Source organism: Lygodium microphyllum, chromosome 17 (assembly GCF_053477565.2).
Source record: "Lygodium microphyllum isolate KBCC chromosome 17, Lygodium_microphyllum_v1.1.10, whole genome shotgun sequence".
Taxonomy (NCBI): domain Eukaryota; kingdom Viridiplantae; phylum Streptophyta; class Polypodiopsida; order Schizaeales; family Lygodiaceae; genus Lygodium; species Lygodium microphyllum.
The window spans coordinates 19,439,419-19,727,776 of record NC_141151.1 but is presented as its reverse complement, the minus strand read 5'-3'; the positions used below and the strand labels follow the sequence as shown (position 1 = coordinate 19,727,776).

Sequence of the window (288,358 nt, the reverse complement as noted above, 5' to 3'; positions counted from 1 at the left end):
ATCTTTGCTTAACGTTCTCGAGTAGGTGGAAACTAGAGATGGTGTTCCCTGGGGATCTCTTACTGTGTTGCCAACATTTCAAGTTCCCAACCTCATCTCTCTTGTGATCACTACTCATTTACAACACACATTCATCTAATACTTGCACCTTGACTTCATCCTTCAAAATGTCTAGAGCTAGCTAGCTAGATTTCTGACTACAACCCTTAAATGTTGACTAAAAGTACTCAAGAATTGAACTTTGTGTGTGTGTGTGTGTGTTCTTTCTTAGCAAGCTAAAAGGGGAGGGAGAAGACCAATACACTATGGGTCTTGCCCATGTAAAGCTCTCTCACACACACACACACACACACACACACACACACACACACACACACAATTAAACCAAACTTTTCACAAATGTCTATTTCTTCCCCTTTTTAAATCAAAAGTCTCTCTCTCTCTCTCTCTCTCTTAGTTAGATTGAATTTTTTAATTTAAACTTCTCTCTCTTTTTGATTCATATATTGTAAAATTTTGTAATTTTTTTTTCTATTTAATCAAATATTTTAATAATATTTTTTAACTTAAATGTTTTGACACAGTTTTTCACATATATTGAGAGAGAGAGAGAGAGAAGAAAAAGAGGAAAGAGAAAATATTTTTAAAATAAAACCTTTTTAATATAGTTTTTAACTTTTGAGAGAGAGAGGGGAAGAAGAGAGGAAAGAGAAAAATATAGAGAGAATAAAAAAATATAAAAAAAGAAAGTGAGAAAAAAACTTGAGAGAGAAAAAGAAAAATGAGAGAGAGAGAGAGAGAGAGAGAGAATAGAAGAGGGAGAGAAGAAGAGAGAATAAAAAATAGGAGAGAGATAAGCAAAGAGAAGGAATAAACAAGGGAAGAGAGAGAAAAAAAGAAGAAGAGGAAAAAGCTATGATGAAAGAGGAGAGAGAATGAAAAAAGTAAGGAGAGAGGGGAAAAGAGGAGAGAGGAGGTAAAAGAGACTGAAGAAGAAATGAGCGAGAGAGAGAGAGAGAGAGAGAGAGAGAGAGAGAGGGGAGAAGAGAAAGTGAGAAAAATACTTGAGAAAGAAAAATAAAAAATACAAAAAGGGAGAGATTGTATGCATATCAAGTGTTTTATATTACAAATTTCATAAATTATTTTTAATTTTACATTTGATGTGAGAGAGAGAGAGAGAGTGATCCGGATCAGAAATAGAGAGGAAAAAGAAAAGAGAGAAAGAGGAGAAATGGATTCTTGAGGAAGTAGCCGGTCACTTCATAAAGCAACCTCACTTATCTAAAATTTAAATTTAGAGCTTAGGGAGGTGGTTGTAAGTTGGAAGGCGCTCTTGAGGTTTGAGACCTCCCTAAGCTATAACCAAAATATTATAATATAAATAAATAGATAGATTACTTTGATATTAAAAGTATAAATTGTAATTTGAGGGGCTTCTAAGATTTTTTACAACTCCAATATCTAAGCAGCAGTACCTACATCTAGCCTGGGAGATGAGACTGCCACATACAAGTACCTATATATATACAAGTACCCTAACATATTTTGTGCATAATTGGTTGGGTTGTTCACCAAAGCAATGTATAATATTCCGTACCTTCTAGGCTGGCCGCCCCAGCAAAGAGTACCGTTAAATGAGTGTGGGGCCTGGGCCGGATCTTAAGGATAAGAAGCTATACCTTTTTATTATTGTTTTGTAAATTTTTTTAAACGGGGACCAGAAAAAAGGACCTGACAATTGTTCATCTCAGACAGGTCATTATTTGAGAAAAACAGGGAAGAGGAAATATCACTTAAAAAATTATAAAACCGGATTTCGAAAAGCTGGGAAAGATTAAAACAATCTTAAAAGGCGTAAAACCAACATTATACACACATTCAAAAGCAAGACCGATGTCTTGATGTGTTGGTTTTTGCAATGGAGGAGGGAGACGCTCAGACGGGGGAAGTGATGGTGAACCGTGGAATATGTGTATGTGTATGTGTATGTGCATGAGTGCAGGTGGTGATGATGATGGGAAGACAGAAAAGAGCAGTGAGGAAAAGGAAGAAGCATCAGAGCAGCAACAGAGGAAGCTGCAGAGAAAGAGCACAAAAAGAAGGAAAAAAAAAAGGGGGAAGAGCAGACTGCAGGGGACCCCAAAAATACAAAAAAGAAAAGGCGAAAAACAGAGACAGGGAGGGGACGAGAGAGAGAGGGGGAGGGGGGAGGGTGGGGAGCCGCCCTCATGTTTAAAACACGCGCAAAAGGACCTTAACTTGGGATGGGCCTCAAACGTTCACCTGAGAAGAGAGTTTGCAAACTTCAAAGAGCAACGCAACCTCTTTAGAAGGTCTGGGCTTATTCAGGATTTTTTCAGTCTCTCACTCAAATTTCAACGGAGAGTTAGCAGAGGAATAGAAAGAAGATCTCGAGCGTTCTTTCAGTCTCTTCTAGGTTCTCACTCAATTTTCAACACAGTAGAGAAGAAAGAGGAATAGACGGTGCAGAGCAAGAAGACATCTTCAACACACCCAGGAGAGAAAGTGAGTGAGTGAAAGAGAGAGATTCTCTCATCGCTTTAAAGCAGGTAAAAGATAAAGACCCTTGCCGCTCCTCCCTTCCTCCTCTCCTTCACCTCACCTAACCATTCTCAGAAATAGGACCCCTGTTCTTCCTCTCTCTCCCTCTCTCTCTCTCATATTTTCTCCATTAGCTCATCTCCCTCGACCGGTAAGACCTCCCCTCGTGCTTCCCTCCCTCACATTTTCCCCATTTGTTTTTTCATTTCTGATATTCTGGGACTACCTACAGCATCTCATTACTTCCATTTCTTCTTGCCGTTCTCGTTTGTCTCGTGAATCCCGGAGAAAGGTCCCAGAATCTGGACTACCATGGCTACGTTGTAGTCGTCCTGCTGCCTCCCGTGTCTGAATCCTATCCGTCCTCAAGGTTTGTTTGAGCAAACCGTCTATATTTGAACCCATTGTGATCTGGGGTTTTGCTTGCACTTGCCCCCTCCTGCTCCGTATTTGCACAGGTCTTTGTGTTCACGCTTTGCTGAAGCTTTTGTTTGGGCTTACAGGTAATTGCGGCTGTGCAGATCAGAAAAGAAGCATGTGTGGAGTACCAGGCCTCTCGAAGTGTGCGACACTATGTAACGATAAGCGGTCTGAAGATCGTTCCAGCCCCAACACGAGTGGTCTGGTGGGCGAATTTGAATTCTGTACAAGGTTACTAGAGTTGGCAGCCAGCGATGATCTCCAAGGGTTCAAAAAGGTGGTAGAAGAAAATAATTCTGAGATGCATCTTCCTGCAAGCTGGTACTGCAGGCAATATACAAGTAAGAAGATGACATGGTGCAAGAGAACGCCTGCCATGATTGCCTGCTTGTATGGCAGCTTGGAAGTTTTAAAATACATACTCAAGAGCAAGAGCTGTGGAGACATAAACCAGTCCTTTGGTGCAGATGGTGCCACTGCTCTCCATTGTGCAGTTGCAGGGGGCTGTGCATGTGTGGTGGATGTGGTAAAACTTCTGCTCAACTATGGTGCAGACCCCTCTATCAAAGATGCCCAGGGGCTGCGACCTGTGGATGTTGTAATGGTCTCTCAGAAGCTTCCATTGGTGAGAAATACGTTGGAGAGGCTATTAGTTAGTTCAAGGGACTCGAGTTCTATGCATTCTGTGGGGGTGTATGTCAATCCAGACTGTGATTTGCCAAGCTCGATAACAGATGACCCTGGTGATTTACTTGGACTTGAGGCAGGTGATGGTGTCTATGACCCCCGCTTGTCCATCTCCCCAACTTCCTTGTCCTCATCTTTGGGATCTAGCTCCTCCCTCTTTTCATCATGTTCTGCCTCGTCTCCCAAGTCTCTTGCCACATGTCTGAAGGAATTCAATGAGTCTACTGAGAAGAGCAGAGGATATCCGCCCGACCCTTCTCTTCCTGACATCAAGAACAGTGTTTTCACCTCAGATGAGTTTAGAATGTTCTCCTTCAAGATACGCCCTTGTTCGAGGGCATACTCCCATGATTGGACCGAGTGCCCTTTTGTTCATCCTGGAGAGAATGCAAGGAGGAGAGATCCAAGAAGGTATCACTACAGCTGTGTCCCTTGCCCTGACTTCCGCAAGGGTTCTTGCAGCAGAGGGGACGCATGTGAGTATGCGCACGGTGTGTTTGAGAGCTGGTTGCATCCAGCCCAATACCGCACTCGTCTATGCAAAGATGGTACAAGCTGTGCAAGGCGTGTGTGCTTTTTTGCTCACACTAAGGAGGAGTTGAGGCCTCTATACGTGTCAACTGGATCTGCTCTTTCATCTCCCAAAGCTCTGTCTTCTCTGGATGTGACTTTCATGAACCTAGGTCTTGGCCCAGCATCCCCATCCTCCATGGTCATGATGTCTCCATTTTCGCCCCTGCAAGCTCCTCACACGGGGCTTTCTACACCGCCAATGTCCCCTTCGTCTGCAAAGTCCTTAGCTGGGAGCTGGAGTCAACAAAGTATACCAGCTCTTCATCTCCCCTCCGGCACTAATCAGGCTAGTAGGCTGAGATCATCATTGAATGCCAGAGATATACTCTTGGATGAATTGAGTAGGCAATCTGATTTTGAGGGGCAGTTAATGAGTGAGATTACTTCTCTTTCTACTCAAGCGCGGCTTAATGCAGCTCTTGCGGCCTCAGTATGCGGCAGTCCTACATCTGCCAAAGTTACCAAGTACAGAAACATCAACGTTGCACCCACCAATCTGGAAGACCTCTTTGCCTCAGAGGTTGTATTGTCACCAAGGTCACCTTCACATGCCATTTTGCAGTCACAATGTAACAGCCGTCTGCAGTCCCCTCAGTCCATCCAGCCCTGTTCACAACTTCAGACAGAGATGCATTCATCCGGCCAAGCTTTTTCTCCTATCTGCACACCAAGGCACATCAACTCGAGTACTACACTTATGCCAGCACAGGTCTCATCTCCATTCAAAATGAGTTCTCCAAACCAGACAGGCACCATGGATTCAAAGGCCCTCTCAAAGCAAGTTGATGTGGCACTGCTGGTCCCTACAGCCCAAAGAGAAAACAGGAAGTGTCTGGAACGAGATGCATGTATGTCAGATTGGGGATCTCCAACTGGAAAACCAGAATGGGGTGTGCATGGGGATGATCTCTCCAAGTTGAGAAATGCAGTTTCATTTAAAACAAAGGTTGCAGAGGAACCGGATTTATCATGGGTTCAGAAGCTTGTTAGGGATGGACCTCTTGATAATGATTCTCCCCAAAGTGGCTGCTCTGTGGATGTGACATGTAATTCAAGAGATGTAGTTGACTCGGTTTTGGGCTCTTGGATGGAGCAAGTGCAACTCAATGAGATTGTTGCGTGAATTGCTACAAACATAGGCATGCCCAGGGTGGAAGGATAACCTGTTATGGGTCTTTCCAACAGTTGGGCCGAAAGGAAAAAAATTATTTTTTTGGTCAGAACAACATAAAAAAAGATAGGTAGCTCATAGCTCATAGTAGTTTTGCAGCAGCTGAATGCTGCACCATACTCCATTGATTTTTTGCTTCTGCAAAGTGCATTGGAAACTTTTGTGGTACTGAATCCATCAAGTAGGTTCAAATATATTGAACGATGAAGTCCCTCGACTGTGGGACTATCTACAGTTCTTGTTTGTGGGCTCCAAAGAACCAGTCCTAGCCAGATATGGGAAACAACCTTCTTCCTGGCTGGGCATGTGATGGAGCTTGGTATAGGAAACACAGGATCCAAATCGTGTGATAGTTTAACTCAAACATTGGGTATAAACAGCTCTGTTAAGATCCATCTTCCCCTCGAATATTGGCAAATCCTGCAAAGCAGGGTTTCAAGTTGGCATGGTTGGCTCTAGCAGAGGTTGGCACCTTTGCTAAAAACCAACATGATCTCGTGGGGAGATTTTGCAGACTGCCCAAGCTGACTCGTAGGTATTCATTTATATCTTTATCTTGTCATCACACTATAGAAGGTGTAAGTAAACGTTAGCAAAATCTACGATATGTAGGAATTTTCAATATTTTGTACGATCATTCAAAGGCAATAAAGTATTTGTTTCTTTCTTATCTTGTGCCAAATGGTGGCTTCTGATAAAGATTTGTTATGTATCAATTTGGTCTGGACGCTGTGTGACTTCATTCATGTAAGCCATTCTTTCTTTCGTTGTGGGACTCCCAACGTGACTTGCGTAAGGTGTTGTGTGTCGGTGTGGCTGTCATGGAGAACAGGTTTCATAGTGAAGAAGTTATGAGCACCGAGTCTTGTAGGGGGGTTGTTGCTCAACGAACGTTACATGATCTTCGCCTCGTATCGTAATGACAAGTTCGTTCGGGTGCCAAAATTCGTCTGTACTGGCCCCTAAAATCACTTCTCACACGATTTTGTTCCAGAGAAAAGCCATCTGGTTGGAGGGGTGATCACCCTCGGCAATTTCCTCATGGGGGAGAAATAATCACCAGAATTATCTCGTGATTCTTTCGTAGCGTCGGATCGGCATCCACCATCCTCCATCCACTTTTCCATCATGGGGACCAAGCGGACCCTGCTCTGCGACCTTCGCACGGAGTTTATTCATAACCAAGTGTATAGCGGGATCTTAGGTGCACATAAAAGTTCCGACTCCCGAGACGAAATAACAAATACGAAAAAAAGAGAGGAGTTGAGTGCTCAAGTTTGAGCTCGAAGCTCTGCTATCTCTTGCAAGCCCTGTGTTGGGCATGCGAGGAGAGGACATAGGACTGACTAGCCGTCTTGATGTGGGATCTTTCAAGGCAACAAGGTCTTCATGGGACAAGAAGGGATCTCGAATCTTACATCAATCAGGGTAAAAATTTGAAAGTCTACTTTGAAGCTGTTTCCAAAGCATTCGAGGCAAACATGCATAAGCTTAATGAAAGCCAAGAAAACTTCTCTACCATCTCCTTAGAGAAGGATCCACCAAACAAGTGTGTGGCCATTCCGATAGGTCCGTAGGTCATTTGTTGCCTCTTTTCAAGAGAACAGCTCTTTGGTGCACTAAGAATTGGGAGAGGATTATTCCAAGATGTCGGATCAAAAGTTGAAAGAGATTGGGTCCTCTTGCACTTAGTTGGTTACAAGGGGAACACGGTACACAATTTCATGGTCCAATGGTTTTTCCTCTCCATCCCAAGGATCCACCAAACAAGTGTGGCCATTTCGATAGTTCTGTAGGTGGTTTGTTGCATCTTTCCAAGAGAACAGCCCTTTGATGCACTAAGGATTGGGAGAGGATTATTCCAAGATGTGGTTGGATCAAAAGTTGAAAGAGATTGGGTCCTCTTGTACTTAGTTGGTTACAAGGGGAACGTGGTATATAATTTCATGGTCCATAGGTTTTTCCTCTCCATAGATTCTCATATTTGAATGCATAGTTTTTTGGGTCTCATTCTTGGGGTTGCATTTCATCTTTAATCCTTCTTTGTTATCTACTCAAAGAAAGATCCCTTAGGCAAGTGTGCCCTTGTCAATAGAAGCATTGTGTGCTTGTTATGTTAGCTTATGGCTATTGTCGATCTTTTCATGTTCTTAAGGGGAAGTTGCCAATTGAAGACAAGTTTCCTAGGTGATTTTTACATCTTTCCAAGCTCATTGTCCTTTGGTGCACTACAAGTTCATCGGCAAGTGTGTGGCCATTCCGATAGGTCCGTAGGTCATTTGTTGCCTCTTTTCAAGAGAACAGCTCTTTGGTGCACTAAGAATTGGGAGAGGATTATTCCAAGATGTCGGATCAAAAGTTGAAAGAGATTGGGTCCTCTTGCACTTAGTTGGTTACAAGGGGAACACGGTACACAATTTCATGGTCCAATGGTTTTTCCTCTCCATCCCAAGGATCCACCAAACAAGTGTGGCCATTTCGATAGTTCTGTAGGTGGTTTGTTGCATCTTTCCAAGAGAACAGCCCTTTGATGCACTAAGGATTGGGAGAGGATTATTCCAAGATGTGGTTGGATCAAAAGTTGAAAGAGATTGGGTCCTCTTGTACTTAGTTGGTTACAAGGGGAACGTGGTATATAATTTCATGGTCCATAGGTTTTTCCTCTCCATAGATTCTCATATTTGAATGCATAGTTTTTTGGGTCTCATTCTTGGGGTTGCATTTCATCTTTAATCCTTCTTTGTTATCTACTCAAAGAAAGATCCCTTAGGCAAGTGTGCCCTTGTCAATAGAAGCATTGTGTGCTTGTTATGTTAGCTTATGGCTATTGTCGATCTTTTCATGTTCTTAAGGGGAAGTTGCCAATTGAAGACAAGTTTCCTAGGTGATTTTTACATCTTTCCAAGCTCATTGTCCTTTGGTGCACTACAAGTTCATCGGGAGAGGGTCCTATGAAGTTGTGGTTGGATTAAAAGTCCAAAGTTGCTCTTGTGCTTGGTTGGTTCTAGTAAAACTTGGTATGCATACTTCCATGGTCATCAAGTTTAAACCCTTTGGAGATTCTCTTATTCAAATGCCTAGTTTGGGTCTCATTTGGGAGTTGTATTTGATTTTGATGCTCATGTTAGAGAGATATTGCAAACTCTCATGGCAAGGTTCTATATGTTCTTCCACTCCCTCTTACCCAAGGGGCACTAGAAGGCCCCTACAACCCCCAGAAGTCCTCCATTTATAGGACGCGAGAGGAATATAACTCCTCTATGAGGTCATAATGTGTAAAAGTGAATAGAGAGTTCACTCTTGTTTGTGCAACTTTTGAGTTTCTACTCTTCTTTCTTCTTGTCTATTCGATAACTTCTTGTAACCATTGCTTGAGAGTGAGAGTGAGTTGAGTGAGAGACCAAGTGAGGGGGATGCTCATCTTTATCTCTTGCTTTTGTCTCTTTTTTCCCTCTTGCTTCCATAGCTTGAAGGTTAAGAGGTCAAGTGACATATAGTATGTGCAGAAGAGAGAGTGAAAGAAGACTAATTGGAAAAAGCTCTTCTTCATTCTATTCTTCTCTTGCTTCTTTATCACTTCTTGACATTGGAGCTACCGTTATGGCGCAAATAAGGAGAGAAGATGACTAAGGGGAAACACATGAATTGTGAAACCACTAACAGAAGCCTTCCATGCTTTTGGAGTACAACACATTGAAGAGTTCAGTCTACTAAGTCTCTGAGTCTCTAGCTTTCTTGTTCATGAGCATAGAGAGAGAGAGAGAGAGAGAGAGAGAGAGAGAAAGAGAGAGAGAGCTTAAATGGTTTGGATAGATGAGAGGTAATTGAGTCATAGGTGTATCGAGCTTCCGAAATGAGACTTCATATAATATCCCATTGTTGAGCTCTCGTGAAGTATAATGATTGTGGAATTATCAAGTATTGAACTAGGTGGTTAAGGTCATTTATGTTATCATACATCGGAAGTGATATGTGTGAATACACTTAGGGTCACAAGTGCACCTTTTTCCCTCTCTAGGATGTTTTTCCCCCCCTAGCCTTGTATATATCGTGATTCTCTAGGGCATACATCTTCTATATTGACATCATTCAATACACTTTGTATTTTGTACTCTCAAGCTTATTCTTCTCAAGTTGTGTGCACATTTTTCCCTAGCCTTGTATATATCCTGATTCTCTAAGGCATACATCTTCTATATTGACATCATTCAATACACTTTGTATTTTAAACTCTCAAGCTTATTCTTCTCAAGTTGTGTGCACATTTTTCCCTAGCCTTGTATATATCTTGATTCTCTAGGGCATACATCTTCTATATTGACATCATTCAATACACTTTGTATTTTGTACTCTCAAGCTTATTCTTCTCAAGTTGTGTGCACATTTTTGCAATCCCAAGTCCAACCACAATGGCACTTTTTTCCCTCTCTAGGAAAGTTTTTTTCCCCTGGCCTCTTATATATGTTGATTCTCTAGGGCATAGTTACTCTTGTAAATCTTCTATATTGATATCATTGAATACACTTTGTGTTATGTACTCTCAAGCTCATTCTTCTCAAGCCGTGTCCGCCTAAATCCAACTACAAGGGTACTTTTTTCCCTCTCAGAGGTTTTTTTTCCCAACCTCATATGTATGCTAATTCTCTAGAGCATAGTTAACCTTCTTCATCTTCTACATTGATATCATTTAATGCACTTTGTGTTGTGTACTCTCAAGCTTATTCTTCTCAAACTATATGCATGCATTCTTACAACTCAAAGGGAGCTCTAATCTCTTTAGACACAGTTATCAACATCCTTCACTTCATCTTCTTTGATTGGAATGAGATTTAATGAGCATTTGAGTTTGTTTTGGGGCTCCATTTGTAGTAGTGATAATATTCCATAGGTTATTTTGTGTTTTTTTTCAAATTTTTTTATAGAAATTGCTTTTGTAAGTAAGGGCTTTCATAGTGTAGTCTGTGCTATAAGTTGATTTTGTGCATATTTTTCTCTAAACAAGTAAATTTTAATCAATGGTAGTCATTGACCATGGTTGGCAACAATGATGTATTTTGTATGTTCACCATTGAGGACAAGTTGGATAGAACCAACTATCCACTTGGGGCTTATATGATGTGTCATATGTTGATTACAAAAGGACTCTAGTTGTGGTTTTGAAAGTTGCAAATATAGTAGAAGTTGAGGATGTTGCGAGTTTCAATTCTTCTCTATTGAATGCTAGAGCACCACCCCCATCGATTCTCCATTTGGCAATGTGAGGTAATCCTAATGCTTTATCATTTGATGAGTTGGTTTCTACTTTATTGTGAGAATAATTTTGATAAAGTAGATCCATTTAGTTCAAGCCTTTGTGGCTAGTTAGAGAAGTAGAATAGAGACTACATATTCTGCTAGTAAGTAAAAATCTACAAGTGCTATTTAGACAAAGAAGGATGAGAGAAAAAATGACACTAAAGTCTATTATAAGCATTGTAAGATAACAGATAATTTTATTAATGACTATTCTAAACTATTTCCAAAAGAGGTTAGTATGACTATTACAGATGTCTCTTCTTCTAATTTAGAATCTGCAAGTGTGTTGTAGGATATTGAGTGGGTACTCAGTATGCAATGCGGTTATGAATCTTCTTTACATGATCCATAAATATCTATTGTGGATTTAGACATATGGTACTTTCATAGTGGTGCCACTAAGGATATTGCTTTTCAATGTACTTTATTTACTTCTTTTGAGCCTCCCCATAAGAATAGTATTATCACATTTGCCAATGACTCATCTTATCTTGTGAATGGATTTAATAAAATTGTATTGATTGTTTCTAATGACAGTAATTTTATGCACGCTTTATATGTCAGAGGTGTTATCAAATTTTTACACTTACCAATATTAGCTTTACCATCGCATTTGTGACTGATGTGTGTATAGTTCATGATATCTCATACGATGATACAATTATAACATTTGGTTCATTATATTGTGGGTTATACAAGCCCTATAACGATGATAATGTGTGAAAGATATAGCATATGTAGTTGCATATACATAGGCTGTTTTTGATGCAAAACTTTTGCACCTATGTTTTGGTTATATGAATTTTTCAAATTTACTATGTGCACATAAATTTAATATGATGTCTTCATTGCCTTCTCTTGAGGCAATTGCAAAACACATTTGTGAGGGTTGCATTTAATGTTTGCGGTCCAATGTAAATACCATCTTTTCACAATTATATGTACTTTATAACTTTTATTAATAATCACTCTAGGCATATATAGATGTATACCTTGAAAGCTAAGTCTGAAGCATTTTTGTGCTTGAATTTACATGTATGGTTGAAGACTTGATAGGTTTTAAAGCGGCTAGTCTTTGTTTTGATTAAGGGCAAGAGTATATGTCTAAAGAGTTTAATACATTTCTTGCTGAATGTAGGATATAATGCCAAGGTACGGTCTCAAGAATAGATCTCTCATGGAAATGACACAATATATGATCAAAAGTGAAGCTTTGCCACATAGTTTCTAGCTTGAGGCTCTTTTATACCAGCTTATTTACTAAGCATTGTGGTTTGTCACTCCATATGAGGCTTAGCATGGAAAAAATCCATCAATTGCTCATTTGGGTATCTTCGGTTCCCTGGCTTATACAGAAGCACTAGTATAACAACACAAATAGTTGTATCATAAAGCTGTGAAATGTATCTTTGTTGGTTATAGTGTTGAAAGAAAATGTATAAGTTATGTACTAAGGATATAGATCTAGAGATTAATCTTGAGAATTGCAAGCCTACTGTTAGTGTTATGGAGACAGCTTGAGTCTCCGTGATGTTGGAGATTATTTTGAAATCTTTGTCTATCAACATGCTATTGGATGTTTGATTTATATATGGATTATGAAGCATGACATTCAATTTGCAGTCTCATAAATGAACAAGTTTATAGATGGCCAGGACACCAAGCATTGGTAAGTAGTAAAGTCTATCTTTCACTCTTTGAGTGGAACTCGATACCTTAGGTTCTTGTATCCCAACAAGGGGGATCACTATCATTTGATTTATATTGCTTTTTGTGATAGCCCAAGGCTAGTAAAATCTAATGCCAGTCCCATGTTTGAGGAGTTATACAATATCGAGAAGGTGAGATGTTGCACGAGACCTAAACTCAAGAGTTAGTACTGCTCAACCTAAGAACATGGAGCATGACAGGCTAAATGTGGAGCACACTAGAGCTGAGAAAGACTCTTCGATTAATGAGGTGGTGTCACATGTTGTTGGGGTCGAGGGGGATCCAAATGCTATTAATACCAAAAGTGGGGAGGGACTAGTGATGGGTCAAAGGAGGGTGGCAAGGGGGCTAACAAGAAGGCAAACAATTCCATGAAGGGCATGATTTTTGACAATAGCTAGTAGACGACACTGTGAGATAAGAGGTCTATGAAGAGACTGCTAAGGGAGCATGTACAAACATAGGGATAGTTGAGGCTATAGTTGATAGCCTAGATGGTGATATTGGAGGGTAATTGCAATGCAACTTTCGTAGCTTTGATTGAGTGTATTTGGCTTAGAATGCATTTTGGCTAATTGGTTGTGGATATTCATCCACCACTACCATCTTCATTGTGATAGAAATAGTATATTAGTAGTTGCATGGAACCCAATGTTTCATACTCCTACTAAACACATTATCATTATGTTAGGGAGAGACTTTTTATAGAAGAGATTAACTTGGCCTAAATGCTAACACATGAAAACATTGCAAATCTTTTCACAAAGGCTTTAACTCATGAGAAGTTCAAAGCTTTTCACAAAGCTTTCGGCTTACTCCCCTTTGTGGATCGCACTAGACTTGGTACTTACCATACATGATGGCTAACTCTTGTTCATTATTGTAGTAGTCTTGGGAGGATTTGTTGCCATATTTTGGTAATGATATATGTGAACATACTTAGGACTATTGGGACATTTTTTCCCTCAGCCATGTATATGTGTGCTCTCAAGCTTGTTCTCAAGCTATGTATGTGCATTCCTATAACCCTAAATCCAACAATACCAATCGATTATGTTGTAGTATTAGGAAATAAGAAACATAATGATTATCCTATGAGAGGCTACCCAAGACTACATGATCACTATAGGGTTTTGAAAATGCATTGCAAATCATCCACCTATCATTTTCCTATGTTTATTTCATCTTCATGGCAATTGAAATTCCTAAGTTGTAGTAGTCAATCAATGTAATAAAGCTATCAAAGTATTACTATGTATTCACATATATTATGAGATAAATGCAACCACCTCTTTTAATGGAAGGATAACTTCTATGTAGCTAGCACATTATACACAAATCAATTCATGCTTGCACAATTTTGCCTTGTTAGTGACATGAACCATTTATGGAAGTAGGAGTGGAGGAAAACAGAGTAACTGAGGCTTCTCAAACTTGGGAAGACATTAGAAGAGCAACGAAGGAGTGTTATTTTTCACCTTCTAGTTAAGACGAATGAGTTGTTCAGTCTTAGAGATAGTATAAGTTGATTGTGGAAGAGTACACTCTAATGTCATTACTTACAAAAGTATGCTTTGATAATGACTATCAAACAAAAAGTTGCTTGATTTTGCCAAGGTCTTAATGTACCCCTAGAATTTTTTTTAGAGGTGACTAACCCTACATTCTTTCAAGTTACATTCATTAGAGCCAACTTCTTATTAAAAAGACTAGTACTAATGCATTGAAATCCTATGAAAGAGGAAACCTTGAATCTTACCAATCCTTCAAAACAAACTTGATATGAATATCAAGCTTATGCTACCAAAAAAGCAAAAAATCACCTCATGTCCCACAACTACTAGAGAAGAGCCTACACTTATTCCATAACTACTAGAGAAGAACCTACTTGCTTCCATTACTATGAACTAGGGTTTTTAAGGGCCAAATTTCCAAGTTGTAGGACAATTACCATCCTAAGTGACAACTCGATGATGCATTATCACATAAGTTTTTAAAGCCCTAGATACCTAGCCCTAGCCATATTCTTGATGGATAAGTTATAACACATGGTGAGGGACTTCTTAAATACAATTGAATAGGATTTTAGATACAAAATCTAGGTACCATCAAAATTGCACCATCATCAAACATCCAATGCAATGGAAGGATTACCCTAAAGAGAATAATACTTAGGTTAATGAGACCACTCTTGTAAGAGAATACATGCACTTCTTGCCAAGATGAGGACATCCCAATTTCTTTAAAGCCAAGAAGATTGCATTTCTCATTATCATTGCTTGAACATTGTCATAAGAGCTATGCCTAACAAAAGTGTAGCCAATGGAAACATATCAAACAACAACTTGGAGGTTGATGACCTAATTGACGAAGGCTAGGTTGGAGGTTATTACAACAAAAAATCAATAAATAATGAGAAGCTTGATAATATTTATGAGATATTTTGTTTTTCTAAAAAGGGCTATTTTTCATAGAAAAGGGAAATGCAATCATTCCTTATGTAGTATGCTTAAAAATTTACTAGATTTCCTTATGTTGCATTGACTTCTCCTTGTGCTTGTACAACTAGAGAGGGGTGTTAGTGAATTAAAGCTCATAGAGGGAACCCCTTCTCATGTCTTGGGAAATAATGATCACAAGTGGATGGACTACACTCACCAATGGGGTGAATTAAGATGCCAGATAGGTTTTGAAAGAGTAGAAGTACTTAATATTTGGTTTGGCAAGAAAGTATGCCATGTTGATACCTTGCTAAGCTGCTTAGAGTGAAGCATCTGGTTCCTTAGGGAAAATCCTATTGTTGGGATTAGAAGAACAAATCCTCGATTGCTAGTGTGGATTTTGGTTATGGACTTGGCATATTATGCAAAGGATAAGACTAAATCAATGTACAAGTTTTTCCTTTACATTGTGAAATGTTAATTATGCATTGCACTTGGTTGCTAGGGGTTTATTTTAATGAGCCCTGTCATAAGGGTAAAGAAGGAACACTTATCTCACATTGTAGAAAATGTTCAATATCTCACATTGTAGAAAACATTCAATAGGAACCAGAATCTAAGTCAATCCCGTTGGAGGGCAATAGAGTTGTGGTTGTGCCTTCTTGGAAGGGGAATAGGAATCACTCACCTTGAATCAAGTGTGGGATTTATACATTAGGAAGACACACCAAATGACTCTAAGGATATAATATGAACTTGACTAGACAACCTTAGGCTCTAAGCATGCTTCTCTTGTGAGCTAGAGTTGGGTGCTTCAGTTGATCAATGCCTCAAACCCATTATTAGGTTAGGATAAGTATTTATTGGGATTCCTAAATAGGTCTAGTCAACTACCTAAAGGTTATCCAATGAATCCAAGAGTCAAAGATCGACCTTATAACAACTTAATTATCATTGACACATAATTGATAGCTTTTGTACATTACAATTGTTGTTAGTTTTTTCCAATGGGTGATTCATATCTCACACCAATAAATAAATGATCCATTGAAAGTATGTCATAAGTGATTTATCCATCCTCCCCTCAAAAGCCAATGTATTTCTTATAGATAGAAAAATTTTGTAGTTTTTCTTTAGTATATGTCAATTTGTATGGAGATGAAGACTTTGCCCTCAATGGAAAAGAGAATATATGCTCCATCCATGCATCACTTAGCATTCTCATTGTCCACCCTCCTAATTGCAGCTCGCCTAATTGGCTTCTAACGCATCCACCATGAATATATCAATGTCTATATGTCTAAAACCATTCGTCTGAAGCCTACGTTTTAGTAATGTTATCCCCATCTTGCAGTGAAGCAAAAGAACAAGGGAAACATAAGAAACTAAGGAATAAATTGTGCAAATACAAGTGCATGACTTTTATCCAACAGAAATACTTGTAATTATTTTTTGAAAGATAATATTCAATTCTAAAACAAAGACCTTAACTCACTCTCGTGCAAATTGTAATAATTCTAGTCCAGAGTAGAGTCCATATTAAGTCTTTAAATGTATGTACACACTACAAGGACTAGTCATGAAGCCACAAAAGTAGCCTAAATACCCAAGAGGGATGGAGACCCTAAAAGTCATGCATGAAAAGGACAAAAAAGATTGCACTAAGCTATTCATGTGTGTGCTAACTCAAGCTTGCATTATTTTTCTACTCTATTGCCTATTGAGTGAGAGTGAAGGAGAGGGAGTGCGTGAGAGTGGGAACAAATGAGGGACATGGAGTGAAGCTCTTCATCATTCTCTAGCTTCCTTTCCATCCCATATTGGTGAGTTGAGTGTGTGAGGTTGAGAGAGTGTGAGAGAGCAAGGGACATGTGGTGAGAAGCTCTCTTCTCCTTTAACTCACTTACAATGATTGCTTTGATGATGTGGTAACAATGGAAGTAAGTATGTGAGTGAGGAGCAATGCACGTGGATCATGGAGCAATGCTTAAGAAGGTGTATGATTACAACAAGGTAAGATTGGTAATCATTCTCACTACAACTTCTTGAATAGATATATTATGCAAGTGGTAGACTAAGATTTGTTGTTAGGACAACATATAAGTAGACTATGTGAGAGATAGTAATTGACTAATTGTATCATGCCTTGAATAAGGGTTGTCTTCTAAGTCTTGATGTTGAGCTCATGGAGCGCAACGTTTTAGTTGTGTTGCTGGGACTAAGGATACTACTGACATGAAGTTGGTTACACACCTTGCATTGTGGAATAAGAGAAGGTATGCAAATACCATTTCCAAAACACATCTATTTAATTAGTTTTTACTTTTCTTTTTCTCTTCCTTGAAAGGAAACACTTTGATTTTGCCTTTTTGTCACACGGGATGATTTTTTTTTATACAATTCATTTTTTAGGGACATAAGAATAAGTGAAAACATTGTGAAACCCTTGTAATAAAATAGAAAATATCAAAGTCATTAGGTTTTGATTTTTCATAGTGAGATATTCATAAGAACGTTAGAGGGAATAGCTTAGAGGAGTACATGTGAGTTGTGTTTGGGAAGGAAAAAAAGGAATGCATTAAATAGGTTTGAAGTTACAAATGTGCTACTATACTTTTGCATGTTATGAAACTCCCACACATGACAAAGGCCTTACACTATGGAGATGAAGTAGAGAAAGAGCGGAAGGTATGCATTGTGCATGTGACGGGGGTATTCCACAGGTTAAACAATGTTGGGGATAAAGGCGCATGTGCCTAGCCACCCATGCATTACAACACTGATAGCACCCGCACCTGCACACTGAAAGCGATAGACGCCCATCACTGTCACTTCATTATTTACACTTTTAGTGACATTTGAATAAAGAGAAAGCCGGTCGCACATTGTGATTGTTGGAGTTCCCACATCTTAAGTCTCTCTCTCTTGCTCTCTTGCTCCATCCACCATAGCTCACACCTCTCTTGCTTCCGCTTGCTCATGCTTCCATTTGGGCTTCTCCCTTCAAATAAGAGATAGAGAAGCAAACACCCCACACATAACAAGGGCTTTAGATGAGGTTCCAACATAAAAGGAAGTTTGGAGAAGGAGAATCCATTGCATATGAATTGCTTGACTAGCCTATCCATAAAGGGAGGAACTAATATTATAGTAACGCATAATTTTATTTGAAAAGGGAAACATTGCACAAAAAAGTAAACAATCCTTACCTTTAATAGAGGGGGAAACCTTAAGCTTTGTTATTGATCATGAAGTCCATTGCATGCAACCATCCCTGTCCCATCGTGACTAGTGCCTCACCACCATAACTAACCTATGCCAAATTCATCTACATGCCATTGTGACCTGCTCATTAGCACTTTGCTCAGTGCCTTGTGCAATACTCAAGATACTGCTTGGGTATCTTGTTTACTACCATTGCAGCTTCATCAGCCAACACCACCCTATTCACCTTCTTCCACAGTGACATCTTTGGCCACACTGTTGTCTTTTGTCACCATCTAATTCCTAATTCCTAATTCCTAATTCTATCAATTTGATAGCCCTAATTCTGTTGGTTCCCAATGTCTAATTCACACCTAATTCTATTAGTTAAAAAACCCTAATTCAAGCATGGCGGCCTACCAAGGATGACTGTAGTGTTGTTGACTACTGTATGTTATTAGTTCAATAGCTCTACTGTCATCCTTGATAGGCCATTGTGTTATCCCTATCACATTTGTACTTTGTGCATTTCAATAGCAATAAGGACATGCACCAATTTTGACATGTCAAGGCTACCAAAAGGCTTTGCATCAAGTAGTTCCAAGGGTTGTAAGTGGTTATCTTTGTTGCCTCTTCTCCTCCATCACCACTCTCTCCTCCACAACCTCCACCTCTTCCCCTTACACCCCTTCTCCACCATCCTCACAATCTTCACCATCTCTTTTAACCACCCATCCTTGCCACATCCTCTCCACTATCACGATCTCCCCCCAAATTCTCTACCACCATAAGAACACCCTTTTTTGGATTTTCCCCTTCTGTCACATTAAAATATTGGAGCTCTCTCTAGCATTAAAGCCCCACCACATTCTTTGCACTCAACTCATCATCATCATATGCATTGAATGGTTGATTCTCGTTACATCATGAATTCATCATCACATGGTTGGAACTCAACTTTTTAGCACATGAACTACTTACCACATCAACTCTTTGTCACATAAACTTGTCGGCACATGAGCTTCTTGACACATCAACTCTTTAACACATTAACTTGTTAGCACATGGACTTCTCAACACATAAACTCTTCATCACATAAACCCTCCATCACATAAACCCCTCATCACATAAATGAACTTTGTCAACACACAAGCCCTCCCTCACATAAACCCTTTGTCACATGCACAAACTTGTTATCACATAACCTTGTCACAACCCATGAACTTCTCGACACATGAACTCTTAGTCACATAAACTTGTAGGCACATGAACTTCTTAGCACATCAACTCTTCATTAGGTAACTTGTAGGCACATGAACTTCTCAACACATCAACACTTCGTTACATAAACTTGTTGGCACATGAACTTCTCAATGCATCAACTCTTCACCACATAAATTGGTCAACTCATAAACCCTCCATCACATAAACCCCTTGTAACATAAATGAGCTTGTCAACATGCAAAACCTCCATCACATAAACCCTTTGGCACATCAACTCTTCATCAGATAACTTGTAGGCACATGAAATTCTCAACACATCAACAATTCGTTACATAAACTTATTGGCACATGAACTTCTCAATGCATCAACTCTTCACCACATAAATTGGTCAACTCATAAACCCTCCATCACATAAACCCCTTGTCACATAAATGAGCTTGTCAACATGCAAAACCTCCATCACATAAACCCTTTGACGCATCAATTCTTCATCACATCAACTTGTCATCACATAAATCTTATGTGCATCAATTCTTTGTCACATAAAACCTTTTGACTATTTGTCACATAGACTTTTCATCACATACATAGTTTGGCACTCGAATTGCACATCTCATAGGAACTATCCATCACATGAATAGCTCATCACACACACTCAAACCTCTCATCCTATGCTTTAATTCTCAACTTGTTGTCACATGACATGAACCATTCATCAGAGGGCTCAACCTATCATCACATGTTTTGAGTCTTAGCTCTAATTCACTTGACTTTATTGATCATCACAACCATTGAGTTGTTCATCACATAACTGTTCTCACACAACCTTCACCACAAATTCCCACCCATTAGATGAATCTTTACCACACAACTCAACATACTAGAACCCACCACATGACTCACTTCGGCATGTAAAGCCATAGGTCTACACTTAGGAAAATGGATTTAGGAAATAGGATCACAAATGTAGTTACATACTAGGCACATTGCACTTAAGAGCTACACCATCAACTCTTGCTATCACACCATTCATCATAAGAACTATGTGACATTGAAGAGATATTTATTATGTGGTCATTGTCATGTAAAAACTAAAAAGTGAGTTGAGAAATGAAAATTTCTTCTTTGATGATTGAATAATCATTATTTGATTTGGAAAGTAAAAAATTAGATTGAGCCACAAATGCATAATTGAGTAACTTTGATCATGTTAAGCACATTGTTTTGGAAAAGGAGAAAGCCTACTTGAGCACAAGGCACTCATAGAGTTTAAGAATACTGATTGAAAGTAAAGAAAAAATTGCAATTGCAGTAGAAAAATCTGAGGAAACCCTTGATAGTAAAAGGAATCCATTATGTAAAAGAGTGAAACTAAAATAACTTAGAAAAAAACTCAAAAACTTCCAAGGAGCAATGAGCTAAATGCAACTTCATCTTTGATTGAGAAAAACACTTGCAAAGCTTCAAAGGTGACTTCACAAAGATATGTAACAATTGAGAAGAAAGTGCAACTGACAAATGTACTTGAAGAGTTGAGTGTGGCATTGGAAAGCTTTTGGGCTACTACCAACAAGAATGTTGGTGAGATGCCGCCATAGGAATGGAGGACCAATATATCAGTTTAGTTGGAAAAGGCAAGAATACATTAGATAAATTGATGGACTTGACCATAGTTGCTATATGCAGCAAGAGATCGATGATAAAAGGAGATAGTTGCATAATGTAGGCATAGTTAGATCTTCTACTAACTCAGTCTCTAATTTAGTAGAATGAAGAATATTCATAAGACAATTCATATGCCCTCCATACACAAGTAACTATAGTACTCTTTGACTTGGAATCACACTTGATTCTTGGAAGCAAGTGAATATTCCCTTAGTCACCAAGCAAATAGAAATGTATAAAATAGGGGGGACAACCCTAGAGCTTCATAAAGAGCAATTTGAGCAAGTGTGTGAGGTGCACAACCTCATTATTGAAAATGACAATAAGAAGACTCATGTTTTCAAACTTTGATTGAGTGATAGAGGTAGAATGTGGTTTTAGGGCTAGATGCTAATGAGAAAACATGCTTCTCTTACCTCAAGGACTTGTTCATCACGCAATTTGTAGAAGTTGGATATCAAGAAAACCTCATCGTATGGCTCATGAACCTTTGGGCAACAAGAGAAAGAGAGTATGCGCTTGCATCCTTCAAGGTCCAAAGCTTGCACAAGAAAAATTCTCTTGTAGAGAGGCCCAATACAAAAGTTGTCACAAAAGCATTCGCAAAAGGAATTAGAAATGAGTGCCTCTATTAAGAAATGGCTAGTAATTCAATGTTGGACAAGTCTAACTTGAACGTAGACTTGGATGAGGCCATGCCTATTGGTGACTTACATAGAGAGAGGAACCGAGACAAAAAGGATAGGTTTGGAAGCGATGTTGCATCAATAAGAAGTAGCTGAGAGCTTAATTTGGTGCAAAACCTCCTCAAAATATTCAAACAACACTAGAATGAACTATCTAAACTCATTGATGCCTTGAAGAAACTATGGCTATATTGGCAAAACATTCAATGTGTGCATTGTGAAGGCAACTGCCTTCCATATGAGTGTTTAAGACCTCCTTGAGTTTGTATGAGTTGTGAATGTATTGGATATAAAGTAGCCTACTACACTAATCTTGTAGATGCTTGCCCTACAAGAACCTATTCAATCCATATCTACAAAAGCTGAATAGGGTACCATTCTACCCTAGGCCTTCATAGTTAGTACTGGTAACTCCCACTGAGAAGAAATAAGCAACACACAGAGTAGAGATCACTGATTCACATACCTTGACCCTTGACATGAATTATCACTCATCCTTTGAGTTATGCTCTGGCCCACTATATAGTGGAGCAAACCAAAGAAGAAGAATACAAAAACATGTACATAGTCTATGATGAGGATGGTAACATAGTTCTCATGGACTACTAATTAGTTGTTCATATGCCTTAACCCTTAGCATCGATTATCACTCATCCTTTGAGTGATGCTCCAACCCACTATATAGAGGAGCCAACCAAAGAAAAGAAATACGAAAGCCCATACATAGTCTACGATCCATATGGTAATGTAGTTCTCATGGACTATTGATCCATATCGATCATGATGTTAGGGTGAGGAAGAGGAAGAGCTTCAAAACAGTTTAAGGACCCCATCACATAGTAAAATTGTAGACAACCTAGACATGTGTCCTTGAGATGTCCATAGAAAATGCAAACACCCAAGGAATAGTTAAGAGAGTCAACAATGCTTTGAATGTAGCATGACACATATGTACCTTTACTATCCTAGGCAGAAAGCAAGCACGAGGAAAGCCATACCTTGATGCATGCCTTTCACACTCTTCAGAGTAGAGATGATCCATGACAAGGGCGCCATATCAATACCTATCAACTCTATTATATGAGTTTAGAGAAAGAAATCATGGATCAACATTCTAAGTTTGTAAACTACTAATGGATCAATCATAAGGAAAAATAATGCCAAGAAGAGGGAAAAGTAAGTACCAAAGAAACTAATGTTGCAAAGGGAAGGGATTACAACAACATCAACCAACAAGGTTGTGTCCAATGCTAAGAGTGCCACTATCACTCCTAAAATCAAGAAGTTTATAGCCTCAAGAGAGAGAGAGAGTGTGTGTGTGTTGCAATGTAGAGCATTTGAAAATAATTGACAAGATTAAGAAATGGGTGCAAGAAGCACTAGCAGTTGAGTAAGTTCAAAACTCCTCATTCAAAATGAGCACTATAGGATTATCAAGCATCACACCGTTATCTTACCCATAGGATAAGATTTTGAGGCCAACAAGTTACCTTTCAATTGGTATCAGAGTAGTAGGGATTTGAGGAGCTTCGCCAACATTCATTTTAGTCTAGGAAGAGAGCTTAACTTGCAACTTCGATGGCAATTGCATTTTAGTCCACTTAAGGTGTAAAGTGAGCTTCACCTTCTTCTTGCCTCATGGAGGCTAGCATTACCATCAACACCCCCTAGGTAGCCTCTATTTTTTGTGCATGTTTCTTGGCTAACCTGCTCCTAAGTCATAGGTCATACCTCATGCTCCGGCCATTGGAAACCTAATGGGCATCTTCCCTAGGTTGACTTTGTCTTGAGCATTCTTTGAAGAGATATAGCTTACCCATTGCTTCATAGTTATGGACAGATGTTTTCTGCTTTGGGACAACAACTATTTGATCATTTAATGCTCCATTGATGCTTATGGGACAAGATTGTGATGTCAGGATGATGCATTGGTGCTTGAAAAAGCCTTTTGGATATGTTAGAGCTCAGAAAACTTTGCTATTTGAGGGTTTATTACTGTAATACCCTATGGATAGTAAGCATACAACTTAAATGCTTATATTTGATGCCTACATGCTACATATGGACATAGGGATTCTTGCCATTAATGTACATGTATGGTTATGTTCTCGTCAATCTTTGATATTTGGTTTTGAGCTTGGTATGGCTACTTGGTCCATTGATTTCTCAATTATGGGCTTGAGGCCCTATTGTATATGTATGCTCCCGAATGTACACTTGATGTACTTGGGCTTCCTAAATTCTATGCGCTTTATGTATTGAGATGAATTCAACATTTTGGATTTGCTTTAGTAGGAGTACCTTGGCATTTCGTTGCAAATCTTGATTTAGAGATAGTGGGAGTCTCTTGTTTATGTACATGCTCACTTGATTTATGCATACATTGCCTTTGTAATCATTGTGTATTATCACAACTAATGTGCTTTTTCTTTGGATACCCGATACTTATTCTTGTCAATGCTAGATACATGCTTGTTAAGCACTTTGGTATTCATCTATGTAACCTACACCTTTGGATGTTTGACAATATTTGGTGTTTGGTGGTTTATGCTCTTTCTTAACATTGCTAGTTTCATTGTATATCTTGGTTGCTACCTAGATTTCCTTAGCAATGGGAGCTTGCCATTTTGAACTTATGCCTATGTTGCATACTTTTTTACTATAGTTTTATTGATAGCAATGTTGAAACTAAGTTTTGAGTCATTTTGTTGAGATTGGACACTTGGTTTGAGCACTTTAGTGCATTCATTTTGTGGACGGCCATAAGTAGATTGCACCCTGTGGGAGCTTTCACTCAACCGCCAAGACCCATGGACCGCTTATTAATTCAAGCGTTCCAAGCCGAGCACTAATGGCTACCTCTCACATAGCTGACGTGCCATCCATACCTACGAGTGTAGTGAGCTTACCTCCGTGCCGTTTGAGTTACCTCCTCTCCCACACACTCCGGTAGCTCTACGATTCAAGTGCAAGCTCCATCCTCAAGCTCCACACTCCAAGCTCCATTGCCGCGAGCAAGAGAAGAGAAGAGAAGAAGAGAGGAGAAGATGGAGAGCTTCTCCTCCTCGGTCCCTCACCCTCACACACTCACTCCCTCACACTCTCACACTCCCTCTCTCAAGCACAAGCTCAAACAAGCAAGAACAAGAAGAAGAAGAAGAAGAGGAGAGCTACTTTTGGCCACACACAAGAATGAGCTTCTCATTCACTTTTCAACTTTATATACAAAACCCTAAATCCCTTTTGGGCGGTCATCCCCTTTTCCCCTTTTTTACATGGCCGGCCGTAGCCTAGGCCCTTTTTTCCATTGTCCTTCTATCTTCCTAGCTTCCTTTTCACCGCACATCTACATTTACAAATTGCACGGGTGAGAGCCCGACGATCTTTTACAAGATTTTAGGGTGCGTCTTTTTATTTAAAAATGCGCATTTCCCATTTTGTATTTGCCTTGGACTTTTAAGGTTGCCCTTGTGCTTTTGGCCTTTCCTCCTTTTCTTTCTTCAGTCGGGCTACCTTTTTTCCGCCTTTTCCCTGTGTCTTTTCCACTTCCTTTCACTTTCTTCGTGTTGGGGTTAACATTACCCCCCTCCTAGACGAGTGCGAGTCCCATGGCACTCACCGTCGTAGGTAGCAGGCTGTAGCATGCACCGAAGACGTGGGTGACAAGGACGCCTGTGGTTTTCGTGGAGGAGTGTTGGTGGTAGTGTGGCAGAAGGTCCTGGGGGCCTGTTGGTGGCCAAGGTGGCTGGTGGAAGGTTGTTGGAGTTGGCGGTAGGGCCATTTTGTGTTGGGGATTGCATTGATGGGCAGCACAAGTGTTGGTTTGTTGGGGATTCTTCACATGATGATCCTTTGTGGGCTTGTCGGATGGTAAGGGATAAGCATTAAGAGTTGGGTGTTGATGAAGATCGAACGACACTTTTGTTGGAGTCTCCAACACCTGCAATTTGAAAACCTCTCGTGTGGTCTTTTCCTAAGGGGTAGTGTTAGTTTTTTATCGTGCACAAGACATATTTGATTAGTTTGGGAGACAGGTCGAACTCTAAGCAAGCTAAGAGTATTGTCCTACACTTGAGGACCCAAACTGTGTATATACTTTGGTGCAGACATTAGGTGAGTGCTCGTGCATACTTAGATATTACGTAGTTAGAAGACCATGGGCTAGTTTCTCGTAACAATGTGTGGATGAAGCAAAGTTGTCCATATTGAGAATAAGTACACGTGAAGGTATATGAGACATCTTTTCCATTGTGACTGCACAACAGACCATAATTGAATACAGGGACACTGCACTTTCGGGAGCTGGAAGCTATTGGGCTTGCCTGATGAAGAGGTGTACTTTTCATGGCCAATCGTGCGGTGCTTACCACAATTGATTGCAATGGTATTATTGCAGGGTGCAAGAGAGAATTGTGCAAGTGGATCAGGGTGACAGGTCTAACCATAGGCGAGATAAGCTCCCTAGGTATGTCTTGCCCTTGATGTGCCCTAAATAATTGTGGGTGATGCTAAAGGGCTAGGGGACTAGGGACGGAGCCAGGCGATCAAGGTCACTAGGTGTACCTACTTTGAGGACCCCTAGGTGCTGTGCTGTGATCGTGGGTGCTTGTTGTCTTTCCTTTTTTTTTTTAAAACCTGCCTGAGTACAACCATTACAATATGTTGATGCTATCGGCCTTTCAATGGGTTGGAAAATGTTAAGCTTCGAAGGCTCAAAAAAATGGATAGTACAATGATAATTGTGCCCTAGCCTGGTTGTTAAAGAAGCAGCTGTCGAAAGGGGGAGATACACTTGAGATATTGCCAACCTCCTTGCGGCGCATGAGATGTTGGTACAATTGAGGTAACGATTACCGTGAGCCAACTAGAGAGCTTGACCCAGAAAGGGGCGTGACCCAGGAATGCATTTTGGGCCATGCAATGCGGGCGGTTGGCAGGGTGTTTCGTGATCTTGGCGGCGTGGCTTTGCCGCGGCTCCTTGGAGGATCGATGGTCTTGTGGTGATCGGGCATTGAACACTTTCGCCCAAAGATCTGTCTGATCCTGTATCCACTTGTTGCATCATGAGAATACATGCATGGCATATGCCACAACTATAATAAACCGGTGCAATGCAAGGAGACATCACTGACCTGAATGCTATGGTGTTGACTTAAACAGTTAACTTGCGCTTGATAAAGGCATGAAATATATTAAATGCAGATATGAAAAGTTCATACAAGTCGGGAATATGTCAACACTTAACAAGTCGGGAACAGTTAACCATTTAAAACAAAAAGTTATGGCCAGTTATCATTTGATAAGCCCTTTATGCATCATGGGCTACTCGATTTGTACGAGGCGGGGCGAGTCTGGGTGGCCAGGTGATTGGGGCTTTGCTGGGGTGTGGCTCCCGTAGGGTTGAGCACGGAACATGTCGGCCGGGACATGAATGGTGTAGTCCCGGCCTGCTATCGTCTCCAGAATGTCTCTAAATAATTCATTAAATTCCTCTCTTTCCCGAGCTACCCTTTTTGCCTTTGAGCATCTGGGGCCCGAGCAGGAGCTAGGAGTTCGTGCCACTAGTGCTGCCACCTGTTGCGCATTTCGAGTCTCGACTTTCTTGACTCGAGGATTATTCGGCCTTCGCCTTGGGCAGTGTCGCTTAGGGCCTCACTTCTTGGCATATCTCTTGATGGTGGGCACATAGCGCTCCGGTGGAGGGGCATGTGCCACATGCTCCCGCCTTCTGCGAAGAGCGTCTTTGCATGCTAGATCTCCATGATTCTCCATGTGTTCCGCCGCAAAAGGAAACCTGCAAGACGCAATCCAAGGGTTAGACCTTGATACTGGATACAACTGTTTGCATGGAAGGGATTTTAGTGTGGTTTATGAAGCGCATATGACAAGAAGGGGAGGGGTGAGGCATGCGGTGTTTGTTGTAGAGGAATGACCCCCATGCTGATATTCGCGTGGCCTCTTGTCATTAGCGGATATTAGTTTTTGCTAAGTCGCATGGACTGGTTGTCGTGGAGTGGGACATGACACATCCTCGAAAGAGTAGACCAAAAAGGGAAGCAGGTGTATTGGAAAGGACTACACCCTGCCTACACCATCAGGGTTGTTGGTCAAGGCTTCATATGGCGGCGATGTGGGTTGCATGCTCTCACCTGGAGGTGGGGCTGGTCACACACTTTTAAATGCGTGATGAGAGGAGGACTTGAGGAGCTTAGTTTATCTGGCCCCACTCTTCCCCCTGCGCACCTGACTACCATTGCTTGTGTGTGTTGACATTGTTTATACACAGTGATACAAATACATATTTATGAATCCATGTCACTTCACGAGGATAAGAACCAAGTGTAGAACTCGGGGTTGTACCGCAGCATGGCACACGCATCTAGTATTCGTGGCAGCTTACTTAATACCGATAGATATTTTGCCACATCGAGTAGCATGGAACCTTGTCCAAGTCTACTGGCTGTATGTAACTCCTCCTCAGTGAGAACCTTATCAAACAGAGCGTTCTCTTGGCTAGTTCCAGCTAAGTCCATACCCCGAATGGCAGTCAGCACTCGAAGGGAAGTTGGTGCCACGTAGGTTGGGTCTCTTTGAGACCACCATTTGGCCAATCGCTCTTCTGAGACCGTCATGGTCTGAGCCCCTAGTTCGGCCATTACAACGCGGCTTTTGCACCAACGCTACTCAAATTGACTTTGGCCTGCTGACAATCGCTTTAGTAGCTCTATGTCTATGAGATTCGGTCGGCAGAGCACTTCATTGAACATGAGGGTTAAGCGTAGTTTGTCAGCCTCCTCGTCAGGGATGAGTCGCATATGTTCATGCAGGAGCCTGTCGTAGTGCCCATTAAGATGTTCTTGTTCTTCCCACGATAGAGGAAAGGTCAAGTAATCTCCAAGCTGCTCTTTGGGGATCGTGCCCATGTTCGCAAGGACGTAGACACGTGCGACCACTTTGAGCTTAGCCTCCAACTCAGTTAAGCATTCTGTGACACTTCTATGTTTGACGAGGGCTTGCTCGGTTGCTATCTCATGCAAAGTTCTTAGAGTTTCCTTAGGCTTTAACATGGCTAGGGGCTCAGGCCTAGATGAGCAAGATTGGTCAACGCTAGGATTTCTTATGCTCTTGGGGTTCTCACGTTTCTCCTGAGGTTTTGCTGCTATTTCGTCATGGTTCTTCTCGGATGTGACTGGTATAGATTTGTCACCCTGTTGTGACAGTGTTGTATCCACTCTTGATTGATCAATGTGAGTTCTATTGTCAGTGGACAGAGTGTTGCAAGCAACTGTTGATGGCAACTGTTGCTTTGGTTTGTCAGAGCACACAGATGTGTTTGAGGTTTTACCGCTATTAGGAGAGGCATCAGTGGGTTCATTGGTGGATGGACTCGATGATTTATTCATCAGCTCTCCAGCGCCCTTCGTCTCAATGTTCTTGGGGTCCAAAACCACCTGCAACTGTTGTTGTTTTCTCTGCTTTCTCCTCTTTTTCTTGGTCAATGAAGGTGCCTCTCTCAACGACTCAGGACCCTGGGCTATATCGATCGTTGATGTGCTTGGTCGGGCCTCAGCATTTCCCTTCTCTAGTGTGTCCTTATGGGACATAGCCGTGGTTTGCTGAATAGCCTTGCCCGGTTGCGAGGGCATAACTACCACTCTTTTCGGAGAGTCTAGCTTTTCAACCAACTCCCTTGCGTTTAACTCCTCCGTCCTAGGCTTTAGGCACTTTGAAAGTACTGGAGTCGTCGAGGGATTTGGTTGCGACACCTCCTCCACAGGTAGACTACTAAGGACACGCCCCACAAGGGGCATTGTCACGGCCAAGGGCTGTGAGTGTTGTGATCCCTAATTGGAAGTAGTGGCAACTAGTTCAGTGGACTGGCTACCCTTGGTGGATTGCGGTGTCAAGTCCCTAGGGCGATCAGAAGTGGTTGTGTCTTTTGTTGGCCTTTGAGCACTCATTTGTGTAGATCGAACATGAGTTGATCTAGTCGCATTAGGTGGCTCAGGCATATCCTTGGGTCGAGGGCTAAAGATAGCATCATGTCCCACCTCTTTGACGATTGGAAGCTTAGATGGAGATAGAGATTGGAATTGAGCAGTCGCCCTTGACAACTGTTGTAGTGCTTCCTGTGTCTCTTTGGGAGAAGAGGGCGTAGGAGATCTAGGACTCCTAGGTGGATGTGGCACTAGCTGAATGATTTTCTCAAGGCTATTAGATGATTGTGCCATTTGCTTTGTTGAGTGAGTAGCCTTGCCATGAGCAATGTTGTGCCTATGATGTTTGTTCTCCCCTTGGGAAATCAAAGGCTCTTTGGGCACTAGTGATTTTTGTGCATGCTCAATGGCCACATATGACATCTGCTTATTAAGCATGCTAGGTTGAGGCTCTTTCCTTTGAACACTCATGTCTGGTTTCTTACCTCGAGACCTAGAGTTTCTCTTAGATTTCCTCCTGTGCTTCGTTGCTTTTGATGCACTCTGGCCTTCAGTCAACCAGGGAGGTTTAGCAAGGGGTTTTGGTACCCAAATCCATCGGTTGCCTGCATAATACCCTTGAGCACGTAGCAATGCTTTGGATATCCATCGCGGCGTTGTGCTGACTCTCCATCGATGCCTTCGTCCATAAGGCTTGGGCTTCTTTTGGGGTCTTCTATGATATTTGTAAGTCCAAAGCCCATCCTTGGCATTGTCTCTTGACCCTCTTGTTTCAGGCCTAGCCTCACTCACTGGTTCTCGTTGTTCGACCTGTGCTTGTATCAACTCTTCCAACAAGTCCTTGCTCTCGTTAGTAGGCTCGACCATTACGTCAGCAGCTTCCTTACCTTTCCCTTGAGGTTTGATGAGGTCACCCTTGCTAAAGGTTGCGACTATCCTCACACTTGGTAGTGTCAGGTGTATCCTCTGTGCTACATAGTCGGCCTCACACTTGGTCGCCCTTTTAAAGGGTCTTCCTAGGAGAGTTTCCTTCCCGCATCTAACACTATTTGGAGGAACATGAAATAGGATGGGCAAGCTTTCTGTTTCAATTGTCGCAAGGATTTTGCACTTCCCTATGAGTGCTTGTGGATGTCCCCCATAAGGGCTAAGGGTTGCACTAGTCGGTGTGAGCTCTGGTTGTCCTAGTAGGGTCCATGATTCATAGGTCAAGATATTAAAATCTGCTCCTTCATCAATTAGAGCATCGATAATATGCTCTCTTTTCGCGATGAGTTTGACCCTAAGATAAGCAGGTGATACGATGTCTTCATCTTCCGGGTCTTGGCTTGTAAATTTAAGCCTTCTGACAGATGCCCTTGAGTTCTCGACTGCACGACCAGATGTGGATTCTCCACTGCTGTCTTGGATCGTCAGTGCAATGCTATTCAAGGTATATCTCTTGTCAAGAGTGTCATGTCTAGTCATATTCGCATTTGTAGCTTGCTGAAGTTGCATTCTGCTCTAACTAGACACGGTCTGAACACAATGTCTTTGTGTTCTCATGGCGTGGCCTTTTTGCCCTTGATGGCTAGTTTGGCCCATTGATGTTCTAGGGTCTCTGTTTCTCTCTGTTCGGGTATGGGCTTTTGGTTGCTCTTTTGCAAGTGAGGATACATGCTCGTGTAGAGCCATTACTACACTAGGGTTCAATTTAGAGGACCTGTCACGGCACGCATTTTCTCTCCAACCTACTTGGGGGAGGTGCGGAGGGAGCAGAGAGCCCCCTCTGCAGGGGTCCGGGGGGGGGGGGGGGGGGGGGGGGGGGGCAGTCCCTCCCGGCTCGCAGGGCCGTTTCGGTAAAAGCCACGCACAATTTGGAGGACCATTTGTAGCCAAATTTTGAACTAAGTGCTCTAAATGTTAGCCCAGTGATGGATCTGTGATGTGCCTTTAGCTCTACGTAGCCTTTGGGGTCAATCTCGGGGTTTAGATGTGTCAAAATTTGTGTTCTAGTTACGTGTCCGATTTTGACAATTTTTGGTCCGATTCTAAGATGTCCGATTTTCAGGAGCCTGATTATCAGAATCGGACGTCTGATTTCGGGTTCGTCCGATTGACCTAGTGGTCCGATTTTGGTCACATCCAATTCTGGGAGTCGGATCAAAAGTGATTTGATTTTCAAGGTGGTCCGATTCTGGGAATCGGATCGGACAGAATGGTCCGATTCTGGCAGGTCCGATTCTGAGTGGTCCGATTCTGAGTGGTTCGAGTGTCCGAGCCGGACAGGTTGGTCCAAGCGTCCGATTTCCAAAATCGGACGGATTGGTCCGAGTGTGAGTGGTCCGAGTGCCACGTGGCACATCCGATCGGGCTAGTTCGATTCTGGGAATCGGACCAGACTGGTCCGACTCACTCTCAGTCGGGCGGTTCAATTTTGAAAATCGAACGGTCCGACTCCAGAACTCGGGTGGTCCGATTCTGGGAATCAGACCACTGCGAGTTGGTCCGACTGCGTCGGCGGCGGGCGCGATTCCTACACGTTTGGCCCCTCCTTACTGTCTGCTGCATGCAATCTCCACAAACTTTCTAGATCTGACTAGAGCACTTGTTGGAAAACACCAGACTCACCTGGAGCAGCAGCACGAATCGCCGACGCCTAGAAATCGAGGTAGCGCTCCCTCGTCCTGTGAACCAGAAGTTCTCTCTCTCTCTCTCTCTCTCTCTCTCTCTCTCTCTCTCTCTCTCTCTCTCTCTCTCACGCAAGGCAAACCAAGGAACTGAGGTCTGTCCTGGCCTCCCAGGCCTCTTAAGGTCCTTTCCCAGCACTGCAGAACGTTACAGCTAGTTCCATGTCCCTGTCTCACCCAAAAACTTGAATCTGGTCCCCTGTTTCCCTGTTTTCGCCTGTTATACAGCAACAGGGAACCCTACTGTTTGCTTGTTTTTTTCTTTGTTTTTTCTATCCTAAATGCATCCAAATCACAAACTAAATACCTACACTACTCCATTCCACAACATAAATCTCAAGAAAGCAAAAAACCTACTTGCCAAGGAGATCAAATACCCTCTTCAACCCCCTCATTTCCTACCTATCTACCTCAAGCACCGGTTCGGGAAAACCCTACTCCAATGCCCGATTCGAAGTGCGCAAGCGCTCAAGGCTTGAATCCGTTTGTCCCGGCAATGGAACCAAAATGTGGGAGCTTTCAATCAACCGCCAAGACCCACGGACCGCTTATTGATTCAAGCGTTCCAAGCCGAGCACTAATGGCTACCTCTCACATAGCCGACGCGCCATCCATACCTACGAGTGTAGTGAGCTTACCTCCGTGCCGTTCGAGTTACCTCCTCTCCCGCACACTCCGGTAGCTCTACGATTCAAGTGCAAGCTCCATCCTCAAGCTCCACGCTCCAAGCTCCATTGCCGCGAGCAAGAGAAGAGAAGAGAAGAAGAGAGAAGAAGATGGAGAGCTTCTCCTCCTCGGTCCCTCACCCTCACACTCTCACACTCCCTCTCTCAAGCACAAGCTCAAACAAGTAATAACAAGAAGAAGAAGAAGAAGAGGAGAGCTACTTTTGGCCACACACAAGAATGAGCTTCTCATTCACTTTTCAACTTTATATACAAAACCCTAAATCCCTTTTGGGCGGACATCCCCTTTTCCCCTTTTTTACATGGCCGGCCGTAGCCTAGGCCCTTTTTTCCATTGTCCTTCTATCTTCCTAGCTTCCTTTTCACTGCCTATCTACATTTACAAATTGCACGGTGCTCTTTTACAAGATTTTAGGGTGCGCCTTTTTATTTAAAAATGTGCCTTTCCCCTTTTGTATTTGCCTTGGACTTTTAAGGTTGCCCTTGCGCTTTTGGCCTTTCCTCCTTTTCTTTCTTCAGTCGGGCTACCTTTTTTCCGCCTTTGCCCTGCATCTTTTCCACTTCCTTTCGCTTTCTTCGTGTTGGGGTTAACACACCCTACCCCTTGCTTTCTGTTTTGGGGTTGATTTATTATTATTACAACAACCCATTCTCTCCTTTTGTTGTAGTCATAATGACATTCGCTTCAAACGCTTTTGGGGATCGTACCATTTTCAACATAGACAAGTTGCCGATAACTTCAACATTTGGAAGACTTAGATATGGCAAGTTTTGGGTTCAAAGAAGTAAATTAGGCTATTAAAAACTTGAGTAAAACTCAAGGAGTATGATATAGAAGCTTAGAGTGATCTTGATAAGTTACGCAAGTCCACTATCATCTTGTCTTTGTCAAAGTAGGTTTATTTAATGCCACTGAGACTAAGGTAGTGCTTGGTAGTTATGGGAAGAAATATGTAATCTTTATGATAAGAAAAGCCCTGCTTCACAATTGTATTGGCTTAAGAAACTCATGGATCTTCATTTGAAGGAAGGAACTACTAGGTCTTCTCATTTGACTGAGTTTTAGTAAGCTTACTTCATAGGAGATTACCTTTGAAGAGAATGTTAGGGTTATGATCTTGCTTGTCACTCTGCTTGAGTACAGTTATGAGATGACTACATTAGAGTACAGTGCTGAGGCGACTACATTCTAGAAGCTTCTTCACCTGATGTTCAATTGATAATACCTATTCCTCTTTATCTTAGTATTGGTTTCTTGATTTCGAGGCTTCCTTTTAGGTGACCCTTCATTGTGCTTGGTTCTATATTTATTGTCCTATGACATGCTCTATGAGACTCAAAGATGATCATGTTTGTGATATTATTGGCATCGATGATTTTTTTTGTATTTTGCTACTAGTACTTCCTTTCTTCTCTATGATATACATCATGTACTATGTCGCTAACCAGAATCCTTACCTTTGTAGGACACTTAGATTATGCTAGATATCATGTTTCTTTTAGTGATTTTGCATGGAAAATCACTCGTGTCAACCTCATTTTGGCTGGAGGTGATAAGGTTGGTACTCTTTATCCTTGGTACCTAGCACTATTGATCATGTTTTAGTTGTGTTGATCTTCCAAATATCTCTCTTTGGCATCACCATCTTGGACATATGTCCCTCAAAGAAATAGTCTTGACTCATTTTTACAGTATCTATTGACTTTGGACTTTTCATGTTTTGATTCATGTGATCATTGTTTATATGGCAGACAAACTCATAACACGTAAAAAGTTGTTCTACGTGCATGAGTCAGCCTTTGGATCTTATTAACTCAAATGTCTATGATTCTATGCCATGTTAGTCCTTGGGTAGTGGTAAGTATTTTGCTACATTCATTGATGATTATTTGCATAAAGTCAAGGCCTATTCCATAAAGTTAAACAAGTAGACTAGGCATAGACTAAAATGACTAAGATCTAATAATGGGGGTAAATATGTCTCACGTGCTTTTGAGCAGTTGTGTGATGAGAGGGGTATTAAGCCTCAGTTGACCACCTCTTATACCCTACCCCAAAATGATGTTATAGAGTGTATTAATAGGTCATTCAAGGAAGACTTTATAGTATGCTTAGCCAAGTAGGCTTACCACATACATTAATAAATTCTTGTGTACTACTTGAGGAGCTTCACTGACATTCACTTCAACTTGAAAAGAGAGCTTCATTGTCAGTCTTCATAGTAGCCACTCATTGAGGTATGCATCAATCCCATTACTCTTGGATCAACTCTCCACCTCCTTCTTCATGTCTTTGGATACCCGAATGTTATGGGACACATGTATTGAGATTTGCTTTGCTCTTGGACATTTTGGATTTGCTTATGTGGGAGTACTTTGATATTTTTCATTGTAGAGCTTGGTTTATTCGAGACAGTGAGAGACTCTTACCTATGTATATATACTCATTTGATTTCCTATTTGGTTTGTACATCCAATACTTCTTCCTGTCATATAGGTTTATCAAGTTTGGATGCATGCTTGGTGATATCCTTGAGCTTCATTGTTCATATGCAGTGAGTTACTGTTTCTTTTGGAGATCTCTTGTGCACAGTTGGCCTATATATGCTACTCTTTTGTTTGAGATTGCATCTACGTATTTGACATCTTTGGCTCTTTGATAGTATTTGTACCTTGGTGGTTTTATGCTCTTTTCTTGCACTGCTAGTTGCATTCTATATCCTTCTTGTTGGCCCAGATATCCCTACTTTGTGCTTTTGTCCTTTGCAGTTATACACTTATTTACTATAGTTTTATGGATAGCCATGTTGAAATCCAGTTTTGAGCAGTTTCTTTGAGAGTAGACACTTATTTAGCACTCTAGTGCTTCCTAGTTGTGGACATCAATGTATTGGCTCAGTCTTCCTTCTATTGTATGCTTTTTGGCTCAAATTTGGGGCTAATTTACTATTACTATAGTAACCCGTACTCTTTTTGGTTGGGTAATATAATGGCAAGTGGTTGAAATGCTTCCAATGACAATGCTATCTTTAACATAGAGAAGTTTGATGGCAATAACTTCTAGTATTGGAAAACCCAGATTTGGTAAGTATTGGTGCAAAAGAAACAAGTCAAGCCATTAATAACTAAGGAAATCAAGCTGGAAGATTGGGATAGAGATAATTGGGATGAGTTTGATGAGCTATGCAGGTCCACATTATCTTGACTTTGTCTAAGTATCTTTACTTCAATGTTATTGTGACTAAAGATGGTGCTTATGATTTACAAAAAAAGATATATGATCTTTATGATAAGAAAGTACTACCTCGCTGTTATATTGGCTAAAGAAGCTTTTAGAACTTTGTATAAAGGAGAGCACTCATATATCCACTCATTCAAATGAGTTTCACTCCATTTTCAACTAACTTATCTCACAAGGCATTTAGTTTGAAGATAACATAAAGTCTTTGTTCTTGTTTGTTATAGTGCCTAAGTCTTGGAATACATTTCGTACTACTATGAGTGCTAATCCTCCTAAAAATAGCTTTAAATGCTCCAATGTAGAGAGTACCTTCTTGCTTACAAATGAATCTCAAGCAATTGCCAAGTGATAGTTAGGGGATTGTACTGGGCAGAAGCTAAGCACCTCCTATGCTGACTATAGGGGGAGACCCACACCTAGGCTAAAAAAAGAAAAGAACTTGATGTATCAAGGGAGAGGAATGATATTCTCTTCACTCAATGTTAATTTGGCCCTAGGAGTCATCTACTTGCATTCTTGACAAAATTAAAGACCTAGAGGTACACTACAAGTGACAACCTAGATGAGATAGCAAGGGTATGCATCATCTTAGCCCACTAGGGCACACATCACCCTAGACACTCTTATAGTAAGGAATTGACATTACAGGCCATGATAGCACAAGAAGTGTAAACCCTAATTTGAAATCCTAGAAGGACAAAACTAGCACACAAAAGCAGTCCCAAGTATGAGGCTTGGGTAGTGCAAGGTGTTAGCAAAATGATCTCCACTTGATAAATGCTTGATTGAATTGGGGGGCATAGATACTCCTCAACCAATTGATTGTGGTGCATCATAGTTGTGATTTAGAATTGGATTCTACTTTGTACAAACTCTTGTTATTCACCCAATTGAGCATGTAAAAGAGGGATCCATTCTCTTGAATTGCAAATTCTTGGAAAAGACCTCCAAGAAGCTTGCATGTATCTATGAGACTTGACAAGGATTTAAGACTCTTACATAGATCATTTGAACCAATCACCTGAGTTGAGACTAGAGAAGACACAAAAGGGGTAGAATCTTGTGAAGAATTAAGCATGATGACCCAACTTAAAGAGTCGAACATACACACCTCAGGGAGCTACAAAGTTGCAAAAGTTACAGGCCATGATAGCACAAGAAGTGTAAACCCTAATTTGAAATCCTAGAAGGACAAAACTAGTATACACTGTCCTTTCATATATTGGTGATTGTGGGATGATTTAGCTTTGGTTTATATAGCCAGTACTTCTTTCTATCAAATGGTTGTAGATTGGTGGATCTCCATTTCTTTTGGAGATCTCTTGTGTACAACTAGCTTACGTACATGCTAATCTTTTGTTTTGGATTGCATCTATGTATTTGATATCTTTTGGTCTCTAGTAGAATTTGGTACCTTGGTGGTTTTATCCTCTTTTCTTACATTGCTAATTGCATTGCATATCTCGGTTGTTACCCAAATATCATTAGTAGTGGGAGCTTTATACTTTGGTCCTTTATCTACAACTATACACTTATTTACCATAGTTTTATAGGCAACCATACTTAAATTCAATTTTTAGCAGCTTCTTGGTGGTGCTTATGATTTATGTAAAATGCAATGTAATATTTATAGTTATATTGGTTGAAGAAGATTGTGGACCTTCGTATGAAGGAGAGCACTCCTATGTCCACTCATTTGAATGAGTTCTACTCCATTTTCAGCCAGCTTATCTCACAAGGCATTCAATTTGAGGATAACATAAAGTGTTTGTTCTTGCTTGTTACATTGCCTAAGTCTTGGAATGCATTCCATACTACTCCTGAAGATGGCTTTAAATGCTTTGATATAGAGAGTACCTTGCTTATAGAAGGAGTGAACAAGAAGAACATTGATGCAGCCAATACTCTTGCAATTAAAGTTAAAGGTAGACATGATGATAGAGGGAGTAATGCAACACGTGTTTCTCATACTCCTATATAGAGAGTGCCTTGTTTATAAAAGAAGTAAATAGGAAGAACATTGATGGAAGTTGTCCTTCTAATGTAGTTGAAGTTAGAGACAAACATGATGATAGAGGGAATAATGATGGTTGTGGTAGAGACTCATAGCCCAAAAGGAGTAAATCTAAGTTTCCTAGGTAGTCACGTAGTAAATCTCATGGTCCTAACTCCTTTCTTACTTGTCATTGTTGTGGGCAGTAGGGTCATATAAGACCACAGTGCCATAAAATATGCAACGAAAAAAGTAAAGGAAAAATACAAGATAATGCTAAGTCTTCTGATGATCTTAGCATTGTTAAGTCCACCGTTAAGATTGAGGAGATGAATGCATTGGAGTACAATTTAGATGATTATATCATTGCTACTTCCTCACTTGATACTACTCAGTTCACTAATGTTTAGTCCACTCACTCTCCGTGTTGGCTTCTTGATTTCAGGGCTCCCTTTCATGTGACCTCCCATCGTCATTGGTTTTATATATATCGCATTATTATAGGTCCAACTAGGTTGGATAATGATCGTGCACATGATATTGTTGGCATTGGTAATGTGAGAGTACAACTTGGTACTAGCACTCCATTTGTTTTACATGATGTACATCATGTACCGACTTTGACTAAAATCCTTATCTCAACGGGACAATTGGATGATAATAGATACTGCATATCTTTTGGTGATTCTACATGGAAGATTACACATGACAACCTTATTTTTGCAAGAGGTGCCAAGTTTGGCAACCTATGTCCCTTGCTTGTATTTGGATTTGTTGATCAAGTTTTGCCCATGATCAATCTTTCACATGTATCTCTTTGGCATTACTATCTTGGGTATATGTCCCTTAAAGAAATGAAATTCTTGACTTGTTTGAAATATTTACCATCTCTTGACTACTCATGTTTTGATTCATGTGATCATTGTTTATATGGTAGAGAACCATCAATAAAGTTTGGGCCTATATTAAAGACTTGCATAATGGTTTAGGTTATTTGGTCTAGTTGCTAGCCACATAATGTAGCAAACACCATTCCAATTTCTAGCTAAATCACAACATGCAACTCTTTTTAATAGGGAATCAAGGACACGATGTTGCTAAAGCTCATCACTTAATAGAATATTGTGCACTACAACTATCACTCTTAAGAACATGAGCATTACATAGGTGGGATACAGCTAGAGGTTTTGATGGCCCTTCATTGTTTGGCATTGGTCATCAATTAGCTTCCATTAGTTCAATGGAAACTACAACATGTCCTCTTCAGCCTTTCTTAAATATTCCTCAAGTTTCCTTGTCAATAGTTTAAAGGATACTAGTTCCATAGGAGGTCACGAGACATGTGTTCTTAGTCAGATTCAAACATAATGTCATGACGGTCTTAGATTGCTACACCATGTCTACTAAAGTTATACTTATGTCTCTCAAACATGACAAGTAGTGCCACAATTACTTCAACTTTTTCCTCATCTAAAACTCTTATGTCTATTTTGTGTGACCATGTTGTTTATTCTTTCTAGTTGATGAAAACATATTGTTATAATTTAACTTATTTTCTTAGTGAGCTCCTCCATCATATTAAAGGTAAAACTTTTTTCATAATTGGGCCTCAATACAAAAAGAGATCAAGGTTTACTGGAGCTAAACTAGTTTACATATTTGCCATTTATCTATATAAGCTTACAAGTCAATGTTTTGTATTTGTCCTCCTTCCTTTTTGCACACATTGCTATTTAAGTCTTTTGATAGATCTTTTTTCTTCTTTTTTGGATTGAAAATAATAATTCTATGTTTTTTCTTGACTAGATGATGCAAAAGAAAAAACCTTTTTCCTTCTCCGCAGTCTCATCCATCACATTGAATGAGAGCTTGTGAGCTTGTGTTGTATTGTTTGTCATGTTGTTGAGTCACAACCACACTTAATAGTGGGACAAGTGTGGAGCTCCTATTGTTTTAGGAGTTTGACCATCTGATGCATGCAAGCTCTCACCTATTCACTCACCTCTCTCCTCATTACCATGTCTACTCTCACAAACATCAATAGCAACTAATAGGATCTGAGATTGTAGTAGACACATCTTAACTCACTTATTATTGTAGTCTCTTGCATGCCAAAGGGAGTCTTATGATCCTTATTCCATCGCCTCATTCAACAATTTCGATCCAAATGCTCAACCCACCACTAGCCTCGAGCCATCATCATGAATGCAAAAGCAAAGAAAGAGTAGAGAATTTGCAAAACACATCATGCCATGTCCCTTGTGCTCTCATTGTCACAATCTCTCCCTCTCTTTCTCTCTCTCATACTCCCTCTCTCAATAGCCACACAAGAGCCACAAGCAACAATAAGCAAAGAATAAATATAGCAAGCTCATTCAAAAGTTGCCACACCTTGAATGAATTGTTCTATTGTCTTCTCTCCTTTTTATACATGATTTTGATGATTTCCAACCCCTTTTTGGTTACTCTAGCACTCAACCCACTCAAGAAACCTTATGATTGGATTTTATCAATACTAGTTCTTAGAGGCTAAATGGGACACTACTCCATAAACAAAAAATATTACAAGTTGCACAGAAGTGAGCCCGGCTCTTGGCTTCAACTAATTACATTATCCAACCTGCATGATCATTTGCTCATATGAAATTGAGTGCCTCTATTGATAAACTTTTGATCCAAATTTAGTTATCCATTTGATGGGTACTCTTTTCCTTCTTTGCTTGCTCAAGATGCCTTTTCTTACTCATTAGTTGTGATGGGGTTAATAGTATCCCCTCCTAGTCATGTGTCAGTCCCATTGCACTTCTTTGGGATTGACTCATTGTGATGAGCACTAAATAGTGTTGGGATAGTCATCGACAAAGTCTAAGTAGAGGAGGGATTGTTATTGTTATTGAAAATTTGTGGATGGACTAGGTGATCTACCAAAGTCAAGGGTAATTTGTTGTTGGTGATGACAAGTAGGGCTATGAGGCAGATGTATGTATCGTGGATGATACAATGCCACCAATATTAAGGGATCTCTTGGATCTCTTGTCAACATCTGTAGACATACTAGTGCTCTCCCTAAGGGGTGTGTCTATCTCACTAGTGTTGTGGTTATTACTTGTAATGGTACAATTGGGAGCTAGGTTGAATTTCAAATAAACTCAAAATGTTATCCCATACTTGAGAACCTAGATGGTGCAAGGGAAGGTGCAATGCAATACTCAAGGAAATAGCTCTATTGGGTGGCCTGAGATGTCCTACCCTTGATGTGTCATTAGTCCATATTGTAGGGAAATAGCTAGGGGGCAAGTAGAGCCCATTGTGTTCCTAATTTTTGTGGCTCTATCTACTTTTAATATCTTCTCATAGGCTTCTCGCTACTTTGAGGTGGCTTTTTAGTCCTATTCCGGACTCACAATGCCATCATTAATTCCTTCTAGTAGAGCATCATAGCCTAAAAGCTTGGTCAAATCCTCTGAAGGAGTTATTGATGAGGGTGGTCCACATGTTTTCTCTATTGATAGTTGATGGCATTCACTTGATGATGAACAAGCAAGCATCCAAAACCCCATATCCCTCAATTATGAGCATCATACCTAGCATGGTGAAGATGGGCCACCAATCTCTCCTTTGTAGGCTTATGGGTCATTAATCCTTATCCAAAATCAATCTTTTCCAAGGCCACAGTAACCGCTCCCAACTTGGCCTTGGGTTCCTCAACCTGGTTTGTTTGGAATTGTACTGCAATTGTTAGTATCTCATGGTACATTCTTTGTTGGGTAGAGATGACATGCTTGCACACAACTACTTGCCCTTTGTATTGACTTTCTCACAAGAGGGCGCTATGAAAATCAATAGCCATACATTGTAGCATGTCTAAGCAAGCTTATTTGGCTTCCTGTGCCATTTTTTATGCTATCTCTCTAAGGTTGGTCTCTAGGGTGGTTTGTAAGCCTATGAAGGTGACTTATAGTTTGGGCATGGACTTGTTGAACATTTGCAAGTTCTATGGTTAGTCCTTTCTTGCTCCATCTATACTCTAGTTTCTTCTAGTTGTATTTTAGCTTTGTCAGCCTACTTCTTTGCTTTTCTTTCCCATGGATGTATATATTCAAGTCTTCTAGTTCCTTGTTTTTTTCTCTCTAATTGATTGTGGATATCCTATTGCTATAGTGTAGTTTGCTTCAAGTGTTCTTGGTATGTCTCCACCACTTTGTCTAGCCTAACTCTTCACACAGCTGTTTAGTATTGGCTAGTTTCCCTTGGCATACAACCTTGGCCATGAGAGCTAGACAAACAATTATATTGTTATTGCCCATGCTTTTCAAAGGGTTGCCTCCTATACAAATCTCCCTTTATTGAGCTTCAATTGTTGTCTTTGTATGGTTTGGAGAGTAGTTAGTATTGGCTACAATTTTGGTTGTCCTTTACTAAATTTGTCATTCCCTTTGCTAGAAGTTTCACCTCTCTTAGCTTGATATGCATTAAATTTTCTTGTCAACTCCTCCTCCCTCCTACGCAAATCTTTCTTCTTTCTATGTAGTTGTTCTTCCCTTTTACATAAATATTTCTAATAAGACAAGTGTGTTCTTGTGAGGAAGTCTTCATGTTCCTCCAAGTGTGCTATTTGTTCTTGCTGTAGGTTCCTTAGAGCCTCCAAGTGTGTCCTTGTGAGGAAGTCTTCATGTTCCTCCAAGTGTGCTACTTGTTTTTGCTGTAGATTCCTTAGAGCCTCTGTTGTGGTTGGGGTGCAAACCTTCCTTACTTTGACCATCATGCTTTTGTCCTCTTTTCCCTTCTCACCTCTTTTGCTATGTCTTATGTTGTAGTATCGGTCTCCTCCTCAACTTCCCTTCTCCTTTTCTCTCATTCTACTATGTCCAATCCTATTATGCCTTGCCCTCCTCCACCTTGTTCTCTTTTCTTTATGGTAGTGGTTGTTGTGGCAACAATGATTGTAATTCCTTCAAGGGGACTAAATGTTGCACTTATACTACTAGGGCCTCTATGAAGTCCCTTGCAATAGGTGCTCCAAAGTTTATCCATGCCAGTTGGGTGAGTGCAAACACATACATGTTATCGTGCATAACTTGATCTCCACACGTATTAGTGTTCATGGAGACTTTTGCACCACTGTCATGGCCCTAGTAAGCGATTCCAGAACATTGAGGATCCAATAGTTATTCAAATTCTACTTGATAATATACTCCCAGACCATATGTATTCCATGAGCCCCTTTGGAATCTTGCTAGTGCACTGAGTTTACAATAAGTTCAAATTCTACTTGGTAATACTCCCAAACAATACATCTTCCATGAGCCCTTTGGAATCCTACTAGGGCATCAAGTTTACAATAAGTGAACATAGAATGGGACACTTAGGCCGTGACTCTTAAGTCCTCATCTTGAATTGCACTACACAATACCCCATCATTATTTGGCCATTTGTGTTTATTCCATCTAATGGTCACCAATGTTGTTTTCTTTGTTGGCTCATGTCTTTTTTCTTTCTTCTTCATGCCTGCAGCAAGCTCCACCAATTCTGATGTAAAGTGCTAGTAGGTAGAGTCTTCTTCCAACTTCTTTTCTAATGCTAGCCATGCATATTTTGGCCTCTACTGCGAAAGTCTAGATGAAGATCAAACATCCCACACATTGCCTTGACATAAGTGGTGAGTCCCCAATCTGATATGAGATGCTTAGCTAAGAAAATTGCTTTTTTATTACTTTATTTAAATTTCCCAAAATGAAAAACTTCAATTCCCCAGCACTCAATTTCTATGGGTGACAATTGAATTATGGTTGTTGTTTATTGTTCTTTTCATCGTACTTGGTGTCCCTAATTACCTTGACCCCCTTGTTGTGGTGCTTGGGTTGCCATCTACACAGGGAAATCACTTAGTGTGAAGGCTTTTGATTAAGTGAAATTTTTGAGGTGTAAAACTTAATCCTTATTACATAAAGATATCTACTTTTAGGACTTTCATAATTGGCTTTAGTATCCAACTTTACTTTAGGTTGATGCATTCAATCACACAATCACACACTCATTCCTTCCTACAAATAATGCTTGTATTTGTTCAATTCTTGCATCTTTCTAGTGTGTCACTCCCTCGCCTAAGGGTGTGTAATACTTCCTAGGATTGCAAGGTAAACTTTGTAGATTGGTTTTGATGTGTGTGGAATTTTTTGACAATGTGTGCTTGCACATGTACAAGGGGATATGGTAGATGGTTAGGTTTGTAGCAACTAGTCATAAAAGTGAGGATTATATTCAAATGCCACATAATGATCCATGTCATGTGGGAATATGCTAACATGCATTATATAGGTCAAGGCATCTATTTAGGAAATTTCAGAATCTATTAAGCTGGCAATATGAAGTTCTTCCTCCCACTAGAAATCCTATCCAAGTGAGGGTGGAGCATGATGTTCTCCTTGATTGGCCTATTAGGGGTCAACACGAGGACCCAAAAAATTGTAGGAGAGATGTAAATTGGATTGTTGTTAACCCCAAGTCGAGATGGCGGAAAAAGGAAGGAAAAAGCAGATAAACATGGAAAAAGAGCAAAGACACGCAGGCGACGTCCAAAGTTAAGCCAGGGCAAAAAGTGCAATTTTAAATGAAGGGCGCCTCAAAAAACTCGAAAAACTCTTGTAAAAGAGCGCCAGGCTCCCTCCTGCGCCAATTGTAAATACTAGGCGGGTGTAGGCTAGAGGCATAAGGCTAGAAGAGGGAAACGGAAAAAGACCTTGCCATAAGGGCCGGTCATGTAAAAAAGGGATGGGTGCCCATGGGATTTTCGGGTTTGTATATATTTCAAAAAGTGAATGAGAGCTCATTCTTTTGGTGTGTGGCAACAAGAGTCTTCTTCTTCTTCTCTTCTCCTCATCTTCTTGCTTGTGTGTCTTCTTGAGAGAGTGTGTGTGAGAGTGTGAGGGAGTGAGAGTGTGAGAGTGAGGGATCAAGAGGGTGAAGCTCTTCACCATCCTCTCTTCTTCTCTTCTCTTCTCTTTTCTTGCGCGCGCGGCTATGGAGGATGGAGCTTGGAGATAGAGGAGGCTTGAGGATGCTTGAGCTCGCATCTAGGATCGTGAAGCTACTGGGGTGTGTGAGAGAGGAGGCAACTCGCATCAGCATCAAGGTAAGCTCAATACACTCATAAGATCGACAACGCGTTGGCCAGGTGAGAGATAGCCATTAGAGCTCACTTGAAATGCTTGAAGCAATAAGCGATCCGTGGGTCTTAGTGGTTGCACGAAAGCTCCCACATTTTGGTTCTGTTGCCGAGACAAATGGATTCAAGCTTGAGCACTTGCGCGCCTCATATCGAGCATTGAAGTAAGGGATTCGTCCCCGAAACGGAGCTTGAGATAGGTAGGAAGTTTGGGTGTTTTTGATCTTTAAAACAATTAAGTATTTTGAGATATTTTGTTTGTTTGATGATTGGGAAACATGGAGAAATTATTTTAATTTTTTTCTTTCGATTCTTGTTGCATTTAGAGTAGGTTAGGATTAGGAAATCGCACCGGAGAAGGGTAGGGTTTACTGTTGCAAAGCAGGGCAAAATAGGGCAAAAATCGTGCAAAACTTGGCAAAAATCTCTCTCGTGATGCCTCTAAGATCGGCAAGTAAGTGATTGGCGGCATCAACACCATATCCGAAAAGGGACATAAGAGCCAAGAGGCCAAGGTAGAGCTCATTTGTGACCATTTCACTGAGAGAGAGAGAGAGAGCTATCACCCGATTTAATCCGATCGCACCATTGACGAGCCTACAGCTCTATTCAAGTATATGAATCCCTTCCCCTATTCCCCTAGATAGAATTTGGAGGTTTGTGATTGATACGATTGAGTAAATTGCAACAAACGATCGAAATCAAACTCTCGCGGCGGTCAATGTTGCGCCGCATCCGGCTCGTCCGAATGGTCACTTTTGGTCAGAGTTCCAGAACCGGCCCTCGGCCCAGACCCACTCAGCCCGTCCGAGTCAATCACTGGGACCATCGACCAATTTGGCCCTCGGCCACGTGTCATTCTCGGCCCTCGCCCGAAGTGCCTCGTCCCGTCTGAGTTGACCATTCGGCCCTCGGCCACGTGTCATTCTCGGCCCTCGGCCCAAGTGCCTCAGCCCGTCCGAGTGACCTCATCCAAATTGACCACTCGGCCCGTCCGAGCCAACCTGTCTGAGTGACTTTGTCCAAGTCCCACCTCAGCCCGTTTGAGTCTACCCTATCTGAGTCCCAAATTCGGACCTCGGCCCATACGCCTCGGCCTGTCCGAGTGACCCACTCGAACCCTGCAATTCGGACCAGCTGGGCCGAGTGAAAATTCTTATCAAATTCTCAGAAATTTGACATGACCCAGTTGGTAGGGCAAACTATCTAAAGTCCTTCTGACACTCAGAAGTCGATTTTGGCACTTGGAATAAACGGAATCATAGGGAGCAACCGCTTGGCAGCTTGAAGTAGACAGCAGCAAGACCAGAGACCTAGATGCAAAGCGTTGAGCAGTTAAAACCTGATTGGCCAAGAACAAACAAGGCAGCATACTAGAAAGACCCTGAACCCTGTCCAGGCAGCCAGAAAATTGAACAACAAGCCTATCAGGCCCGAAACAAAGTGAGAGTGCATAAGACGCTTCGAGGTTGTTGCTGCACTCACCTTGAATTTCCGCACTTGAATGCACTTAAAGAAATTGAAAGCCTGGTTGAGCACAAGTGCACTAGGAGCAACACGCACGCTAAGTGACCATAAATTGAGGATTGTATTCAATAATTGAAGGAACTCACTCAGATAAACCACTCAAGGAACCCACCAGCAGAAAAGGACCCAAGACGTAGACAAACCATCAACGCGTGAAGTAGGACCAAGCAAGTGGCATCAACGATGTAGATCTGACAAATCCACTCAACCTGATCACCAGCTTGGCGGAGCACAATAACACGACTATGGTAGAAAAAGGCTCATACCATAGGTCTAATGAGGAACTCGACTTGAACGTCTTCCCAGAGGCTATTCAACAGTTGGTCAGCGGCTATGATACACTCGCTCGATATGAGCACCGCGGCAGGATGGCAGACGCTATCATCGCAGACCTAGATGAAGAGAGGAAACTAGCCCGCAAGGCTTTGCAAAGCATAGTCGAATACAATAGGGACCAGCATGCTAGGAGCCAAAGGCAAAGCAAGGAGTTGTGTGAGGTGCAGCGAGTGTTGAACTTAGCAGGAAGAAACCGAATAGATCACGAGAGAGCCCTAGAAGGAGACTTGACATTGAGCAAGCTTCTCATGAAGTTGCTGCTAGATAACACGGCAGCAGAGCAAAGTGCTGCGGCACTAGCAACATCTCTGCTCACAGGATTAGAAGCGAACTAAGGCTTAAAGAGCCAGTCTAAAATCCCTATCGTTGCCAAGCAACTCAACAAATACCAACCCCACGACGATCCATACAGCTTTGTAGAGCAGTTTGAACAAGTCTGTGAAGCCAACGGCCTCAACGACTTGACTCAACGCTCTCAAGCATTTGGGCTCTGCTTAGGTGACAAGGGAAGGACTTGGTATACAAGCCTAGATGCCGCAGAACGAGCCAACTTCAGTGGCCTCAAGGATATCTTCATTAAGAGATTTGTCGAGCCTGGATACTCCGACAATCTGCTAGTACGCTTGATGAACGTCAAGCAAAAAGAGAAGGAGGACATTCGCGACTACGTAACCCACGTGAGGAGTCTCTTCAACAAAATCCCTATAGACGAGCAACTGACTGAAAGAGTAGTTTCGACTATATGCATCAGCAGAATTCGTGATGAGGAGTTATATAAGGCTTTGGCAGGCAATTTGAGCTTGCAGCGAGACACGCTAGCTAGAGTGTTTGAGGAAGCCATCAAAGTCGATGATCAGCTAAAGGAGCAGAGCTCCAAGAGTGCGAAACTTGAAGAGACCAACTCAAAAAGCTCAGAGAGAGCGTCAGCATCTAGTGAGTTCCCATCATCCCAAGATAAGGGGAAGGCCACTGAGATGAACCAAGACTTGGCTGATGTAAAGATGGAGTTAGCCAGGTTGCAAGACATGTTGAGATGACCAACGCGCCTACACGTCCAATGCATGTACTGTGGCGGAAACCACTTGCCAGCCGAGTGTCGAGACCCTAGGTCAAGACCTTGTGCTAACTGCGGTAGGTTCGGTCATGACGTCGCGCATTGTAGATTACCAAGAAGACTTCCATATTCGCAACCCTACGACCAACCTTACCTAGCGAACATGCCATAGCCATTCTTCGGAAGGGGATCCCCATTAGCCCTTCCTGCGCCTAACGACATTAGGCCAGTTGTTCCTAGGATGGACATAAACCCTACTGGCATACCCAGACCACCTGCTCCTTACGTGACCCATCCACCGAGTGATGCTCCAGTCCACTACATATGGAAGAACCAAATGAGGAAGAAGCTTACATATGCCCTTACGTCTTACAAGACGATAAGGGCAATGCCGTCCTCATGGATTATCGCCCTGTGCCGGGGTGATGGCGTTAGGAAGAGGACGAGGTAGAGGCCTAGGAGGGCAAATGCAGGATCCAATCACTTGTTGGACTTGTGGTCACCCAGGTCATGTCTCATCATGCTGCCCTGAAAGGGAGCAGCAAAACAGATACAAGGCTGACCAAAGGTGTGTTGAGTGCGGAATCACTCATCTCTTCATCGATTACCCAAAGCGAAAGTCGTCTTCTAGCTCAGCCAACGTACCATCTGTCCCATTGGGGCTGTTTGGAGTCGACAACCTTGATGGGGAGGCGACACCTATTCCGTTATGGGTCATGACATGTGCCCAGACAAAGCATGTCGGCATATCATTGCCAGGACCTAGCAACCTCGACGCAGCTTCAATAGTAGGGAAGAAAAGTCGCAGGCGGAAGAAGAAGAGGTTGGAAGCTAAGATCGCACTAAAATGGGAGAGTGCTACAATTCTGCTTGCTGGAAGAAAGGTCTCTGATGCAGAGGCAGAGACTCCTGCCCCTAAGATGGTCGAAAAGGGAAATGCTAAGGTAGGGGAATACCCACATCCTAAGCGACAGTTAGAGGCCATAGAAGAAGTGAAGGAATGGGTGAAGGAGGCTCAAGAGCATAAGCACGCCAATCTCACCTCCTCAACCAAAGTCGGGAGAAGTAACCGCACCAAAGCAGTGCCACTAAGGCAAAGCCTTGGTGCTATAGGGCTACGGTTCAGTCACGGCCACTGGCTAGGACGATCCAGGTTAGGAGAGAGACGAGCACCCAACGATCTCCTGACCATGTTGGTAACTACCCCTGTAACACTTAGCCTGGGAGATCTACTTAGGCAGCACCCCACCCTATGGCAAGATCTTAAGCAGTGGGTTGAAGGGTCATGAGAGCAGGTCACAGCAGACCCTCATGACCATGATGCACAGACGCAAATACCAAGCTTGACACTGCACTCTATGCCTAAATCCTTACACGTCAATGCCTTTTGGGAAGGTTCCGAGATGTATGCGGTCTTACCGGTTTTGGCCCTAGACGATACAATGAGAAAGGGAATCGTGGACATGGGAGATGGGGTTAGTGTGCTTAGCCACGCGGTGCTTCAGACTTGGGGAAACTTGCCTGTCGAAACTGCTAGGTTTAATGTCACATTAGCAAATGGTATGAGAGTCAAGCCGTTCGGGGTGCTTAAGAATTGGCCAGTGAAGATTGCAGGTGTCCAATTCTCTATGGACTTTATAGTCATGAAGGGAGTGGACTATGATATCCTATTAGGCCGACCTTGGATGCACAACGCTGGAGTCATCGAAGATTGGGGTAATGGCTTGATCTTCCTTGGCAATAGAACGGAGGCCGTGAGAATAGAGATGGACACTTGGGAGACCTCACCGGTCGACTTGGATGCCATCTCTGCTATGCTTAAGGGTAACACCCAGGTCAAGAAGTCCTATGGGCCCTTGACCAAGTATATCCCATACCCAAAGGACGAGTGGAATTGGATGCACGTTCTAGCTACAATTGACCTGCCGTTCTCCGATCACGAGGCATATGAGCAACCCATCAAAACAATCGGCAAGTCTAACGACACACCCTATGCACCAGTCTGCATGATGGTAGGAACTCTTTGGGGGAAACCTAAACCTGTCAACTTCCAAGTCTCAACCAACAAAAGGGAACTCCAAGAGATACTGGAATACTTAACGAACAAACTAGCTGGCAATCCAACTGCCAACTTCAAACCACTCCAGGATCTCCTGGGTGAATCCAAGTGGCAATGGACCAGAGTGCATGACTTAAATCTCATGTATAATTGGGCCCTAGTTCCTAATCAATGACAAGAGATATACCAAGCCCTAGGAGACGACGAGCAGTCTGATAGAGAGGACTCTAACGACGAATACGAAGACTGCCAATCCTTCAGTGAGACGAAAGCGAGGGTGAGGTAGACACCGTGGAGTACGACACTGAGGGGCAAGAAATAGAGCAAATACGAGCAGACTCCAAGCTGCAGAAAAAGAGTATCTTCAAGATGGAGCGAGGAGTCATGCGCATGGAATGTGATCGTGCCTGGTTGGAACACGTAGGGGCCATAGATCTTGAGCAAGTAGGCCTAGCCCAACAAGGAACGACATCAGTGCTTAGGATAGAGTCGCCGTCCGAACTGCGCCCACCAGGGGAGACCACCTCTTCTAACGACGGTGGGGAGTTCAATTCTGAGTCGGAGATTAGTTCGAATAGTTATCCAGAAATCCCTAGGCTGCCTACGGCTAGACGCACCAAGGGGGATCTACCCATCCACCTAAGATGCAGACGATTAAGGCAGAAAAAGGCAAAGCACCCCAGGGATACGCAAACGGAAGAACAACAAAAACCGCAGGACCTCCCTAAACGATTTACGAAATTCACAAAAGGGGATAGGGTAGTAGTTCTGTTAGGTGCCAAGTGTCAAGGGCAAATGAGCAAACCAATTGAGGGACCAGCCAAGGTCAAGGAGATGAACCTAGCCCAGGAAGGGGAAACACCCCGACCACTGTTCATTGCCGATGACTTGACTAAGGAAGAAGAAACGAGTCGTGTCGCTCTCTTGCGAGAGTACATAGACCTACTTGCCTAGTCCTTAGAGGAGCTTAAGGGGGTAGATCTGAGTGTCATGACTCACAACATACCCATGACGCCAAATGCAACACTGGTCAAGCAGCGACCGTACCCTATGAATCCAAAACACGCTCATGCTGTCAAAGAGGAGATTGATAAGTTTATGAGAGCGGGATTCATTTACGAAATTGAACACACAGATTGGGTGTCACCCATAGTCATCATGATGAAGAAGAATGGAAAAATCCGTGTGCATCAATGAACACTGTTACTAAGAGGGACAACTATCCATTGTTGTACACCGAGCACATGCTTGAGAGAGTGGCGGGCAAGGAAGCCTACAGTTTTCTGGATGGCTTCTCAGGGTACAACCAGGTGCAAGTGCATCCTGCGGATAGGCACAAGACTGCCTTCGTCACACTAAGTGGGGCATCTTTGCTTACATAGTCATGCCCTTCGGGTTGACGAATGCCCTTGCCACCTTCCAACGCCTCATGTGCACCATCTTTAAAGACATGCTTCGCAAGGAGTTGGAAGTCTTTGTTGATGACCTTTATGTTCACTCGACCTGGATAGAACACTTAGACAAACTCCGCGTAGTCTTTGAGCGATGTCGCTTATATCGTCTCTCTTTGAACGCCTTAAAGTGCCAGTTTTGGGTAAAGCATGGATACATCCTAGGGCACGTGGTGTCGAAGAACGGCATTGCCACTAACTTTTCGAAAGTCAGGGTTATTGTCGACCTTCCACCCCCAATCAACTACAAGGGAGTTCAATGCTTCCTAGGCCATACAGGGTACTATCAGCGGTTTGTACTGAACTATGCATTGATCGCAAGACCCTTGTACAAGCTGTTGATCATCTTCGAATGGACCGAGGCATACCAACGAGCATATGAAGAGTTGAAAAAGGCAATAACCACAGCACCAATTCTACGATCCCTAGATTGGACCATTACTTTCCATGTACATATCGATGCTTCTAAGTTTGTTGTGGGGGCAATGTTGTGCCAACCTAATGAACAAAACTTAGACTATCCACTGAGCTTTGCTAGTAGACAACTCACTAAGACGGAAATGAACTACTCAACGACAAAAAGAGAAGGGTTAGCCATGGTCTTTACTGTGAAGAAATTCCGGCACTATCTATTGGCCACACATTTTACCTTTTTTGTGGACCATAAAGCCCTGCTCTATCTAGTAAACAAACCTTGCGCTACAGGAAGCATAGCTCGATGGCTCCTTCTACTCTTGGGATTCGATTTCTCCATGGTTGTACGAAAAGGAAAATAGCACTACATGGCTGACCATATGTCGCGCATTCCCATGGGAGAGACCGCTGGACAAGGCATTGTTGACGAATTACCCGATGCCCATCTCTTTAACATGTCCAGCGTGAGAGATTTATTCAAGGCTGATCTAACGCCATATTGGGCGGATGATATAATCCAAGTGCTTGAACACGGACTACCTGATCGACCGATAGAAAAAGCCCGACTTAGGTGATTAATCCTTAAGATCCAGCCCTATCACTGATCGTAGGCCAACTCTACAGGCTGGGGCAAGACGAATTGCTTCGCAAATGCGTATGCGAACATGAGATGCATGACGTGCTCTCGGAGGCGCACGGTGGCATTACTGGAGGGCACTTTAGCGGAGACACGACATCACGAAAAGTGTTGTAATCTCAACTGTGGTGGCCCACGCTTTTCCACAATGCAGCCCGATTTGTCAAGCATTGTGACGAGTGCCAACGGACAAAAGTCCCGATTCGCAAGGATCAGATGGAATTGACCCCTATTATCACACGGCAACCCTTCGAAAAATGGGGAATTGACTTCATAGGACCCATTAGTCTTGCTACCCAGTATTCATAGGCCAAGTATATCATTGTGTCCACGGACTACCTCAGAAATGGGCAGAGGCAAGAGCGACATGAGAAAACGATGCTAGAACGACTGCCAAGTTCTTATGGGAGCAGGTGATCTCACGATTCGGTTGCCCCATCGAACTGGTCAGTGATCAAGGCACGCACTTCATCAACGAAGTGATAGCGCATCTTCTGTCCACCTTTCTCATCATCCATCACAAATCCTCGCCATACTACCCTCAGGCAAACGGCCAGGCAGAATCCACAAATAAGATTCTTATCAATGTCCTAACCAAGGTGGTCTCAACCTCACGCAATGACTAGGACAACAAGCTGATGGCAGCCCTGTGGGCTTACCGCACAGCTTATAAAATAGTTGTCGGTCAAACCCCCTTCAGGTTGACCTATGGAACTGAAGCGATTCTACCATTAGAATTCTTCATTCCTAGCCTTGAGAATAGCATTTCAAGAACTATGGGAAGGGAAGGAGGCATAGACGCAATGCCTGGTCGAACTCGAGTGCCTCTTAGAGACTCGCCTCTAGCCACCCATGCGCTTATATGTGAGAAGGCCCGACACAAGACTTGGTTTGACAAGCATGTCAAGCAGCGTGACTTTGAACAGGGTGACTTAGTGCTCCTCTACTCAGTTAAGGGGCATAAGCAGAAAATGAAATTTAGATGTCTTGGACCTTTCAAGATTCGTGCGATCAGCCACATAGGCAATGTCGAGCTTGAGACCTTAGATAGTGAGGGCATAGGCTTCTTCAATGGCAATCGTGTCAAGAAGTACTAGCCTCCCACCCATCCTTTGCACGAGCCCTCGATGTTAAAACCGCCTATCAAGATACGACTGGCCACAATCACAGAGGTTGATGATGAGGATGAGGAAGCCGTAGAGCCCGCATACCTCCATATTACGGTCACTACAAAACAAACATGCACTTTTAACGCCTTCATCGACAAGGGAGCAGACTTCAATGTCTTAACTCACGATCATTGGACTCAACTTGGCAGACCACCACTTCAACCCACTAATGTGAAATTAAGCCCATATGGAGCCCATTCCTACGCACTTCTCAGCAAGTGCAGAGCCGCCATTTCTATCGAGTCTGAGACTGTCCCAATGGTTTTTTACGTATTGCCAAAGGTTAAACACGCAGGCACGGAGTCGCTGCTGGGGTGAACTTTCAAAAAGCAGACTCACTGCAATGTTGATTATAAGTCGCAGTGCATCCACCTTGCAATAGGCAACATTCGCATTGTCACAGCCTTCAGCAAGGACTGCACGACCTCATCACTGTCCGCAACACCACCGGTAGAAATATCCACAACCAACTCCAAGGAGGGGGGTAATGCGCGATCGCCACAGCCTAGATTTCATGAATCACAGCCCGCAATAGCAAAACCTAAAGCCCAACAACCTAGATCTCAAGGGCAGCCTAAGCAGCCGCAACCGCCACCTAGGAATCGCTGCTCCTATCCTCATAAAACCAAAAATGCTAAATCTAAGAGGTGAGGACGTAGTCACAACAAGCGTCGCATGATCAAGCAAAGATGGGTTCTTAAAACCCTCTTGCATGCGCAAGGCTACTACATGGGCAACACTTGGTTGTGGATCCCTAAGGCCTACATGGCCAAAGGCACTACTCATACGCCGCCCTCAAGCTTGATCAACCCAAGTCCCATAAACCATCCAAACCATTCGCTGCAGCACCCTCCAAAACCACAGCCATCTGACTCATCCACGCCTAAACCCAAGAAAGTCACACAAGCCTATCGGCCCAAACAACAAACTCCGTCGCATGAGTCATCACTCGACCAAGTCAACCCGACTCCCCAAATCCACTTTGAATATAGTAGCCCGTCCATCGTGGCTGCTCCTAATCCACCCATAATCCAAGCAACTCACCCACAGACTCAAGCACATACCCAACCGCAACTCCTCATTGCCACCAGCGCTAGTTCTAGCAAACCACGACCACCCGCCAGCCTTATGCCCTCCTATGAATGCAAATCCTTTTTAGCACTGGTCACCGATCCCGCTGAGGACACCGGGGATGACATGGTGGAATGCATTAAATGACTAGACACCACCTTCATGTCGTTAGCACTAAGTTGCAACCGCTTGGACTTAGGATTATTGGAGGAACCCTTTGCAACTGAAGTTCAAACCATGCCCTGGTCCTGGGAAACCTTTGAATTCGCATTCGCAAATGCTTCTCGCTCCACTGCTGAATTGCTCAACAGCAAGATCTCCAGGGAGCAAGCCATCAAGCAGCGCCTCATCACGTCATACGATCAACGAACCACTTTTGCTATCACTGATCAAGAAATCACAGTGTTATCAAAGCTCGCTGATACTAACTCCCCATTCTTGAAGCATTGGTGCACTCTTAGGCTGCAATGGAAAGTCGAAGGGTGCCGCATAATGACCAATGCTGAGCAGCACCGCGCTATCAAAATAGCGGAATATAACCCCACATATGTCGCGTGCCAACCTCGTATCGAGTGCTATCCACTCTTCGAAGCTGCCCCATGGAAGAACACATCAAAGGACACCCCTACCTCGACCGCTTGTTGACTAAGGAAGAGTTACACATTGCTAGCTATGTCAACTCTGGTGACTTCCTAACAGATGTTCTCACATACATCATGCAAGTGGGGATTCAACCCTCTGATCTAGACTGCGACGCTCACTTAGAGTACAACCCCCAATTCTATGATTGGCTCCTTCACAAGTAACTCCTACGTCACAATGCCAAACTCTCTTGCCCTTCTAACCCTAAATCCTAGGAAGGATTCTTCTCAAGCTGGAAGGGGAGGGGGTGAGTGAGGTGAATCAAATCAGACCAACCAAATCAAAATTATTGAAACACATAAACATATATTATGAAAAACGGGCAAAAAGTCAAAGGCCGAAGAGGAAAATCTACAATGGTTCTTAATGAATTCATTCAAAAAGCATAGAGTTTCTCTTTTTCATCAATCAGCAGATTACTATGTGGAAGCACTAATGAAAATTTCGGTTTATGACAGGAACAAAAAATGTCACAACAGGACCGTGCCCACCGGCTACCATTCACGAAAGAGGAGAGAGCGCAATACAGCATCACCCTGGAGAGCCGCGTCTACAACCAATTAAAATTCCAAACTATTCATAATATAGAAGGATTAGTGGCCAAGGAAGAGGCAGCCAGGAGAGTCATTGAAAGCTGCAACTTCAACAAGTACCTGGAAAGATTCTCACAAGAACCCGACCACACAAGCTGTGTGGAATTTCTCAGGTCTTACGACCCTGACAACGAATGCGGCACCATCACAATAGGAAGGGGACAGAATGCCAAGCAAGTATTGGTTCGCTTAACCCTGGCCTTGGTGGAAAAGCCGCTGGGACTAAAACCAAAAGTGGAAAAGAAGTAGAAGAGAGATGTGTACGCCATGCTGGGGATGAGAAAGGAGGACGTGCTGACAAACGACGGCATCAGCATCCAAGATATCCCCGATGCAGAGACCACACTGCAAGCGAAATTGATACATGTGCTCTTTTCCAGCCAGTGCTATAATGCATTGATGCACCGAATCAGTGTGCCGATACTGGAGAATGTGGCGGCCCATACCCTGCATGAAGTCGACTGAAATGGCTACGTGTGCAAAACCATCGACCAGGCAGGTAGAGCGCTAGCCTTAGGAAGCATGCCCGCAGGAGGAAAATCCCCAGCGTCTAAGGCTGCAGAAAGAAAGAATGCCTCCTCCAAAGCCTCGTTCATTGCCTATGGGAGCATCTTAACAATGCTCATCCAGGAGGCCGTGAAAGAGATGGAGGATGCAGAAGAGGGGGAAGGGGAAACACCGGATAGGTCACCCCCTCATCAACACCAAGAGAGGTCCAGTGACAGGACTAAGATAGAGGAAGAAGGGGAAGAACAAAAAAGCAAAAAGCAGGTCAAGGAAACCAAGAAGAAGGCAGCGCAGAAGAAAAAGAAATAGGATGAAGACCAGCGGAAGGAGAAGGAAGACTTGGAAAAAGCAAAAAGACAATCCCTTAGGGAGGCCGAGGAAAGAGAAAGGAAGAGGAAGCATGAAGAAGAAGAAACAACAGAGCAAGTCAAGCGGGATAAAAAGGCGTCAAAGCAAGAGGCTGAAAGGAGAAGAAGAGAAGAGTAGGAAGAAAAAGAGAAACTAGAGGAAGAATACAAAAAGGCCGAAAAGGAAAGAAAAAGAAGAGTTGCGGAGGAGGAAGAGGAGTTAAGAAGAAAGCAAGAGGAGGACTTGGCTGAGGCCACACGCCGGTCCATCGAGCAGCAATACAGGGCAGATGATCCAGAAGCCTAGAATCAGCCGAGGGAAGAAGGGCCTAGCTCCAGCACACAGGCACCAGAACCCACGCTGCACGCAGTCCTGGAAGAAAAGGGAAAAGCACCCCTCCATCCTATCCCCACCCTCATGGCACCCTCCACTGAACCCACTATGCTCACCCCTAGCATCCCCACCAACTTGGAAGTTTCCAACCTGGTGGCCTGGATGCAATACTTCATCAGTAAAGAAATGGCCCAAGGAAAGAGCACGGAAACCATAGCCACGGGGCCAAAAAGGCCAGCCGCAGATGCAGAATCGAGGCAAGACCAGAAGCGTCCGCGTGTGGAGGCCTCAACCACCCCCACCCATGCAACAATTACGCCACCAACCAATTATGACGAATACATCGCCGAGCTGCTCTCCCAACTGGAGAGGGCGAAGGAGGAGAAAAGAATGGCGGTAGCTGAGTTGGTGACAAAGAAAGAGTCAGTGGCGGCCTTCCAACTGGAGAAAACCTGCATCATAGCCATGCAAAAAAGTCAAATATTTGAACTCTTGCGACTCCGAGACATCTGAGCACTCTTTTTTTTCATTTTTTCCTGTTATTGCGCTGTTCATGACTATTTTACAGCAATGAACCTTAAGCTTCCCACTCTGATTTCTCCCTCCTATCCTACTCCAAATGCAACAAAAATCAAAAGCAAAGTACTGAATTGATTTCTCCTGCTCAACTAATCATCAAAAACCAAAAATACTTACTTATAGCATGGATTAAAAACCCAAAACTTCCTATCTATCTCAAGCTCCGGTTCGGGGATGAAACCCTTACTTCAATGCTCGATTTGAAGCGTGCAAGTGCTCAAGCTTGAATCCATTGGTCCCAACATATCAGAACCAAAATGTAGAGGCCATCAAACACCAAGACCCACTGATCGCTTATTGTTCAAGCGTTTCAAGCGAGCACTAATGGCTACCTCTCACGTAGCTGACGCGCTATCCCTGTCTATGAGTGTAGTGAGCTTACCTTAATGCCCGATTGAGTTGCTTCCTCTCTCAAGCACTCCGATAGCTCCATGATTCGTGATGCATGCCCAAGCATCCTCAAGCCTCTTCCTTCAAGCTCCATCCTCCATAACCATGCGCGAGACGAGAGAAGAGAAGAGAAGAAGAAGAGAGGAAATGGGGGAGGGCTTCACCTCCAAGATCCCTCACTCACTCACACTCCCTCCCTCAAGTACTCACAAGCAAGCAAGAGAAGAGAATAAGAGAAGAAGAAGAGTCCACTTCACCACACCCCAAAGAATAAGCTCTCATTCACTTTTTGAACTTTATATACAAAACCCTAAATCCCTTTTGGAAGAAGAAGAGTCCACTTCACCACACCCCAAAGAATGAGCTCTCATTCACTTTTTGAACTTTATATACAAAACCCTAAATCCCTTTTGGGAGGTCATCCCCTTATCCCCTTTTTTACATGGTCAGTCGTGGCCTCTAGGCCCTTTTTCCCATTTGTCCTCCTCTCTTCCTAGCTTGGTCCTCCTACCCATTCATGGTTACAAATTGCACATGAGGGAGCCTGGCGCTCTTTTACAGAGGTTTTGGCTGCACCTTTATATTTAAAGGTATGCCTGCTTGCTTTTGGCTTCTTGTAGCTTCCATGATTGCATCTTGGACCTGTGGTGGTTGTTCCCATGCTTTTAGATTTCTCCGGGCCCACTCTTTTGTAGGGCATCTTTCCTTTTTTCCGCCTTGCGCTTTTCCTCTTGATGCCTCGTTTTTTGCTCCCTTTGCTTTGCAGTAAACACTTGTTGAAAGCAGTAATCATTTGTATGTCATGTAGCTCCAAGTGAATGTATTGCATTTTAAAGTCAACCATACACTTGGTCTATTATTTAAATGAGTGGTGCAACAATGTCTCCTTTCAAGCTCCTTCTATGTTAGGTAACATAGAGAAGATGGTGGACAAACTTTCAATCTCATCCATCGTCACTTGGCACTTTCCTAATAAACTATATAAGGGTACCTCTGTATGGATTCATCTTTGTAATAATCGGGATGAGTGATGGTTTCCCAAGGCTAGTCCAATCACTATATGCCATGATGTTACAGTCAACACCTTCATCAATCAAGGCATGGATTCCATGCACTTGTCATGTTTCCAACTTGACCCTTAGATAGGCACCGGGTACTAGCTCTTCATCTTTGGGGTTGAGTTTGGTGAGCATTACAACTTGTATGGAAATTAGTGGCAATGCCATTGGGTTGTGCAACAATGTGCGGGTGGATAATGTTTTTTGATTCGGCTACCATTGAAAAAACTAATGCCTTTGCCATCAAGTGTCTTGAGTTTGATGTTGTTGGTTCTATTGATCAAATGCACATGAAAAGGAACTAGGACTCTAAATTTCATTTTTTGTTTATAGCCTTTAATAGAATAAACCAACACTAGGTCGCCTTTTGGAAAATCTCATTGTTTGACATGTCTGTTAAACTAGGCCTTTCATCGAGCTTTCTCACAGATGAGAGCATGCATTACCAATAATCTAGATTTGGGTAATGGTTCCAACTCCAACAAGCAATTCATCCAAGCTTCTTGACCTTTCCATCTCTCTCTTAAGATAGGAAAAAGAATTCAATTAACTTAATCACATCTATACCATACATCAAGTTTGAGGGAGTCTAGCTAGTAGTAGTCTTGTAGGTTGTACAATACCCCCATAGTGCTTGCATGAGTTTATTATCCCAATCACTTTGAAAAACCCCTATTTAATTATGGATTTTAGATCTCAGAGCCGCTAACTATTTTGGGTAGCACATTGATAAGGATTTTGTTGGCAGCTTTCACTTGGCTGTCTCTCTCTCTAGCATGTGGGAGCCACAAGTAACAATGAGCAATGAATGAATAGGGCAAGCTTGTTCAAAAGTTGGCACACACTTGAATGACTTGTTTCATTCTACTCTCTCCTTTTTATACATGGTTTTGAGGGTTTCCATCCTATTCTTGGTCACTTTAGCACTTAGCGCACTCAAGATACCTTATGACTAGATTTTTCAATACAAGTGCTTAGAGGCTAAATGGTACACTACTCCATAAACAAAAAAATATTACAAGTTGCATGGAAGTGAGAATGGCTCTTAGCTTCAACTAATTACATTATCCAACCTATATGATCATTCGCTCGTATGAAATTGAGTGCCTATATTGACAAAATTTGGATCCAATTTTAAATCTCCATTCTGATGGGTACTCTTTTAGTTCTCTGTTTGCTCAATATGTCTGGCTTACTCATTGCTCATGATGGGATTAACAATCACATTGAATGAGGGCTTATGAACTTGAATGAGAGCTTGTGTTGTGGTCTGGTAGTTTGTGATTTATGAGCATACATGAAGAGAGACAAGAGTATGTCATTAAAAAGCATCGAGGTGAGTAATCAATCCGTTGCATCATCAAATTTTTATTAGTTAACTCACTTAATCAAACCCACCCACACACACACACACACACACACACACACACACACACACACACACACACACACGCACGCACGCACACACGCACGCACACGCGCGCGCACGCACGCACGCACGCACACATTGACTTTTTGTATTAACTTAATTAGTATTACTAACTAGTATTACTTTGTTAGTGTATTATTAGTATTGCTTAGTACTTAGTATATTAACATAAAAAATATTTGTATTTTGTCAATTAATATTGTCCTCTCCATACACATACACATGCATGTGAGTGTGAGTGTGTGTGTAGATTGTGCATGCATGCATGCATGTGTGTTTAGAGAGAAAGAGAGATTACACTAAGCTATTGGTTAATTGCATAGATCTACCTATGTAATAAAGTGTAATAAAGTAGGTTATGCAAGTTTTCTCTTGGACAAACAGGGTTTAGTTAGGAGAGACTAAGAGAGTGCGTGTGAGTGTTTGTGTTGCTAACAAACATTTTTCCCCCTACTAGAACCTAAATGCACTATTTATTATGTAGTTAGCTTTACACACATAGTAGTTTTCTCATTCAGTTTTGTCTCATCATTGTAGGCTTCACCTTATAATGGCTATTGCAATCTTCATACATAGAATATTCTACAAGGTTAGAATCTTTTTTTCCACCTTTTTCTCATAATGAGCAGCAAAGGAAAGTAACAAAATTTAATTTTCTTCTTCAAAAATGGGGCAACAACACCTTCTATGAAATAATGAAGAGACCTATGCTAGCTTATACAACATGTTGTTTTCTTTTTTGAATTACCTCTTATGTTTTTATAAAATCATAAGTTAATTTTCTAGCAAAAAATAATTACTAAAATGTGAAATCCAACGTGTCTCTGACTTTAACCAAGCAAATTTCTTTTTATTTTGGTTTTTATCAAACCCTTCCTAATGTAAGGAAGAAAAATGTATCTTTTGGTCATCACCTCATGGAAATATATCAATGTATGATTCCAACTTAAAAGCCCATTCTTTAGAATCCACTAGAGATAAATATCAATCATTGTATTTGGACTAAATGATTTTATTTTTCAACTCTTGCTTATAAAAGTTGATTGATCATAAGAGCTATCAAATTGGCCTCCATTAAGTGTGTAGGCCCTTCTAAATAGCTAAAATATTGGAGTAGGTCATGGATCCCTTTGTCCTTGAGAGAGCCCAAGCTATGAACATTAGCAACATTATCTTCAAGGCATTGAGATGGTTCACCATGCTTGCAGTGACTAATTGGAATTTCCCCTTTTCCAACGATGTTTTGTGAATTGGTATTATGGGTTGAAGAGGAATTCTCCCATTGCTAGTTCCTTGTGCTTTGTCTCTATTTTCCATTTCTCTCATTCAATATGCTATCTGTTGAGTAAATTGGGAGGTGAATTGAGCATCTAACTCCACCAACTTATCAATTGCCTCCTTAGTTTGAGGTCTAATCAACACTAATTGATCCATCTTGTTGACCAATTTGTCATGCCTGGAAGTATGCCTTGTTTCATGATCACATTTTGGGTTGTTTCCAATAGGAAATCCCTTATTTGATTGGATAACTCTTCCTAGGCCTTGTTTTTCTACTATTCCCTAGCATAATAATGCATGTTCAACTCTCTGTCACTAAAAAGGCTATTATTGGAGGTAACCAACTACAATTTCCAAACTTTTTAGTATCTTTTGAAGCCAACAATGCTCTCTTAGAATAGAATACTTAATCTCTATATTGGCTTAAATGAGAAAAACTTATAATTGTTGTTTCGAGTTTTTACAAAAGTATCCACTACCCTGTTTGAAATCTAAACTACCTTGTTAACTTCTAGAATTCCAAACTCAACCACAATAAACATGACACGTTGATGCACCTATGTGAGGGATGAGTGGAGGGCAAGGGCACCTACACCGGCTTCAAATCACTAGGAGGTGCGCAAAGTTCCCTCTAGGTTAGTTTGTCACACCCCTTTAGGATTCTAAAGAGTGAGGAAGGGTCACCTCTATTTTGTCTTGCTCTCTCTTGTAGCATCCACTTTTTCCTCAATGACGATCATATTGCATTGAGTATAATGGCTAAGAATTCTATGAAAACAATGATAGAATGGATCAAAATGGAAATGCCTTTCAATGGAAGAAAATGGAATTGCAAATTGAAAGGGGAAGGATAAGAGTGTATCTTAGCAATCTTTACTAATCATCTACTTACCCTCTTATGATCAATGGCTTAAAGGAGACGGAAGCATAATGATTAGAGTTAGATCAATCTATATAAGTATCATTGATCCTAATTTTTTTTTGTTTTGTGAGCTAGATATGCACTGCAAGATGTGTAAGTGCTATCACAAGGCCAAACCCTTACACCCCTAGTTACATCAGACACGTGTTATTGATTCTATTAGAAAAGGAGATTCAAGATGGGAATAGAGATTGAGGCTTCTTGATATAACAAAGCTATAAAATGAACTTAGAATGATTCAAACAATCGAATGGATTGAAGCAAGAGCTAAGTATTGAAATATCTCTTGCTTGAACAATTGGACAAGCTCAACAATTGGATTAAGAGAGACTAAGCTTGAACACCCCAACAATCACCAAGAAATGGTTGAACTAATGTTTCCCAAATCTTGATGCCTCTTGTAACATTGGAGCAATGGGACCTTTAATCATTCAAATCATAAAGCCTTCTTCAATGTACTCAATATAGAGGAGTCACATGACCAAGAAATGAAGCTCCTAAAAGAAACTTGAAACTTGAAGAAATAATCCATGGCTACAATGCTGTTTTCAAGGGTTTTAAAAGAGGAAGAATGCAGCAAATAGGCCAAAAGGATGACAACTTTGATGCTTCAAGCTTGGGCAATGATCATAAGTGATTTCTTATTGAAAATGGAGAGTAGAAGGGCTAAAAATAAACACAAATCATGTGGAATTGATGATGGCAATGCTTGATCGCTCCCTTCAGAAAATCTATTCAATATGGTCTCTTGCAAATGTTGCCTAGAAAGCTCATGTGTAGTCCATTTGTACCAAGGATGGAGGGGTGAAGGGATTGAAGCTGGTAAACTCAATGAAAACTTGAGGAAAGAGCTTGAGAAGAGGAAAAAGAACACAATCTCAAAAGTAGAGACAACTAAAGCCTCTTCTAAGTCCAATAAGCCCTCTTCACAAAAACTAACCACTAAAATTGCCTAAAATAGGTCACAACCTACTAAACTTATCCATCCTCCTCTATATGTAATCATCTTTGTTTGAAATAGATTCAATCTTGCTCTCAATTGACTGTAGAGGACCCTCCAAACACAAAATGTAACATCAATAGAGTTGTATAGCTCTATCTTTGGATTTTGTCGAATCAATGTTGAGAATGAGATATGGAGATGAAATAAATGTTTTTAAAAAAGGATAAAAGACATAGCCTTGATACCACTTGTACGAAAATGAACTTGAGGATAAAGAAAATATGAGTGCCAGAGCGAGAAAGACTAGAAGAAACAAGAGAATAGAGAAAAAAGAGATAAAAAGAGAAAGGAAGCCATAAAAGCTTGGAAAAGAAGTTGTAAGATAAAGAGATTGCTCAATGCATTAATGTGATTAAATGAAAGAAGAGTCTGATCTTACATATTTTGCACTCAAGCAATTGTAACACCAAAGTATTTATTAGATATATTCTAAATTCTTATTAAGCACATGATTACATATTAATTATGGAGGCAACAAAGATTATAGTCAACATATTTTATGATAAAAACAAGAACACCATAATGTTTTCAACTAATGATAAGAAAATTAGAAATAAGAAAAATGAAAAACCATCTTCAAAAATAAAAAAGTCTCATATGTAAAATACTAGAATAATATCCAAAATTTATGTATAAAGATTTACATGTTTATGTTACATCTACATTAAATATGCACATGTACACATTGAATAAAATAAAATGAATGATAATAATATTTAGAAAGAAGACAAATATAAATACAACAAAAAGAAAAAAATACACCATCAAAACAATCTTCATAATATACGATATACAAGTTGCGATACAAATTTTAAAAGAATATGATTATAAATATTGAATATTTTGAAAATTCTTAGGATATTATGATTAAAAAAATAAAAAGTATGCATCAATATATATGTATTATAAAATAAAGAAATTTTAAAAACGCAAATAGCTTGAATCAAATTGAAGAGAGATTGATTACTTCAGAAATAAGAGTCATGCAAATTCATGAACTTGGTTATAATCAATGATATGGTATTTGTAACTCAATACTTGATGTATTGGCCAAGTGCAAATAAAATACAACGTATTATATCAAGATTTTTAGATGATGAATCAATTTATTAATATGAATAAAATAAAAAATAGAATATACAAATATTTATATAATAGATAAGGTTCAACACGAACACTTAATGTATGCTTTAAAGGATATTTTATCTAGTATTTTATATAGATAGAATAAAATAAATATTAATAATGATTGGTTAATATAACAAATAAAATACAAATATTCAAAAAAACCTAACTTTAGAAAATATTAACAATGATGAAATCAAAGAATATGGAGTTATTATTAATATTGAAATAGATAGTTTAGTGCGTAATAGTCTTACATTTGAGAAAGTCATAGATTTTGAAACCGAATGTTGACTTGCAGTATCGTATGAAAGTAATAGATTTTTACGTATATTGAAGGATTTACATTATGAAGAATTGTAGTTTCTGATTTTTTTTTTTTTTGGTGAACAAAGATTCAAATATGAAATAAATATATTCATACCATAAGCAAGCTAAATGGGAGCTTCGCATTGAAAAGATTATTAACTTGATATGGATAAGAATGCACAAAGTTACACTCGATGATAAATAAATGACAATTAAAAATGTTCAAAACAATACAAATATATGGATAAGAATGCATAAATGTACCCATTGATTATAAACAACTAACAATAAAAAATGTTCAAAACAATATAAATATTGTAAAGATATTGAAATAGAACATTGGATTCATAGACTTTGAAAAATATTGAATATCACTAGATTATAAGATATCATTAGACATAAAGCTTTTTTATAATTAAATAATATCGACAACCATCTTTCTTTATTAAATTTGGAAACCTTGAATTCATTAGTTGGTTGAACAAAACAAAGATGCTTTGAATTACAATCTAAATCAAAATAACAATAATCTTATACGACCAAACCTATCAATAAGTGTAATATATTTTGATCATAAATTTTGATGTTTTATAGATTGAATTAAATAACCTAAATTAAGAATCAAACAAGTGCATTATTTTTAATCGCAAAATTTCAAAATAGAGGTAGCCAACATTATCATGGATTGAAAAAGTACCAATATATCATGAAAATAGTAATGAACATATATATGACTTCATTGATCAAAATAAAAGTTGCAATTTAACTTGTAACCCATTCATATTAAACAAACACACTCTCATAAACATAGTTATATTAATAACATAAAACAAAAGGATGTAGATTCCACTTTCCACATTCACCTATTGGATAAAAAAAAACTACTATAGTAAAACAACTACAACTACAAAAAAAACTCTAACAACTTTAATATCTATATTGAAAAAACTATGCAATTACAAAAAAAGATGTAGATTCCACTTTCCGCATTTATTTATGGAAAAAACTACTATACTTAAACAACTTGAATTCACAAAAAAAACTTTAAGATCTCTAATATGTCGTTATGAATTAAAATATAAAAATTCACGAATAAATTGGAGATGCTAGATACAAATATTGAGATTAATGTTGAGCCATGGCTAGAACTAATTATAGAATGTCATAGAAATATTGCATACTAGTTATAAGAGCTTCGTAGAAGTAAGATACTATAATGCCAAAATAATCAACAAAAGATGTATACTCAAAATCCTTCAATTGAAAAATAAGCCTACTTTGGTATGGAATTGATAAATAATATATTTTAGACCCATATGGTGATGCTTATTACTTATATTCATATGCAACAAATAATAATAATAAATTAAGCATAGTATTGGGAAAATGTATTAATAAACACACAAATCTACTTATGGTTGATGAAATCTCATGAATTGGAAAATAATATTTGATTGTGCTAGTTATGAATGAGATATATTAAACATAATTATAAGAATATTTTAGTAGTATTGATATATTGATATGTGACAATTTATATGAAATTGGATTTGTAAAAGACAAATGAGTATTTTAGAAAAACAATAATAATATATTTAATGTAAACTTTTGGATGGATGAAATAAAATACTATGAGCTAAATGGAATTGTATATTCAAAAGGTATATCATTTGCATGCAACAAAAAGATGACCTTAATTTTTTTTTGAATTTTTAAATAAAAAATATAAATTTAAAGCTATATTGTTTACATATATATTCATTCAAACATACATACTAACAATTAATTATTATATTTACTTAATAAATGACCATTTATTTTTCTCTAAAATAAATTAATATAAAGTATACAAATAATATTTTTAAAAGAATAAAACATAATGATAAAATATCTTGCGCACTATAATCAAGATCATATAAATTTAATATACATAATTATTTGAACTACAAATAACCATATTTACAAAATAAGGAATGTATATAAAAACCAAATATAAACCCATTGATACTTTGTAAAGTTCTTGGCCATTATATTTAAAAAAATGATTACTTTTGTTTGTTTTAAAATAGAGAATTTTTTTACTGTTATTATGTTGATCTCTTTTCAAACCTCTTCTTATATGTTGAACAATAGTATCAATGTAAGCAATAAAAGACTTGTAACGCATTTAAGATAATCACATTCATGCTTGTAAAGAACAATAACAATGCTTATCGATTGTCTGTATAGTAATGATTTCAAAGGTCGTCATGTGAGGCTATTTAAATGTTTTTGCATGTATGAAACAATGTTATGAATATGCAAAATAACACATGGATTACAGAAATAAAATTTAACAAGTATGCTTGTTATATAAATTAAAGAAACAAAATTGGTAATGGTATTGTGATTGTGAAGTGATACAATACAATGACAACCTGACATACGTGTTTTGTTTTTTCATTATACTAAAATTAGTAATATGATAAATATGGATTAATTAATCATTCCAAAATTTGATATTCATTCAGTTCTTTTAGAAATTATGTTTCACAATTATATATATATATATATATATATATATATATATATATATATATATATATATATATATATATATATATATATATATATATAAGTTAATTTTTGCACATACTTTGCAACTTGCAAACTAACGTAACGTAAGAGGAAGATCATCTTTACTATTAGTTAAGGGGAGGTTGGGGGTGGGTGCCACATGGCAGCCCCCAGCCTCCCCACGAAGAATGGCGAGGGCGGGTGCTACGCCTACCCACCCTCCCCGCGAAAAGGGTGCCAAGTCCCGACAGCACCTGTGCACCGCCTCGACCTGGTCGAGGCCAGCGCGAAGCGCCGGGGCAAGTCTATGCGCGGAGCGCCTAGTATTCGTTATAAGACGAACTTGTTGGATGTGCGAAGGGCCGGGGGCCTTTTTTGTGTGATCTTCTCCCAAACAAGCGTTGGTCTTGCAGCATAAAGGCTAGCTTTGTATGGTTGTGCACCAAATATGGTCCTTCCCTTGGATGAAGGCTTGCTCTATGTATCATGCACAAATTTATTCCTTGCAGTGGCCTGTGCGCTTGGTTTGTTGATAACAAGAGTTATTATTTCTCATTGATGCACCTTAATTTTTCTAAATAAGAAAGGAAAAAACCGTACCAGTTATCTGCATCATTTCTTAAGAGGAAGAAAGATGTATAACTAGCATATTCACAATTTGTATTCTCTTTGGGTGGTGTGAACTCAACATCCTCTATGTGTACCAAGGCATTCACCTTCACTTGTGAAGACAATGTTTTTAACAAGTAAAGATTCTTCCAATCATGGACTCAAGGTTGATGTTTAAGCTAAACCATGTGTTTCTATGTGTAAAGTGCTAAATGCTAAATAGTCATTATGTGGCCCTATGCCTTGTGATCGTGCGCATGTCAATTAGACCGCACGATGACAGCAGCGGAGGAGTCTCCTGCCATCGAGCGGGAGGGGGAGCGGGAACCTCCTTCTCCTCCTAATGATGATGATAATGATAATGGTGATGGTGATGATGCTCTTCAAATGCAGCAACACCACCACTACCACTACTGGCCCGTCTTGAGCTTTGTCGATGCTCCCGACAGGATATATCACTTCGAGCACCAATTCAAGATTTCCTCGCCTCCTCCTTGTCGCCACACCAATTTCCTCAAGGGCGCCAAATGGTGCTTTCAGAAACAAAACAAAAGAATCGTCCTGTACTTCTCTCTCGATTGCGCATGTATGATCTCTTTATCTGTTTGTTAATTTCTCTGTCTATTTTGGTGGTTTTGGTCTGCTAGGTCTCCAGATGGCTCTTGTTTCCTCGTCAACAGCGAAGACAACGTCATGCGCCTCTTTGACTCGTAAGTTTCCCATCTTTTACCTTGTTTTACTGCTGTGCTTTGCTCTGCTCCGAAGAAGTACGCAACACATTCCATGCGGACGTACACTATCCTCCTGTATCTTTTCATCTCAGTAATCGAATTGTGCAACCATTCACATTGTCTTCGTGTATCTAGCCACGATCTCTAAAATTGGTTCAATCTATATGCCTCCCTGCACGTTGCCTTGCTCTCCACTAGTCACCTTGGAACCTTTTGAGTCAGCTCACTGCTTCTACTTTCAACAGCCATTTTAGCTTGTTCTTGACTGGCTGCCTGGGACAAGTTGACTCTCCGCAATCAGCTCTTTGTTCTAGTACCTGATCATTTCATTAGCAGTACTACCAATAGCATACGAAGCCTTGTTGCTTCAACTGTGATCTTGAAAGTTCGATTATGGATTCTGGGTTGGAAGATTTTTGCATTTCTGACCCAGAGAGAGAAGTTGCACAGTAAAAGGCTTTTTATCAAAGCGTCTCCTCAACCAAGAGGTCGCTGAAAGGTCCTAGATGCACACATGAATTAACACATCTTAGAACTAAAACTGTTGGGTGTCTTCTTTGCCTGTAGGTTCTTCACTTACCATGATGATGTGGGTCCCCCTTATATGCCCTCTTGCTGTAGTCCACATGATCTCTAGATTGTGACATTTAAGTGTGCACTATTCAATAACCACATGTAAAACAAGGCCTATATTGCAATTGATTCTTGAAAGGCGCTCAACCAGCTGGTGTAGCAAGCTTGTCACATCTGGCCATTGTAGATTTTCTAACTTTTCACTATCAGTGCTGATCTGTTCTGGGAAAGTCTAGATGAGAATTTCAATAATATGGACGTATTGTGAAACATATTCAAGTTTGCATCAATCCACATTTACATATAGCAAATAAGATTTTGATTAAGGATAGGATGAATGGATATGAAGATGATTTGTTTTCTAGAGGCAAGTTCAAAATTGTTGGATAAAGTTAGTTCATAAGTTTCTCCATGCGAAAATGGGTCATTAGAAAATGTGATATAGAGGAATTTTGACATGGATGGGTAATGGGTTTTTACGTCATTGGACACCTTGAATCAATCATAACATTCATCACTATGTCATCGAGTGTGAACAACATCGAAGATGTTAATATTGCATATATCATGGGTTGTACGAGCATTTCAGTAGTCTAGCATTTGGGCGCTTTATTTTATTCTGGGCAACTTATTTTCAGCCTGACCAAACTGCCTTTGTGGTCGATGGTCGTATTCATTGTTGGTTGACGTGTTTATTCTTTTGCTTTATTTCTAATTATTTATAGGTCACTTCTCCTCCATGTAATGATTATCTGATATGTGCACGCTGCATCTTGTTGGAGAGAGGAAGTGGGGGAGCTTTTTGCCGGTTGCCCTTAGTGAAAGGTAGAGCCTAAGTGGAAGTACACAATTGGAAGCAAGAGCTATGGCAGATGGAGCACGAGGGAAAGAGAGAGATATTGTATATGGGAACTTCAACAATCATAATGTGTGATCGGCCTTCCCTTATTCAATAGTTATTGAAAGAATAAAGAATAAAGTGATAGTGATGGCGCCCACCACCTACAGTGTACATGTGTGCGGGTACAATGTACAATGAGTAAATGTGGGCGGTTAGGCATAGGCGCCTTTATCCCCAATAATCTCCCTCTTAAAGGCGAATGTGCTTGAGTGAGGAGTAAAAGAAAAAAAAAGAGAAAAAGTACAACATGTACATAGAGTATAATAGGATGAGAAAAGGCGACATCTCATCGTATGCCCATCAATCCCCTAAGGAAGGTAAATTGTTCCACTGGGAGACTTTTAGTGAGTAGTTACAGGATTCGTATTTGTAGGTATCTTGATAAGCTCAATGAACTCGTCCTCTACCACCTCCCTGATGAAGTGATACGACACCTCACCGAACTAAATAGTACTCATAGAATCCGAATGTAGTGTAGGAGTCATAGGCATACCGGAATTTGCTACCAGATGGCCTAACCATAGGGTCTCCTTGCAAGCCTTAGTGATTGCAATATACTTTGTTTTAATAGTGTAGATAAGGCCGTGCATTTCTGCACCTTGGACATTTAAGAAACAACACCTCTAGCAAAAGTGAAGATATCCCTAGAGATGGATTTTTTAACTATTTGCATGTCTTGCATAGTTGGAATTAGTGTAACCCACAACTGTAGTATCTTGGTTGCCATAGCAAATGCACATATTTATTGTGTCTTTTAGGGATAGAAACATGGGACAGGGGATGGCCAAAACGAGGAATTGGGAGCTTGGGAGGAGAATGGCACATTAAAAAAATAAACTTTTATCTATAAAACAATTTTGAGCTCATCATATCAGACCACACTATACTAAAATACATAAAGAAACACATTTTAAGCTTAAAAAATGTCAAATTTCATTGTATTTATTAACATGTATAATCTCCATAAAATGAGCATGCTAGGTACAATCTCCATAAAATGAGCATGCTCCTCCTTGTGCTCCATTTCTCATTGGGCAAAGGGGTTAGCCTATGATGTAATACTTTTGCAAAGCATCTTCAACTTAGCACTAATGAAGACTAAGTCATTTGTTTCTTCCACTCCAAGATGATTCCTTTTCTTTGAAGCAATATGATTGCAGGTGCTCCATAATTGCTCCAAGCAAGAGGAGCTCATTGCTTGACTTAAGATGTGGATAGCCAACTTTTGCGACTTTGGCCCATCTGATCCAAAGTCCTCCCATCACAAAGGTGTCCTAATCTTGCAAAGGTCCAATTGAGCATCATCACAACCATAAGAGCCTCGTTTTCTCTTGTACATAGCAAGTTGATCTTTGATCTTATACTTGGTATCCACATTAGGCACCATGCGCTCAAGAATAAGCCTCCAATGTAGATTCACCTTAGCATTATTTTCTTGATCCTTGCCTTGATACTCAAGGTCCACAACAAATGCAGTTGAATGCAAAGGTGAGCTATAGGCATTTCACCTTCCAATACATAGATCATGTATCTTTTCATATTTCTCTGCATGAGGTACCAAATCTCTTAACTTCTCAATTATCCTATCCATTGCTTCGTACACTTTGCCAATACATGGTTGCATACCATCAACAAGTCTCAATAAGTGTATAATAGGGTGTACCATTGCATCAGTTCTTTTTTCATCCTCCCAAAAGTCAAGTCATTGCTCTTTGACTTTTCCTTACATAACATATCCATGGCAGTGGTTGCTAATGAAGAAGTACTAAACTCATCATTAACAAATAATTGTCTCATTGCACCCATGCACTCTGTGAGGCATCTCAACATCAAAGTTATATGCAAAGTGTGTGCCAGAATACTTCAACAATATCTTTCTTGATCTTTTTGTGAACTCATAGCGAAGAAATTGGTGATTCAAAATAAAGGTCACCATTTGATTTGAATGGTAGAGATCCATTCAGTTTCAAACTGATTTGCGGACTTCCTAGTTCTTGAACCATCATAGGATGATATAAAATATCTCTCTCCTCGTGAGTAAGCCACAATGCCATGGACAGATCTCTTTCTTGTGTCACTCCATCCATCAGCAACGAGTGTGACACCATGCTTCTCCCAATATCTCTTTATGTTTATTGCAGCTTGTTTCACAATACGCTTCTTCTTCTCAAGCCATGTGTAGCTGGATCAACTGCCACACGTACACGCTTCGATGCGAATAGATCCTCTTGACTAGCCATGTGGTCTAGAAGCTCCCTTCTCTTCTCCTGTGTGACATTGAGGTAAAACAATACCTTGAATCTTGGCTATAGTTGTCAGGTACGAAAGGTATGATATGGTACGGTACGATATTAGTTCGAAAAAAAATCAACTTCATTTAAAAAAAAACTATAAATAATAGAACACATGTTTAAAGTGAAACTAGCAGTGCCATTACAAAATATATTGAATACATGAGGTAAAAAGCCCTCGCAGTCACATGCGAGCAGCAAACATGCGGGCAACGGTACAGTGTACTAGATATATGATACAATCATCAATGAGTGAAACTGGATACAATCATCAGTGATAGTACTAAGTAGATACAAAAAGGTGAGACTCGAGAGAGTTGAGACCTAGAGGCTAGGATGACTCATGAGGCATCACTATCATCATCATCATCATCGTCTGAGTGCTCATCAAGAGAGTTTGAAGATGACTCCTCGTCATCGAACAATGAGGCACTCTCATACTCATCCTCACTGATAAGGTTACTATCATCATCAAATGATGGCTCACTAGGCAATGACGGTCTAACTATAGGCAAGGGGGGAATGTCATCATCAGGGACTGGACGAGAGCTACTAGAGCCCCGTCTCATATATGTTTGCAAGCCACTTGAACCACCCCTCGTTGATCTTGGAGGGCGCTGAATGACCATGCCCCTGCTGGCAACTCAAACTCCTCACCCATGAGCACGTTGACTACGAGTGTCATGGGTGTGTGTTGCTATGAGCTTTCTATAGAGCTTTGCAAAGATCTGCTGCTGCTCCTCATCGACGTCCTGATGTACACTCGCAAGAGTGTCGCCCGTCAACTTGAATGTATCAATATTCACCTACACAATGCACATAAGATAATAGATTATAAATACTAAATTGTTGAGTATAATACTATAAAGTAACAAGTTGAAACCAACACATTTAAAAATTAAACTTGACTTATAATTTTATGGTTAGGTGTTTACCTGCTCTGGACTACCCATACTCATCATGGCCTTCATCATGCGCAAGTTAGTACGATTGTGAATTTTCGTGTGAATGAGAGAATAGGCATTCCAGTTTCTCTCACACGCACCCGAAGAGCAATCCTGCGCAAGGACTCTCATGGCCAAGGGCTGAAGAGTCTCCAACGCATATCCAAATTTTTGCCACCAAAATAGAGGCTTTACAAGTGACTCCCTTCTCCAACAAGTGGGAGAAGAAAATGCCACATGTCCTCTCTGATCTGCATAGCATCCAAGCCCCCCTAGGATTGTGTTGTGATCATCTATGGGGACCACACGAGTCAAATATGCAAGCTGATCTGATCGGAGCTCTCTGTCATCCATGATCGCTGGCGACTTGTAGGCAGGATATACCAATGCTGCAAAACCATGGATGGGCCTATGCATCCATGCCCATCTCCTCTCTGCTATCTCTATGATGTGTGCACGTTGAGAATGTATGATCATCGTGCAAGCCCATACCTCCACCAATGACGCTCTGAAGAAGTGAATGAGAAGGCCCATGGTGGACCCTTTGCAATCAGTCATGCGCAACACTCTATAAAAGGGAGTCACGGCAATCACAATGGCATGGACTTTCTGCGAAAACTGCTCATCAAGTCACAGCCACTGCACGGCTTTCGCCTCCTCTATCTCATGCTCATCCCACTCATTTCATAGAGTAGACACCATTGTTTGGCGTAGGGCGGACCACACCTCAAAAAGCTGCTCCAACAATAACCACATATAAGCAAACCGAGTTGAAGAAGGCTTCTTCAACTCAAGTTTGCTAGGCTCGCGATACATCGCAAGCACCTTCACCTTCACCATGAAGAAGGTGACAACAGATGTAGCCTTGTGTACCACCCTCTTCATCCATTTTAGCTTCCCGATGTCCTCCATGAGCAAGTCCAAACAATGACTTGCACATGGAGTCCACAAGATCGAAGGAAACTCGGCCTCAAGCAAACGGCCCATGCACCGACAATTGGATGTATTGTCGGTCACAACTTGCACCACATTCAACGGGCCCACCTATAAGCACATCATACATGGCACAAATTATAAAAGCTTCGGGGAGAGATGAATCATGACTTGAAAATTCTAATTATAATTCATGAATAATGAAAGCAACTTTAAAAAGACAATGTGTACCTCAATGATAGCTTGCAGAATGTGGTGGTAGATGAATGGGCCGGCCGTTTTTCTTCCCCTCTTGCCGGTGTCTACGGCCCGCAAAAAATATGTGCCAAGTGGACATGAAACGAGTATGTTGATGATACCCCGTTTCTTACGGTCACTCCATCCATTGGTGAGAATGGAGCAACCGTATTTTGTCCATGCGGCCCGAATAGGATCAAGGGCTTTATGAATCCTGTCCTTCTCTTCATCAATCTTCTTCGTCCTCATATCATTGTATGAGACACCGCTCCATCCTTCCCATGGGCCCACATTGGCGATGGTTCTCACGATCTTCTTCCATTGCTCATGCTTTAGGATGCTGAATGCAAGATTGTACTCGATCACCGTGTGTGCAATCTCAATATTGGCTTGTCGTTGCCTTTCTCTAAGAAAGGCAACCGATCGATGTGTATGACTGGGAGCTTGAGAGAGAGAGGATTGTCTCTCTGGTACCGCATGAGCCTCTAACCTTTGCCTTTTGCCAATGTTGGAGCCCGAAGCGGATGTGGAGTTGGCACCACCAATGGTGGAGGCCTCACCCGCATCGGTCGAAGATAGGCCTACATTTGAGGCTTTCTCATGAGTAGGCATAGGTGTAGATGCCGCCGCCGTCGATCCGCCACCTCCTCCTCTAGTGGATCCCCCTCTCATCTTGGCTAGAATCTCGTCTGCAATGTGTTGAGGGATCGACTTGCACGGGGTGACTTGCCCCCCCGTCTTGGAAAGATGTTGGAGAAGCCGGGTCGCACCACTTGTGGGGCTCTTCCTACAATACTTGCATATCCAATTGTGGGAGTTGGGCTTCTTTGTGTCCCTCTCCACATGGATGGCATGCAAGTTGAAGGCCTCATGCTTCTTGCGTGTCATGGTGTCGAGGCAAGGCCGGAGGCCGGAGGCCGGACGTTATCTTGTTCTTTCTTGCAGACATCATTGAATGCTTGTGTCCCATTCTTTCTGCGCTTTCTTTCAGCTTGATTTACACCTAAGGGAAGGCTCAAAAATGTTGGTTGTCATGCCTCTTACTTGAGCATTAATTTTGCTTTATGATTACAAGGAGGTTGACATCTCATTCTTGTGCTCCTTATTTGAGAGCCTTGGTTACTTCAGAGAGGGGTGACATGCAGAAGAAGAAGAAGAAGGTTCAAAGCTACTTCTTTGGTAAGAAGGAGCATCTTTGCAAGGAATGTAAGAAGCTAATGGTGCTGTAGAAATAGAAGGAAAAGGAGAAGAAGAGCAAGGACTTCTCCAATTCTTTACGATTCTTGGATTTGGACACAAATTCTGGCCATGTGGCGAATGTTGCAGTGGCCCCATAATTGTTATTCTAGCCTTAGTGGTGCTATCATCTCTTATAATTCTCCAGTGCTAGAGAATGTGTGAGTAGGTGATGATGGTGGGACATTTGAGTCTCATCCATATGTAGGTGTGGTGGGCCCTAGAGCGTGGCTTTGTAGAGGCATTGATGAAGTCCGGCAGATTCAAATCTTGAGGCTGGTTTGCCTTTCAGGGTCATGATGGGAGGTGAAACAGAGTTTGCTTCTAGTTTGTTCCCGCATGAGGGGGCACTTTTCCAATTTGGCCAAAGGTCGGGGAATCCATGGTCATGATGTACTTTTTGCTGAGCTTACTCGTGATACACATCGACTCTTTGTGGTTAGGGATTTGTATGATTGACATCCACATTTGTAGTCTTCAAGGCAACTTGGTGTTGACTTAATTACCCATTGCTTGGGTGTCCATGGTTCTATTTGACTATCATTGTTGTGCGTACTATGGTGTCTTTCATCGTTGTATATTTTGTTGTACTTATTGTCTGAGAGAGTGTGTTAGTATAGTATATATCATGGGTTGTATAGGTACTTCAGTGGCCCAACAGTTGGGTGCTTTATTTTGCATTGGGTGGCTTACTTTTAGCCTTGCCGACTTGTAGTTATGATCACATTCATGGCTGGCTGACCTATTTATTCTTTTGCTTCATTTTTGCCTATTTATAGGCCACCTCTTCTCCTTGTCATGATTGTTAGATACATGGACACCACATTCCTGTTGGAGAGAGGGAGTCTTGGAGCACTTTGCTCGTTGCCCACAATTGGTGTGGTTGTACACACTCGTATGCTTTGGTGCACTTCAGTTCTTGAGTTTATCATTTCTAAGTTCATGTGTTCTTGTTCTCTTGTTTTAGCTACTTGTGTATACAACTTCTTTATTACTTTGCTTCCATTGCTCCACATTTGTTTGATAGAAGAGTTGTTGCAAGAAGTTTTAAGCAAATTCTCACTTAGTGAATAACAATAACATCATGAGGCTTTTGCAGGGGAGAGACCGCATTCCTAGCTAGGTGGAGTTGGCAGGAATTGCTGGTTTGACCTTGCCCCCGAGTGCACCTAGCTAGGTATGTGATGCCTCCTGAGTAGAAAATCATGTTATCAAACGCTAAAGGGAAAGACAAGGGAAAAGAGCCCCTTTTTCCACATGGGAAAATGTCAAAAACTTCTTTTTTTCTAGAAAAAGAAAGTTCTATTGATAACACCTTGGAGACTGCCCCCCCCGAAAGGTAAATACAAAGTACAACAAACTTTGTGAAGAGTAACTAAGTACATCACAATTACAATGGTTATGTTAACAACCAATTTGGTGGGCTAAACTGCTAGATCATTTGAGGGTGTGGTATGGAAGGTGTTTGAATTCCAAATGTGTGAAGGAAAGCCTCTTTTTTCTTCCTCATCCTCTCAAATTTGCCTTGCTTCCTCTCCCATCTCCCATGGAGAGTGTGGACTATGTGTGTCCAAATCCTCAATAAAGACCCCCCAGTGGATATATCCTGAAGATCAATGACATGACTACATCTTGCAGTCCATATGTACCAAGCTATGATTGCTGGAAATCAGCTCCCATCTATGACAATCTCCCTGAGTCTAGTGTGTTTGTGAGTAGTCTAGGGTAGGGATTTGACTTAGATATCATTAACTTATTGTGAGTGTGATCATTACATTTAGACTTTAGGCTCTAGGTAGGTTATCCACACACTAGGATGGGGTGAGGCTTGAGCTTGTACTAATCCTTGAGGTGGGGCTTAGCTTGATGTCCAATTGGGGATTTGAGGCTTGGGGGAGAGTCTTATATGTGGTTGCACCTTGAATATGGTGAATTTCTCCTCTGTCCTGTCATTGGCCTTTTTGGAGGTTGATGGTAGCTATTGCCTCATGAGTGTTGGTACGGTGCTTGAAATGTCCTCTCTTTTGCGCACTTAAGTGCACATGAGAGTGGAGAGCTGCAATTCATTATGTAGACAGTAGCACTAGGGGAGAGGAGCTTGGTGGCAGCAGCTCATGTGGAAATTGATGTTGAGTGTTGCCTCATGAATGTTGGTGTGCTACATGAGATATCCTCTCTTTTGTCTGCTTAAGTGCATGCAAGGTTAGCATGGGAGAGCTACAACCCTTCGCTTAGCACTAGTAGAGGGGAAATCATGTCCTTTGGATATGCAAAAGTTCTCTCTTTTTGAAACCAGCCTTCCTTTCAAGGAAAGGGCGGTAATGATCTGATTTAACACTAATTACAGCAAGCATAAAATTCATGTAAACTAAATTACAATATTATAATCAATTTTGGACAATAGACTCTTGGTTGGTCCCAAAATTGGTGCCTCTTGCAGTATTTCTTTAGATTCTATTAAAATTGGATGAAGCACATTGATATTTCTCTCCAATCTCCTTCACTATCTAACGTCTCTTGCTGTCAAAAATGACTAGCAAACCTTCTTATCAACTTGCCCCTTGATCTAATAGGGGAGGCCTCTAATTCACCCTTGGTCAAATCTAGACCCAAATTCAATTGGGATAGTTGGCTTCTCAAAATCTTTGGTAGTTCCTCGAATTCCAGCTGTTGATTCCAAGTGTTGGGCCTTCAATTTCCTAGCACGGGACCCAAGGTGGTTGCTAAACTGTGATTTCTACTGTAAATTAGGGTTTACAGTAGAAAATGCTTTGCTGTCCACCTGCTATGGATGAAATCTGCTCTAAATGGTTGAGAACTGCTGAGGGATTGCTTGTAGAGGAGAGAGAAAGCTGAGGACAGAAATTTCTGATTTTTGTAGCGAGAAAGTGTTAGAACTAGCTGCTGTCTGCTATGAAACACAGCAGCTTGGAGGTCTCAGATGGATGTCAATCTGTCTGAGATGGAATCTCTAGCTGTTGCTCTCTTTGTTGGAGCTGTTGCCTTTGTAGTAGGAGAACCTTCTTGGCTCGTTGGAAATGGCCAAAACTTGTTGGTATGGTGGTACTTGCTTAGACATCACTCTCTCCTTCTCTCTCAACCTCCACAATTGGTCTTTGAAGTCTTTGAGATTATTATCTTTTCAATGAATTTTATCACAATAAAAAAATATTTTATCTAGTGTTTTTTAAATTTTCGCTTTTGTGTTTTGAGCTTATTCATTACCAATATAATCCTTAATTGCATTATGTGGGATTTCCATTTGTTATATTTAATGGTTGAATCCCCATTTCTAGAGTTAATTGTGCCAAGCTTTCTATGAAAGCCTATAGGAACCTTCTAGCATTCACCCCACCAATAGATGGCTTTTTGAATACACAATTTTCATCCTTGGACTTTTGAAGTTCTAATTATTGGCAAAACTTTGATAAGACTTAGGTACGCGAGCCAAGACTGTAGAAATAAAAGAAGCATCAATAATAATCTCATCAATATTTTCAAGTTGCTTTGTTATATCCTTGGTATCCACCGAATCACTCTATCATATGCTCCATCTCAAGCTATTTACCTATATAGGCTACATGAGTCTCATTGTGCATCTAATACAACAAAGTAAATTTATCCCAAGCATCCTTGGTTGTTATGTACTACTAAATGTGTGGAATAACCTGTCTTTTGCATGACACTGTAATCAAAGCATATGTCTAGGCATCTCTCCTATCCCATCTCAAATGATCAATGGTGGGAGGTAAAGTAGGGGCTGGAGCGGAAGATGTACTTGTGATAGTGGATGAACTAGATAAACTTGCAGTATTCTACCACTGGTCTAACATCTGAACTAGATATATAACCCTAGAGTTGTTTGGTAACCAAAATATGCTTTATCATGTATGCCCACATCGGATAATTTGTGCCATTCAATTTATTGGAATCCAAACATATTTAACAGGTCACTTTGGCCTGTCACCCACTGCTTGCTGTTCATAACTAAATTTCACAATCATAGTATGGGGGAGTTTTGAAAATGGGGGAAATAGAAACGAGAAGAACCGGAGTTTTGGCCAAATTTTGGAAACGGGGAACTACATTTTAGATTATATACTAAAATAAATACAGTATTATGTGGATATGTAAATATATCAATGCCTAGAACAACATGTACCCAAATTTCATACAAAACTTTGAGTCTTCATATCATATGATTGAAATCACGATTCATTATACATGTCACGACTTACGAGTAAAGATTGAGGAGTCAAGACTCATTGGTTGAAACTTAAGATAGCTTAAAATAATTAAGACTTAATTTTCAAAACTTAAGGTAACAAAATGAATTATAATTTATTACTCATGAATCATTTATGATCTAAAGAGTAGTGAAGACTAACATCAAGAACAGTGGAGACTGACATCAAGAACAATGGAACAAGAATCAAGATGCATCATAAGTGAAATCAAGATACAATGACACATGTAACTATGTCATGTGAATAATCTGTCAAAACTCCAAATTCTAGTGAGCACTAAGCACTGTGTAGTATGTACTAGTCTCTAGACTCTAGTGACTACTGAGTAATAAGTATCAACATCAATGAACAATTGGCAACTGTAGTTTGGACTTTGCAATGTTAAATTGACTTCTGTATATCACAAGTCATGACTCATCCAGACTTTGAGGATCTGTGCACCATCTCCTCGTGCGACTCCCAGAATCTTGATCGAGAAGTTGATGAAGCAGCCTTAGTCTCAATCTCAGACTCTAGCTATGACTTTGCCTATGATGCACGACCACATGTGATCCTCGTTGTAACCCTTCTCTGTGCACGAGTCTCGTGCACTGGTGTCGATAGCTCCTCATAGAGCATGGAGTAGATATCTCGTTGCTCCTGTGGTATTTACGAGATGTCATGCATATTCTCTATATCAATCTTGTCAACATTCACCTGTAAAGGTGGACGCGACAAAGATATATCATATGAGAGAAGATTCAATACATTCAATGTTTATATATATCACAATTTACAATCTAACTTCCAAGCAATGTCAAGTGTCAAGTTTAAAAAGTTAATTATACATAATACTAATAATTACTAATTTACTTGTGAAGGCTTAGGGGATAGAGCAGTCCTCTCAAGAACCTGGAGATTGCAATGGCAAAACACTAAATGCTCCAGTTAGGCAATTGTGAGCTTGTTTTTATTTTTTGGTGTGGAAGAGGGCTTGTATACTCTAGTTCCTCTTAGCAGGCCCTGAACTACAATCTTGCGGAAGTACTTAAATGGCAATGCGTTTCTATTCAAATTTAAGAGATTGAGGTTAAGTAATTGACAATTGCTAATATGCAAGTTGCAAAATCAACATTTGAGTGGGTAATAGATTATAGAACCTGTTAGCTAGATTGTATAATGCATCAGATTATCAAGATTTAAAATTTAAAAGTCACTAGTCACATACCAAAGTAGGAGCACAATTATCGTATTTTTTTCACCAAGAGACAGGTTGAAGCTATGTCTCTCGAAGCCTAGCTGTGGGTCGGCCAAAATGAAAAGAATGATTGCAAAATGCTAGCAAATCATCCTCTACTCTCCTCATCATATCTATATCATCCGTTGTGAGGCGTCTCATGTACTCCACGAAGCCCTTTTGTAACTCCTCGCTAGTGTACTGCTCCTTGCTGTGCCAAAAGCATAGTAATATGGAACGGGGAACGGGAACGGAGACAGGGACGAGTTCGAGGGATGGCTAAAAGCAAGGAACGGGGACGGGGGGTGGGACGTGGGAGGGAACGGCATACATAAATAGCAATGAAAATATATGCATGTGATATGGTGGATGGATGTGTGGGCATAGTAATAGGGGATGCCCATTTTGTGGCTTCCCGTCCCAGCCCTATCGCCATGTTAGAGCCCCCTTTCATGGCAATAGGGGATGGCAGTTTATTATTCTTGTCCCCATGGGCCCGTTCCTATTCCCATCTCTACCCCAAAACTGGTCCCATGTTACTGTGTGTGTGGGTGAATGTATACTACCAAAGAACATATAAAAAAACCACCCTCTAAAAGACACCCACTTAAAAAAAAAGAGGTCAAAAACGCCCCCTAAGAGGGGATGTGACAAGGGGACGAGGTAGGGGACGACCGAAACAGGGGGATGGTTGTTGGGGATGGGATAGGGGACATCCCCATCCCATTTTGGCGTCCCCATTCGACCCATCTATTTGGGACGGCGTTCTCGCGTTCCGGGGCCTCGAGACGACCATTCCCTATTACTGTGGCCAAAGGGGATGCAAGATGTGCGATAACATGGATTGGTTTATGGAATGAATTCCATTGTGTATTTGACATTACACGAATCTCATCAACCCTTCAGAGCGAATGATGATGGATCATAGATAAATTAAGTTAAAAAACTTAGAAGTTAGAATAATGATCAATCATCAAGGAGTTGTTAACACCAAATAATTACATGTGTAAAAGTTAAACAAGAACTTAATTGTCTCGGGGCAAAAAGCTGTTGCGAAGTAAGGCCTCGCGAATTTTTTCCATATACTCATATAGAAGCCCAAAGTACTCCCCTCCATATCAATGATGTGCAATAGAGTGTAAATAGGAGTGAAACTTTTCACCAATGCCTTTGCCTTAACCCACCAACTCTCATTTAAAATATCACACCTAAAAGCAAGAGCCTTTGGAGACTCTCTCACTCCATGTGAGCCATTCCTGGTATGCAATGGTTCATATCAAGTTTGGATGGATCCGTATCAATAGCTCAAGTGTGCTATTGGCTCGAAATATGCTTGTGACGGATGACCTATTCTTCACAAATCTTACCATGCTTGTTGCCGTCTTGAAAATATCATCCACCCAAGATATTTGCCCAACATCTTCAATAATCAAGTCAAGGCAATGTGATGCACATGGAGTTCATACTATGCTAGGAAACTCCTCCTTAAGCATACGTTCCATAGACACACAATTGCTTTCATTATCTGTCATTACTTGTACCACATTTTGAACTCCTACATCCATGATGACCTATCGCATGTGCTCCCAAATAAAAGCTCTTGTAATGGTAAGATTTGAGGCAGAGGCATTGATGGCCTTAATGAACATGGTGCCTTTACATGAAACCAAAATATTATAAATATTCATTCGATCCATATCCGACCATTCATCGCATAATATTGTGCATTCATATTTCACCCATGTCTCCTTCAAGGGCTTCAATTGAGCCTCTATGGATGCCTTCTCCTTTCGAAGCTCTCATATGCGTAATGCATTCGTGGATGGGCCTTCCAACTCACATTCAATGTGGCTCATTGCCTTGATTGTCTTCTTTCATTGATGTGTAGTGGACACATTGAAAGGGATAGCACACTCAATAAATAAGCATGTGAGTTTCACTAGTTGCCTCCACAATTGCTTGTCTCTGAAGTCCTGCATGGACACTTGCACCATGCAAGGAGTCTTTTTGCCCACCACCACTAGAAGATGGCAACAGGGTCCTTTTTGCACTTGAACCCAATACGGATATGGATGCACTTATTTTTGATGGACCATTGGCACCTCCAATTTGGTTAGTGCTACTAGGCCCACTAGCCTCTCCTTGCCCCACTTGTGCTTCATTAGCCTGATGTGGTGTTGGATAAGAGGATTCATCCTCTTCTAGCTCAATACCCATACGCTTTCGGCATCAAAGATGGAGACTTACCGTTACTTTGTTGGCACATTTATGCAAGGCTCGATGTGTTTGTTGGGAATGCATGCCAAGTGGTCTTTTATGCGTGTTACACTCCTTGATTTCTCCAATCCACAATAGTTGCACCGCCACTTCTTTGATCCGATAGAGCCCTCATATCCCTTGATTTGAGTGACATGCCTTCAATATGGATCCGGCGCCATGATATGATGATTAGCCTTTAGGTAATGGATTATGGGAAGGAGAAGAAGAGGAAGAGGATATGGAGGAGGGGGAGGGGGAGGGGGAGGAGGAAGAGGAAGAGGAAGAGGAAAAAGAAGAAAAAGAAGAAGAGGAGGAGGAAGAAGAAGAAGAAGAGGAGGAGGAGGAGGAGCTGGGCCACGAGAGCTGGAGTGTGCTGCGGGAGTTGAAGTGTGCGCCCTGCCACCTGCAGAGTTCGGATTGGGATTGCAATTTGGATGCGATCATTGTGCTAGATAACCCAGCCCGAAATGGACCGTAGGATCTTGAAATGGCGGTTTGCTATTTCCGTTTTGGTGTGAAACAGGGAGTCTGTTTTGGGGCTGCCGGAACGGCATTTTTGGGTACATTGTTCACAACAGCAGCTACCAAATGTATACTTGTGGAAACATCAGTATGAAAAAGCAAGGAAAAGCTCAAAAAACTTATAAATTTGCATATAATTGTTTGTTATTGAGGAAAAAATCTGGTTGAGAAGGATTCAATGTCCTTGAATGTTGGCTTAGAAGATGAAATGTGCCTTATTATCTATGGATTTGGACAAATTTCATAAAAGCTGCAAAGATATTTGTTGAAATTTGGGCTTGAATGTGAAAAGTTTCAAATTTTCGACGTGAAATTTGGGTGATATTGCTCGTCAAACACAAAATCCCTAAAATTTTGGTGAAATTTGGGGGTTTTGGACAAAAGGCCCAAAATTTTTGAAGAAACTGAGTGGAAATTAATGTTTGCTTTGCAAAGATGCTTGAATTTGGTGATTGTAGAGAGATTGTGCATGAATAGGAGTTTGTGGGATTTAAAGGTTGACTAAAGCTAATGTAACATTAACTTTAAATGTTGATTTTTGTAAGTGTTGTTTGTCTCCAATCTAATGTGATGTGGGTTGCATAGGATGTTGGCAATTAAAATGGAAGTTGTCAGGGGTCATTTGATATGGCGCTATTGACAGGATAGGTGTGACAGGTCTGTCAGGGTAGATGTGGTGTGATGCAAGAGACGGGACACGTGCGACAGTTATGGGCGACATATGCAGGCAATCATGGACAAGCTGAACGGTAGTTGATGAGTTGAGACAAATGACCATGAGCAACAATATGCATGCAAGGTAGATGGCACATGCAGGTTGCTTAGGATGTCTTGCTTCATGAGCAAGATGTGCAATAGATTGCAAACAATAGTGGCGGAGCTTGAGACTTGATGGCAATCGAGGTGTTAGCGGCTCGTGAGTTGAGTGGCAATTGAAAAGAGGTATGGCTTTGATACCATTGTTAGTTTAGGATTCAATAGCATGCACACACTTACACAACTCACTGTGAATAAGTTAACAATAAGAGAGGAGAGTTGGTGGAAGGTCACATCCACTATGTGGGAATTATTACGAAAGTACAATCCCTAACATCTATGAGACTTCTTCAGTTAGAAGCTAAAAAATGCCTGTGGATAAGGGAGCGTTTATAGTAGAACTACGAAGGAACACGACGAGAAATATAATAAACTTGAGCTCCTTGCTGGTTGAAAAATACACAATACTTTCCATGTAAGTTTGCTAATTCATAAGGATCGAACCACAAGATGTAGCCTTGTGAAACAAAATTCTTGCTAACATTAAAAAGTTTATGTGCAACAAATACGTAGTGGATAGATGAAAAATTTATGAAGGATAATGCAGATCTTCTTCAGCCATATGAAGAAGCTTTTTAGCTGAGGATAACTTAATAAAAGCTAGAGGACTATCACAACCCAATAGAAAAAGAATTTGTATCATTTCGTGAGCACCACACTTTGGACATGTCTCCATAGTCTCGTATTCTCCTCGAAACAGACAGCAATTGTTGATACATGCATGGATGTTATTGTAGTCCATGCCAAGCTTCCGTAAAACATGTCGTGCATCATCACGAGACTCAGGTATGGTATTTACAGGTGGTAATATATGATATTTCAATAACCTGAAAAAAATCATAAAACACCTTGAAAAAGCACAAATGTTTGTAATAATAGTGCCGAATTTTTTTTTCAGTGAAGCGTATGTACAAGGTACCTGAACAACTCGGTCACACTCGTATCGCTCCAATCGTATTTTGCTTGCACACTTAAGAGTGCAAGTAGTGTCTTCAGCCAAGATACTCGGCACCCATCATATAATGGTATGGATGCTTCCTCTCTAAGTGGATCAGAAGTCTCGACATCCATGGGAATGAATGCATCGATCATTGCCTCCATCTCAGGCTCCAAGATTGTAGGTAGGTCTGGAAGGTTGCCCGTCTCGTGTGGCATTGACAGTATAGATTGGCCTTGCAAGTGGTGGATTGGATCTTGCATTCCATCCATCGCACGCCCACGTACTCTTCTAATTGGCCGCAAAGGGTGCACTCCCCCTTGGGACGAGACATCACCTCCCTGGATAGAAAATTTGCCAGCAAGACCCAATCTTATTATATATGGTATTCAATTAGCTTGCGAGTACAATGCATGATTGATATTAACTTCAAATTACCGTTTGCTGAAAATCCACAATCGCCTGATCAATGATCTCAGATTGAAACTCGCCAAATCGTCGTACGTGTTCTATAGACAATTGGCGTTTTCATCTAATTACCAACTAGCATTGAGAGCAAGGACATGGGACGGGCTGATTAAGATACGCCTCGTGATCTTGAACAACAAGACCTTCTTCGTTTTCCATCTTGTCTACGTTACAAAAAACAATTTGTTTTTGCTATCATTCTTTTCTTTTTTTCTCTCTCTCTCATTTCTTTTTATCTCTCCTCTCTCTCTCTCATTTCCTTTTCTCTCTCCTCTCCCTCTCATTCCTCTCCTTTCCTCTCTTTTCTCTCTCTCTCTCATTCCTCTCCCTCCCTTGCCCTCTCATTCCTCTCTCCTCTCTCTCTCATTGTGCAGTCATATTGTATTAGGGCTGGTTATAAACAATTCATGTTTCTATGCCATTGATCATTGAAGATAGGATGACTATGACTACCTGAATGCTCATGTATTGAACCTAACACTTCAAAGTGAATGTATGACATGCTTTGGGTCTGTTTTGGAGCTGGAAAGACTTGGTTTCACTGAGTATTTGTTGACTGCAATCTATGAATAAGATATTTGATACTTATACTTGTTGGTTATGCACTGATTTGTGCCCATGTGCTTATGTTTGGAATGCTACATGTACTAGTAGATGTTTATGAAGGTTTGGGACATGTATGACATGTATACGACTCAGTTTTGGTAATGAATAAGCTACTGGTCACACTGATAGTCTATAGTTTACAGATTGTATGTATGCATTTTGATAGTAAGGTTGCAGAAGATAAAGCTGAAGCAACTGCATTGCATATGCATTGACCATTGTACCTATAGGAGGGATTACCAATTTGTGGATGTTTTTGAGCTGTGATTGGACCAAAATACATTTTTTTTACAGTGAACTTTAATTATTTATTAAATTTGTTTTCTTTGCACTTACTAGGTATATAGAAAAGTGCATTAGAGTTGGCCATTGATGAGTGGTCTTAGGTTATGGTGGATGCATTCAATGGGTTACAAGAAAGATAGTATATTCTTCCACCTATATGACTTGATTGGTTGCGTGTGACTAGAACTCGAGCATATCAAGGTCACTAGTACACAAAATAATTAATATCTTGAATTGTGGGCTAGATCCGCTAGAATAGGTAGTTTCAATCAGCAAGATGCACTCTCTGTTTATAGATGAGGAATTGACAAAAATAGGAGAGTTTCCTTATGGGACATTGAAACACACCAAGTGCATTTGAGTTTTGGGACCGTTTAATGAATTATCATGGTTCGAGCCATCATTGGTTAGCATGTGATGTTTAGTGTTATCAAAAACAAACCAAGAACTACCATGATAGCTTGAGGTAACTCTTTAGAAGAGCACCACCTCTGATACCATGTGGAGATATGCTGGGTTTTTGCTAAAGAAAACATAATGAACTTAGAGTGATGCAAAACGCTGCTCAAGGGAGAGTTGTCCAACAGTTGGTGGCTCTCATGGGAGCGGGCTAAGAGGGGTATCAATATGTGTGTATAGCAAAGATGGGTTTCGGGTATAGTAACTGCGAAATGGAGGAGAGGTTGATGAAGAAAAGTCTTGAAAATGCAAAAACAACTTGTTGTAGATACATAGGTAGATCAGGCCGATGTTGAAATATGCTCCAAGCAATGAACAATAGCAAGGTAGCATGTAGGGATGAGAATGTATGTCATGAGGACATGTATTTTTGAAACCTCACTTAACATGTGGATTAATTTTTAATCACATGATTAAGTAAATGATGCACATGTGAGGTGCAACTGGGATTAAAGTAAATTTACGAGCCCGAGATCCAAAGAAATCACGGGATGTCAAAGGGAAAAGTTACTATAAGCTATGCCACATAGGTACTTGGTGATAACTGGTGGTAGTTGTTGGCCTAGGTTATCCATTTGGCCATAAGTGTTAGTTGGTGACACTAGAGAAGTGGTGTTTAATGGTACCTAACGTCAATCTGATGGTCAAAGATGGCGCAGAGACACTCAGGGATGGAAGTTGCCTAGCCAATTTAATTATTGGCTAGTTAGATTATTTTTCAGGGCACCAAAATAATTATTAGATTAATTTTCAGTATTTTAAGGCTGAAAATTAATTTTTAATTATGAAAAATGTTGGAAAAACCATTTGAGAAGGTTGCCACTTGTGAAAAATGCCCATGCAAGACTGAAAAACGTCTTTTAGAGAGGCATTTCTATAAATTCAGCCTGCAAGAGAGAGGGAGGGGAGGCTATTGGTCTGATTTGCAGCCATTGAAGGACCTTCTGAGGCAGCTAGGGGCAAAAGAAGACCAATCAATAGCAGGAGACAACATCTATAGGCTCTTGCCGCAGGGCAACAGCAGTAAATGACTGATTTTCTTTAGTTCTTTGCATCTACATGCTGTTGTGGCAGGACATCAGCTGCACTTGACTGATTTTTAGTCATTCTTTGCGACAAAAATCTGAATTTTCTCTCTATACACCTTTCCCTCTCATCTTCCAGCTGTCAAAAGATGACGTACCAGCGAGAAAGTAGGGTTGGTGGGGAGGAACATGGAGTGAACTTGGCAAACATGGAGAAGAGAAGAGAAGAGAAAAGAAACTCTGATGAATAGAATGATGAAGATGTGAATCGTAAAGTGAATGTGATACAAGGGAACAAGGGTGCCGAAGTACAAGAAAGATGATTATGACAGCCACGAACCACGAACCGCAATGTCCTTCTGAAGGGGTGTGAGGGCAGTGGAGAGGTTGGAGAGAAGAGGTGACGGATTGAACGAATCAGCCGTAAGGAATGAATGAGAGAGTGGCCTATAAATAGGCACAGTCAGTCTAGGATGGCGCCCCTTTTTGGGGTTGCAAACCCTAAACGCAAAACGCAGAAATGCAAAAACACAAATTGCAGGTGAAGGGTGAAGGGTTTCTCAACACCCCCTCTCAAGCCCAAAAAGGGGAATAAGAGAAGAGGGAGGTGGAGATGCAGTGCTTATGCAGCAGGTGCCACTTGGACAGTGTTCCTCGTGGGGAAATTGTTTACTTGCCTAAGCGCCCTAGTACAAAGATAAAGAAAACATGCAATGCATAGGAGGAATGTCAGACTTTGTGTGGTGCCGAGAACCATAAGAATATGCCCGTACTCGATCTCGAGAGGTGGCTCCATGTTGACCAAGTGACGAAGAAGATCTAGAGAACCCCTAAGATCCAAGATTTCCATCGGAAAGGGAACCTGTAGTAAAGATCAGTAGACAGAGTGAACTGGAGAACCCGAAACTCAACCTCAGGAGAAGCCCCTAGCTCTGTGCATTCATACTGGAAGGAATACGAAGGTCTCGTCACTAGGTCGTTGCTGAACCTCCGAGGTCCCGATCTAGGTGGTACCTAAAGATCCTGGGTATCAGTAGAAGAGATGACTGGTCGAAGACAGCCACCCCAAGAAAGTAGAGGATGGGTGAAGAACTTCATGTGGAGTAGGTTCCCTCTCTGAGGTGGGAGGTGGAGGGACTCGTGCTAAAGTCGAAGAAGTAAATGCCTTCTCTGAGGGCAAAGAAATAACATCCCCTTTTGAATCCCCCTCTGAAGTAGATAGGGAATCCAAAAACTTATTGATTACGGACTTCGAAATGTTTGATGACAAAGGAATTGCTACTGGTTGTGCTGAAGAAGGTATTTGGGGTGCCGAAGAACTCCCAGAGGTGGCCTCTCGAACCTGAGTAGTCGAGGGTGGGGAAGGGTGGGGCTCAGAATGAGCAAGAGGTGGGCAAGAGTCGCTATCTCTCAGTGGAGCAGATTGGGTAGTCGAAGAAGAGGAAGGAGTCGAGCAGTCACTGTCTCTTGAAGAAGCAGACTGACGAGGAGACGGTATCAAACAATCACTGTCTCTTGATGGAGCGGAGTGCAGATTCGTAGATCGTGGAAGCCACTGTACTTGAAAATAAGTGGGAGAAGACTACCGCTGGCATTGCGACGATCTCTAGGAAGTCATAGCACCAATCGATCCTCCATGTGCTCGAAAGGACTTAGTGCGCATCGGATGCGTCTTATTGCCTTGAGTATAGTACTCTGATAGCTGATGTAGAACGATCTTTGTGGCCCAAAAAGGAGAGGTGGCACAAGGAGTGCCTGGTGGAAGACGCATATACTCCGGAGGGGTGGGGAGCAAAGGTCGAAGTCGGCAAGCATCGGTGGTGTGCCTGGTGATGCTATAGGAGAAGCACCCAGTAGTCTGGATATTTGTTGGTAAAGAAGCCATGGATACGCAAGAAAAAACAGCAGAAGCAGTCAATATGCTGAAATCAGCTTCGAACAGTGTGTGATAGGTTGGAAACAGGCGCCAGACTGTTCTAGACAGCAATGGCTAGCTTGGACCGCGATGTCCTCCACGTTTGGGGTGTGGGCAGTAAGCTGAAATATCTGAAATCTGCAAAAACGAGATTTTGAGGCAGTGGAAGAAGAAGAGAAGTGGATGCCAAACCCGCCACCGGTCTTTGCTTTCACTGGAGTGGAGGATCTTTGCCGCAGTTTGAGCAGATCCAACTTTGATACCATGTCAAAAGATGACGTACAAGCAAGAAAGTAGGGTTGGCGGGGAGGAACACGGAGTAGGCTCGGCAAACATGGAGAAGAGAAGAGAAGAGAGAAGAAACTCTGATGAATGGAATGATGAAGATCTGAATCATGAACCATAGCACAAGGAAGATGATGATGACAGCCACGAACCACGAACCGCAATGTCCTCCTGAAGGGGTGCGAGGGTAGTGGAGAGGTTGGAGAGAAGAGGTGACGGATTGAATGAATCAGTCGTAAGGAATGAATGAGAGAGTGGCCTATAAATAGACACAGTCAGTCTAGGATGGCGCCCCTTTTTGGGGCTGCAAACCCTAAACACAAAATGCAGAAACACAAAAACGCAAACTGTAGGTGAAGGGTGAAGGGTTTCTCAACACTAGCCATTTCACAGCCTTGCTTTCGAAAATCTCAGGATTTGGATCCTTGGAGTTTGAGAAATTGCAAATTTCTTTGCTGTAAACCCTAATCTACAACAAAAATTAGGGTTTAGTGGCAGCCTTGGGAAGCGTGCCAAAAATTGGAAGCTCCAAGACTTGGATTCAACAAGGTTGAAGGTGAATTTAAGTTGAATTCAAGTGGAGGACTAGCCAGCCATTGAATTTGGGGCATTTCCATCGTCTATGAAGGGGGTGAAGGCCAATTGAGTGCCCCAATCAAGGGGCAAAATAGATTGAAGAGTTGCTTGTCACTTTGGACAGCAAGGGGAGTTGAAATGCTGAAAGGGATTGGGAGAATCCCATTGTAAGTCAACTTTTTCTTTAATAAAGCTAAAGAAATACCGAAAGGGGCGCCAATTTTGGGGCCAATTGGGTGTGCATTGTCCGAGATCAGTAGGTAAATTTGTATTTTCAGATTTGCATTTATTGTTTGCTGCTGTAACTAAGTTGTAATCAGGGATTTACCACCTTATCCGAGGAGGAAGGCCGGTTTCAGTGTATTAGTCCATGAGGTCTTTTTGATCATGGCTGTAGGGGCTACAATAGTTGAATAGTGAGATGGATGCTGGGGATAGCAACTCAAACCAAACGTAGGGGTGGGAACGTTTGGATGATCACAACAATAGTTGGAGGTGACAAGGAATGAGTGTGCAACCGGAGGAGGAGTTAGCAGTCACTCGATGATGAATTGGGGATTGATTGGGATGCAAGCGGCTATCACACTCTCTATTTATAAATGAGGAACCAACCAAAAGTAGGAGAGTTTGCTTATATCTCTCTCTCTCTCTCTCTAGCCCCCATAAAAAAAAGTGACAGGGATGTAAGTGATTGATTGCATTCTCTATTTATAGATGACAAACCAATGAAAAATAGGAGAGTTTTCTTATGGGTATCTGAAACACGCTAAGTGCATTTGAGCTTTGGGGCTGATTAATGAGCTATTGTGGTGTGAGCCATTGTGGGTTAGCACGTGATACATAGTGTAATCAAGAACAAACCAAGCAAAGCATCAAAATTTTGATTCTCATGACACCACTCATTCCTCTCACCTCCAACTATTATCTTGATCATCTGAAGATTGCCCATACTTGTGTTTGGTTCCAACTGCTGTCCCCATCCTACAGCTCTATATTCGACTGTTGCAGCCCCAGTTGGAGTGTTCCCAGGTACTGCCTTGATCATTAGGACCTAGGGGACTGCTGCATTTTCATCCCTACACATTGCCTTACTATTGTTCATTGTATGGAGCATATTTCAGCATCAATATGATCTGCTTTGCATCTGCAATAGGTTGTTTTTGCATTTCTAGCAATTTTCTCGTCAGCCTTTGCTCTAACTTGTGGTTACTACACTCCGGATTTGTCTCGGGTGTATGACACACATCAACATTACTCTCAACCTGCTCCCATGAGAGCGACCAACTATTGAATAGCGCTCCCTTGAGCATTCTATTCATTTTCATTCATTTATTCATTCACTATACAATTATCTTCATTTTTCCCTTTTGCGTTTTTGGGTTTTCGTACACTATGTGCTTTCTTTTGCAAAACCTAGTGTATCTCCACATGGTATCCAAGTCGATGCTCTTCTAAAGAGCTACCTCAAGCTATTGTGGTATTTTATTGTTGGTATAATTATTTTTCTAAGCAAAGCTAATAATCAAATTAATTTAATTGGACTGAAAATTGCCAAAAAATATAGTTAGAAGGTTGCCACTTGGCAAAACCTTCCCATGCAAGTGAGGGAAAGGCTATACGAGGTTGGTGAAGCCTCATTCTAGCAGTGTGGAGGTTGGGAGAAGAAGAGAGAGAGAGAGCTCTTGCTGCAATTTTCCAGCCATTCGCGATTAGCCCAGCCATTGGAGGCTATCAAAGAGCTGCCCCTAGCTGATCAGGAGGCCATTGGAGGCAGGTGCTAGCCCCTACAGTCTGTCTACAGGTAGGTGACAGCAAGTTTGGGATCCACAAGGGTAGGTGATTGCATGTGGGGATCTTGTAGATGGTGGGTTGCAGTAAATCAGCCATTCACAACAAGGTAGCAATAAATTTCAGCCAATTTTAGTGATGAAACTCTGAAATTTCTCTCTCTCCAGCTTCCTCTCCATTTTCTCAACCAATTCATAGCTTCCCTCAAAAGATCTCAGCCAAATTGAGTCCCAAGAGGAGGCAATTAAAGAATTTTTGCTGCTAAACTTTAACTTACAACAGAAATTAGGGTTTAGCTTCATGTGAAGAGTGCTTAGAATTTTGGGCTTACTACTTGAATTGCAATAGCTGAAATTTGGGGAGTTCAGAGAATTTCAAGAGGCCAGTTGGCTAACATTAAGTGTGGGGCAGAATTTGTCATCCAACGAGCACATTGAAGGCCAATCCCCAAACAAATTAAGGGGAAAATTGGTTTGAAGGCTTGCTGGTTGCTATGGAGAAGAAGATGTATTGAAGATTAAAGGAGATGAGGTTGGATTAGTGTACTTCAACCTTTAGGAATACAAGTAAAAGAAATACCCAAAGGGGTGCTAGTTTATTTCAGGATCAATATGATTTGCTTCTGCATGTGCAGTAGGTTGTTTTTGCATTTTCGGTAATTTTCTCATTAGCTGTTGCTCTGACTTGTTGCTATTGCACTTTGGATTCATCTCTGGTGTACGACACACATCGACATTGCTCTCAACTTGCTCCCATGAGAGCCAACAATTGTTGAATAGCTCTTCCTTGAGCATTCTATACATTTTCATTCGTTCACTATTTAGTTATCTTTATTTTTTGTATTTTTGTATTTTTGTGTTTTTTACATTTTACATTATTGTTTGAGTTCACTATGTCTCAATCGTGGTCGTACACTATGTGCTTTCTTTTGCAAAACCTAGTGTATCTCCATATGGTATCAAAGTCGATGCTCTTCTAAAGAGTTGCCTCAAGCTATTGTAGTATTTCATTGTTGATCAATATAAATATTTTTCTTTGCAAAATTAATATTAAAAATAATTTTCAAAATTAATTTAATTGGACTAGAAGTTGCTGAAAAATGTAGTCAAAAGGTTGCCACTTGGCAAAACCTTCCCATGCAATTGAGGGAAAGGCTATACAAGGCTGGTGGAGCCTCATTCTAGCATTGTGGAGGTTGGGAGAGGAAGAGAGAGAGCTGTTACTGCAATTTTCCAGCCACTGGAAGCCATGAAAGAGCTGTGCCTACTTGATCAGGACGCTCGGGGTAGGTGCCAGCCCTTATAGCCTGTCTATAGATAGGTGACAACAAGTTTGGGATCCACAAGGGTAAGTGATTGCATGTGGGGTTCTTGTTGGTGGTGGGCTGTAGTAAGTCAGCCATTCACAGTAGGGCAATAATAAATTTCAGCCAATTTTGATAATGAAACTCTAAAATTTCTCTCTCCAACTTCCTCTCCATTCTCTAAGTCAATTCATAGCTTCCTTGAATAGATCTTAGCCAAATTGAGTTCCAAGCGGATGCAATTAAAGCTGTTGGTAAACTGTAATTTACAGCATAAAGTAGGGTTTAGCTCCGTGGGGAGAGTGCTCAGAATTTAAGGCCTATTACTTAAAATTCAGCAGTTGAAAATCGGGGAGTTAAGAGAATTTCAATAGGTCAACCAACCAACATTAAATCTGGGGTAGAATTTGTTATCCAAGGAGCAAATTGAAGGTCAATCCCTAAACAAACTAAGGAGCATATCGGTTTGAAGGCTTGCTGGTTGCAATGGACAGCAAGATGTATTGAAGATTTAAGGAGACGAGGTTGGATTAGTGTACTTAAAGCTTTAGCAATACAAGTTAAAGAAATACCGCAAGGGATGCCGTTTATTTTGGCATCAATATGATTTGCTTTTGCATTTGCAGTAGGTCAATTTTGCATTTTCAGCAATTTTCTCATCGGCCTCTGCTTTGACTTGTGGGTACTGCAGTCCGGATTCATCTCTAGTGTATGACACATATCGACACTGCTCTCAATCCGCTCTTGTGAGAGCCACCAACTATTGAATAGCTCTCCCTTGAGCATTCTATACAGCTTCATTCATTTATTCATTCGCTATTTAGTTATCTTCATTTTTTCTTTTTTGTGTCTTTGTGTTTTTCTCATGTTACATTAGTGTTTGAGTTCATGATGTTTCAATTGTGGTCGTACACTATGTGCTTTCTTTTGCAAAACCTAGTGTATCTCCACATGGTATCAAAGTCAATGCCCTTTTAAAGAGTTACCTCAAGCTATCGTGGTATTTAATTGTTGGTCGGTATAATTATGTTCTAAGCGAAGTTAATAATTACAATTATTTTCAAAATTGATTTAATTGGACTGAAAATGGCTAAAAAATGTAGTTAGAAGATTACCACTTGGCAAAACTTGTCCATGCAAGTGAGAGAAAGGCTATACGAGGTGTGTGGAGCCTTATTCTAGTGGTGTGGAGGTTGGGAGAGGAAGAGAGAGAGAGCTGCTGTTGCAATTTTCTAGCCATTTGTGATTAGCCTAGCCATGGGAGGCTATCAAAGAGCTGCCCCTAGTTGGTTAGGAGGCCATTGGAGGGTAGGTGCTATTGAAAAATCACTTTTTCAGTTTACATACTTCATTTAGGGTTTCGCACTATCAGCCCTAAAAAGGGTTGGTGTCCTACATTTTGGCCACTTTTTCAGTGGGTATCCACATAGTGGGGTGCCACCCTAGATAGCTTATGTCTATAATAGGCAATCGCTTCATTAATTCTAGCTACTCTCTCTTTAGTCATTTTTTACAATTTTCTTTGGTCACCACTACCACTTACCTTCTCTCACCAGCCCCTTCCACTGCTCTTACACCCCTTCAAGAGGATATTACAGTTTGTGGCTTGTGGCTCCCTTCATTCTTCGTCTTTTGCTTTAGGCACATTGTTCCATCATCGGGCCTTGCATTTGGGGCATCTTCCTCTTGGTGTCACCATCATCTGCTTGTATCAGCAGCCTTCTACTTCACACTTCATCTTTACTTGGGTTTTTCAGTTTGGAGGTCTTCTCCTTATCTGGTGTCATCATCTCCAGCTTGGCGTCAGTATCCTAGCCTTTGGCGGTAGTCTATATCACCGAGCATCAGTGATTTCATCACTCGTATATCATAGAGGTTACTGGGGCCTAGGTTTTTGTAGCCTGACTCATCCTCCATCATTTGCCATCATCATTATCCACTTGGCACCATCATTTGGGCGCTCTCCCTACGTTTGACAACTCCAACACTCTAGGGTTTGCATTTGGTTGCCCAGGTCACTCCCTGGTATCTGAGGATTGTGGTTCACTCCCTCGACAATTGGTGATTATCTTTCACATCTATGATGGCGTCAAAGGACCATGATTTACTCCCTCAACAACTATCTTTCACCTTCTAGTGATTTGTTCGACAGCCCATTGCCTGAAGGATTGTGTTTTGCTCCCTTCACTGTGCAAATTTCCATAGGTGCTGCCTCCTAATTCAGATAGGACAGTGCAGTTATTTTTTGAGCTTCGACTTCGTAGTATCAACTTTTCTTCTCATAGCATGATTCGGTGCATCGTCATCATGTTCTTCTTGTGTTTTTGAGTTTCTCCTCTCTCATAGTGTTTGTTGTACACACTCTGTGTTACTCCTGGAAATCCTATTGTCTCTCAGCACTGTCGCTTGTTTTGACATGGTATTAGATCATACCCATTATTTTGACTTGTGTCGACTCCTGTAGGTTGTCTACAGGCAGGTGACAGCAAGTTTGGGACCCACAAGGGCAGGTGATTGCATGTGGGGCTCTTATTGATGGTGGGTTGCAGTAAATCAGCCATTCACAGCAAGGTAGCAGTAAATTGAAGCCAATTTTGGTGATGAAACTCTGAAATTTCTCTCTTTCCAGCTTTCTTTGCATTCTCTCAGCCAATTCATAGGTTCCTTCAAGATATCTCTGCCAAATTGAGTCCCAAGAGGGTGCAATTAAAGAATTTTTGTTGCTAAACCCTAATTTGCAGCAGAAATTAGGGTTTAGCTTCATGGGTAGAGTGCTTAGAATTCAGAGAATTTCAAGAGGCTAGCCAGTCAACATTAAATCTGGGGCAGAATTTGTCATCCAACGAGCACATTGAAGGCCAATCCCCAAACAAACCAAGGGGCAAATCGGTTTGAAGGCTTATTGGTTGCTATGGACAACAAGATGTATTGAAGATTGAAGGAGATGAGGTTGGATCAGTGTACTTCAGCCTTTAGGAATACAAGTTAAAGAAATACCCCAAGGGGTGCCAGTTTATTTCAGCATCAATATGATTTGCTTTTGCATGTGCAGCAAGTTGTTTCTGCACTTTCAGCAATTTTCTCATTAGCCATTTCTTTGACTTGTTGCTATTGCACTTTGGATTCGTCTTTGGTGTATGACACACATCGACACTACTCTCAACCTGCTCCCATGAGAGCCAGCAACTATTGAACAACTCTCCCTTAAGTATTCTATACATTTTCATTCATTCACTATTTGTTTATGTTTATTTTTCTTTTTTGCATTTTTGTGTTTTTTACATTTTACATTATTGTTTGAGTTCATTATGTCTCAATCGTGGTCGTACACTATGTGCTTTCTTTTGTAAAACCTAGTGTATCTCCACATGGTATCAAAGTTGATGCTTTTCTAAAGAGTTACCTCAAGCTATTGTGGTATCTAATTGTTGGTCGGAAGAGAGAGAGAGAGAGCTGGTGCTGCAATTTTCCAGACATTGTTGATCAGCCCAGCCATTGGAGGCTAGCAGAGAACTGTGCCCCTAGCTGATCAAAAGGCCATTGGAGGCAGGTGCCAGCCCCTGTAGGCTGTTTACAAGCAAGTGATAGCAAGTTTGGGAGCCACAAGGGTAGGTGACTGCATGTGGGGCTCTTGTTGATGGTTGGTTGCAGTAAATCAGCCATTCACAGCAGGGCAGAAAAAAATTTCAGCCAATTTTGGTGATGAAACTCTGAAATTTCTGTGTCCAGCTTCCTCTCAATTCTCTCATGCAATTCATAGCTTCCCTCAAGAGATCTCAACCAAATTGAGCTTGAAGAGGGTGCAATTAAAGAATTTTTGCTGCTAAACTATAATTTACAGTAGAAATTAGGGTTTAGCTTTGTGGGAAGAGTGCTCAGAATTGAGGGACTACTACTTGAAATTCAAGAGCTGAAATTCGGGGAGTTCAGAGAATTTGAAGGGGCAAGCCAGCCAACATTAAGTTTGGGGTAAAATTTGTCATCCAAGGACCAAATTGAAGGCCAATCCCAAACAAACCAAGGAGTAGATCGGTTTGAACGATTGCTGGTTGCTATGGACAGCAAGATGTATTGAAGATTGAAGGAGATGAGGTTGGTTTAGTGTACTTCAACCTTAGGAATATAAGTTAAAGAAATATTGCAAGGGGTGCCGGTTTTGTTAGCAGATTAGTCAGCTCAGGGTGAGTCTGTGCTGCAGAAGTTGTGGCCTTTTTGTAGTTTTTTTTTTTTTTGGCATTTTCTGGTGCCCTTTTTAGGGCTAGGGAGCATTTAATGCTGGCCGACTGCATTTAATGCTCCCCCCATTTTATGCCTATATATTGCTAGGGCTCCTCCTCCTCTTGTGTACTTCAGCCATCATTTGTATTTGTATTTATTCTTTGTATTTGATGCTCCCCCCATTTTGTATTTGTATTTGTATTTATTCTTTGTATTTGTATTTAATGCTCCCCCCATTTTGTATTTGAGGAGAGAGGAGCTGATACCAAACATCTGAGTTCTCATTTGTATTTGTGTTTATTCTTTCTCTTGTCTTGTGTTTCAGCAGTTTATTTCAGCATGTTGTTTATGCTTCCATTGCTGCACCACTTCTCACAGGTTTTTGGGTCAATTGGGTGTTCATTGTTTAAGATAAAGTGGTAACATTTGCATTTTCAGGTTATGTGAAATTTGTACTTGTTGTTGTTAGTTCTTATTCAAGTTATGCACCACCCTATTCGAGAAGGAAGGTTGGTTTAGGTGGGTAGTAGAAGGAGGCGATGGCAGCCATGTGATGATGAACGTAGGATAGATTGGGGATGTGGATTTTATGCAAGTGACCTATGGCACTCTCTATTTGTAGATGAGGAACCAACCAAAAATAGGAGAGTTTGCGTATGGACATTGGAACACACTGAGTGCATTTGAGTTTTGGGGCTGTTTGATGGGCTAATGAAGGTTTAATGTGTCTTACATTGATATAAGGTAAATATTGGGACCTAGATGATACATAGTCCTTTATGGCTAGAAAAGGCATGTAAGGGTTGTAAGTGATTGATGTACAAACATTTATATAATAGTGTACTGCCAATAAATTACTCAACATGCGTACAAGATACCATACACACCAGTTCTCTAATATTATGGAGCCTATGTTTTGGGTTTAGTCTGTCTTGAAAAGCTTGTAAGTATTATTGTCTATCAATAATAGTTACACAAAAATGGTGACACATTATTAATTCCAAACATGCAAACACAAGGGAAGATAACCATTGGAACATGGCCAAGTCAGTAGATTTCATGTGTTGATTTCCCAATGACATACTTGAAAATGAATTGTCAAGTGAAAGAATGCAAATGTTTGGCAGAGATGATTACTTATTGAATTTTGTTGGTTGAGTGGGAACTTGATAAATTCTTGACAGCTGGAGCCTTGGCAGTGAGGGAGGGACAAATTTCTTTTTGATTAGATTGTGATTTACTTTGCAGTGTGTAATCAAAACATTTGCTAACTTCTTGGACTATTTGTAATGCTTTAGTAGCAAGTATGGCCACAAGAAATAGCTGTTTCTTGGTTCCGTTTCCAGGCTTATTTTCAAGAGATTTCTACCCTATTCAAATTGCCCTAAAATCAGAAGGAATCTTGTGTATGGCAGTAATTTAAATACGTGCCTAATTTGCGACCAACTGATGTTCTTACCTCTCTCAAACTTCAGAAAAAGCATCTTTCACTTTATTACAAGTATGGACATAATCCTACAATGCATTGATGTACAATTTTGCCTGAATAAAGACAAGTTTGTGATGGATGTACAAATATTAACCATATACTGCCACAAACAAGTATTCAGGAACATAAAAATTACATCAGTGGGATCATATCTGCTGTGTCGATGCAAAGCTTGTATAATTTAACTTGCAATTATCTCCCCATTTTCATTTTCTGAATTATGCTGCTCCCTTTTCCTTAATCCAACTGCTCCATCACTTTTTCTTTTCTATTGATGGTTACATGTTGGTAAACTTGGTACTAATGTTGCAGTTTGCTACTAACAGCATTTTCAAAAACTGAAGGATTTTTGAAAATCCAGTTTTGTTCATTTGCTCTTGTTCATTTGCCTCTTAAGTAGCACTTACTTCCTTGGTTCTCTGCTTGTCTGACCGTTTGCAGGCAAGGGGATTCAATTTGGTATACTTCGGGAGTCGATGTCCATGCTATGGAAGATGGTAATTTGTTATATTTGCCCCAGCATGAATCCATATTGAAATATGAAATCGTCATGTTTCATTTTGGTTACCATTAAGTATGAGTAAAAGCAAGGGTTTCTTGCTTTTGATTGTAGTTAGGGTGGGTTTACGCAATTCAGCAGCATTAATGTCCAGTTAGATCAACAGATTGTTCAAGTTTGGGACTGTAATGTGGCTTGTTATATAGACATTGCTTTAACCATTTCTATTTTTGGTGAGAAAAAGATTGAGCAAAGTTCTAGATATTTGATTTGCACTTAGATCAAGAGTTTTAAGATTTGGGACTTAGATATTCCTTCTTAATATGAACATTGCTTTTGCCATATTTCTTTTTGGTAGGAAAATCCCTTTTCATAAAATAATTGTTGATAAATGCTTTTTTGCAAGAGAAGACAAGTTTATTGTGAGGAATCATCACCATAGAGCGGGTAGGCAATTAAATTGTTGAAAATAAAGGCTCCTTCTCTTTCTCCAAAAGACAAAGAACAAATGAGCTTAGAAATGAAGAACTTGCGTAATGGGATGCATCCCAGTCTATGAGAGAGTCTACAGTCCACACGGGCGGTGGGCAACCAGCTGAGTGCTCCCCTCTTTCCAACAGGATGTAGTGTACCAAAATGATGTTTGTGGTGGAGAAAGAGCCTATAAATAGGCTGAAATGGAGCTATAATGAGCAGGTCAGCCAGGCCAGAAATACAAGTTGGCCAGCATGTAAATTGTCTGCCAGTAAATGGTACCATGTTGAGACAGATATAGAGCAATGGAAGCAAAACAATGAAGCTGCTGTGCACACAATGAACTGAACAGAAAGACAAAGAAGAGATGAAGAACTTAGGACGTGGAATCCATATTCCAAAGCATGAGAGTGTATACAATCCACACAGGCTCTGGGCAAGTTGCAACCAGCTGAGTACTCCCAGACTCCCTCTCTCCAGCACAATGCAGTGTGCCAAGATGGTGTGCATGGAGGAGAAAGAGCCTATAAATAGGGTGAAATGGGGCCATAACCAGCATGTAAATGGTCTACTAGTAAGTGGCGAATACGCCTGCCTAAGTGCCCACTAAAATGTCATTGCAAACTGTCCATACAGCCCATGATATATACAATGCTAACATGTTTCAGGCTCCAAGAACTCTATGTACTTTTCCCAAAGCAGTGGGTTGATAAAAGTGTTATGGATAGTTTAGGGGAAAGGAAAGTCGAGTTTAAATGCATGGTTATTGAATTTTTGAGTAATGTGAGAGGGTCCACAGAATTTAGGAGCTAGCTGAACAGCTGGGTGTTTCTTTACACTTTTCAACATTCTTCTTTTTCTGCTCTAAGGCATCTGATGTCATATTCTTGAAAACCCATTGCTTTGCATTTCTTATTACCTTTTGCAGTGTATGATTGTTTGGCTTTAGCAAGTAGCCCTCCTACCTGTTTAAGTACAATTAAATGGTCCCCAACTATATCATTGATTGCTGGATTACTATTGGACAACAAACGATTTGCCCCTTGTACAAGAGGTGAGAAGATTGGTGTAGAACACGTCATATTTTGGTGGCATGAGATGTGAGAGTGGTGTCACAACTAAGTCTTTCGAAGGCACGTTCTTACTAAGGGATGCAAATTTATCCTGATTTTCCTCCATGTAGTTGATGTGGTCCTTCATCATAGGAGAATCTACCAGAGATAGTTGTTGAAGGTTCAACTAGGGATATGCGATGCTCGAATGTTTGGACTTGCTAAAGAAATGCTAATCTCTTTTAGATCTCTGCAGTGGTACAGATGTGTCTTACATGCTCTGCACAACACAGAAAAAGAAAAGAGCACTCAGCAGGCTCTAGCATTAAGTAGATTGAGAGAGAAAGATAAGTTGGGGGTCAATAAGGAAGGCAGTCACGGTCTGTTCTTTGATCCCCTTTATGATCACTCAGCATTGTGTCAATCTTGGTGGTTTGAACATTGATTCTCACGGTCACGACTCTGTGAATGCCGGTCTTCATGGTCTTGGTCCACACTTCAATGGTCCTCATGGCCCCGATGCACATGATCCTGCATATCATCATGGTCTGCTAAAGATATTCTTCAAGAAATCTGTAAAAAACACAAGAAAAGACTGTGCTCTGTTTGAAGATGATTGGAAAGCTGATGTCCTCTGCTTGTTCAGGGTCCACGTGGCTGTTATGCAGCAGAATGTGATGTGCAGTGGTGGAAAGCAGGGAGTACCTGAGGCTGGAGCCCCCCCAGCAGTGAAGAAGGATTGCTCAGCTTGGGGAAACAGCCAGCCAGCAGTGGAGTGTTGGTGAGCAAAAAGCGCATTAGATGGAGAGGTAGCCTGACTCAAAACACAGGTTTTGCAAGGGCTGTAGCTGTTGTAGGTGATGCCTGGCTGTTCGAATAGTGGACAGCTGCTTCTCTTTGTTGATTCAGATGCCCATTAAAGCGAATAATACCGTGTGAGAGTGTGTAGCAGAAAGGAAAGTGAACACTGAGTGGGAGAGACAAGAGAGACAGAAGGAACAGAAGGAACACAGATAATGAAGGAACGCTCTGACTGAGACTGAATGATACTAATGGCCTCCCCAACATGCAGTTCTAGGAATCAGTGTGGGTGCTAGAGGAAGGCAGGAGGAGAAGATGATGATGACGGAGGCTGGTTGGAAAGATGATCTAATGGATGAATGGAGTGAGGAGGCAGGTTGCCTATAGATAGGCAAATTGAGGCCGCAACTATCATACAAACTTGCGAGGCCCGAAATGTTGGTGGCTAGGTCAGTCCACCCAATTGACAAAAATGATTATTGTGCCAACAATGAAATGCACTGGTTCCACCTCCATCTAAAGTGTCTAGAACATATAAAATGATAGACAATAACAAATGTCAGAGCTCCTAATGTCCTTGTTTGACTCAGATTGAGGCTTATGAGCAAGAGATGACTGTACATGACACACATAATTGCTAATAGAAACATGGGATAATAGGTCCAAAGAGGGTGATGTGGGACAAGTTTATGCTGTTTCACATTTACTATATTCAATGGAACGAGGAAGATTGATATATAGTGCCCTTATAACCATTTTCTCAAACAGCCAAGGACTTTTTTATTGGACCTCAAGCCATGTACCTTTGACTTTAAGCTTTAATTGTGCCTTGACTCACCTGATTTGACACATGAACCTTGGACCTGCTCAAAATACAAGCATGTGCTTAAGCCTTATAGACTCTGTGCAACTATCAGATAGATGTTGTCGAAGTCTTAGTAGTGTGCATGTGCCAAGCTGGTATCACATAAAGAGGTCATATTTGTCCCAACTTGATATACGACTTTGAAGGCAGAGATCTCCGTGAGGTGTCGATTAAGAGAAAGGATCCTATGATGAGCATATGACAGGTAATCCTATGGTGAAATTAGATGACACTTTGATTTTTGTAGGTGATGGTGCAGTTGCATTCAAGTGTATTGGGAGGTCTTGGAAAAATAATTTCCTTTTCTCGTGACATGGCTCTCAAACCATCTTCTTCCACTTGAGCTTGCCAATTGCATACTTACTGCTTGACAATATAATCTAGATACCTCTGGTGGACATTTCAATAATGATTATTTCCTGAATGAGGATTCCTAAGCTTGTTATAAGTAGTCATCTAGAAGGATTTTAGCTTGAGGAGTGGCTGGTTATCCTCTTCAGCTTAGACAGATGAGGATGGGTTTCTCATATTTGTGGTGTTATGGTGATTGTGTACTTTAGTTCGAGTCAGGGTAATAGACTGTAGAGTTTACCTATTGATTATGGATCCCAGGTCCATCATGGATGGAGTCTTCAAGTTTATTGAGCATTTGAGGATGGTGGATTGTTATAAGATCTAAACAAAAGAAACCTACTTCAGCCAAAATTCCTTTGGGAACAATTGTTCATAATATGGAAACCATACCTGGCAGGGGTGGACTATTATGAGCATGAGCTCTGGGCTGGCTAGTGAAACTAGATTGATGAAGATTATGATTTGGACTCGAGTATGATCTGGTTCTTGGATGGAGATATGCACTTTGAGGACAGCTGCACCATCATTTAGTGTGAGAAGTGCTTTGTAACTCTTGTCTTACTTGATATATTGGGTATTTTCCATCTGAGCCCGTAAATGTTTGTTCTTTTTGTTTTCTGCAAACAAAAAGAGACATAATTTGTTGCCTCAATCTGCATTGCTTATTCAATCTACAAGGCTATATAAGTTAATGGCCCATGAAAATGCCTCAATCTGTGATTAGGATGCTAATTTCTTTTTATCAAATACTGGTTGTAACCAAGAGACTTCTAGTCAAAACTTTTTAAAGAATTGGATATGTTGCTTAGTGCTGCCTTTGCTGGCTCAGTCCTGTAATAGTGTATATTACTTCTCCCCAAACAAAAAATAGCGCTTTGGTGTGGTACTGTCATGACTTCGACAGATTTTGGCTTGATTATTTGATCCGTAGCCCTAGCACTGTCCTATATAATACAGTGCTGATAGCAGGAATCGCTATTCTCTCTGCAGTTGTGTTTCTCCTGCTGTTGCATACATAGGCAGGCCAGGGCTCTCAGCAAAGACAGATGCTTTGTACAGCATCTGATTAGATTCACCTTTCACTTTTTGCCTCTATCAGTGGAGTCATTTTCTGTGCTGTGCAAATTAGCGGTTGAGTGTTACACTTTTTTCTTTCCTTTGTTTTTTTTTTTTTTTGGTCACCCCTAGATAGTCCATTGATTTTGTGCTATGCTGCTGCATGGTTGTTTAATTTGTCTGTAGATGGACTAGTGTTACTAGGGTGTAATACATGAAGACTTGTTAAATGTGTGGGCTAAATTGATGAGGTGAGGATATATGTGAGGATGAGGATTGTGTGAGGACGATCTAGTCAGAGCTCAGTGGACTGTTACGTTCAACTTCTCTAAGGCAGTGGTGTGAGATGATGAACTCTGTAATGACGAGCAGCACTGGGGAGCTGGTCCAGTGTAGTAGCCTTGAAGTGATTCTGGTTATTTGATTTTCAAGCTGCATGTTTAACAAGTATAGGCGACTGACATTTGAAGAAATGCATTTCTATCCTGTGTTAATATGAGCAACGCTTTGTTTTAAGCATAATGCAAAGTGCTATTCGATACTAGTATGACTACATGAGTTGTTCACTTACAATATTTTTCTCATTTTGAAAGGAAGAGCAGGCAATAAACTAGTATTTTTTTTCTAGCATACAAGAGTAACACTCTTGCTGAAAAGAAAAAAGGTTGGCACCGGACAATATGTTGCAGATAGTATTTGGGATGTAATGATGTGTTTGGTTGCTTAATATCATCACAATTGTTACCAGTAGCTTTTGGCCTACCATGAATTAACAAATCCTTGCACGCAGACTCTTTTTTGTCAAGCCTGGAGCTATCCGAAGGAGAATCTGTGTATGATTTTTGCTGGTATCCTCACATGTTTGCATCAGGTAAATAATTAGCGTTTTCTGATGCAATTTTAGTGAAGACTACTCTATTGTACTTCTCACTTTGCACGACAGGAACTAAAGTGAATGAAACTCAGTATGTGTTTGCAAATACAGCAGTCGTTTTTAAAGAAAAGAAGCATTAATCAATAAATTTGAACCCCTTTTCATGAAGTTCGTAACATCCACTTTCTGACTATGAAGTGCTGTAAATTGTACTGGCTCAATGCACTGCTTTGCCTTTTCTTACAAGTTCTGTTGGAATTTTCTTTGAAGATAGTCAACTGCCCGGAGGATTTTAAAAACTAGACTTGAGGTTTGCTGCCCATGATAAATTCTGCTTATATTTCAAGCATTCACCTGAAGCATTATCAATCTTCTTTGAGATTCTGGAAATGTGATAAAGATCAGAATACTTGTAACCATGCCCTTCAAGTAATAGGATGTTTAATACAGCCAATAGCAAAATCAACTACATCTTCTCAGTATGACAGAATGTGCCGGATGCTATGTTCCAAAATTTACTAGTCAGAGTTAGCAAACAGGCCAGTCAGTTGGTTTTCAAGATGACTTCACTTTCTAGCATACAGTTATGAGATGTGACCTCGACTCTTACATAAATATGACATAATATTGTCTCCTTACGTAATCACACCAATCATCATCATTTTGATCAAGATGCCTTCTCTTTTAGGGGCTGAGGCAAAGAGGCAAAGTATCACGTATATTTTGTGTCAGTTTTTGCTATAGAAGCTAAAGCAGCTCATCCCTCGGAGGCTGCAAATGCATATATTGAAATGTGACTTTTTTTTTCTGACATGATGCCCAAAACGCTGTACAGGACCTTCCTCTTGAGAGTTGCTATCTGCGAAGGGTATTCCTTTCTTACCCTGCACTTTTTTTAATCTGAGCTTGAAAAGAGCTAATCCAGACTCTGAAATCATTACAAGTCTTTGATTAGAAAAAGTTGTCAGTATCCCAAACATCTAGGAAAGTCTTTCTTCTCATGTGTGAGTGCTAGTAATCCCCCAGTTTTTTTTTTTTTTTTTTTTTTTGGTGAAGATAATTGAATTAAGTAGTAATCCCCCAGAAATTTCTACCCTCTTGCTCTGGGCATACAAATGATCTCTATTCAGATGGGAGAGAGTCCTGTAGGTGAACGTGGTCTGTTGGTCTATCGCCTGTCTGCATCGATCTGTCCAGATAAACCAGTCATTAATTAAGGCAATCACCTCCCATGTATGACAGTTCCTGCTTTCCAGCTCATGACTGGTGCAGGCTCCTTACATGTCAGGGACTGTGGTCTCGCCTTGTGGATTTCACGTGTATCTTCCAACTCTGGTCTTCATGCTGGGACTTCCAAGCATCTTTTTCCATTCTGTTTTCTTGGAGTGTTTGATGTGCATTAGTATGACACACATGTTGGGTCTTCTCTTATCATCTAATATGGCTCTAGGAAAGCTCTATGTTCGGTTGTATTTTCAATAGTTATAACAACTCATTCTTGGGCATAAATTTTGCTATAAGGGCAATCTTAGTGTCCCAAAGCAACCTATTTTATTACAGAGGGATCTATGAATGAGCGTCCTTCAATAATATATACAAGGGGAGAATATATAAGCTAGGGAGGTAAATGATTACTTAAGGGAACCTAAAGCTCCCTTATTTGGGGTTCAAATTAGAAAGATCTAAGATTTAACCCAATATGCCTTACTTTTATTTAGTAGTTTAGTAAACTAGATAATTCTAGAAGCTAACACAAGGAAACAAATTATTTCAAGCATGCACACTATGGTTATCACCTGTCAAGAAATGATTGAGCAACTAGAGAGACAGTAGGGTTTGCTGGGAGAAACATAGTGTGTACGGCAAACACTGAGAAGAGAAGAGAAACTTAGATGAATGAACGAAATAATGAAGTGAACGTGATACAAGGGTGGCGTAGCACAAAAGATGCCTTGGAGTAGGGAGATTGTCGAAGAAGCCTTTGAGTTTGCAAATGCAGGGATGATGAGGCGTCGCCTCGAGCAACGAGACTGCCGTTGAAGAGGAGCCTCTAAATCCGCAATGCAGGGATGATGACTAGTGATGCTTGGGGCATGGAGATTGCCATTGAAGGGTGAGGAGCTTTGAGTTTGCAAATGCAGGCCTAATGACTGATGCCAGCCATCGAGGAGTGACATCGGTGGTGGAGGAGTTTGAAGGTCACAGATTGCAAAACGAAAATCAAGGTAGCCTTTGAAGATGATGACTGATGATAGGAGCCTCCAAGAGATGGAGGAAGCTGCTAGGCTGCCCAAATGCAAGCAACAGTGCCTTTGAGTCTTATGCCAACTGGAGGAGGTCGCCAATTGTGGATGAAGCACTAGGATGTCAAACGCAAGGATGCAGGGTTTGGGGATGATGATGCTAGCTGATGATAATTGAAACTAGATGTTGGAGGAGCTGCTAGAGTGGAAAATGCAAAGTCTGAGATGATGCTTGAGAGATGAGAGTTGTGGCTAGGCTGGTGAAAGTTGATGCTAGGTGAGGGTGAGCACCAAACACAAGGTATAGGGCTCAAGGATGTTGTCGCTCACTGTGGAGGATGAGCACCAATAGAAGAGGAGGGAGATTGCCATTGAAACGCAGCCAAGATGGTGATGGAGGTTGGCGCTTGGTAGCCGGAGATGATGGTGGGGAGAGAGAGAGAGAGAGGAGAGTTATATTAACGTCTATGAAAGGCCAAGGTGGCCTATGAGACCAAAACGTTACATACAAAATGTTTGGGAAACTTTCCAGGTCCAGTAAAGCTATCATCTAATGCTATGATAAACTAATTGAGTAGGTACAAGGTGGTGTGTGTGTAGATAGATAGATAGATAGATAGAGAGAGAGAGAGAGAGAGAGAGAGAGAGAGAGAGAGAGAGAGAGAGAGAGAGAGAGAGAGAGAGAGAGAGAGAGAGAGAGAGAGAGAGAGAGAGAGAGAGAGAGAGAGAGAGAGAGAGAGAGAGAGAGATGTCATTCTTGGGCAGCCCCATCTTTATTCTTTCCGGCGCATTTGTCAGTACTTTTGGGTGCCTCGTGGCTATCATGACATCTGGTCGTCTTTACAGGAGCAACTTTTGAGGTACTCTCCATTGCTTGCTTTACAACCCTCGTCTCCCTGGGGGGATTGGATGTTTGTGCTACGTGATGATTTCGAGAACAGGTCAGATAATCAGATCTATCATTAGATGGTCGAGGTCAAGAGATGGGTCACTGGAAAGGCCAATAAAATGGGATAGCAAAAAGAAGTGGTAGAAAAGATTTCTCAGATTTCACCAACGTTGGAAGTCTAAGATTCCTTATTAGGGTAAAGTTTTCATATGGAGGTTGCTTATTAGGGGTCTTCCAATTGGGGATGTGTTGTGTGCTCACAAGATCCCCCGTGGGTCGATGTGTATTTTGCACTACATGCGATGAGACATTGCTTCATCTCTTGGTCTCTTGCCCTATTGCTTGAGAGATTTGGAGTTTTGTTTCTTGGTGTGGTCCTCATTGACTTAGCAGTGGATATTAGCTTGTTCATGGATTATGGGAAGGATGCGTGTCTTCCCAAGAATGAACTGATGGACTCCTTGCTCGTTGCGTGCGCCTGCTATGTGGCCCCCGATCAATCCCTCATGCCTGCCCCGCATGTCCTTGTCCATCGTCTGTGGCCCCGTTTGTGCCTGTGGCCCGTCGCCCCCTGCGTGTTGCCCCTGCTTGCAGCCCGTTGCCCCCGCTTGTGGCCCTGCCGCCATCGCCTGAGGCCCCCGCCCCGCGCTGCCCTTGCCTCTTGTGCCTTGCAGCCCCTCGGCCTCGTTTGGCAGATCCACCATCCGTGCTCCCCCCCCCTTCCTCTACAACAACTTTCCCTCCACCGGTAGCAAAGGCAGTCACGCCCCCTCCCCCCTCAAATTGCTCCCTTTCTCTATAGTGACTTTTTCCCCACCGGTAGCAAAGCAACGTGATTGGTAGGTTCTCAGCAGGGACGCGCAATGGAAACCTCTGGTTAGACGCCAGTGCATTCTACGAGTGCCCCCCAGTCAAAACACCTTGCACATCGTCCTCTCTGAGGAACAGCTCTTAGCCGTCCATGTGCCACAAAGCTGGAGTTGAAAGAAACAACGATCTTTGGTCATGTCGTAGGATACTCCCTATCGAGGGCCTAACTTTGGGATTGGCTTCACTCCACGCTGTGCATTGGCACAATGCAGATCATGGAGGCAATCCTCATGGGTCAAGGCATCTTCATGGTTCAACTCACCTCTGCAGATGCAGCTCGTGAGCTAGTGGATAGCTCACTCTATGCCTCCATGAAGGGGGTCATTTACGTGATTCCCTGGTACAGTGGCTTCATAGTGGAGACGCTTGCGCTCCATAACAGGTTTCTTGGACATCCGGTCACTTTACTTTTCCCCAGACTGGTGGTAGAGTATTGCGAGCTAGTGGAGGACTTTGGACGGCTCTTTGGCACAGTTCTTCCTGCCTTCTTCATGGATGCAGTGACAGTTACAGGAGTCCTAAAGGTACGGGTGGCCGTGAAAGATATAAAGAGTATACCAAAGTTCTTGGAGATTGAGGCAGGAGGATACTTCTTTTGGCAAGAGGTCATTTGTGACTGGGCAACCTGGGCAGTGCCTGCGCTGCCACGACTTTGGGCATTAGGCAACATATTACATGTGCTTCAAAGTCAAGGCGGTTCCACTGACAGGCCCGTAGGTGGACGCTGACCGGTTTTACATGGGTCCAGAGATGATAGAGCGGGAGATAGCAAGGGGGCCCGTAGTCAGCTCCCTAGACACAACCATGGTAGCAGGGAGTAGGAGGGCGAGCGACAGCCCCCCGGCAGAGCACCCTGTGGCCCCCCCTACTCGTCCCACCCGGCAGGACCATAGTCCCCCTCATCCAGCATCCGCGCCACAGGCTACCTTACTTAAGATCCCACAGCCCGCCCCCCCCACTCCCCCCCCCCCCCATCCCTTCTTCGCCTTGTACCTCCTACCACCCCACCATTCCTCGATCTTCCTCCCCCCCACCATCTCCCTCGCCGATCAGTCCCCTTGATTTGTATCCAGAACAGGTGATTCCCCCTTGTCCATCCCCCCTCTTCCCATAGGAGATAATGAGCCACATACGCCTATATCCTCCACTCACCAGTAGCCTTGCTCCCCCCCTTCCCACATAGCCACCAGCTCATTTGTACCTGTCGCCCGTTACACTTTTTTGAGACAAGTGCAGTTGTTACCACAAGAATTTTTTCGCAGTGGTCCGCGGTCCTACTTGAGAGTTGCGGAGTGTGGAGAGTTTTCACTACCTCTGGAGGTGGGGATCTTCGTGGTATGCAAGTCAAGGAGTGGCAAGGTCCATCTACTAGCACCACCGGATGGACCAAACTATGTCTTCTTTCTTCAGATCTCACTCAGGGGACTGGACGATGACATAGATAGAGGAGGAGGTGAAGAGTTAGGTGATAGATCACATCTGCCAATGAATGGGAGGAGTGTCAAAGGATGATGTGTCAGTGAGACAGTAGGGTTGGCGGGGAGAAACACAGAGTGAACTCAGCAAACATGAAGAGAAGAGAAGAGAAGAGAGAAGAAACTCTGATGAATGGAAGGATGAAGTTCTGAATCATGGAGTGAATGTGATACAAGGGAACAAGGGTGCCGTAGCACAAGGATGATGATGAAGACAACCACGAACCACGAACTGCAATGTCCTCTTGAAGGGGTGTGAGGGTAGTGGAGAGGCTGGAGAGAAGAGGTCACGGACTGAATGAATCATCCGTAAGGAATGAATTAGAGAGTGGCCTATAAATAGGTATAGTCAGTCTAGGATGGCGCCTCTTTTTGGGGCTGCAAACCCTAAACGCAAAACGCAAAAACACAAAAAATGCAAATTGCGGGTGAAGGGTTTCTCAACCCCCCCTCTTAAGCCCAAAAAGGGAAACAAGAGAAGAGTGAGGTGGAGATGCAATGTTTATGCAGCAGGTGCCACTTGGACAGTGTTCCTCGTGGGAAAATTGTTCACTTGCCCAAGCGCCCTAGTACAAAGATGATGAAAACATGCAATGCATAGAAGGAATGTCGGACTTTGTGTGGTGCCGAGAACCATAAGGAGAGGCCCGTACTCGATCTCGGGAGATGGCCCCATGCTGACCAAGTTACCAAGGCAAGAAGAGAAGAGGAGGAAGAAGATGTAGAGGATCCCTAAGATCCAAGATTTCCACGTGAAAGGGAACCTGCAGTAAAGACCAGTAGACAGAGTGAACTGGAGAACCTAAAACTCAACTTCGGGAGAGAAGCTACTAGCTCGGTGCATCCATGCTGGAAGGAATATGAAGGCCTTGTCACCAAGTCGCGGCTGAACCTTCCAGGTCCTAATCTAGGTGGTACATGAAGAGCCTGGGTATCAGTAGAAGAGATAACTGGTTGAAGACAGCCACCCTAAGAAAGTAGAGGATGGGTGAAGAGCTTCATGTGGAGTAGGTTCCCCCTCTGAGGTGGGAAGTGGAGGGGCCCTCGCTGAAGTCAAAGAAGAAGTAGATGCCCCCTCTGAGGGCAAAGAAATAACATCCCCCTCTGAAGTAGACAGGGAATCCAAAAACTCATGGATCACGGATTCCGAAATGTCTAATGATGAAGGAAGTGCCGCCGGTCGTGCTAAAGAAGGTATTTGGGGTGCCGAAGAGCTCCTAGAGGTAGCCTCTCGAACCTGAGTAGTCGAGGGTGGGGAAGGGTGGGGCTCAGAATGAGCAAGATGTGGGCAACAGTCATTGTCTCTCAGTGGAGCGGATTAGGTAGCCGAAGAAGAGGAAGGAGTCGAGTAGCTATTGTCTCTCGAAGGAGCGGACTGACGAGGAGACGGTATCAAACAATCACTGTCTCTCGATGGAGTGGATTGTAGAACTGCGGGCCATGGTAGCCATTGTACCTGAAAATAGGTGGGAGAAGACTGCCAGTGGCATTGCGACGATCTCCAGGAGGTCGTAGCACCAATCGATTCTCCATGTGCTCAAAAGGACTTAGTGCGCATCGGATGCGTCTTATTGCCTTGAGCATAGTACTCTGATAGCCGATGCAGAACAATCTCTATGGCTCAGAAAGGAGAGGTGGCACAAGGAGTGCCTGGTGGAAGACGCATATACTTTGGGGGGGGTGGGGAGCAAAGGTCGAAGTTTGCAAGTATCGGTGGTGTGTCCGGTGATACCACAGTAGGAGCACCCAGTAAAGAAGCCATGGATACCAGTGTGCCTTATTGAAGAAGGAAGAGGTCAGTCACCATGAACCACGAACCGCAATGTCTGCCTCAAGGGGTGTGAGGGTAGTGTGAAGCACGAACCGCAATGTCCGCCTCAAGGGGTGGGAGGGTAATGGAAGGGCTGGAAGTGAGCTGCTAGTGGGAGGAGGATGTGACCAGCAGTAAGAGGTTGCAACCAGTAGAAAAACCCATGTGAAGAGAGAGAAGACTAAAAACGTAGGTAGTAGGTGAGAGAAAGACTAAAAACGTAGGCAAGACAGCCTACAGGAGAGAGAAAGATTGAAAACGTAGGAAAAACAGCGTGTAGGAGAGAGGAAGACTAAAAACGTAGGCAGTAGGTGAGAGAAAGACTAAAAACGTAGGCAAGACAGCTTGCAAGAGAGAGAAAGACTAAAAATGTAGGTTGCAGGAGAGAGAAAGACTAAAAACGCAGGCAGCAGGACTGTGATGACATGGCAGACTGTATGGTAGCAGGTCTGCACAGGAACAGTAGTAGCGTGGCCAGAATCAGCTCCAAACTGCGTGAAGAGGGTTGAAAATCAGACGTCAACTGATGGAGACAACAATGGACAGCTTTGGCTGAGATGTCCTCCGCGAACGGGGTGTGGATAGCAAGTTGAAACACCTGAAAACCTGCAAAAAACGAGATTTTGATGCAGTGGAAGAAGAAGAGAAGTGGATGCCGAACCCGCCACCGGTCTTTGCCTTCATTGGAGTGGAGGATCTTTGCCATTGTTTGAGTAGATCCAGCTCTGATACCATGTCAAACGATGACGTGCCAGCGAGATAGTAGGGTTGGCTGGGAGGAACACGGAGTGAACTGGGCAAACATGGAGAAGAGAAGAGAAGAGAGAATAAACTCTGATGAATGCAAGGATGAAGTTCTGAATCATGGAGTGAATGTGATATAAGGGAATAGGGGTGTCGTAGAACAAGAAAGATGATGAAGACAACCACGAACCACGAATTGCAATGTCCTCCTGAAGGGGTGTGAGGGTGGTGGAGAGGCTGGAGAGAAGAGGTGACGGACTGAATGAATCATCCATTGCTACTCCCATTGAATTATTTGGTCAGCTTGCCAGAGATGAGATGTTACGACTTAACGATTCTTATCTGGGGATTTCATTTAGTCCACCGCCTGATTCCTTAAGGTCGTCGTGGTCCCGGTCATTTAGGGGCCTTATCTGGTGATTTGGGCTGTCCCCCTCTCGACGATCTTTTAACTTATGCCCATTACCTTTCCTCGAGGTTCACGTTTCCTACGAGACCCGCGTAAGGAATGAATTAGAGAGTGGCCTATAAATAGGCATAGCCAGTCTAGGATGGCCCCCCTTTTTGGGGCTGCAAACCCTAAACGCAAAACGCAAAAACGCAAAAACGCAAATTGGGGGTGAAGGGCTTCTCAACAAGGAGGACTAGTACTATTTTCACAGCAATGGCCAGGTTGCATGATGGACATTAACTGGTGGGCTGGTGCCGAGGTCCCACACTTGAGCATTATCTTTCGAACCCCTCCACAAAATGCAAACCCTAAATGCAAAACGCAAAAACGCAAAAACGCAAACTGCGGGTGAAGGGTTTCTCAACAAGGAGGACTAGTACTATTTTCATAGCAATGGCCAGGTTGCATGATGGACATTAACTGGTAGGCTGGTGCTGAGGTCCCACACTTGAGCATAATATTTCGAGCCCCTCGACAGTGGAGAGCATCAATGGATATGATTGAGTGGCCCCTGGCACAAGTTGCTCATTTCTACTAGTGTACAAAGTCACGACTCTCGGCTTGGCTGATAAATGCCGTGGTGGTACCAGCTAGAGCATCTATTAGGGAAGGTACTTCCAGGCGGTTCACACACATACTGGGAGTATGCCATCGGCGCCCACGGTAGGAGTGGAGGCATATGCACCTCTATTGGCCTGAGCCTCATCGCCTGTGCATGTGATCACATGGCGATTGTGGCAAGGAGGATTCTATGGATCAGATTGGATATTGGGGAATCGTGCCTTAGAGTCCTCAATGTCTATGCCCTTGCGAAGGTTAGGGCACGCAACAGGTTTTGGGTGGAGATCGTCGTAGGACTCCCAAAGGTGGACTCTTGGATTGTTGGAGGAGACTTCAACAACCTGGAGACCCTAGAGGACTAGCAGGGAAGAGGCAAAAACTACGAGGGTATGGCAGGGGAGGAGCAGGAGGCATGGGAGGTCTTCCTTCTCATAGTAGGAGTAGGCAATGCCTAGAGGGACCCATCTATAAACAAGAGGGAGAGGTCGTTGGACTTCTCTTGGGGATACATGCGGCTGGATGGAGTTTTGTTGGAGTGGTTGGACATGTTCTATGTGGGAGAGTGGGGGTGGTCTTGCGGAGGCCAGATAGGAAAGTTGGTCGACACCACTCTGTTTGATCCCCGCATGGTCATCCTGACACTTGATCCCCCAGTTTCAGCCTTGGACACTCGATTATGTCGGATCCTCGACTCGATCTATAGTAGGGAGGAGGTGAGAAGCCAGATTGAGCAGCTTTGGACTAGGGAGTGGGGCAGGAGGGACCAGATCTTTGAGGAGGTTGCAGAGGTCCTAGCTGAGTCAAGCAGGATCTACCAGGAGGCAGCCCTATAGGTCAGGCAACAGAGTTGGGAGGAGAGCACACTCCGACGAGACCTAGCAGCCACGTAGAGACTTCTCGAGGAGGCACCAAGGGATTCCATTCTCCACACACAGGAGTTGCACGCACGGGTAGCCCTCGTTGGCCTCGAGGACAGGTACTTGGAGTTTTCCTTTCGTAACTCAACACCTTTCTAGGCACGGAAGGGGGACACGATGTGCAGGGAGTTTTTCTAGGTGCATCAGCCTCGCACTTTAGGAGATCGGATTCGCAGCCTTCGGGATCAGTATGGGAGGATTCGCTCCAGCTGAGATGAGGTGATGGAGATTGCCACTGACTCCTACAGACTCCTTTTCTAGCAGGACGCAGTCTCAGCCAGAGGACATGGCTATAGATAGCAGGTTTGGGACCACATCCTATCCCTTGTCACAGAGATGGGTCGCTCCTTCCTAGACCCCTCCACAGAGAAGGAATTAGAGAAGGCTTTCCATGCACAGGATGGGCAGAAATACCTGGGAGAGGATGGCCTTTCTAAGGCCTTCTTTGCTACCTACTGGGAGGTGGTGAAGGACCCCCTACTGCTGGCCTTTCAAGAGATCTTGAGCTCAGGACGGATACGAGGGAGTCTATCGACAGGTCTTATTAGTCTCCTCCCCAAAGGGGGAGACCGGTTGGAGCTATCCCGGTCAGTAGTCTATAAGGCACTAGCTAAGATGATCGGTAGGCGACTCCGCCTCGTGCTTCCAGACATCATTCATGACACACAGACAGGTTTTGTCTAGGATAGGAGCATCCTTGACAATGTCTTCACCTTCTTCGAGGCGATTGATGGGGCCCAGCACAGTGGTCAGGGCTTGGTTGTACTTCTTTTGGACTTCGAGAAAGCCTACGACAGGGTTGATTGGGACTTCTTAGAGGGCACCATGGTAAGGTTGGGCCTCCCACAATCATGGATCCAGGGAGTCTCTACACTTTACAGATTGGCTACCAATAGGGTTTTCATAGGTGGTAGGAGGGGGGAGGAGTTTCGGCTAGAGAGAATGGTCTGTTAGGGCTGTCCTTTGGCCCCGTACCTGTTTCTATTGTTTGCAGAGGTGATGTCCTACTTCCTCTGGTCACATGTGAGCGGGCTACGTGGCCTTCGACTTCCGGTGAGGGAGGAGACGCAGCTGTTAGATTCAGAGTATGCAAATGATACCACACTTTATATAGAGGACGATGAACTAATGCTGGAGAGAGTGAGACTAGCTCTGGAGGTGTTTTGCACTGCAGCGGGAGCGAAAATCGACCGGCGAAAGTTGGTTGGTTTTCTTACGGACCCGGACTCTAGCACGGAGTGATGTGTCCACTTGGGATTTAGATGGATGTGTAGAGGGCAGACCATCCAATACCTGGGGTTTTAGGTGGGACTCTTACCCAGCAGTTTCTTCCTGTACTCAACTTTATCAGGTGGAAGCTGACCTACTGGAGTACTGCTCGCCTTTCCTTAGCAGGCCGAGCCCTAGTGGTCAACCGGGTCCTCCTAGCGACGGCATGGTACATCGCCTTGTGCTGGTGTTTCTCCTGGTCTTGTGTAGCTCAGCTTCGCCGCCTAGTGCGGAATTTTCTCTAGCCCGATTCAGATGGTTCCAGGGATTCTTGGGCCAAGGTAGCGTAGGCGACCATCATCCGGCATTGGTTTGAGGGAGGGCTTGGGATCATAGACCCAGAGTTTCAGAGTCTGGCCCTTTTGGGCAAGCTAGTAGTTCACGGGCTTACGCTTGGAGGAAAACCGTGGAAGGTCCTACTGCAGGAGGGTCTCCAGGAGTGTAGACCGAGGCTTGGTGGTGATTGAAGGCCATCCTTGAGATGGATCTTCACGGGGGTTGACATTTACGCAATTTTGGACTTGAAAATTTGGAGTTTTGCATAGAATTTGGTAAATTTCTGCATTTTTGCCTGTGTGGTGGCTGGTTCATGTGCAAACAACAAAGATTTATTTTTGGTTGAGAAAGAACAGCAGTGTATTTTGCTAATTTAGTTTGTGCTTCTACAGTTTAGTGCATTTACTCTTGTGTTCGTGATAAAATGGCAGCAACTTCTTCCAGTTTAGATATCAAGAGTTAGATGAAAATCAAATGGTTTGATGGTCATGGCTTTGACCTTTGGAAAGACCGTATGTAGGGCATTTTGTTCCTAAAGGATCGTGAGGATGCTTTGCAAGAAGATAAACCCACACTAATGTTTGATGCAGATTGGGCCAGAGTAAATAAAAAAGCTGTGGCTTACATAAAGATGGGTGTCACTGATGACATCTTGACATACATTAAGGGTTTAGATACAGGTTATGCAATATGGGAGAAGTTGAAAACTACCTATGAGATCACCACACCCATTAATCAGGTGCATTTAATGCGCAAGTTAGTGAATTATGTGACTGGATGAGTCAAAGCCTATAGCTGAGCACAGTGCATTTACAGGGATTCTAAATCAGTTCAAAGATGCAAATTTGAACTTTGGTGATAAGTTGAGGGTGATCTTTTTGATCATGACACTACTTGGCTCTTGGGAGACCTTGGTGGTTTCACTAAGCAATAACCCCAATTTCTCATATGATGGGGTGAGGGGTTCTATCTTGAATGAAGAAATCAGACATATGTCTATTGGAGAAGGCAGTAACTCAGCTTATAATGTAAGAGGTAGGATTGAAAAGAAAAATGCAAATGCAGGACAGAGAAACATGAGCAAGAGCAAAGGAAAGGAAGAGTGACATTACTTGCTATCACTGTGGTCGGAAGGGCCACAAGAAACCTAATTGCAGGTATTACAAGAAGGAACAAGAGAGAAAGAAGAATGCAAGAGATAAAAAGAAGGAAGATAAGACAGATGCATCCGAGGCAACCAAAGGCAAAGAAAAGGCCAATGTGGCCTCTAGTGTAGTCATAGAGGAGCTTTTAGATACAGAGGCTGATGTATTATGTGTGGTTGATTATGATGCCCTTGTATGTCACATTCAGGATATGCAGATTACCAAGGTTGATGTCATTGATGCACTTTTGTTAGTTGATGATGGTGTCACTCAGACTTGGGATTGTAGACTTTGGTGTCTCTTTCCATGTAACTCCTTGCTTGTAGTGTTTTGCTATATTCAATGCAGGCAGTTATGGAAAGGTGTATCTTGGAAATAACCATGCTTGGAGCATTGATGGAATTGACACTGTACACTTGTCTTTAGACAATGGTTAAGAGCTTGTGTTGAAAGATGTCAGATATGTGCTTGGCATTAAAAAGAGTTTACTATCTGTTGGTCTGCTTGACTTGCATGGCTACACCACATTGTTTGGTGGTGGTTTGTGGAAAGTGAAAAAGGGTTCCATGCTGATTTCAAAAGGAACCAAGAAGCCCACTTTGTATTGTTTGCACTGTAAAGCCTTGAATGGCAAGTTTCTTGTAGTTGTTGAAATTTGCAGCCACTTGGAGTTATGGCATAAGAGATTAGGTCATATGAGCCAAAAAGGACTTGATGTCCTTACCTCTCTGAAGAGGGTTGATGGAAAAGGCTCTAAACTTGACTTTTGTAAGGAGTGTCAGTTTGGAAAGCAAATAAAAAACTTAATTTACTCTGGTTTCTCGTAAGTCCAATGTCTTGGACTTAGTGCATTCTAATGTATATAGTATGCCCGTGAAATTGTTGGGTGGTGTTGCCTTTATCGATGACTGTTTCAAGAAAATTTGGGTATACTTGTTGAAAAAGAAAAGTGAAGTGTTTGTTGTTTTTAAAACTTTTCATGCATTTGTGACCACTCAGACAAGTAGAAAGTTGAAATGCTTGAGAATTGATAATGGGGGTGAGTTCACATTGATTGAATTCAAGTTCTTTTGTGACTTGCATAGTATTAAGAGGGAGCTTATAGCCCCTTACAGCCCTTCTTCAAATGGGGTGGCTGAAAGATATAATAGTACTTTATGTAAAAGAGTGCGGTGCATGCTGTCCATTGCTGATCTCCCTCATGATTTTGGGGAGAGGCACTCAAAACCGCGGTTCACATTTGCAACCGCTCTCCAAACAGGCCTTTAAATAATGGCATCCTTGAGGAGGTTTGGTTTGGCAAATTGGCCTCAGATGACCATTTACGCATATTTGACTGTGATGCTTTCGTGCATGTTAGGGATGAGTTGAGGAACAAACTTGACCCAAAATCCACCAAAGGCATTTTCATGGGCTATGGTGATGAGGGTGAATTTAGCTACAGAGTGTGGTTACCTCAGTTCAAGAAAATTATTTGCAGCCGTAATGTTGTGTTTAATGAGGCAAAATTGCTGAAAGGTACTTTAGCCTCTAATGAAGATATGAAAAAGGTCAAATTTCAGAGTTTGCAGCCATCTATTACTTCAGAAAATGAGCCTCACGGTGCTGTACCACAAGTTGAAACTGATGATTAGTTGGTTACTTTTGAGCCAGATGATGATGGACAGCAAATAGGAGCACAAGGAGGTCATGAACAGCAAGATAAGCTTGCTGATTATGAAAATGCAGGTGTTGGTAATGAAAATGAAGGTGTTGTACATCATGAACAACATGTTGAAAATGGCTTACAACAGCCAAATAATGCTGTAAATAATATACCTCCAGATGTAGACCCAATTCTTGAAAAGGTTGATCATTGGGTACGCAGGTCTACACGCGTAAGAAGGCAACTATATAGGTTTGACCCTTCCTTGCATTATGTGATGCTTATAGATGAGGGTGAGCCTCTTACATACGAAGAGGCCAAGTCATATGAATTCAGTAGTAAGTGGAAGCTAGCTATGCAGGAAGAGATCAAATCTCTATATGCAAATGATACTTGGGATCTTGTGTCATTGCCCAAGGGAAGGAAGCCACTTCCAAACAAATGGGTGTACAAAGTAAAGATAGTTGATGGGAAACCCAAGTACAAGGCAAGACTAGTTTCCAAAGGGTATGCACAAAAGGAAGGGATTGACTTCCAAGAGGTCTTCTCACTTGTTGTTAAGATGATCACTTTATGTGTGTTTTTTGCTCTCACTACTGTATTGGACTTAGAGATGTATTAAATGGATGTAAAAATAGGTTTCTTGCATGGTGATGTTGATGAGGAAATCTATATGAAATAGTTTGAGGGCTTTGTAGTTCCTGGAAAAGAGTAGATGGTGTGTAAACTAAAACACAGCCTGTATGGGCCAAAGCAAGCACCACGGCAATGGTACAAAAAGTTTGACACTTATGCTATCTCATGAGTTTACACGTAGCCATGCAGATCATTGCTTGTATATGAAAAAGGATACGGATGGTAGCTCTATCATACTTGTTTTGTATGTGGATGATATGTTGCTAGCTGGGAAAAGAAAGACTAGCTTGGATGCTCTCAAAAATGAGCTGAAATCAGCCTTCTCCATGAAAGATTTGGAGAATGCGGAGCATATTTTGGGCATGAGGATTCGTAGAGTTAGAATGCAAAAATTGTTGTTTTTATCTCAAGAAAAGTACTTATGTGCCCCTTACCTCCTTATCTCAAGCTTAGCAAAGCCAACAGCCCAAAAGATGACGTGGAAGCATATGCTATGAAGGGAGTACCTTATGCATCAGCTTGTGGCTCTCTTATGTATGCTATGGTTACCACTCGTCTAGACATTGCTCATGCAGTGGGAGTTGTTAGCAAGTTTATGTCAAATCTTGGTAAAACACATTGGGAGACTGTCAATTGTATTCTTCAATACCTAGAGGGTACACAAAGAAAGTGTATTTGCTATGGGCAGGGTGCACTTAGTTTGCAAGGTTATTGTGATGTAGACATGGCAGGTGACTTGGGCACTCGTAGGTTCACCAGCAGGTATGTCTTTATAGTTGTTGGTGGGGTTGTTTCTTGGTGTTCCAGGTTGCAGAACATCATTGCATTGAGTACCATTAAAGCTGAATACATATCAGCTACTGAAGCTTCTAAGGAAGCTATATGGTTGAGCAGACTTATAGAAGGTCTCAACATGTCTATGGGTACTGCAGTTTTGGGATGTGATAGCTAGAGTGTTGTGTATCTGGCTAAGAATGCCATGTATCATTCACGCACAAATCATATAGAAATGTGATATCACTTCATTAGAAAGATTTTGGAAGATTGTCAAATCACATTGACCAAGATCAAAACACAGGACAGCCTTGCAGATGTTCTCACTAAAAGTCTAAGCAAAGCTCAGCATGAGTATTGCATACAACTAGTGGGAGTTGGTTAGAGGTTCATATCGGATCTTTAAGTAGGAGGTTGTTAGGATAAAGGCTCGGTTTAACCTCCGTGTATAGTATACGCACATTGTATATGTGAATGCACCCTTACGTGCCCTAAGTATAAATACATTTTATTCTTTGTGTATCACATTGTTGGTACACTCATATCGCATCGTACTTTCACTTTGCTCTTACTCTCACGAGCCGCCACTCTCACACTCCTCCTCGAACTTGTGTCACTTCAACTGAGCTCCACAACACACTGCTCTAGATAGTATGTGCCTAAAAATATGGCACTGACTTCCCTCATTCTTTATCCCACACATTCATTCCTTCTGACACTCTATCACTCTCTTCCATATTTTTCTCATCTTTCTCCATCGTCTCCATTGTCGTTTACGATTTGCGAGGAGAAGATTATGGTTTGTGGCTTCTACATCCATCTCCACTTGGCATTTTGTAGACAGTAGCCTACATCATCTAGCGTCAGCTCTCCTCACCTAGCGTCATCATCAAGCTTCATTTGCAGCAGATTGAGGACATTTACAACAGGTTACACTCTCTTTATAAGCCCCACTTTAGATACTTGTGTTTTTGTGTTTTCTTCACTCTTGAAGGGCTGCCCAGCAGTTGCCTGTCTGCAGCTACTTACACGGAGAGATCTTTACCAGATTTTCTTGTGTTTTCTTCTCCAGTTGGCTGCCTAGCAGTTGCCTTGATAGTAGCCATCATTTGGAAGAGATTTCAACATATCCTTAATCTCTATCAGTTCGTGAGGATTGCACTTCGCTTCCTCTACAGGTAAATGATTTTACAAGAAGGAGATTTGATGTGGTTGGAATTTGACAAAGCTCGTTTAAGAAGCTCTAATAAGCGTTCATCCCAAGTCGCTAAGATTGCAATAAGAAATTATGAGCCATTTCAAGTCATTGAAAAGATTAATAATGTTTGTTACAAGTTACAACTTTCAAAGTATTGGAGAATTCACAATGCATTTTATATCCATCTTCTGAAGCCTTGTGAAGGGCCTCTACCATTGGAATGTGTAATAGAGCATCCACCTGAAATAGATGAATAAGAGGAGATACTTCAATTAAAGTAGATAGTCTTTCATATGATTAGGAAACGAAGAAGAAACATTTCTAGAAAATTTATTTTGAAATTTAACAATTACTCTCATTTAGATTTCAAATGGATGCTAGAAGAGTATTTTAAAGACTATCCAGAAATACTTGTAGCTTATGAAGAAGCTGTAGGATCAGAAATACTTCAAGCAACGCCTTAAGGATAAGATAGATTTCAAGAGGGAGGGATGCAAACAAACCTTTTGTATATCAATTGTTACCAAGACATATTGGCTTGATGATTTCAAATTAATTTGATGCTCATGTACTTTGAAAGGCGATTTGTATTATTTAAGTGTTTCAAATTATGATTAAATGTTCATCTTTCTATTTAAGGGTGGCCAATGGCCGGAACACTATAATTATACTTGGATCGTCATTGATGAGATGCCTAATATAAATTAAAAGTTTAGTTAGGCGGATAGATTGACCAAAAAGCTCAGATGACTAAGACTTTTATACTCAGGTAGTCGTATTGACTAGAAACCCATATAATGAGAGGTTTTAGAAAGTGAAACCAGATGCTTATGATTGAAGAAACAAACCGTGAACTGGGAAACCTATATAATGAAGCTCTCCAGAAGCTAAATTTGATGACTCCTAAAATATAGGAGGTTACTATTTTTGGAAGTTGCTCAAATGGAAATTTCATTTGTATCAAAGACTCTAAATTTTGCAAGGAACAATTTTGACTTTAACACAACTATCTCAAATTCTTAACCATTTGAGAGATATTTAGAGTAGAAGGGTTGAAAGTGTCTTTCTCTAGAAAAGTAGCGTGTGGTATCTAGAAGAGGATATGTGTCATTTTGAAGAGACAAGTGTCATTACACTTGTCATTTGTAGCCTCCACTTTTCACTTTTGAGAACCCAAACCCACACCTATATATTGGAGATCTCTCTCTTCATTTGGAATAAGCTCTCATGTTGAAATTTGAGCCACATGCTTTGTATTCTTCTATCTATTTCTCATCTAAGAAGTTTCTACTTAGTTTGATCTAATCTAAGCATTAAAGAAGAAAATCAGCTTATTGCTTGAGTTTATAGAAATTAGGGTTTCAAAACCCTAAATTTCAAAATTGCAGTAAGTCAGACTTTTGTATATGGTTTAGGCACTTGGTAGCCGTGGTTTTGTTTCAATAAATTCTTGTAAAGTGGGAGGGGCCAATTCCCCTTTGAATGTGGTGTCGACTTTCTCCCCTCTCTCTCTCTCTCTTTCTCTCTCTCTCTCTCTCTCTCTCAATTTTCATGGTGATAATTGATCGAGTTGGTTAAGTTCAAAGTATTATCATTCTCACGTTCTTCCCCGCGCTTAGATATTTACCATGGAGCTCAAATGGTGATATTTGTTTTGAATCACCAATTCCTTAGATATGAGTTTTTCAAGAAGTCATAGAAGATGATGCTAAAATACCTTGATAGGAGATTTGTATACTACTTGATGTTTGGCCTATTGAAAGATGTGATGATGCATTGAGACAATTGTTTGTTAGTGATGAGTTCATTACATTGGCTTTGGTCTCTACATGTATAGAGATGCAATGTGTGAAAAAGGAAGCTAGTACAATCTTTTCACTTGATGTGAAGTGCATAGATGCAATGGTTTTCTCCATTGTGTATTATTTGAGGCTTGTGGATGCTATGCAACATGCATTTGTGAAACTTATAAGGCTATAAACAAAATGATACAGAAGCTAGAGTAGTCAGTGAGAATGATTCTCATGCATAGGAGGAGATTCACTATTTAGTTACAACATGGTGCAGTCCTCCAAAGAGCTCTTGTATATGAACCAAGTGGGATGAGAGAGCTCAAGAGAAAGTCATGGCGGCATGTCATATCATTCATGCCATGGAGGGTATGTGTCCATAACATGCCATGCCATTCATGTCACGGAGGGCGCGTGTCCACAAGAAGAGAACCTTGCGTACATAGAGGCGACACACAAAAGATTTGAGTCATAGAATCCATGCCATGGGCGAAGGACTTGGAATGTCATGGGGTGCCTTTCGTGACATGGAGGGTGAGTGTCTACATGAAGGTGTGGTCATACCAGTGCTAATACACCAGATCCCATCAAAACTCTGTAGTTAAGTGTGCTTAGGCTAGAAAAGTACCAGGATGGGCGACCTCCTAGGAAATCGTGGTGTTGCACCCTTTTGCGTGCTTGTTTCGAGACTATGGTGTAGCAATTCAAAGCAATCACGTCTTGTCTTTCCATACAGACACCATGACAGGAAACCCCTTGGCCATGACATGGCACCTCTTCTCCTCATTGTGATTTTCTTTGCATATGTCGTGTACGGTCCCTTTCTCCCTCTGCTTTGCCATGACACAACATCCTCTCTCCATGATGGGATGCCTTGTCCTTGCTTCGATTGTGGCATGGCAACCCTCCCTCCAAACCACAACATGTTGCCCCTCACCCATGGAGATATTGCTCCACTGGAGATATTGCTCCACTGTCTATTGGAAACTTGTAAAGGATATAACAGTCACAGGGACAATTCTTCTACAAAATCCATAGAGATATTGCTCCACTTTCTATTGGAAACTTGTAAAGGATATAACATTTGTTACAGGGAGATGTGCCTCTATTGCGTAGCTTTGGCATAATTAAGTTGTGCACATGTGAAGTGCAAGGTAAATTTGGCATGGTGACAAGTCCAAAACCCAAGTCGGGTAGTGGGGGACATAAACAAAAGTTTTAATAAGTATTGTTGGAGATTTAGTTGTGGGTACTTGGTGACAATTTTGGTGCAGAGCATTAAATGGGCCCTAGGAATGTACTTGTGGTGTCATTTGTGCTAGGCAAAATTAAAATGTTTAATGCTAGACTATGGGTAAATTAATGTTAGAACAACTTTTAAGTTCAAAGGGCTTAGCACATTAAATGTGGATGGGCAATGGCCAATTAATGGGTAAGGACAGGATAATTATGAATTTCCAGCTGTACTTTAATTGCTAGAAGTTAGAATTCACAGGCTGAGACTGCATTAGAACGTGTGCTACCTGTCAATGATAGATAGAGCATGCCATGCAATCTTGTTGGAGGCTGCTTGGGGCTGGCTTAGGGCAGAAGGGTGGCCATTCTAGTGACATGACAACTGAGAGAGGTTGCTAGCAGGCAGGAGGCTGCTAGAATCAAGTGATAGCAGATGGCATCTGGATAGGGGCAGCAGGCTCATCTCTCTGCCTTAGTGGGAGGTGTCGATAGAAGAGGAGGGCTTGCCATGTGCACTGGAGTTTTTCTTCCTTTTTGAAGCTGTTGGTGCCATCAGAGTTATGGCTTGTAAGATTCTCTCTCCAGCTGATTTCTCTCTCTCCTCAACATATTCTCTCTCTCCTTTGTTGAGTACTCAGCTTCTCCCAGCAGATCTGAAGTGAACAGCACTGAATATACCGTCAAAAATCCTAATTTCTTCTGAATTTAGGGTTTCTCAGCCACCTCAAAGTTTGTGCCCATTAATTGGGGACTTGATGATCAGAGCACCAGCTATAATTGCAGAAATTGCAGCTGATTTGAAGAGGAAAGCTCATCCGGATTTGATTTGGCTTGTGTGCAAGTGTTGTGGATTCAATTTGTGCACAAATTGTATTAGAAACAAGGGATTTAAATTGAATCTTGATGCTGCTGGTCATTTGTGACAGGCCAAAGTGTTGGAATTTGTAGAGAGATCAATATATATCTCAGTGTACTATGAATTTGAGCAGTAAAAGTTAAAAGAAATACGACAAGGGGTGCCAGCTTTGGGGCCAAATGGGTGTTGGTTGTCCAAGATTAATGTGCAATGTATTTATTTCAGATTTGTGAATTTTATGCTTGCTGTAAATTGTGTTAAATCAGGTCATCTACCACCCTATTCGAGAAGGAAGGCTGGTCTCCTGGTTCTATTGGTGGGATACATCAACTCCTTCGAGTAGGTTGGCCCAAGGCACCTGATTGCAAGCTAGTGCACCTAATTAGCATCTGTTTGCAAAGATTGGCAGATTGTATCTTGGACTTTGCTTTCTTTATAAGCAGTGTTTGTTTGTTTTCCATATTACATTTGTGGTTCAGAGTTGCTTACCACTGTTTTAGTTTCACACCAATTCCTTCACACCCTAATTTTGTCAATTCTTTATATCGAATTTCACCAATCAAGGCTTGGATTAAAACTTGCGTAGTTTTGGAGCAGAAAAGTTTACGGCAAAACTTCCAGGCCTCATTTATGCTGTTAGTTGGTTTTGCAGATCCAGCATCTTGTGTTTTTGCTACATCAACCAGAGATCACCCGGTTCATCTTTGGGATGCTATGACCGGTCAGGTATCCTGTCCATTTACATAATCCCAGCTTATAGTCCTGTGCTGTTGCCCATGGTTTGATTTGGACTGTCTAAGTTAATAAATTGTTGTGACAGCTGCGCTGTTCTTACAGGGCATATGATATGATGGATGAGATAACAGCTGCTGTTTCTGTATCATTCAATACCAGTGGAACAAAGTAAGATTGGCGTTGTATTCAAGAGTATACGAATGTCAGAGTGATATTTCTACTTTTGTGCTGTTGAAAGTTTTGGAAACATATTTTTGTTTTGCAGCTGAGTGGAAATGACAGGGCATTGTACTTAATTGATGTCCCATTTCATTTGGATTCTTTCTTCTATACAGAGCACTTTCTGAATGTTGAAGATGTGGTAGTCAACTATATTAGCAGCTGAAGTTGAAAGCTTGCTTCAACTAAGTAGTCCATATGTGTGTAACATTCGTTTTGGAGGAGCTTTATGTTCAGTTCAGGCTGATGTAAACTTAATTTAGACTGAAGGATAGCACTTAGCAACAGTAGCAAATTCTATTTCAGATTTGCACAACCTTCCAGGTAACAAGGTGGCCTGCTAGGTAGTCAGGAGGGTTTTAGTTCAGTCTGCCAGTTGGCCCCTTGGCAGCTTGCCAGCCAGGTGCTTGAGTTAGTGTGGCCTGTTCCAGCAGTTGGCCTGTGAGGCAGGCAAGTGAGCTCTGCTCTCTGTAGCTGCTTTAGGTCTCTCAAAGCCAGAGACTGCTTCCTCTGCCTCCTCCTCTGGCCCCTCCTGCCACCTTGTCCCTCTCCCTGCTTCCTGTACCTCCTTCCACATGTCATACCTGCTTGCAGTCTCCCCTCTGCCGGGAGTCTTCTCCTGCATCATCCCCTTCTTTTTATGCCTAAACCTGGCCACCCACGGCCACCTATTCCTGCCTCTCCCTCATCCTGCATGTCCTCCCTCATTTCTTTTCTCAGCCCCCACATCTTCTTCTTGCCTCCCTGGGCAGCACCTTTTTTCCTGTGTTCTCAGCAGCAGCTTTGGTGCAGTTTCAAGGAAATCGAGTGATGTAGCTGGTCCTCTGGATTGTTTTGAGGGATTCCGTCATAGCCCCCAGTGCCCCCATTCTCTTCCCAGTGAATGCATGTCCTTGGGTTTGTTTCTCTGGATGCAGATTAGGGAGAAGTTTAGTCTAGAAGTGACATTCTTGGTCTGCAGGATCATCATGGACCACCTGCCACTATTTCTTTTTAAGGACAGTGTTTGTTAAGCTACCTAAGATCTTAGCCAAAGGTAGTGTTAAAGTATTGACTAATTTCTATGGCTCTTGTACAGCCCCAAACTGAAATTGGCTAAGTTTTATGGTTCTTGTATAGTGCCAAAACCAAATTCAAGACATTTTATTAAAATGATGACAGTCCAGGATTTTGCAGGAAGACTGCCTCAAAATTTTTATAAAGGGTATCATGGCAGGCCACACTTCCACTCATTACTTCCCTCGCCCACTTATTGGCTAGCATGATAAGAGATAATTTTGGTGCTCTTAGTTGATCCCACCCCAAGGCGACCTTCAGATAATAGGTGGGGACTTCAACATGGTAGAGGCCTTAGAAGATAGGGGAGGCAGGCACACAGAGATCATTATAAGAGGAGAGGAGGCTGCATGGGAGAAGTTCCTTCTGCATATCAAAGGACATAATATTTCATGCATAACAGAGTTTGGCATATCCAGACTTACTCTAGTTCTCTATGAGAGACATGAATCATGGTAGTAGGAGCTAGGGTCTTCTTCCGGTGTTTAAATGGTATATTGGAATGAGAAGTATGGAAAGTGAAAAAGTTGGAAAAAACTAAGTTTAAAAAGATCAAGAGTGTAGAGTATCCCCCCTTAGTCTACGGAATCCACCAAGACTGTGCAAGCTACCTTCGACTAACTCACCGTGCCAATCTGCCTCTGTAATGAGCAATCATGAAGCAAATGTGGAACATATGGGCACGCCTATGTTGCCGAGTAGGTGCTCTAGGGCGTCGTGCTTTGCGTAGCGTTGTAGCTCTTTCAACTGTGATGCCTCCTAATGCTGTATCTCGGCAAGGTCTATCAGGAGGAGATGTAGTGTTTGGGGTGGTTGCGTCTGGGGGTTTAGCTACGCTGAAGTAGTCTGTAACTGCTCTCTAGAGGGGTGGATGATGCTGGGGTCACCTCCTATCCCGTAACAATAATGCTTTGCGTCGTTGGAGCTCTAGTAAGAAAAGGCCCAAACATCTTTAGTTCTCATAGTCCATCACCCGTCTTAGTGGTCCAAAGCCCTCCTTAAAGAGGCAATGATAGCGGCCTCGGATATCATAGTATACAGTACATCTACAAATGTAGTGCTCCTCCGTCTTTGGCTCCCATCCACAAAGCTGGCACATCCTCTCATTGGCTGCGATATGGCTCCATTGAACTGTCTCAATCATTAGCTGATGCGATGAGGTGTGGATTTGACCAATAGCAACTCGGAGTTCGTGGGAAAGTTGAGCATCCATGTATCTTGGCCTCACTATGAAAGCGTCATGAGAAAGTTGCAAGAAGTGACATTGGTATTGTGCCGTTTTGGTGCCTAATGGGAAAGGGGGACTTGGACCAAGTCCTTTCTGTCTCCACTTTAGTGATGTTTGTTGTGATCACACCATTCAGCTCTGCACAACTGAGGCTCAAAGTAGGGTAGTCGAAGGTTGTAATCAAACGGTGGTAGTCTATCTGTACTCATGCCATGTAAATTCAGCCACGTGCTCATATGTGCATACCAACACTGTCTATCTCCCTATGCTGCAAGCTGTCTTGAAGAGTCCAATGCTAGTCAAGGATATCAGTCTTTAGGGAGCTGCCATATCCTTTGGAGGAAAGTAATTGCTTGGAATAAAGCCTCAACTACCATGGGTGCAGCGCCTAGTTTTTCCCAGATGATCTCTTGTGGTACTGAGGCTTTTGCCCTTATCATACGTGCTATCATCATGACCAGCGGTCTTTCCATGTGTTCCCAACCATCATAATGTTGTGCTTCCGGTCCATCACAGTCCATAAGTGGCATTCGTCTAGTATGATAAAGGCTTGGGCTCCAAATGACTGCCCCATAGAGTGGTGTGGGCATAACTAAAGTGTCAAAAAGCCACAATTTGGTACGAGGCTCTTGAAATTGTATGTGTGCACATTGTTGCTCTAGAGTACCCAAAACTGCATATGCCCATGCAAGCCTAGCCTTTGAAGTCTCCTTCCATGAAAATTGTGGCCCCTTGAAAGTGACCCCGAGGTATACATATTGTCTAACCATTTCCACAAGCTGACCGTCATACATAAAGTGGAGTGTGTCATCCAAGTTGTTGAGGTGTTAAAGACCATGATTTTAGTCTTTCCAAGATTAACCTTGAGACCTTTATCTTCATAGAACACATGCAATGCATCTAGATGCCGTTGTAGTCCCTTTGGTGAATTTGAGATAAGCACCATATCATCAGTATATAACAAAATTGGTATTAGTACCCCAACCAAGCTGGCTCCCATACCACCCCATCTTTGCATGTAATCAGAAATCTCGTCAATGTATAGTCCAAACAGCAAAGGAGAGAGGGGACAGCCTTGCTTTACGCCCACTGTTCTAGAGACCGAGACTGTTGTGCCTCCAACTTGCAGGTGGCACAGTATCAAAGGCTTTGCAGAGGTCCACAAAACAATAGTAGTTTTTTTGCCTCTGTGATCGTTCCTTCTCAATCAAGACCCTTAACCAGCTTATTGTATCCATGGTGGAAACCAGCTGGTCTTCCTGTAGACCATACTTTGTTTGTTTCAGCCCACCAACTCAACTCATGCTCCACAATAGAGGCATATATCTTTGCTAGCATATGGCCAATCGTAATGGTGCGGTAGTTGTTAGTGACCAATGGATCTCCGCTCTTAGAAATTGGCACTATTGTGTGGTCATACCAACTTACTAGAAGCCCCTCACATACGGCTCTATTGAAGAGATTCGCCAAGATAGGGGCCAATGCATAACATCCATGTGCAAAATGCTCTGCCACAAGGCCATCTTGATCATGTGCTCTCCCATTCTTCAACCTCCAAATGGCATATCTCACCATCTTTTCTGTAAAGAAACTACATTGTATTGGCCTAGAGTTTGATGGATAGGGTATCTGCTCTTGTGATGGAACATCGTACATTCCGTGCTTGCTTATGTCCGCATGTCCCTAGTGTAATATCCCTATGTAGGCAGTCCTAGTTTGTCTGCACTCATCATCTACTTGCTAGAGTAAATTTTAGGATTGCATGGTCGGTCGCTATATTGATCGGCTTATTAGATATCTCAAAATCCTTAATTTCTGGAATTAATGCTGGCGAGCCCATTACATAGTCCACCACACTGGCCCCTTTTTTGCTGTTCCAACAAGTGAAAGCATCCACTCCCAACCATCTTAATAGGGGATTGAATATAGCCAATTTGTGAGCATTTCCCAAAGCTAGTAGATGGGATCCATATGCTGTCACCTCCTTATCTTGAGATGTCCTGGCAAGCCTTAGTTCATCCAATGCCAATTCCTTAAACATTTCATATTCAGTATCATAAAAGGTGGACTGCTCACTTCTTGTTTGAGCATTAAAGTCTCCCACTAGTAGTACACCCCCAATACTTGCATATCTCACAATATCTTCATGTAGTACTTCAAATGGTGATCCCTCACCAGTAGCAAATGTTGAAGAGGCAAGTGGGAAGTAGCATACCGCAACATATAGATCCCTCGGGTTCCCTATCCTCAGCCTTACCCACAGGGCCACATGTATCTAGCATGCACATCTCGTGACACCACGTGAATCATGTCTTGGAGGCTCTCGCTATAAAGAATAGCCACCCCTCTTGACCCCCTAGTTCCTCTTGGTCTGTGAGGGAGAGAATTGCTAGAGCATCACGGGATATAGTCCAGAGGGAGGAGGAGGGGTGTCTAGGCATTAGATGGGTAGTCGAGGGGATGCATGTTGCCAAAGTAGCAATTGATGCTATGAAGGAATCTAGATTGGAATGTAGACCTCATGTAAGAGCTTCCTTTTGGACTCAATCAGAAGACAAAGTTAAAAGATAGTTCTTATGAGTTATGGGGCCTAGACACTTTAGACAAGGAAAATGAAGATTCTAAAGCAAGGTAAGTTTAAAGCATTTCACCCTTGAAACATTGTGTTTCAACACGAAACCTTTCATGCCTACATAGGTCCTAATGAAATGCAATATGAAACGATAGAATAACACATTTAGAATGCTTATATTTAACAACTTTTTAATAGAATTGTACTTGATTCTTGGAGTGGAATGGGGAAGGCGAAATGTTGCAATTGAAATGTTTAATTAGTGAAATTGTTTCTTGTTTCACTCCTAGTGAAATGGGTTTCATGGTCACTATGCTTTAGAGAGCCGATGGATCCATAGCATAGGGCCCTCAAGAGGCGATGCAAGTGGCTACTGAGTACTACACAACCTTGTTTGGATCCATGAGTAGAGCTTGTGGTTATGCGAAATAAAGAAAGAAAGAACGAAAGAAATATTAACGTCTTTTGAGGTTAAAATTGGCCAATAAGACAAAACCATATACAATGTCGATTGTCACTAGACATCAATGTGTATGCCATCCCCACGGCCTATCAACGAATCATATACCTCCCTTACTTTCTAAAGCAATGATGCACAAAAGGAAGTATAATTTGCCTACAAGAAAAGACACGTCCAACACTGAAACATAAATATCTACTCAATGATGGACAAAAGGAAGCATAATCTCCCTTATTTTCTAGGTCAATGATGCACAAGATGTTTGACCTATCTTTTTTGTAGGCAAGGTCTTTTGTGTATTATTGAGCACAAGGCAAAGTTAGTTAGTCAAATGATCTAATGGTAGGCCATTGAAATCGCATGAATTAGAGATTCTTTGATTATTAGTTGAGCTTTTGATAAGCAAATAACTTCTAAGATATCCAAAGAAAATATTTGTCTCAACCCTATACTAGAAGATATTTATGTTTGGATGTTGAGCATATCTATCCTTGAAGGAAAGTTCATAGAGGGACATGTTTTTGGGATGCGAGAGTATGCGTACCCTTATCTTGGGTGCATATTGGACTTCTTTCTATATGGAGAAGACATATAAAGTATAATGTATATAATGAACTTCTATTGAAGGCTCTTTTCCTATCTTGATGAAGCAACAAGTTGAATGGTTGGAGATCTTCGGAAATGGGGACTTAGGCTACTGGTTCCAATTGCAACAAGGATATTACTTTTGCTGAATGATACATGGTAGGTGTTGGCACACTACATGTTGCATGGGGTTATGCATAGTATCATGTGAAAGAGCATGCACAAATTAGTTTTTACCTTACTATAGGCCTTGTTGTGACATGGAATTTCAATCTACCTTGGATTGAAGGATGTTTTATAGCAAACGCATTGATTGATGAAGGTTCATTAGTCAACATCATGACAGATGTGACAATGAACGATCTAAGCTTGTAAGGTATGCAGCTTGTACAGTGGCTTATCAGAATGGCACACCAAAGTAGAATTAAGCCTTTGGGAATTCTCCTATATATGTAAAGAAAACCCTCGTAGGAAGAGATTATTGGGTTGACCTATCTGGTGGTAAAACCAAATTCCCATGGGACCTCATATTATCTGCTGTTAGGAAATCCATGGCTTTTTGAAGCAAGAGCGCGGACGGATTGGTTCAAAAGAACCCTAACCTAGGCGGGAGAGGATTCAACAAAGTGGTATTAAAGTTGTATGGATTGCAAAAAGGTAATGGATCCACTTCCATTGAAGTCTTAACAGAATCTTCCAATGAAGTAACAGATGGCACATCGGGAGATGAAGAAGAAGCCATCAAACAGATCTTTTCCAAGAAAGTAGAGGCAGAGTTCCTGATAGCAGACACTATAAGTCAACTCCCAAAAGAAGCAAAGTCTTTGTCAATGGGTGAATACTTCCTGCTTGAACTCGAATTGACTTTTGGAATCACATCTGATAGCGAGATAGAAGTATGGATGTATTGTTTTCTCCCTATTACATAGTCATAGTAGAAACATAACCAGACGCAGAGACAGAGACAGAGACAGAAATAGAGGCAGATGATACAATAGAGAATCTATTCTTCTCTTACTATAGAGTCTCTATAAGGAGGCAAAAATAGGGTGTGAAGAGGATATTGCAGAAGAAGACTATGAAAGTGGGTTGGAAGAATCTATCCTACCATAGAAAGGCACAGATGAGGAAGAAGTTCTAGAGGCTATAGAAGTAGAAGATTCTATGTTGTTAGACAAGATGACTCTGGTACCCTCCTTTAAGCTTAATCAACTCCATCAAATTTTACCATGGAAATTGAGAGAGAGAGAGAGAGAGAGAGAGAGAGAGAGAGAGAGAGAGAGAGAGAGAGAGAGAGAGAGAGAGAGAGTTTCCATTCTGCGCAGTATGCAACTACATGGTCGCGGTTGGACCGCATGTACATTGTGCAGGATGATGATTTTCTTCCTGAGATGCTGGAAATGAAAGTGTTGCAGCAATATGCCTTGTCGGACCATTTCCCTCTACAGCTTGAGATACTTGCACAACCCATTGCACCTTTTAAGCAATTCCTGGATAGTCTTCCTTTGCGCTTCAACTCCTCTTATTTGAAGCATTTAATCTTTCAGGGCTATATGCAGCAATTGATTGATAGATTTCTATTGGACTTTGCCGTTGAGGGCAATGCTTCTTTTGAACGATTGCTCTCTAATATGCAGTAGGTTGCTCGGCAGTATGGGATCCATCATGCCTCTCTTTGTCGGCGGCGTCGGCATACAACGGAGGACTTATTGGCTTTGGTTCGTTCTCTGCTAGGGGACACTCCAGATGATGTATTCCTGCTGTCATTGGCGATGCATTTGGTTGATCTTATTAAAGAGTTTCAGTTGAAATCTTATCAGCAAGCCAAATTGTAAAATTTGACTGAGAATTTACAAGACAGTGCTTGTCAGACTCATAAGTTCTTTCGAGCTCTACATGCATTTCCTGCTCGAGAAAATATGACTAGACTCCAGGATCCAGAAGGTCGAATGGTCATTGATCCCCAGACTATTGTGAATATGTGCAGGAATTATTTTATAGATCTTCTTGGTTCTTCTCCTTCACCTTCTGACCAGGTTACTCATGCACGTTCTGTTTTCTATGATTTGGTCCGCAATCAAGTTCCACTTGATATGCAAACTACTTTGGAGACAGATATTTGTGAGGCGGATGTTATGGATGTTTTGTTACACCTGCCCAAGGATAAAAGTCCCGGTTGGGATGGTCTCATCAATGAATTCTTTGAGATTTCTGCTACCCAACTGGTGAAACCATTAAGGGCTATGTTTCAGTAGGTTTGGGAAATGGGGTTCATGCCTTCCTCATGGAAAGGTCTTATCAAACTGCTTCCAAAAGTTCCTTCGCCGTCAATGTTGAAACATTGGAGACCAATTTCTTTGATGGGTTCGATGTATAAAATCTTTTCCAAAGTGATGGCGAATCGACTCCACAAGCATCTTCCGGCCATTGTGCATCCTCTTCAATATGGTTTCATTAAGGGCCGAAACATTCTGCACAATATCTTAAATGTGCAAATGGCTATTGACTATGCAAGGCACTCTAATCAGCAAGTGGTATTGATTCAATTGGATCTTGAAAAGGCTTTTGATTATTTAGACTGGTCTTTCATTGCAGAACTTATGTCTACTATGGGCTTTGGTACTTGGATGTCCCGCTTGATCTATACCATTAGTACTTCGGCTTCTTCGCGAGTTATGCTAAATGGTAGTGTTACCGAGCCATTTGTCCTTGCACGCTCTGTGAGACAAGGTTGCCCTTTGAGTCCTCTCTTCTTTGCCCTTGCGACTCATCCGGTTCTTTCGATGTTATCTTCTATGGCATCTTCTACTCAGTTGGCTAGATTGTCCCTTCCTTTTGGACAACACTTCATTACTCAATCTTTGGCTGATGACAGCTTTATGACTTTGCATGCAGACAAGGACAATCTTCGCAAAGCATTAGATGTTTGGATGCTCTTTGGTCATGCTTCTGGTCTTTATATCAATGCTTTCAAATCAGCCATTCTGAGTTGCACGGAGTCCGATTTACAGTCATTGGGCTGGCAGGGACAGGTTGTTCCCCGTGGTTCCATTGTCAGGCATCTTGGGTACCCACACAAAGTCGGAGCTCCTGGTGGCATGTTCTTAATGCAGACTCTCGGTTTTCTAGTCCTTCCTCATCCCTGCTTGTTCATTTGATCTGCTCCTGTAAATTGGTTCTCTAGAAGCTGCGTTGGCATCTAGCGGAGGACCGCTTACATGCTAACTCTTTTCAATTGGAATTGTTGGCAGCCTCGCGATTACTTTCTTACGAAGGCAAACATGAGCTCAGATCAAAATTTAACCGCATGGCACGTTTGGGCTTGACTTCAGTTGCAAATGCCACCCTTGCCAGTCGTAACGTCTTCATATCCTTTCGTACAGCTAGGAGGCTTTTCAGAATTCCTCGTGGATACCGTGATTTATGGAAACAGCTTTTGTTAGTGCTCCAAAGTAGGCAACCCTTTCCTGCCCTTGCTTTGGATTGTCCTTGGCAGGACTGGACCTTGCGGGTCGGTTGAATTTGGAAAAGGCCTCAGCTAACCAGGTGTATCATCTTCTGATTAAAGACCATCAATGGCTGGTTACTAAAGCTAATACTGTATGGGGATTGTGGAAATCTCAATCATGGTGGAAGACAACTGTGATGGGGGCTGGTTAAACAAGACACCTTTCAAATGCAAGGTCTTTCTTTGGAGGGTGGTGATTGGTGGTCTTCCACTTGCTTCAGCCCTTTCCAAGCGTAAAATCTCTAACGGCCATTGTTTCTTTTGCACCACTACTATGGAATCGGCCCGTCATCGATTTATTTTGTGCCCTCTCGCTAAGAATATCTGGTCGCTCTTGTCAGCGGTTTGGCGAGCAATGGTTGGCTTCTCGCTAAGCCCTTTTGATTGGGTTTTTGTATGACCAAAATACCCCACACCGGCACAGTCGCATATGAAGATCTTGTTTCACTTTCTTAGATACTGGGGATGCTGGCATAATTGGACCACTCGGAATGCCTTTCTTTTTGATTCGGCCTCTAATGTCCCGGCACATATTGTGAGGCTTAAAGGTCTCTTACATTGGCAGATAGATCTCATTTGGTACTCTGGCTTACTCCCTCGGGAGGACTTACTTTCCTGGCATATGGCAATTTCCTCTGCGTCTTTGCCATGACTTTTGTAACTCTTTTGTAGTTTAGTACTAGGCCTTTACACATGATGGCTTAGCGTCATCGTGTATCTAGTAATCAAGTAAACTTGTACCTTTTTTTCGTAATTAATACAATTACCTTTTACGAAAAAAAGAGAGAGAGAGAGAGACAGAGCACATTGAGAGGGAAAATGGCCTCTCCCTCTTTATAGAAATTTATTGAAATAAAACCACGGGCACTAAGTGCTTGAACCACATATAAAAGGATTGATTTGGTGTAATTCTGAAAATTAGGGTTTTGAAACTCTAATTTTTGCAGACTTTGACCAGCAAGCTGATTTTCTTATTTAGTGCTTGGATTAGATGAAGCTAAGTAGAAAGTGCTTCTTGGATGAGAGAGAGATAGGAGAGTACAAAGCATGTGGCTAGAATTTTAGCACGAGAGCTCATTTCAAATGAAGAGCGAGACCTCTAATATATAGGTGTGGAGCTTGGGTGCTTAAAAGTGAAAAGTAGAGGTTACAAATGACGTGTTTTTTGAAAATGACAGGGGACACTATAAGTCAACTCCCGAAAGACACTCGTCTTTTCAAAAGGACACGTGCTATTCTAGATGTCACTTTTCTAGAGAAAAAGCTTTCAAACCTTTTACTTTAAAAATCTCTCAAATAGTTAAGAATTTGAGATAGTTATTGACAAGATAAAAGTCCAATATTGATGAGGTATTGGTAGATATAAACCAATAGTTGAAAATCAAAGATTTAACTCTAGATAAGATCCATGAGGGAGATGTTATGCCTTTGGTTATTCATGAGCCACATGGGGATGTTATGCCTCATGAGGGTTTACTTTCTAATTTATATGGAATGCATGAGTATCATAGCCATAGTTGTTAGGTACGAAAGATTCGATATGGTACGGTACGATAAAATACGGTACTAATTGGTACCTTATGATTTTATAAGATACGGTATGATATTAGTATGAAAAAAATTAAGATGATTTTTTGAATAACAAAAACCATAAGTCATTAAATGATAGATCATAGAATACATGTTTAAAGTGGAAATAGCCATTTCATTACAGAATAAGATGAATACATGAGAGTGACTATCGCAGTTGCATGGGCTACGCAAAACATGTGATACAACTACAGTCTAGTATATCTGATAAAAAAAAAAAGAGAAACCTATGTTATACGAATGATGAATCTATGATGAGGCATCACTATCATCTTCAAAACCATCTAAGTGCTCATCAAGAGAGTTTGAAGATGACTCCTCGACATCCGATGATGAGAACTCATACTCATCCTCATTGATGAGGTTACCATTATCATCAAATGATGGCTTCCTAGGTGGCGGTTGTGTAGGCAAGGGGGGGGATGTCATCATGAGGCACAGGATGTGAGCTACCAGAGCTCTGCCTTACATATGTTTGCAAGCCACTCGAACCATCCCTCGATGATGGAGGGCATCGAATGACCATGCCCTTGCTACCACCTACTCGAATTTCTCGCCTATGAACACGCTGACTACGAGTGTCACGAGTATCTTCTGCTATAAGCTCTCTATAGAGCTCTGCAAAAATCATCTCTTCCTCGTCCACCTCCTTATGTACACTCGAAAGAGTGTCGCCCGTCAACTTGAATGTATCAACATTCACCTACACAATGTAGTGATGCACGTAAGATTGATCATTGCAAATGCTAAAGTCTAATTTAAAGTATAAAGTTTAAACTTTAAAGTTCAAAGTTTAAAAGTTAAAACAACAAATTTTAAATGTTATGGTTAAGTGTTTGAACTCTACCTGCTTCGGACTATCTATGCTCATCATAGTCCTCATCATGTATAAGTTAGTGCGGCAATAGACTAGCCGCTCTAACTGTCGTGTGCTAAGCCTATTGCGAATCTTTGTGTGAATGAGAGAATAGGCACTCCAGTTTCTCTCACATGCACTCGAAGAGCAATCCTGGGCAAGGACCCTCATGGCTAAGGATTGAAGGGTCTCCAGTGCGTGTGCAAAGTTTTGCCACCAAAATAAAGGCTTCACAAGTGACTCTCTTCTCCAACAAGTGGGAAAAGCAAAAGTCACATGCCCTGCCTGATCTGCATAGCATCCTAGCTCCTCTACCATTGCATTGTAGTCATCAACAGGGACTACACAAGTCAAATAAGCAAGCTGGTTTGAACGGAACTCTCTATCATCCATAACCGCCAGTGACTTGTAGGCCGGATGTACCAATGCGGCAAAACCATGGATGGGCTTATGCATCCATACCCATCTTCTCTCTGTTATGTCTAAAACATGTGCACGCTGTGTCTCTGTGATTAGTGTACAAGCACGTGTCTCCACCAATGCTGCTCGAAAGAAGTGAACGAGAAGGCCCATGGGGAACCCCTCGCAATCACTCATATGTAACACCCTATGAAAGGGAGTCACGACAATGACGACGACACGGACTTTTTGCTAAAACTGCTCATTAAGGCACAAGCGCTGCATGGCTTTGGTCTCCTCTGTCTCATGCTCATTGCACTCATTCCATAAAGTGGACACCAGTGTCTGGCACAAGGCGGACCGCACCTCATAAAGCCACTCCAGCAATAACCACATGTAAGCAAAATGAGTTGAAGAAGGCTTCTTCAACTCTATTGTGCTATGCCTACGATACATCGCAAGCACGTTTACCTTTACCGTGAAGAATGTGACAATTGATGTAGCTTTGCAGACCACCCTCTTCACCCACTTGAGCTTCCCAATGTCCTCCATGAGCAAGTCCAAACAATGACTTGCACATGGAGTCCACACAATCGTAGCGAACTCGGTCTCAAGCAAAGGGCCCATGCGCCGACAATTCGATGCATTGTTAGTAACAACTTGCACCACATTTGAGGGGCCCACCTACAACCATAATTTACAAATTACAAGTTATGTATAAATCAAATAATAAATTTCAATTATGAATCATGATATTATCATAATGAAAGAAAGTGAAACAAATTTAAAACGCAAATTGCAATATATACCTCAATGATGGCTTGTCGAATGTGGTAGTAGATGAATGCGCCCGTCGTTTTTCTCCCCCTCTTGCCGGTATCTACGGCCCGCAAAAAGTAAGTGGCGAGTGGACATAAGATGAGTATGTTGATGATGCCCCGTTTCTTACGATCACTCCATCGGTCGGTGAGAATGGAGCAACTATATTTTATCCATGAGGCTTGAATAGGATCAAGTGCTCTATCAATCCTGTCTTTCTCTTCATCAATCTTTCTCGTCCTCATGTTGTCGTATGTGACACCGGCCCATCCTTCATGTGGACCCACATTGGCAATGGCTTTTACCATCTTCTTCCATTGCTCTTGCTTTAGGACATTGAATGCAAGATTGCACTCAATCACCGTGCGTGCAATTTCGATGTCCACAAGTCGTTGCCTTTCTCTAAGAAAGGCAACTGATCCACGCATATGACCGGGAGCTTGAGAGAGAGACGATTTCTCTCCGGCACCGCATGAGCCTCCACTCTTTGTCTTTTACCGGAGCCGGATGCGGATGTGAAGCCCTCCACCACAAGTGGTAGAGGCCTATCCCGTATCGGTTGAAGATACGCCCACATTGGATGCTTCCTCGTTAGTAGGCATAGGAGTTGGTGCCGATAAGCCACTTTCTCCTCCTCTTGTGGATCCCCCTCTCATCTTGGCGAGAATCTCCTCCGCAATGTTTTGAGGGATCTCCTTGCATGGAGTAATTTGCCCCCTCGTCTTGGAAAGATGTTGGAGAAGCCGAGTTGCACCACTTGTATAGCGCTTCCCGCAATACTTGCATGTCCAATGGTGGGAGTTGGCCTTCTTTGTGTCCCTCTCCACATGGATCGCATGCAAATTAAAGGCCTCGTGCTTCTCACAAGTCATGGTGCCGATGACAAATAAAGAGGCCAGAGAGAGAGAGAGAGAGAGAGAGAGAGAGAGAGAGAGAGAGAGATGCAGAGAGAGAGATGCTTGAGTCTCGAGTCTTGAAACTTGAGTCTTGAAAGTTGAAAGGGAGGGAGACGCGAGAGGCCCGAGGGCTGGGGTAAAGTTGAAAGAACAAGAGTGAGAGAGAGGGAATGGGAGATGAGAATGGCAAATGCTTTGATAGGGTGCGGGATAGAGGGGATAGGAGATGAGATTTGAGAATGGCAAATGCTTCGATAGGGTGCGGGAAAGAGGAAGAGGAAGATGAGAATGGTAACTTGTAAGTGCTTGCTGAATTGGTGTGGAAGCATGGAGGAGAGGAGCACCTTTTGTAGATGAGAGAAGGGTCAAAGTTCAAAGTTCAAACAGTCAAACTTCAAAGAGAGAAGGAATCCAAAGAGAGGGCTGCAAGCTGGAAGGAATCCAAAGAGGAGCACCTTTTCATGGCTGGATTTTGGAAAAGGGGGTGGGGTGAGGTATCCAAGGTTTCCCACCCCCCCAAAATTGAAAAAGCGCAAGTGCAGGAAAGTTGGAAATGCGGGAAATGTGGGACGCGGGGCGCAGGAAAACGTGGAATGAGGACGCGCAGGCCAGGTGGCCGAAACAGGCCAGTTTTAACATACAAAATCGTACTGTACGGATTGTACCGTACAGACTGTTTCGTACCATGTATGGAGGCAACTATGATCATAACTTATGGATTGTTAGGACAAACTGTTAGTGGTCTTTTTGTTTATCCTATTATTATATGTATACCTTTCTTTTTGTTGGGAGTCTATTGAGTGAGTTATGTAACTGCACTAGATTGCTATGAGCATCCTGTTGGAGAGGCTCTGCTCATCATTTCTCTATGTGGCTTTTTTCGAAGTGCAAGGCTTTGGATATGGTATAACTATGTCTTATTAGGTTTGTATTAATTTTGATAAGGCATTTTACATCAGAAGGGCTCGGGTCATGGTTGCTGCTAGCCATCCATCGGGCTGTGCCAATTGTGAGCCATGGCATTAAGGATTATACTTATCTTTCTTGTATTACCCTTAGTCTTACCTATAGTCTATTTAGTGTCTTCGTGAGAATGGACTTCAAAGATCATAGGACATATAGTTATTGGGGGTTATTGTAGGCATGGCTTGAAGAGACACTTTCTTTTATCATTTTGCTGATCATGCCCTGTTGTAGTATGGGATTTTTGACAATATAGATCTATCTTGACAGTTTGCACCATATTTCAGTTTTGTTTCTATGCTTACTATAGCAGTATTCTTCGTCTTTTGTCTTCATAATGCTGTCATAAATGCTATGTGGTAGTTTCTCAAGATTCTATGGTGTTATCTCTGAGTTTTCTGCTTGTGTCCTGGAGCAGCAATGTTGTTTTCCACAATACTTGGAGCAGTATGCTGTATTTTCTCATACATCAAAGCAACCATGTTATGTTTTATTTATAGATTAGGGACTGTAATATAGCTGTCATATCTTGTTCATGTCATCTCAATCGATGGCATTCAGACTGATATTGAAAAGGGTTTAGTGATACTTGATTGATCTACTCTAGGGACCATTAGGTAAGTAAAATATTTTGAAGGTTTTATTGGGTGTTTTGAAAAGCTCATAAAAGATTATTCATATATTACTAAACCTTGACACATTTGCTTAAGGGTATTTGAATAAAAAAGAAGTATGTTAGTTTGCCGGTTGTTTGGAATAGTGAGTTCGATTAATGTTTTCAAACATTGAAATGATTGGATACAATTGTACCGATGTAGTAGATTATTAATCCAAATACGCTTTTTGAGGCTGATATAGATACGAGCTATTATGCTTTAGGTGCTATCCTTTATTAGGATACCCAACCTATCGCATTTGAGGGTCATAAGCTCACTAACGCCCAAATATGTTATACGATCCAAGAGAAGGAATTATTGGCAGTCATCCATGCGCTTAAATTATGACCATAATTACATTTGTATATCGTACGGTACTGTTCGAACCGTACCATTCATACCCTATGATATGGTATATATTTGTAGAATAAAACAGATCATTCTCCCCTAGCCCCCCTTGGATTCCGTCTAGTTGACAGCCTTGTTTTACTGTTGATCCCTCTTTGATTGTTTGACCCTTCTTTTACTACAAAAGGTGCTCCTCTCCTCCATGCTTCCACATCAATTCAGCAAGCATTTGCCATTCTTACCTCCCTCTCTTAGATCTTGAATTGATTTGTGATTCGTGAAAATCTAGTCTTTTACTCTCTCCTATTTCTTGCACCCTATCAAGGCTCAAGGCTGAAGCCTCTCCTATCCTCTCTCTCTCACTCTTGCTCTTTTAACTTTACCTCAACCCTCTCTTTTTTAACTTTCAAGCGTCAAGACTCAAGCATCTTAATCTCCCTCTCTCTCTCTTACTCTCCCTCGCGGCTCTCCATCCAAGATCGGCACCATTACTTGGGAGAAGCACGAGACCTTCAATTTGTGCACCATCCATGTGGAGAGGAACACAAAGAAGTCCAACTCCCACCATTGGACATGCAAATATTGCAGGAAGTGCTCTACAAGTGGTGGAACCCGGCTTCTTGAATATCTTTTCAAGATGGGGAGGGGGGAGGGTAGTTTCTCCATACAAGGAAATCCCTTAAAACATTGTGGATGAGATTCTCTTAAGATGAAAGAGGGATCCACAAGAGGATGAGGAAGTAGTATATTGGCACAAACTCGTATGCCTACTAATAAAAAAACATTAAACGTGGGTGTATCTTCAACTGAGGTGTGAGAGGCCTCAACCATTGGTGTTGGGGGCTCCACGTCCGTATCTGGCTTTGACAAAAGACAAAGAGTGGAGGCTCATCTGGCACTAGAGAGACAATCCTCTCTCTCTCTAAAGCTCCGAGTCATGTGCATGGATTAGTTGCCTTTCTTAAAGAGGCAATCACTTGCAGACATTGAAACTGCATGTATGGTGATTGAGTGTAATCTTACATTCAATGTCCTAAAGCAAGAGCAATGAAAAAAGATGGTAAAAGCCATTGTTAATGTGGGTCCATGTGAATGATGGATTAGTGTCACATACAACGAAATGAGAATGGAAAAGATTAATGAGAAGGAGAGAATTGATAGAGCCCTTGATCCTATTTGGACTGTATGGATAAAATAAGATTGCTCTATTTTCACCAATGGATGATTGTAAGAAACGGGGTATCATCAATATGTTGGTGTCATGTTCACTCCACACTTTTTGCGGGCTGTAGACACTGGCAAGACGGGGAGGAAAATAACGGATGCATTCATCTATGGCCTTATTCAATAAGCTATCATTGAGGTATACATTGCCTTTTAAATTTGTTTTACTTTCTTTTGTTATAATTTATGTATAACTATCTATCTTCCTATTCTCTGTAATATCTATCTCGATTTTCTCTTTTTCCCAAACCTTTAACTCTCATGATTCTTGAATCTTGAAATTTGAAAGGCTCAACTCTCTCTTTCGCTTTCTAATCTCCAAGTATTGTTACTTAGTAATTTGTGGTTGCAAGTGGGTCTCTTGAATGTAGTGGAAGTTATTACTGACAATGCACTGAATTGTTGGCGCATAGGCCGTTTGCTTGAGGCGAAGTTTCCCATGATTGTGTGGACTTGATGTGCAAGTCATTGTTTGGACTTGCTCACGGAGGACATTGGGAAGCTCAAGTGGGTGAAGAGGATGGTTTGAAAAGCTACATTAATTGTCACTTTCTTCATGGTAAAGGTAAAGGTGCTTGGGATATATCATGAGCATAGCACACTTGAGTTGAAGAAGCCTTATTCAACTCAGTTTGCTTACATGTGATTATTGCTTGAGTGTCTTTATGAGGTGCGGTCCACCTTGCGCTAGAGATAGTGGTGTCCACTCTATGTAATGAGTGGGATGAGCATGAGACAGAGGAGGCCAAACCCATGTAGTGCTTGTGCCTTAATGAGTAGATTTGGCAGAAAGTTAGTGCCATTGTTATTGTCGTGACTCCCTTTTATTGGATGCTACATATAAGTGATTACGAGGGGTCCACCATGGGCCTTCTTGTTCACTTCTTTAGAGCGGCATTAGTGGAGGCATGCGCTTGCACGGTGATCACAGACACATTGTGTACATGCTATAGAGATAGCGGAGAGGAGATGGTCATGGATGCATAAGCCCATCTATGGTTTTACCCCATCGGAATATGTGGCCTACAAGTCCTTGGCGGTCATGGATGATAAAGAGCTTCGTTCGGACTAGCTTGCTTATTTGACTTGTGTGGTCCCTATGGATGACCACAATGCAATGCTGAAGGAGCTAATATGCTATGCAGATCAAAGAGGACACATGGCTTTTGGTTCTCCCACTTGTTGGATGAGAGAATCACTTGTGAAGTCTTTATTTTGGTGGTAAAACTTTGGATACACATGGGAGACCCTTTAGTTCTTAGCCATGAGTGTCCTTGCTCAGGATTGCTCTTTGGTCGCATGTGAGAGAAACTAGAGTGCCTATTTTGTCATTAACACGAAGATTCACAATTGACTTAGTACATGACTGTTAGAGTGGCTAGTTTATTGCTGCATTAACTTATATATGATGAGGGCTATAATGAGCATGGGTAGTCCAAAGCAGGTAAACACTTAACCATAGAATTGAAAATTTGTTATTTTAAACTTTAAAGTTAATACTTTTACAATTTAGACTTTAGCAGTTATAATCTTATGTACATTTTGTATTGTAGGCAAATGCTGATACATTTAAGTTGACGGGCTCACTTTTCCAAGTGTACATCAGGAGATGGATAAGGAAGAGGAGATGATCTTTACGGAGCTCTATAGAGAGGATATAGCAGTAGATATTCTGACACTTGCAGTGAACGTGCTTGTGGGTGAGGAGTTCAGGTAGGTGGTAGCAAGGGCATGGTCATTCGGCGCCCTCCAATATTGAGGAGGGGTGGTTCGAGTGGCTTGTAGACATATGTAAGGTGAGACTAGTAGCTTCTATCTCGTTCCTTATGATGACATCCTCTCCTTATCTACATAGCGGACATCTAGGGAGCCTTCTTTAGACTCTCTTGATGAGTACTTAGATGGTTTTGATGATGATGATAGTGATGCCTCATCATAGTCTATAGATTCATAGATATCTCTTTTTTGTATCTACTATTATTGTATCCACATGCTACTATGATCCATTATCTATGCATGTATTAGTCTTTAGACTCTATTTGTATGATGTATCACATGTTGTGCACAGCGCATGCGGCTGCGAGGGCCACCCTCTTGTATTCATTTTATTTTGTAATGAAATTGCTATTTGCACTTCAAACAGGTGTTCTATCATTTAATGATTTATGGTTAAAAAAAAAAATCAAGTTTTATTTTGTGGTACTAATATGGTATCATATCTTATAAAATCATAAGGTATCATTTAGTACAATATTTTATCATATCGTATCGTATCATATTTTTCGTACTTGCCAACTATATGTATGACATCATTCTTTGTACAATGTCCGTTTTATTATTTGGATAGACCACCATTCATTAAAATGCCTAATCGGGCTTGATCTTTGTGGGCATAAAGTGAGATGGGTGGAACTTTTGCAAGAGTTTAACTTTGAAATTTGTTATAGAAAGGGCATAGCTAATATGATTGTTGATGCTCTTAGTAAAATTCCTAAAGTTAATGCCTTATCCTTACTTAAAATCTCGACTAATTTCTATCTTTCTCTCAAGGGGCATTGTCATTACGATCTTCACTTTGGTAAGATCTAGTAACTAGTCCAACAGAAATCTAGTAGCGCGACAAGCTTTGGTGGCTTGGACACTCGAAAATTGGCTATCTAGAGAAAGGTGGCAGAGAAGTATTCCATTCATAATTGATTATTTTTTAAACAATGCAAAGTATATGTGCTCGATGATTGGGATATTTGCACAAAAAGGTTATATGAATGCCACATATGCAGATTCTTGGACACCTTGGTACACACTGGACTTTAACCTTGGTTACTTGCTACTTTTGTTGGACGCGTTTTAAGACTATGGCTGAGTCTTATGTACATGAGTACCTGTCGCGAGGATGTGAAATTTTGAAATGCTTTAATCTTGCCAATAACATGTGATTAAGTTATTAATCAAATATACAAGGTTCTTTAGCATATGTGATGCACATGATAATTATTTCATGGTAACATGCCAAGGACCATGGGGATGTGGTGGGTGTGAAAATCAAAAGTTGTGATAAGTTATGTCAACTAGGTTTTGGTGGTTAGCTGGTGTCAGTCTTGACCCTAGAACAGTTGTTTTGGCCAATAAGTGTCAATGGTGACACCAATGACTAATTAATGCTAGTCTAAGGGTCAACGGAGGTTGGGGACTACTCCAGGTTGCAAAATTAATGATGGATGGACACAGTTAATTTTGGGTAGGGTTAGAAGAGTCGAACTAATTTTTAGGATTATTTAGTTCTGAAAATTAATTAAATGGTTGGATAATGCTGAAAAATGTGTTTAGAAGGTTGCCAGGCTGGTAACAGCATTGTTGATCATGTGATAGCATTTTGGAGGTCTTGCGAAGAAAATCAGATTCTCTCTCATCTTGGCTTTTTCTCATCTTCTCCAATCCATTCTCAAGAGATCTTAGCATTTCTCAGCCAAATTTAGTGGACGTCATAGGGATCTCTGCTATAAATCCCTTATTAGGGTTTAGTAGCCACCTCAGGACATGTGCTAATAAGATAATGCATTGCATACTGAAATCAGCACCTGTAATCTGTTGTATAGTCAAGGATTTTAGATGCCGAGTCATCCATTGTAAATTTGGGGCAGCATGTGGCAAGTTGGGATCTAGTTAGAGCAAGTCCTAGTTGAAAATCAAGGGGCAAATTTTCCAATTTATTTGCTGATTGTTGGATCAATAAGGGGCTTTGGGATCAGCCAAGGAGATTGTGGAATCTCGGCTTATAATACATCCATTGGCAATTGAAGTTAAAATAATACTGAAAGGGGCGTCAGTTTTGGGTTCAACATGGTGTCTACTGTCCATGATTATTAAGGTAAATTATGCATTTCAATTTATTTTTAGTTGTTACTTATTGTTGTTATTAAGTGCTTGAGATGGAAGGTTGGCTTCATGGTTCCATTGCTAAGATACTACTTAGTCCTTTGATTTGGAGGGCCCGAGGCACCCGATTTCAAGGTAAAGCTTAGTGCTAGTGCTGATTTTTGCTCTAAGCTGGGAAATTACAGCAATATGTACAGTGAGATGGAATCAAGCAGTGATGATACCTCTCAGTATGGACACCCACATGGGGAAGAAGAAAATGCAATGCCTAAGATTAGATAAGGCTCAGAGACCATGGACAACAAGCTGAAAATATTGCTGTTGGGCAAGATGCAGGGCTTTCAAAGCGTAATGAGGCTGATGACTAGCAAAGTGAAGAGGAATTTGATGACCAATTCAAGACTCAGATGAGGGCAGTAACAAATCTCTTTGCTGAATTGGCAAAGAATTTGGAGTTTACCCAATTTTTGAACGCTCCAAAGAAGGACAGCAAGAGCAAGAAGAAGGAGCCATCTTTTATACCTTCGGGATAGTAAGATGCACCGAATGTATTGCTAAAGCCTTCATTTGAAGCTCCCAAAGATGTTAATGAAGTAAAATAATTAATACCTATGGGGCAAAGAATGCAAATGCAAGGTCATCATGGAAGTGCCAATGCAATGGATTTTGGAGAGTTGGGTATGCATGCTATGATGGGGCAGCCAGGATACTTTGGTGGTAGCACGATTTTTTATACTACGGTTGGACAGGGATTGCATACGGGAATGTATGACACAAATCCCTATGGTATGTAGCAGCCAACGCATGGTGTGTAAGGCCCAATGTATTTGGTATGGCTGGAAATGTGCAAAACCCTATGTATGGCAGCATTGGCTTGATGCTTGGGGCACAAAGTAGCATATTTGGTAATACATCTCTACCCCCGAATGTTTATGGGGCTCAAGGAATGAGTGTTGGTCATGCAAATGCTCCATTTGGTATTGGTTTTGATGCAAATTCAGCAAATGTACCCCTTTTGCAGTAGCAAGTATATGATAACTTGACACCCAAAGGAGCAACAAAAGACTATGATGAGGGTGTAAAAGTAATGAAGTTTGAGTCCTTTGGTGGTGCATAAGATAGGTTGAAAGCGTTGACTTTCATTTGGTAGTTTGATGTAGTCTATTCAAGGAAAACTTCATGGAGTCCTCGAAGATTTGAAAGGCAGAACCTTTCTTGAAAGAAAATGCATTATAGTGGTGGTTCACTTTGTTGATGCTAGGTAGAGCACAATCAACGTGGTAACAATTCAAGCAAATGTTTACATCAAATTGGTTGATAAGTATCTTTGAGGTGGATATCATGATAGGTCAGAATAAGCTAGATGCTAAGGAATGTAAGAATTTAGAGCAATATAATAAGAAGTTTTGGGATGCATTGCTTATTGCCTCTTACCCCTTCATGAGCAAGTGGAAAAATATGTATGTGGACTGTCCAAACGAATCGGGGATTTTTGCATAAAATCTAGTGTCTATATCCTTCATGTATGATATATCCACTCCCATCTATGTAGTTTACCATTCGTATTCATATGATTTAGTATAAAAGAACTAGCCCTTTGTGGTCACTCTCCCCCAAGCCCTTTTTGGTCAGCCAAGGAGATCATAGAATCTCAACTTGTAATATAGCCATTGGCAATTGAAGTTAAAGAAATATCGAAAGGGGTGCCAACTTTTGGGGTCAATATGGTGTGTATTTTTGAAGATTATCAGGGTAAATTATGCATTTCAATTTATGTTTATTTTTGATTGTTGTAATTAAGTTCTTGATTACAAAAACCATTCTTTCTAAGAAGGAAGGTTGGTTTTAGTGCGCGTAGTGTTAGCTTAATAAAGATAAACAGCTCAGACAAGCGGGAATGTTGTATCCTTTATAAATTCCCGATAGAAAGTGAAGTAGCATTTCTATGGATTTTGTAATAGGATTGCGCCTTATAAGTGGAGGTCATGTCGTAATTTGGGTTGTGATGGATTGATTGACGAAAATGGCATGATTCATTTCCACAAAGATGATCGTGAAAAGCTATGAGTTGGTTGGTCTCTTTGTCAAATATCTTTATAGACTTTATGGTTTACCCAACTAAATAGTCAATGACTAAATGGATTGAACAGACAAATCAAACCATGGAGAACATGTTGTATGTATATGTCTACCATGGGTAATTTGATTGGGAGCATCATCTGTCTGAGATTTAGTTTTCTTAAAACAATGCTAAGTATTTGGCTATTGGTTATAGCCCATTTATGCCTATGTACGGTTATGACCGAAAACCATTGATTGCTGCAGAGCTGAGAGGGTTGAAAATGCAATTCCTAGTTAACTTTGTGCAAGATATGTATGAGGATTTCTTAGAGGAGAGCAATTAAACAGCTCAGGATCATGCCATGTTTTATGCTAACCAACACCATAGTCCTCAGGCGCTCCAAGAGGGCGTGTGGGTTTAGCTTAAAGTCCCAAAGGACTTGGATTCCATGACTACTGGCAAGTGCTATGAATTGTCTTTGATTACCAAGAAGATAAGTAGTGTATCCTATGAGTTGGATTTACCTTCAGATATCCACGTTCACCTTGTGTTTCACATGAGTCGTTTGAATGGGACAAGGTGAAGTAATTGTTTTGGTTGAGGAAGTCTCATAGCTTGAGGATATTGCTCGTTATATTCTACTTGGACTCGAATTGGTTCTTAACCATAGGACTAAATGATCTCGTTGGACTGTTTATCTTGAGTATTTGGTCAAGGGAAAAAACTGCTTGGAGGTGGAGGCTACTTAGGAGTCGGGACGTTCATTGAAGTGTCGTTTCTCTCACTTTGTCCGTGAGGGTATTGTTGAGCACAACAATCATTCATAAGGGGAGAAGTGTTACGTCCCTAGACATCCGGATGGATGCTAGTAGCATTGGTCACAATGGTCATGAAGTGACTTAGTGCGAATGCAGTAAGGGCACTTCAGGGTTAGGGTAGTTGAGTCATATTTATAGGACTCAAGGCCCTATTGTGCACATTCATTGTGTGATCACCACTTTTGGACTCTTGGTCTGTTGGCTGATGGATCCGTATACTAGGATGGTGTGGGTTGGTAATATGGGACACCAACCCTTGGGATGTTGTCATGACTTGGAGAGCTACTAGCTCCCAAGCTTGGGGGTGAGCCTGTTTGGCTCTGTGGCTAGGAGGTGAATTTGATGTCCTATCCCTTTAATTGTGCATATGGCTTGTGTCATGGCTTGTGTGCAGGTTAAATCCTAGGGGGGATGTTTCAATGGGACTCGTGCACCTTTTTCCATACTATTGCGAAGATGGTCTGGCATTATAGCCTACTAGATTGGTTTTTTACATAACCAATCACTTTTGTGATATACTTAGCTACTCTTTTCTCCCTTAAGAAAAAAAATACTTTTTTTTTGTTGCAAGTAAAATATGGTTGATTATATTACTCAAAAAACTAATTACAACAGAGTGCTCATGCTCAACAGACTAGCTGGAGCTAATGCAAAATCACAAATACATCATGTATACAAGCCTCTCAAGGCGGTTTGGGGGGGATGGGGGCAAGTAGCCATGGGGGGAGGGGGGGTATATCATCAATTGGGGCTGCTTGCCTGCATCACAAAAAATAGGTCCTGGCTGCTCCAAGTGTGCATGAAATGACAGGGGAGCTCTTGATGAGCCCTGGACTTGCCCTGCACCCTGTTCCCATCGGCCGTGGAGGGAGTGGATGATGGAGGTCTACAGCTCTATTAATGTCTCCTGTGCTAAAAGTCTCTCTCCGCAAAGCCTCCTGACACCGTGCCTTTTAGATATGCCATTTAGTAAGACTCCTTATGATCTCTCATACCTCTGAGCGGTCTGTTGTGGGCTCCAGTACTTGGCAGATGGGTAGAGCCTCCAGATCCACCATTGCGCACGACCCTGCCTCGATAGAGAATATCGTGTCCTGCATCCTGGCCTCGTACAGAAGGTTATGGCCCTGGCTGATTGCCTACCAATAGAAAGCTCTCCATGAGATACATCCAAGGCTGGGTGCTATACGGCGAAGGATGCGGCATGCTTCTCTCCACACGAGCTGCGCCTCCTCACAAGACCAAAGGCAGTGCTTTGGGGTTTCCAGAGGTTGCTGTGTGCAACACTTACAACCTCCCTCATTTTGCATCTGGATAAGCCAACTTCCCACCGCCAAGCCTCCATGTGCCACCAGCCATAAGAAATAGGACACCCTCCTCGGCCTCCAGCTATCCCATAGGCGGTGGCAAAAGGTCCGTCGGAAAGGCTCCATGATACTGTGCTTCGCTCAGTGCTTGCTGCGTGACGGCGTCCAATCCATATCCTCCTGCATCAGTACATGTTTGTTAATCTTGGCAGTGTAATCTAGGAACCTGGGTGGCTTCTTGGCAACCGCAGTGGCTGGCCATTGCCACTCTCTTGGATCCCACTCCAACTCATCAAGTGGTCTGCCCTCCCTCCTTTGTGTGCAACACTTACAACCTCCCTCCTTTTGCATCTGGGTAAGCCAACTTCCCCCTGCCAAACCTCCATGTGCCACCAGCCATAAGAAATAGGACACCCTCCTCGGCCTCCAGCTATCCCATAGGCGGCGCCAAAAGGTCCATTGGAAAGGCTCCATGATGCTGTGCTTCGCTCAGTGCTTGCTGCGTGACGGCGTCCAATCCATATCCTCCTGCATCAGTACATGTTTGTTAATCTTGGCAGTGTAATCTAGGAACCTGGGTGGCTTCTTGGCAACCGCAGTGGCTAGCCATTGCCACTCTCTTGGATCCCACTCCAACTCATCAAGTGGTCTGTCCTCCGAAATCCAAAGGCGCCACTCCGTGAGCTCCTTCCAGAAAACATAGGGGTCCAGTCGCCATGTCTTCCCTTGAAGGCCCACCACTCGAATCCTCCTCCATGAAAGGGCGGCTATCCCCTCATCTTGTTGCCCTCTGTCAAGGGCCAAACGTCCCTCCTCCTACACGGCGAAAAAAGTCCCCTGTGGGGCGTTGCCCACTCTACCTACACCACTTGTAGAGGGATGCGTGCTGGTGAAAACCTAGCTGCCATACCTCCTCGGGCTCAATCAGCTCTCGTATGGGGGGACCAAGCCACTCCAGAGGTATTGCTATGTCTATCTCCTTTCTCCCCAACTCTACTCTTGTCTGGCAACCTGATACATGCTGCAGCACCTCCTTGTCCGCCATCGTGTACACCTCCCGCCATGTCCTGATGGTACGAGCCCAGCTGGCCTCCCAACCAGCCCATTGGATGTGGGAGTGCTTGCCGATTTGTGCTCCTTCTTGATCTTTGACCTAGGGGTTCTAGATCACGGATTGACGGTCTATCTCCTCCTAGTAGCTTGGACGGCTCTGGATTAGGGCCTTATGGAGGCCTTGCCACACGGGAGTAAGTTGCATAGGAAAGGCGATCTGGGGGGGTTGATTTGGGCTGACGTGAAGATCCATCTTAGGGATGGCCTCCACTCACCGCCAAGCCTCAATCTACAGTCCTGAAGGCCCTGTTGCAATAAGACCTTCCAGGTCTGCCCGCCTGGTGTGAGGCCGCAGACAACTAGCTTGCCCAAGAGGGCCATATTCTGATACTATGGGTCTATGATCCCAAGCCCTCCCTTTGACCGATGCTGTATGATGGTCGCCCACACCACCTTGGCCCTAGAGTCCCTGGAATCATCTGATCCTGACCAAAGGAAGTTCCGCACTAAGTAGCGGAGGTGCACTACGCATGATGAGGAGAAGTAGCAACACGAGGCGATGTACCAGACCATCGCTAGGAGTACCTTGTTGACCACCAGGGCTCGGCTAGCTAGTGAGAGGCGAGCCATGCTCCAGTAGGTCAGTTTTCTCCCAATAGAATCAAGGATAGGAAGAAACTGCTGGGCAGGAGTGATGTCGAGTCCCACTTGGAACCCTAGGTATCGGACGGTTTGCCCTCTGCTCACCCATCTAAATCCCAGGTGGACGCCCCACTCCGTGCTAGAGTCCGGGTCTGCGAGGAAACCAACCGATCTTCACCAGTTGATTTTCGTTCCCACTGCAGAACAGAACAGGTTAAGAGCCAGCCTTACTTTCTCCATCATCAACTCATTGTCCTCTATGTAGAGTGCTGTGTCTCACCTGCATACTCTGAGTCCAACAACTCAGTCTCCTCTCTCATTGGAAGTTGGAGGCCGTGTAATCCGCTCACATGTGACTTGAGGAAGTGAGACATCACCTCTGCAAAGAGTAGAAACAGATATGGGGCTAGGGGGCACCCCTGTTGAATCAATCTCTCCAGCCGAAACTCCTTCCCTCGCCTTTCGACTATGAGAACCTTGTTGGTGGCCGATGTGTAAAGGGCGGAGACCTCGCGAATCCAAATCTGGGGGAATCTTAACCTCACCATGGTGTCGTCTAGGAAATCCCAGTCCACCCTATCATAAGCTTTCTTGAAGTCCAAGAGTAGTACGACCAGTCTTTGCCCATTGTGCTGAGCCTACTCTGTCGCCTCAAAGAAGGTAAATACATTGTCTAGGATGCTCCTATGCTGGACAAAGCCTGTTTATGTATCATGGATGATGTCTGGAAGTACGGGGCGTAGTCGCCTACCAATCATCTTTGCCAGTGCCTTATAGGCCACTGACAATAAGGTGATTGGTCTCCATTGGGAAAGCTCCAACTAGTCTCCCCCTTTGGGGAGAAGATTGATAAGCTTGCCGAAAGACTCCCTGGCATTTGTACTCAAGTGAAAATCTCCTGGAAGGCCATCAGTAGGGGGTCCTTTACCACTTCCCAGTAGGTGGTGAAGAAGGCCTTAGATAGGCCATTCTCCCTCGGGCGTTTCTGCCCATCCTGTGTATGGAAGGTCTCTTCGAGTTTCTTCTCTGTGAAGGGGGCCAGGAGGGAGCATCCCATCTCCTCTGTGACGAGGGATGGGATGTGATCCGAGACCTGCTGTCTACATCTCTGTCCTCTAGTTGGAGCTGTCTCCTGCTGGAAGAGGCGCGTGTAATAGTCAGTGGCAATCTCCATCACCTCATTTGGGCTAGAACGAGTCCTCCCATACTAATCCCGAAGGCTACGTATCTGCTCTCCTGCGGTGCGAGGCTAGTGCACCTGGAAGAACTCCCTGCACATCGTGTCCCCCTTCTGTGCCCAGAAGGTTGCTGAGGTTCAGATAGAGAACTCCGAGCGCCTGTCCTCTAGGCCAGCAATGGTTGCTCATGCGCGCACCTCCTGTGCGTGGAGGGTGGGATCCCCTGGTGTCTCCTATAATAATCTCTGTGTGGTTGCAAGGTCCCACCGGAGTGCTCTCTTCTCCTCCCAGCTCTGCTGCCTGGCCTGTATGGCTGCGTCTTGGCAGATTCTGCTCGATTCGACTAGGATGTCTACAACCTTCTCTGCTATCCAGTCCCTCTTGTCCCACTCTCTGGTCCAAATCTGCTCTATCTGTCTCATCACCTCCTCCATCCTATAGATCGAGTCAAGGATTCGACAAGATCGTGTGTCTAGGGTGGATGCTGGGGGATCGAGTGTCAAGAGAACCAAGCAATGATCCGACAACGTGGTGCCTACCAACTGCTCAATTTGGCCTCCACGAGAGCCTTTCCACTCTCCCACATAAAACTTGTTCAACCGCTATAGCAGGGCTCCACCTAGCCTCCTGTATCCCCAAGAGAAGTCCAATGAACTCTCCCTCCTGTGGAAGGTAGGGTCTCTCTCCACGCATCGCGTGCTCCTACTTCTAGCAGAAAGACCTCCCATGCCTCCTGGTCCTCCCCAGCCCATGCCCTGGTAGTTTATGCCTCTGCCCTGCTGGTCCTCCAAGGCCTCCAGGTTGTTGAAGTCTCCTCCAACGATCCAAGAGTCCACCTTTGGGAGTCCATCTGCGATCTCCACCCAAAACCTGCTGCGTGCCCTAACCTCCGTAGGGGCATAGACATTGAGGATTCCAAGGCACGAGTCCCCAACATCCAATGTGATCCATAGAACCCTCCCTGCCACTATTGTCTCGTGGTCTCGTACACAAGTGGTGAGACTTGGGCCAATAGATGTGCATACGTCTCCACTCTTGCCGTTGGCACCTATGGCATGCTCCCAGTAAGTGTGCAAGCTGCCCAGAAGTACCTTCCGAACCCACTGGGCCTGGGTGGGGGTGAGCTTGTGCTCCTGTAGAAGTAAGATGTCGATCCATCCGGCAAGGGCAGGTTGCAGCTCTTGCCGAACAATTAACTTCCTGGAATCACATGCCCCATTGTAGTGGAGACTATTTACATTCCAGGATGCAAGGTGTAAGCTCATGGGAAAACCTGTGATTGATCAAACATGCATCTGTTCGGTGTGGAGGCTGCTGATGAGGAGGAGAAGCTATGAGGCATGCAAGTACGCTTTGCTGCTGGTCTGGACGACGAGCTCTAGTTCCCCATGGTGGCCCTCGGCCGGACCATAGGGGTGATAGATGCTCCAGGTGGTACTATCAATGCATCTATCAACCATGCTGAGAGTCGTGACTCTGTATACTGGTAGAAACGGGCCGCTTGTGCCAGGGGCCACTCGATCACATCCCTCGGAGCTCTCCATTATGGAGGAGCTCGAAAGATAATGCTCAAGTGTGGGACCTCGGCACTAGCCCACCAGTTAATGTCTATCAGGTCAACTCTTCCTCTACTTGTGTAGCCGTCCACTCCCCTGAGTGAGAGGATTGAAGAAAAAAGGCGTAGTTTGATCCATTTGGTGGTGCTAGTAGATGGACCTTGCCTCTCCTTGACTTACGAACCACGAAGATCCCCACCTCTAGAGGTAGTGGGAACTCTCCGCACTCCGCAACTCTCAGGTAGGACCATGGGCCACTGCGGAAGAACTCCTATGGCAATAGTTGTGCCTATCTCGAGAAAGTGTAACGAGCGGTAGGGGCGGATGAGCTGGTGGCTGTATGGGAGGGGGGAGATTGTTGGTGCGAGGAGGATGTAGGTGTGTGTGGGTCATCACCTCCTGTGGGAGGGGGGGGATGGGTTTGGGGGGGGGGGGAATACCCATACCGGGTGCGGATCAAGGGGGGTGCTCGGTAGGGGAGGTGGTGGGGGGGGAGGAGGATTGAGGGATGGTGGGATGGACGGAGGTGCATGGCGGGTTTTGGGGGGGGGGGGGTCATGGGATGTTGGGGGGGGGGGTGTCGGGGTTGTGGGATCTTAGGTGAGGTAGTTTGTGGCGTGGGTGGTGGATGTGGGGGGCTGCGGTCCTACTGGGTGGGGCTGTTAAGAAATACCCTAACACAGAAACATAAACAGAAACTGTACGACAAAGCAAAGACTGATAAAATAATACAGTTAGGGTTAGGGTAACTTAGAGACAATGAACACAGTGAATAAATAAAGTGATATAACTACTGAATAATACGATGCTCATGCTGCAAACACACTAATGCAGTGAATGAATATTGAACCTCGAACTCCTGTATCTCAAGGATCAGGGCAGGGGTAATGAGCTTGAGAGTGTGTCGTACTTCGAATGGATCCCAAATCGCAGCAAGCCAGTCTCCGGATGTCGAATACTAGCAAACACAGCAGTGAGAAGCTGGATCTGATGCAGACAACAGTGAGGGGAGAGAAAGGCTAAAAACGTAGGCAGCAGGTAAGAGAAAGACTAAAAACGCAGGCAGGACAGCTTGTAGGAGAGAGAAAGACTAAAAACGTAGGCAACAGGTGAGAGAAAGACTAAAAACGCAGGTAGGGCAGCTTGCAGGAGAGAGAAAGATTGAAAATGTAGGCAGCAGGACTGTGATGATGTGGCAGGTTGTACGGCAGCAGGTCTGCACAGGAATAGCAGTCGCCTGACTGAAATCAGCCCCAAACTGGGTGAAGAGGGCTGGAAATCAGGCGCCAACTGATGGAGACAGCAATGGACAGCTTTGGCTGAGATGTCCTCCGCGAATGGGGTTCGGGCAGCAAGCTGAAACACCTGAAATCTACGAAAACGAGATTGAGGAAAGAGTAGAGGGCTGGCTGCCAATTTATAGAAAATTAGGGCTCTAGATCCTCTCCCACTTTACTCTCTCGATCTGCTCCCCATTTTAGGGTTTTGGCTAAAATAAGCCTAAAATAAACATGTTTTGGGACTGTTTAAGTGACTAAGTGCATTTCTTAGCACAACAGGGACTGTGGAGTGCTCTGCCAATGGGGCGTCGCTCGCCCATCTACTCCTTGTTGTCGAGGTTGGGTTTGAGGAGCTGGCTGCGTCCCCCCGTGCCGTCTTCCTCTCTGTTGCCTTTGGACTTGTTTGAAGCCGTGAGCATCCATCTGCGGGTCTGTCGATGGAGCCACCTTGGCTCCCAAACACGTGCACATTGCTGCCTGATGCCCAAAGTTGTGGTAGCGCAGGTATTGCCGTGGGTGCCCTGTCAGAATGACCTGCTACCTAAAGGAGTGCTCGCCCTCCTCAATCTCTAGGAACTGTGGGGTATTCTTGACCTCTTTCACTGCCACCCGTACCTTTGGGACTCTTGCTGTTGTCACTGTATCCGCGAATGACGCGGGAAGGACAGTGCCGAAGAGCCATCCAAAGTTTTCCACCAACTGGCGATACTCTACTGCCAGGCCGGGGAAAGAAGGGTGACCGGGTGTCGAAGAAACCTGTTGTGGAGTGCAAATGCCTCCACAGTAAAGCCACTGTACCAAGGTACCACCCCTTTGTAGACGCATATGGTGAACTGGCAAGTAACTCGCGAGCTGCGTCTGCCGAACTGAGCCTGAGACCATGAAGATCCCTTGGCCCATTAGGACCACCTCCACGATCTGCGTTGTGCCAATGTGTAGCGTGGAGTGAAGCCAGTCCCAAAGTTGGGCCCTGGCTGGGGAATGTTCTACTACATGACCATAAATTGCTGTTTCCTTTAGCTCTAGCTCCTTAGCTCGGACGGCTAAGAGCTGCTCCTCAAAGAGGACGACATGCAAGGTGTTTGATTGGGGGGCACTCGTTGAGTGCGTCGGCGTCTGACCAGAGGTTTCCATTGCCGACCCTTCTAAGGAAACTACCAATCACGTCGCGGTGCTACTTGAGGGGGAAAGTTGCTGCAGGAGAGGGAGCAACTGGAGGGTGGGGGGGAACAGAAAAACTTCTTAATAACACTCTGGAGAAAATCCCCGAAGGTAAAATACAAAGTAGAAGGGAGAAGGGACTTTGAAGACAGTGTCTACATACATTACAAAGACAAAGTAGAAGGATATTTGAAGACAATGCCCATACACATTACAAATACAATGGTTGCTTGAACAACCAATCTGGTGGGCTATAATGCTACTTAGCTACTCTTTATGGAGTTCCTTATACTTTTTATTTTACATGAAAGGGATTTTGTCCAAGGTGTTATTGATAGAAATTTTCTTTTCTCATAGAAAAACCAATAGTGGATTGTGGAGATGGATCAACCGCTGAAGTTGGCATCTTTGTAAAGCACATTTGCAACAAAAATGAGGAGTTTGCTAAGCATCAGCATGGCTTGATTTTTTATGAAGTCAGTGGTACTATTTCATGGTATGAAAGCAGTGTTTGAATCAATTTCACGGAAGTTAGCTTCATGGAGGAAAGGGCGTTTTTGTATTAAGGAGCTAATGATGACCTATTTATCAGTTGGGTTACCCTCTAATGAAGATGCATTTGGTGTTTCATGTAAGCCAGCCTGCAGAGTAGCATGGCCCTATTCCTATCACAACTCTGGATCACGAGGGGCTATAGTTACTAGATGTTGATAGTCTTCATGAGTTGTGGGTAGTAGAGCATGTGTTATTTTGCAAGTACAAGAAAGGAATATGGGAGCTTCAATACATGCTCAAGCTCAATGATTACCCCAATCATGGTTGGATGGCTCTCACATTAGGACTGTGTTGTGTTACATTTTCTTTTGGTATATGAGGAAGAGAGGCATCTGGGGACAACTGTACTGTTTTGGGGGGGGGGGTAAATTGTACTGGATGCTGTCCATATTGAAGTGGTCACCAGTTGGCCAAGACCAAGGAAGGGCCGATGACGTGGTGGACGTGTGAGACAGGTAGGTCCAACAATGGGCTCTTACTTCCTGAGCCATGTCTTTTTGCAATTGCCTTTTGTTTACAAGGAGGCTATGCATCTGGGGATTTTTAATACTACCAACCATGGATTGCGAGATAGCAAAAATGTGGTGAACTCATCAGGTGGAACTGTGGTTTCCAAGTGGTTCTTTGCTTGTTTGATGCTAATGTTTCTGTTCTAATGCAGTACTTACCCATGAGTTGATAGTTTAATATTGTAGTGCACATCTAGCTTCTTTACATTTAAGCAAATTGAGTGCTGATTTTTCATTACTGAAAGAATTATCCAAAGAACATGCCATTAAAGATTGACTTCTGTCACCAGATTATTTTGTGGGTACAACAAGATGCTGCGCATTTTTGAAACAGCTCGACCTGGACGTGAATATGAGCAACATTCTACTATTACTAGTCATAAAGATGGGCAAACAGGTGCGCTATGGTTATTGTTCCTAGTTTTGTTGTTCTTTGGATGGCTTGGAGGTGTCTCTTTAATGCTTTCATACTTTTGAATATATATTAGTAGTCTTTGATTGTTTGGGATTGATTGAAATCACAGCTATATAAAAGAGCGGACGGCGATGGAAAACAGGGACTGGGATCAGCACAAGTGGGATGTCCAAATGTAGAGGGTGGAAATAGTGATGGTATAATATAGAATAGTATTGTTGGGGATCGACTGAAATCATAGTCACGGGGATTGGTGGAAGCATATGGGATGCCCAAATGCAGAGGATGGAAATAAGTTGTGGAATAGTATAAAATAGTATATTTTATTAATATGAGATTCAGTTTTTGCTTTAGGTGATCAATGCATAAAAACATATCTTCCTCTCACACACACACACACACACACACACACACACACACACACATGTCAAAAGATGATATACCAGCGAGACAGTAGGGTTTGTGGGAGGAACACAGAGTGAACTCAGCAAACATGGAGAAGAGAAGAGAAGAGAAGAGAAGAGAAGAGAAGAGAAGAGAGAAGAAACTTTGATGAATGGAATGATGAAGTTTTGAATCATGGAGTGAATGTGATACAAGGGAACAAGGGTGCTGTAGCACAAGGAAGATGATGAAGATAGCCACGAACTACGAACCGCAATGTCCTCTTGAAGGGGTGTGAGGGCAGTGGAGAGGCTGAAGAGAAGAGGTGACAGACGAAATGAATCAGCCATAAGGAATGAATGAGAAAGTGGCCTATAAATAGGCATAGTCAGTCTAGGATGTCGCCCCTTTTTGGGGCTACAAACCCTAAACACAAAATGTAGAAACCCAAAAACGCAAACTACGGGTAAAGGGTTTCTCAACACCCCCTCTCAAGCCCAAAAAGGGGAACAAGAGAAGAGTGAGATGGAGATGCAATGCTACATGATGAAGAATGCTCATGCAACAGTGCCACTTTGACAGTGTTTTGTGTGGGGAAATTGTTCACTTACCCAAGCATCCTAGTACAAAGAGGAAATGACTGCTCAAAGGAGGGCCACTCCTTGAAAGTGAAAGGTGGTGGTGTGTGAAAAACTTCATGGCACATAGGGTCCCTCTCTGAATCAGAAGAAGTAGGAGCCCCCTCTAAAGCCAAAGAAGAACTAGAAGCCCCCACTGAGAGCGAAGTATGAAAATCCCCCTCTGAATCCCAGTTTGAGAGAGAAAGAAAATCTAGGCACTCACGGCTCACGGACTGCGAAGCATCTAACGACGAAGGAAGTGTCGTTGGATATGCCGAAGAAGGAATCTGGGATGCGGAAGAAGAAGCTGGAAAGCACCCAGAAGTGGCCTCTCGAACCTGAGTGGAAGAGGGTGGAGAAGGAGGAGGCTCAGGATGAGCCAAGGCTGGAGAACAGTCACGGGCTCTTAGGAGAGTGGACTGTGGAGGAGATATGGGCCGTGGAAGCCACTATACCCAGAAGTGGGTGGGAGAAACCTCTACGCAATGGGGTGGTCTCTAGGAGGGCTTATTGCCTTGGAAGGTCTTAGAGCCTCCGTGTGCTCAAAAGACTTAGTGCGCATCGGGTGCGGCTTATTGCCTTGAGTATGATACTTTGATGGTCGATGCAAAACGATCTTTGTGGCCCAGAAAGGAGAGATGGCACAAGGAGTGCCTGGTGGAAGACGTATATACTCCGGAGGGGTGGGGAGCAGATGTTGATGTTGACAGTCATCGGTGGAATGATCGTTCTTGTTGCAGTAGTAGCACCTAGTAGTTTGGTCATCTGTTGGTAAAGAAGCCATGGATACCAGTGTGCCTTGCTGAAGAAGGAAGAGGTGGAAGAGGTCACCCACGAACCACGAACACAATGTCCGTCTCAAGGGGTGTGAAGGCAATGTGAAGCACGAACCACAATTTTCGTTGCAAGGGGTGGGAGGGCAATGGAAGGGCTGGAAGTGAGTTGCCAGTGAGAGGAGGATGCTACCAACAGTGAGAGGTTGCAACCAGTAGAAAAACGCAGGTGAGGAGAGAGAAAGACTAAAAACGCAGGAAAAAACAGCAGCAGCAGTCAATATACTGAAATCAGCTCCGAACAATGTGTGATAGGTTGGAAACATGTGCCAGGTTGTTGTAGAAAGCAATGGCTAGCTTGGACCGCAATGTCCTCCGCATTTGGGGTGTGGGCAGCAAGCTGAAATGCTTGAAATCTGCAATCTAAATCTGCAAAAACGAGATTGTTTTCTGAATGGAGAGTGATCAGCAACAATCGCTTTGTTTTAAAGACCTGCAAGTTGCGGGTGGAAGGCTGGAAACAGGCTCCAGACTATAGATGACAGCAAGGGACAGCTGAGATTGCGATGTCCTCCGCGAAAGGGGTGTGGGCAGCAAGTTGAAAACACCTGAAACCTGCAAAAACGAGATTTTCATGTAGCAGAAGAAGAAGAGAAGTGGATGCCGAATCCGCCACTGGTCTATGCTGTCATTGGAGTGGAGGATCTTTGCCACTGTTTCAGCAAATCCAACTTTGATACCATGTCAAAATTGACGTACCAGCGAGACAGTAGGGTTTGCAGGGAGGAACACGGAGTGAACTCGACAAACATGGAGAAGGAAAGAGAAGAGAGAAGAAATTCTGATGAATGGAATGATGAAGTTCTGAATCATGGAGGGAACATGATACAAGGGAACACGGGTGTCGTAGCACAAGGAAGATGATGAAGACAGCCACGAACCTCGAACTGCAATGTCCTCCTGAAGGGGTGTGAGGGCACTGGAGAGGCTGGAGAGAAGAGGCGACATACTGAATGAATCAGCCGTAAGGAATGAAGGAGAGAGTGGCCTATAAATAGGCACAGTTAGTCTAGGATGGTGCCCCTTTTTGGGGCTGCAAACCCTAAATGCAAAATGCAGAAATGCAAAAACACAAACTGCGGGCGAAGGGTTTCTTAACAACACACACACACACCGGCATGCATATGCACACGTGGATGCAGGCACGCACGCGTGCGTGCACACACAATGGCCCACATACAGTTTTTCCTCCCAGTTTTAATATGGAAAAACTTAGATAATTCAGCTTTATGTCTATGGTTGCTGAATCTTTTGGAAAACTTTCAAGGGTAAAAACTCGTTAGTTGACAAGTCACAAGTTCAGCATGTCCATATCAAAAGACATGATTTAAGGAGGAGTTTAGATTGTGATGTCAACAAACAAAGTTAGCAAGCAACAATCTTAGCGCCAAATCTTTGCCAAGCAATGAATGAAGCATGCAACAAACTCCAACATCTACCCTACAGAACACACACACACACACACACACACACACACACACACACACAGACTTGTGTGCACGAGGTCCAGGGCATAAACATAAAATACCCTAGAGGGTGTGATCTCTTAGGGTAACTTGCGACATCCTTAGATGGATGCTAGATCGCTACACGTCACTCTTTTCTCCTCCCACCACTGCTGCTTTGTTCCCAAAGCTGCCTCGTGGAAAACCCTAACCCAGGCATTCTCTTCAGCTTGCAAAAGTACAGCAAAGTAATATTTTGAGCCATTTTACTTGCCTTAGACAGGACTATTGTCTCTTTCATAAGTAGATATACTGTCTACATGTCTCTAGTCTTCTCTATGAGTGGGTGCTCTCTCTTTTCTCTTACCAGTTTCTTTTGCTGCTGCCTGGATCATCATGCGTCACTTTACAGCATTGTCTTCCATCTGAGTCACCAATCATCTGCTTAACTCCATCATTAGCAATGAAGTTTTCATGTCAATTTGTGTTATCTACGCCGCCTCTTTATGTCCCCATTCATAGGCGCTCGCTAATATAACTGCTTCACAGTAGGATAGTCATGTCTTTATGTTGATGGACATGCCTCTAGGAAGTATATCATTATGATCGAATTTAATAAACACACTTGGAAAGATCCACATTGTTTTTAGTCATAAAGCACATTTCACAAGTTATTTTCTCACATGTTAAGCTTTATTCTTAGAGTGGGCTTCATATCATTGATGAGGTTAGGTACATTTATGAAGAAATTAAATATGTATGTGCAGGGATAATTTCATGTATTGCTTTTAATCCTTGCAATACTGGAGTTCTAGCAGCCGGTTCTTATGATAGAACCACTGCCCTGTACACTGAGGATAATGCTGAGATGCTACTTGTTTTACATGGTCAGGAGGGTGGTGTTACACAGGTATTACTGCGTATAAAAGTTTCCTGGATAAAAATTATGAAAATATCTCTCCTAAAAAGAAAAAAGGGAGAAACAAATAATGAAATGGTAAAGCATTTCAAATAAGCATGATTAATCAGTTTTGGAATCAAGATGTCTAATTCACTTTCTTTTGATTGAATCTGTAGGTTCAATTTTCAAAAGACGGAAACTACCTTTACACTGGAGGTCGAAAGGTAATCAAAAGCAAATTTGCTAAGTCTGTACATATCTGGTAATGGATACTACTGATGGTCTAGCTTGCTATTCATGGATGAACTTGGTCCTAGCTTAATGGTTAATGAGCTATGCAAATTAACCCTTGAATTGGAGGTAGAAAGCAAAATAGAAAGGATTCTATGGTGAGTGATCATAAATAGAACTAAGCGTGAATAAGCTGTCCTATCCTGTATGGGCTGCAATGATAGAGCCATTGGCAATCGATAATAGGGCTCTTAGATGCATGAGATGATAATGTTCGTAGAAGTCCATATTTGAGTGATACACCCATTTCATTTGGTAATACCATATTCAACAAAGCGAAGAAAGAAGACAATGCATAAACCTGTGGGGTACCTTGATGGGCTTTCACAAATATGTCTAAGGTATATGAATATATACATCTATACGTTTGCAGATCTTTGTTGTGTGTGTGTGTGTTGCGGGGGGGGGGGGGGGGGGGGGGGTTTATGAAAAGCTCTAAGCTGATATTCTCCAAAGAAGTAGGGGCCTCTTGATATACTTAATATCAGGTATAATGTCTTGGCTGGAGAAGCTACTTCGCTAATTGTTTATTTGAGCAGAAACAACCTTGGGCAATCATGTTATCTGCCATGTGTTAACATGAGGACTACTGCATGCAGACATTGGATTACAGGTCACTGGGAACTGATGTGTATATTTACATACCTACATGTTGTTATTTATGTATATCCATCTATCTAAGGATGCACATATGTGACGTACCCCGCCCCTAGCCTAGCCACGGCAGAGGACATTTGGTAGTCGCTCGGATGCCTCTCCTGAGTAGCACCCTCCGGAATCCTCACAGCATTGACGGACTTAGCTAGTTAGGCCACTTAGTAAAACATACGGCCTCGAACCACTAGGATCGACCTGAGGGACCTATGACCTAATAGTCTCAATCACCATTCTAGCGCTCAAAATTGAAGATCACTCTGTCAAGGGTAAGAGTGGACTAATCACCACACTTGGTTCAAAGAGAGTGAGAGACAAGGAGCGAGCTCGGCCCCTTTGCCCATAAGCCAAAATCTGAGCTCTAGCCCCCTAAAATGGCACGTAGTTAGGATTTATGACACTCACCCTAGGAAGTCAACGTTCGGCTTTGTTCTTATATCCTTCATTGGAAAGCACCTGACAAATTGTGTCTACCCATCCATTGGATAGTATCATTGTAATGACCATTCCCTCGCTTTCCACACACACATTTGGGTATGTTTAATTATTTTATTAAGTTTATGTGCGAAACATATATAAATCGCTTCCTTAATTAGCCCTTTAAACAATGTTCATTTCACACCTTTAATCATGACACAAAAACAGTGAAAACAATATCTTTCAAACAGGGTTATAACAATGTTCATTGAATTAGTCTCCAATTGATATTGTTGGGTTTCTTTAGCCCATCCGAGTTTTCTCCTTCCTCTGATATCCTGCCATTGAATGCTTTGACTCTAACCTAGGTTGAACACACCGTGTGGTTCCCTCTTTGAATTAGAGTCGCTTTGGTGCTCATTACCATCCACCATGATGGTCGAGGATTTCTTTGTTTATCAAAGGACCAGTCAATAGTATTAAATGATTAGATCTCACTAGTTCTCGTATTTCCATAAGGGTTGAACCTTCCTTGAACGTTTGACCTTTCGTCTAGGAGGTGGCCTACACTCTAGACAATTAATAAACTAGCGGAGTGGAAGCTATGATGGCAAGAATCAAGGGAGAGTACATGCCGACAATAATTTCACCTTATCCACATTCATGTTTCATCTCTTCAATCAGAAACGAAACCAGGCATATCTAGGCACAAACATCTTTACCAAACAATAATTTCGTCTCAATATCAAGCTATGAGCATCACTTTCCAACTAGTGGTTCGTTTAAAACAATCACCTTTAATCACAATGTTCCATGCAGCATATTAGCAACACTTAGTCCATGATTTAAAAAAACTTTATTGCACTGACGCATGCTTACATAAGAACATGTCTAGGCCATAGAAAAGATTATTGTCTTTATTATAGCGCGCCCATTCGTATGCAGGGTGGGTATCTACAATCCGACAATATTGCATAATCCGTATCTTAAATAACATCACACCCATTCTTCATTTTACCTTTTTACAATCTAGTTGAACCATCATACTCATTTATCAACGAATCCTAGTTCCTAAGCATTTCTTACTGTCCTTTATTACTAGCAATAAAATTTTAAGTGATTATTTAAATAAATAACACAGGAGAAGGACTTGGAATTTATATTGACGTGCCTTTGATCGAGTCACATTGTCTATGCGCTTCCATACTTGCAGCATATTGTGGGGATGAAATGGGAGAGATAAAAGAGAAGAAAGAGATAAAATGTCGAAGCTTGACATGTGAGTTAGAGCTCAATGCATCTTCATTCCTCTGGGTTTGTTCCAACACAGTCTTCATTTGTCTCTCTTTTGTTTCATGTGCACGTGCTCGGGCGCTAACCTACGCTCATAGAGGATTGTCGGTGATCCACAGTACGACACCAGGGAACTTTTTACTCGTAAGGTCCCCGTTACATTATTTATTATTTTGTATATTTATATTACACAATTTAGTCACTTACCATACTTTGCATCTTTTGGGTGTGAATGCACCTTAACAACCCTAAGGTCTAAGGATTGTACTTTGTACTTTTGCTTACGTACTTGGGATTTTGGATCGTGTGTCAAGCTGTGTCTTCACTCTCTCGAGTCTCGACTATCTATTGTGTACTTTTAGCTAAGAGCTTGCATCTCAAATCTTACATTTTGGATAATGAGTTCCTTATAAAAATTGATCATCAAAGTTTAAAGTATCTTAAGACTCGAAAGCATTTGTAGGAGAAATATGTAAGATGGAAAAATTTATAGTCTATGTTTTATTTTCAAATTATGTACACTTTGGGAAAACATAATGTAGTTTCTGATGCACTTTCTAGGGTGCCTCGCATTACAACTATTACAGTGGCTCATCATGAAGATTTCTAAGTAATGAATAATACTTATGACCAAGATATTGATTTTGTAGCAGTTTAAATTTTTTTTGATCAAGGAGGTTCTCATCTAGATTATTTCATCAAAGATGGTTATATTCTCATGAATAATTGTTTGTGTCACTCTTTTTATTTAATTGAAAACATCCATAAGGAAATCTCCAAATGAGATAATACATGGTAAAACGATTTCTTCTTCAATCGTTTGGACTAAAAATAGTATTTTTGTTGTTGATGAGTTTACCTCAGATTTGAAAACAACAATGGAAAAAGTTCAAGCCACTATTAAAGCTGCCCAAGAATGACAAAAAAAACTCAAGTAGACGAAGGAAGAAGACATTTGACTTTTGAAATCAATCAATATGTCTTGTTGAGATTTGGTAAAAGTAGGCTAAAATAAGATTTCAATCAAAATTTATATTTTTCAAAGCTTTCTAGTAGACATTTTGGATGCTTCAAAGTCATTGACTAAATAAATGAAGTTTCAAATCAAATTGAGTTTCTTGCTCATTGGAAAATATACAATGCTTTCCATGTAAGCTTGGGAAAGCCTTACACAGGATGAAAACCCAAGGAACCCATTATTAAAGATTCCTTAGAAGTCGAAAAAAAAAGAGCTCTTGCAACTTGAATAGATTTTGTTTCAGAAGGATTGAACCACAAGAAGTGACCTTGTGATATGATAATTCTTGCTAAAATTCAAAAATTTACCCGCAATAGATGTATATTTACTAGGTGACAAATTTATGAAGGATTACCTAAACATTCTTCGGCCATGTAAAGAAGCATTTGAGTCCATGGCAATTGAATAAAAGCCAAAGAGCTGTCATAACACAACTGAAAAAGAATTTGTATCCTTTCTCTTTACTTGTATAGTTAATTATATATTAAATTCGTCTCCTTTGCACTTACTAGATATAAAGAAAAGTACATGAGAGTTGGTCATTGATGAGTGGTCATAGCTTATGGTGGACCTATACAATGAATCAAAACAAAAATAGTATTCACTTTTATCTATATGATCTCATTAGACTATTGTGACTAGAACTCAAGCATATTAGGGTCAAGCTCACACACAGAAAGGATCTATTCTTTGAAGTGTGGGCTAGATCTGCTAGAACAAATAGTTACAATCTGCAAGATAATACAATTATGAAATGTTTTCATGCTATGCATGTGTAGGTAGAAAGCTTGAAATCCATGTATCTTTGTATGGGAAACTCGTATGAAGATTTCAGCATTGTTTTTGTAATATGCTCATAAGGAGATTTCATATACATTCATATTAAGGGGATTCCTAAATTTTAGGTCCTTAAATTTTAGGAGCCTTAGATTGGTCTCAAAATGCTAGTTAAAAATAGGGATGCAACTTTAGAAATAGTAAGTTTTGTGTTTTTGCATTGCTTATTAAATTTGGTTTTTTCTATTGTTGACAGTCAGCCCAAAAAGAAAGGCCATAGAGAAGGAACAAGTGTGAGGACACTTGGCACATAAGCTTCCAAGTGTCCTACCACTTGTTATACCTCATGACATGTGGCTGGATACTGATCTTGTGCTATTACGTTTTCCCTTTTTGTACTAGCTATTTCTTTACTTTATAAAGAGAACTTGTTTTTCTTCATTTTTACATTAGTTTTCTTAGATGTAAACTCTTGTACCTTAGTTGAAGTCAACCCATCCATCTACATGATCATGCTCCACTATCAAATATCCCACATTGCCCTATTCTTTCATTGTTTTGCAGAACATCAGACCTCTAAATTCATTACAATGTTCCTCCTTGAGCTTTTCTTCCATTTCAAGAACAAAAACCAAGCCGTATCAATGTATTTTTTATCAATGATGGATAAGGGTTGATTTTCTCTTTTTTTGCTTATCGTTTAAAGAAATCTTGTCTTTATTCTATAGGTAGTGATGCGTGTGTATATGCACATCTTTTCATGATCTTGTGAGAGTGAGAACTACGTCTTCTCACTCTCTTGTTGATTGTAACTAAGCTCTTTCCTAAAGATGGGTTGAGCAAAAATAAATTCCTTCTTGGGCACGGGTTTTGCTATTTTTAACCCTCAATCTTATCTCTTTTACTTTTACATTTTCATGGCTCTTAGTTGTCATATTTAACTCTTTAAGTATTTTCTCTTTTCATTTCTTGGAACATTAAGTCTTGAAAATAAGTGAATATTATAATTGTTGAGTATACAATGTTGTTTGGTGCATTTATAGGATTATGCCGCATTTATAGGATTATGCCACAGATTTGATACCTAACAGTAGCCCTCCTAATTAGCTACCATTCACAATGATTGCAACCCATAGGAGGAGGTAATGAGACAAGTTAATGAGATGTTAAAAAAAGGGTTGATTCAACGCAACAAGATTATGAAAGGATCTTAGTGCTTAAGTATGATATCAAGTTTGACAATAGGAAGGATGGTAAGTTTGAAGCAAAATGGGAAGGATCTTTTATTGTACAAGAGAGATACTTCAATGGTAGCTATCAGTTATAGGACATCTCAGACAAGATGCATAAAACTCAAATGAATGGTTAGGGATTGAAACCATATCATTATAGGATCTTCCATCATGGTGTATTTTCTTCGAAAGAAGACTATATGAACCTATCAACACTAACATAAACATAAAGATGAAGCTAGAGACATGAATATCTCTAGCTTAAGAAGAGGGCTAAATATGATGGGTGCATTTCCTTGTTGCCCAAAGTTCATGGCATATGCACATTGATTATCATGCTTTGAATATAATCAGGATCAAGGATCGATTTCCGATTCCATGGATCAATGATATCATGGATAGGTTGCACGGGGTTAGTCATATTCAACTTCATTGATTTGAAAAGTGGGTATCATCAGATACACATTAAAACTTCTAGGACATCTTTTGGATGTACGAGTTTCTGTCATGCCATTTAGACTTATGAATGCTCTTGCCAAGTTCAATCGTATAATGGACAAGATTTTTAGACCACATAGAGCACTTGTAGAAACATTCCTCAGGGACATGATTGTGCATTGAAAGAATGAAGAGGAGCATAGAAGATACTTAGAACATTGTTTTCAATGAGATATTCAAGCATCATTTGGTGATAAATGACACAAAAAGTGAATTCTTCTTGCATGAAATCTATTTTTAGTTCAAGGGCTAATAAATATTGAGAATTGCTTGGATGACAACTTCGCCTAGCCAATTTAATTGTTGATTGGCATACCTAATTTCCTGATTAAGAATTAATAACTAAATTAATTTTCAAAATTAAAAATCTGAAAATTAATTAAATTGGGCTGAAAATTGGATACTGTAAGCTATTAGACGTTCTCAATAGGAAAGTAGTGAATTTCCTCTCTCCTCAGCTTCCTCTCTATTCTCTCAACCAATTCACAACTTTCCTCAAGTGATCTTAGCAAAACTCAGTTCCAGGAGGGTGTAATTGAAGAATCTTTGATGTAAACCCTAATTTAGAAGGAAGTCAAGTTTTACATGTTCACATACAAATACAAATAGAGTTGTATTTACATCTATAGAAGGCCAAATCGGCGTATTGGAATAAATCTAGATACATTTAAAGTTCAAGGAACCATTATGTTTCCTTAGTAGAATAAAGAAGCGATACTCTAAACGGAAATATGTAGCTAGAAAACAACAAATAACTGAAAATACTTAAGAAAATCTAGGAATCTAATAGAATATGAAACAGATGTGGAGATCAATATCGTCCCAAGATATCTCTTGTGAGTCTATCCAACTCAAATAAGTTGAAGCGTCCAAGTAGAGTTGTTTGAGAATGTGCAAGCACTATTTGGCATCTGTGTTTTTGGTGGTGCCTCAGGCAAGGACGTAGAGCAGGCAGCACACTTTGTATCTCTCTCTAGCTTTGTCTAAGGTGATTCCTTGTGGTGGAGCTATGAGTTGACCTAGGGTATGCAGCGTGCTCTGCAGTATAAGGTATAGTTGGAGCTTTGATAAATGGAATGTAGCAATGGATCCCAAAGATATCTCCCTGTGGGACTATATGAGGTGATCTCTCTGTTGGCATAGCTCCAAAAGGAAGTCCATGGCAACATCGATTTGGAAAGATCATCATCTTTGGTGGTGTTTTGAAGCCCTCTCGAAACAGACACTGGAATTGCCATCTGGTCTCATAGTACACTGGGCATGTGTATATGTAGTACTCCTCAGTCTTGGATTCAAGCCTAGCAAAGCTAGCAGATTTGGCCCTTTAGGGAAAGGAAATCTACTCCATAGCAATCGGTCTCTATATGTAACTGGTGTGAGGATGTTGGGAGTTGATGAATGGCATCTTATACTCCATGCGATAGGTGTATGTCCATGTATATTGGCTGGGTCATAGAACCTTCCATAATTGCACTAAAACAACGTATGAAAGGTTTTATACTATACCGTACTTTAGGTATTGTACCTTCTTTATCAGTACCATAAGTTACCAACTTAATGGATGCTTTTTTTCCGATGAACTACACTTTGGGATGAGCTAAATATTCCTTACACTAATATGATTCTCCCATGGGATTATGTTATTTGAGATTCAAAGAAATTCTCTATCTTATTTTGTCAAGAAGAATTGGATTGTAAGTTGCTTTTAGGATAAAGTAACATACTTTTATTATAGTGTACCTTAAAAAATATTAAGGAACCATTTAGTGCCATATTTTATCCTGCATTACCATACCGTACCTTTTGTACATGTCAAACATGAAAACATCTAAGGATACATGTAGAAGATGCTTTTGGTAGAGTGCCATCTTCATCCCTAAATTTTGGTAGGTGTCAACCAAGTCATGGTTGTATGTAATTGAACAATGTCCATCTTGTGGCCTTCTTTAGCTTCCCCTTGGTTGAGCTCTAAGAAAGGGGAATCTGAGTTGTACTATAGAGGTGGAAGGTGAGCTATATGTGGCCCATACAGTTGCAACCATATGTCTATCTGAGCATACTGGCACTCATTGTCACCCACCTTATAATGCTAGCTACCTAGATGACTCTAGAGCAACTCTAGAGTATCTATATCTTAGGAGGCTTCAAAGCATGTGCATAAAAATCACTGGTTCATCATCACTAGGGATCTCTCCATTTGCTCCCATTAATCAAGTAGTGATTGCTCTGTTGTAGCTTTCCATCTATGATAGAGACTCTATCTCCAAATAGGACCTTCATGTAAGAGTGTTGGTGGATCCCCCGAAAGAAGCTCCATATAAGACTGTTGGTGTAACCAATGTGTCCAATAGCCAAAGCTTCGTCCGAGGTTCCTAGAATTGTATGTGCACGCACTGGTTCTCCATGGCTCCTAATGCTGCATAGCCTCAGATCAGTCCATCCTCAATTGCTCTACTCATAGTGAATCTCGGCCTTGCAAAAGTAATCCTTGGATACACATATCCATTGGATGGAGATGTTAGACACCATAACCTTGGTTTTCGCAAGGTTCACAATGAGGTCTCTCTTCGAGCAAAAGGCATTTAGTACACCTAGGTGGCGTTGCAACCCCTCTAGGGTGTCTGAGAAAGCACAATATTTTTGGCATGCAGTAGTAAATGTATTAATACTTCCCCAAGGCTAGTTCCATCTCCTTCCAATCTATCAATGTAGTATGATGTTTTATGAATGTGTGGCTTGAAGAGAGTGGGTGAAGAGGGGTAGCCCTGCTTCACTCCAATAGTGCATCATCCCTCTTGGAGCTCGGAGCTGTCTACTAATTGACTCATGATGCAAGGACACCCCAACGCACCTCATCAAGAACACCCAACTCTTGTAGTCTCTGCATGAGCTTTGCTCACGGCACTGTATCAAATGCTCTATGGAAGTCCACATAGCAATAATAGATCCATGTGCTTTACCCTCCTAAATGATAGCTCAAAGTGTGAGTATGTGGTTGAGTGTAGATCCAAACATTTGGCAATCGAGAGAGAGAGAGAGAGAGAGAGAGAGAGAGAGAGAGAGAGAGAGAGAGAGAGAGAGAGAGAGAGAGAGAGAGAGAGAGAGAGAGAGAGAGAGAGAGAGAGAGAGAGAGAGAGAGAGAGAGAGAGAGAGAGAGAGAGAGAGAGAGAGAGAGAGAGAGAGAGAGAGAGAGAGAGAGAGAGAGAGAGAGAGAGAGAGAGAGAGAGAGAGAGAGAGAGAGAGAGAGAGAGAGAGAGAGAGAGAGAGAGAGAGAGAGAGAGAGAGAGAGAGAGAGAGAGAGAGAGAGAGAGAGAGAGAGAGAGAGAGAGAGAGAGAGAGAGAGAGAGAGAGAGAGAGAGAGAGAGAGAGAGAGAGAGAGAGAGAGAGAGAGAGAGAGAGAGAAAAAAAAATGTGCTGTTTCTGCCTTCCGTGAGCTCCTGGCTCTGCATCGGACCTGCACAACTGGTGATACAATATGACTGGTCTGGATATGGCCTTTATCGACCAAACGGTGGCAGCCCTTGGTCCGGATTCTGATACAGAGAAACCAGAGGGTATGGTTCCTTGTACAGAGGAGATGCCCCGTGGTCTTGACTTCGAACCTGCGGGCAAACGCACCAAGCATACGTCGGAAGAGACAATAGATAATCAAGAATGTTCTTATGCGCAGGTTGCTTCTGATTCTGTGGATTCTCAAGATGTTGACTGGGAGCATTTGTTGGAGTTTGCCAACACTCTACTTGGCTATTATGTTTAACATAATCATGAAGCGTTTTCTGACTCTGGAACTGAAGATGTTTTGGAAGTCACTGTGGACCCGAAAAATGTTTTGCGCTCATTCTCAGTGTTTTATGAACATGTTGTTATACTCTTTTTCATTGGTAGGATCCCAGTGCTTTCCCATATTCGCCAATGGCTGCAAGGTCTACTACAAGGGGAGTGTGTTGAAGAGATTTTTGTTGGGCCCCGAGGCTTTTATGAGGTGTTGTTGAAATGTGAGAAGAATCGTGCTTATCTACTGTCTAAACTGCTATTGTTCTTTGATCGCTGTTTGGTTCATGTTGTGCCATGGCGCCCAATGGCTGATTTTCAGCGCCTGCTTCAACGTGAATGACCGGTGTGGGTTGAGGTGAAAAACTGTCCGGCCGTCTATTGGCCACTATTAAAGGATGCCATGGCCATTGTGGGCATTGTTCTGGTCCCCCCAAGCCTAAGGGCCATGAATCGTAACCGTTTTTGCATGTTATGGGACACTGCTCAGAAAAGGCCTGCTTGGTTATGTCTTAATTGCTCTGGCATGCATCTATTGCACTTTCATTTGAAATGGGGTAACTTTGCAAGGCATTGTTTCTCCTGTGGAAAATTAGGGCATTTTATGGCCGAATGCCCAGTAAAGCAACCGACCTCAGATGTTGAGCATGTTTTGCTGCCCATGGAAGATATGGTGCTTGATGCTCCGTCGCAGGATGCAACCCAGCCACCCAAAGTTCTGGATAAAGGTAAACAACATGTTTTGGGGTTTGGATTCCCGTAGCAATGGCTGGGTAGACGTACGTGCAAAAAAAGGTCAAAGGTTTGATGCTGGCATGGCGGATACTGTGCCTACTGCTTCACAAGATTCCTTGCGTACTTATATGCACAGGAAAGAAATGTTGTCTTCGGAGCACACTGCTCATGCTATGGTTTCTTCTGCTCCTCGGAATCAGCCTACTAGGAAAGCACATACGGATGGTCCAAAGGGCCCACCTGCTAAGTTGGTTTTTTATGCTAGAGGTAACGTGATTACCCCATGGGATCGTCGTTATCCCCGTTCCACCCCCAAGTCAGTGGATATACCGTCTACCTCTAAATCTGGCTGTCAGAACTCTTTTGGTGTGTTAGCTGATTTTTTGGATGAGGGAGTCCTTGATATTCTCGCAGAAAAGGTTAAATCGAGGCAAGCTTTGTCTCGTTCCTGATTTTCTTTTTGAATACATATGAAGATAGCCACGTGGAATGTGCGAGGCATTTATTCTCGCAATAAGCAACATGCCATGTGGACTATATTGCATGAGAATCAGTGGGATGTCTTGTGTGCTGTTGAGCACAAGAGTCACTTTGAAGCAGGAAAAGTTGTGGATTGCCATGGATTTCACTTGTTTTATGCAGGGATACATGCCAGGTACTATTTTGGTGTGCTTATGTTTGTACATGAGAAATATCAGCCTGTTTTTATAAAAAATGATGTGCATGGTTGTTTTGTGGTGATTGAAGTTTTATTTGAAGGAGAGATCTTATGGTTACTTGGCCTCTATGCTCCAAACGACCCTTTATCCCGTTGGGATCTTTGGAATACTTTGCAGATCTCTTTGTCACTTGGCAAACGGGGTTTTTTGATGGGGGATTTTAATATGTGTGTTGATTCTTCACAGTCCACATCAGAGCATTTTGTGATGGATGCTCCAGAAAGCTGTGTGTGGAAGGTGTTTGCTCTTGCCGTACTTAAGCAAGATCTCTGGCCATGGCTACACCCTTCTTCTACAGGTTTTACTTTCCATTTTGCGCAGTATACAAATACATGGTCGCGGTTGGACCCCATGTACATCATGTAGGATGATGATTTTCTTTCTGAGATGCTGGAAATGAAAGTGTTGCAGCAATATGCCTTGTCGGACCATGTTCCTCTACAGCTTGAGATGCTTTCACAACCCATTGCACCTTTTAAGCAATTTCTGGATAGACTCCCTTTGCGTTTCAATTGGTCTTATTTGAAGCATTCAATCTTTCGGGGCTACATGTAGCAATTGATTGATAGATTTTTATTGGACTTCTCCTCTGTGGGCAATGCTTCTTTTGAACGATTGCTCTCTAATGTGCAGTGGATTGCTCAACAATATGGGATCCATCATGCCTCCCTTTGTCGGCGGCGTCGACAAGCAGCAGAGGAATTATTGGCTTTGGTTCGCTCTCTACTGGTGGAGACTCCAGATGATGTATTTTTGCTGTCATTGGCTATGCGTTTGGCTGATCTTATTAAAGAGTTTCAGTTGAAATCTTATCAGCAAGCCAAATTACAAAATTTGACTGAGAATTTGCAGGACAATGCTTGTCAGACTCATAAGTTCTTTCAAGCTCTCCATGCATCTTCTACTCGAGAGAATATGACTAGACTCCAGGATGCAGAAGGTCAAATGGTCATTGATCCTCAGACTATTGTGAATATGTGTAGGAATTATTTTCTAGATCTTCTTGGTTCTACTCCTTCAGCTTCGGACCAAATTACTCATGCCCGCTAAGTTTTCTATGATTTGGTTCGCAATCAGGTTCCATGTGACATGCAAACTACTTTGGAGACAGATATTCGTGAGGAGGAGGTTGTGGATGTTTTGTTACACTTGCCCAAGGATAAAAGTCCTGGTTGGGATGGTCTCACCAATGAATTCTTTGAGGCTTTTGCTACCCAACTGGTGAAACCATTGATGCCTATGTTTCAGCAGGTTTGGGAAACGGGGTTCATGCCTTCCTCATGGAAAGGACTTATCAAATTGCTTCCAAAAGTTCCGTCGCCGTCTATGTTGAAACATTGGCGACCAATTTCTTTGATGGGTTCTATGTATAAAATCTTTTCCAAAGTAATGGCGAATTGGCTCCATAAGCATCTTTCTGCCATTGTGCATCCTCTTCAATATGGTTTCATTAAGGGCCGAAACATTCTGCATAATGTCTTAAATGTGCAAATGGCTATTGACTATGCAAGACACTCTAATCATGAGGTGGTATTGATTCAATTGGACCTGGAAAAGGCTTTTGATTATTTGAACTGGTCTTTCATCGCAGAACTTATGTCTACTATGGGCTTTGGTACTCGGATGTCTCGTTTGATCTACACCATTAGTGTCGAGGCTTCTTCGCGAGTTATGCTGAATGGTGGTGTCACCAAGCCATTTGTCCTTACTCGCTTTGTGAGACAGGATTGCCCTTTGAGTCCTCTCTTTTTTGCTCTTGTGACTCATCCAATTCTTTCGATGTTATCTCATATGGAATCTTCTACTCAGTTGGCGTGCGGACAAGGATAATCTTCGCAAAGCATTGGATGTTTGGACTCTTTGTGGTCATGCTTCTGGCCTTCGTATCAATGCTTTGAAATCAGCCATCCTTAGTTGCACGGAGTTAGATTTACAGTCACTGGACTGGCAGGGAATGGTTGTTCCCCGTGGTTCCATTGTCAGGCACCTTGGGTACCCGTTGGGTGTTGATGTTCGGCCGAAGCAACTACTTCAATGGATTTCATAGAAACTCGCAGCTAAGTTTTTGTATTGGAAGTCGCAGGCTTGGCCTTTCCATGTTCGCCTCAAAATGGCTCAGACAATTATGTTGCCAATGCTCACATATTTCTTGCCAATGTTGCCTTGGACTACTACTACATTGAATGCTCTGACTCAGTACATTCGTTTCATGTTATGGAAGGACTCCTTGCATACAGGCATTTCATGGATTTCTGGGTCGCATGCATGTACCCCCAAACGCATGGGTGGTGGGGTCATTTTAAATGCTGAAACCCATATGCTGGCACTCCTTTGGTCTCTTTTTCATGCCATGTGCTTGAATCATCACCCGTGGGTCTTTATAGCTCGTTATTTTCTTGAGAATCATGGACTTGTGCATGGTAATATCCAAATTCAGGGCTCTTGGTGGCATGTTCTTAATGCAGAATCGCGGTTTTCTAGTCCTTCATCATCCCTGTTGGCTCATTTGGTATGTTCCTAGAAATTGGTTCTCCAAAAGGCTTAGTGGTATCTAGCGGAGGACCGCTCAGCTACTAACTCTTTCCAACTGGAATTGTTGGCAGCCTCGTGATTACTTTCTTGGGAAGGTAAACACGAGCTCAGACCAAAATTTAACCGCATGGCACGTTTGGGCTTGACTTCAATTGCAGATGCCACCCTTGCCAGCTGCAATGTGTTGATATCGTTTCGTACAGGCAGAAGGCTTTTCAGGATCCCTCGTGGATACCGTGATTTATGGGGTCAGTTTTGATGGTGCTCCAAAGCAGACAACCCTTTCCTGCCCTTGCTTTGGATCGTCCTTGGCAGGACTGGGACCTTGCAGGCCGGCTGAATTTGGAAAAGGCCTCAGCTAACTAGGTGTATCATCTTCTAATTAAAGATCATCAATGGTTGCTTACTAAAGCTAATACTGTATGGGGTTTGCGTAAACCTCAGTCATGGTGGAAGGTAACTGTGATGGAGGGCTGGTTGAACAAGACACCTTTCAAATGCAAGGTCTTTCTTTGGAGGGTGATGATTGGTGGTCTTCCTCTTGCTTCAGCCCTTTCCAAGTATCGAATCTCCAACAACAATTGTTTCTTTTGCACCACCAGTGTGGAATCGGCCTGTCATCGATTTATTTCTTGTCCTCTTGCTAAGAAAATCTGGTCCCTCTTGTCGGCAGTTTGGTGAGCAGTGGTTGGCTTCTCGTTAAGCCCTTTTGACTGGGTTTTTGCATGCCCCAAATACCCCACACCGGCTCAGTTGTATATGAAGATATTGTTTCACTTTCTTAGATACTGGGGCTGTTGGCACAATTGAACCATTGAGAATGCTTTTCTTTTTGATTCAGCCTATAATGTTCAGGGACATATTGCTAGGCTTAAAGGCTTGTTGCATTGGCAAATAGATCTCATTCGGCACTCTGACTTACTCCCTCGGGAGGACTTACTTGTAAACGCCCCGAACAACGTAGTATGCTTAACAATTATGATATTTGCTTGTTTTCGAGATTTAATATAAAAGAGAATGAACACTTAAAGCTGAAAATGAAAATTACTCACAAAATTACAGCCATGAAAATGTAAAAGTAATGAAGACAAGATTGAGGGTTGAAGATGGGCAACCCCCCCCCGAAGGAATGTATTTCTGCTCAACCCAAGTCCCTTAGGGAAGAGCTCAGTTACAATCAACCTGAGAGTGAGAAGAAGTAATTCTCACTCTCACAAGATCATGCAAAGATGTACAAACACACATGCATTATCTATTATGCAATGATAAGAACTGATTTCTTTACAGTATGAGAGAAGAAAAAGGGGAATTCAGCCTTTCTCCATCGTTGATCAGTAGTACATGGATAGAGTTTGCTTCTTGTAGTTAAAATGAAAGAAAGAGCTCAAGAAGGAGGTGCTGTAATGAATTTACAGGCTTGCTGTCTTGTAAAACAACAGTGATAGAAGAGGGAATATGGAGGAATTTGATAATGGAGAAGTGGGGGATGATGATGGGATGGAAGGGGCCAGTTTCTGGCTATCTGTGGGTGCTGTACATGAGTTTGCAGCAAAGAAAAATGATGATCAATGAAGAAAAACGAGCTCTTATTTATAGGAGAGGGGAGAGCTAGTACAAAAGGGGAAAGTGGAGTAGCACAAGACAAGTGTCCAGCCACATGTCATGAGATGTGACAAGTGGTGGGACACTTGGAAACTTGTGTGACAAGTGTCTTGACACTTGTCTCTTCTCTATGGCCTTCCTTTTTGGGTTGAATACTGTCAAGAATAGAAACAACCAAATTTAGTAAGCACAGTCAGAGTACAGAACTTACTATTTTTAGAATGACATCCCTATTTTTTAGGACTAGCATTTTTAGGCTAATTCGAGGCTCCTAAAATTTAGGGATCTCCTAAAATTTAGGGACCCCCCCAATATGGGTATCATATGAAAGCTTTTTCCGTGTACATCGCAAAAATGGTATCCGAATCTTCATGTGACTTTCCTATGCAAAGAAATGTGCATTTCAAGCTTTCAGCCCACACATGCACATTATACAAGCATTTCATGATCATGCCATCTTGTTGATTGTAACTGTCTGTTCTGGTGGATCTAGCCCACACTTCAAGGCATCAATCCTTTCTGTGTGCGAGTCTAACCATGATATGCGTGAGTTCTAGTCACAGGCGCCCAATCGGGTCATATAGGTGGAAGTGTGAACTATCTTTTCTCTAACCCACCGTGTGGGTCCACCATAACCTGTGACCACTCATCAGTGGCCAGCTCCAATGCACTTTTCTTTATATCTAATTAGTGCAAAGGAAATAAATTTAATAAATCATTATATAGACAAATTAATGAAAAAGGATACAAATTCTGTTTCTATAGAGTTGTGACAGCCCTCTGGCTTTTATTCAGCTGTCCTCAGCTGAAAAGCTTCTTGATATTGTTGTAGAATATTTGGATAATCCTTCATGAATTTTTCATCTACCCACTGTGCATCTGTTGTGGGTAGATTCTTGAATTTTAGCAAGAATTTTCGTGTCACAAGGCCACTTCTCGTGGTTCGATCCTTGAGAAACAAAATCTTTTCAGGTTCCAAGAGTTGCTCTGTTTCTTCAACTTCTGGGGGATCTTCAGTAATGTGTTCCTTTGGTTCTGGTCCTATGTAAGGTTTTAGCAAACTTACATGAAAAGCATTGTGTATTTTCCAATGAGTAGGAAGCTCAAGTCGATAAGAAACTTCATTTATTTTCTCAATCACTTTGAAGGGTCCAAAGTATCTACTGGAGAGCTTTGGAAAAGATGAATTTTGACCAGAACCTTGTTTGAGCCTGCTTTTATCAAACTTTAGCAAGACATATTGACCTTTTTCAAAAGCCAAAGGTCTTCTTCGTTTATCTGCTTGCTTCTTTTGTCGCTCTTGGGCAACTTTGATAGTGGCTCGAACTTGATCCACTGCGGTTTTTAAATCTGAAGCAAACTCATCAGCAGCAAAAATCTTATCTTTAGTGCGAATAATTGGAGGGGGAATCACTTTACCCTGTACTATTTCATTTGGAGCTTTCCCTGTGGATGAGTGCACTGTATTGTTGTAAGCAAACTCCAATAATGGAAGATATTTCTCCCATTGTGACTTATGTTCACTAACATAAGCTTTCAACATATCCAAAAGAGTGAGATTCATCACCTCTGTTTGGCCGTCGGTTTGAGGATGAAAAGCTGAGGAGAACTTTAAAGTGGTTCCCAAATTCTCAAATAAAGCACGCCAAAAGTTACTTGTGAATTTGGAGTCTCTATCTGAAATGATCTCAGAAGGCATACCATGTAATTTGAAGATATGTTGAATGAAAAGTCTTGCAGCTTGTGCGGATTTCAATGTTTTATGACATGGAATAAAATGTGATTGTTTGCTGAATCTATCAATTATAACCCAAATCATATCATGACCTTGAGGTGTTCTTGGAATACCTGAGATGAAATCCATTGTGATAGATTCCCATAGATCTTTGGGCACTGGAAGAGATTGCAACAATCCTGGAATCTTCTGCCTATCATATTTGGATTTTTGGCATACCAGGCAAGCCTCAATGAAGTTATGTGTATCTTTTCGTAATGTTGGCCAATAAAAGTAGCGCTCAATTGCACTTAGAGTGGCTGCCCTCCCTCTATGCCCTGCATAAGGGGGTTCATGACTTTCTTTAAGCACCTTTTGTCGAACAGGAAGAGTGACACAAAGGCGATTGTTCATGAGAAGGTAACCATCTTTGATGGAATAATCTGGATGAGAACCTCCTTGCTGTAAATTTGACCAAACTGCTGCAAAATCAGTATCTTCATTATAAGTATTCTTCATCGTTTGAAAATCTTCATGATGAGCCACTGTAATAGTTGCAATGCGAGGCACTCTAGAAAGTGCATCAGCAACTACATTTTGTTTCCCTGGAGTGTACATAATTTGAAAATGAAACATAGACAAGAAATTTTCCCATCTTGCATGTTTCTCCTGCAAATGCTTTTGAGTCTTGAAATACTTCAAGCTTTGATGATCGGTTTTAATAAGGAATTCATTGCCTAAAAGATAATGTTTCCATATCTTTAAAGCATGAATCACTGCTAAGAGCTCCTTTTCATAAATGTCATACATTTTCTCCACATCATTTAGACGGCGGCTTTCAAAGGCTACGGCATGGCCTTCTTGATTTAGCACTGCACCAATACAATCACCGCAAGCATCTGCTTCCAGCACAAATGGTTTTACCAGATCTGGAATGATAAGAACAGGTCCAGAAGTAAGAGCTATTTTCAACCTTGTGAAGGCCGCCTTCTCTTTTTCCTTCCATTGGAAAGAGATCTTCTTCTTTGTAAGGCAATGAAGTGGAGAAGCCATATGTGCAAAATGCTTGATGAAGCGGCGGTAATAAGAACATAAGCCAAGAAACGATCGCACCTCATGTACATCATGAAGATGAGGCCATTCTTGGATTATCCTGATCTTTTCAGGATCCATCTGAATCCCTTCAAAAGAGATGACATGCCCAAGGTAATTTATTTTATGCATGAAAAATTCACTCTTTTTACCATTTACCAAGAGTTGATTTTGTTGTAGTAATTGTAGAACAATTTCCAAGTGTTCATGATGCTCCTCTTCATTCTTGCTAAAGACAAGAATATCATCAAAGAAAGTACCGACATATTGTCGATGCTCTCTAAAGATGCGCTCCATCATTCGATTAAAGGTGGCTGGTGCATTGGTTAATCCGAAAGGAACCACCAAGAATTCATAAAGATCGTATGAAGTGCGGAAAGCAGTTTTGTGTACATCTTGTGGTATTACCCTAATTTGATGATAACCACTCTTTAGATCAATACGGCTGAAAACCTTTGAGCCTCCTAGACGATCCAAAATGTCATCAATTCTGGGAATAGGAAACCGATTCTTCACAGTGATTTTGTTGAGGGCTCGATAATCAATGCACATCCTGAATGTGCCATCTTTCTTTTGAACAAGAAGAACCGGTGAACAAAATGGTAAGCTACTTGGCCTAATTAGCCCACGGTTGAGTAGGTCTTCGACTTGCTTTCTGATTTCTTCTTGTTGAGGACGGCTCACACGGTATGGTGCTATATTAGGAGGAGAACTGCCCGGGATAATATCAATATGATGGTCTTCTGGCCTTTCTGGGGGAAGCTGATAAGGAAGATCTTCCAAAAAACAATCTTTATACTTTTCCAAGAGCTGAAGTTGCTCTTGGTTTTCAGCATTCATATTATCTTTTACATCAGTGACATAAAGCAGACAACATTGAACACAATCCTTAATTGCTCTAGAGACTTGCATATGGCTTACCATAGGTATGGTGTCTCCAGAAACTCCAGCTTGGATCTCGTACTTCTTGCCTTTGTTGGTGAGTTCTACCTTCTTTTTCTGAGAGAAGATGGTTGAATCTACTCTATGATTCCAGGGCATGCCAAGAATCACATCGCAACCATCAAGGTCTCCGATACAGAAGGTATCTTCGTCACTGTAGCCTTGAATTTGAAACTTGAGCTTGCCAATGTAGGGTATCACAGTCTTCACTGTGTCACCTTCATCAGCATTTAAAGCTTGGCGAACTTCTGCCGAAGTGTCCATCTCTTCATTCTTTAATCCAAGCTCTTTAGCTAATTGCAAGGAAATAATATTTTCATTCGCCCCAAGATCTATCAAGAATAGTGCTTGCTTACCTTGCAATTGTCCCCAAGCTTTTAATAATTTGCGCGTCTCTGGAGTGTGAGTTGTGTTTGCAACTACATCACTGATAGCATTGATTTTCACTGGCGACTTAGGCTTGTTGTCAGAAACCTTGCTTTGTCCCTTGTTTGGACATTGCTTCGCTATAAGGCCTGTTTGTCCACATTTAAAGCACTTCCCTTCTTTCATGAAGCATTGCTTTTCTTCTTCTGAAAGTTGCTTTGCTTGTGGGTATAGATTGGAGCGAAATTGAGGAGCATTAGGAGGTGCATAGGGCTTCATCTTCTTTTGATTTGATGGCTGCTTTTGCCACTGTTTTTGTCCTTCATTTGGGGCTGAATACTCCTCATCATCAGCTACTCTCTTCTTATCATTCTTTTGGAATGATTTGTTGCCATTGTGCTCCATTTCCCATGTCTCAGCATGGTCAATGAGTTCCCTGAGACTAGAACAATGATAATGATTAAGAGCAGTACGAAGTTTAAAATGCAAACCTCCTTGAAACTTCCTAAGCTTTTCCGAACTGTTGATCTTCTTGAAATGTTGGACCTTCAAAAGTAGCTCCCAAAATCTCTTGGTATAGTCACCAAGTGACTCATTTTTCCTTTGCCAAAGCCGATCCCATTCCATTTTTACATCTCTTTTGAAATGAACAGGAAGAAATTGGCTTTGTATCAGGCGAACAAAGGACCGCCATGATTTTGGGGCAGCATGATCATATTCCAACCCCGTCCACCAAGTATGGGCTAAGTCGGTTAAATGTAAAGCTGCAAACTTAATCTTTTCTTTTTCTTTATACTTGTCACGACCATACAAAATTTGAAATTGACGAATAAACTTCAGAAGAAGATCAGGATTTCGGGAATCATCATACATACTGAACTCGATCTTCTTTTCAAGTTGAGATAGTGACTTAGTCTTCTTCTTCTTCTTATGCCTTCGTCCATGCTCGGATCTTGAGGTTGAAGATGATGAAGTGCTTGATGGGGATGAAGATGGAGACGAGGGTGAAGAATGTCGACGCCTTTGACGATGATGAGGTCTTCCACGAGAAGGGTGTGACTCTTCATTACTAGAAGAGGATCCATCAGAATAGCCGCCAGATGACTTTGAAGAAGAGGATGAGCTTCGACGCGATCTCTTTCTTTGTCTTGAAGTAGAATGTGACTGCCTCTTAGAACTAGTTGGACTTCTTGATCGGCTCCTTTCATTGGTATGGCTTTGTCTCCTTGAAGTAGATGGGCTTCTTTCCTTGAATTCTTTGGGATTCTCAACTTTTTCTAATTTGAGAAGTTGCTCAAGAATTTGCTGATTCTCCTCTCTAAGACTTTGAATGGCTTGAAGGATAGCACTCGATTGATCCATTGAGACTAAAGAAAAAAAATATGCTCAAGCACTCAATGCAAGGGCTGAAAACAAACAAACTTATAGTTGTAAGCACTACCAGTGTTGGGGGTGAGGACCGAGCCCTGGCTCTGATACCACTGTAAACGCCCCGAACAACGTAGTATGCTTAACAATTATGATATTTGCTTGTTTTCGAGATTTAATATAAAAGAGAATGAACACTTAAAGCTGAAAATGAAAATTACTCACAAAATTACAGCCATGAAAATGTAAAAGTAATGAAGACAAGATTGAGGGTTGAAGATGGGCAACCCCCCCCGAAGGAATGTATTTCTGCTTAACCCAAGTCCCTTAGGAAAGAGCTCAGTTACAATCAACCTGAGAGTGAGAAGAAGTAATTCTCACTCTCACAAGATCATGCAAAGATGTACAAACACACATGCATTATCTATTATGCAATGATAAGAACTGATTTCTTTACAGTATGAGAGAAGAAAAAGGGGAATTCAGCCTTTCTCCATCGTTGATCAGCAGTACATGGATAGAGTTTGCTTCTTGTAGTTAAAATGGAAGAAAGAGCTCAAGAAGGAGGTGCTGTAATGAATTTACAGGCTTGCTGTCTTGTAAAACAACAGTGATAGAAGAGGGAATATGGAGGAATTTGATAATGGAGAAGTGGGGGATGATGATGGGATGGATGGGGCCAGTTTCTGGCTATCTGTGGGTGCTGTACATGAGTTTGCAGCAAAGAAAAATGATGATCAATGAAGAAAAACGAGCTCTTATTTATAGGAGAGGGGAGAGCTAGTACAAAAGGGGAAAGTGGAGTAGCACAAGACAAGTGTCCAGCCACATGTCATGAGATGTGACAAGTGGTGGGACACTTGGAAACTTGTGTGACAAGTGTCTTGACACTTGTCTCTTCTCTATGGCCTTCCTTTTTGGGTTGAATACTGTCAAGAATAGAAACAATCAAATTTAGTAAGCACAGTCAGAGTACAGAACTTACTATTTTTAGAATGACATCCCTATTTTTTAGGACTAGCATTTTTAGGCTAATTCGAGGCTCCTAAAATTTAGGGACCTCCTAAAATTTAGGGATCTCCTAAAATTTAGGGACCCCCCCAATATGGGTATCATATGAAAGCTTTTTCCGTGTACATCGCAAAAATGATATCCGAATCTTCATGTGACTTTCCTATGCAAAGAAATGTGCATTTGAAGCTTTCAGCCCACACATGCACATTATACAAGCATTTCATGATCATGCCATCTTGTTGATTGTAACTGTTTGTTCTGGTGGATCTAGCCCACACTTCAAGGCATCAATCCTTTCTGTGTGCGAGTCTAACCATGATATGCGTGAGTTCTAGTCACAAGCGCCCAATCGGGTCATATAGGTGGAAGTGTGAACTATCTTTTCTCTAACCCACCGTGTGGGTCCACCATAACCTGTGACCACTCATCAGTGGCCAGCTCAAATGCACTTTTCTTTATATCTAATTAGTGCAAAGGAAATAAATTTAATAAATCATTATATAGACAAATTAATGAAAAAGGATACAAATTCTGTTTCTATAGAGTTGTGACATTACTTCCCTGGCATATGGCAATTTCCTCTGCGTCTTTGCCATGACTTTTTGTAACCCTTTTGTCGTTTACCACTTTAGAAAGACAGAGAGATTTTACACATGATGGCTTAGAGCCATCGTGTATCTTGTAATCATGTAAACTTGTATGTTTTTTTCGTAATTAATACAATTACCTTTTACGGAGAGAGAGAGAGAGAGAGAGAGAGAGAGAGAGAGAGAGAGAGAGAGAGAGAGAGAGAGAGAGAGAGAGAGAGAGAGAGAGAGAGAGAGAGAGAGAGAGAGAGAGAGAGAGAGAGAGGTGTGGATCGCGATGGCGTAAGCGGGACTGAAACCGTACCGTCGACCCATCTTCTCCGTGCCCGTCTCGTCTGTCGCCGCCGTCGCCTGACACGTCCCCGCCGTCGCCTGTCTGCGCCGCGTCAGTCGCCATCGTCTGTGCTCGTCCGCGACCGCTTGTGCTCGTCCGCACCTGTCTGTGCCTGCGCGTGCCCGTTAGAGAGAGAGAGCGAGAGGATCTGACGCGCCTCTCCTGCCCCGCAGACGTGCGCCTCTGCCTCACGCGCTGCCTGCGTTCTCCCCTCAGACCAGCGTGGGGTCTGTTCTACCCTGCGTCTCGACTCCTGCCCTTGCCTATCTGCGAACAACTGGTCGCCCTATAGTGCACACCGCACAGAGAGAGAGAGAGAGAGAGAGAGAGAGAGAGAGAGAGAGAGAGAGAGAGAGAGAGAGAGAGTATTAACGTCTCTAAAAGGCCAATGTGGCCTATGAGACCAAAGCAGTACATACAATGATGGTGTGTTTCTCATCTGGAATGAGAAAAAAGATGAAAAACATGCCTATAAGACTGAAAAAGAAATGAAGTAGTGTCCTATAAAAGGAGGGGAGAGAGAGAGAGAGAGAGAGAGAGAGAGAGAGAGAGAGAGAGAGAGAGAGAGAGGGAGGGAGGGAGGGAGGGAGGGAGGGAGGGAGGGAGGGAGGGAGGGAGGGAGGGAGGGAGGGAGCTCGCCCTCTGCCTGGACGTTCCGTCGCCCCCTGCCTGCTGCCCGCCCTGATCTGCCCGTTTTGCCACCAAAGGGCAGCAGCCAGTCACACCCAGGTTGCCACACAGAGCGCGCGACAACGTGAGCCAACAAAGGGAACAAGCCCTTCTCTGCCTGCAGATGTGCCTTCTCTGCACAACGGCCGTCTGTTTCTGCACACGCGCTTTCCAAGCTTCTTCGTCAGTCCAGTGCCGGGTCCGTTTTGCTTGAGAAAGAGGGAGAGCGGCCTGCGCATTCTTGCCTCCCGTGAGATCTTCGTTCGGCCTTTGACCGGTATACGCAGTGATACACCATGGCTGGCCTAGACCTGGATTTTATAGACCAAACTGTGGCAGCACTTGGTCCGAACTCTGATATCGAGGAACCCGACGATATGGTTCCGTGCAATGAAGAGATGCCCACTGCTCCTGACTTTCAGCCTACAGGCAAATGCACCAAGCACACTTCGGAAGAGTCAATGGATCATCAGGATCGTTCCTATGCTCAGGTTGCTTCGGATTTTGCAGACTCTCAGGATGTTTACTGGGAGCATTTGCTAGAGTTTGCCAACACTCTACTTGGCGATTATGTTCAACATAATCAGGAAGTCTTTTTTGACTCTGCACCGGAAGATGTTTTGGAAGCCACTGTTGACCTCAAATCTGTCTTGCACTCCTTTTCAGTATTCTATGATCGCGTGGTGATACTCTTCTTCACTGGTAGAATCCCCCAGCTTTCCCGTATTCGCCAGTGGCTGCACAGTCCACTACAAGAGGAATGTGTTGAAGAGATTTTTGTGGGGCCCCGAGGTTTTTTTGAGGTGCTGTTAAAATCTTAGACGCACCGTGTTGCTCTTCTGTCTAAACTGCCTTTGTTTTTTGATCGCCGGTTGGTCCATGTTGTACCATGGCACCCAATGGCTGATTTTCAGCATCTGCTGCAATGGGAGTGCCCTGTATGGGTTGAAGTGGAAAATTGCCCGGTTGTTTATTGGCCACTGTTGAAGGACGCCATGGCTGCTGTGGGCACTGTTCTGGTCCCTCCAAGTTAAGGGCAGTGAATCGTAACCGCTTGTGTATGTTATGGGACACTACCAGGAAAAGGCCTGCATGGTTACGTCTCAATTGCTCTGGCATGCATCCTTTACACTTTCGTTTGAAATGGGGCAATTTTGCAGGACACTGCTTTTCCTATGGAAAATTAGGGCATTTCTGTCTAAATTGCCTTTGTTTTTTGATCGCCGGTTGGTCCATGTTGTACCATGGCGCCCAATGGCTGCTTTTCCTATGGAAAATTAGGGCTCTTCTGTCTAAATTGCCTTTGTTTTTTGATCGCCAGTTGGTCCATGTTGTACCATGGCGCCCAATGGCTGATTTTCAGCGCCTGCTGCAACGGGAGTGCCCTGTATGGGTTGAAGTGGAAAATTGCCCGGTTGTTTATTGGCCACTGTTGAAGGACGCCATGGCTACTGTGGGCACTGTTCTGGTCCCTCCAAGTTTAAGGGCAGTGAATCGTAACCGCTTGTGTATGTTATGGGACACTACCAGGAAAAGGCCTGCGTGGTTACGTCTCAATTGCTCTGGTATGCATCCTTTCCACTTTCGTTTGAAATGGGGCAATTTTGCAGGACACTGCTTTTCCTATGGAAAATTAGGGCATTTCATGGCTGAATGCCCAGAATAGCAACACACTTCAGATGCTGGGCATGTTGCGATACCCATGGAAGATATGGTATGTGATGTCCCGTCGCAGGATGCTATTCACCCACCTAAAGCTCTGGATAAAGGTAAACAACAGGTTTCGGGTTTAGATTCCCGTGGCACAGACTGGGTTGAAGTACGCGCAAAAAAAGGTACCAGGGTGGTTGCTGGCATGGAGAATTCTGTGCCTTTTGCGTCACAAGATTCCATGCGTACTTATATGCCCAGGAAAGAAATGTTGCCGTCGGAGCACTCTCCTCCTGCGATGGCTTCCTCTGCCCCCGTCCTCAGCCCACTTGGAGAGTGTATTCGGATCTTCCAAAGGGTCCACCAGCTAAGCTGGCTTTTGATACCAGAGGCAACGTCATTACCCTGTGGGATCGTCGTTATCCCCGCTCCATTCCCAAGCCAGCAGATATGCCGTCTACCTCCAAATCTGGTCCGTAGAACTCTTTTACCGTGTTGGCTGATTTCTTGGATGAGGGAGTCCTGGACATTCTCGCAGAAAAGGTCAAATCGAGGCAACCTGTGCCTCATACCTGATTTTCTTTTACAAAAAACACATGAAAATAGCCACGTGGAATGTGTGAGGAATCTGTTCTCGCCATAAGCAACATGCCATGTGGACTGTATTGCATGAGAATCAGTGGGATGTCTTGTGTGCTATTGAACACAAGAGTCACGGTGGAGCCGGAAAAGTTGTGGATTGCCATGGCTTTCGTCTGTTCTATGCAGGGACACAGGCCATGCGTTATTTTGGTGTGCTCATGATTGTACACGAAAAATATCAGCCTCTTCTTATTAAAAATGATGTGCATGGCCGCTTTGTGGTGATTGAAATTTTATTCGATGGAGAAATCTTATGGTTACTTGGCCTCTATGCTCTGAATGATCCTTTATCGTGCCAAGAGCTTTGGCATACTTTGCAGACTTCTTTGTCACGTGGCAGACGGGGCCTCTTCATTGGGGATTTTAATATGTGTTGATTCTTCGCAGTCCACATCGGAGCATTCGGTAATGGACGTGCTGGAAAGCCGCAGGTGGCATGAGTTAGCTCTTGCTGTTCTTAAGCAAGATCTCTGGTCTTGGCTGCACCCGTCTTCTACAAGGTTTACTTTCCATTCCGCTCAGTATGCAACAACATGGTCGCGACTGGACCGCATATACATCATGCAGAATGATGATTTCCTCCCTGAGATGCTTGAAATGAAAGTGTTGCAGCAATATGCATTGTCGGACCATTTTCCTCTGCAGCTTGAAATGCTCGCACAACCCATTGCACCTTTTAAGCGATTTCTGGAGAGGATCCCTTTGCGTTTTAACTCGTCTTATTTGAAGCATGCAATCTTTCAGGGTTATATGCAGCAATTGATCGATAGATACTTACTGGACTTCTCCTCTCAGGGCACTGCTTCGTTTGAACGATTGCTCTCTAATGTGCAGTGGGTTGCTCAGCAGTATGGAATCCATCATGCCTCTCTTTGCCGACAGCGTCGGCAAGCAGCGGAGGACTTGCTGGCTTTGGTCCGCTCTCTGCTGGTGGACACTCCAGATGATGCATTTCTACTAGCATTGGCAATGCGTGTGGCTCATCTTATTCAAGAGTTTCGGTTGAAATCGTATCAGCAGGCCAAATTGCAGCATCTGACAGAGACTTTGCAAGATAATGCGTGTCAGACTCATAAGTTCTTTCGAGCCCTCCATGCCTCTCCTGCTAGAGAGAATATGACTAGACTCTTGGATGCAGAAGGGCACCTGGTCCTTGATCCGCTGACTATTGTGCATATGTGTAGGAATTATTTCATCAACCTTCTTGGTTCCACTTCTCCACCTTCAGCCCAAACTACTCAGGCCCGTTCAGTTTTTTATGACCTGGTCCGTAATCAGGTTCCGCAGGACATGCAAGCCACTATGGAGTCAGATATTTGTGAGGCGGAGGTTATGGATGTTTTGTTACACTTACCGAAGGATAAAAGTCCTGGCTGGGATGGTCTCACCAATGAGTTCTTTGAGGTTTTTGCTACCCAATTGGCGAAACCATTGACGGCTTTGTTTCAGCAGGTGTGGGAAACGGGGATTATGCCTTCCTCATGGCTTCCAAAGGTTCCTTCGCCGTCTATGTTGAAACATTGGCGCCCAATTTCTTGAATGGGTTCTATGTACAAAATCTTTTCCAAAGTAATGGCGAATCGGCTCCACAAGCATCTCCCTGCCATTGTGCATCCTCTTCAATATGGTTTCATTAAGGGCCGAAACATTCTGCACAATGTATTAAATGTGCAACTGGCAATTGATTATGCAAGGCATTCTAATCAGGTCGTACTGATTCAATTGGACCTGGAAAAGGCTTTCGACTATCTGGACTGGTCTTTTGTTGCAGAGCTTATGTCTGCTATGGGCTTTGGTGATCGGATGTCTCGACTGATTTACATCATCATTGCAGCGGCGTCTTCGCGACTCATGTTGAATGGAGGCGTTACCGAGCCATTTACCCTTGCTTGCTTTGTCAGACAGGGGTGCCCATTGAGCCCTCTCTTCTTTGCCCTTGCGGCTCATCCAGTTCTTTCGATGTTATCTCATATGGCAGCTTGCACTCAGTTGGTTGCATTGTCGCTTCCTTATGGACAACATTTCATTAGTCAATCCTTGGCTGATGACAGCTTTATGATTCTGCGGGCGAATAAGGATAACCTTCGCAAAGCATTGGATGTTTGGGCTCTCTTTGGTCAGGCTTCTGGCCTTCGCATCAATGCGTTGAAATCAGCCATTCTCAGCTGCACGGAGTCGGAATTGCAGTCATTGAACTGGCAGGGTATCGTTGTGCCTCGTGGCTCCATTGTCAGGCATCTTGGCTACCCCTTGGGCGTTGATGTTCCCCCAAAGCAGCTTCTACAGTGGACTTCTCAGAAACTGGCGGCTAAGTTCCTGTATTGGAAGTCTCAGGCTTGGCCATTCCATATTCGCCTCAAAGTAGCCCAGACAATTATGTTGCCGATGCTCACATATTTCTTGCCCTTGCTGCCCTGGAGTACTACTACTCTGAATGCTCTGACTCAGTTTATTCGTTTTATGTTATGGAAGAAAGATTCCTTGCATGCAGGCATTTCCTGGATTTCTTGGTCGCATGCGTGCACTCCCAAACGCATGGGTGGAGGAGCTATTTTGGATGCCCAAACTCACATGCTGGCCCTTCGTTGGTCTCTTTTCCGCGCCATGTACTCAGATCATCATCCATGGGTCGTTATAGCCCATTATTTCCTTGAGGAGCATGGGCTTTGGCATGGCAATACCCAAATCCAGAGTTCTTGGTGGCATGTTCTTAATGCCAATTCCCGTTTCTCTAGTTCCTCTTCATCACTGCTTGCCCATTTGGTATGTTCCTGGAAACTGGTCCTCCGGAAGGCTCAGTGACATCCGGCGGAGGATCGCTTAGCTGCTAATTCTTTTCAATTGGAATTGCTGGCAGTCTCGCGGTTACTTTCATGGGAAGGTAAACAAGAGCTTCGACCACAATTCAACCGTTTGGCACGTTTGGGCTTAACTTCAGTTGTGGATGCCACCCTTGCCAGTCGCAATGTGTTAATATCATTTCGTATAGCCAAGAGGATTTTTAGGATCCCTCGTGGATACAGGCATTTATGGGAATAGCTTTTGATGGTGCTCCAGAGCAGACAACCCTTTCCTGCCCTTGCTTCGGATCGTCCTTGGCAGGATTGGGACTTTGAAGGCCGGCTGAGTTTAGGCAAAGCTTCCGCTAACCAGGTCTATCCTCTTCTGATTAAAGATCATCACCGGCTGGTCACTAAAGCTAATGCTCTATGGGGATTGCGTAAATCCTGGTCATGGTGGAGGGTAACTGTGATGGAAGGGTGGCTGAACAAGACACCCTTCAAATATAAGGCCTTTCTTTGGAGGGTGATGATTGGGGGTCTTCCGCTTTCTTCGGCTCTTTCCAAGCGACGAATATCCAATGGCAACTGTTTCTTTTGCACCACCAGTGTCGAATCTGCCCGTCACCGATTTATTTCTTGCCCTATCGCTAAGAAAATATGGTCATTCTTGTCAGCCGTTTGGAGAGCGGTGGTTGGTTTCTCGCTAAGGCCCTTTGATTGGGTCTTTGTGCAGCCCAAATACCCAACACCGGCACAGCCACATATGAAGCTTGTGTTTCACTTTCTTCGATATTGGGGCTGTTGGCATAACTGGACCATTCGGAATGCTTTTCTTTTTGATTCCGCCTGTAATGTTCAGCGGCATATTGCTAGGCTTAAGGGTCTCTTGTATTGGCAGATAGATCTTCTTCAGCATTCTGACTTACTTTCCCGGGAGGACTTGCGTCCTTGGCATATGGCAATTTCCTCTACATCTTTGCCATGAATTTGTAACTCTTAGAACTAGAACCTTTTCACATGATGCCTTAGTGCCATCATGTATCTTGTAATCAAGTAAACTTGTACTTTTTTCGTAATTAATACAATTACCTTTTACGAGAGAGAGAGAGAGAGAGAGAGAGAGAGAGAGAGAGAGAGAGAGAGAGAGAGAAATGGTGGCCTGGAATCTTTTTGCTTTGGCATCGGGTCTTCACATTAATACTCAGAAATCTATCCTTCTCTCCTGTACGGAGAATGATTTGCTGGCCTAGGTATTGGATTGGCCATAAAAAGATTTGCAGCGTGACAAGTTCAAGCGGATGGCTAGGTTGGGGTTGAAGACAGTCAGTGATGGTGTTATTCCTGGGCAGGCCCATCTTTATTCCTTTAGGTGTATTCGTCAGTACTTTCGGGTGCCGCGTGGATACGGGGACATTTGGTCGTCTATACAGGACAATCTTCAGAGGTTTTTTCCTTTGCCTGTATTACAGCCTTCGGATCTTTGGCGTGACTGGATGTTTGTGTTTCCGGATGATTTTGGGAAACGGTCAGCTAATCAGATATATCATTAGATGGTGGAAGCTAAGAAATGGGTCGTGGGGAAAGTGAATAGATTATGGCATCGTAAGGACAACAATAAGAAGTGGCAGGAAAGATTTCTCCAGCTTTGGAAGTCTAAGGTCCCGTATCAGGGAAAAGTGTTCATGTGGCGGCTGCTCATTGGGGGGCTTCCAACGGGTGAAGTGCTCCGCGCCCGAAAGATCTCTGCTGGGCATTGTGTTTTTTGCACTATGTGTGATGAGACATTGCTTCACCTCTTTGTCTCCTGCCCTGTTGCGCGACAGATCTGGAATTTCATTTCCCGTGTCTGGTTTTCAGTGACTCAGCACCGCCTATCAGTTCGTTTGTGGATTATGGGAGATACGTCCTCTATGTCCTCTTTAAGTTCAGATTGTTCCTGCCTATTTCATTTCCTCAGATGGACAGCCCTGTGGCATATATTGCATACTTGCAATGCCTTTATTTTTGACTCAGCATCGGGCATCCATGGGCATGTGGCCCATGTGCGAGGAATAGTCTTATGGCAAATCTCCTCTATGATGTCAGCGGACCTGGTTCTTCCGGATATTGCTGCTCCCTGGATGGCGATTGTTCGCTCCACTCCAACTACTACTGTGTGATCTGATAGTGCTGTTCATGTAATAGGTTCTTAGAGAGTGAGAGAGAGTGTGTGTGTGTGTGGGAGAGTTTCTCGGATGACCTGATAGTCTGATGTAACAGAAAGTAAGACATACACAGTGAGAATGCTGACCTGATGGTCTGATGTAAATATTTACTACTTAATTCAATTATCTTCACGAGAGAGAGAGAGAGAGAGAGAGAGAGAGAGAGAGAGAGAGAGAGAGAGAGAGACGAGCAAATCCACAATGTGTTGGCATGAGCAGGATCCAAATATTATTTGCTGGGATTTGCGAAATACATCTGGGATCTTGTACAAGTAACACTACCTCTGACCTTAATAAGATTTATCTTTTTGTATGTTGCTTGTCTATTTCAAAGAAACAGTTTGGTACTGTTCAATGAGCATGTTGGGCAACTTGTTAGAATTAGAGTTTGAATTTGTGATAATTTATCTGGCATGGCGCATACCTGTTAGTGAAGTAGGGAGTCAGTACTTTAAGTCTGTATTGGTGTGAAAGTTCTGCAAGGTGGATTCTTGAAACTGGCATGATAATATATTTAGCGTATGCATAGATGTACTTTCTAGACAAGAACTGTCAAATACTGCTGTGCTAGTGAAAGTTTGTAATGCAGATTAAAACGTCCAACAGCAGATACCAATCAACGCATCTATTTTGATATTGAGCCTTGTGGACGCCATCTTGGATCTGGTGGCCAGGTGACAAAAGATGTGTAGTGTATGCATTTGGGTGTGTTTTTTCATGTTTGCAAGTGCAAGGAATTGGTTTGGCATCATATGTAAACCTTGCTTGCAGACAAATAGTCTGCCTAGCAAACTGTAGAAAGAATATTACAAGATGGGCATGCACACATAAATCAATTTTCCTTCAGCAAACACTAAAGAAATTTGTAAGATTAGTTTTGCGACTCGTTTGTAGGATGGGCATGTACATGTTTTTGACCTTCAAAGTGGACAAGAAGTTAGAAGCTTCCAAGCCGCAAGAGGTAACTGAATTGCTCTTTAAATATAATATAACTGCTAAGCTATGAAACTAAATTGACACCCCATACAAACCATTTTGAATGTTTCTGCTTTGCAGATACTATCAATGGTTTCAGCTTTCATCCCTCTCTTCCACTGGCAGCATCAACTTCTGGGCACCGGAGATTTGATATTCTTGATGAGGATAATATTGCTGTGCAAAGCAGTGGTAAAATGGCTCAAAATTGTGTCTTTACGTTGTGGCTCTGATATAATGTCCAGATAATCTGAATTGGGATGGTTCAGTGTCAGTGATGGTGATTGTAGTTGAATTTTGCAAATTTGTGTAAAGATTGATTAGCATTTGCTTTGTCTCTGATCTGAGATCAACAAAACTCTGACATCTTCCTCTCATACATCTGCTCAAATTTTTCCTCAATGGTGGTTGCAGCCCTAGAGAATTGTGCTTCTGTATGGAGATTCTCTTGTTCTTGGGGAGGTGCAACATATGAAGAGAATCAATGGTTAGAAACACCTTCTACAGGGAGTATACAAAACAATAAGGCAGATGAAGAAAGTATAACCTGAGTTGATCTGGACTGCCATGGACTTGAAAGGAAATGCCCTCAGTAGATGGTGAGGATGCTATTGCTACCTAGAGAGACTGATTTGAAGTACTTGATGAATGCAAATGGATAACATTATTTCCCCATTGCTTTTCTGCCAGGTCCTTACTACATAATTATGGAGTTACTACACTGAAAATCAGGTGTAAAATCAGTAGAAGACAAATAGTCCACTGGTAAACCAGAGATGTGCACCTAGAAGTATTGGACTTGAACCCTGGTATTGAACCTCGGGTCTCTTCCTGCCATACCCCCTTACCAGGTCACCAATGTAGCGAGCAGTATGGCAAAGATCTCAGTAAAATCTGATTGTTAATAATGTTTCTTTTATCCTTCAGGTTTTTCCTCTTCTAGAAATTTCTTTCATCTGCTCCTTGAATACTATCCTTGTGTAGCTCTTTCAGGGAATAAAGTTGTTTCATCTGCTTTAAGAATTCCATTGTGCCATTATTATAAAAATACCAACTGCTATACAAAATTGATCTGCTTTAAGAATTCCATTGTGCCATTATTATAAAAATACCAACTGCTATACAAAATTTATCTGCTTTAAGAATTCCATTGTGCCATCATGATAAATAATACTAACTGCTAAGGGTCTCAGTAGTGAAAGTTGTAAATATGATATAGTTTAATAACATCTAGTGGGTTGCTAATTGAATGAATAGAAGATCATTAGTACACCAAGTATCCCATGTGTCTTGCTGTAGAGTGTCTACATATATGTGTGAACTTTTAGAGGTCAAGATTATTGGAGTTGTTTCATTATATTTAAACTTCAATGGTTGTCCAATAGTACATTGGCACGGCTAAGATAAGTTTAATCGGATAGGAAAAAAATCACTCCCGACCAACATGCCGTTGCCCTCGGTCCCGTGCCCCGTGAACTGCGCCGCCTCCTTGCTATCCCCCCGGTTGCTCCCTCCATTTGCAGCAACTCCCCCTCCCTTTGGCAGTACAACAGTGTGTTTGGTAGGTTCTTAGCAGGGAAGCGCAATGGAAACCTTTGGTCAAATGCCAGTGCATTCTGCGAGTGTCCCCTAGTCAAATACCTTGCGCGTTGTCCTCTTTGAGGCACGGCTCTTGGCCGTCCGTGCCACTGAGCTAGAGCTTAAAGAAACAATGATTTTTCGCTAGGTAGTAGGACACTCTAGCCAGGGCCCAATTTCGGGATTGGCTCCACTCCATGTGCATTGGCACAGCACAGATCGTGGAGGCGGTCCTCATGGGCCGTGGGATCTTCATGGTTCGTCTTACCTCCACGGACGGAGCTCGGGAGTTTGTGGAGAGCTTGCTCTATGCCTCCACGAAGGGGGTCATTCACATGGTCCCCTGGTACAACGGCTTCACAGTGGAGTCATTTGAGCTCCACAACAGTTTTCTCCAACACCCAGTCACTTTACTTTTTCCTGGATTGGCGGTAGAGTACCACCAGTTAGTGGAGGACTTTGGTTGGCTCTTCGGCACAGTTCCCCCTGCCTCCTTTGCGGATGTTGTGACAGCTGCAAGAGTCCCCAAGGTATGGGTGGCCGTAAAAGACACAGAGTATACCCAAGTTCCTAGATTTAGAGGTTGGGGGTTACTCTTTTAGGCATCAGGTCATTGTGACTAGGCAACTAGGGTAGTGCTTGCGCTGCCATGACTTTGGGCATCAAGCAATTGACTGTACATGTTCGGAGCCAAGGCGGCTCCGTTGATAGGCCCACACGTGGATGTTGACTTCAAACATGTCCAGAGACGAAAGAGAGGGAGATGGCAGGGGGGGACGCAGCTAGCTCCGCAAACACAGTCTTGTCAGCAGGGAACGGGAGGGTGAGCGACACCCCTTCGGTAGAGCATTGTGCAGTCCTTCCCATGCCCGCCCAACCCGGCAGGGCCACAGCCCCCCACATCCACCACTCGCGCCACAGACTACTGCAGCGGAGAGCTCACCCCCCCCACATCCACCCTCCCCCACTTCCCATATCCCTCCCCCCCACTGACCCAAGCCCACACCCCCTCCCCCCCCCCTTTCCAGGGCCAGCAGCCTCTCCCTCCACTTGCCATGCACCTTCGACCATCCCACCATCCCTCGATCTTCTCCCCCCCCCCGATCCGCCCCCGGTTTTGGTGATCCCCCCCATTACCACCCTCCCCTCTTCCACAGGAGGTGATGAGTCCCACACGCCTACATCCTCCTCGCATCAGCAAGTCTCCCCCTCCCATACAGCCACTAGCTCATCTACCCCTGCCATTCGTCACACTTTCTCGAGACAGACATAGCTGTTGCCACAAGGGTTCTTCCACAGTGGCCCATGGTCCTACTTGAGAGTTGCGGAGTGCGGAGAGTTCCCACTACCTCTAGAGGTGGAGATCTTCGTGATTCGCAAGTCAAGGAGGGGCAAGGTCCATCTACTAGTACCACCGGATGGACCAAACTATGCCTTCTTCTTTCAGTCTTCCCACTCAAGGGTTTGGATGACGACACAGATAGAGGATTTAAAGAGTCAGGTGGAGGACCACATCTCCCAGTGGATGGGAGATGGACTAGCATTGTTCGCGCAACAGTGGCTTGGCTATGTGATGGACATTAACTGGTAGGCTGGTGCTGACGTCCCGCACTTGAGCATCATTTTTCAAGCCCCTCCACAGTGGAAAGCTCTGCGGGATGTGATCGAGTGGCCCCTAGCATAAGTGGCCCATTTTTACCAGTGTACAGTGTCACAACTCTCAGCATGGCTGATTGACGCATTGATAGTACCACTTGGAGCATCTATCATCCGTATGGTGCGACCAAGGGTCACCATGGAGGATTGGAGTTCTCCATCCAGACCTGCAACAAAGCGCACTTGTGTGCCTTATAGTTTCTCCTCACCAACAGCTTCCACACCGAATAGATGCCTCTTGAGTCAGTCATCACAGATTTTTCCATGAGCTTACACCTTGCATCATCGAATGTGAACAGTCTCCACTTTAGTGGGACATGTGGTTCTAGGAAGTTGATTGTTCGGTAGGAGCTGCAGCGTGCCCTTGCTAGACGGATCGACATCCTACTTCTATAGAAGCATAAGCTCACGTCCACCCAGGCCCAATGGGTAGGAAAGGTACTCCCGAGTAGCTCCCGCACTTATTGGGAGCACACCATAGGTGTCCACGGTACGAATGGAGGCGTATGCACCTCTATCGTCTGGAGTCTCACTGCCTGTGTACGAGACCACAGAACAATAGTGGCAGGGAGGGTTTTATGGATCAGACTGGACATTGGGGGCTCGTGCCTAGGAGTCCTCGATGTCTATGCCCCTACAAAGGTTAGGGCACGCAACAAGTTTTGGGTGGAGATCGCGGAGGGACTCCCAGAGGTGGACTCCTGGATTATTGGAGGAGGCTTCAACAACTTGGAGACGTTGGAGGACCAACAAGGAAGACACAGAAATAGTAGGGCATGGTCGAGGAGGAGCAGGAGGCATGGGAGGTATTTCTACTAGCAGTAAGTGCACGCGATGCTTGGAGAGACCCTGCCTTCCACAGGAAGGAGAGGTCACTAGACTTCTCCTGGGGATACAGGCGACTAGGTGGAGTCTTGCTAGAGCGGTTGGATAGATTTTATGGGGGAGAGTGGGGAGGCTCTCGTGGAGGCCAGATAGGGCAGTTGGCGGGCACCACGTTGTCCAATCATTGCCCAGTTCTCCTGACAGTAGACCCCCCAGCATCTGTAGGAGGGAGGAGGTGACGAGACAGATAGAGCAGCTTTGGACTAGGGAATGGGGCAAGAGGTATCGGATTGCAGAGGAGGTTGTAGAGGTCCTAGTTGAATCGAGCAGAATCTCTCGAGAGGCAGCCATGCAGGCTAGGCAGCAGAGCTGGAAAGAGAAGTGAGCACTCCGGCAGCACCTTGCAACCATGCAAAGATTACTATAGGAGTCACCCAGGGATCCCACCCTCCATGCATAGGAGGTGCGAGCGCGAGCAGCCATTGCGAGCCTAGAGGATAGGCGCTCAGAGTTCTCCTTCCGCACCTCAGCAGCTTTCTAGGCGCGGAAGGGGGATACGATGTGCAGGGAGTTCTTCCAGGTGCACTAGTCTCGCACCTCAGGAGAGCAGATACACAGCCTCCGAGATCAGTATGAGAGGACTCGCTCTAGCCCAGATGAGGTGATGGAGATTGCCACTGATTACTATGGTCGCCTTTTCCAGTAGGTGTCGCCTTAGCTAGAGGATAGCGATGTAGGTAGCAGGTCTGGGATCACATCTTGTCGCTCGTCACAAAGGAGATGCGATGCTCCCTCCTAGCCCCCTTCACAAAGAAGGAACTAGAAGATGCTTTCCATACACAGGACGGGTAGAAATGCTCGAGAGAGGATGGCCTCTCCAAGGCCTTCTTTACTACCTACTGAGAAGTGGCGAAGGACCCTCTCCTGATGGCCTTCCAAGAGATTTTCACTTCAGGACAGATGCCAGGGAGCCTTTCAGCAGGCCTCATCACTCTTCTCCCCAAAGGGGAAGATCGATTGGAGCTTTCCCAGTGGAGATCTATCACCTTATTGTCAGTGGCCTATAAGACATTGGCAAAGATGATTGGTAAGCGACTATGCCCCGTGCTGCCAGACATTATCCATGACACACATACATGGTTTGTCCAGGATAGGAGCATCCTGGATAATGTATTTATCTTCTTTGAGGCGATAGAGTAGGCTCAGCACAGTGGGCAGAGACTAGTCGTATTTCTCTTGGATTTCGTAAAAGCTTATGATAGGGTGGACTGGGATTTCCTAGAGGGCACCATGGCAAGGTTGGGTTTTCCACATGCTTGGATTCACGGGGTCTCTGCACTTTACAGATCGGCCACTAGTAGGGTTCTCATAGGTGGTAGGCGTGGGGAGGAGTTTCAGCTGGAGAGATCGGTCCAGGAGGGCTTTCCCCTAGCTCGGTACTTGTTCCTACTCTTTGCAAAGGTGATGTCTCACTTCCTCAGGACCCATTTGAGTTGTTTACGCGGCCTCCGACTTCCAGTGAGAGGAGACGGAGTTGCTAGACTCAAGAGTATACAGACGATACAACACTCTACATAGAGGACGATGAGTTGGAGAGAGTGAGGCTGGCCCTTGAGGTGTTGTGTTTAGCAGCGGGAGCGAAAATCAAGTAGCGAAAGTCGGTTGGTTTTCTCAAAGACTCAGACACTAGCATAGAGTGGGGTGTCCATCTGGATTTAGATGGGTGAGCAGAGGGAAGACCGTCCGGTACCTAAGATTCCAGATGGGAGTCGACATCACTCCTGCCCAGCAGTTTCTTCCAGTCCTCGATTCTATCTGGAGGAAGCTGACCTACTCGAGCATGGCTCGTCTCTCACTAGCCATCCGACCCTTGGTGGTCAACCAGGTCCTCCTAGCGATAGCGTGGTACATCGCCTCGTGTTGGTGTTTCTCCTCGTCTTGCGTAGTGCAGCTTCGCCGCCTTGTGTGGAACTTCCTTTGGTCCAGGTTCTACCGCTGAAGGGATTCCCGGGCCAAGGTGGCGTGGGCGGCTATCATACGCCATAGGTCAGAGGGAGGGCAGACCTGGAATGTCCTACTGTAGGAGGGTCTTCAAGATTGTAGATTGAGGCTTGGCTGTGAGTGGAGGCCGTCCGTGAGATGGATCTTCACGTCAGCCTAGATCATCCCCCCCCCCCACCCAAGATTACCTTTCCCACGTAGCTTACTCCCCGTGTGGCAGGGCCTCCGTAAGGCCCTATTCCAGAGCCCCCTAGGTTGCCAGGAGGAGATAGACCATCAGTCGGTGATTTGGAACCCCTAGGTCAAAGATCGGGAAGGGGCACAGTTTGGCGAGTGCCCCCACATCCAGTGGTCTGGTTGGAAGGCCGGCCCGGCTCGTACCATTAGGACATGGTGGGAGGTGTACAGGATGGCGGACGAGGAGGTGCTGCAGCGAGTATCAGGCTACCAGAGAGGAGTGGAGCTGAGGTGAAGGGAGATGGATGTAGCAATACCTCTGGAGTGGCTTGCTACCTGGAGATGAGTACCGATAGAGCCCGGGGAGGTATGGGCAGCTAGGTTCTCACCAGCATGCATCTCCTTACAGGTGGCAGGTAGAGTAGGCGGCGCCCCGCAGGGGACTTTCTTCACTGTTCAAGAGGGGGGCGTTTGGCCCTTGACAAAGGGCAACAAGATGAGGAACTAGTTTCCCTTTTGTGGACGAGGATTTGGATGGTGGACCTTTAGGGGAAGACATGGCGACTGGACCCCTATGTTTTCTAGAAGGAGGTCAAGGAGTGGTGCCTCTGGATCTGGGAGGGCAGACCACTTGATGAGCTGGAGTGGGATTGAAGAGAGTGGCTATGGCCGGCTACGGCAGTCGCCAAGAAGCCACCGAGATTCTTGGAATACACTGTCACAACTCTATAGAAACAGAATTTGTATCATTTTTCATTAATTTGTCTATATAATGATTTATTAAATTTATTTCCTTTGCACTAATTAGATATAAAGAAAAGTGCATTGGAGCTGGCCACTGATGAGTGGTCACAGGTTATGGTGGACCCACGTGGTGGGTTAGAGAAAAGATAGTTCACACTTCCACCTATATGACCCGATTGGGCACCTGTGACTAGAACTCACGCATATCAGGGTTAGACTCGCACACAGAAAGGATTGATGCCTTGAAGTGTGGGCTAGATCCACCAGAACAAACAGTTACAATCAACAAGATGGCATGATCATGAAATGCTTGTATAATGTGCATGTGTGGGCTGAAAGCTTGAAATGCACATCTCTTTGCATAGGAAAGTCACATGAAGATTCGAATACCATTTTTGCGATGTACACGGAAAAAGCTTTCATATGACACCCATATTGGGGGGGTCCCTAAATTTTAGGAGATTCCTAAATTTTAGGAGGTCCCTAAAATTTAGGAGCCTCGAATTAGCCTAAAAATGCTAGTCCTAAAAAATAGGGATGTCATTCTAAAAATAGTAAGTTCTATACTCTGACTGTGCTTACTAAATTTGGTTGTTTCTATTTTTGACAGTATTCAACCCAAAAAGAAAGGCCATAGAGAAGAGACAAGTGTCAAGACACTTATCACACAAGTTTCCATCCCACCACTTGTCACATCTCATGACATGTGGCTGGACACTTGTCTTGTGCTACTCCACTTTCCCCTTTTGTACTAGCTCTCCCCTCTCCTATAAATAAGAGCTCGTTTTTCTTCATTGATCATCATTTTTCTTTGCTGCAAACTCATGTACAGCACCCACAGATAGCCAGAAACTGGCCCTATCCATCCCCATCATCATCCCCCACTTCTTCATTATCAAATTCCTCCATATTCCCTCTTCTATCACTGCTGTTTACAGGACAGCAAGCCTGTAAATTCATCACAACACCTCCTTCTCGAGCTTTTTCTTCCATTTTAGCTATAAGAAGCAAGCCCTATCCATGTACTGCTGATCAACGATGGAGAAAGGTTGAATTTCTCTTTTTCTTCTCTCATACTGTAAAGAAATCAGTTCTTATCATTGCATAATAGATAATGCATGTGTGTTTGTACATCTTTGCATGATCTTGTGAGAGTGAGAATTACTTCTTCTCACTCTCAGGTTGATTGTAACTGAGCTCTTCCCTAAGGGACTTGGGTTGAGCAGAAATGCATTCCTTCGGGGGGGGGGGGGGGGGGGGGGGTTGCCCATCTTCAACCGTCAATCTTGTCTCCATTACTTTTACATTTTCATGGCTGTAATTTTGTGAGTAATTTTTATTTTCGGCTTTAAGTGTTCATTCTCTTTTATATTAAATCTCGAAAACAAGCGAATATCATAATTGTTAAGCATACTACGTTGTTCGGGGCGTTTACAGTGGTATCAGAGCCAGGGCTCGGTCCTCACCCCCAACATTGGTAGTGCTTACAACTATAAGTTTGTTTGTTTTAGCCCTTGCATTGAGTGCTTGAGCATATTTTTTTTCTTTAGTCTCAATGGATCAATCGAGTGCTATCCTTCAAGCCATTCAAAGTCTTAGGGAGGAGAATCAGCAAATTCGTGAGCAACTTCTCAAATTAGAAAAAGTTGAGAATCCCAAAGAATTCAAGGAAAGAAGCCCATCTACTTCAAGGAGACAAAGCCATACCAATGAAAGGAGCCGATCAAGAAGTCCAACTAGTTCTAAGAGGCAGTCACATTCTACTTCAAGACAAAGAAAGAGATCGCGTCGAAGCTCATCCTCTTCTTCAAAGTCATCTGGCGCCTATTCTGATGGATCCTCTTCTAGTAATGAAGAGTCACACCCTTCTCGTGGAAGACCTCATCATCGTCAAAGGCGTCGACATTCTTCACCCTCATCTCCATCTTCATCCCCATCAAGCACTTCATCATCTTCAACCTCAAGATCCGAGCATGGACGAAGGCATAAGAAGAAGAAGAAGACTAAGTCACTATCTCAACTTGAAAAGAAGATCAAGTTCAGTATGTATGATGGTTCCCGAAATCCTGATCTTCTTCTGAAGTTTATTCGTCAATTTCAAATTTTGTATGGTCGTGACAAGTATAAAGAAAAAGAAAAGATTAAGTTTGCAGCTTTACATTTAACCGACTTAGCCCATACTTGGTGGACGGGGTTGGAATATGATCATGCTGCCCCAAAATCATGGCGGTCCTTTGTTCGCCTGATACAAAGCCAATTTCTTCCTGTTCATTTCAAAAGAGATGTAAAAATGGAATGGGATCGGCTTTGGCAAAGGAAAAATGAGTCACTTGGTGACTATACCAAGAGATTTTGGGAGCTACTTTTGAAGGTCCAACATTTCAAGAAGATCAGCAGTTCGGAAAAGCTTAGGACGTTTCAAGGAGGTTTGCATTTTAAACTTCGTACTGCTCTTAATCATTATCATTGTTCTAGTCTCAGGGAACTCATTGACCATGCTGAGACATGGGAAATGGAGCACAATGGCAACAAATCATTCCAAAAGAATGATAAGAAGAGAGTAGCTGATGATGAGGAGTATTCAACCCCAAATGAAGGACAAAAACAGTGGCAAAAGCAGCCATCAAATCAAAAGAAGATGAAGCCCTATGCAGCTCCTAATGCTTCTCAATTTCGCTCCAATCTATACCCACAAGCAAAGCAGCTTTCCGAAGAAGAAAAGCAATGCTTCATGAAAGAAGGGAAGTGCTTTAAATGTGGACAAACAGGCCACATAGCGAAGCAATGTCCAAACAAGGGACAAAGCAAGGTTTCTGACAACAAGCCTAAGTCGCCAGTGAAAATCAATGCTATGAGTGATGTAGTTGCAAACACAACTCACACTCCAGAGACACGCAAATTATTAAAAGCTTGGGGACAGTTGCAAGGTAAGCAAGCACTATTCTTGATAGATCTTGGGGCGAATGAAAATATTATTTCCTTGCAATTAGCTAAAGAGCTTGGATTAAAGAATGAAGAGATGGACACTCCGGCAGAAGTTCGCCAAGCTTTGAATGCTGATGAAGGTGACACAGTGAAGACTGTGATACCCTACATTGGCAAGCTCAAGTTTTAAATTCAAGACTACAGTGACGAAGATACCTTCTGTATCGGAGACCTTGATGGTTGCGATGTGATTCTTGGCATGCCCTGGAATCATAGAGTAGATTCAACCATCTTCTCTCAGAAAAAGAAGGTAGAACTCACCAAAAAAGGCAAGAAGTACGAGATCCAAGCTGGAGTTTCTGGAGACACCATACCTATGGTAAGCCATATGCAAGTCTCTAGAGCAATTAAGGATTGTGTTCAATGTTGTCTGCTTTATGTCACTGATGTAAAAGATAATATGAATGCTGAAAACCAAGAGCAACTTCAGCTCTTGGAAAAGTATAAAGATTGTTTTTCGGAAGATCTTCCTTATCAACTTCCCCCAGAAAGGCCAGAAGACCATCATATTGATATTATTCCGGGCAGTTCTCCTCCTAATATAGCACCATACCGTGTGAGCCGTCCTCAACAAGAAGAAATCAGAAAGTAAGTCGAAGACCTACTCAACCGTGGGCTAATTAGGCCAAGTAGCTCACCATTTTGTTCACCGGTTCTTCTTGTTCAAAAGAAAGATGGCACATTCAGGATGTGCATTGATTATCGAGCCCTCAACAAAATCACTGTGAAGAATCGGTTTCCTATTCCCAGAATTGACGACATTTTGGATCATCTAGGAGGATCAAAGGTTTTCAGCCGCATTGATCTAAAGAGTGGTTATCATCAAATTAGGGTAATACCACAAGATGTACACAAAACTACTTTCCGCACTTCATACGGTCTTTATGAATTCTTGGTGGTTCCTTTCGGATTAACCAATGCACCAGCCACCTTTAATCGAATGATGGAGCGCATCTTTAGAGAGCATCGACAATATGTCGGTACTTTCTTTGATGATATTCTTGTCTTTAGGAAGAATGAAGAGGAGCATCATCAACACTTGGAAATTGTTCTACAATTACTACAACAAAATCAACTCTTGGTAAATGGTAAAAAGAGTGAATTTTTCATGCATAAAATAAATTACCTTGGGCATGTCATCTCTTCTGAAGGGATTCAGATGGATCCTGAAAAGATCAGGATAATCCAAGAATGGCCTCATCTTTGTGATGTACATGAGGTGCGATCGTTTCTTGGCTTATGTTCTTATTACCGTCGCTTCATCAAGCATTTTGCACATATGGCTTCTCCACTTCATGACCTTACAAAGAAGAAGATCTCTTTCCAATGGAAGGAAAAAGAGAAGGCAGCCTTCAGAAGGTTGAAAACAGCTCTTACTTCTGTACCTGTTCTTATCATTCCAGATCTGGTAAAACCATTTGTGGTGGAAGCAGATGCTTGCGGTGATTGTATTGGTGCATTGGTAAATCAAGAAGGCCATGCTGTAGCCTTTGAAAGCCGCCGTCTAAATGATGTGGAGAAAATGTATGACATTTATGAAAAGGAGCTCTTAGCAGTGGTTCATGCTTTAAAGATATGAAAACATTATCTTTTAGGCAATGAATTCCTTATTAAAACCGATCATCAAAGCTTGAAGTATTTCAAGACTCAAAAGCATTTGCAGGAGAAACATGCAAGATGGGAAAATTTCTTGTCTATGTTTCATTTTCAAATTATGTACACTCCAGGAAAACAAAATATAGTTGCTGATGCACTTTCTAGAGTGCCTCGCATTGCAACTATTACAGTGGCTCATCATGAAGATTTTCAAACGATGAAGAATACTTATGATGAAGATACTGATTTTGCAGCAATTTGGTCAAATTTACAGCAAGGAGGTTCTCATCCAGATTATTCCATCAAGGACGGTTACCTTCTCATGAACAATCGCCTTTGTATCACTCTTCCTGTTCAACAAAAGGTGCTTAAAGAAAGTCATGAACCCCCTTATGCAGGGCATAGAGGAAGGGCAGCCACTCTAAGTGCAATTGAGCGCTACTTTTATTGGCCAACATTACGAAAAGATACACATAACTTCATTGAGGCTTGTCTGGTATGCCAAAAATCCAAATATGATAGGTAGAAGATTCCAGGATTGTTACAACCTCTTCCAGTGCCCAAAGATCCATGGGAATCTATCACAATGGATTTCATCTCAGGTATTCCAAGAACACCTCAAGGTCAGGATATGATTTGGGTCATAATTGATAGATTCAGCAAACAATCACATTTTATTCCATGTCATAAAACATTGAAATCCGCACAAGCTGCAAGAATTTTCATTCAACATATCTTTAGATTACATGGTATGCCTTTTGAGATCGTTTCAGATAGAGACTCTAAATTCACAAGTAACTTTTGGCGTGCTTTATTTGAGAATTTGGGAACCACTTTAAAGTTCTCCTCATCTTTTCATCCTCAAAGTGACGGCCAAACAGAGGTGATGAATCTCACTCTTTTGGATATGTTGAAAGCTTATGTTAGTGAACATAAGTCACAATGGGAGAAATATCTTCCATTATTGGAGTTTGCTTACAACAATACAGTGCACTCATCCACCTACTAATTGGAAAGAATGGAGTTTAATGTTCAAATCATAATTTGACATATTCCCATAAGGTGAGAATTGAAAGATACATTTTGCTTCCTTACATTTGGAGTGGTGTGCCCACACATGGTGGATGTATATTAAGAGAAAAATAAACTCAGAGAGTTGTGGGATGCATTAAAAAAACTTACGATTTAAATTTTCGTCTCTTGAATTGAGGAAGAAAGGCTGGCATGCAAATAGTATGGGTTGGAGCGAAGAGGACTCACCATGTGTAAGCATCAACAAATATCCCAACCTTACTATGCACATGGGAAGTGTAAGTGATTAGACCAAGCTCCACAATTATGTTTATAAGCTAGAATAGTCTTTCAAATATTGTCACGACCCAATTTTGTACTACTCTTTTCTAAAGCCTTTGAATTAGTGTAAATGTATGCTACGAAGTATAAGAAGGAACCTACCATTCAACAAGGTTTTGGATAGGAAAGAGTTCCAACAAAACATGGCCAAATTAGGGGTTCTTTTAGAGGATATACTTTTGAAACAAGTAACTCAAGGATTCCTACATATCCTCCCTACAATGCGACTAGACAATAAGTGAATTTCGAATGTTTTGCTAATATGAAAATAAAGAATAAGCATGGTGAATGGAAGCCAATGCCGTCTTTTAATCAAGGCAATGACAAGACAATTCCAATTGAATTCTTCAAGGAAAGGAAGAACAAAGGTTTGTGCTTTAAATCTGGTGAAAAGTATATGCCTAATCATGCTTCTAGATGCATCCACAAGAAGGTAAAAGTTAATAGCATGCTAATCATTGATGATTCAGAGGATAAGGAAGTGGATGCTTTAGCTCCATATGACCATGTGGATGATGGCACAATTTGATGTTATGATCCACTTGATGGTTTTTTTGTTGATCTCGATGGATATATTTCTTTTGATGATGTAGGTGGGTATACTCATGATCCAATGTTAAATACTATATATTAGCCATTTTTATGTCTAAGAATGGTCATTTTTTTAAATAAAACATTATAGTATTAAAACTCATACATCATATATCGAGTATAATTATTTTTGTAAAATGTAAATTTATAATATTACTCATGACTAAAAATTATTCTTGATGCACTTGTATAAGTTTTTTTAACAATCTACTTTTGAAAGCTAAAAGTTTTTTTAATTCAATTTATTTGGCTCTATATATTATCATTATTCATCTCATTTGACTCAAGACATGCATGTGCATATTCAATGTGATTATAATATGTGTATATTTATATTTGTATGTGTGCATGTAATGTTATTTTTAGTATTTTGACAAATGATACTTTCAAGATTTATCAAAGAAGTTTTATTGTTTTATATTATTTAACCAATAAGTAAATTTTAATTTTAATTTTTTTGAATATATTAGTTATAATCATGTTTGTTTTATAACATCTCTAATGTAAAATAGATCTCTTTTTATTTTTAAGTTTTGTTAAGGCTTTATATATACTATATAATTTATGCTCGATAGTATAGCATCAAATCATTTGGCAAATATTTAATCTTGTGATCTATTTGCACTATATCAAAATATCTTTGAAAGTATAATATTCTGTCTTATTATCTTTACAGAAACATGTTATTTTTTAAGCATATGTATTTGCAATTTGATCATTTCAATATAAATTATTCAAAAAAGTGCCACAAGTGATTTTCATAACTAAAAGATGCTATATGATTGTCTAATATAATACGATATACAATTAAATATATAATTAAATATCTTATTTTAATAATAAAATGCAATGTGTACAATCAAACAAGTATAAGATGTATTCGAAGATGTCCACTTTCTTAATTCTTTTCTTTGTCCTAAAATGAAACCACAATTGCATTACTATTTCCATATCTATATCAAGTCTTTGCATGGCATATTTGCGTCAATATGAAACTTGTTACATATGCAAAATCATTCTTTATTCATATACGCAAGTCTGAGTGGTATAACAATTCAATAGATTGTCTTTTTTTTCCATATACTATCTAGTTTTTGAAAATGCTATTAGCTTCCCATCTACAACTTCGAATGTGCTAAGTAGACACAGAGCAATCAACATGCAACATGCAAACAATGTGGAGTTGGCTAGCATGCCTATCAGGAAGTTAGGCAGGGCCCACAAAAGCATGAGGATCCTCTCTTCGATTAGTTGATTCTAGGGTCTACCCACATGATTGCAATATGATTTATGGCATGCATCATGGCCTTTAAAATGCCACAATAGTTCTCATTTGGACTGATTAATGATACTTGAGGTCTGGCATGTCATAAAAATGAGGCTTTCTACCAATGTTTTTGCCTACTTCCTAGTTGATGGGACTGAAAAGGCTTTCTACCAATGTTTTTGGGGCTACTATGCCTACTTCCTACTTGATGGGACTGAAAAGGCTTGATGTGTTGCACGCACGCGTGCGCGTGCACGCATGCACGCACGCACGCACGCACACGCACCCGCACACGCGCACGCACACGCACCCGCACACGCGCACGCACACGCACACGCACACGCACACGCACACGCACATTGCAGCTCTCTCAAGTGAATACCTTCCCCCGCTTGCACTCAAATGTCTTTTCATAGATGGTCCCTTCCTAAAAGCAATGGTCTTTGGTCTGATGGCATTGACTCCATGAAGCCCCCCTCTTATTGTCTACAACCCCTCTCATGAAGTTGATTATCTTTGTCCAAATGGCATCAAATTTATGGAGCCTGTCTCTCTATTTCTCATTTTACAGGTTGAGAGTTACACAACTCAAGTGCTAAGATAGATGGAGTCCCACTAAGATTCCTTGTCTTTTGGTTACAATTGGTGGTGGTTCAAGAGGTAATGTTATTATGTTCTTATTTTTTGTTGCATATTCACCTCTTCAACCAACCAACCGGCATTATGGTTGGTTGAAGTGGGTGGGGGGTTTACCTGATGGGCATATTGCTTTGGTTATGCTTGGGGTTTGATTCCCCTTAAGCCTAATATGCACATATATTTGTGTTATTTTGTATATACTTTATGACATTACTTCCTTGACTAGATCATTATTTCTATTATTTTTAGTATATGGTGCTTTGTTTTACATTATGTATTTGTGTATTACCACAATGTTCTAGATAGATATAGAACATCAAGTGTGATTATGAGAGTTGTACATGTGAGAAACAAAGAAGTGACAAAAACAACATCTATTGTAAGAAAAGTACAGATGATTCATTAATGGAAATTCACCTTAGTATTTTGTAGCAAGCATATATGCCAATTTATAAAACCATTTTGTAGTAAGCGTATATGTAAAGACATAAAAACATGGTAATGTGCAACTCTAACTTGGATATCTAAGCATCCAAAATTTCTTTAGGCATGCATACAAATGCCTTATGCATGTGTTTTCAGACATATAAGCAATTTGCACCCATATATTTAGGGTAATAATAAGTGTGTAAATTGATGATGTGAAACATAAAGATATCACATGCTCTATTTCCTTTTAGCATGATAAAAAAATACACTTTGGCGCCGCATTTATTTGAATACTTGGGTCCATGTAAGATAATATCCTTTGCCCAAATACAATCATCTTTGTAAACTTGCCAAAATAACATGTAAAAATTAATCGGTTTCCTTCAAATGTAGTGGTAGAAGGATCATACTATATCTTTTTATATTATTGACTTATGAATATTTGGACCTCACAATGTAGGTGAGGGGACAATATCTAATTATGGAGTTATGATTTATTTATTTTCTATGTTGAATCATTGTGAGGTACAAGTGTATTTTTGAAAATCAAGTTATTATTTCAATACTTGACATGGAAATGCAATAATTTAACTATTCATAATGAAAGTGCTTCATAATGGTTTTGGGGTCTCTCATGGTTTGTGTTTTAGGGACTCAACTGTCCACGAATCATAATACCACATAAGACATGAATCATGACATGAAATGTGTTAACCAATAATGATAGTGGCACTTCAATGTTTGGCATGTAGTGCCAGCCTGAAGCGAAGTGCCAAGGGAAAATTGGGTGTAGAGCACCTAGTTTTACTTACAATAATATCTACTTTTTTAAAACCACAAAAAATTTATCACGACCTTAGTATCCAAAGCATACCTTCAAATGTAGGTGAGGGAACAATATCTACTTATGGAGTTATGATTTATTGATTTTCTAAGTTGAATCATTGTGAGGTACAATTGTATTTTTGAAAATCAAGTTATTATTTCAATACTTGACATGGAAATGCAATACATTAACTATTAATAGTACAAGTGCTTCACAATGGTTTTGGGATCTCTCATGGTTTGTGTTTTAGGGACTCAACTTGTTACGAATCATATTGCCACATAAGATATGCATCACGAAGTGAAATGTGTTAACCAATAATAATAGTAGTGCTTCAAAGTTTAGCACATAGCGCCATCTTGAAGTGAAGCATCAAGGGAAAATTGGGTGTAGAGTGCCTAGTTTTACTTACAATAATATCTGCTTTTTTAAACTACAAAAAAAATCACGATCCTAGTATCCAAAGCATACCTTCAGATATTTACATTGGTACATTGATATCTTTAGACAATCAGCTTTCCATATAACTTTTGAAAACTTAAATATATTCTCAAAATCAATCTTAATTTTACTAAATCAATATTCAATTTTAAATTAAAATATTTTTAAATTTAGATATAATTACTCTTATTCATGTGCAAATGCCATTATAGTGTAGTTATGATCTCATATACCACTATTATTTCTCTTTATATGTGTTTTAACATGTATAAAAATATATCTAAAATAAAATCATAAAAATAAAGGCTTTTTAAATTTATAATAAGATTATAGCACATAAGAAATAAAACAACAAGTACATGTAGGATTTCTACATATCTATGTTTTTAAAATATATACAAGTAAATATCTAAAATAAAAAAATTATAAACCAGATGCCTTCGAAACCAAATTCTTATATGTAAGATCTAGATTTTCTATTGCAAGCCACATATGAACTTTTTCCTCTCCAACTTGTATAGATTGACATGTGATCAAGTAAAATCTAGCATCAAATTACCACAATGCAAGTCACCATATATCTTGTGAAAGATTTGAGTTATAGATATTGGATCTATTATTGCATATATTACATTTGATATATATTTTAGAAATGCATATAATCTTTCTTTTTTTTTTTTTGCATAAGCAAGCACAGGATCAAAACATGAAACTTGAATTGAATATTGGTATTTTTTCCAATACAAAAATTTAATAGCATGTCATCTAGATGAATCTTCAATGTACAATGATGGTTTGAAATTAAACATCCATATTTTTTCCAATATAACAATCCAGTAGCATGTCATGTATACAAACTTCTAGTGTATGGCAATGACTTTAATATGTTGGGAGTATCTCCATTATATAAATAAAATACAATTATAAAATGGTTGATTAGCTAGTGAGTACTATAGATCTTACTAGACATCCATGACTTAGCTACCTATATTGTTTATGGAGAAAAGAATATATATTTTCATATATATTTTGTTTGTGCTTTTTAGCACAATGTATTTCAGTGCATACAAAACTTTGGAATATCCTCAATGTTGATATTGTAACATTCTCGAAAAGTACAAACTACAATTTTCTCTTTAAACTTAATCATATAATGTGATATTCTTATTAAAAACATTGATTTTGACATTCTTATAGTATTTTCACAATGACCACATGTAACATTGTTTTTTATATGATCAAGCTCACCCATATCATTTGCTTCTTTTCTTTTTTGTTAATGAAATCAACTTGAAGTTCAAATACTCTTTCTTTTCTTAGACATATTATTGTTTTTTAAACAACATTGTCAAGATTTGTGTAAGATTTTGTATTTTTAAAAATATTATATTGTATCTATTTGATTATTTCAATCTCTAAATGAAACATGGATGATATTTCTTGATGTCCTTCCAATTCTAGTGTTGTCAATGTTTTTTTTCAGTATGGAGTCTTTGAAGTTGTGTACACAAACATTAACTTTCACAATCTCATCACTTGTGTTTATTTATTGTATTAGTATATATTTGATCACATTGATAACAATCTTTTTTTGCTTTTGACTATATTTTGATTCCATTTATGATAATACAAATTCCTTCTCATGAAAAATATAAAAATAATTATGTCAACATAAGTAAATAATGTGTGTGTGTGTGTGTGTACTATCTCTATTTTGATTTACTCTATTTCAATGAAATGGCATGTTAATAAGGCTTAGACTTTTTTTTTTAAACATTGATAACATAATGAGAGATTATGCTTAAAATTTTGATTTATAAACAAAATATTAGCTATATATGATTTTTTATTTATAAATTAATAAAGAAAAGTAAAATCTATTGAATGGTATCCCAAAATTAAACTTATTCTAAGATATTATGGACCTTTTAGAATTGTTCACAAGATTATTGATAATGCTTTTTGTTTAAGAATCCCACCTCATTAGCAAATCCATAACTCTTTTTATATTAGTTTATTAAAACCCTTTAAAGGCAATTCACCTATTACCCCAATGATTAATGTCTCACCATTGCTTGAAGAAGGTGCTGAGGTCTTAATCCTTGAGATCATTCTTGACCATGATACAACTACTAATCTTATTGGTCATAAAAACCATCATCATTTAGCTAAATATAAGAACCATTCAATAAAAGAATCCTAAGGGAGTCACCAACGTCTCTCTCTCTCCAACTTATGATAATCTAATATTTGCTTATCACTCACAAGTATATTAAGCTTTTATCAAACATTGATACATCACATGAGGTGGTGTTTTGTGATCCATGGTCATTTATTCTTATGTTGATTCACCATTTGGATTGGAGTTTGTATCAATCCACTGCAAGAGGTAGCACTTGCATGTTGTTAATAATCATTATTGTTCCTTTATCTTGTCAAAACTGAGGATAGTTGCTTTTCTACCCTCAAGCAATGTTATGGATATAATCTATTTTTTAAATTTAAAGTGACTTGATTTTATTTGTGACAAGGATTCTTATTTTTTGTTGATTCATTGCATAATCATGATGTTTTGCATGTGTGAATGTGTAGCATTAGTTGCATTGTGCAAAGAGGATGTTAGGAGGATTAATGAGCTTTGTGTTGTTGGTGGATAGATATTTGGACCAAGAATGGGATAAAGTCATGGAATTTGTATAATAATGTGTTTATGCACACAAAGCACTAGATATTTCTATTATATGCTTCTATCATTGGGTGTTATTATTATTATTTAGCTCAATATATTGTATAGACTTTCAGATATTTTTTAGATATTAGGGAGAGGGGATTTGTTTACAAAAAGAGAATAAAGCATGGATGCAATATGCTATTTTGGGCACAAGTTTGATAAAAATTTGCAAATACATGCATTGGGGAGAACCCTCCCAATGCATGGGGGAGATTGCACCCAATCTATGTCATGCCTCTCTTTGTGCACTTGCCTCTCTATTTTCCTTTATTATGAGTTTTCAATTTGTGCCAATCTATGAATTTGGGATTCACGGTGGATTATGAATGGAAACATTGAACACCTTAATTGGCTATTTTTATCATTAAAATATTAACTTTTAATCCACATCATTGTTTGGTGTCACTATCTGTACCTAAATAGTCATCGGCATGTATCTTAGCCATAACAATCATGAGATACTATATTTGCACCATTTGAAAGGACTAGAGTCACAATCAAATCAACTAGTTGTTGCATCAAGTCAACTAGCTTCACTTCAAGTTGAAAAGCACTTGCTTGACCGCTACCTAGGGTCACAATTATATCCAAGACCATCCTATAGTGAAAATCAGCTCTATGTGATTTGTTTGCATTTGGGGCCTAGAAATGATCACAAAATGTATCATCTGTAGGCCTTGAAATGGACCAACTTGACTACTATTTGGCATCATCTTGATTGTCCTTCACCTTATTAATCTTCACCTTGATCAAGGTTATCCATAATCTCTACTCATTTTACAAACCACTCAAGGTGATCCTTTCATTTGCTTGAGGTGTCTCACTCAAGATGATCATCACTTTAATTGTATACATTGTGCATACTAATCATCACCCCCACTCAATGTGGTCTTCACTTAAGTGACTTTGATCTTGACTGCCACTTCATCATCCCAACCAAGGGGATCCATTACTTTGATCAAGTTGAACACCACCTCTATTGCACATTATCTTGACTAACTTCTAATCAACGTGAACCAATACCACCTTGACTCAACCTTCACCTTGATTGTATCCACATAGACTAGAACTCACTCTATCCACATTGCCTTACTTCTATTCAAGGTGATCACCATCTTGATTGGACTGTCTCTACTATACCTAATCACCACAATCAAGGTGATCCATCACCTTTATTGGCCAGCTATAACCCATCATCTTGATTGGAATATGATCACCTTAATCAATCTTATCATCACTCTGAGTCGAGTTCGTGTCACTCAAGGTGATCTCTACATATAGTATGCATTAGTCAGTTGGATGAAGATAATTGACTCAAGGTGGTCATGTCGGTCACCTAACATGCAAGTGAGTAATATCCTACCATATCATCAAGGCACATAGTCAATGCCAACTCATGTAGAGTTCAACATCTCAATAGAGAGGTGATGTAATTATGGTATATTATGAGTAGTTTCATGAGAAAGGTTCTTTTGGGGTGGATTTTTAGTCAAGATGATGGATTGATCACCTTGAATGGTGTCCTAAAGTGGAATTAGAGAACTCTAAAGCATTCAGTTCATCTACCTCACATTAGGACATCATGGATGTTGAAGAGCATTCACCAAATATGATAGGCCTCAACACCCTTAAACACACTCTATGTTTACATGAGAGGAGGCAGGCTGAACGACATGCAGATGTAATGGCCAATCACACAAAATGATGGGTGAAATGCTCCAACTGAGAGCCACTATGGACAACCTTGGTCTTCAAATCTCGCAATGGATGAAGTCTCAAGTGAATGGGCAAGTAGATCATGCATGGTTATCCTATAAGCCTAACATGTGTAAACATTACCTTGATTAGCCATACTAGTCCCTCTAGCAGAGAAGTTTATAAAACATAAGCTTATTAAAAACAACCTTCACTTAAACATTTTGAATCATGTGGTTGTAATAGTGCTCATTTTCTTGATTCATGTTAATGATTAGAAATTTTTCATCATGGAATGTGTTAACTTAATGATTCTATCATGTCTATGATCATGCCTATAATAGATTTGTATATCCATATATGGTTAGTAAACGGGTGAACACGTTACAATGTTGGTGGATAGAATACCCTCGTGGAATTTTGTATATCTTTTGCAGGATCAAAAAGATGGAAATTGTAATAAACTTTGAATATAATAAAGGAATTTCTTTTTATTCATGGGTTGTTTGAATTATCCAACCATTGTAGCTTATAGCCATAAAAGCATAAGCATGCCTTGGAGCCATAAATGCATAAGCATCCCCGAAACATAGGAGTATACATAGCTTTGCAGTGTCTCATACCATGTACTGACATACATGTCCAGCCAAGAACAACAGGTGGCAAATAAACTTGCAAGAATCAAACTCCAATAAAAGCCCAAATATCTGTGTAAAAGTATCCAGGTAAGAGGTTCTATAAAATACATAGCAGCAAACCATGTGCATACACGGGAGGCCATAAAGATCAACTGCTCCCTGACATACACGGGCAATAGCAACCCAAATAGCATAGATGCCATACAATAGAGAAGCAGGATGGCCATAACTATAAATCCAAGCACTATCCAAGTTACTACATGCACCATACGACTATCAATAGTGGTCTCACCTATTGTATCAATGACTCTGCTCTCATGTATAGTGCGGCGAAATCTTTTCTACTCTCTAATCCACTTGAATCATTTGTGCTTCACATGCCCTATCTTTCCACAATGAAAGCAAACAGAACCTATAAAACCTGTAGAAGAGGACAACTACTCTGTAATAGCATGAGTAGGACTGTCCAATACATCAAAAGAGCTCAAAGAATCATGGGAACTCTCATAAGAGAGAACAGGCTCATCAAGAGGACTGTCTGCATGACTAGAAGAGTTGGAAGTTGTCATAGCATACTGCAAAGGGGACTCATCCAAACCAGAAGGGGAGAACACAAAGGCATCAACCATGAATGCAAAAGCTCCCACATGGACAAGCCTAGCAGACAAAAGCATCCCATGCATCTCTTCAAGAAAAGAAATGACAGATAGATGAAATCACGACTGAACCCTTGAATGAACTACAACCCATAGAATAAGAGTCTTCTCTTGTTCATGATACAACCAGGTCTCATTATATATATGAGACCATCAAACCAACAATTATTGTAGCTCTTGCATCCACAAAATTTATCATTTTACTTGGAAATTTTTTCAATCGTATCTCATTAATTTGTGAAGGGTTAAAATATTGGGTAGAAGGAATGAACCTTGCAGGATTTCACCATATTCTACAACTCAGCTTTCGTGCACCTCCAACCTTAAGTGCTTTAGGGGTTAAGACATTTTGGGGAAAGGAGCCAAGCGACATGCTATTCTTCCCTAACCTAGAAATTCCTCAACCAACCCAATCTACTAAGTCTAAGTCCAAACTTTCAGTCCATTTAAGGTGAAAACACCTAAAATGCAATACTCACAAAACAACGAGTTGAAAGAGATTCACGAAGTTCAAAAAAAGTAATCGGGTAGTAGTATTGCTAGGCACAAAGCGCAACGCACATCTAATGAACCCATTGAGGGACCAACAAAGATCAAAGAAGTAAACATTGCAACATCAAGGGAATCCTCTAAACTTGTTTACATTTTTAAGAGCCTCATCGTAGAGGATGAGGAAAATTTGATCAACTTGATGAAAGAATACCAAGAGATATGGGTGAGAACTTTCCCACCATGTTAGAGAAGAGATTCATTGGTTACTAAAAGTAGGATCTATGAAATATAGCATATTGCCTAAGTATCAATGATCATTGTAGTAGTTAAGAAGAATGGGAAAATTTGTGTATGCATCAATTATAAAAAGTTGAATGCTATAAGTAAGTAAGAGAGATCACTATTCGTTGCCAAACGTGATCATATGATGGAGCAAGTAGCAGGGAAGGAAGCTTGCAACTTCTTAGATAGGTTTCATGTGGGATCTTATATAAGGTGGGCCACCATGTGCCCTTCTCATTACCAGTACATACCTACATACTGATACCCTTATTCTTTGTTATCTTCACTTGTGCATGACTCTGTGATTGTACTTACGAAAGGGTGCCCTTCCTTACCAATACCTACCATTGTGCACATGGTCATCATTCCTAGCCTATATGCAATCACTACATTAGCCACATGTATTCGTGTTCATAACTACTCCACTCAAGCTACACCTCGTCCCGATAACTAGAATACTCAAGGATAAAACTTGATTACCCCAACAATCAATTGCCACTATATCGACTAGTGCTAAAACCATTGAGATTGACCCATAAAAGCTCACACTATCACATGCTTGATACCCCATCACAGCCTTATTGTTTCTTTGGCACTTGTTCATGCATGTCACTCAGTTACTTGCCATCGCCAGCATGACTTGCACTCCCTATTGACTGTGCTACATGTGCTGCCATGCTCTACTACCCGCCTAAGTACCACGATGGACCATTATAGCTTCAGAAAAGTGGCAATAGTGAGAGGTCTCTAATATGAGCATTGCTCTAGTCTAGGAAAGCTGTAGTTGATTTAGGCTTCATAGTTTGGGCAACTATCACAACTTTCATCTCATCAACCTCCTTCTATAACATATCCCTCTCCTCTGTTACAGTAACAACTTGGGACTAAGTTTCTGCCAATTGAGTTATCAAAGTAGAGATTTCATTTTGCTATGTATCCATGACCTTAGTTTGATGCTCCAGTTGTATACAAAGGTCAAAGAATTTCTCTTGAGCAGAAGCTAACTCAGTATTAGCTTTATACATCTCCTCCTTCTACTATTGAACTTCTTCATAAAAAGAAGAAGAAAGCAGCTGGATATAGACAATAACTGAAAGCTCGATTGAACTCTAGATGTCCTTGCACAAGAAAGGAATGGCATCTCATGCTACCAGGTGTTGCACAGAAGGAATAGAAATGTTGTCCAACATACCACTCCTATGGGCTTTGAAAAGATTTGTCATTTGAAGAAAGGTAGGCAATGTACTGCAAGATTGAGCAGGAATTGTAATTGAAACTGGAAGAGTAGGAACTGTCACTGATTCAGAAACTCGTTTTAGGCACTTTGTCTAAATGACTAGAGGATTGATTGGAGGTAAATGTACTTCCTTTGCAAGGGAAAAATGCATCAAGAGTACACAAAGGTATGATCCAAATGTGACATTAGTCACATTTTCTCTAGTAGCTCTAATAAAATGTTGATCCATCTTTGCCAGGAGATAGGTACTCCAATCAATGGTAATACCTTTGAGGACCATATGATAAGTTGTGAACAACTCCTTGGAGAGGCACTGAGATGGGGTTTTCTCAGTTGACGTGGTAATAACCTTCTTTGGATCCAAAATATCAAGAGTCTGCTTTTGTAAGAGCTTCAAAATATCTTCGTTGGAAAACAACTGACGGGTAGCAAGGAAAGACTCTCCATGATATGGCAAAGAAAGAGCCTTCCTCAGACTCTTAGGCATCATAAGAATAGTTGTACCATGAACAGGACTAGACCTCTTACTGTAAAAGGTTAAAAAATCATAGATGTCAGCATCATCTAGAACTAGCGATAAGGAAAGGCCCACAAACTTGGAGAATCCCGCTTTAGCAACGAGGTGCGAATGTAGCAACAAGGAATAATCATGTGATACCAAAGGCACATACTGGATCAAGGGAGGGGTTTGAGGTGCCATTTAGATGGCTTACACACATACACAGATAGTCACAATGAATGCTTGTAAAACAATAAGATAGGAATATATAAGATATCGATCATAATAAACTCACACGACGTGAGCGACTGACTAACCACCCCAAGCAATTCACATCCTAGGAAAAATCCGTCATGACCTCTACACACGTCCAACCGAAAGCTTCATGTGATGTAGATAAATAGACACCTGAATCCCTGTATCAGGAAAAAAAGAAAAATAAAAGTACATATCATACATCGACTCGTCAACATGAGCAAAACAAAAAATATAGAATCACATAAGAATTGATTAGACTGACATGACACTCGAATTGTTTGACCATCATCATCAAGTGGAACTAGACAAGACTCCACCATTCCCATCCCCACAAAGTGTGTTTATTAAAAAGGGAAATGTGCAATGTGTAGGGGAAAGAAATATAATGAAGGATTCATTTTAATAAAATTATTAATAATGGGTAAAATTTTATTAGGTAATAAATCTTAAAAAGAAAATAGTGGTTCCTTGTTGTCATTTATTTAAAAATTATTAAGTTTGAAACTATGCTTTTAATGTATCTCAGACTTCAGACCTTGACTGAGGGTCTCTAAATGCAAATTCATTTATTAAAAATTAATTGTGTATTGGAAACTTTTTTCCAACACCATATTTGCTAGGTAAACAAAGGGCATGAAAATACAATATATCCACTTGTTGGGAATCAATATTTACATTTATATTCATGCACAACTTTGGAATGGCCTTTGGATCATTATTTGAATGCATGTGCATATACACTAGATACCAAGCAAAGTGAGCCATCAATCTCACTGGAGGATCTGTAGACTGAGAATGTTGTCGAGCAAAATGTAGATAATTATGATATGCTTGACTAGAAATCGTCCATTCCCTTGGAATTAATGGCCAATTAATCCAAGTTCCAGTAAGAGAATTAGCTAAGCTCCGCCCCCGTCTTCTAGGAATCTTCTGATGAAACCTACATATCCACTAACCAACTTATGGGGATGAGGAATGTAAGTGGTAGGAGATGGAAGAGGAACTAGTAAAAGAGAATGAAGAGATGGGTAGGCAAAATCGTAAAATGAGGAATGAACTAAAGAGGAATTAGCTAAAAATTTAGGAGAATTTGCTAAGAAAGGTGTCAATAGATAGGCATGAAAAGTGGAGAGAAACACTATAGATGGGGAAGGACAAGAAGGAGGAGGGAAAAAGACATGATCTTCGCAACTCCAAATGTCTAAAGCAACTTGTAGTACCACATGTCCAATATACCAAGCTAAATCTTCATCATCTAGAATTAGCAAATCACCTCTCAAATACATATAAGATAGAAGCATAGTATCTGAAGTCATAGAGTCTTCAAAAACCATTCGGACTACTTCAGTCAACAAGTCAAAAGACCAAGCCCCACTCCAACCATCCTCTAGAAGAGGTAAATCCATCATTGAAAGCTTAATGTAAAAGGTCAAATTCTGTTGCTAATAATGCATGAGAAATGAGTGATTTGGAGGAACATATTTTTGAAACTGGTCAAATGAAGACCACATCAAATCCAATTGAGACTAAAGTCTTTCCACCTTAGCCTAGAACAAATGGCATATTGTGGCTTGTCTTTGAAGAACTGCTAAGTCTACAGGGGACAAAGAAGGAACTGGCTACATAAGACTCTGTGAAAAAGAGCAAGATTGAGCCAACCGATCCTTAAGTTGTTGAATATGAGCATTGCTCTGGTCTAGGAAATCTGTAGTTAATTTAGGCTTCACAATTTGGGCAAGTATCACAGTTTTCATCTCATCAACCTCCTTCTCTAACCTATCCCTCTCCTCTGTTACAATAACAACTTGGGACTAAGTTTCTACCAATTGAGTTATCAAAGTAGAGATTTCATTTTTCTATGTATCCATGACCTTAGTTTGGTGCTCCATTTGTATACAAAGGTCAAAGAATTTCTCTTGAGTAGAAGCTAACTCAGTATTAGCTTTATACAGCTTCTCCTTCTACTATTGAAGTTCTTCATAAAAAGAAGAAGAAAGCAACTGGATATAGACAATAACTGAAAGCTCAATTGAACTCTAGATGTCCTTGTACAAGAAAGGAATGGCATCTCTTGCTACCAGGTGTTGCACAGAAGGAATAGAAATGTTGTCCAACATACCACTCCTATGGCTTTGAAAATATTTGGCATTTGAAGAAAGGTAGGCAACGTACTGCAAGATTGAGCAGGAATTGTAATTGAAACTGGAAGAGTAGGAACTGTCACTGATTCAGCAACTCGTTTTAGGTGCTTTGTCTAAATGACTAGAGGATTGACTGGAGGTAAAGGTACTTCCTTTGCAAGGGAAAAATGCATCAAGAGTATATAAAGGTATGACCCAAATGTGACATTAGTCGCATTTTCTCTAGTAGCTCTAATGAAATGTTGATCCATATTTGCCAGGAGATAGGTACTCCAATCAATGGTAATACCTTTGAGGACCATACGAGAAGTTGTGAACAACTCCTTAGAGAGGTAATGAGATGGGGTTTTGGCAAGCATAAACATGCCCTAAAGAAATCTACACAAGTGCTTCCATAGGGAGTTGGAAATCATGGAGACACTGACCTATGTCATGGTAATAACCTTCTTTGGATCCAAAACATCAAGAGTCTGCTTTTGTAAGAGCTTTAAAATATCTTCGTTGGAAAACAACTAACCGGTAGCAAGGAAAGACTCTCCATGGTATGGCAAAGAAAGAGCCTTCCTCGGACTCTTAGGCATCATAAGAATAGTTGTACCACGAACAGGACTAGACCTCTTACTGTAAAAGGTTAAAAATTCACATATGTCATGATCATCTAGAACTAGCGATAAGGAAAGGCCCACAAACTTGGATAATCCCGCTTTAGCAACTAGGTCCGAATCTAGCAACAAGGAATAATCATGTGATACCAAAGGCACATACTGGATCAAGGGAGGGGTTTGAGGCGCCATTTAGATGATTTACACACATACACACATAGTCACAATGAATGCTTGCAAAACAATAGGATAGGAATATATAAGATATCGATCATAATAAACTCACATGACGTGACCGACTATCTAACCACCCCAAGCAGTCCACATCCTAGGAAAAATTGGTCATGATCTCTACACACATGCGACCGAAAGCTTCATGTGATGTAGATAAATAGACACCCTGAATCCTCGTATCAGGAAAAAAAAAGTACATATCATACATCGACTCGTGAAGATGAGCAAAAAAAAAAAAGAATCACATAAGAATTGATTAGACTGAAATGACACTCGAACTGTTTGACCACCATCATCAAGTGGAACTAGACAAGACTCCACCATTCCCATCCCCACAAAGTGTGTTCATTAAAAAGGGAAATGTGCAGTGTGTAGGGGAAATAAATATAATGAAGGATTCATTTTAATAAAATTATTAATAATGGGTGAAATTTTAGTTTTTTAAAAAAGGTTTATTACCTACTAAGCTCACATCCAATTTCATTTTTAAAAAAGCTCACATCCAATTTAGAAATCAACAAAGGGAATAGTTCAGAGGGAGTATGTCAATGTGCAGAGTTGATGGTGCAACTGTGCATCCTAACCCATTTGGCATAGGTGAAAGAAGGAAGGCCACAGATCCTTATTGTGTCATGCACCAAAGTGAATGAGGTGTAGAGTGATGGTGGAGGAGGCCTATTCCATGTGTACATAGGGAAACGAGAACATACATATCTCTAAGTGTTGGAATGTCCCTCAATCCTCACCTCTCAGTTGATGAAGAAAAATCAATCACGCTCAGCCCCCCCTCTGTCTCACACTCTATTGATGATAACAGGAGGGCAACCAAGTTCCTCAAATCCTGTTGATTGAATCCTCATTGACACTTGTGCGAAGGTTGTATGCCTTGTGTGCAATTGATGGTGCAATAGTGCATCCCACCCTGTGCCGGCATACAGAAGGCCACGAAGCCTTATAGTGCCGTGCACAGGAACAATTTTGTGCTTTGAGAGGCCCATCCTATGTGTGTAACTCTCCATTCACACATCACACCTCTCTATTGGATATAAAGGGCAAGGACTGGTCACTTACCCCACCCTCTATCTCTCGCTCTGTTAATGAATACAAAGGGTAGCCCATACTCACATCCCCATTTGGTTAGGATGAAAGTCCATATCACTCAAGGTTCATCGATGAAGTTCAACTTCAGCTGGTTGATGATATCAATGTGGATTTGTGGATGAAGAGGCGTACCTAGAGAGGTAGCCAATAAGCCCGATACTTAGATCACATGTGGGATATGTCATCTGTTGTAGGAATCACAAGCACCGACGGGTTTATAGGATTTAGTGCACCAAGGGAGGTGGCTTTGGAATTTCTAGTACAAGAGGTCTACTAGAGATTCATTTATCCTAGAGTACGGGGTGTTACCACCTTTTCCACATCCATATGTAATGACAACCCTCACAAGAAAAGATTATTGGATGGCATATTTGGTGGTCAAACCAAATTCCTATGTGACCTCATACCCTCTATTGTTTAGGAAGACCTTGGCTTTTTGAAGCAAGAGCAAGGACATATTGGTTCAAAGGAGCCCTAACCCTAGGCAGAGGACCCAACAAGGTGGTGGTAAAGTTGTATGGATCACAAAAAGACAATGGATCCACATCCATTGAAGTCTTAACAAACTCCTCCAACGAGTAAAATATGATACATCAGGAGACGAAGAAGCTGTCAAACAAATCTTTCCCAAGAAAATAGAGGCACAATCCGTGACAATGGTGGGCATTGTAAGTCAACTCCTAAAAGAAACAAAGTCTATCAATGGGTGAATACCTCCTACCTGAACTTGAATTGTCTTCTGAAGTCACATCTGACAATGAGATAGAAGCATGGATGTACTATTCTTCCTGTTACATGGCCGTAGTAGCAGAGCTAGAGAAAGATGCAGAAACAGAGACAGAGATAGAGATAGAAGCAAAGCCAGAGACAGAGATAGAAGTAGATCTAGAGACAAATGCAGAAACAAAGATAGAGATAGAGATAGAAGCAAATATAGACATAGAAGCAGAAGTAGAGGACATAAGAGAGAGTTTGTTCTTCTCTCATAGAGCCCCTATAGAGGTAGAAACAAAATTTGAAGAGGACAAAGATGATAGTGTAGAAGAAGACTATGAAATCAAGCTAGAAGAGTCTATTCTCCTCGTAGAAGGTAGAGATGAGGAAGAACTAGAAGTTCCTAAAGCTTCAGAAGCAGAAGATCCCTTGTTGTTTGACATAATGACTATGATACCCTTTGAACTGATTAATGAGTCACGTCATAAGCAAAACCTCTATAAGAAATGGATTAAGAAAAATAATCCTTCCTTAAATAGTGGTTCTTCCCACCTTAATCTACCCTTCTCACAAGAAGATGATGATGATGCACCCTGCCAACAACCACCACTTTGGCAATTCAAACAAAGGGTTCCTATTATGTGATGTTCTTGGATGCATCCTTGGAAGACGAATCCTCAAGCCTTGTTGTCGACGCACTTCAAATTCTATGTGGACCATGAAGACCTGTCCTTCCAAATGAACGCGGTTGATGTAAAGGGAAGAATGATGAATGGCTCCTTTTGTTTCACGAGTTCAACTTTGAAGTGGTTACTAAACCCGGTCGTTCTCATGTCCTAGCGGCTGATCATCTATCATGAATCCCTCAGAGCAATGACAAAAAAGAGCAAGATGATCCAAACCTTCCTTATGCTTCCCTGTTTCTGGTCGAAACTATTACCCCATGGTATGCAGACATAGCCAACCTCCTGGAAACCCAACAGCATCCCCCTGGTATCTTGAGCTGTGAGAAGAAGAAGCTTCTGTTGGAATCAACCCCTGCATCCTGTTAGGGTGGTGCTTTGTACAAGAAAGGAAAGGACAAAGTATTGCAAAGATATATTGAAGGAGAAGAGATTGGAATAGTGTTGAAAGCATGCCATGATGAGCCCTTTGGCGAAAACTTTGTAGGAGAAGCAATAGCCAAAAAGGCCTTGCTCGCAGGATATTGGTGGCTGACCCTCCATAAGGATGCCTATGACTACTACAAATGGTGTGATTCATGTCACCAAATGGGAAAGCCTACCAACCCATTCTTCCCCTAAAGCCATTCAAGAAGTGGGAAATTGATTTAATTGGTCCCATTGATCCACCAACCAGAAGGAAACAAAACATATACATCTTGGTCTATACAAACTACATGACAAAGTGTGTGAAGCCAAAGCTTTGAAGCGTGATGATGGCGACAGTGTGGCCCTCTTCCCTTACGAGAACATCATCACCCATTTTGGCAGTCCCCTAGAGCTTGTAAGTGTCTAAGGTACTCACTTTCTCAATAAGATTATGGAAGAATTGATCAAGTTGTACAAGATCCACCATCATAAGTTCACACCCTATTACCCCAGAGCCAATGGCCAAGTCAAAGTTACCAATTGCATTCTCTATTCAATTCTGACAATAACAATTGCTACACATTGCCGTGATTGGGATAATCGATTTACACAAGCCCTCTGGGCATATGCTTAGCATATGGAACCTCCCATAAGGCTGCTACAAGATAGACCCCTTTTCCAACTTGTGTATGGAATAGAAGCTATCTTTCCTATTGAACTTGAGCTACCCTCTGTGCGTGTGGCCATCAAAGAACACTTGGGAGATGATGAGTCCCTACAATGCCATCTCTTGCACCTTGAATGTCTAGATGAGACTTGTCGGATGGCCTTACAGTGCATGGAAGCCACCCAAGCTTGCAGAAAGGCCTATCATAACAACTTCATCAAGCAAAAGGAGGTCAAAGAAGGTGGCTTAGTCCTAGCCTATGATTCCTGATTTGGCAAATTTCTAGGAAACCTTCAATAACGTTGGATGGTCCCTTATAAGGTACTTGCCGTCAACCTTAATGGCTTTGTCAAGTCCAGACAATCGATGCTTTGGATGATCCCTTCCTGATTAATGGCTTTTGCCTCAAGATGTATTACACTCCATGGGGATCCTCACAATCACCACTGATAGCTCCCTCATTCCTTGCATGACAGTCAATACGGCTTTCCCTAATGCTCTTGATAACCCTCTTACTAATCATGATGATGTTGCTTTGTTCTGTTAGCCCCTCACAGCCACCTTCCACTACCCCAATGTGGCTTCCTTTTTATTTGATCTAATAGAGGTAGCAAGGATAGTTCCGATAGATGGCATTCTTGCCATTCTCCTCTTTAAAAAGAAGAAAAAGAAAAAAAGAAAAAAAATCAATATATATCGATCATGGGAGAAAAGGACTTCGGTCCCCTGTCATGCTGACCTATTCTTTGAGAAAAGGTGGAAATACCCTCAGGAGTAGGGCAAAATAAAAGAAAAAAGAAAAAAAATTATTATGGGAGAAAAGGAAGAAATTCCATGTCATAATAGGCATCGTTCCAAGATACAGTGGCACACACCCTCGGATGTGTCAGAATGTTAGGTTTGGTTTAAAAGTGTCTAGGTCTTTGACCAAGTCATATTATTTGATAAGATCTACATGCTTCTCCAATCAGCTACTAGAGAATGGGGCCACACCCACTTTTATCTTCCCTTTTTCTTCTAGGAGTGGAAACATTTGTGGTTCTTCTCCTTGAGGAGGTACTTCATCATCCTCTATCTCCTGGACCTCTGGTCCTATCTCTACAATTGTCTCTATGGCTCTCTATAGCTCTATAGTGCTCCGTATTGCATTGTTTTGTTTCTCTCTAGGAAGGTTGAACTTCACTATCTTGGCAGAGTGAATGTTCTCCTTTGGAACTATGGGTTCTTCTTTCTTTGCATGCGCATTATTGCGGGCAACCTCCAATTCCATCAAATTGGAAGCAAGTTCTTGAGTCTTCTCTGTTGAGTATTCGGAGTAGCTTTCACAAGAGCTAGACTTGGATAGTCTTATGCTATGTGGCCTTCTCCTTTGCATTGACTGCATAAGAGCTTGCAGTCCATGGACCTTCTAGGGTTTGGACAATTCAATGAGATATGACCCTTTTCTCCACATTTCTAACACTTCACCTCTGATCTCTGGCCACCTTTAGAGTGTCGTTCTCTTCTGTAACTTTGAGAGGAAACCTCCTTGGACTAAAGTTAGGACCGAACTCCCTAGGCTTTGGTAGGCTTTGGTCCAATGTCTTGTGTTGTCATTTTGGATTCCAGCAAGTTGAGCCTTACTTCCTCATCTTTCTTCCTTCGTTCATGCATCTCCTTCTTCAGAGACTAGATATCCCCTGTATAGTTCTTCCTCAAACAGTATGAATAGAAGGCTCTAGGAATGGTTGGCTCTCAGGTACATTCAATGGCTAAATGTCCTGCCGCTTGATGGCACTTTCCACACCATGTATTAGACTGCATCACATCTTTCCACCTCCTACAAGAGTGGATATGTCGGTTGTATTTACCTTCAGTGTTTGAAGCTATTCTATAATCACATCCATAAGCTCTTTCTTGATAGTTGTGACTAAATTAGACAAGTAGTCCTTTAGATTTTCACCTCTTAGAGTACTTGCCATAGGGTTTTGGGAAGTGTAATATCCCCGCGGGATCCTGCATAGGAACCCTTGCTCCCTTAATAGTTAAATGTATTTGAAATTTTTTTAATCTTTCCCCTAGTTGCCGTCGTCGAATAGGTGGTGAGGGGAAGGAAAAGGGAGGATGACAGCGATAGGAGGCGATGACGCAACGGTAGAAGAGGAAGAAGATGATGATGTTAATGAAGTCGATGGGGGGGAGGAGCACACGTGTGCCACCTCCCCCCCCCCCCCCCCTAGTTGTTGCCGTCGCCAAACAGGTGGTGGGGGGAAGGAAAAAGGAGGATGACGGTGATAGGAGGCGATGATGCAATAGTAGAAGAGGAAGGAGATGATGATGTCGATGAAGTCGATGGAGGGAAGGAGCACACGTGTGCCACCTCTCCCCCCCCCCCCTTACTATCTCTTTTCCCCCTTGCATGGCAGCAACCAATCTGGCCACCTAGATTGGAGGTGAGGGCCTCCACCATGCTCCCCAATAATACCCCACCTCTCCAACTATAAACCCCTATCAAAGAAGAGGGGACGAGGCCTGGGACGCTGAGAGAGAGAAAGAGGGAGAGAGAGAGAGAGGAAGAGGGGGGAGAGAGAGAGAGGGTGAGAGAGGGTGAGAGAGAGAGAGAAAGAGGGTGAGAGAGATAGAGAAAGGGAGAGAGAGGGTGACAGAGAGAGAAGGAATATTCCAAGGGGTCTCCTTCTCTTCCCCTCCTTAGAGGGTGACCACACGCGTTGTTCTTCTCCCCTTTTCCCGCGAGTTAAATCCCCCATCACAATAGAGGAGAGTCACCCCAGAACACTATATCTCTGAAGAGAGAGAGAGAGAGAGAGAGAGAGAGAGAGAGAGAGAGAGAGAGAGAGAGATTTATAATCCGAAGGTATGACCCCCAAACGGAGGGAGACATGCAAGAACGGTAATCCTGCACCCAATAATGGAGGCACTGGCCAGGGCATTGCTGCTACTACAAATACAACGTTGGGTATGGATAATTCATATCGAAATATCCAGGTACTAATTGCCATCTCTGCTGCTCATTGAGACATAGGTTATATTGCTTAGGAATGTGCATGAGTTTATTTTAACAAGTAACCTGAATTTATTTTTCAATAGTTAATGAACTCATAGGGGATTATAGGATAATTCTTTCTACAACCATAGATGACCTTGCATTGATTTATGCATATGGCACATTGAGGTTTGCACAAACCCTTGTACCCAAATATAATCATTGCATTCTAGTGCTATGTGACAAAATCATATGTAGCATGAAGAGCACATAAGGTTACCTTGAGGGTTATGCACATAGATGGTACATGCATGGAAAGGATTATACAAAAATATACATCGATGGTACATGAATTGATCTTGCATTAAAGTGTTGCATCTAGATGCTATGAAGGTTTCACAAAAAGTAATGATCAAGGAGTTTATCTTGTGCTGCCAAACCATGAGTTGATTACAACTCGCACAATAATTCAGGGATTATTTTACATTGGAAGATAGTCTTGCATCGTTACAAATTCGTCTCGCATTCTTTGCCTTAGGGGAAAAGAAGATAAAGTCAAGTTAAAATTCTGCATAGTATCGCCCTTTGATCCTAAAGGGGGAGAGTGAATATGCAATGGAAATGTTATTGTGACTATTATTGCATTGTTTGGAAAAATACAATCGGTTTTGTTGATTGATCGAACAACACCCTTATTGCTTTTACATTTAGCTGATTGTTGAAATTGTGGTTTGGATGATTATTCCAAGTGCTCGTGATTTATGGCAAATTCATGGTAGGGATTTGTGATGACAAGTTGCCATGAGAATAAAGGAATGTTTTCTAAAAGATGATATCAGGGTTGAATGCCTTGTTTGTGCTCGATTCTTAAAGGATTTAATTAAGAAAAGGTTCTTTGCATGGGTGGATCATCTCCAAGATCGCACTGCGGATTAACCCAAAAAGGGCATTGCTCAATTCATGGGCCGAAGGTTGAGTGGTGAGAAGGCGAACCATAGAAATGGTGTTTCACTCCTAGGTAGCTTGTGGGTTAGGTGGAGCTCTGGAAACCCCTTGCCGAGTCCGAAATGGAGTTGAGAACTGCCATGGCCCCAACGTCTGTGGCGTTGGAAGATCCTATTCTAGATAAAGGATGGAATTTATGATTCCATGTGCTTTGGACTGGGTACTTCTATAGGGTAGAAGGGATATATAATTTCCCTTGTACGGGCAAGAGACAAAGATTAACTTGAAGATAAGTTAAGGAACTTGTTTGTCAAAAGGACTCCTTGCTCTGTTTTCATGTCTGTGCTATAAGTTACATGAACAAACCCTATTCCCTAAAAGGCTTAATTAAGGGAGCTAATTTTAAGTGTCACACATAATTGTGATAGAACCTAATTAGATAACTAAAGAACGCCTATTGAGGAAAGCGGGTGGATATAACCCTTGACGGGTCCGTCCTATGGCAAAGTGATCCTAAAGAACTAGGAGGCTTCCCACAATCTTTTACTGACATTCGCGACTATTAGGTATTGTTAACTTAGAACCCGATTCATGTTGTTTTAGGGGACTGGAATGGGACTATGCCCTATGAGCAGAGAGGTTGAGCAGCACATCCCTCTTGTTTCCCATTCTCTTTGAACCAAGTGCGGTATGGGTTTGCTTCAGCTTGGGTATCTCTATGTAAAGAAGGATGTCTAGGGGACGCTAGAATACTGTCAGGAGACCTTGACCACTAGGGATCCAAGTTTTAGGTCGATCCTAGTGGGTTCAGTCGCAAACGTTCCGTTGCGAGGTGGAATTGAGAAACCCTAGGCGACAAACCCCATAACATTCCATGGGAGTGCTAGGCGCAACGCTTAGATTAGGGACCCCTAAAAATGTGCCTAAACAGCCGATAGTTAGGCACGTTATAGGAAGCTTATGTGATTGCATACACTCGTTGGGTTGATCCAAATGGTTCTCTTTTTTGGTTCTAATTAAAAGCTCATTTTGAGACTGGGGATTGTTGATTCTAGTTGGTAGGATTTCACAGAGGAAGGCTAACTTCAGGTCGTCCCATGTGCTAAAAGTTCTTGCTTCTTGTCTCTTATACCACAAAAAGGCCACGCCTTTGAAAGTGGCAGGGAATATTGCCAATCACTGCTCAGGGGTTCTGGCATTGTTGGCTACACACGCTACCATGAACTTAGCTATATGAAGATCATGGTCTTCATTGTACTCTCCCTTAAAGATGGGCAATGGGACTATATTTGCTGGTCTATCATCAATATTTCCAGGATGGATCTGACTAGGAAGGGGACCTTGAGTCGCCATGGGGTATTCTGTAAAGAGTGTTGCTAGGGCATCAAAGGAGGATTTTTCTTGTTGCTAGCTTGTTCTCGGCTTTGATTTTTGCCTTCTCTCTTCTCACATACCTCTGGACTCATTCTAGGGCTTGCCTCTTGATTGCATCATTCATCATCAGGGAGTTAGGTCTATCCAGTTGGTATGTACTCAACAAAACAAAATCAGGGGAGGTTTTAGTCTTTTGAGGACTCTCTTGCCAACATTTCTTCTACTTCCTGCTTTTCAATGTCTCTAAATTTAGCTTTTAGTCTGCTACAGAGGGGAAGATATTCCATTCTGAAAGAGTCAAAACTCATTCTTCTAAGGATCATTGTGGTGCCATCATCATAGTAATGCCAGCCCCCCTGATAGTTTCAATAGTGTATGTTGTGAAGAAAACTTTGTCTACTAATTTCCAATGGATTGCTAGTTGGACAAATAGGATATTGTTAGTGCACCATGCGCCCCATGTGTCCTACTGTTGAGCATCCACGAATAAATTCCAATTCTTTTCTTTCTTGTTTTTGTGAACTTCCACTAACCACGACTCTTGAAGCTTCTTCACAAACTCCCACTTATTAATGATGTCTAGAAAATTCTCAATGAATGCCAAATATCCCATGGATGATCATTCTCTTTGATTCTCCACTTCAGTTTGTTCCCAAAAAACTTGCCACCAAGATGCACATATCTATTGCTTCAACAAGAAGAGGAAATATAGTCCACCACAAAGAGCCTGCATCATGATGGTAATATATTTCCACCATTGTGAGATGAACCTCTTGTAGAAAGTGGATTTGGCAATGAGAATATCAAATTCTTCAATGGTTGAAGGAATTTTGCAAGCATCCATTGAATTCTTCTCCTCTTGGCAATGCCGTTTCCTTCCTTTTCAATCTCTTCTTATGCTTGTTGATAGCAATCTTCGCCAGTTGTTGTGCACCAAAAACATAGAGCTCCAAGAGAGACACCATGAAAATAGGGTTTCTACTACAAGAAAATATATCTTGTACTATCAACAATCATCTTTTTCATGTTCGATATGATCTCAACAAAGAAAACAACACCACGAACAAGAAATCTTCACGCAACTTCATAGAAATAATTCTCCCATGACTTTAACTTTAACAAAATCCATCATGCTCTTCATATTCTTCATAAAATGATTTTATAGACCATAAAAACACAAAATAATACACCACTTTTAATGGAAAGATATCACATGTTATTCATCTTCAAAGTTTCCATATCTTTCTCTCATAGTCTCTCATAGATATATACATTGTTTGGCTCTCTCTCTCTCTCTCTCTCTCTCTCTCTCTCTCTCTCTCTCTCTCTCTCTCTCTCTCAATAGTACATCATATACTCAATAATCACTCACAATAACCCTTCTTTGGTCGTGAATACCCCTCCCAAGAGGTGTGTCTGATATGAAAGGTCACCAAAGCCACAACACTGACTCTTCATAGCTCATCATTGTCACTTCAATCCAATCTTCTCTTGAGTCTTCGGCAACTACTTCTTCCACTTCCTTGAGCTCTTTTGAACTTTCATTCACCTCTTTCCAAGGCTAGAAAACTTTCCCACACTACACTCTCATCCAACAGAACACTTACAGAGGCATATAGAATAGAACATGATAGGAACAGAGGCTCAACAAAAGCTCAACAAAGGGTTATAGAGGGTCAATAGAAATCATCCACCTCAACTAAAACCAATCAAAACCATAAAAAACCGTTCAATGAGCTTTCAAACAACCTCAATATTCATCAATCATTACTCCATCCTTCTTATAAAAGAAAAATAGAACAAAATAGAAGCTATCAGACTTAATCAGACGTTATCAAGACATCAATAGAACATAACAGAACATTATAGAACCTCATATCTCTACTAAAAAACATCATGAACTTATCAAAACCATTCCACCCTATCCAAAACACTCTCAAACCACTTCCAAACCAATCAATCATCTTGTAAAATCAACCATTTAGCCCTCAAAAATAGTAAAAATAAACCAAAAAAATAGATCATTTTAGCATTCAACATTAGTGTATCTACTTGGAGAAGGCAACTCAGAAACATTTGGAAAGCTACTCCTTCCTTCAAGCTCCATTCACTAAGGTGTCATGTAGCTATTGGGGAGCTTCCACTCAAAGGCTTCATGTCCAAGAAGTTTGGTGTTTTTCCCTTTTGTTCTTTTTGTAAACATGCTGAAGAAAATGAAAACATCTACTTTAGGATTGTGTGCATGCCATCTCAAATGGAGGAGAATCAGAAAGTGGCTTAAAGATGCAAACTTGCATGATAACTTTGGCATGTCTAAGGCCCTTTTGGAGAGCATGGTAGCTTGAATGAGGTGCAATGCAATGGTTTTTAGTAATCACACAAGTGGGACCTTGAATAAGCGTCTTAATTTAACAACAAGATTGCCTAGTTTTGTTAGGAGCAAATATTGGATATTTAGGTTTTTTTACAAAAAACTTAGTAAGATGATCTAGTATTATGTTGCATCTGTGGATGCTACACTTATTTTACTACCTTTTCAAATGAAATTTATCTTACGCATTGTTTAAAAAAACATATTTATGTGATGATATCATTACATTTGTTGCCTCTATGTGCTTCATCTCGAAGAGAGCCCATGTACATTACAACATGGTATCAATAACCACAATTAAGCATCACATGGTCGAATCACTTCCATGCTTGATCAATGTGGCATAACCATTAGCATCAACATGAACATACAAGATTGATAAACGATACGATTGAAACTATCAACCCTAGCACATGACAATGGAGACAATCCTTCAAAAACAATATCTCCTCAATATTGTTGATGGAAGTATTCATTATCCAGATAGGACAAAAGTACTCTTGTGCTAATGGGACAAATCACACACACTTGTTGATGAAGTCAGCTTGTGGGATGAGTGCAATTTGATGGTGCACCTCGAACTTCTCATCCACATGCACAATGCCCAAAAGTAATCTGTTCATATGAAACCATAGCTCATTCCATTCGAAGCAGTTATGTGAAATGTATGAACAAAATCCTATTGGCAGTTAGGTACACCATCTTAAAAGACTTATTAATCTAATAATGCAAGAAGAGCAACCAGTTTGAAAAATTTTTCAATCCTAGAGAGATTGAAAATGGATGGCATACTCCTTTCATGCTTAGAACTTCCGCTACACAGTCAAGCCACTCTTCTACTTGGCCCTTCCTCTGTCTTGGGAATCCTTCATATCTACCAATCCAATCAAGCCACTTGATTAGTTTCAAATTTAATTCCATTAGTTCAACAATAAAATTCTATGCATCAAACTAACCAGATTTCCCAAGCTTCATCACATCAACATCAGCTATGTATGTTCAATCAAAGGGAAATTTTTGTAAAAATCTCCATCACAAATTTTCTCATAAGAATTATCCTTCTCATAAAAATTTTAAGCCCTATACACCAAAACCTAACTTAAGTATCACTACACCTTATTGTCACATTTGTGAGCAAGCTTACCATTGTCAAATGTATGCTAACTTTAGTAGTGGTTTATGTGGGCTCTCTTCTCTACTTCAACAATCATTCCTAGTCAAAGATTTAAAAACTCGTTCAAGATTTTATTTGCTCATGATAGGGCAAGAAAGTCCCTACCCAAATCAGTTGGGATGTCCTATTAGACAACAAGCAAGATGGTGGTGCTGGGTTGGAAGCTCTATCTCAAAAGTGTCAAAGGCTAATCATTAATGTGATAAGAAAATTGTAGGATGAATAGCCTTGGTCTATGCTAATGTAGCATTGGGCTCTTCTATGCACATCAGAGGAGCTATGCGAACATGTGCTAATTGGCAAGATCTACTTGTCTTGCCACATTTGCTTCTAAAAATCCCAAAGTTAGATGTCGCTCAAGCTTGAGCTCGATGCCAATAGGATATTTTTTCAAATGTATGTTCAATCAAAGGGAGATTTTCATAAAAATTTCCATTAAAAAATTTCCCAAAAGATTTATCCTTCTTGTAAAAGTTTTAAGCCCTGTACACCAAAACCTAACATTAGTATCACTACACCTGATAGTCACATTTGCAACAAGACTAGAACATGTGTCAAAAAACTGTTAGTGCCATTCCAAGGGACACACTTATAGGCACAAGGCTCAAGCCCATTCCATCTCTACTTCTCTAATAATCTTGCAATGAATCAAATGTCATCAAGTGCATCTTTATCAAAGTGTAGAGAGATTGGTGAGGTTTTATTAGCTTGCATGGCTTTCAATGATACTCAAGTCATCACACTATATACATAGATTCTTTATACAGGGGGCTACTTGTCACCTTAAAAAATCAAAATTAACTAAAAAATACAAAGAATTGAATGCACATCTTAATATAAGATTTATAAATAATGATGTCCTTTAAGCCATTGGCATGGGTAATGCGACTATCAAATTATCAAATGGAAAATTTATGCTTATTCGAGACATATACTGTGTGCCTAGCCTTGCAAAAAATCTTAGTTCTATTAGTAAAATTATTAGTGATGATACCTATTCATAATTCCATCATACTCATTTCCTAATCAATCACACTCTTCTTAATTGCTCACTTTACTCAATTCCTTGTCCCGAATTAGTTCATTTAATATCTTAAGTAGAAGTGAGCCTTCAAATGAAGCCCATAGTACTAATGACTTAACTCACATAAATTACTCTATCCTTTTATGGCATATATCATCTTGGGCATTTGGATACATCCACTATGAAATACATCCAAAATAAAGGTAAACCCAAAAGTAGACCATTGAGTATCTATTTTGTGATTATTCATTAGGCATATACTAGGCCACCAATCCCAAGCATTCAGAGAAGATGAAGCATGTGGATCTCAAATATAATTTCATCCATGAAATGATTGAAGAAGAAAATCTTGTGCTTGAGTATACTCCAATATCAATTATGTGGGCCGACTTCTTAATGAAGCCATTGAATGCAAATTTTTTTGAAGAGTGTTGTAAATACATTGGCTTAGTTCGTATCATCAATGGTGCTCATGTTAAAGGGTTGTGATGAAATTTATGTAACACAATCCAATTGACATCAAAATTGGAATAATATTATTAAAAAACTTTTAACAAAACATCATTTAGTAGCCCAATAGGTGTCACTTACCAATGTGTTAAAAACATATGTAGATAATGAAATCATTACATTTGTTGCCTCTATGCTTCATCTCAACAAGAGCCCATGTAGTAAGATTGTTACAATTGGAAATAGGGAGTTGAGTCACCAATGAGGGTCGAGGAAACATAAAAGTGGGTAACTTGGTGGCTTCTATGTTGTATCTTAGTCAACTTGGCCATGTGGCACAAGTTGATAGTAGGGGATCTACATAGATATGAGTGGCTACTCAAGTACAATGATCTAGTGTTGGACATTATGGGAGTAAAGTCAATGGCATCAAGCGCCTTGTGTTGACATGGGTCTCATGGTGATTAATAGTTATATTGACCTTAGAAGGTGGCATTGAGTGTTGAAAAGGGTTGATGTAGCTAGCGTCATCAATATGGTGGCTTTGATAGGTGGAAAAGCTCGTGGGGGGTGCACCAGTGAGAGTGTAACTAGAGGTTGAGATGGCAATCTCAAGTGCCAAGTTGGAACTTGAGTGGGTGTACTACTTTGAGTGGGTAGTAGTCATCAAGAAGTTGGTACTTGAGTGGGTGTACCTCCTTGATTGGGTAGTTTCCAATCCAGAGGGTGATGACCACTCAAGTGGATAGTGACCACTTCAAGGAGGTAGGGACCACTCAATGGCGGAGACAAATTGGACTCAAGACTAGCGCAATAGAGAGTCGATGGTTCATAGTAGAGGGTTGGTGACTTGAGTTATATACTTTAGTGAGGGTAGGATAAGGTCTAACAAAGTGGGGTTACTAAAACTCGAGTGAATGACATGTGTATACGCTCAAGCAAGATGATGGCTGGAGTTGCAATGATCCTTGGGGCTTAAGAGGGCCTTGTATTTGATTACCAAATATGGTAGTACCTAAAAATATGGATTTGAGTGCAATGATTCTTTAGTACCTTGCTCTTGGAAAGTGACTTAAGTGTCTGTCATGTTGATGGATTTGAGTAGATTATGACTCAAGGGTCGAGCACTCTAGTAATTGTGGCCTCGAGTGATGGCACTTGAGTGGTGATTACTCGAGTGATGTGGGACAACTTGAATGTTACACGAGTGGTGGTGCACTTGAGTGGATTTGATGGAGTGACTCATGTGGACTCAAGTGATGGCAATTGAGTGGTTTCACTCATCTATGGAAAGGGTAAAGCAGAATAGACTAACCTCTCTCTACTAATAAGTGTGAGGTATTGGTCTATGAGTGGAGAATTGCATCACATTAAATCTAGCAACACTTAAGCTAATTAGATATCAAACAAATTTGTACTCAAATCCACAAAGATAGATTCATTTCAACACTTCAAACTTGAGTCCCCTTATACAAATACTAAAAAAATTGCCATTAATCCTCTGTGAATGGACATAATTTTTGCAATAGATATTCCATGAAGTACTACTAATCCTCTAAACTAATAAATAAATCTTAAAAGCATATCTTGTGTAATAGAAGACTATAAAGTTTGTAATTTTTGAAGCCTTATTAAAAAATAAATAAAATTTTTATTCAATATTCCTAACCTATCCAAAGAGAGGGGAAGAGACAAACAAAGGCATGTAACCATGAACTAGGAGCAGTATACTCTCTCATTCTCATTATTCATTCAATCTGTGTAACTCACTCTAACTAGGTCTATAATAGTGTAAAGAGATAGGTTTAGCAGCTAACCATAGTTAACTAACTACAGTTAGCCTACCTGACTTATTTAAGACTCACACATGTCTAGTCCAGCTAAGATACAACTCTCTAGTGTTGGTAGGGTAGGATAGGTAAATAAGCTTGACTCTCAACACTCCCCCTTGAGCTCAAGTCAACTGTTGTACTCCAAGTAGCTCTCTGAAATGAATAAACTTATCTCTACCAAGTGATTTGGTAAAGATGATTAGCTACTTGGTCTTCAATCTTCACATGAGGTAGATCTATCTGTCCTACAAGTACCATTTTCTTGATGAAGTGATAACGAACTTTTGTGTGCTTTGATCTAGCGGGGTAGACTAGGTTGCTAGCCAACAACACACTACTCATGTTGTCATAATGCAATGTGACCTTCCTATTCATTTGTATACCCAAGTCATGTAGCAGTTTAAAAAGCCAAAGTGTTTCACATGCAACTAAGGTTGCACCCCTATATTCCACCTCTATAGTAGAGAGAGTAATGGTAGGGTGCTTTTTACTGCTCCAGTTGATCATATTACTACCAAAACTAAAAGCATAACCATTGGTTGATCTTCTATCATATGCACAATCAACCTAATTAGCATTTTTATATCCTATCAAATCAAGTAGCTTTCCAAGCTCATAAAACAACCCATAATCAATAGTACCCTTCATGTACCACATAATCCTCATGACCACATCCAAGTGAGGCTTGCATGGATTTTGCATAAACTGGCTAATCAGCCCCACTGAATAACTGAGGTTAGGATGGGTAATAGTAAGGTGGATTAGGCTACCAGCTGCCTATACATGGTGAAATTCTCTATCTCACTTCCAACATCAACTACAAGTTTGACATTCTAATCTAATGGTGTTTCCATGGGCTTACAATCCATCATCCCATATTTCAGCAGCATATCCTATGCATATTGTTTCTATAGCAACCAAATTCCTTAAGGTGTAGACACAACCTCAACACTAAGAGAATATTTTAGCTCTCCCAAGTCTTTTACCTTAAACTCCGCATGTAACATGGATTGAATTTCAGTAATACCATGGTCATCATCTCCTATAATGATCAAGTCATGTGCATAAATCACTAAGAATACATAATATGTTTCTGTCTTCTTCGTAAATAAACTATGATCTGCATTCCCCATCTAAAAACCAAGCTATTGTAAATACGAACTAATGTGAGCATTCCATGCTGTTGGTGTCTATTTTAATCCATAAAGGGCCTTTTTCAACCTACACATATGATTCAAGTAATCAAGGGGTACATAGCTCTCAGTTGTTCCATATACACCTCCTCAATCAAATCTCCATTCAACAATGCATTCTTGATATCCATTTGCCAAATCTTTTATCCCTTAAATGATGCCAATTCTCATAGTTTCCATCTTTGCAACCTGGCCGAAAGTCTCCTCATAATCCAAACCATACTATTGTGTATAAACCTTGGCAACCAACCATGATTTTTATCTTTCCAACAATCCATCTGCCTTGCATTTCACTTTGTAGACCCATTTACAACCAATGGGTGTTTTGCCTTCAAGCAAACTAACCAAGTCCCATGTTTCATTTTCAACCAATACTATGTTCCTCATCCATGGTAGCACACCAATTTTTATCTCCAACTACCTCATTGAACTTTCTAGGATCTTTTCAACCCATCATATTAGTCATGTAAGCAAAATGTCTAGTTGAATACCCACTATAAGTCAACTTATCAGTAGGATTTTTTATCCTTTATGACCTTCTTAACTATTGTGCACTATGTGATGCCCTCTCATGAGGGGGTATATTAACTTCTTGTGAGGCGATACTAAATATTTTTTTCTTACTCACTTTTATTTTCACTCCAACCATCCTTATTTTATTTTGGCTAGATGCTACCCCTAAGAAAGGCAAGGCATACTCATCCCTAGGAACCTATCAGGCTTTTGCAAGGTGATAAGCATTTGTGCTTCTGATTCTCCTCTTTATATTTTTATTTTAGGGGTTATAACCCCTTTTTACACATCTTCATATTGTATGCATTTTAGATACATTCATCATTTTCTTATTTTATTTGTCAGGCTTTCCTATCTGCCTCACAACTAATAGAAAATCCTAGAAACAATTTCCTAGTAGGCTAGGAGGACAAGTCACTAAGGCTACCTCTAAGATAAATCTTTGTATCCTCGACAATGTCTCCATAGGAGGTGAACAACTGCTCAAACCTCCACAAACATACTTAACCTAATCCTAGGACTTCATGCCTTGATTGTCCATCCCCAACAAAGAAAGAAACATCCCCAAATACACATACACATTTTGCTTAAGGGAAAAGAACTCTGAAAGGAAAGACTAGCTAGGAAGCTCATACCAATTGGCTCCCTCTCCAGATGCTTCTTCAAACTTGTCTAGTGCCATAGCACTAAAACAAAGAATCATCAAACACGCTTATACCAACCAAACATATGGCCCTCTTGGCCTAACAAAATAAATCGTTTCACTACAAAAGAAGTAGCCCTCTTGGTCCAATGAAATAAATCATTTATATACAAAACAATCGCTCTCTTGGCCTAAAGGAATAAATCAGTATAACTTATACCACATCTCCCCTTGGAGTGATACTAGACATGCAACAAGATGCTCCTTTCCAAGGAGAAAATATGGCTCCTAGCCCTAAACTAGATGCATCAAATTATGACCCATACCTCCTACATATATAGCAAGAGAATTACACATAATATGTCATCGAATGAGTCTATGGGTCCAAGATAATAATGGTAGATGGGTCTTGACTACTTTTTGCATTACCAAACTAGCTACCGCCTGCCATATAAAACATGTTTAGATAAGAGTCTTGACCAGGTCCTACCGTCTCATCATCAAGAGATATAGCTGAGTGAGGACCATATTTGAAAAAGAGGTCTTCTTCATAAGCATAATTCTCTAATGAATTGGCAAACTGGTTCCAATGTTGTGTAATCAATTGAAGAGATACTCTTTAAAACTCGGTGATCACGTCTATAGTAGTGCAATAATACATACAAAGCATGGGATTGCATATCATCTACAACCTATTTAGTTGTTTCAATATCAACAACGAATTTCCCTTTACTAATAATTGGCAAATACCACCTCTCCTAGCAACACTCGGTCCTATTATCAAGGCTTTGTATTCTACCATATTGTTAATAAATTTGACCCCAAGGCAGGTGGCTAATTTCATCGTGACCCTATATTGGGGATATCTAGTGACTACCCCAAATTTCCTTATCTTATTGGGACCCCTAGATGCTCCATCAAAATACAATATATATGTCCATAAAGACTTACCCAAGTAGTTGTCCTCAATTTCTCTTATTCATAACTATGATAATCAAAATTTAGCATATTTAGAGGGTGAACCAAAGGCTCCATCCCACATTCTTCATCAAAACCTACTGGGATACTTATTAGAGTACTCGTATAGTGACATGGTAGAAGACCTTAATTTCCCAAACAAACATCCCATCTTCTTGCTCAATCACCTTATACCCATTGCTTCATCAAACAAGCATTCCTTGATAGTATCTTTGTACATGTTTCAAATCAATATAGCATAGACCTACAAGGGTATTTGTCTCATTAGTATATTTATATATAATAAGGCTTACTCTTATTAAGATTAACCTTATTCTTAATATTCCATCCCCTGTAAGTTTGCTAATAATGCGATGGACTTATTTTTACCTATTCTAACTATTCTATAGGGATCATCCTAGTTAGGTTCTACTTTTTTAAGAAAAAGCTCCCTACATATATCATAATATAGGACCAGTTGACCTTTTTTAAAGGTATACTTCTTCACTTTCACATAATCAAGTTATTTTATACGACGCTTGGCTACCTCCTGATATAATAAACTCTAAATTTTAAGCTCATTGAGATGTGCCAAGGTCGTAAAGAATTCAAAAAATGCATCTATATTCCCTAGAGAATAGTTGATCGTGAATCTTATTGTAGGTAACTCGATCTCAAGGGGTAATACACACTACTTTCCATAGACTAATTTGAAAAGGGTGTGGCCCAATCTCGTTTCTTTTGGAGATGATCTTTGATAAGATACTCTTCTGAGTATTCAAGTGAGACTGTTGATGCGTAAAAGCAAGATGCCAACAAAAATGAGGTGCCAAGTGTACCAACAGAATGTACATACATGACTACCTGCAAAATCACATCTCCTACACAAAGATTCATGTCCTCCTCATTAGGGATGTGTAGATCACCTCGAAGATACATACAAGATAATAATTGGGTCTCATGAGAGATTAATTCATCAACAAATTTATCAAACACTGCTTTGAGTAAATTTGTAGACCACATGTTATGCTACCCATCCTTTGGAGGTTCTAAGTCCACATTACTCAAGGAAATGTACAATGCAAAGTGTTGTTGTTGATATGAAACCAAAAGGATAATGGAGGTGATACCAAATCAGCATAGTGGACAAAATCTTCTTGAACACAATTCATATGCTGCTGAAGGTGCTCTACCTTGGCAGAAAACCCATCACAGTTTAGCTTTCTACTGCAACTGATCTAGCTCTTTCTTAGAAGACAACAAATAAGACATTGTCGAGGCTGGAGAGAAACTGAAAGAGTAGCAACTTTCTGGTTAAGTTCTTCAATAAACTTATTTTGCGACTCTACAGTTTCTTGGGAATGCTACAACTAGCCCTCACATATACCAAGCTTACGAGCTGATTCTATCATTTCCTTAAGAGTGACATTTTTCTCATTGGTTAATGACACATTCTCTTCCTCTAAAGTGGCAACCTTAGCTTATAAATTCTTAATCATTGGCCTTCTGTAAATCTATCAAAGTTGTAGCTACAGATATTTGTGTATGGATATCACTCAAAGCAGTCTTTTCATAAAAGATAAATCCTCCAGAGCTTTGCTGAGCTGGCTAGTCAAAGAATCCACCTTGTCTTGTAATGAGGTATACACTCTCGTATAGATTTTCTAAAAGCAAGAAGTCATGAAAGTCTCCAAAGTAGACTGAACACCAGAAACTAGCTATGAAAGCATAGATCCAGAAAGTATTGTTTGCAAGGAAGGAGGTATCTATGAATCCATTTATCCTTCCCGTTGTGCTGCAAAGAGATTGGTACAAGACAAGAACGAGGGAAGGGAGCTACTAGAGACACTTGAGGTGTATTGAAATCTATACCACAAGGGTTGGAATAGGAAGAGGATTAGAAGGACCCTATGTGCGATGCTTCTTTCGAATGATTTTGACAAGGGTGATTTGTCTCCTCGTCAAGGTGACGGCTATTTGTAGGTGAGTCTTTCAGGTTGCACGTGTTGGATCGTGCTCTTTGGAGTCTGAGTTTTCCCTCAGTGACTTGAAACACAACTCAGACCTCAAATCAGGCAAGGCGACTGAGTTTAAGCATATCACTAAGCGAATGAAAAAAACTAACCAAGATTTCCCTAGTAGTGGCGAGGTACATCTGCTAGCTCTGAATTGACTTCCATAGGAGGAGAAGGAACGGGAGGAGACTAGTACAGAAGTGGAACATGATCATGCACAGGAATGCCACCTAGGGTAGGTGCCAACTGAATGATCTTTTGTAGAAAAGCCCCATAGGAAACAATACTAAGTTTACCTTTCATGACATGCTGAAAATGTTGATCTATTTTAGCTAACAAAAAGGTTGTCCAATTAAGATTAACCCCCTGTAGGATTCTGATAGAGTCCATGAAGAGTTCTCAAGACAAACACTTTGATGTAGGCTTGCCTGGTCCTAGAGGAATTAGCATAATTGCTTCCATGAGGGAGAAAAAATATGTGCCACTTATACTTGTGAATTGGTGATAACCTTACTTGCTACCAAAGGAGTAGAGGTCTCCTTCTACAACAAGGCAAGGATCTCTCTAGTGGATAATAATAATTACCACTATGCATGAGGGAAGCCGCAAAAGGTAGGAACAATGCCTCGTTAATAGTAGCAGGGGATAAACAAAATCGACAGCCATAACCAAGTCTAAAAGCTTCTTCTAAGTCTTAGAAAAGAGTAACTGAGCTTTACTATTAAAATATTGAGAATGTATGCTAAGGAGGATCACTGATGAGCAAATAGACAATCATAATGAGACATAAACATTGATAAAGAAGAACAATTGATATTATCCAAGCATAATGCAAGCACAACTAATGAGAATGACTAATGGAATGAGTGTGGGAATGAGTGCCTTTTATAGGCTTACAGTAGGTGGTATTGGTAGGTGGAAAAAGGTGGAAAGGGACCATGGTAATCATAAACCATGGTTTTAGTCAACCATGCATACATGACTTAGTCTAAGGCTTTATTTGCAGTATGTTTCTTTGCCTTGTTTGTTCCATACAAAGAGGCTATGGTGGATGTGATTGCACATTTCTCAACACCCCTCCTCAATCACAACCAAGAAAGACACTGAGTATGCAAAGGATGTCATGAGTAGAACCTTGCTAAGTGTAGACATGGAAAAAACCAACCATACAAAGCTAGAGGCTGTTACAAGGCCTCACTAAGTGTGTAGAGGCTGTAGTGTGTAGAGGTTACATGAGGAGTATAGGAGCTTATGGTGGGAACATTAGTAAAGTCCACATTTTAAACTTAAAAATTTCTATCAGAAAATGAGCTACAAAAGAGGGATTGGTGAGTCCTATCCTTTTGTTCTTGGGGTTCTTCTACTTCTTCTTCTTCATTATTGTCTTCATCTTCTTTGACTGTAGCAAGATATGCTCTTTGAGACCTTTTCTTAGCATAGCAAAATTTCTCAATATGCCTAGTTTTCTTACAAAAGTCATAGACTATGCTCTTCTTCCCTTTCACATAGAGGAGTTGTTGGTCTCCTCTTGGGATGCTTGTTTCACCCTTGTTCTTGGTCTTCTTTGTTCTTGGGAGGCTTTGATATCCACAAGCTTTGGCTTTGGCATGTTGATTAATGTGGTAGACACATTATCAAACTTAGGTGGAAGACTCTTGAGAAGCACTCTAATGCAAATGTCTTCATCCATCTTCAAGTTGATTCCTGCAAGTTGTGTCAACAAGCTTTCCATATAATTCAAATGAGTTGCAAGTGAGGTATTACTTTGCATGTCAAGACTAAAAAATTCAATCAATAAGCCATATTTGGAAGATTTTCAATGAGCTCCAAACAGGGTTTCTAATCGATCCCATGTTGCGTGAGAGGTTTCACAATCATCAACATGATGGATGTAGCTGTCATCAAGTTCAAGCTTCATAATAGCTTAACCTTATCATCATTTTTATCCCATATGACTGAAAGTGCAAGTTCCTATGGTTTCTTCTCTTGACCACTTGTGATTGACCACAAGCTTTCTTCATTAGGATCAGTTTGATCCTAGTTTGCCACGTATGGAATCCAACACCGTTGAATCGAGTTGTCAGTGAGTCCTTGCCCATGTTGAGGTTGCATGATCAACAACAATCAGCTCCAAAATTTTAGATTTCAGTAGAGCAAAAGAGTTGAGCACAAGTGCCAAGAAGCACCAGGTGATTAGTATCAAGAGATACTAGGTGACTAGGAGTATGCCCTTTGAACTTGGGATCTTCAAGGTCTTGCAAGTCCATGGTTCGAGTCTTCCCCTCCTTGATTTGATGCTAGAATAGCAAAAAAAACTCAGATTTGATCAAAGGCAAAGGTCATTGTGTTAGATAACCCTAGGGGGTCCACTAGGGTTTACCGTATGGTACCACATCAGTGTAAGGGAGGGGGGTTATTTAAGGGAAGGAAGGTACATTTTATAAGGTAAGGTCCAATAAATAGGTGGTAGATAAGGGGTATCTTCATATATTTCTTGCACACAGATGACATCTCCTTATTACTACTAGTGAATCCTTTGTGTAGATAACATAAGTGCTAAAAGCACTAGAGGAGTGTCAATAGACACTGTGCTTGTATCTTCTTGAAATGCTTGCAAATCTTGTCAAGATTTCCCGTCCTTACTAGTAAATCACTTGAATGCTTGCTAAAGACTGAGTGTTGGGGTAGATTAGAGAGTCAATGACTTGATTTGAGCCAAAGGAGTGAGAGAAAGAAGTGAAGCATGAGCTTGAAGCTTGATAGCTATGGCTGCCCTCTTTAGGGTTTTGATAGGCGACTGATATTTTTTTCACAGCTGATCGATGAGTGAGCCATTTGACACAAAACTTGATGAGAAGGAAGCTCAAGTGTTAGGCTTCAAAAGCCCTATGTCATTCGTCAACATCATTGCACGTGCAAGTTGAATGGATGGTACGAATAGAGAAGGCGAAAAAACTGGCAGTGGGTTGATATAGGCACAATGCTGAAGCATATCTTGGGCAATGTCGCATTGTGAAGTGATAGGCAGGAGTGTCTAGAGCAGAGGAAGAGTTCCCCATAAGAAAGTACGAGTTGAAATGACCTGTTTTGAGAGATTCAAGCCCTCCACTAAGGGTGGGTGGCTATGGAGGTAGGTGAGAGATTCATGGGAAAGTGGAGGGAGCCAAAAATTCAAACTAGAATGACCCAATCAATGGCCTAATGACTCATTAACTTGAGACATGCTCTAATACCATGTTAAAATATTGAGAATGTATGCTAAGGAGGATCATTGATGAGCAAATAGACAATCATAATGATACATAAACATTGATAAAGAAGAACAATTGATATTATCCAAGCATAATGCAAGTACAACTGATGAGAATGACTGATGGAATGAGTGTGGGGATGAGTGCCTTTTATAGGCTTATAGTAGGTGGTATTGGTAGGTGGAAAAAAGTGGAAAGGGACCATGGTAATCACCAACTATGGTTTTAATAAACCATGCATACATGACCTAGTCTAAGGCTTTATTTGCAGTATGTTTCCTTGCCTTGTTTGTTCCATACAAAGAGGCTATGGTGGATGTGATTGCACATTTCTCAACATTTACATCCATTGGAGGAAACTTCAAGGCCACAAAGAGATGAAGACCATTCTTGCGAATATAGTCAGCATCCAAAAGAAGAGAATAATCATGGACTGGTAATTGTACATGCTGAATCACAAGTGGGGGTGTGGAAGAAGATACCATTTAGACCACACTGGATTACCCACACACATGCAAAATCAGGAAAAGGAGAAAGTAGTCCTACAAAACCCACACATACAACCACTAAGAAAGATAACAAGGAAACCAAAACAACAACAACAAACTGACTAGGCTAGACCAGACCTCCCCAAGCATTCCACATCCTACGAAAAATTTGACATGACCTATGCACATATGCGATCTGAAAGCTTCATGCTATGCATACATACATGCACCTGAAAACCCTGTAATCAGGCACTCAAAAAAAAAAGAAAATGCCATGCATACCGTATCCCAAACATAATACAGAAATTAGAACTGAACCATAGACTCAGACCATCAAAATAAATATAGATAGACAACACCGATATCTCTGACCAAGAAACCCCATTCCCTGTAAGCATATGGCATATACCTATGGTGTGGTGAAGTGGGTAAGCAAAAACTACATGATTCATTTTTATTAGATAACCAATTAATCACAGTTCATTATTAAATTATCCCATTAATGCATGGTGAGTGTCGTATTCGCATTTCCAACCCCTATTTAACGGGACTTGACTGGATTGGACTAGGGGGTCTCTACAAATGCATTTCATTTTTAAAAATTAGATGATCTATGTGATGCAAAGTGCATGCATGCGTGACTTGGGGGGGAGGGGGGGTTCATTATTATTTACAAATTAAATGTGTATATAGCACATGTGTCGCATGCACTGCGAAAGGATTTTAAATTACAAAATTAAGCAGATTATGGTGATATGTGCTTGTGCAATGGCAAGATTCCTTTTATAGATTAACGATTGATTCTTTCTATTTAAAAATTTATGAGATGTGTTTTGTTTGTTTGGTGGATGCAATTATTGATTGATTTTAAATTACAATTATATGTGTATTAGAGTGCATGTGAAGGAGGGAAAAAGAAAAAGAACCTAGCGGTGTCTGATACCTACAAGGTCTGATGCGCAAAATCCCATTTCCAAACAAGTCATCATAGAACAAAAAAATCCTCATATGAAAACAACAGGTCAACTAAGTGGTAGTTGGCCTCCTATAGTAAGGTACGAAAAACTAAATAATAATACCAAAATAAAAAGAACGGGGACAAGGAAGGGTTTGCTACTTGGGTGATTATGTGTTGGGGGTTTGTTCTTCGTGTATTTGTGTTTGTGTGTTTAATTTGGGTTTTTTAAAATATTTTTTCATTATTTTTTTAAATAAATAACTAAATGTGAGTAACCAAATGGCAACACAAATATTGAGAATATCAAAAATAATTTTCTAGGAAATTTTATGCATTTAAATAGCCATTTTTTTAAATTTCTCAAAATTTCCATTCATTTTCTCATTTTAAAGTTATTTTTTTCAATTAAATATTTTTCAATATGTTTTCTAATTTTTGTGCATTTTTATTGGTCATATTTATGATAGATATTTGTTTGTTATTTTATTTTTTTGGAAAATTGTATTGAGTTTTTAGGACATGTTCATGTTTTTTAAAATTTATTTTATATTTTTCTATGTTTATTGAAAAGTTTGCAGTTGATAGGAAATTATCAAAATTTCCATATTTTCCTTGTTATTTGTTTGTAAATTTTTCATTTTATTTGAAATTTTAATGGTTTTTGGACATTTTTTAATGTGTTTATGGTTTTTTCAGAATTTAAAAAGTGTTAAGAATAGGATACGTGAGTACAGACTGCATTTTGCTACATGTGAATAGTTGCAAGCTCATCATAGCACATGGAAAAAAATCACACGCATATCCTTGCATGTGAACGGTTGCTTCGCACAACGAACATGTTGACACAAGCATAAAAATTGCACATGCGAACATCACCTTGGTAGGCGCGTGGCATGCGAATGTGGCAAGGTGTATGGAAGAGGGCAGTCACATACGATGGAGAGGTAAGAGAAACGGGGGAAGGGTAAAAAGAAATATATGATAGGTAGGGGAAATTTAGAGTTTGGGGGCGGGGTATGAAGATAATGCGAGGGAGGTGTTAAGATAATGATGGGGGGTAGGATAATTGGTGGGGAGGGGTAGGTTGATTGATTTGGGGGGATAAGTGTGGTAATAGGTTAGGGGGGGGGGGGGGGGGACCTTTGTGGGTGGATATGGGGGGATGGGGGTGGAACCTTTTGGGGGCAAGCATGCAAGAGGACAAAATGGGGGCTCTGGGGTGGCAGGCAGGACATGAAATGCGAGATGGTGGGAGGCACCACAAGGTAGCGGCGATGTGGCACGACGAGCTCAATAGCATCTTGCAACAACCAGCGGCGGAAGCGCATTGGCAACAGCGGCTCGAACGCAACAGAAGGTGACCACGGCACTAGGTGGGCAGCGAGAGAGGGAGTAGAGGGAAGGAGGGTGGGAGTAGGAAGAGAGGAGAAGAAGGGAAGGAGGAGGAGGAAGGAGAAGAAGAAGAAGGGGAGGAGGGGAGGAGATGGGGGAGAAGGAAGGAGAAGGAGATGGTGCACGAGGAGGAGATAGAAGAGAAGGAGGAGGTTGGAGAAGGTAGGGAGACATAGGAGAGAGAGAGAGAGAGAGAGAGAGAGAGAGAGAGAGAGAGAGAGAGAGAGAGAGAGAGAGAGAGAGAGAGAGAGAGAGAGAGAGAGAGAGAGAGAGAGAGACAGAGAGAGAGAGAGAGAGAGGAGGGAATGGAGGGTTAGGTTGCAGTTGGGGAAGAGGAGGGATTTTTTCATTTTTTTTAAATTATTATTATTAGTATTATTTATTATTTATTTATTTTTAAATTGAAAAGCATGCCCCATCGTCCTGCGTATGAACGTGGGTGGGGGATTAAAAATTTTACACCGATAAGAACGATTAGACATGGCAGAGAAATTGAACGATTGAACCCCACATGGCTTGAACCGGACCCACATGTTAAAGCAAAAATCGGTAGTATATGTGACACACGGTGGGACCAAATCTCAAAACTAATTAGAAAAATTAATTTAGAGAGATCCAAACATCAGGTGAAGATGCTGTAAAAAGAAAAACTAGGCAGAGCAACTGGGAAATGAGATGGATAATGCGTTCGACATGTTTGGCAATAAAAAGGGGGGTTCATGTGGAAAACTATGAAGAATAGAGCATAAAAAATCACACGAAAAATATTTGTGTAGAAATAATTAGTCAGAACAAAATGCAAAAAGAAGAAAAATCATTCATAATCAGGGGTCATACAGGCGGATCACATTAGCATGCAGTTTCAATGAGAATAAGATCCGTTCATATGGAAAAAATGGTAAAATAAAACTCGAAAATGAAATTAAAAATTAAGTTTAAAAAAATAAAAAGGTCAAAATGGAATGCAACAAGAAGGAAAAATGTGTGAAGGAACAAATGGGATAGGGCTACCCAATTGGAATAGGGTTTTGATGGTAAATGTAGGGGGATTTGCGTGGGAAAAACGGTAAAAACACACCCAAATTTTCAAAAGAAAATTAATTCCCAACAATTCGTAAGTCAAAACATGGGATGAAAAAAAGGAAAAATCTCAAAGAATGATGGTGACAAGGTTGTGAGGTCAGAAGGCGATTTTGGGGCAAGAAAGGCACATTCACAAGAAAAAAACTGTAAAACGAGCAAGAAAACACACATAAAAATTAATAACACAAAATCGTTGGACCAGAACATGATGGAGAAAAAAGAAAAAATGTGCAACAAAGTGGGATAGACAAGGTTATCTAATCAAAGTTGAATTATGAGGAGAGTAGGGTAGGTTCACATGAAAAAAAGCCAAAAATCACACCCAAGAATACTCGAAAATACACAATAATTAATAACGGAAAAACCGTGCATCAGAATGACAAGTAGTAAAAAGGAAAATTGTAAAGGGGAAGGTATAGGTTGGGATTGTCACATCATATTGTTGTTTTAAAGAAAAAAAACACACGTTTGCATGGAAACACATCTAATTGGCAAAAAATTCTTCAAAAAGTAATAGCTCATGAACCATGGCTCAAAACTGAGGGCCGTAAAAAGAAAAAGTGGCCAATTCAAAGAAACAAACTGGTCTATTAGATCATATTACAATTTTAGTGAATGCAAGGTATGTTCACATGGAAAAGTGACAAAACAAAGGATAAAGACAAACAAATAAGGAACAACCCCATTGTCGTAACATCCAGCAATCCTCACTTGTCAGTTGATGAAAGGGAAATCACTCAGCCGCCCCTCTGTCTTGCAATTTTTTTATGAATACAAGAGGGCAACGTGTTTCTCACTCCCATTGATTGAATCCTTACTGTCACTTGTGCAAAGGTTGTATGCCTTGTGTGCAATTGATGGTGCCACAGTGTATCTTGCCTTGTGCCAATATACGGTGTGAGGAGGAAGGCTAGGGAGCCTTATGGTACCATACACAGGAATAGATCATGTGTTGTTTATTGAGAGGCCCAACCCATGCGTGCAATGCTCCATTCACACATCTTACCTCTCAATTGAATATAAAGGATAAAGACTGGTCGCTCACCCCACCCTCTGTCTCACACTCATTTGATAAATACAGAGGGCATCCCATACTCACATCCCCATCTAGTTAGGATGAAAGCTTGCATCACTCAAGGTTTGTCGAGGAAGATCGGCTTTGTCTAGCTAATGATATCAACTTGTATCGGTTGATTAAGAGACATAATCAGGGAGGTAGCCAACAAGTCTGGAGCGTGGATTGCATATTGGAAATGTCATTTGTTATAGGAGTTAGAAGCACTAATGAAGTTGCAAGATACAACACACCAAGGGACGTGGCTTTGGAACTGCATCCTAGAAATGTTTTGATAGTGATTCAGATATCCTAGATTACGGCGTGTTTCCACCTTTTCTTGGAATGAGACCGGTTATGACAATGAATTTTTCCCTTTTCTCCCATAACAATTTTGGTTTTTTTTCTTTTCCTTTTTTTCTGTTTTTTCTACTCTCGAGGGTGTTTCCACCCGTTCTTGAAGAATAGGTCAACATGATAGGGACCAATGTCCTTTTCTCCCATGACCAATGTATATTTTTTTAAATTTTTATTTTCAAAGGGAGAATGGCAAGAACATGTATTAGAACCATCCTCACCACCTCTTTGGATCAAATGGAAAGGGAGCAAAGGAGGTGTGGGAAGTGGTTGTGAGGTGCTAGAAGAACGAGCCCACATCGTCAAGATAAGCATGAGGGTTATCAGGAGCAACATGCAAAGCCTTTTCAGTTGATGTGCAAGGGATAAAAGGGCTATTGGAAATGATTGTCAAGATCCCTAGGGAGGTTAATACTTCTTGAAGCGATAGCCATTAATTAAGAAGGGATCATCAGAAATATCGACTTTCTGCAGAGCCATTAAGGTTGACAGCAAGTATCTTATAAGGGCCCATCCAGTGCTATTGAAGCTTGCCTAGAAATTTGCCAAATTTTGAGTCATAGGTTAGGACTAAGTCACCTTCCTTGAATTCCTTATGCTTGATGAAGCTATCATGATAGGCCTTTTGTCGAGCTTGCATTGCTTCCATGCACTATAGGGCCATCTTGCCATGAGTCTTATCGAGACATTCCAAGTATAGGAGACGTCGATGTAAGGACTTGTCATCTCCTAAGTGCTATTTATAACTACGTATAGAGAGGGTGGCTCTAGTTCAACAGGTAAGACGACCTCTGTACTATACACCAACTGGAAAGGGATCTATCCTATAGCAGCATTATGGGAGGTTTTGTATGCCCACATGGCCTCTATAAGTTGATCGTCCCAATCATGGCGATGGGCAAAAATCGTCCTTTTCAGGATTGAGCAGAGAATGCGATTGATAACTTCGATTTGGTTGTTGGATTTGGGGTAGTAAGGCATGGACTTGCGGTGGTGGGTATTCTTGTATAGCTCTATCAAGTCTTCTATAATCTTGTTGAGAAAGTGAATACCTCTGTCACTTACTAGCTCTAGGGAATTGCCAAACCGAGTTATGATGTTCTCGTACATGAACAAAGCCACGTTGTTGCCATCATCCTGCTTCAGAGCTTTGGCTTCACACCACTTTTTCATGTAGTCCATACATACTAGGATATATCCGTTCTGCTTCCTTCTTATGGGAGGAACAATGGGGCCAACAAAGTCAATTCTCCATTTCTCGAATGGCTTTAGAGGAAGGATGGTTTGCAGAGGCATAGCATTGGATTTGGTAGGCTTTTCCATTCGTTGACAAGCATTACATTATTTGCAATAGTCATAAGCATCCTTGTGGAGGGTCAACCCCCCAGTAGTATCCTATGAGCAAGGCCTTTCTGGCTGTTGCTTCTCCTCCAAAGTGTCCTCGAGTAGCCAAGAGATTGGCTATGTTTGCATACCATGGGTTTATAGTTTTAACTAGAAAAAGGGAAGCATCAAGGAGGTCTAGGCCATCCTACTTCTCTTTGTCGCTCTAAGGGATTCGCGACAAATGATTAGCTAGGACATGGGAGTGACCATGTTTAGTAACCACTTCAAAGTCAAACTCCTAGAATAGAAGGAGCCACCTCATCATCCTTCTCTTCACATCTGCTTTGTTCATCAAGAAGGACATGGCCTCATGGTCCATATAGAATTTAAAATGAGTCAACAACAGGTACTTTCGAAACTTCTCCAAGGTGAACAATATTACCAAGCATTTGAGCTTTTTCATTATATAGTTTTGTTCTCTATCAGGTGACCTTTCGGCTTGCATAATAGATAGGATGATCTAACTTTGAGGAGCATTTTTGGCATAAGACTGTCCTATGCCTTCAATAGATGCATTAGTGTGCACATGGAACTCCTTTGTCCAATTAGGAGATTACAAGATGGGTGCCTCAATCAGACATTGCTTCAAGATGTTAAATGCTTCGTCACAATCAATGGTCCACATAAACTCTACATCTTTCCTTAGAAGCTTATGAAAAGGTGTGGTCTTTGTTGCAAAGTGTGCAAGGAACCATCTATAATAACCCACATGGCCAAGAAATCCCCTCAATTATTTGAGGTTGGTTAGAATTGTTAAGGCTTCAACCTTCTCAATCTTTGCAGGATCTGTTGCTATTCCTTGTGCAGAGACAACGTGGCCCAAAAGAAATCCTATAGAGACTTCGAAGATGCATTTGTCAGGATTGAGAGATATCCCATACTCTTGCCATCTATCAAAGCACTGCTCTAGGCATCCCTAATGCTCACGGATTAGAGGCTATAGACACAGAAGTCATCTAAGTACACTTTAATAAAATTATGCAAATGAATTTGAAATGCGGCCATCATCACTCGCTGGAAAGTAGCAGAAGCATTACAGAGTCCAAATGGCATCACTCTATAAGCATATGTTCCCCATTCTATTGTGAAGGTTGTTTTGGATTGATCTTCTTCTGCAATTTGGACTTTGTTGTATCCACTAAATCTATCCAAGAGGAAATAGAGCTCATGGCTAGCCACTGTGTCCAACACTCAGTCTGTGAAGGGAATAGGAAAATAGTCCTTCTTGGGCTTGGAGTTTATCTTTTGAAAGTCCACACATATTCATAGCTTTCCATTATTCTTAGGTACTACCATGATGGGTGAAACCCATTCACTATTGGCTACTGGATAGATAAACTCACCTTCAAGGAGCTTCAATAATTCGGCTTTCAGTAGGGCAGAGTAATTTGGATTCATATGCCTTTGTCTTTGCCTCACAAGCTTGGCATCAAGCTCTAGGTTGATGTGGTGTTGACATACCGTGGGATCAATCCCCCTTAGATCTTTGTATGACCATGCAAACACGTCCAAGTTCTCTTTCAGAAGGTCATGTAGGACCGATAGCTCCTCTTTCAAAAGATTGATTCCCCACCTTCATGTGACGTTTAGTACCATCACCATCCATGAATTTTAATTGCTTTTTACCTTCCACTTTGCAAATGAAGGTTCCACAGATTGCTTGTGGGTATAGATCTGCTGACTCCTTTAAGGGAGTGGCCTCCTCTTCTAATGCTCTGCTAGAACCAACTTCCTCTTTCCATGGCGACTGAACTTGCTTCTTGGGATGCTAAAAGGGTATTAGGGTTGTTTCAACTTTGGTGGAAGGTTTATCTTGAGGACTCATCTTCTTAGGATAGCTTCAGGAATGCTACATAACATGACCCTTCAAAGTTCTGTTTGGGCTTCTGTAGGACTGGTGGTTGTTGGCAAGGTGCATCATCATCATCATCCTTCCTTAAGAAGGGTAACTTCGGGTGACAAGAGCCACTATTGAAGAAATGCTTATTTTGCTTAATCCATTTCTTATGGATATTTTGCATATAATACGACTCATTAGCTTGTCCAAAGGGTATCAGAGTCATTATGTCCAACTCCCTTTCACAGTCTTCTTTTACATTGTCATCTTTGTCCTCTTCAAACTCTGTCTCTGCCTCTATAAGTAGGGGCTTTGTAAGAGAAGAATAGAATCTTTTTTGTATCCTCTTTCTCTTCTTTTGCATCTATCTCTGCTCCTATCTCTGGCTCTACTTTTGCCTCTTTGCCTCTTTGGCTCTAGCTCTATCTCTGTTACAGCCATGTAACACGGAGAACAATATATCCATCCCTCTATCTCACTATTAGAGGTGACTTCAGAAGTCATTTTGAGTTCAAGCAGGAGGTATTCACCCATTGAAAAAGACTTTGCTTCTTTCGGGAGTTGGCTTATAGTGCCTATTGTCAAGGGATTGTGCCTCTGTTTTCTTGGGAAATATCTATTTGAAAGCTTCTTTATCTCCTGATGTACCATCTGTTACCTCATTGGAAGAGTTTGTTAATACTTCAATGGAAGTGGATCCATGATATTTTTATCATCCATACAATTTCAGCATCACTTTGTTGGGTCCTCTGCCTAGGATCACGATTCCTTTGAACCAATCTATCCATGCTCTTGCTTCAAAAAGCCACGGTCTTCCTAGTAACAGAGGATATGAGGTCCCGTAGGAATTTAGTTTTATTACCAGATAGATCAGCCAATAGTCTCTTCCTGCAAGGGTTGTCTTCACATATGGGAGAATATCCAAAGGCTTAATTCTTCTTTGGTGGTCTGCCAGTCTAATAAGCCACTACATAGGCTGCATACCTTAGAAACCTAGATCCTTCATTATCACATCCATCATTATATTCATTGATGAACCTCCATCAATCAATGCATATGCAATAAAGCATCCTTTAATCCACACACCAATCTCTGGGGTAACAAAGATCTAAGAAGGCATTAGCCACATCCACTTCCTTCACAGGCTCTAGGGCTTTGTTGGTCTTGGTTGCTATCACGAGGGAGCAATCCTTAGGCCATGTCTTCTTTTCAGTATGATTTTGGATTTCTTTCAATAGCTAGGAGACCACATCAATAATTGTCAGAATGTTAGGTTTGATTTGAAGGTATATAGGTATTTGACCATGTCATATTCTTCAATAGGATCCATATGCTTCTCTAATTGGGTAGGGAATGGGGCAACAGCCACTTTTATCTTCCCTCTTTCCTCTAAAGTTAGTAACATCTACACTTTTTCTACTCGGGAAGATTGAACTTCACCGTTTTGGCAGAGAAAATCTTCTCTTTTGGAACTATGGGTTCTCTTTTCTTGGTACACGTTATTCTAGAAACTTTCAATTCCACCAAATTGGAGGTGGGTTCTTGGGTCTTCTATTGGGTATCAGGGGTAGCTTTCACAAGAGCTGGACTAGGATAGTCTTTTGTAGTGTAGCCTTCTCCTTTACATCGACTGCATAAGGGTTTATATTCCATGGACCTTCTAAGGTTTGGATGATTTGGTGGGATGTGTCTCTTTTCTCCACATCTATAACACTTGACTTTTGATCTCTGGCCACCACTGCTAGATTGTTGTCCTTTGTAATTTTGAGAGGGAAATCTTGTTGTAGGACCAAACTCTTTAGGCTTTGGTCTAATATCCAGAGTTTTCATCTTCAATTCCAACAAGTTGAATCTTACTTCTTCATCTTTCTTCCTTCTTTCATGCATCTCCTTCACAAAGTAGATATCCTTTGTATGATTCTTCCTTAAACAATATGAATAGAAGGCTCTAGGGATTTTTGGTTTTCGGGTATATTCAATGTCTAAATGTCCAACTTGATGGGGCTTTCCACATCATGTATTAGATCACATCACATCTTTTCCACCTCTTGCAGGATTGGATATGTTGGCAGTATATTCATCTTCAAAACTGTAGCTATGTTGGCGGTATATTCATCTTCAACACTGTAGTTATTTTGTAATCACATCCATCAACTCCTTCTTCATACTTGCAATTGAATTGGATAGATAGTCCTTCAAAATTTCACCTTCTGGAATAGAGGCTAGAGGATTTTTAGAAGCCTCTATAATCATTGTATAAATTGGTTAAGTTGATCTAGAGGGTCCCCTTTTTTCATTCTGATTCAAAGCTCTTCTTGAAACTAGGGGTTGTTGGTTCTAGTTGGTAGGGTTCCATTGTTGTTTTTGAGTCTCCATTGGGGGAACTATTTGAGGCCATTGTTGTTGTTGTTGAACCATCATTGTACTGCCGTCTGCCAGCCACTGTGGATTTGGTGCATTGTATTGTAGTACAATTTGAATCAGAGGGTAGGAGTAGGAAACAATCCTTGGGACTACATTTGGTGGGTATACCATTCCTAGCATGGAAGAAGGTAAGACTCCTCTTCCAAAGGTCATCGACAACCTTGCTTCAACTTCATCATATAGTCTTGCACCTTGTAGCTTGCAAGTTGACTGGTCTTCTCAATTCCATAAACTTACAAACTTCTAGTTGTAGGCCTTTAAGAAAAAGTCCCTTTTGAATGCCTTCATCTAAGTGATGGTTAGTCCATCTCTTCAATATGGATTCTATTCTAGAGACATATGCTTCCATCCTTTCACAAAGGACCAATTTAAGTTCATGAACTCCTCTCATATCCACCCTTCAAAACATTCATGCCTGAATTTAGTGAGAAAGGCCAACTTTAGGTCGTCTCATGTGCCAAAAGTTCCTATTTCTTATCTCTTATACCATAGAAATGCCGCTCCTTTGAAAGTGGCAGGGAATATTGCCAACCACTGCTCCAGGGTTCTGGCATTGTTGGCTACACACGCTACCATGAACTTAGCTATATGAAGATCATGTTCTTTAGTGCATTCTCCCTTAAAGATGGGCAATGGGACTACATTCACTAGCCTATCATCAATATTTTCAAGATGGATCTAACTAGGAAGGGGACCTTGAGTTTTCATGGGGACTTCTATAAACAATGCTACTAGGGCACCAAAGGAGGCTTCTGCTCCTACTTGTTCTCGATCTTGATTTTTTCCTTCTCTCTTCTCATGTACCTCTGGACTTGTTCTAGTTCTTGCCACTTGATCGCATCATTCATCAATGAGTTAGCTCCACTTAGTTTATCTGTACTTAATAGAAATGAATCAAAAGGGCTTCAATCTCTGGAGGACTCTCTTGCCAACATTTCTTCTACTTCCTTCTTTTCAATGTCTCTAAATTCAGATTTCATTTCACTACAAATGGGAAGATATTCAGTTCTAAAAGTATCGAAACTCATTCTTCTGAGCATCATTGTGGTACCATCATCATAGTAATGCCAGCTACTAATGGTTTCAACAATGTATGTCTACCAACTTCTAGTGATTTGCCAATGGGACAAATAGAAAGTTGTTAGTGCACCAAGCATCCCATGCATCTTGCTATTGAGCATCCACAAACAGATTTCAACTCTTTTCCTTCTTGTTCTTGTGAACTTCAATTGACCATGACTCTTGAAGCGTATTCACAATCTCCCACTTGATGATATTTGGAAACTCTTCAATGAAGACCAAATCCCCCATGGATGGTTATTCTCTTTGTTTTCTACTCTTCAGTTTATCCCCTAACAACTTGACATCAAGATGCACGTTTCTATTGCTTTAGCATAGGGAGAGGAAATAATCCACCACGTAGAGTCTGCATCAAGATGGTAATATGTTTCCACCATTGTGGGATAAATTTCTTATAGAAAGTGAATCTGGCAATGTGAATTTCCAATTCTTCAATGGTAGAAGGAACTTTGCAAGCATCCATTGAATTCTTCTCCTCTCAACAATGGGCCATTTCCTTCATTTTCAACCCCTTTTGATGCTTGTTGATGGTAGTTTTCCCTAGCTGCGCACCAAAACATGGAGCTCCAAGAGAAACACCAAGAAATTAGGGAATCTATTGCAAGAAAATATATATTGTATCATCAACAAGCATGTTTTTCATATTTTATGTGACCATAACAAGAAAAACAACACCAATCTTCTCAAAACTTCACACAACTTCATATAACAATTCTCTCACGGATTTATCACAACAAAACTTCAACATATTCTTCATCAAAAGAATAAGAGAACACAAGGGAATGCTCCACTTTGAATAGAAATCATTGCATAGTATTCATCTTCAATAGTTTCATAGTCTTCATAGTCTCTCTCATAATCTCTCACTCATAGATACATTGTTTTGCATTAAAAATTGGCTATCTCTCACTCACTCACACACACACACTCTCTCACATGCTCTCTCTCAATAGTACAATGGAATAATGAAGAATAATCATTCATAACCCTTCTTTGGGCATCGATACCCCCCCAAGAGTTATGTCTACTATGAAAGGTCACCAAAGCCACTACACTGTCCTTTGAAAGCTCACTACTGTCACTGTCTACTATGAAAGGTCACCAAACCCACTACACTGTCCTTTGAAAGCTCACTACTGTCACTATCACTTCAAGCTTTACTTGAGTTTTTAGCAGCTACTTCTTCCACTTCTTTGAGCTATTTTGAATTTTTATTCATATATTTCCAAAGTTAGAAAACTTCCCCAAGCTACACATTCATCCCACATAACAGAATAGAACTGAAATGACAGAGGCTCTACAAAAGCTCAGCATAGGGTCTACAGTATCATACACAAAAGGTTATCAGACAACATTTAGCTCAACCAAAACCATCAAGAATCATTCAATAATCTTCCAAACACTCTCAAACTCCATCAATCATCATTCCAACCTCTCATACACAGGAAGAAAATGGAACAAAACAAAAGCTAAATAGACTCAATCAGAACCAATCGGGCACTATCAAGACATCAACATAACATCATATATCCACTTAAAAATATAATGAGCTTCTTAAATCTATTCAACCTTATCCAAAACACTCTCAAATACTTCCAAATCAACTAATCAACATATGAAATCCATTAAAATTTGACTATTTAGTCCTCAAAAACAACAAAAATCAACCAAAAAAACAAATCATTTCAATAGTCAACACCAACTCATCAAATATTACATCCCTCCTAATTAGTGTTTCATGAGTAGATGAATTGTAGCACTTATAGGCTTTATTGTCTTGTGCATAGCCAATAAAGACACACTTAGTAGCCTTTAGATCTAACTTCTTCCTCTTCTCATCAGGCATATGTAAATAATTAATGTAGCCAAATATTTTAAGGTGATTGATATCCAGTTAGTATCCATATAGTTTCTCCTATGGTGTAAGTGTAAGATCATGAATGGCAGCTGTAGGTGGTCCTGTTCAAGACATAAAATGTAGTTACAATTACTTCAACTCAATAAAAAATTGGAAAAAACTTTATTAAGCATAGCCCTTCGAGATTCCATAAGCACTTGATTTTTCCTCTTTGCCACACCATTCTGATGTGGTGTATAACTACATGTAAGATGTCTTTCAATGCCATACTTAGCCAAGTACCTATCAAATTCTTGAGAAACATACTCACCACCTCCATTAGATATCAAGCATGAGATATAACACTTAAATCCATTTTTAGTACGTGTTTTGAAATCCTTGAAAATATCTAGTACTTCACATTTTTTGCTTTAGAATATATAGCCATGAATACTTGTTCAAATCATCAATAAATGAGGCATAGTATATGGCACTACCAAAAGATGCATTATGCACAGGACCCCATACATCTAAATGTACCAAATGCAAAGGTCTATAACTATTTTTTACATGTCTAAAAAATGGAAACCTTGTTTCCCAAATTGGCAATCAAAACATACATATCCTAAAAAAGAATACTTGAACTTTGGCAAGCCAATGACAATCTCTTTCTACTACGTGGTCTTCAACCTTTGTATGTTTACATGTCCAATACACTTATACCATATTTACACATCTCTAATTGCTCCATTATCATGAGCAAACATGATTACCTTTAACTTAGAAACATCCACCAGTCATGTGGCATCATCCAAGCATTAATGGCCAACAACTCAAGCTTCAATGAGCCCAAACCAACAAGTACAAATATTGCAGACTTTATGATAGCACACAATTTGTCATATACATCCAGTGGATGACTTTCAATCCACTCTAAGGATGCCCATGGAAATGATGCTATGCTAATTTCTAAACATCTCATTGATGTTTAAGTATGCCATTATCAAGCATTAAATAGTTGGAAACTTTTGAAGTTGTTAATTTGAACATGCACATTATCAAGCATTAAATGGTTGGAAACTTTTGAAGTGATTGATATGAACATGCACCTTTTTCATGTTGATTTCAAATGTTGTTTGATTATTACCATGGTGAACACTCCATTGAGCTAAATATGCTCCAACACATATAGGAAATATACAATAAATTCTAAGGCATGATTTTGAGAAAAGGCCACTAATCATTCTAAAGAATTGATCACAAATTCCCATCCAAGCTAGAGTGGTGGTGGTAAAGATTCTTGTTATAAACCTTATACATGTTAATAATAATTCAAAAAAAATTTATTATCCCTTTCTAAGGCTAAATGGATAGTCCATATAGATTTAAAACCACATTAGAGATGTACCTTCCATGCAAGAAGTTGTATTGGTCTATACATATCACCTTTGGAAGTGAGAATTTAATCATAAGTGATATTGTTTTTGTGATTACTTGTAGTAGACATTTAGAATTGTGAGAGGGCACCATTGTGATAAGAAGAGATGATTTGTTGACTTTAGAATAAGCTTTGCTAGGCCATGATTTACTAATTCAAGAAGGATATCTAGACGGTTGAACTAATTGGAAAAGTCACAGATGCAATGGTCACACATATCTCAAATTTATTTGTAAAGCTCGACTAACAATCTAGCAAGCACTAGGTTTTTACCATCCCTCATCAACCTAATCACAAATCTTCAATGGAGAATGGCCTTGCTACTAAAGCTACTAATTTTGCTATGCCATGACTAACACAAGACGTTAATAAAGTATTTAATGCCTCAACATAGCTATTAGTAGGATCTAGTATGGATTGATTCAGGGAGATGATTGATAATAGCCAATAGAGAGCCAAATAAATCCTCTCCCTCACACTATCTATCTTCCTCTATCTCTCCATCTATGCTCTTGCTTTCTTTGTCACACACACACACACTCTCTCTCTCACTCTCTCACTCACTCACTCACTCTCTCTCTCTCTCTCTCTCTCTCTCTCTCTCTCTCTCTCTCTCTCTCTCTCTCTCTCTCTCTCTCTCTCTCAACTTCTCTTTTCCTTTTATCTCTCTACCTCTCTATCCTTCTCAATCTCTCTCATTTCTATCGTTGTCAATCACCATCTCTCCCTATCCTTGTCAATTGCTCTCTTCCCTCTATTTCTCACAATCTCTCTCTCCCTCTTTGTTTGTCTATCCTCCCTCCCTCCCTCCCTCTGTCTCTCTCCCCCCTCTCTCTCCAAAATTTCCCAAAAGAGAATAAGTTTATGAGGAAAGAAAGCAAAAAATCCTTAATTGTTAAGGCTTATATAGCCTTAAGGGTCTAAAGGCAATGACAAAATGAGAATATTGACGAGTACTACTCCTTGGAATGGTGCTAATTAGGGTGAGGATATTTTGGTGCATGGAGGCTATCTCAATTTCCTTCTCTCCTCATTTAGTTCTCTAGTTGATTTGTGGCATGAGTTCTGGCACAACTGCTGCATCTTTCCCTTAAGATAATTTCTGATCAAGGTTTTAAGACTTGACCCTAAGTAAGTCAATGCTCGGCTTTGCCTAATTTTTCCTAATTAATGTAGGATGGATCTGTCAGGGATCTCACCCATCCACTTTCCACAAATGGTTTTCTTTAGTTTTCTAATTATCTATCACATTAAGTTATGACATATAAAAGCAGCTTCATTAATTAACCCATTATCACAAGTTCCTTTGTGTACTTTTATGCCCCAACACAAAGACTGAGAAAATAGTCTTTTGGTAAAACATATTTATTTATTATTTTGCAAAGCTATTTACAATGATTTTTCGCTTCTGCCTACACAAAAGTTAAACCTCCGTTCACTGGAAAATCCCTTCTATTTATGCAAAAAAATAGAAACCATCCAAGATTTCCATCCCTTCACTAGTACTGGGGACTCCAAGATCTCATCTTGATTCATGTGAGGGTCAAGTAGTTTCTAGGAGTGATCAAGAGATTTACGATGACTAGAGCCCCCTGGCACTCCCACCTCCTCTTGCCTAACCAAGCACGATCTTTTCTCTTATTTATCATAATTATATATTTACAATCAGATCTAACTATTGCAAGCACAATCAATCTTTCATGTGCAACCATCAATGTGTACAGAAATAAAAAAGAAATAGCAGCAAGTGTTTTTAGTAGAGGAAGTAGCCCCACCCAAATCTAAGGTTTCTCTTTTAAGGTCCCACCTTATTCTTAGGGTTTTGCTTCCTACTTGCAACTCTTTTTCGGGATTCACAAGTTATTTTGCGAATTTGATTAATTATGAGAAGTATATTTATCCTTACAAAAAAAAAATTATTTCAATCCTAAAAGATAATATGGGCATTTATACCAATGGTAGGTAATTCATGTGCTCCCTTGACCTAACCTGCATTTAGTAGGATTTCAAATGCTTTTTCCAGTCTGTTTAGACTTTAGACTTTGTATCGACAAATTCTTATCAATGTCCAACAAGTTGTACAGACTTTCGATATTTATTTAATTTCCTGATACTGAAAGTTTCAAGGTTGTCAAGTATTTCATAGTTGTTTTCACTTCAACATTCTCGATATTTTAGGTTAGGTTTTCTCGCTAATTCATACTTGGGTCAACTCATGATATTGACACTCTCGCTAATGTAATCATTAATATTAACATTGCATGTGATTTCAACAAGAAAATAATTTTTATTTTATTCTACTTATATTTTATGGTTTAATCAACGATATTTGATCATTTGCCAAACTTTCAACATTATTTAGAAAGATCAATTTTCATTTAGCTATGTCCTAAAAGTACAATGCTAATTGTTTTCTTGAAAATTTTATTCCAAGCAATGCAAAAATCATAAGTGCAATTTTTCTTTCATCTTTTAGACATCAAATTATACTTTTATACACCTAATTTATGCACATTTAGTATATATTTTCTTATACAATTTTCCATTGATTTAATGCATTGATTATTTCATGATATTATCTAAATTATTTTCCATAAATTATTATAAAAATTATATATGTTTATTTATCATTAACAAAATGAAATAGAGATATTCACTTTCAAAGAAAAATTATAAATTATTTCCCTCTCTAACAATGTCTACCATTTTTATGTTATTATGGTCACATGCGTCTTTAACTAAATAATAATAAATATCGTGAAATAAACCATAATTATGATATTTTCTTAATGACAAGCATATAATCATTTTCCAAATGAAAGATTTTTTTCACTAAATAGTTAATTATTATATTACTTGGGTTATTTTCCTAAGCAGTAGTCATATGCATTTTTATTAAAATGCGTTTATAATCATTTAGAGCCAAATTGTAACGTGCTGCCTATCAATTGCCCAAGCATGTTTTAGCAGTCCATCAAGAAACGAATCTAAGCCTTGCTGCTCGGCACTCCCATGGAATGTTCCGGGGTTTCTTGCCTAGGGTTTCTTGAGTCCGCCTCGCAATGGAACATTCGTGGCCTAACCCACTAGGATCGACCTGAAATCTGGGTTCCTAGTGGTCAAGATCTCCTGACAGCATTCTAGTGTTGGGTCCTAGACATCCTACTTTATGCAGAGATACCCAAGCCAGCAGATCCGTGCTGCACTTGGTTCAAGGAGAATGGGAAATGAGAGGGACGCGTCGCTCAACCTCTTTGCCTGTAGGGCATAGTCCCATTTCGGACCCCTAAAACGGCATGAATCGGGTTCTAAATTAACACTACCTAAAGGTCGTAAAACCTTGTGAGAAGCCTCCCATTTTTCTAGGACCGCCTGCTATTCTTTTCGGCTAAGGCATATGTTACCGTTTCAAATATTGTACAAGACATAAGTTCTATTAACCACTTACATTGATTGACAACCCAGTCTTCTTCCCAACAAGTACAAAAGCATCGGTCTTTCCTTGGACTTAGGGTTTCCTAATCCATGAGATCTTTGCTTTCCCTAGAGTTGTTTTTGTATCTAGCCCTTAGGATTGATAAACATAGTCGCTATCGGATGGATCTCAAGGCATCGTAGTTTTAATCCTCATTATTATTGTTTGCACTAGCTACACACAACATCAAGACTCCCAATCTATCAAACATGAGCTATTAACAAGAGGTTGGGCAAAGGTCTAGAGCTTCAAAAATGATTCTCTTCTAGACTAAGTTACTTGCCATGTAATGCATTAGGCATGCAAATTTCAACCTAGAGCTTCGAAGTGATGGAAACACACCTACTATTGCGAGGATGGGAAGTTTACAATGCTCAAAGCCTTATATATTGTTTATGAACTCATCGCATAGCATCTAAATACAATTAACTTCTCTTGATTCTCATATTTGGGGAACTCAATCCTTCGAATACTTACAATGTAGTTTATCCTTTTCAATGTCCTATTCTCATGCGGCATCATATGGGTCTAATGCTCCTCATGCGGGAATCAAAGCAAGCATCTATTAATTTGGAAATACATTACTTACGGCTGGTATGGAAGTTGGATTGGTAGTGATGTCCTTGCCCGAGGCTTCATTGCTCATTAAGGGATTGCCATTTGTGTGCAACAATTTTCACTTGGGTGCCATCCCCGATCTTCTTCTCTTTAAGACGCGCTTTGCACAAGGTTTATGTGCCTTGTACTCAATTAGTGGGGGGCCGATTGGGGAATGAAATGAGCTTGCAATTGAAGGATAATCTCGTGGAAAGGGGGTATGGGTTTGCGAGCAATGGGAGAAGAAAGGATGCATGTGGGCACCCTCTAAGGAGGGGAAGAGAAGGAGATCCTTCCTAGGGTGTCTCTCCCCCTGTCCCTCCCTCTCTCTCTCTTCTTCTTCTTCTTCTTTTTCTTCTTCTCCTCTCTCTCTCCCTCTCTCTTTCTCTTCCCCTCTCTCTCTCTTCTCTCTCTCTCTCTCTCTCTCTCTCTCTCTCTCTCTCTCTCTCTCTCTCTCTTATTCTTCTCCTCTATCTCTCTCTCTTCTCTCTCTCTCTCTCTCTCTCTCTCTCTCTCTCTCTCTCTCTCTCTCTCTCTCTCTCTCTCTCTCTCTCTCTCTCTCTCTCTCTCTCTCTCTCTCTCTCTCTCTCTCTCTCTCTCTCTCTCTCTCTCTCTCTCTCTCTCTGTGCCCATGCAGTAGCAGGTTGAGGCCCTCCTATCCCCTTGTGATGAGGGGAAGGGGGGGTTTATAGTGGTGGAAGGTTGTTATTATTTTGTGTAATAAACCAGTTCTCACAGCAAATCAAATAATTGGAAATTCATGAAATACACCATTCTTGCAAAGAAATACAAGAAATATACCATGTTTGCAAGGTAGCCATAGCCAAGGTAGCTAAGCTTGAAATAATATTGCCATGGAAGGCTAAGAATCATAGATGTAAGCTGCAACATGTATACTCACCTCATGTCAAGGGGGGACATGGTATGTACCCGATATCTTGGTGGCTAAGAGCATGCACCCTCTTAGTTGGTGGGAGGAAGGAAACTCAAAGCATGCATTGCTTGAAATGACAAAACAGATCCCTCACAAGTTACATCTCCACATTCTATACTTAACCCTAGCCTACTCTAGACTAAGGTGACTTATGCTTTATTACATTTTGGGGGGGGGGGGGGGGGGGGGGGGGGGGGGGGTTTGAATTGGAGTGGTGGGGTAGTGCAAGGAGTCCGCAGCAGCAGTGAACTGGTTGAGGTGGCTTGGAGGGGTGGTAGGCCCGTGGCCTCCCCCTCGTCGATGTTGCCACCATCCTCATCATCCTTGTAATCTTAGTCAACTCCTCCTTGTGATTGCCTGCGTCACCTCTCCCTTGTAGTCATCGTCCATCATCCTCCTCGTCCTCCCCCCCCGGCGACAATATGGGGAATGGGATAATTTTTTTTTAATTTTTCAAAATAAAAAAGGGGGGATTTTTAGGCAGTGGGCATATTACATCCTCTCCCCCTTAGAGAACTCGAGATGTCCTCATCTTGGAAGAGCTGGGAAAGACAAGCATTAATGGAGCTTAAGGACTATGGGTTAGGACCCACCATGTGTCCGCTTCGCTACTCTTAATGACTCAAGTAGTGCAACTCGAGATGTCCTCATCTTGGAAGAACTGGGGAAGACAAGCATTAATGGAGCTTAAGGCCTATGGGTTAGGACCCACCATGAATCCAATGAGCTACTCTTAATGGCTCAAGTAGTGAAACTCATATTATTGCAATCAGCTGTAGGTACAAGAGTAGGATTTATTTCCAATATAAGTTGTATTACATGTCGATAGAACTTCTAGGATTACTAATCATTCTGAAAAGGTGTAGTGGGTTCTAGGTCTTCGTCTTCATCTGATTCCTCCATATATCCATAGACTGCACCTATGTAGCTTCATTTCCTTGGAGGCTCAATGTCTCACAGGCAGTTTGCTTGGACGTATCCTAGCTCATTGCAATGGAAGCATTGATGGTAGGGACATCTCCTATGGATGTGCCCTATCTCTCTGCACGTGTGGCATCTCTTGCCTGATCTTGGGAATCATCTTTGTCACAATTCCCCAAATTAAGTTCTTGGATGATTGGCTTTACTCAAAGTAATGCATCTTGCAAGTCTGTTGGACGCATTGCTTCAAGACGGTGGTTTTAGAGGAGTGTTCAAGCCATGGCAAAACTTGGATACTTGTTCCGCAATATCCATAGGTGGTGCCTATTTTAGTAGGGTTACAAACTTTGAGTAGTAGGCTTCCAAGGTTAATTCCAATTGCTTGAGCTTGAAGAATTCATTCATCTTCAAAGTTTGGTAGGTTGGCGGAAGGTATCATCTGCATACAATATCTTTCAGCTGAACCCAAGTGATAGCGGCTTCAGAAACACCTTGATCTTTGCATTATTGCTTCCACCATATCCAAGCCTAGTTGACTAACTTAAGTTTTTCTATCATTGCTTGATTGGTAGAGGCAGTTCCCGAAGCAAAGAAATAGTCATCCATCGACTCAATCCATATATTTGCCTCTATTGCGATGTCTATCCCTTCTCCATAAAAGTCGGGTGCCTTAATTTGCTTGAGAATGAATTTCTTCTCTTGCATGTCAATATTCATGGGTGTAGAAGGTGCCTAACAATCAAGCAAAACCATTTAGGTTATTCTGTTTAAGATTTGTCTACGAACCATACATTAATCAATTACGCACAATTACAAAGTTTTGCTTTGATACCGATTGTAATGTGCCGCCTATTGTCTGTCCAAGCACGTTTTAGTGGTCCATCAAGAAACGAATCTAAGTGTCATTGCTCGGCACTCCAATGGAATGTCCCGAGTTTGTCGCTTAGGGCTTCCTGAGTCCAAGTCACAATGAAACGTTCACGGTCGAACCCACTAAGATCACCCTGAGCCCTTGGAACTCCCACCTTCTCTTGCCTAGCAGATTTCTCACCGAGTAACCTCTCACCGTCAAGGTTGGTCCAAAGCTTCTTAGGACAGTATAAAATAATCCCCCTTGGAGTAGGGTTCCACGTTAGCTGTTGTGGGGGAGGCATAGCACAATCTTTCCTCTTATTATCCTTATTATATATTTAAAATCAGATCTAACTACTATCAATGCGTACAAAAATAAAAAAGAAACAATAGCAAGTGGTTTTAGCATAGGAAGCACCCACATCCAAATCTAAGGTTTCTCTTTTAAGGTCCCACCTCATTCTTAGGGTTTCGCTTTCTACTTGCAACTCTTTTTGGGGATCCGCAAGTTATTTCACGATTTTGAAGTCTATTTTATCCTTATGAAAATTTGGTATTTTCGTCCTAAAAGATAATATAGGCATTTATACCTATGGCATGTGATTCATATGCTACCCTAACGCCCTAACCCGCACTTAGCAGGATTTCAAATGCTTTTCAGAGTCTGTTTAGACTTTAGAATTTGTATCGATAAATTCTTATCAATGTCCATCAAGTCTACACAGACTTGCGATATTTATTTAACTTTCTGATATTGATAGCTTTAGGATTGTCGAGTATTTCATAGTTGTTTTTGCTTCAACATTCTCGATATTTTAGTTGATGTTTTCCCGTTGATTCATACGTGGGTCAACTCATGATATTGACACTCTCGCTAATATAATAATTAATATTAACATTACATTTGTTTTCAATAGAAAAATATTTTTTATTTTATTCTACTCATATTTTATGGTTTAATGGATAATGTTCGACCATTTATCAAACTTTCAACGTTATCTAGAAAGAACAATTTTCATTTAGCTATATCTCAAGTGCAATGCTGATTTTTTTTCTAAAAACTTTATTCTAGGCAATGCAAAAATCATAAGTACAAATTTTCTTCCATTCTTCAAATATCAAATTATATTACTACGCAACTAATTTATGCATGCCTAGTATATATTTTCATATTCAATTTTCTAATGATTTAATGCATTGATTATCTCATGATATTATCTAATTATTTTTTTATAAATTGTTATAAAACTCATATATGTTTGTTTATCATTAGAAAAATAAAATAAAGATAGTCACTTTCAAGTAAAAAATATAAAATATTCCCTTTTCTAACACCATCTATCTTTTTTTTGTTATTATAATCACACGAGTCATTAATGCAATGACAATAAATATCACGAAATAAACCATAATTAAGATATTTTCTTAATGATATGCATATAATCCTTTTCTAAGTAAAAGAGTTCTTTCATTGAATAGTTAATTATTATATTACTTAGGCTATTTTTCTAAGCAATAGTTCGTATGCATTTTCTTTAGAATATGTTTATAATCATTTAAAGCCAAATATAGCAATAATCTTATAAAACATTAATTTTTTCCAAACCGACGAGATGCTACCTCTATCAAGTTTGCAGTAACGGGGGTTTTGCCAATTCCTACTACATCATTTTCTCCATTGGCCGCTTTCCTTGCTTTAAATGGGCTTTTTGAATTTCTATGACCATGCAGAGCCATGGATGTCAAGAGAAATTGACATGGTAGTTCAAGGAGAGTTGATGGTTGTCTAGAAAAAATTCGCTAGCATTTTGCTTAGCGGTATGGTTGTATGGGGCGAAGGCATAACAAGGGATATAGAAAATGCAAATGAGGTAGAAGGGGGGTATTTTCCTCCTTCAAGGCTCAAGTTACAATGGAAAAGAGAAGTAGATACAATTTTCCATCATCAAGAAGAAAGAGGTCTTTCTTCTTGCTTTTTTTGTAAAGGAGAGGAGGTGTATTTATAAGCATGAGGGGGAGCATGCTGTCAACTCATTCTTTTGGCTACTTGCCAAGAGCCAAGTGAGCTTTATTAAAAATGCATTTTGATTGCCTACCTGTTGGATGGTGGCATGAGGATGATTGTTAAATGCTTTCTCTCTCTCCATGTACAAAAAACGTTATGAATTCTGGCATATTTTTTCTTTAACGTCTTTTTTTCTTCAAAATGACTTCATATGGTGGTTTTTTGCCAAGTTACCTCATGACTTATCTAGTTTATAAAGTCGTGACATACTCTTTGATACTTAACTTACTCAATATCATGCTTGTTCTTGCGCGTTCTTCGTCTATCGATTAAGGCTTTTGCAATTTGTCTTGCGGTTACGAAATCAATGTGATCTTTGATGCATTAAATGGAATCAAGAATGCTAATTCAAATATAATGCGAAAATAATTATGATCAAGCCATCGTAATAATATGAGGCGTCTTTGCTTTTTGTTGGCTAGGAACTTTGAGGCATCTTCTCATGTCAGATTGAGGAATTGATTTATTGTAAGACTCAATATCAAGTTACGTGGGTCACTTATGCGATAGCTCGACAAGTAATTTTTAAAACTCCTCGAGGCCAAATTCATTTCTTGATATGAAGTATTGTGGCGGAAATATTACAGTCTAGTATATATTTTTCTATACAATTTTTCGTTGATTTAATGCATTAATTATTTTATGATATTATCTAAATATTTTTTTATAAATTATTATAAAATTCATATACATCGGTTTATCATTAGCAAAATAAAATAGAGATAGTCACTTTCAAGAGAAAATTATAAAATATTACTTTTCCTAACAACATCTATCATATTTTTATTATTATGATTACATGCGTCTTTAACTAAATAATAATAAATATCGCAAAATAAACCATAGTTACGGTATTCTCTTAATGACAAGCATATAATCTTTATCCAAGTGAAAGAGTCTTTTCGCTAAATACTTAATTATTATATTACTTAGGTTATTTTTCGAAAAGTGAAAATTCATATAGATTTTCATTAGAATGCATTCATAATCGTTTAAAGCCAAATAAAGCAATAATCTTATAAAATTTTATTTTTTTTCAAACCAACAAGATTTACCTCTCTTAGGTTTGTTGTAATGGAGGTCTCACCAATTCCTACTGCATCATTTTCTCCATCGACGCCGCGTTCCTTGTTTCCCTTGCTTTAAATGTGCTTTTTGAATTTCTGCGACCTTGCGGAGTCATGGATGTCAAGCAAAATTGACGTGGTAGTTGAAGGAGAGTTGGTGATCATCCAAAATTTTTTCACCAGTGTTTCACTTAGCGGTATGGTCGTATGGGGCGAAGGCATAGAAAGGGGTAGAGAAAATGAAAATGAGGTAGAATGGGGGTATTTTCCTCTTTCAAGGCTCAAACTTCAATGGATAAGAGAAATAGAGAAATTTTTCCATCATTAAGAGGTCTTCCTTCTTGCTTTTTTTGTGAAGAAGAGGGGATGTATTCATAGGCATGGGGGGGAGTATGCAGTCAACTGATTCTTTTGGCGACTTGTAAAGAGCCAATTGAGCTTTATTAAATATTCATTTTAATTGCTTACCTATTGGATGGTGGCATGGGGATGATTATTTAATGCTTTCCCTCTCTCTAGGCGTAAAAAATGTCATGTTTTTTTGCCTATTTTTTCACAAATGTATTTTTCTTTTTAAAACGACTTCAACAGGTATTTTTTGACCTAGTTACTTCATGACTTTTCTAGTATATAAAGTCATGGCATACTCTTTGATGCTTAACTTACTCAATATCATGCTCGTTCTTGCATGTTCTTTGTCTAACAATTGAGGCTTTTGCAATTTGTCTTGTGATTACAAAATCAATGTGATCCTCGATGCATTAAATGGAATTGGGAATGCCAAATCTAATATAGTACAATAAAATTTATATGATCGAGCCATCGTAATATTATTTATGAGGCATCGTTGCTTTTTGTTGGCTAGGATCATTGAGGCGTCTTCTCATGTCGAATTGCAAAATTGATTTAATCTGAGACTCGATATCAAGAAAATTACGTGCGGTCACTTATGTGACATCTCGACGACTAATTTTTAAAATGCCACAAGCCCGAATTCGATGGTTGATATGAAGCGATGTGGTGGGAATGTTACATCCTCTCCTTGTTAGAGGAATCAAGATGTCCTCATCTCGAAAAGAACTAGGGAAACTATTTTTCTAGAGGTGTCTCTTCTGTCCAAGTGTGGCATCCTCCTCGGGACACTGATAAGATACTCTCTAATGGTTTTATTTCTTAGAGGTTTCTCTTTTACATCTAGAATATTATCAAGTCGGAGTTCAAGGGCTCCTTGACTAGGCATTACAATTTCCTATTCATCAAGAATATGATCTTGATTTGCCACATAAGCTTGCAAAAGACTAAGTGAAATACATTGTGGACTTTCATATGGTCAAGAAGTTGTAGTTTGTAACCATTAGCTCCTAGGCATTTGAGAGCCTTTTGTGGTCCACAATACCTTGGACTCAGCTTTTTGAACTTTCCTAATAACAGAGAACTCTTATTTGGGTGTACATGAATGAAAACCATGTCTCTCTCTTGGAAGATATGCTCTTGTCGTCCTAGATCAGCATAAGCTTTCTGGTAGTCTTTGGAAACTTGGATGTCTTGTCTAATAGTTTTGACCTAATCATCCATGTCTTCTAGCATTTTCTTAGAATCCTTACCTTTACGGTTGGATCAAAGAAATTTAGTGGCATCAAACAATCTTGCCCATACAATGCTTGAAATAGAGTCATTTGAATACTCTTGTGATATGATGCATTGTATGAAAATTCTACTAAGGGAAAATACTGTATCCACCTTGTTGGTTCTCTGGAACAATAAGCTCTCAGTATATCTTCAATGACCTGATTAACCCACTTTGTTTGACCATCAATTTTGGGGATGCTAAGCTGTGCTAAAGCAAAGCTAGGTTCCAATTACTTCAAATTGGTTTCTTTCAGAAATGTGACGTAAACAAAGAGTCTCGATCACTAATGATTCGTTTAGGTAATCCATGAAGCCTAAAGATTTCTTTCACAAACAATCATGCAATATTTGAAGCTTTGTAGTTGGTCTTAACTAGGATAAGATGAGTGACCTTTGTCAACATATCCACAATCACCATGATTGAATTATAGCCTCCTTGAACAGAAGGAAAGTCAACTACAAAATCCATACTGATGAACTTCCATTTCATCTATGGAATGCCAAGTGGCTAGAGCTTGCCTAGCATTTTGACACACTCTGCTTTCACCCACTGGCAACTTAGGCATTTAGTAACATATCTGAGCACATCATGCTTCAGTCTTTCCCCGTAGTAACATTTCCTAACTGCATTAAGATTTTTTTTCATAGCTAGGGTGTCTTGAGAACGGGGAGTCATGGGCTTCCCATAATATCTTCTTTTTCAGCACTTGACTGAGAGGAATGTAGAGCCTTGTCCTAAAATAGACAAATCTATTATCCACAGTGAAATTTTGGTATTTGACTCTGAGCTTAGGATTAGTGTCCTTAACTAGGATTTCTCTAAGCATTAGTTGATACTTAGGATCCTTGTCTACATCTTCTTTGGCTAGCTCAATGATTGGATTGCTAGACATCGATATCATGGTAGCTAAAGTCTTTTCTTTAGATGAATCTTCCATTATAAGTGCATTCAGAAAAACTTTACAACTTAATGTATCAGCAATCACATTCTCTTTATAGGTCTAAACTTGATTTCAAAATCAAATTCTTGCAAGATTTCAATCCACCAACACTGCCTCATGTTTGGTTGAGTAAAGATCGTTTTGAGACTTTTGTGGTCAATGACCAAAGTAAACTTGCTTTCAAGCAGATAGTGTCGCCACAATTTGAGAGCATGGATCATAGATAACAACTCGAGATCACGGGTGGCGTAATTCCTCTTATGGGTTTGTCAGCTTCCTTGAGGAATAGGCTTTTGGGTGACCTTGTTGCATAAGCACACAACCTAGTGCAATAGAACTTGTGTCTATTACGACCTCAAACTCTTGGCTTAGGTCAAGTATCTTTAAAATGGTTGCTATTACCAAACTTTCCTTGAGCTGCTCAAAATAGTCTTGCTCAATGGGCGTCCATACAATAGCAATTTGCTTTTTCAGCAAATTAGTGAGAGGTGTAGCTATTAGGGCGTAATTTTTTTTGAAAATTCTATACCATCTTGTCAGTCCTAAAAAAATTCTCACTTCCTTAACTACCGTTGGAGGTTGCCACTTTTGAATTCTCTAACTTTGGCTAGGTCTATAGAGATTCCTTCAATAGATACTATGAATCTAAGATATTCCATCTGTCTTTTGAGAAATGCACACTTTTTTTTCTTCACATAGAGCTTGTATGTCCTCATTGTCTCCAACACAATGCGCAATCGCAACTCATGGTCTTCGTCTCTCTTGGAGTATGTTAGGACTTCATCAAAGAAGACTAGGACAAACTCATCAAGATAAGGTAAAAAAATGTACGGCATTAATTTGTTAAATATAGTAGGGATATTAGTTAAATAGAAAGACATTACAAGAAATTCAAAATGACCATATCTGGTATTCAAGGCAGTTTTGGGGATATCTTCTTCCTTGATCCTTATTTGGTAATAACCAGATCAGATATCAATCTTGGAAAAGATTTTCACCCCTTGCAACCTATCAAGTAGCCCGTCTATTCTTGGGATTGGATACTTATTCTTGATTGTTACCTAGTTTAGTCCTTGGGAATCAATGAAAAGGTAGAGAGTTCCGTCAATTTTTCTTTTGAACAGTACTAGGGCTCCCCAAGGAAAATTATTGGATCTGATGTATCCTTGATCTAGTAACTGCTTGAGTTTCTATTTTATCTCAATTGCTTCAAGGATAGATATTTTATACAGACTCTTAGTGATTGGAGTGAGCCGGGGAAGATGTCATCATATCCCTTCAGCCAATATGGCTCTCCCTCGTGTTGATTATTCTGCTCAACCTTATTTAATTTTATGAGATACACAGGTAATCCTTTCATTAACCCCTTTATTATACAAGATGATTTGGCTAGTTGAACCTTGGGTTTTCGTGCCTCACCTTGGGTCATCACTTTTTCCCCCTTTAGGTTTTGAAAAGCCACCTGGCCTTTTTTGCACTGAATATGTGCACCATTGGGGATTAGCCAATCCATACCCAATAGACATTTGTAGGCCCCTAAATTCATGATCCTAAATCCCATTTTAGAGAGATTGCTTCCCAAGCTAAATGCCACTTTGTGAGTTTGTTGAGTAGACAAGATTTCTTTTCCATTGGCAAGTTCGACAAGCAACCTAGATGTAGGTATTGTGTCTATAACTAATTTCTTGGCATACTTTGGTGACATGAATAAGTGTGTTCTTCCACAGTAAATTAGAATTTTTAAGGACTTACCTTGATATTCTGTTGGTGTTGAATCATTGAAAACTAGCAATTTGGGCCTTTCTTATGGAGGGTGGAGTGAATTGATGCCCTCTCCATACTAGCTTCCATAGTTGGGTTTCCCTCTTCTTCAAGATCTTTAAGAATTATAACATATGATTTTTCTTTTGCAATTGAAGTTTGGTTTTGACCTCTATACTATCCTTGGCAAGGAATTTGGCCAAGCTTTGGGCACTGTCTTTTAAAATGGCTTGGCTCATTACAGTAGAAACACCTAGGTACTCTTGAATTACTTCACATATAGGTATGAAGTTTTCGACTGCATTTGTTTTGGCCCTTTTTCCTTGACCAGGAAAATGCTAACCTTGGGCTCACTTAACATAGCCCCATGAAGTTCCTTTGTTTTGATTCCAGAGCCTATTATTCCTTGTCCTTGACTAAATCTCCTAAGCAAGTGGTGTTGCACAAATCAAAGCATTTTGCAGATCAGTTGGGTGCATAGATTCAAGGCGTGTGTTTAGATGAGCATTCAATCTGTGACAAAACTTAGACACATGCTGAGTAATAGTCATGGAAGGCGCATATTTAAGCAGTGAGATAAACTTTGAGTAATATGCCTCTAGGCTCATTCCCAACTATCTTAAGTTAAAGAACTCATTTATTTTTAGCATGTGATAAGCTAGTGGTAAATATTGACCACACACAGCTTCTTTCAGCTTTTCCTAGGTAATAGCTATCTAAGCAAGTCCTTAGTCTTTACACCATTTTTTCCACCACAGGCATGACTCCCGATTAATTTCAACTTGGCAATCATAGCCTAATTAGCAAGGGTAGTTTCCACGGTAGTATAGTAGTCCTCCATGGTCTCAATCCAAATCTCTACCTTGGCTTCAACGTCTTTGCCCTTGAATTCCAGTGGCTTAACTTGCTTAAGGTGATAATTCTTCTCTTGAATTTCAATTAGACTAGTGATAGTTGTATTTCCTTGGGTTTAGTCTAGCGCTTAAACATTTCATCTGTGTTTTCACATTAACATATCTTACTAGTTTTGTAAAACAACGATGGGCCAAAGATCACAATATTTTTACAAAATCTAGTTGCTGTTATATTTTACTATCAGTAGCCATAAGCTATGATTTTTACAAGCGATATTTACAAATGGAAGATGTTTACAATAGAGATACATTAGCATTGATAGGTTAGGTTGAATGCTATGTGCAATTTCCAAAACAATATCATTATATATTTATTTTTCAAGGATGGATATCAACTACATTAATGTAGAATAAAGTAGGCCGATTGTTGTCTATGTCCAGAAACTATCCTAGACAACTTCGCTCGGAACTTGTGAGAATGCACGGGGTCTATCATCTAGGTTTTCCAAGTCCACCCTATAACGGAAGGTACTGGACGTCCCCACGAGGATCAACCTACAAGCTTGAGTTTCTAATTAAACAATTGAGGTCTCGATACATAAGCTAGCTCCATGCGAGATGTCCCACAAGGGCTTCTTGTCCAGCTGGAGCGATCGTAGTTACCCTTGGTTCATGGAGTGCAACGCTTTTTTCCAGTAAGTGGTTAGGATTCACGAAACCTTAATGGAGTTTTGGCACATCCGTCGCACCTTTCCCCTAAGATAAATTTTTATCAAGGTTTTAAGACTTGGCCCTAGGTAAGTTAACGCTCGGCTCTACCTAAATTTTCCTAATTAACACTTCGTTCAATCTCTTAAGAGAAGCTCCCAGCTTAGTGGGACCACCCATTTGTAGGACGGATCCTTCAAGGATCTTGCCCATCCGCTTTCCACAATGGTTTTCTTTAGTTTTCTAATTACCTATCACATTAAGATATGGAATATAGAAGCAAATTCGTTAATTAACCCATTATCATAAGTTCCTTCGCATAATTTTATGGCACAACAACAAAGATAGAGAAAACAATCTTTTGGTAAAACATATTTATTTATCATTTTGTAAAGTTATTTACAATGATTTTTTCCTTTTCCCTACGTAGAAGATAAACTTCAGTTAACCAAAAAATCCATTTTGTTTGTGCAGAAGAAAAGAAACCCTCCAAGATTTCCATCCCTTCACTAGCCAAGGACTCTAGGATCCCATCTTGATTCGTGTGAGGCTCAGGTAGTTCCTAGAAGCGATCGAGAGATTTATGGCTAGAGCCCCCCCCGGCACTCCCGCCTAATGGTTTCCTCATCGAGCGACCTCTTGCCATCGAGGCCAGTCCAAAGCTCCTCATAGCGGTACAAAAGAATCTCCCTTGAAGCAAGGTTCCACGCCTAGCCATGAGGCAGGCATAGTGGGATCTTTCCTCTTATTATCCTGATTATATATTTACAATCAGATCTAACTGGTACAAGCACAATCAATATTTCTTGTGCAACCATCAATGCATGCACAAATAAAAAAGAAGTAGCAGCAAGTGTTTTTAACATACAAAGCAGCCCCACCCAAATCTAGGGTTTCTCTTTTAAGGTCCCACCTTATTCTTAGGGTTTCACTTTCTACTTGCAACTCCTTTTTAGGGACTGCAAGTTATTTCATGAATTTGATTAATTATGAGAAGTCTATTTTATCCTTATGAAAAATTTGTTATTTCCACCGTAAAAGATAATATGGGCATTTATGCCTATGGCAAGCAATTCATGCATTGCCCTGTCCTAACCCGCACTTAGCATGATTTCAAATGCTTTTCCAAGTCTGTTTAGACTTTAGAATTTGTATCAACAAATTCTTATCAATGTCCAACAAGTCCTACAGGCTTCTGATACTTATTTAATTTTGTGATACTAATAGTTTCAGGGTTGTCGAGCATTTCATACTTGTTTTCACTTCAATATTTTTGATATTTTAGGTTAGGTTTTCTTGTTGATTCATACATGGGTTAACTCATGATATTGATGCTCTCGCTAATATAATCATTAATATGAACATTGTGTGTGTTTTTCGTAAGAAAATAATTTTTATTTTATTCTACTCATATTTTGTGGTTTAATTGGCAATGTTCGACCATTTGTTGAACTTTTAACATTATCTAGAAATATCAATTTTCATTTACCTATGTTGTAAGTGTAATGCTAATTGTTTTTTTGAAAATTTTATTTAAAGCAATGAAAAAATCATAAGTACAATTTTTATTTCATCTTTTAGACATCGAATTATATTTTCAAGCACCTAATTTATGCATGTCTAGTATATATTTTCCTATACCAATTTTCGTTGATTTAATGCATTGATTATTTCGTGATATTATCTAAATGATTCTCCATAAATTATTATTAAATTTATACATATCTATTTATAATTAGAAAAATAAAATAGAGGTAGTCAATTTTAGAGAAAATTTATAAAATATTCCCTTCATTAACAACATCTACCATTTTTTTGTTATTATGATCACATGAGTCTTTAACTAAATAAAAATAAATATTACAAAATAAACCATAATTACAATAATTTCTTAATGACACACATATAATTATTTTCCAAGTGAAAGAGTCTTTTTACTCAATAGTTAATTATTATATTACTTAGGTTATTTTCCTAAGCAGCAGTTCATATGTAGTTTTAGTAGAATGCATTCATAATTGTTTAAAGCCAAATAAAGCAATAGGCTTATAAAAATTTAATTTTTTTTCAAATCGATGAGATGTTACCTCTCTTAAGTTTTCTCTAATGGGGGTTTCACCAATCCCTACAGTGTCATTTTCTCCATCGATCGCGTTCCTTGCTTCCCTTGCTTCAAATGTGCTTTTTGAATTTTTGTGACCTCGTGGAGTCATGGATGTCAGGAAAAATTGATGTGGTAGTTGAAGGAGAGTTGGTGATCATCCAATTTTTTTTTACTAGTGTTTCACTTAGCGGTATGGTCGTATAGGGCGAAGGCGTAGCAAGGGGGTAGAGAAAATGAAAATGAGGTAGAAGGGGAGTATTTTCCTCTTTCAAGGCTCAAGCTTCAATGGATAAGACAAGTAGAGAAAATTTTCCATCATCAAGATGTCTTCCTTCTTGCTTTTTTTGTGAAGAAGAGGGGATATATTCATAGGCATGGGGGGGAGTATACAGCCAACTGATTTTTTTGGCAACTTGTCAAGAGCTAATTGACCTTTATTAAATATTCATTTTGATTGCTTACCTATTGGATGGTGGCATGGGGATGATTATTTAATGCTTTCCCTCTCTCTAGGCGTAAAAAATGTCATGCTTTTTTGCTTATTTTTTCAAAAATATATTTTTCTTTTCGAAACGACTTCAGCTAGTATTTTTTGACCTAGTTACTTCATGACTTATCTCGTATATAAAGTCATGGTGTACTCTTTGATACTTAACTTACTCAATATCATGCTCGTTCTTGCGTGTTCTTTATCTAACAATTGAGGCTTTTGCAATTTGTCTTGTGATTACGAAATCAATGTGATCCTTGATGCATTAAATGGAATCGGGAATGTCAAATTAAATATAACGTGGAAAAAATTATATAATCAAGCCATCCTAATATTATTTATGAGGCGTCTTTGCTTTTTGTTGGCTAGGATCATTGAGGCATCTTCTCATGTCGGATTGCAAAATTGATTTATTCTAAGACTCGATATGAAGAAAATTACGTGCGGTCACTTATGTGGCAGTTCGACAACTAATTTTTAAAATGCCACAAGCCCGAATTCGTTTGTTGATATGAAGCACTATGGCAGGAATATTACAAAAATTTACAGTGAGCTATTTTTTTATGAAAATGTTTAAATCGTATACCTTTATCTTGAGTGTTCTTCATCTACTCATTGAGGCTTTTGTGATTTGTCTTGCGGTTACAAAATCAATGCGATCCTTGACGCATTAAATGGAATCGGGAATGCCAAATCAATTATAATGCGAGAAAATTTATATGATCAAGCCGTCATAATATTATTATGCGACGTCTTTGCTTTTTGTTGGCTAGGATCATTGAGGCATCGTCTCATGTCGAATTGTGGAATTGATTTAATGTGAGACTCGATATCAAGAAAATAATATGTAATCATTTATGTGACAACTTGACGAGTAATTTTTAAAACGCCTCAAGCACAAATTTGTTTCTTGATATGAAGCGCTATGATAGGAATACTACAGGAATTTATCGTGAGCTATTTTTATGAAAAGGTTTAAATTGTATATCTTTATCTTTTTTTATCAAATTTGAAAAATTGGATCTACGCAACTTGAAATTTTAAGCCTTACCTATCATTTACCTTTATTTAACAATTAACAGTTACTTTAGCCATTTTATAGATTCAGCGGCATTGCCAAGGTTTCTTCAATTCGACTAATGGAGAAGACCATTATTCACTCACTCAATATGGGAAAACTTAGTATAGGTAAGAAATGGTATACTCTTGTGGGGGAAATCTAGCAATAGATGAAGTTGTATTAACAATAGTGGTGTCTAGTTTGAGAGGATTGAGAGATCATGTTGATTGGGGAACTAGTGGGTGGAGAAGGAGTGTCCAATAGGATTGAAGATGTCAGTGAACCTTTGTTTTGGGTGGGAGTAGTTTGTGAAGGTTTAATGGGGGCTTGGCTAGTAGGCAATGTGTTAAAGGTTGGTTTTTTGGAGTTTTGGGGCATCATTGGAGTGGGTGTAGTGGTTTGCATACAACGACTATCCATATGTGTAGTTATGTATGACTTTGGTAGCTAAAATGTGTGGTAGTTGTCACAATACCCTTAAGCTTTGAGAAGGGCCTTTGGAATCCATCAAGATATTATGTGTGGGTTACGAAGAAATTGTCAATGCAAATGAACATGTCTCTTTTGTTTCCCTAGCTTGCACCACAAAGAGGGGTGAGTGGAGTTTTGGGGCTACCACTTCCACTGAGTGGTGGACTTGGTAGGTGACTTCTTGTGGGCTTGGTCATAGAAGAGTTGGGTCAAAAGTGTTGTAGTGCTAGATACTAAGTTAGACTAAAGCATAGGGGATGATCTTAGTAGGCATACATTGCATGTCTTTGAAAACTAAAGGTTGTGATTACTGAGCATCTTCCAATTGTAGATGGATGCACTTGTCGATATAGTTGACATTATAGTTGGTTAAGAACTTGAACATGCATCCTAGAAGAATCTCAATGCCACTCCCTTCAGAGTTTGAAAGAACATAGAGAGGAGTGTGATGGTCTCAGTCTCAATAGTGATGGTCATTTTATATTTGCCTAGCAAAATGAGTAAGCTCATCCTTCCATAGGGATTCAACTTTGCATTCGTGGCTTGTAGTTGTGGCTGGCCTAAGCTTTTCCAATAGCAGTAAGGAAGCATGTTAAAATTTGACCCCTCATTAATAAGTACATCAGCCAAGATTGACTTAGTTGCTCTAAGGTGGATACGAAGGTAAGCAACCAAAACTAAGGGCTTATCTTCCATTTCTAGATTGATAATACTGATGGCTCAAACATTTATGGAGCTAATAGGATTCGGTTGGAGTGTGGTATATGAATGGGTTGTTGTTCTTGCTCAAATTTCTCATAATAGGTTTGTTATATTCATAACAGAGGACTTTCATTATTTGCCATAGGTGGTTCATGGGAAGGGTGTTTGGGTGGATAATACATCTTTATTTTGTCACCATTCAAATGACCAATGGATTTGCCATCTTGTGTTTCTAGCTCAAAATTCCTACAAAAGGATCCAAGGTGGTTTAGCTTTTACTTGTGGAATTTAATTGAATAGAGCAATACTATATCCCCCTAAGATTGTTTCTTGACATGCTTATCAAACTAGGCCTTTCATTGAGCTTTCTTAGCAACAAGTAAGGCATGAGTGGCTAATAGGTGTGTTTTAGGCAAGTACTCAAGCTCTTTGAGGTGTTTTTGCCAAGCTCTAGTGCCTTCCTAGTGTTCTTGGTTAGTAATGCACATGATAGGGACTAAAAAATATATGCATGATGGTGTCTATAACATATGTAACTTAGAATGGAGTGCCTTGTGGTACTCTTATAGGTTGTTTGATAGGCCCATAGGGTTGCCATGAGCTTATGATCCTAGTCTAAACATGATCCTAAGATAGTTTTTGTCAATAGAATAGTGAGTAATTTATTTGTAGCTTTTGCCTGGCCATTTTCTTGGGGGCAATAAGGACTAGACTTTCTATAGATGATCAGGAACATAGATACTAGGTGCTCAATCACTTCATTGAGGAAGTGTGTCCCTTGATCACTGATTATTTCAATGTTGGGGATAAAGGCACTTGTGCCTAAGCTCCCGTGTATTCATTATACTAACAATACCCACACACTTGTATAGTGCAAGTGGCAAGCGCCATCACTATCAGTTCATTCTTTATTCTTTTAGTGACATTTGAATAGCATGTTGATATTGCGCCAACCCTTGCACCTGAACATTGTGCCTTGCATTCTGTGCCTTGTAAAGCTTCCGTGCCTTTGTGCCAACGTGCAATATACTCTTGGGCCCTCAAGAGAGGTCCTTTGTTTTTTAGCCCCCTCTAGCTTGTTGTTTCCTTGTGACGTGTCGTGATATGCTTCCGCATGCTTGTGAGCACGCTGATTGAAGGGTGATACCCCACGATGTGGGCTTCATGGGGTGGGTCTCCCC

General features: G+C 41.1%; 1 protein-coding gene and 2 pseudogenes across 13 annotated transcripts; all 3 read left to right on the top strand.

Annotated features, from left to right (window-relative positions):
* The first annotated feature begins 2,274 nt into the window (after window positions 1-2,274).
* On the top strand, window positions 2,275-6,084 carry LOC148021649 (zinc finger CCCH domain-containing protein 30 pseudogene; annotated as a pseudogene). Of its 7 annotated transcripts, none has more exons than XR_015694369.1 (3): window positions 2,275-2,573; window positions 2,858-2,935; window positions 3,087-6,084. The product of XR_015694369.1 is annotated as a zinc finger CCCH domain-containing protein 30 pseudogene, transcript variant X6 (transcript). The 7 variants fall into 7 exon arrangements; XR_015694368.1 differs by having other exon boundaries at window positions 2,275-2,716; XR_015694365.1 differs by having other exon boundaries at window positions 2,276-2,573; window positions 3,069-6,084.
* A 62,876-nt stretch (window positions 6,085-68,960) lies between these two features.
* LOC148021647 (Transducin/WD40 repeat-like superfamily protein) lies at window positions 68,961-199,443 on the top strand. 6 transcript variants are annotated; one of them, XM_087697113.1, is made up of 16 exons: window positions 68,961-69,296; window positions 69,381-69,443; window positions 101,435-101,490; window positions 106,885-106,965; window positions 128,020-128,092; window positions 128,406-128,474; window positions 128,591-128,656; window positions 162,155-162,261; window positions 166,329-166,471; window positions 166,639-166,686; window positions 197,586-197,638; window positions 197,956-198,040; window positions 198,261-198,327; window positions 198,423-198,533; window positions 198,756-198,940; window positions 199,032-199,443. In XM_087697113.1, the coding sequence occupies exons 1-15, from the start codon at window positions 69,010-69,012 to the stop codon at window positions 198,890-198,892; spliced, it is 1,446 nt and encodes a 481-aa protein (XP_087553239.1). In that variant the 5' UTR covers window positions 68,961-69,009; the 3' UTR covers window positions 198,893-198,940; window positions 199,032-199,443. The 6 variants fall into 6 exon arrangements, with proteins under 6 accessions (XP_087553239.1, XP_087553240.1, XP_087553241.1 ...); XM_087697114.1 differs by having other exon boundaries at window positions 68,961-69,263; window positions 199,032-199,441; XM_087697118.1 differs by having other exon boundaries at window positions 69,022-69,296; window positions 128,406-128,479; window positions 128,574-128,656; window positions 199,032-199,441.
* Window positions 126,212-126,330, top strand: LOC148021648 (5S ribosomal RNA; annotated as a pseudogene).
* Window positions 199,444-288,358: the final 88,915 nt, after the last annotated feature.

Coding starts and splice junctions, on each gene's coding strand:
- LOC148021647 (XM_087697113.1), top strand. CDS start 69,010: ATGACAGCAGCGGAGGAGTCTCCTGCCATCGAGCGGGAGGGGGAGCGG. Junction 69,444..101,434: donor GTCATGCGCCTCTTTGACTC/GTAAGTTTCCCA, acceptor GACCGTTTGCAG/GCAAGGGGATTCAATTTGGT. Junction 101,491..106,884: donor TGTCCATGCTATGGAAGATG/GTAATTTGTTAT, acceptor CCTTGCACGCAG/ACTCTTTTTTGTCAAGCCTG.